Source organism: Phascolarctos cinereus, unplaced genomic scaffold (assembly GCF_003287225.1).
Source record: "Phascolarctos cinereus isolate Bilbo 61053 unplaced genomic scaffold, phaCin_HiC Scaffold_2;HRSCAF=192, whole genome shotgun sequence".
Taxonomy (NCBI): Eukaryota; Metazoa; Chordata; class Mammalia; order Diprotodontia; family Phascolarctidae; genus Phascolarctos; species Phascolarctos cinereus.
In genome coordinates, this window is record NW_027555625.1 from 106,864,887 (window position 1) to 107,153,244 (window position 288,358).

A 288,358-nucleotide genomic window follows, 5' to 3' on the forward strand; every position below is an offset into this window, starting at 1 on the left:
TTGCATCAGTTTGTTCAAATCTTTCCAGGTTTTTCTGAAGTCTGACTGTTCATCATTTCTTATTGCACAATAGTATTCCATTACATTTATACACCACAGCTTGCTCAGCCATTCCCCAATTGATAGACATTTCCTCAATTTCCAATTCTTTGCCACCATGAAAAGGGCTGCAATACTTTTTTGCACATGTAGATCCTTAACAAAGCCCAACAGCAAGAGATAGAGAAATTTCATTTAAAGTTACTATAGACATTATAAAATATTTGGGAGTCTACCTGTAGCAACAGTTTTTATGGCAGCAAAGAATCAGAAGCAAAGTAGATGCCCATCAATTAAGGAATGGCTAAAAGAAATTATGATCCATATAGTAGAATATACTGCTATCTGTAAGAAACAACAAATATGTTGAAAATACAAAAAAGCAAGAAAATACTTACAAAATTTGATACAGAGTGAAGTGAGCAGAGCCAAGAAAATAACATACACAATGCTGTAGCAACACAAATAGAATTAAAAACTACAAAACAATCAAAACTGGATGTTGCAAAATTATAAAGTACAAACATGGTTCCAAAGAAGAGACATGAGAAAACAATCCCACTTCATTCCTTTGCAAAGATGGGAGGCCCTAGGAATGGCACATTTGTATATATGTATTTTTAGACTTTTTTGATATATTGATCTGTTTAACTGATTTTTAAATCTTTGGCTATTTTTTCTATTTTTTGTCTTTACAAAATATTAATTGTTATATGGTATGGCTCTCTGAGATGGAAGAGTGGGAATACTAAGACAAATTTTGATGATGTAAAAAAAATCAATTAGAATTATTTTTAAAAGAAAGTATTAGATTAACTTGATGTAGCTGATCTTAAATTGTTAATGGACAAGTACCAATTTCTCAGATTCTCTGTCAAATAAATGGGATACAATAATACCTAAATATTTGAGCTTAAAACTACCAGGGGACCGACTTAAATCAGGTTCAGCTGAGAAAAGACACATTTACCAACTGTACCCATCCAAAGAGTGTTCAAGACTTAAGGAACTTTCTCACATTTGGTGACCATTATCAGAAATTTGTAAAGAAAAAAAACCTGCTACTATTACCCCCTGGGCTTAGCTTTTGTGCTTGCTTAGTCATTTTCATAAGAGTTGCAAAATATGTGGAATCCCCAAAACACTGTAAGAGGTCAGATTCAGCCCTTTGGGGGTTCTGTGGTAGGACCCTCCTCCCAGAAATGGTTTTGGAGATACAGAAATCTCAAATAGGGATTAAAAAGAAACTCCTAAGAATTTCTACCCTAAACTAAAGAGCGTTCTCTGTCAGAGATCCAAGCCTCTGGCAATAATAAGAAAATGTATTTTAAAAAATAGGATGGAGCCTGAGGGCAATAGCTGGCTAGGAGTAACGGCCTCTGTGTTCTCCAGAGCTTGGTGCCTAATGTAAAGAAGATCCTTCTGCAGATTTTTTTAAAAAGTATTTTTTACCCAAAGCTCCAAAGGAAGAGATAGACCATTCTTAGGGAGTGGGTGAGAAGCCCAGAAGGTTCTTCTTTCAACTCTTAGAAAGGACCTTGCCTAGACTAAGACTTAAGCAGAAAAATAAAGCCTATGGGCTTTACACTAAAATAGTACAGCAGAGCCCAGTCTTCCCATGAGGAGCAGATGCTATCAGAAAATAGAAGCAGAGAGAAGCTCTATAACCACATACCCAGCACAGCTGCCCCCATCAGTAGCCAGAAGTGAACACAGAACCATTGACAGGGAAGCAACACTATGCACCAGTCACTTGAGACCAGAAAGGAACAATGCCTAGGGGAGTTTATGCATCCATCAGAGACTATGCATCCAGGCAGATGCTACACATTCAGCAGAGACTTTGGTGTTCATCCTTCTTTTGGAAGAGGACCAATGAATCACAGAGTGATATCTTGACCTGTGCATGAATTGGATTTAAGTGAAACACAGTTTCACAAAGGTGTCAGCCTCACTTTCTCTTCCAGAGGCATCAAAGTCTAGACAAAAGTCAAGATGATTGGTGATGGCCCAGGATGCAGTGGATGACCTCGGCATCTTTAATATCTGACCAAGCTCTAAGCGTTCCACAGTACCTGCTTCAGCTGCCTTCATGGTTGTTGGAACAAATTGTTCTCATCTGCCCATTCTGCCAGAGAAAGTCTTTACGTGGTTGGGGTAGACATTCCCCTAAATCACCAACTTGTTCAATTCTTCTTGATTACCCTCAACCTATCCTGTCTGCTTAGATGGTTTTACCAGAGTGTGGTCACTGTACATGCTACAACTTCTTGGAATCACAGGTGAGAGTTGGATGAAGGTGGACACCAAAGGTGGATAAGCAGCCCTGAAAAGGGCTCAGCATTAGAGGTGCTAGTCTTCCCTGAACACCCCATACAACAGAGACTACTCACCACTTGGAACCAGGGAGGATCAGGCCTGCCAGAAGAAGCAGCACAAAATCATCACAGAAGACATCAGGAGCCATGCAGCATTAGTGACATGACTGGTTCCTCCATGGATGAACTATGGGCACACATGTTCCCTCCAAGTGTGTGCATTTCTAGTGTTCCCTTTGTGTGACCACTATAAATTCTAGGAAACGTTTTATTGCTACTATTCTTACCATACTATTTCATTAAATACCTTTGTTTTAAACTAATTGTGTCCTCTGGCTTAATGGTAAAGATAAACCAATCAGTGGGAGCTCATGAATTTTGAGCATACGCAGATGTGTAGATTACCTTAAACCTACGGTAGTATGGTTTTAAAGGTCCACATTGTACATCAGTTTCATGACGGCATTCTTGCCCAGGTTCTGAATAATGGACAATGTTCTCTTACTTTCCCAGTCACCAATGGAGTGAAACAAGGCTGTGTGCTTGCTCCCATGATGTTTTAAACCATGTTGTTAAATGCTTTCAATGAGGATAAAGATGGCATCAAGGTCAGCTACCACACTGATGATAAATTCTTCAACTTGAAAAGGCTACAAGCCAGGATCTAAGTGGAGGGAGTGTTGGTGCTGTTTGCAGCATCTGTTTGCAGATGATTGTACACTCAATGCAGCCTCTGACGTTGAGATGCAACAAAATATGGATAAATTCTCTGCTGCTTGTGCTAATTTTGGCCTAACAATTAACACCAAGAAAACACAGGTGATCCATCAGCTACCACCACACCATCCATACATGGAACCATCAGTTATAGCAAATGGGGAAGTTTTGAATGCTGTGGATAAGTTCACTTACCTTGTTAGTGTACTTTCCAGGGATGTACACATTGATAATGAGACTGATGCGAGCATTACCAGAGCTAGCTCAGTGTTTGAAGGCTCCAAAGGAAAGTATGGGAGAGAAGAGGTATTAGACTGACTACCAAACTGAAGGTCTACAGAGCCATTGCGCCGATCTCATTGTTGCATGCCTGTGAAACCTGGACAGTATACTAGCACCATGCCAGGAAACTGAATCACTTCCATTTGAATTGTCTTGGGAAGATTCTGAAGATCACCTGGCAGGATAAGGTACCAGACACTGAGACCCTTCCTCGAACTATACTGCCAAGCATTCAAACTTTGCTTCAGAGATACAACCGTGATGGGCTGGCTGTATTGTTGGAATGTAAAATGTATGCTTGCCAAAAAGACTATTTTATGGAGAATTCACACAGGGCAAGCATTCACATGGTAGTCAGAAGAAGTGATACAAGGACACTCTCAAAGTCTCTCTTAAGAACTTTAGAATTGATTGTGTGATATGGGAGATGCTGGCACAGGACCGCCCAGTATGGCGTGCCCTCATCAGAGAAAGTGCTGTGCTCTATGAGCAAAGCAGAATTGAGACAGCTCAAAGGAAACACAGGATATGCAAATTTAGAGAATCTACGCCAAATGTTCACATGGACTATTTGCGCCTAACCTGTGGTAGAGCATTCTGAGCTCATATTGGTCTGGATACACTGAGACAATTCTAGTATAGTGATGTCATTTTGATCTTCTTCCAGAATGAGGGACAACAACAACAGGATGGTATGGTTTTAAAGGCAATTAGCTGGCTCAGTGGATAGAGCACTAAGCTTGGAACCTGGAAGATTAGAGTTCAAATTCAGCCTTAGATACTTATTAACTGTGTGACCTTGCACAAATCACTTAATTTCAGTTTCCTCATCTGTAAAAATGGGACTAATAATAGAACCTACATACAGGTTCTATTATTGTGAGGATCAAATGACATCATAGTTATAAAGCACTTAGCACAGTACCTGGCACATAGTAGACACCATAACAATGTGAGCTATTATCTGGGGAAATCTATACGCTACCTGGACAAAGGATGCCCCAAAGTGCTTTAATTATTTGGTTTAAATGTCCCAAAGTCCATTTTTGACCCCCATGCTTCTGAGGCATTTTCCAGCTTGCTACTGGTGCTGGTTATTACCCATATATTCATCTGTTATGTTGTCTGTTATGTTACATGTTTATACTGGAGGAAGAAAGGGAAAAAAAAGAAGAAAGAAAGTAATGTGATTAAAAGAAATATTTCCTTAGTTTCTGTCAACCTTTCCTTAAACTATCTGCTACTTTCCTTCTTTTGTCTTAACGATCAAAGCTTTTAATGCTTTGAATTCTCTGTGAATTGCAGAATGCTAAAAATGTCCACTTGAAAACCTTAATCAGTTGGAAAGTTGGTAAATTATACCTTCATGCTATCCATATTGAGTACCCATTACTCTTGGACATAGCACATTAACTGACTCATTAGCTATTTCCAACCATATGGACTTGGGTTTGGGTGGGTCACTTTGATATTATCCTGAGGTGAGCTTCCTAATTATTGCAATTATGTGATCTCAATAATGGGGCCAGTCACACAAAATAGTGTCAATGCCTTTAAAATGGGTGTCAATGCACCCAGACAGTGACTGAGATGAGCAACATGCTCTTTGGTTGTTGTAAGTCCCTTGATATCCGAAAAGTAATTACTTGAAAAGTTCTGAGAACCTGCTAGAGAGAGTGAGAACTGAGTAAGCATGGAATGCAGAAGATGCTGGCAATCAAGAAGAAATTTCTCTGAGTTGGAAGGACACGACGTTGATGCTGTTTAGACAGAGACACTGTATCTCTCGTGTAAATTTTGCAATGATATTTTAAGTCACAAGACAGAAGGAAAAAAGAGAAAAAGAACAAGTGCTTAAGAAAAATCACATTTTTACTGTGAAATCTGTGATGGTGTCACAGGGCAACAGTGTAAGAGGTTACAAATTGTTTATATGCTACCAAAAAAAAATACACAAACCCTGAAGTATCTTAAAAAACAAAACATTCCCATTCATGACAGCAAATATGCCCTTCACAGTCTTGTACCCTACATAGATTTCTCCAGGTTGCTAAATGTTCAAAAATGCTAAGTGAAAGGCAATATGTCTAAGTTGTGCTGGTTACATTGGTCATTTTCAAAGTTTGAAATAAAAGAGAGTTTGTTTCTTGTCCATCTCCTGTCATTAAACTCCTGGCTTCTCATTTAGCTAATCAAGATAAAGCAGGAGAAAATTAGAGATTTCAGCCTCTAAGAAGGCTGAGGGATATTATCCAGGCGAATCAAGCCCAATCATTAGGAAATTCTACCAGAGGAAAGAAGCAGGTGAAAGCAACTAAGGAAGCATTTTTAAAAAGAGTTTCCTGGGATATGATGTCTTTGGTAGTGTGGGGCATACTGAGGTGCCTTACGGGTTTCTAGGGGGTCTGTTTAAAAAAAGTTTCCACGAAGACACAAATGGTTTATCATCTCAGGATTGTAGCATGATTATTGGATGGTTAAGGGTGGCCAAAACAACCTGAGAAACAGCAAAGACTGAAGTACTGGCTGTGGTAACAGACAAGTTCATCCAAGAGGTGAGAGGTGGTCTCTAGGGGCTTAAAGCCAGGGATTGTCTAAACCACAGGCTTTGCTTAGTGCCACTCAGCCTTGTCAAAGCCTTCTGGGTTTCCTCTCTACAGAAGGAAGCATATGATAAATAGGAAGCTAGTAGAAGAATTTCTTGTTATCTTTTTGTGGGAAGGATTAAATTAGTAGACTTAAAAGACCAGAATGAAAGTGAAACCTCACTTTGCCGAGGGGCTCCATACTTAATTCTTTTAGAATACTTCTACTTGTTGAGTTTTTCAGCCCTTAAGAAGGTATTCTTCAGGTCTTAACTTGTTCGATGCTTAGTATCACTAGAAAAGTGACAGAGATAGATGAGCATCTCCATGTAATAGGAAAGAACAGTAGATCTGAAAATGGAAAGAAATTGGTTCAAATTTCAACTCTACTGCTTACTAACTTGGACATATCACTTCTCTTTTCTGGGTCTCTCAATATCCTAATTTATTTCCTGAGAGGATTGGACTGGGTGGTCTGTAATGCCCTTTCCAGCTTTAGATTCTGAGATGTCTTGAACTAAAACTTTGGCCTTGCCTATACCTGACTCAGCATTCTTTGTCCATCACAGACTAGCTTTGATTAACTTTAATCCTCAACAACTGCCACCTAGCATCTAATGATGCAAACCTACCTCTCATTGAAAAGATCTCCTTGTTCTGAAGAAATAGGATTCAAAATCATGAAGCCCTTTTGAAATCCAAAGCCATTCAGTTTTAAAACCTAAGCAAACTACTAGACTAACTCACAGAGCTATAATCTACAGTAGTGTGTCCAACTGAAATAGAAACACATCTCCGCTGCTACATATTGACTCAGAAAACCACATGTTAACATTATCTGTTGTATTTTTACTTATTTTGTCAAATATTTCCCAATTGCATTTTAATCCAGTTCCAACCCCATTGGGTAGTGTTGGAGGACCCACACCACAAGCTGATAGGGTTCTTGACACTTCTGGTCTACAGCTAAGTGCTAGCCACAGGACATCCAGCATCTATTGTACTGCCAAAATCTGTGGGTACCATATAAAATTGCTAAATATTAAGCCATGTAGGGGCTTCGTGAAGAGTCCTGATTTTATATTTGGGCACTTGGTATTATCTAACACTTCTGATAAATAGCATCCCTCTTACATCAGAAAACTGAAGAAAAGTCATCAAAGGGAAGGAAGTGGGAGGAAATAGAGCACTAAATGAGAGAGAAGGCAGCACCTTGGTTTTTCATGATACATTCCTTTCAAAGGGCGTGGAGGGGCAAACCTATTGACAGTTTAAGAAGTTCTTGACCCCAGGGGAATCTTCCCAGGTGATGCTACTTTACTCACCTTCTTGAGATCAACAGGTCTTAAGAGTCAAGATTGAGGCCTAGAATTGAGGTCTTGTCGCTGCCTAAATTTCTAGTTCTGAATGACTCCCTCTTGGCCATTTGTTGGTTGGGGGAGAGTATATGCGGGGGGTGGGGGAAGTATTCTTTTCAATATGTACTCAGTGATTGCTTAAAATTCAAGCTACCATTCAGTCCAGATGAAAGACAACTGAATCACAAAGCCAATTACAATCTTAATCGTAGTACTAAGCCACAGTTGGCATGAATGATCATTGGCCTACAGGTGGAAAAATCTTGATTCTAGTTCTGCCTCTATTCCTAACTAGCTTTGACTTTAGAGTCCCAGTTCTATGGTCCCTTCTTGCTATAGAGTGTTAGGATTCTATAAACTCCCATGATTCCTACATGAATAAGATAGTCTTCATGTCTTCTCATTGGTCAAGTGCTAAGAACCAAAAAATTAATCCATGACACTTTTAGTGAAAACCTTGGATTTTATATGGGACCAGTGAGTGTTATATGGTGAAGATTCTCTCCTGTACTGTTTGAAGGGAAACAATGGCCATGAACGTAGGTTCTGAGGAGCCCAGGTGCCTCACGATGACTGACCCTGGAATTTACCAAGATGAAATCAATGAAAAATGGGTGACTTTTATGAAATATGTAAGTAACTGCTAGAAGGAGTCAATTCTAACTCAGAATGTTTCTCCTAGGCACTTACCTGTCCTGGGCCACAACAGAAGGTGAAGATGAGAGGTAGGGCAGGGAGGTAGAGATATGGATTATTGGTATGAAGTCTAAGGACACTCTTATCATGGAAATTGGATGGTAGGATGGGTATAGAAGGAAGGTTTTAACTCTTTGGCACTGTCCAATGTAGTACAGTTATGGCTTTAGAGGTAGGGAGATAGGGACCTATCTATACTGCATGGGAGGATATGGCATGCCAGACTGGGGCAGGGAGAAGTGTGAACCTCTAATGGTAAGATCAGCAGTAGATGGGCAGATTTCAGAGAAGCAGGACAGCAGCAATGATAATATCTCCAGATCTAGGAGACTATATCTATCTATCATTTTATTCCATCTTTCTGGTAGTATGTGGCTTATTACTGATGAAGCTATGTTGACTTGTAGGAATCACCTCTTCCATTTCTTAATACTCATAAACCAACTCCTCCAATAATGTGTTCTAGATAGAGGTGTCAAACTGGCAGGTTAGATGGGTTAGATAGGTTAGATGGCAAGGCCCAATTTTCTAAAGGGAATATAAGCAATGTGTATGGTAAAAGCCATATACCTTTCAAGTAAAACTGTTTGGTTGAATGCATATCCCTTTCTGCAATAACAGTACTTCTGAAATATTTTCTATAATTGAGTCTTTTAAAAAAAATTACTTGATTTAGAATAGTTGGGGTTTAAAGAACCCTGTATCATGTCCTTTCTTAAGAGAAATTGATATTATAAAACTCAAACATCTGAACTTTAATGTTATCAACATTCTTTCTCCTCTTCCCCTCCCCACTACCTTGTTTGTTCTCCTGCCCTAATGTTGTATGGGAACTGAATACCAAAATGCTTCTTAGAAGGAGAGGGTGCCTCTCCAAGAGAGTACCAGATCAGATTAGGAACCCTTGTCCAAGCATCCTGCCCTTCCTCTGGTTAACCCACTGGGGTCAGTAGACAGAAGCGATTAACTGGTCATCTAATCTATTGACACAGATGAATTACTTCCTGAAGATTCTGTTTTGGAAAACAGATGAGATTCCTATTGGCTATGATGGTCCAAGTTCCATTGGCCTGAATAGGGCACCCAAGTGTCTCACTCTAGACTCGGAGCGTATGAAATATGTGGATGAAGAAGGTGTCATGTGGAATATTGTATATTTTGGAAATGTAAGTATTGTTCTTTTTTATTGCTCACATAGAAGTTCAGGATAATCTGGCAATTTTGCTTCTCTTACAGGGATTTGGGATAACAACGCTTGTGCTACAGACTGTGCAGACTGAAGAATAAATCTAAAAGTATTGGTGATGGTTTAGGTGAAACTGTGGGCCACTTACTGTTCAAAACAAACAAAAACTGTACCCTATCATAAGATTATCCCCAATTATTTTTCTTTAAATAAAAACTAATTGGCTATTCTTTCCTTCTTGCCCAATCCCCTAAAATCCCCTGTATACAGATGTTTGAATGGCTCTGACTTATCGAGAATTCAAAATATGAATGAAATGGATGGAAGAACTGTTTTATTGATACAGAACCATATTAACACAAAGAATTAGAGCAAGTCACTGTTCTTTTAATTCCCACCCTGTCCTTATATTTTCCCTCTCAGAATCACTGGCCTCTACCAGATCACTGGCTGTGGAGTCAGAAGACCTGGGTTCAAATTCTGCTTCTGATTGCTTGATGTTTGTCCTTTGTTCCCAAAGAGGATCATGACATCATGACAGGAAGATGTTGCTATGACGTTCAAATGAATTGGATTTAAGTGAGGGAGGGCTGTGCAAAGTCTCCAGCCTCACTTCCTCCTTTGGAGCTATCTGGGTCCAAAGGCCAGATACAGATCAGCACAAGTGGAGACGACTCAGGATGCAGTGGAGAACCTTGGCCTTGTCAAACCAAGGTCTTTAACAGTTAGACTGAGGCAAGGGCCATTCAGTGTTATTAAGTTTAATAAGAAATGAGGCAGGGACAGCTAGGTGTCCCAGTGGATAGAGTACTGGCCCTGAAGTCAGGAGAACATAAGTTCAAATCCAGTCTCCGACCAAACACTTGACACTTACTAGCTGTGTAACCCTGGGCAACTCACTTAACCCTGATTGCCTAACAAAAAAGAACAAAAAAAAGCAGAGAATGGCCACTTAAAAAAAAATCCCTTCTGGAGAAGGCCAGAAAGGGGAAGACCCTCAAGGTTTTTGGCCAAAACATAAAACAGTTGCTATTTACATTCATTCAGAGCCAATCAGGGCCCAAACAATGACCATTTCATGTTAAGCCTGAATCACTGCTGATCTATATCTGTCCATTGGACCCAGATGGCTCCAGAGGAGAAAGTGAGGTTGGTGACTTTGTACAGCCCTCCTTGACTTCAATTGAATTCACTTGCAAGTCTTGGCCTCTCTGATGTCAAGGTCCTCTTTGAGAACAAAGGACAAAGAGCAACCTCTGTGAGTAAAAAGGAGCTGCCCACTGGGGACCAAACTGGAACTGGTCAGTTGGCCAATACAGCACCCTCCATCGCGGGTCCCTTGGAGTTGTCTTAGATCTCTGCATTGCTGAGAAGAGCTAAGTCTATCAAAGTGTTATTGTACAATGTTTCTATTACTATGTACAATGTTCTTCTGGTTCTGCTCACTTCATTCACAATCAGTTCATATAAGTTTCCAGGTTTTTCTGAAATCTGCCTGCTCATCACTTCTTATGGAATTTAGTATTCCATTACATTCATATGTTACAACCTGTTCAGCCATTCCTCTATTGATGGGTATTACCTTAATTTCCAATTATTGGCTAGCACAAAAAGAGCTGTAATTAATATTTTTGTACATGTGGGTCCTTTGCCCATTTTTATGATCTCTTTGGGATATAGCCCTAGAAGTGGTACTGCTGAGTCAAAGGGTATGCACAGTTTTACAACCCTCTAAGCATAGTTCCAAATTGTTCTCCAGAATGGATGGATCAGTTCACAATTCCACCAACAATGCATTAGTGTTTCAATGTTCCCACATCTTCAACATTTATCATTTTCCTGTTTTGTCATGTTAACCAATCTGATAGGTAGGATATGATACCTCAGAGTTGTTTTGATTTGCATTTCTCTAATCAATAGTAATTTAGAGCATTTTTCCATATGGCTTTAGCTTTAATTTCTACATCTAAAAACTGCCTGTTCATATCTTTTGACCATTTATCAATGAAGGAATGACTTTTATTCTTACAAATTTGATTCTGTTCTCTTTATATTTTAGAAATAAGGCCTTCATCAGAAACTCTGGATGTAAATTGTTTCCCAGCTTTCTTCTTCCTTTCTAATCTTGGTTGCATTGATTTTGTACAAAAACTTTTCAATTTAATGTAATCACAGTCATCCATTTGCATTTCATAATGTTTTCTATCTCTTGTTTGACCATAAGTTATTCCCTTCTCCATAAATCTGACAGGTAGACTATTCCTTGGTCTCCTAGTTTGCTTATAGTACCAGCCTTTATATCTAAAATGTGTACCCATTTTGATTTTATCTTGGTATAGAGTGTAAGGTATTGGTCTATGCCTAGTTTCTGCCATACTCTTTTCTAGTTTTTCCAACAGTTTTTGTTAAATAGTGAGTTCTTATCCCAGAAGCTGGAGTCCCTTGGTCCCTTGGACTCCATAGCACTCCAGGTCCTTTTATCCTCCACTACCTCTTGAAGTCTGTCCAAGTTCATGTATGTTTTTTCCATGACACTATCTAGGTATCTCATCCTCTGCTATCCCCTTTCCCTTTCCTGTCAATCTTTCCCACCATCAGGGTTTTTTCCAATGAGTTCACCTTATTAAGTAGCCAAAGTATTCAAATTTCAGCTCTAGTATTCAACTTTCTAGTGAATAGCCTGAATTTTGTTTTTGTCCAGGCAATGGGGTTAAGTGACTTGCCCAGGGTCACACAGCTAGTAAATGTTATGTGTCTGAGACCGGATTTGAACTCAGGTCCTCCTGAATCCAGGGGCAGTGCTCTATCCACTGTACCATCTAGCTGCACCCTGAATTAATTTCTTTAAGTATTGACTGATTTGACCTCCTTGCTGTTCAAGGGACAATCTTCTCCAGCACTACAATTCAAAGGTATCTGTTCTGTGGCATTCAGCTTTCCTTATAGTCCAACTGTCATAGACATACATTGTACTGGGAAAACCATAGCTTTGACTGTATGGACCTTTGTCAGCAGAGTGATATCTCTGTTTTTCAGTATGCTGTCCAAATTTGTCATAGCTTTCCTTCCAAGAAGCAAGCATCTTTTAATTTCATTGCTGCAGTTGCTGCCTACAATGATCTTTGAGCCCAAGAATATAAAATCTGATACTGCTTACATTTCTTCTCCCTCTATTTGCCAAAAAGTGATGGGACCAGTTGCCAAGATCTTAGGGTTGTTGTTTTTTTTAAGTTAAGCATCAAGCCAACTTTTAAACTCTTCTCTTTGACCAAAAGGCTTTTTAATTCTTTTTTGCTTTCTGCCATCAGAGAGGTATCATCTGCATATCTGAGATTATTGGTATTTCTCCTGGCAACCCTAATTCTGGTTTTTGGTTCATTTAGCCTGGCATTTTGCATGATGTACTCTGCATATAAGTTAACTAAGGTGACAATATATAGGTTTGTCATACTTTTTTTTTTTGCAATCTTAAATCCATCAGTTGTCCCATGTTTGATTCATGTTTGTTGATTTTTGGCCCACATACAGGTTCTTTAGGAGGCAAGTAAGATGATCTGGTACTCACATCACTTTGAGAACATTTTGTTGTGATCTGTTGTTTTCGTTGTTGTTTCCCCTATTAGGCTGTGAACTCCTTGATAGATGGGACTTTCTTTCGCCTTTATTTATATCCCCAATACTTGGCACAATGATTGGCATATATTAGGTGCTTAATGTTTATTGATTGACTGATTGCAACCACCGTAGTACAGGCATCATCAATATTGATATCTTTTTGGTCCTCTTTGGAAAACAAAGTCAAAGACTTTAGTGCATTTAGTTAATGAAACAAAAGTAAATTTTTTTTTCTGGAACTCCTTTGCTTTCTCCATAATCCAGTGATGTTGACAATTTGGTCTCTAGTTCTTCTGCCTCTGAAAACCAACCTGTTCTTCTGGTAATTCTCAATTCACATCACTGAAACTTAGCTTGCAGAATCTTAAGGATAACCTTGCTTATGTAAGAAATAAGCTTAATTGTTTATAATTTGAACATTCTTTGGCATTGCCCTTCTTTAGGATTGGGACATAAACTGACATTTTCCATCCAGTGCCACTTTTAAGTTTTTCATATTTGCTGACATATTGAATACAGCACTTTAATAACATTCCCCTTATTTCAGTCAATCAACATTTATTAAGCATATAGGCACTGTACAAAAAGAGGGGAAGCTATGTAGCACAGTGTATAGAGCACCAGCCCTGGAGTCAGGAGGAATTGAGTTCAAATTTGGCCTCAGACACATAACACTCACCGGCTGTGTGACTCTGGGCAAGCCACTTAACCCCAATTGCCTCACCACACACACACAAAAAAAAGGTAAGAGAGTCCCTGCCCTCAAGGAGCTTACAGTTTAACAGGGTAGACAATATGCAAACAAGTATACAGCAACTATCTGTATATACAAAGCAAGCTATATATAGGATAAATGGGAAATAATTAACAGAGGGAAGGCACTGGGATTAAGAGGAATTAGAGAAAGGTTCCTATAAAAGTAGGACTTTAATTAGGACTTAAGGGAAACCAAGGGAATTCAGTAGTACTAGCAAAGGAGGAATGGGGACAATCAGACAATATTCAGAGCAGAGAGATAGTGTACCTTGTTGTGGAAGAGCCAGTAGGCCATTTTCACTGGGTCTAAGAGGACCTGTCAGGAAGTAAGCTATAAGAAGACTGGAAAAGTAGAAAAGGGCTAGGTTATAAAGGCCTCGAATGCAAAACAGAGAATTTTGTATTTTATCCAGGAGTCAATAGGAAGTCATTGGAATTTACTCAGTAGGAAAGTGACACAATCCGACCAATACTTAAAAAAAAAATCAGCTTAATGGAGGATGGATTGGAGTGGGGAGAAATTTGAGGCAGGCAGGGTACTGCTACTATCCAGGTATAAGATGATAAGGGCCTACACTAGAGTGGTTGTAGTATCAGAGGAGAGAAGGGGGAGTATTTGAGAGATGTTGCAAAGGTGAAATCCAGAGGCCTTGGCAACAGATTGGATGTGGAGGGGGAGAGATAGGAGTCAAGGATGACTCCCAAGTTGCAAACCTGAGGGACTAGAAGGACAGTGATGTGCTTCCCAGTAATGGGGAAGGTGTGAAAAGGGGAGAGTTTAGTAGGAAAGAGTTTCATTTTGGAGGTGTTGAATTTAAGACGTCTCCCGGACATCTAGTTGGAGATGTCTAAAAGTTAATTGGAGATACAAGATTAGAGGTCAGCAGAGAGACTGGGACAAGTTGAGGAGATTTGAATATCACCAATATAGAGATAGTAATTCCACAAAAGTTGATGAGAATACCAATTCTTGTGCCTTCTCTGTGTGTGTGTGTGTGTGTGTGTGTGTGTGTGTGTGTGTGTGTGTGTGTTTCCAGCTATCCTGTAGCTTTTTTGGTCCATAGTTGTTTTCATTGTTGTTTCCCCTATTAGGCTGTGAACTCCTTGATAGATGGGACTTTCTTTTGCCTTTATTTATATCCCCAATACTTAGCACAATGATTGGCATATATTAGGTGCTTAATGTTTATTGATTGACTGATTGCAACCACCATAGTACAGGCATCATCAATATGGATATCTTTTTGGTCCTCTTTGGAAAACAAAGAACAACCAATCAATTTAGCCTGCGGTGTAAAATATTCAGAAATTAGTACCTCTAGTGGAAGGGCTGCTTTCCATCATTGGTGTCCATCTGCTCCACCCAACTCTCACCTGTGGCTCCAAGAAACTGTAGCATGCACAGCTGCTATACCTTGTAAACTGTTTCACAGATAGCTAAACCAGGTTGAGAGTAACCAAGAGGTCTCAAACCTGTGAGTGACTTAGGGGGGTGTCTACCCCAAGCATGTGAAGACTTCCCCTGGTAGAATGGGTGGATGAGAACAATTTGTTCCAAATGTCATGAAGGAAGCTGAAGCAGGCACTGTGGAGGGCTTAGAGCTTGGTTAGGTGTCTAAGATTCCAAGGTCATCTACTACATCCTGAGCCATCACCAGTCATCTTGACTTTTTTGTTGCCACTGGACTTTGATGACTCTGGAAGAAAGAGTTAGGCTAACAACTTTGTGCAGCTCTTGACTCACACTTAAATTGAATTTAAGTGAGGCAGACATCACCTATACCATTTTGCCATTTTTAACCTTCCTCAAAGTCCTGTGGAGACAGTCAAGTCACAAAGCAGCAGGTGTAGATACACCAGGAGCCATAGTCACAACCCTGCACACAGGTGGCCCAGGTCATAGGGTTGTCTTCTCACTGGACTGAAGCAGCAGTGAGATTCAGCAGCTTCCTGGATATCTAAGCAGTCTTTTTTTGAAGGACAACACTGCTCACACGCTGACATGAGGAAGGGGCTAGAAAAGGTGCCCTCAAAATTCTCTGCTTCACCCAACCGCTGTCCTCTTGCTGTGGCAGGCAGGGATCCCACCCTGTGGTCCAAACACAAAGTACAAACATTTTTCAAGATGATGTTACTCATCATCAGTACATGGAATGAACCCATGCTTATGGACAACGCGATCTAGCAGACCTGATAGATGAACATTGAGAGAACTCAGCAGGGGTCATTTCCAAATAGCAGCCCTGAGTGACACAAGGCTGGCAAAAGAAGGCCAGCTTACTGAAATTGGAGCTGGATACATGTTTTTTTTCTAAAGTAGGAGAAGTAAAGGAAAGTGCTGTGAAGTTGGCATAGGTTTTGTGATCAAAACTAGTGTAGTTAATAAGCTCGTATGCCTCTCCAAAGGAGTGAATGACAACTTCATGACAATATTATTGCCCCTTGCAGAAAAGTGCCTTGCCACCATCATTAGTGTGTATACTCCCACCATGACAAACCCTGATGAGCTCAAAGAAAAATTTTATGATGTCCTGGAGACCCTCATCAATGTGCCAAAAGAGGACAAGCTTATAATTTGGGGTGATTTTAATGCCAGAATAGGCACATTCTCAGACACGGTAGGGAGTTCTTGGGAGGAATGGAGTCAACAACAGCAATGGTCACTTACCACTGAAGACTTGTATGTCTCATGACCTTCACATCACTACCACTGTCTTCCTTTTACCTAAATGCAATAAAACTTCAAGGATGCATTCTTGCAGCCAACATTGGCATTTGATAGATTGTCATTGTAAGAAGTGACAGGATGTGAGAGTGATGAAGGCAATGTGCTTTCATTCCAGCAGAGTGCTGAACCAATAATAGACTTATCCTGTCTAAGCTAAACACATGTGTTCAACAAAGGGAGCATCCCCAAGGCAAGATGACTACCAGAAGACTTCTTAAAATAGTAATTTACTTTTTTCAAATTACATGTAAGGGAAGTTTTCAACATTCACTTTTATAAAGATTTTTGAGTTCCAAACTTTTTTCTTACTCCCTCCCCCTTCTCCCCAGGAAGGCAAGCAATCTGATGTAGGTTATAATGTACAATCATATTAAACATATTTCGACATTGTCATGTTGTGAAAGAAGAATTAGGACAAAAGTGAAAAAAAACACAAAAAGGTGAAAATAGTATGCTTCTTCAATCTGCATCCAGAGTCCATAGTTCTTTCTCTGAATGTGGATGCTATTTATTGACAATGTCAACAGATTAGAGTGCTCCTCTGAGCATGAACAATTCATTGCTAACTTGGAGGGAAAGCTGAGACAACACATGATTGGCAACAACAGAGCAGAAAAAGTATGAGCAGCTCTCAGATACTTGGTGAATATCACTGCATTTACTCGTATAGCTGAGAACACTCACAAACATCAAAATCGGTTTGATGAAAATGATGGGGAAATTCAGAAGCTGATAAAAGAAAAAAAATGAGAAGTCCAGCAGGATAGTTCATCCATCTCTAAGAAGGCAGTGTTTAATTCCATCAAAAGTAAAGCTTAGAGAGATGCATGATTCTTGGCTCAGCTAACTGAGCTTCTTAAAGGCAGATGAAATTCACTTTTATGTTGATAGTAACAATCCAAACTGCTTTTATGATGGCCCTGAAGGCTATTTATGGGCCAAAGACCTATGGTGCATCTCAACTAACTCAATGCTGATGGAGCCACCGTTGATTAGTGATAAGTGATAATCCTAGAGAGATAGGCGTAGCACTTCCATACTGTTCTCAATAGCCTGTCATCAATCATATACCTCAGGTTGAAGTCAATCCCTCTCTAGCTGAGCTTCCATCCAAAGAAGAGGTTTTGAATGCCATTAGGCTCCTCTTATGTGGCAAGTCACCTGGTGCAATTCTATTCCAGTCAAGATTTACAAGGCAGTGGGGTCTACTGCTCAAAACTTTCTGGGTTATATGGCAAGAGAAAGTTATCCCCCAGGAGTTCAAAGATGCTCTCTCTCTCCTCTTCTCTCTCTCTCTCTCTCTCTCTCTCTCTCTCTCTCTCTCTCTCTCTCTCTCTCTCTCTCTCTCTCTCTCTCTCTCTCTCTCTCTCTCTCTCTCTCTCTCTCTCCTGTTTGACTCTTGGTGATCCCAATTGGGGTTTTCTGGACAAAGATATTAAAGTGTTTTGCCATTTCCTTCTCCAGATAATTTTACAGATAAAGAAATTAAGGCAGAATTAAGTGACTTGCCTAAGATCACACAGCTGGTGAGTGTCTGAAGCCAGATTTGAATTCTGGAAGATGAGTCTTCCTGACTTCTGGCCCAGCACTGTATCCACTGTACTACCTAGCTGATCATGACATACATTCATTGCTATACAGATAACACATAACTATATATTCAGCTTAATCTTGCTCTTGAAATCTAAATCCACACCTCCAACTGTCTACTGGACATTTCACCTAAATGTCCTGCTGTCATAGCAAACTCAACATAAACAAACCTGAACTTATTATGTTACTCCCTAAATCTAGTTGTCTTTCCAAATTATCTACTTCTGTTGAGGCCACCATTATTTTCTCAGTCATTAGATTCAATGCTTTGGAATGGTCTTCAACTCTTTTGCCAAATCCTGTCAATTTTATGCCTTTGCCTTCCTTTACATTGGTTCCCTTCTATCTTCTCACACTACCAGTTCTCTAGTTCAGGGCATCATCTTCATCATCTGGGCTACAGCGATAATCTTGCCATCAGTTTCTATAATTTCCAAAAAATCCTTAAAGTGGCTGCCAAAGTAACAATTCCCTAAGATTTAGGACATTTTTCTGTTCAAAACCCTGCCCTCAAGAATAAAATACAACCTTCCAAGCTTGTCATTTGAGACCCTCCCTAATATGGACCCTTACAAGACTACTACCTGTTTTCCTAACTTAATATGCCACCTCACTTTTTCTCATGTTTTTGCACAGGCTGGGATTCCTCTGTGCTTGGAGTGAACTCTCCCCCTCATGTATGCCTCTCAGAATCCTTACCTTCTTTTCTAATCTGAGCTCAACCAAGTCCTTTGAATAGCCTCTTTGAATTCCCTTCTGCACTTTCCAGTGAGCTGAAAGTGTTCCCTCATTCCTCATCCATGACTCGTGTACTTTCCCTGATTCATTCCTTTAACACTATTATTTTCTACTTTATATGTACTTACCCATGCAAATGTCACCCCCACTTCCTCTCTCCTCCAAGTAAGCTCCTTGAGGTCAGGACTTTTTCACTTATATCTTTGTATTCTCAGCACTTAGTACAAAGCCTTGTAGGTACTAGCCCCTTAATATATGTTTATTGAATTAAATTGAATTGTGCTTAACTATTTAATATTCTAAGATGTGCTTCATAAACTACTAGCTTGTTCAGTTATAGAATATACCCTCAACTCAACACATGCATAGATAGAAACACAATTGTGGTCTTGTGAATTATGGCATGTTTATTAGTCTCTCTCCCTCTCTCTCTCTCCTCTCTCTCTCTCTCTCTCTCTCTCTCTCTCTCTCTCTCTCTCTCTCTCTCTCTGTCTCTCTCTCTCTCTGTCTCTCTCTGTCTCTCTCTCTCTCTCTTCTCTCTCTCTCTCTCTCTCTCTCTCTCTCTCTCTCTCTCTCTCTCTCTCTCTCTCTCTCTCTCTCTCTTTCTCTCTCATATTGCTGGCAAGATTATTGTCAGGGTTTTACTTAATAGGATGATTCTTCCTCTAGAAGATGGTCATCAACCCAAGAGCCAGAGTGGCTTCAGAAAGGGCCAAGGAATGGTCAATATGGTGTTAGCTTCTCAACAACTCCAAGACAAATGTAAGATTATAACAGAGGTCTGTACAGCATTATTGATCTGACCAAGGCCTGTCAGTTGTGAGGGCTTATAGAAAATTATGTCAAAATCTAGTTACCTAGAGGAGTTCATCAATATTTTATAAAGGCATGCTTACCTGGGTTCCAGATAATGGACAATGCTCTCATGCTTTTCTAGTCATCAATGGAGTGAAGTAAGGCTGTGTGCTTACTCCCATGCTTTTTAGGGTTATGTTTTCTGTGATGTTGTGGGATGCATTCAATAAGGACAAAAATGGCATCAAGGTCAGTTACTGCACTGATGGTAAATTATTTAACTTGAAAACGCTGCAAACCAAGACTAAAGTGGAGGGAAAGTTAGTGTCCAACTTTTTGTTCACAGATTATTGTGCACTCAATGCAGCCTCTGAGGCTGAAATGCAAAGTATGCATGGATTCACTGCTGCCTGAGCTAATGTTGGCATAATAGTTAACACCAAGAAAACAGAGGTTCTTCACCAGCCAACCTATACCATCCATATATGGAATCACTGGGTATAGCAAATGGAGAAATTTTGAATGCTGTGGATAAGTTCACTCATCTCAACGTTATGCTTTCCAGGAATGTCCACAAAGGTAATGAGGTTGATATATGCATTGCCAGAGCTGGCTCAGTGTTTGGGAGGCTCTGAAGGAAAATGTGGGAGAAGAAGAGGTATTAGACTGCCTACCAAACTGAAGGTCTACAGAGGTGTTGTGCTGACATCCTTGTTGTATGCTTGTGAAACCTAGAGAGCGTACCAGCATCATGCTAGGAAACAGAATCACTTCCTTTTGAATTGTCTTAGGAAAATTCTGAAGATCACCTGGCAAGATAAAGAACCAGACACCGAGGTCCTTTCTTGAGTGGAGTTGCCCACATTCAAACTCTACTGCAGAGAGCACAACTCTGATGGGCTGGCTGTGTTCGAAAGCCAAAAATATGTTTGCATGAGAGACTATTTTATGGAGAGCTTACACAAAGCAAGCATTTGCATGCAAGTTAGAAGAAATGATACAAGGACACTTGTATCTGAAGAACTTTGGAATTAATTGTGAGACACAGGAGAAATTGGCACAGGACCACCCAACGTGGTGTGCCTGCATCAAAGAAGGTGTCATACTCCAAAAGCAAAGCAGAATTGCAGTAGCTCAGAAGAAACATGAGAGGCACAAATTTAGACATCTCCATTCTAAATGTTCATATGGACTATTTGTGCCTCACCTGTGGTAGAGCCTTTGAAGCTTGTATCTGTCTGATCAGCCATAGTTGGAAACACTGTACCTTGACCCCAACATAGTGATGTTACTTTGGTCCTCCTAGAGAACAAAGGACAGCAACCAACCAATTTAGCACAGTGACTGACATATTCTAGGTGTTTAATAAATGTTTATTGATTGATTGCAAACACCTTAGTACAGGCATCATCATCTCATGCCTGGACCATTACAATAGCCTTCTGGTTGGCCTCTCTGCCTCAAGGTTCACCCTACTCCAATCCATCTTCTACTGGGAGGTCAAATAGATCTTTCCAAAATGCATGTCTGACCATGTTACTACCCATCCCTCATTCAATAAACTTCATTGGCTCTCCATTACCTTCAGGATGACATATAAAATCTTCTGTTTGGCTTTTATAGCCCTTCATAACCTGATTCCTTCCTATTTTTCCATTCTTCTATCTTACCTCCATATACTCTGTGATCAACAGACACAGTCCTTGCCGTTCCTCAAAAATGTTCCATTTCCCAACTCCTAATGCTTTCACTAACTGTCCCTCACGCCTGAAATACTATCTTCTCATCTCTGCCTTCTAGTTTTCCTGGTTTCCTTTAAGTCTCAGCTAAGTCTTCTGTAAGAAACCTTTCTTAGTTTTCCTTGATTTTAGTGCCTTTCCCTCTGAGACTTTCCATTTAGTGTGTATGTTTGTATGTGTAGATAGATAAGTTTGTTTAGCTGTTTGCACATGGTTTCCCCAATTAGACTGTGAGTTCCATGGAAACTGGGAATGATTTTTGCCTTTCTTTGTATCTTTCAATGTCTTTCACATAGTAGGTACATAATAAGTACTAATTGACTTACTGACTCACTGCTGGTTCTTTTCGAGACCAAGAACCAACTTCCGTGGGAACAATTTATTTTACTTTTGCTCTTATAATAAACCTACACGTTACATGCTACATAGGAGACATTATTTTTATGACTCTGCTCGTTCATAAAATGAAAACTAGTTATTCCTTTAAATTGGAATAATCAATAATAACACTAATAACTAGCATTTTTTATAGCACTTTAAAGTTTGCAAAGTGCTTTACAAATATTATATACTTTTATCCTCACAGGAACCCATTTTACAGATAAGGAAATTGACAGGGAGGTGAAGATTGCAAAGTTTTCATAATCCCTACCTTTCTTGGAATTGTCTCACAACCCACAGCACTTAAATGTACCATTTATTCTCACCCTTAATCACATGCCATCTTGTATCACAAGCAGCTAGCTCAGGACTAGTCTCTAATCAAACACTGATGAACATTTTTGGAGGGTATTTCCCTTACTTATATTTGCTACAGTGCTGAGCACATAAGCATTCAATTATCCTGTTATAAGTTTTAAAACTTACATAAAGACAACTTGGGGAAACTTCCTTCCCTCACAAGAATGAGTCAATTTATACCAACAACATTCAGTTGCAACAGCAACCAGGATTTTTTCTCTTCCAACTCCTTCCTTATGCCTGAATTTATATTTGTGTTAGCATTTGGGCAGAGAGAAGAGGCAAAATGCAAATTTAATCAATTTAGCTATTGTCTGATCCCTTTATGATAGTGTTGGGAAAATAGAACTAACAACTGCCTTAGGCTAACTATGTGATATCAGGTTATACTCTAATTATGTTTTGGGGGGACATGATTTGATTGACATGTGTGCCATATTATACAAGAGTTCTACCATACTGGTTAATGGTTCTCATATATGGTTTTGTAAAGAAAATTGAAACTGCTATCAAAGATGAAGGCAAAGAAATTTTCAAAAAATCTATTATATCCTTATTCTTCATTTGCATGAACAATAAAAAAAAATTAGAGATGCGGAAATTTTTCAATGAGTTTCTGTTGTAAGAAAGCAAGGAAAATTTATCCTGGAATCAGAAGGACCTTAGTTCAAATCCATTTTCAGACCCTACTCTATGACCCTGAACAAGTCATTTAAATTTTATTTGCCTCAGTTTCTCCTACTGGAGATAATAATAACTTTTATTAACTGTTTCTTCCTTCCTTCCTTCCCTCTTTCCTTCCTCCCTCCTTTCCTCCCTCCCTTCCTTTCTTTCTCAGTATTTCTTACAAGCTAAAGAATTCCCTTAATTTCATCTCTAAAGAAGTAATAGTGGGATAACTGTATTAGTATCTGGTTCTTTTAAAATAAAAACTAGTTCATCTTTGTTGCTATAAATAAAAACATTTTATTTGAAATTTCTTATCTTTCTCAAATTATAAGGTAAACATTGCATTTAAGTATTTAACCTGTGAAACACTAAATACTTTAAGTGATTTCAAATAATCTTAGCTTTGAATGATATATTCAAAATGATCAGGGCTTTTCCCCCTCCTTTGAATAAATATTAGTAATATATAGCTTGGAACCCTTTTAAGAGAGCTGACTTCACTAGAATCTGAGAGGCCACCAAGAAAATCTCCATTTTACTAAATGACTCCTACCAAAAATTGTATAGTTTGAATTAAATCAATAAAAATTGTTTTGTTCAACTTCTTATTTTCCCTGTGTTTTTCAGATGACTTTGGTAGCATTGCTTCTTAGATTAGATTCAGTTTCCATTTTTAAAAATAGTTAATGGTTAAAGTCTTTCCCTGAGACTTTTATTCTCTATTATATTATTAATTTTTATCTTGAACCATCTGTTGGGCAGTTAAGACTACTTTGACAATGTCTTTAATCTCAAAGTTAGCATTTTATTTTAAATGGATTTAAAAACCTATATTGTAAATATAAATTTTCCTCCATTTCTGCTCAATATTCCTTGTCCATACTTGGTCCAGACCTCACCTAAATAATTTGGTGCTGTTTACATTGGTTCTCAATGGCTATGTGTATCAGCAAACTCCTTCCCATAAACCTAATACTTCCACATGCTCATAGCTATAATGTGCCACCTAACCTTGCTGGCTTGACAACCAGAAAGTTGAAGTAGAAGCTGTATTCTCAGACACAACTGTCTCTTCTTGGCAACCTGGGGAAGGAAAGAAGAAAAGGAGTCAGGACATGGGGGAGAGAAAGAGAGATGGAGGAATCCTAGGCCCTGGTAATGAGTGTGGGAGGCAGGATCACTTTTATATTTTGCCACATTAAAAGGTTATTGTGCCACAATTCCTTATGGCAAGTCATACTATTCTGTGAGAAAAGAAAAAAGAAACAAATAAGGAAAGATCAACAAATCCATAAATAAGCATTTATTAAGTGCCTACTTTGTGCTAGGCACTGTACTGAGTGTTGGAGATACAGAAGGAGGCAAAAGACTGTTCCTGCCCTCAGAGAACTTACAGTCTAATGGGGGAGACTGTGCAAACAAATATATACAAAGCAAGCTATATGCAGGATTAAGTAGGAAATAAATAACAGAGGGAAAGCACTAGAATTAAAAGGGATTGGAAAGGAAAGAAATTTTGAGAACCAGTGACCTAGTAGAAGTAAGACTATGGACAAAGTCAATCATTCAACAAACATTTATGAAGTGCTTACTATGTACTAAGTGTTGGATATACAAGATGTGAATGGAAAAAAAAAGAACCTGCCCGCAAGGAAATTATATTCCATAGGGGAAGAAGAAAATACACATAGATAAAAAAAATTAAGTACAACATACTTTGGAGGCAGAGAGATTACTAGTAGCTGTGTGGGATCAGGAAAACCCTGGTTTCTCAGGGTTAAGGAGAAATAAATAGTAGTAACATATATAGCACTGCTATATCTATATTGAAATATTTCAGGTAGAAATCTGACATAAAAATATTAGCTGGCATTTGTATAGTACCCATACAATAGCAAAATGCTTTACATAAATGGTACATAGAGGGAGGTAGTTGGGGCAGTAGGTAGAGTTTGGGGCCTGAAGCCTAGAAGACCTGACTTTCTAGCTTCAGAGGCTCACTAACTGTGTAACCCTAGGCAAGTCACTTCATCTCTATGTGCCTCAGTTTCCTCATCTGTAAAATGGGGATAATAGTAGCAGTTACCTCCCAGGGTTGCTGTGAAGATAAAATGAAATACTGTTTAAAAGCACTTTGCAAGCCTTAAAGTGCTATGTTAATGCTAGTTATGATTATGCCTAGAGTATTAGAATAGCCCTGCACTTACTTGTTCTCTGCCTCAAGTTCCTCCCCTCTATGCCCCATTCTCCCCACAGCTGCCAAAGTGATTTCCTCAAAGTACCAGTCTTACCAAGTCACTCACTTATTCAATAATCTCCAGTGGTTTCCCTATTGATTATAGGATAAACTATAAACTCCTCTATTCAGCTTTTAAAGGCCTTTACTGTGGTCCAACTCTACCTTTTGAACTCTGTTCCTCATGATTCCCTTTTCTGCATTGGCCTTGTTTTTTCCGCACATATGACATTCCACTTGCATGCTTTTCACACTGGTTGGGCCCCCACCTACATCCTTAGAATCCACTGTTTCCCTCAAAACTGTTCAAGCAACAACTTCCACATGAAGTCTTTCCTCATTTCCCCAGCTGCTAGTGCCTACCTTATCCCCAAATTTTTTATTGTTCATTTTGTATATATTTATGTATAAATGTCAAGAATAGAAGATTCAGTTTTGCTTATTATTTGTTGATTACCAAAAAGCATTCAAATCGGTAGAACAAAATGCTTCCTTAAAGACTCTTTTATGACAAGATGCTTTCCATCTGTATATCCAGACCATTCACTTTTTGGAAGTTATAACAACATAAACAGACTCGTTCAATGACCAATGTTCAAACATTCAAATGACCTTGTTTAATGTTCAAACATCAAGAGAAAAACAAAACATGGGGATGTATATTTGTCAAAAAGTATTCCCCACTACAAAGGAGGTGATCTAGTGAGGAGTCCAGATTCAGGATCCCTGTTTATGGTGAGGTCCTCTCTAGATGTTTCCTATTAAGGATGACATTGTGCTGACTCGACATTCAGTGAGAACCACATAACAGTAAAGTGCTTTGCAAACCTTAGAACACTATACAAATGCTATTACTTAATTACCTTTTTTTTTTTTTAAAGAGATGGGAGACCACTACTAGCATAGAATGTTACATGTTGTCAGAGGAGGTTACTGTAGCTTAAGTTTTTAATTTTGTTACAAGGGAGGATCCAAGGTTGTGTTCCCCTACTCCCTTCCCTTGCTCGGGGGTAGTGATATATTTCCAGAAATGACTATTACAAGAAGAAGTTTTATATATATATATTTTAAAGTTAGACTTGGAGAAGCCAACAGTTGAGAACGGAGTTTGATTCTTACCTCTAGTTCTGTAAAAGGTATTGCCATGTAAATGTCAGCTATTACGATTACAGTCTCTCCTTTACCACAACTGACAATAACCTTTTCATTCCCCCAAATCATCAAATTCATCTTCAAAAAGGCAAAAATCTGCCACTACTGATGCTTTTTTTTTAAAGGAATCTTTCCAGACATTTGGAAAGTTACCTGACCTCCCTGGGTCTTTCCCCATCTGTAAAAAGTAGTTTGGCAATTTTTCCTTTCTAAATCTAAATCCTTTAGTCTTTTTAGGGACAAGTTGGTGAGTACAAGCAACTAATTCCTTTTTAGAGTATGAATTCCAAGAAGACAGGGACCTTGCCTTTCCTTCAGTGGCACATCTCTATTTCCTGCTGTCACTAATCGTTTCCACCAGCTATTGTATTGTCCTGTTCAGTGATTGCTTATGTTGCTAATGCTTGACTGTGCCCCACAATTCCTAAGGCAGTGCTTTGGGATCTGCCACCCAAGAAATTCTAGTTCTCCTCCTCCTCCCCGGCTTCTTTCTCTTCCTCCTATCTGTAAGGTGTAGTAGCTTGTATTGTCTTCAGTGGGCCAAAAGCCTGTAGATACATAATGCCTAGTTGATTGTTGTGCTGTTTTGTTTATCCAAATCTGTGACTTTATCAGTAGAGGATTTAGAAACTCACTAGTAACTTATAATCTTAAATTAATCTTTTAGGGAATTGCCTGGCCCAGTTTTACCCAGCTGGCATGTATCCAAATCAGGATTTGAACTCTTCTTGATGAAACCAAAGTCGGGCTCTACCCACTATCTTTCCTAGCCTATTAAGCAGAATTAAACACTTAAAAGAAAACTATTTTTGCAGGGGGAAAAAAATTTGTGATCTGAGGCCCTCAACCAATAGCTGTCTTTTACTTCTCCAATCTAGTTTCCCTTCCCCAATTATATTTCCAAAGATTTGGAGTAGCACAGCCAGTTACTAAAGGTTATTCCAGAGCGCGCGCGCGCGCGCGGAGGAAGCACGTGTTAGCGGACCAAGGCTGACGGGAAGCCAGCCCGTCACAGCTCAAATTCAAAATTGCTTCCTTTTCTTCCGCAAACCCCTCCCCTCCCCGCGACCAGGGGCGTGGCTCCGATCCCCTCCCCGCATCTCTTGGGCCCTGAGCCGCAGGCTGCCGCGGAAGAGTCTGGAAGCGCCTGGCTAGCTTAGGGTGGAATACTGAAGCGACGGGTCAGTTTCTCTTTTTCTTTTGTCGGGGTATGAGCTGATCACACTCGCTACCCCGGGGCGAAAAGCTCTGGCTTCCCCTTTCCAAACTTTTCCCAACTCCGCGTTGCCCTCCCCTGCTCTCCATCTTCTTCCCCTCCCCCCTCTCTTTCTTTTCTTCTCACTTGGGGTGTCTTGAGTAGAAGGCCCCACCCCGCGCAGCGACTGGCGGAGCGTTTTCTCAGAGCGCTTAGCGTTGGTGAGCCTCATTCCTTTACTGTTCCTCCCACTTCTCCAACCTGCTAATTAACCCCTTCCTCCCCCGTTCTCCATTTAGTGTCTACCAATTTGTTTCAAACTTAGAACCTGAATCCCTGCTGACTAGAGAGGATACTTACCTGCTTAGTTCCAATTAAAAAAAAAAGTTTTTCTTTCTATGATCATAATGTGGTATGCACCTTTACTCTCTTTACACGTCCCTCCATTCTCCCGGGAGCATTTGTTTGTTTGTTTGTTTTGTTTAAGCAGGCTGGAGTGGGTTGGAGAATGATTAGAGGCTGGCAATCCCTCCGTTTTTTGCAGGAGAATTTTGTTCGTATCCTGTATTCCTACAGAAGGCTTAATTTGAAGAGACTTGTCACGCAAGGTTTGCCTCAGATTATTTCTCTGTAAGCAGAAGACAACCACACAGTAGATAAAATGAGAGTGGGGTACAGCCTGGTACCCACCATAAGAAAATGAGCCTTTTAATGTGGATGTACCCTAATGTGGGTAGTGAAAGGGAAACCATTTTCCTCAACAGAGCCACCACCCTGAGACCTTGCTCACTGATGGGCTATCTGGCTTGACTACATATGATCCTGTGTTGCCAAGCCAATTCTGGCTTTCTGGATGAGTCACTAACTCAGAGAAGGTTGTTGTGGCCTGAAAAGTCCCTATGACGTGTTCGATTTTGTATTAAGGGCCTTTAGTTAGTAGCAGTCTCCTTAAAGTTGAATGTTGGAGGATTTAATCAGGGTCCCAAGAAAGCAAGGGCTATTGAAACACAGTTAATGAAAGTAAATAGTCAGGGGTAGGGGATGGTAAGGTGAGAGGAAAAAGAACAAGAGTATTGGTGCCAAAAGAAAGCATACAATGGAGACTGAAACACTAGCTGCAGCCAGTCTGTGAATATGCTTATAGGGTGAGCATCCAGGGTCTGCTTCCATCCATTGGAAAGGCTTTTTTGTTTTTTGTTTTGTTTTTTTAAGAGGAGCTGATCACTAAGTCCCATTATATCAGTCCAATTCTGCATCTCAGGTGGCTTTCCTTAGAGTTGTGTTCACCCTCTTGATTGCTTGGTTCCTGTGCCCTGATATACTTTTCAGGTCCCTAATTTAATCAACAAATACTGAAAGCCTGCTTATGTGTCCTGCTGGTCTGGCGTCATCTTAGGCAGAAAATAACATCATAGATTTTGATTCAGTTCCCTAACCTTTACTACTTTAATCATTTATTCCTTTATGAACACTAATCTTACCAAAATATTCTGGTGGCGAGAGAAAAAAAATATTCAATTGAAGAAGGGCCAATTATTAAGCACCAATGAAATTCAGGCACAGTGCTAGGAAGGACAGTACAGATATTCCTCCTCCCGTCTCCCCAGTGATTTCCCCCAAGAAGTTTACATCCTACTTGGGAACAACATTCATATATGTGTATGTGTGTATATACATATGTGTGTAGGTATATATGTATATGCAAACACACACATATGCTACATACATATATATAGACATACACACAAAGTACATTGGGAGGCACAAGCTGCTTGTTAGGATAAGGATAACCTTAGGATAAAGGTTAATTGACTGACTCACTTCCTGTTTAGTTAGTTCAAGGACATCTATGACATTCTTGAATCCTGCCAAATGAAAGGAGGTGATCAATATTTCTTAAGTACTTCCTATATGCTGTTCACTCTCCTATAAACTGGGGATACAAAGACAAAAACAAAACAGTTTCTGCCCTCAAAAAGTTTACATTCCAGCAGGCACATATGTAGATTTATACAGAACAGACACAAAACAGCATTAAGAGGAAGGCACTAATACCTGAGAGCTGGGGAAGACTAGGAGAGGCCTCACACAGAAGGCAGTTGTTGGAGTGGGATCTTGAAGGAAATCAGGGATTTTAAGAGGCAGAGGTGGGTAGAGAGTATATTCCAGGTATTGTGTTGTTTAGTCATTTTTCATGCCAAAACTCTCCATGGAGTCTTCTTGGCAAAGATACTGGACTGGTTTGCTATTTCCTTCTGCAGTGGATTAAAGCAAACCGAGGTTAAGTGACTTGTCCAGAGTCACACAGCTAGCAAATTTCTGAGGCCAAATTTGAACTCAGGTCTTCCTGACTCCAGGTCTGGCACTCTATTCACTGTGCCACTTAGCTGCTAAAAGAGGGAAGATGAACTTATTTTCTCATTGTTGTTTTGTTCAGTTATATATGACTCTTGGCCCCATTTGGAGTTTTCTTGGCAAAGATACTGGCGTCGTTTGCCATTTCCTTCACCGGTTCACTTTACAGATGAGGAAACTGAGGCAGGCAGACAGGGTTAAGTAACTTGCCCAGGGTCACACAGCTAGTCTGAGTTCACATTTGAACTCAGATCTTCCTGACTCCAGGCCTGTTGCTTTATCCACTGTGGCACTGGTATGGAGGATAGCAATTTTCAGACGTATAGGGGCAGGAGATAGTGTTGAATGTGAGGAACAAGAAAGCCAGTTTGGCTAGACTGCAAAATGTGTGAGGGGTTCATGTAACAAGACTCCAAAAAATGGGTTTAAGTTGTGAAGCTTCTTAAATGCTAAATAAAGCAATTTATACTTGATCTTAGGGATAATAAGGAGCCATTGGAGTTTTTTGATTAAGGGTGGTGACATGGTTGGACCTTTTCTTGAGGGAAATTACTTTGGTTTCTGGGTAAAGGATAGATTAGAGGAAGGACCAGTTGGGGGGATATTGTTATTGTTAGAAATATTTTATATAGTCTGATTTTATGTGGTTTCATGTTAAGCCCTGAACTATGAAAAATTATATGGCTGTAGTCCCGACAATCTAAAATGGTCCATTCCTTGCTGTGTTTACTGGAGAAACTGATTTTTTTTTCAGTTTACAGTTTAAATGAAAGCATATATATGAAACTGTTTATTTTAATTAGAAACTGTTTATTTGATAAAATTTTTTGTTTTGCTATAGTACTCATACCCTCTTCTAACTTTTGTAGGAATAATGGCACCCAAAAGGCAAGAGAAATCCAAACTTCCAGTTCCCCTTCCAGAAGGCATGATTCTGAAAGACACAGAAGGAAAAACATGGCAGTTGGGTCGTATGTTCGGTTCTGGAGGGTTTGGATTAATATATTTAGGTAAAGTATCAGTGGCAATTATCAGACATATTTGTATTTGACTATTGCTTTATGTGATTAGAAAATAATAGGTTTTCCAAATAGAAATTTTGAAATAAGAAGTAATTGAAGAACCTATTTCATGTAGCAGTAAAATGCCAAGAAGTATTTAGTGAAATGCCTAGGTTCAAGAGAAGATGTGCTAGGACCAAGGCTCCTGATTAGTAGGACAGACACAATGAAAGGAAAAAGAAGCAAAAGATCCAAAGCGGGGAGAGCATAGCCTTTCTGAAATGGCTAATTCTAGAATAAGAGTTGACTTCTATTCCTAGGAAAATTGTGGACAGATCAATGTGATCCTGCAGTGTGATGTGGTAGCCAAAAAAGCTAATGACAACCTTGTTTGCATTGAGGGGCATGTCTTCCAGGAATAGGGAGGTGAGAGTTGCACTGTGTTCTGACCTGTCTGTATTCATCTAAAGTTTTGTGTTCAGTTCCTGGCACCATGATTTGAGAAGGATATTGATAAACTAGAAAGTGGCCAGAGGAGGGTAGTCAGGATGGTGAAAGGCTTTGAATCCTTGTCATGTGAGGATCAGCTGAATAAACTAGGCTTGGAGAAGAAGAAACTCAGACTGTGCAGGATAACTCTGTTAAGGATTTGAAGGATTTTCAGGGGAAGGAAAGATTAGACTGTTTTTTTTCTAGTTAGTGTTAGAGGGCAAAACCAGAACCAATGGGTGGAAGGTGCAAAGAGGTCAATTTAGACTACATTTCAGGAAGAACTTACTGTAATTAGAGCTGGTGACAAAAAAACTATGAACTCAGGGGGTACTCATTAGTTGAAAGCCTAAGAACCAAGATCAAGACAATGATTATTCATGTTTCCTGAAGACTGGTGATGAAACATGTTATCCATTATAGAGAGGCAGCAGATCTAAGGTGCAGAATGAGGCATATGTATATGTGTGTGACTGTGTAGATGTATATGTATGTTATAAACGATATCAAGTAAGCAAATAGAAATAGAGATACTATCTATTGTATTTGTTTTGTTTGACCATGCATATTTATTATGGTATTTCCCCCCATAGTTCTTACAGCTTTCAAAATTATTTGTTTTGACAGTGTTGTTGCCGTTGCATTAGTTGTTCTCCACGTTCTGCTCATTTCATTTTCATCAATTTATACAAATACTCAAAATAATTTATTTTTATAAAATTGATGTTATAATGTAACTTATTTTCTTGTTCTGCTTGCTTCACTTTGCATCAGTTCGTACAGGTCTTTATTGCTTTCTAATCATCTATTTCCTCATTTCTTATAGTACCATAGTATTCCATCACATTCCTATATCAGAATTTATTTAGTCATTCCTCAGTTGATAGGCATCCCCTTAGTTTCTGTTGTTTTTTTGTTGTTGTTGTTTTGCTTTGTTTTTGCCACCATAAAAACTGCTGTTATAAACATTTTTTGTACATATAGGACTTTTTCCTCTTTCATCAAATATGAGCTTTAAAAAATATATTTTGATAACTATTTTGATATAATTGACTTTCTTTGTAATCCTGTGTATTTTACTTAATGAATTTAAAAACATTATTCTGGAAGGGGTCCATAGCCTTCACCAGATTGCTAGAGGGACTCTTGAACTAGAATTTTGTGAACAATCAAAGATAGGCTCACTTGCCTGTAGTCTGTGTACTTCCTTTTTTGAAAATCGGGACATTTGCCCACTTCCATTCTGTAGCACCTCTTGTATTCTTAACTTTCTAAGATCTAGGGCACTGGCCCACATCTCCCACTTCTTTCAGTTCCTGAGGATGTAGTCCACTGGGCCCTGTGAACTTGAACTCAATAACAGCCATGAGCCTTCTTTTTCTCTCCAGGCTCATCATGAAGAAGAACAGCCAGCCATTTTTGTTCTGTTCTTTCCAGTCCAAAGATCATTCTCCTTGACAGAGAAAACGGAACCACAATTAGGTCTTGATTAATGAGAATAATGAATCCTCTGACATGGTCATGTTTTCAAATTCACATTATTCAAAGTTGTAATTATGTAAAGTAGGGTAACTGGTTCCAGCCCAGTGCATATATTCGGAGTGAACTACAACAATTCAACCATTTTGAAAGATTCATTATTCACACTCCTTGGGACCTAACTGTAGATAACACCTAGTATACCTCTTCCTCTGGTTTGGCTATTACTGCAAAACAAACTCATGACTCCAAAGTCAAAAACATGAAAGAGGGGGTGTATATGTGGTTTCTTTAGCTGTTTTTGTTTGAATTCAGCTGTCACATTTGATTCATACATGCATCATAGTAGCAAGATATTTTAATACAGAGCAAGGCAAGCATTCATCTCAAATTAATTTTCAGTATACCTCTCGTATTCTGTTATCATTGTAAGACCAAAGTTTGATTTCTGTTGTAAGAAAGGGAATGCATTTGTTTAGCAGATATTCCATTTGGCATCATTTATTATTGTTATTTTCTTGAAAAAGCCAGAAGCAAGAAGATTCCTGCTTTTTATCACTCTGAACACAAATACTGCAGCTATTCCAGGTCCATTGCTCATTTATTCTAGATTGCTAAATAGTGTTTGTATAAAATTTCCCCTTGAAAAAATGTTTATTGATACATTTTTGTTTTTAGTTTAAAGTCATTTCTGGATATATTTGCTTGTTTCTCCCCCCACCCCCATATATACATCCAACATGCCCTCTCTTATAATAAAGAAAAAGTTAAGTAAAACCAGCCAGCCAACATAGTGACAGTGTATATACAGCATTCCATATACATATTCTCCCACTTAGGTATGTTCGTTTATCTGTTCTCTGGGACCAAAGTTTGTCATTACACTTATATAGTGTGAGAGATTTGTTTTAGTGTTCTTTGTATTTCAATTATTACAGTTGTGTATAAACTATAAGTCATTCTGCTCACTTCACTCAAGTTTTCTTTTATGAAACATTTCAGGGTTCTCTTTGGTGAGATTTGGAAAGTAGACATCAGTGATGTTAGCGAATGTGCACTTTAGAGAGGCTCTCAAAATGGGTTTAGCTGTTTTGGGAAGAGGCCAGATATTTCAATGTCTCTAATGAGACCAGTACCTTCAGAATATCTACTTTCTATCAGAAATGATGCTAATAAATTATAGAGAGAGTCAGTTGTTTGGTGAGGAGCCATCAGTAATAAATCCATCAGACTGATGTTTTGAATGGCAATTTTCAAGATGTACAAGCTAATCTGTATGGAATTACATAAAGTTTCTATATTTCATCTTTATTCTTGTCCTCTCTTATGTCAATGTACTACATGAAGAAGAAGCTGATAAATTCAAATTTTCCTTAATACTTTTGTGCCCGATAACGTTCTTTTCAGGTATGATTCTCTCCAAAATATGTTGCTTTGGCAGGTACTTCATCAGAATCTGTTGCCTAAGGCTGAGAATAAACTAGCTGCTATCTCTCTTGCATTGTGCATGTTCAACCATCCTCTAGCTTTAAAATCAATAACTAAGGCCTTTCAGTAATCAGCATCTTACAGAGAAGGCAGAGGGGCAGGGAAGTTTTGATATTTACAATCGACTTGGAGTGATAGTGTGCCTGTAGCATTTGTAGGAGAAGTTGTCGTTGAGAGGAAAAAAATAGTCTGAATATAAGAACAAAGTCTGTGTTCTTCTGATGCGGTATAAAGAAGAGAAGGAAGGAGGGAAAAGGAAAAAAAGTGAAAGAAAGGAAGAGAGAAAATAAAATGATTTAAGGGAGGAGAAAAATTATTGTGGCCTTAGAATCAGATGAAAAAAATAGATTCCCAGAACTCTAATGGAGGAGAGAGAGCTCTAAGTCAAGGAATGTTGTGGAGTTTATTGAACAGACTTCATTATTTCTTTCTCTTAGTGAGAACCATGGGTTCTTTTGATAGAATGCTGATTCGTAGTTTCTTGGCCTTATATGAGAAAAGGAGAGTGCTCAGGACCTCCATCCGCGAAGTTCTGGCTTCCTCAATCTGTTGTTACTGTTGTTTAGTCCTTTCAGTCATATCTGATACGCTGTGACCCCATTTAGGGTTTTCTTGGCAAAGACGGTAGAATGGTTTGCCATTTCCTTCTGTAGCTCATTTTACAGATGAGGAAACTGAGGCAAACAGGATTAAGTGACTTGCCCAAGCTCACACGGCTGGTAACTATCTGAATTCAGATTTGAACTCAGATCTTCCTGACTCCAGGCCCAGTGTTCTGTCCACTGGGCCACTTGCTATCGATCTATTTGTTGTCGTTTAGTTGTTTCACTCATATCTGATTCTTGGTGACCCCATTTGGAATTTTCTGGGCAAAGATACTAGAGTAGTATCTAGCTCATTTTACAGTTGAGGAAACGGAGGCAAACAGGATTTAGTGACTTGCCCAGGGTCACATAGCTAGTAAGTGTCTGAGGTTAGATTTGAATTCATGAAGATGCAACTTTTTTACTCAAGACCTGGCACTATATCCACTGAGCCACTTAGCTGCCCTCAATCTGTCAGTAAGCATTTATTAAGCACCTACTCTTTTTGAGGTATTGTCCTAGGCACTAGGTATACAAAGACAAAAATGAAGTGATCTTTGCCATCAAGTAGCCTACATTTTTTTGAGGGAGACAAACTTGTCCCTAAGTATTTACAAAATATAAATTGAATGCATCACAGCCATTCAAGATGGAAAAGTCATCACATATTACATGTAGATTTTTCTTTTTAGTCACCATAGTTGTGTGAATAATGACATACTAAAAAGTTGTGACTTAAGGGTCTTGTTGCACTCATCTCCTGCTCTAAAGGCATAGGATCTCAGAATTAGCAGCTCAGAGGAACAAATTGTGGGATAAGTTTCTGCCAAATTTATCAAAAGACTCTTTTTGTGCTTGTTTTGTGACATGACTAGAACTAGAATAGATTTATCTTCAGAATTTCTGGTTTCAATGAAGTCTGTTTTAGCTGTGATCAGTGAGCCTAGGTAATACATATTTGTCATAGAATGATAGACATTGGACCTAGGAGGGACTAAGAGATATCATTCAATACAATTTCCCAATTTTATAGGTGAGGAAATTGAGGCCCAGAGAGGTATAATAATTTCTCCAAGGTTCAAGAGTGTGTGGGGGCCAGCTTGTAATGGATCACAAGAGATTGTTAAATTTTCAGTCTGAGCATTCAGAAATCAGCAAACACTACAAATTAGGGCTTGATATTATTTTTAATATTGTTGATTGTTTAGACTTAAGAAAGGGATGGAGGAAGTGTTAATGCAGATTAAATTTAAAAGTGTGTCATGCATAAATGGTTTTTTCAGAGACATTTACCATCACACTCTTGCCAAGGTCCTATAGTAAGTGAGAGTTGAAATTAAAACTCTGATCTTTTTATTTTAAGTCCTTTTGACTTTAATTAAATTCTCAATAGCACTTTATAGCCAGTAGGGACCATGGTGAAAACCTTGGGACAGGGTTATGACATGTCATTCATTTCGTAGAGACTTGTTAATCACAAACAGCGTGGCTCAGTAGAAAGAGTGGGATTTAAAGTCAGATGACCTGCCACTTACTACTTGTGTGGCTTCTGGCAAGCCACTTGACCTCTCTCAATCTTTGTTCCTTCATCTATAAAATGAGGGGGTTGTATTGGGTGGCTCTCCAGGTGTCCCTTCTGGATCAAAATCTGTGAAACTTTTTAGATTTCATTTAACTGATTTTCATCTTTTTGGATTATAGCCGCAGATTTTTCTTCTACTTCCTCTGAACTTTAAAATATTCACTAGGAGTGTTAGTGCTCATTTTATGGAGAAATAGGGCACAAGTCTCTGCATTTTTTTGTTTTGATCTAGACATGTTGTTTCACTGGTGTAGAGAATGGCTGGTATGAAAACTCCCCCATTCCTTTCTTCTCTTCCTTCTCCTACACAGCTCACTAATTCAAGCATAATTTATAGTCTTAGAGAATTGCCTGGGGCATGAAGAGGTTAGGTAACTTTCCCAGCATCTCGGAGCTATTATGGATCAGAGGCAGGACTTAAATCCAGATCTTTTTAACTCCAGGATCAGTCTTCTAAACCTAATGCTATGCAACTTATCTTGTGGGTGTCATGGAGAGGGCATTATCTATTTTTTTAATAAGGAATTTATTGATGATTGCAATTTGATCTTTCCTGTCTGGACCCTTGTAATCAGTTATTTGGGCAAGATGCATTGGATTAGACACATTATGCAAATATAACTGAAGAATTATGTAGTAGGCTTTCTTTTGAACTAGAAGGGTTTGAAAAAGGGGCAACAATATGGGGAGCAGGTAAGAATCAGTCAATTTTCAGTCTTCCTGATGTGATATCGCTTCTACAGTCAAACAATGAGAAAATTCTTTGTGGCTGTTAGAGCTTCTGGTTTCTCGTTAAAATAAGGGTATCGTTATTTTGTTTGTGAACTAAAGAATTTTTAGGTCAGAGGTTCTAATTTTTGCATCATAGACTCCTGTGGCAGTCTGGTGAAGCCTGTGGAACCCTCCTCAGAATAATGTTTTCAGATCCATAAAATACAATACATGGAATTACAAAGGAACCCAATTTATTGAAATGTCCTTAAAATATTTAAAGCAAAGATAGAAAGAAGTTCATGGACCTCAGGTTGATAACCTCTGCTTTAGAAAGGAGGAGAAAAATGGGAGACTCTCTGGAAAGATATTTTGTGTGTGTGTGTGTGTGTGTGTGTGAGAAACTTGATTAACAAGAGAATCATTGATTTTGAATGGTAAAAATAAGGAATTTTACTACTTAACTTTATATTGCTATTGTTAATTGACTTATGAGTGTACCTTTTTATCAGTATTACACATGTGGTTGTGACTTCTGGTTGTCCAAATCCTTGGGCAGACAATGAGTATTGCTTCTAAAGCTCATTTCTTCTTCTCCATTTCACTGCCCATATCTTTCTTTGATAATATGTGATGTCCTATATGAAAGTGTTTTTCAATGAAAAAGGAAGGAATCTTAATGGAAAAAAGCAAAAAACAAAACAAAAAAAACCCCACCATTGACTGCTTCTGTCTCAAAGTGTTCCAAGACTTCCTTGGTAGATATTGGGATGACACTTGATTAACATGGCAGGCATAACTTTTCTTTAAAGGGCTCCAAACAAGGATACTGGAGGCATACAAAAAAGATTCAGTGGAAAGACATCCATTGATGGCCAGAAGCATCTACAGATGCAATGTGATCCCATGCAATGAAGCATGTGGCCCTTCATTGGCATTATATGATAACAGGAGGATCTTCTGGCAGAAGAGCTGACTTTTGCTGCGTTCTGCAGGCTGCCCCTCCAAACCCATCTTTGATTGGCACCTATGCCCTATTGAAACTGGCATCACACCTTCTGAGTGGGCACTGTGCCAGTCTAGCAGATGGGTATGGGCACAAGCATGCCAGAAACCCAGTATGTGCTTCAAGTTTAAGTATCAGGGGCCGAAACTCCCATCCAGGGATGTTAAAGCTGCAGTCTGTTTAGAGCTTTTTGTGCTTAAGGTGAAAGGATATGCCATTTCTACTCCAGCTTAGAGGTTGATTAATTTTGAAAGTCAAACAGTAGCTCCTGTGGCTGTGTCGGGCAAAACCCTAACTCTGGTGAATCAGAATTACTGCTTCCTGTAGGGAAGAGAAAGTATTGTAATGAAGTTTCCATCCAGAGATGCTCTCCTGCAAGGTCCTCCAGCGCTCAAGCAGCGGGCCCTCGGTCGAGATGAATATTCCTATTCTCTAGCAAAGCCAGGTGCAGTCGAAGCCAGATCCTCAACCTGCTGAAGTGGAGAAACCTCAATTTCGAAAGGGCAAATAGAAGTTGGGAAGAACTCAGCATCAGCTCTTCTCCCCATGAAGTCATGAGTCTTCACTGAGTAATCACACAAAGAAGATGAAGAGAGGAGAAAATCTGAATGAAAAGAACTTCAGAATACTAATTCAGAGAAACCTTTTAACCACAGCAAAATAAAAGTAGTTCAGCACTCCTTGCTCAAAGCATGGTCTGATTCTTTGCATTTTATATCACCCAAGGCTGAGTGTACTAGACTTTAACAGGAGTTGTTGCATGAAGACCAGTTCCTCCAATATCTGTCATGTATATAAACTTTGCTTCTTGAATAATGGATTTTGCATAAAATTGAGTTTTAAGCACCATATCCATATCCCTCATGATAGTCTCACACTCACTGCAGAACCAGGCAAAAAAAAAGAAAAAAAGAATCAGGGAATTATTCCTTATGACCACTTTACCCACATCCCCAAAGGCTCTTAAATTTCTAGGAATGCATACAAGACCAGCTGTGGCCAGGAGAAGCTCTCTCTAATCACCTTATAGCCATTGCTTTTTCTTTTCCACTGTGTAAACTTTGTGTATGGAACAGGTTCCATGAGACCATTGTGCATACTTTGCCGGATTCAAAACCTATAACGGCCACAAATTAAACTACTAAAACTAAAGCTGGCACGCTGTGACTGCCAAATAAAACTGGCACATCCCTCTGTCAGACTGCGGCGGGTGAGTGTGCCATACAGTCCTAGGAAAACACAATTCATCCAGAAGCACTTTTGTCACTTGTTCCGATATTAAACCAGAGAAAGTGACATTAATTAAGGTAGTGACATGAGCCAACAAAGGCAATGAAATTCCTGGCTTTGGCTTCTATGCAGACCTTAACCCAACCTGCTATGCCTAGTTATTGTGGATATTTCTGAAGGGTAGGTGATATGCCTTCTTTCCACTTCCTTTCTTCAACCCCCATTTTGAAACATCATTTGCAGGCACCTCAAACCTTGTGCCTAGTCAACTGGTGCATTGGGAGATGTCTTCACTGACTGAGAGTGATAGTGACATAGGATACCACTTGGGGCTACTTCTGTGTAGGTGATATGAAGCACATATCCTCGGTTACTCTATGAAATGTATGTAGGCAGAGAGAATTGGGTCCCTGGAAGAAAGAATCACAGCAACCAAATGAGCAGGGTGGGTATAGTGGGAGGCCAATGAATAGAGAGTTGTTGGACCTGGAGTCTGGAAGACCTGAGCTTAAATCCTGCCTCAAACACCTCCTAGCTATGTGACCCTGGGCAAGTCACTTAACTTCTTGGAACCTCAGTTTCCTCATTTGCAAAATGGGGATAATCATAGCATCTGCCTTCTAGGGTTGTTGTGAGGCTGAAATGTGTAAGATGCTTTGTAAACCATAATATACAACATAAATGCTATTAGTATTCACAATAGATGCTGTTAATAATAATATGAGTAATAATGAAAATAAGGATGCTGGCTAGATCTGGGGCAAGTTGTAGGAGGTAATGTTTGCAGCTAGGCTTTCAAAGGAAAATGTTAGCAGTTTGGGGAAGAGAACATATAACAGTAGTCATGAACTGGTCTACAATGGAAAAAAAGAATTCAAAACATGCAAGCAGTGAATGTACTAAAATAAAAATAGGGAGGGGGATTTTTGAAAGAATGTTTAAGGTGGGAGGAGAGAAGAAAGGGAGTTTGTTCTGTTTCTCATTTATTCTTGACAGTTTTTTTAATCAAGCAGTATACACTTGCCCGTGGACATTGTAAGTGGAGTAAAGTTATCCTGTCAAAACATTGCTAATAATAGTAGTTATCATTTAATATAGGATAGTAAAGTTGGCAAAGTGATTTACTTAGGATATCGAATTTGATCATTACAACAACCCTGTAAGGTAGAGGCTGTTATTATCCCCATCTTATGGCTGAGAAAGGTTAAGTGATTTGTCCAAGATCACAAACTTTGTAAGTGACTGAGACAGAACTAAAACCTAGATCTTCCTGACTCCCAAATCCAGTACGCTGGAAAAGGATGTGGTTTAAAAGGAAGGATTGAGAGAATATTAAGAAGAGATAACTTTCTTTTATAATGAACTAATTCTCTTGAATAGTATTTGACTGAGATCTCTAATGAGAATTATAGCTATTTGGAGGGATGCTTTTTTGTGAAAAGGAGTGATCTAAAGGTGTGGGAAATAAATGCAAATATCAGTCTTTCCAGGTACCAAAACACAGCTGTGCACAGAAAAACTTCTTGTACTGTCTGTATTAAAGTTTCTGTTAATTTTGGTTTTGGGGCAATCAGAAGCTTTTGCTAAGGCTCCTGGACATAACCATTGGCATTTGAGATCAGATTAGTAATTAGTCTCACCAGTAAGTTTTTCACATCAAGCAGGACAGTGCCTTCAAAGAAGTTTGAGGCCAGGGCTGCAAGGGAACAAGGAGAGAAGGCCAAATTGACACATGAGGAGTCCAAACAGTCCAAGAAAATATCAACACTGCTTACAGAATCAGTCTCAGAAAATGTGTCAATGTGTAAGAGACTGTGTTTGACTTGCAATCCAAGTAAAACAGATTATTTAAATCTGAGAGGCAGTATTACGGAACCCAGCAGGCCTACTGCCACTTGTTTGACTCTCTTAGAACAGAATACTGAGAAGCAAGGGCTCAAAGTTAAATGAACGTTAATACAATTCACAATCAAATGAAAGACCCAGAGAATATTCTTGAATCAAATTTTTTTTCTGTGTCCTAAATTTAACCAGCTGGAATTACTTTTTAAGTGCCGTCCTATTTAACTTTTTTGAAATGATGAATTTGCCTTTTAATAGGAAATCTGTATTTTATCATGAAGATGGAATACAGTGTCCTTTGTTAATTATTCCCTGGAGAAGCAGGCTATTTTTTCTGCTATGTGCTTAGTATGTAGTAAAGACATAGCTTCCCACAAATTTATTTCAGGTAGGAGAGATTGGAAACATGCATATTCAGTAGAGAGGCAGATGAAGACTAAACTTCCTCTTAAGGTTTGTTGAGTACCACTTAATGAAAATTCTCAAAGGTGACATCACTAACGTGATTAGGAAATGATGAAAACAGAAGATAGAAAAGTCAAGAAAAACACAGTTATCATTAGGGCTCAGTGATCGTTAGGCAAATGTGTCGGTAGCAAGTAAAACTATAACTGACTCCATCCCTTTATTATTTGTGTGTGTGTGTGTGTGTGTGTGTGTGTGAAAACATAACTACTCTCAGTATATCTTGACTCTTTAAATAGCTTGAGGAAATAATGGAGAATGGCATACCCATTACCACCTTCATTTCTCAGATAATAGTGTACTATATTATTGATGGTATTGACAGATTAGTTAAGAAATCTTAGTGATGGTGCTAATAATACTGTCATTTTCAGGTCTTATGAACTTAAGTGATTATTTTTTCAATAATACTTAGGTCACAAAACGTATGAGAACAGTTGTTATTTATAATAAGTGTGATGTCAGGTAACGGGGAAAATGAATAGAAAATTATGTCCTGAATCAAACAATATTTCTGTGAAAAAATATGAAAGGATGGCCTACCAACACAGCTCCTGATAGGAAGAGAAAGAAGGTTACATAGATTCATATTGTGGTTGAAAAACACCTCGATTAGGCAGGTTTGTTTGCCTTGAATCTTGTGATAGCCCATACAGTAAGGAGGGCTAGAAGAGTCTCTTTTTCAATTGCTATGATACATTTTTAAAGAGAGTAACATAAAGGACTAGATATTGGTCCTGAATGCTGAAAGTACTTTTGCCCACTCTCTTTTATTGCATGATGACTTAAAGAGGGAGCTTTAAGAAAAGTAGGTCATTTAAAGAGCCATAAAATTCATTATTTGTACAATAGTGAAACTCAGGAGAATATGTTCTCGTACGGAGGGTTTGGTTCAGGTACAAGATATGGAGCCAGGAAACTAAAGCAATCATTTGTCTGTCTTTGAAAATGTGCTTTGTACTTGATTTCTGAAAACTTTCACATCACTTTCAAGATATCTCTACTTAGCTGTTTGAACTTACCATAGGTTCCATGAATGAGTTTTAGAAATAAAAGATTATATTTAGAATTGTGAAGCTTTGGAGAGACTCTTGGGTCAAACAAACATTTCATGAGATCACAGATCTAGAAGCGGAAAGAACTCCAGGAATTAGAGAATTCAACCTGCTCATTTTACAAATGAGGAAACTGAAGAGCAGGGAGCTTAAATGACTTGCCCAACATCACATAGGTAATAAGAGTCAAATATGGAATTTTATCCCAGGCCCTTTGACTCCAGAGCCAGTGCTCTTTTCACTTTACCATGATGTCTTCTTTAATTGGGCATGTCAGTGCAAAGGGAGTTGAGATCGTGATAGAAAAATCAAGTGAACCGTGTGAAATTTTCAGTGGTGCTGTGATCTCATGAATGTGGGCAGTGCCTTTACTCTCAACCAACTTGTCCCTTTTCCTCTGTGTGACTCTTATCCCTCCCTCTCCATAAATCCTCCAAAGTAGGTGTGTGTGTGTGTGTGTGTGTGTAGAGCTTTCTTCTAGGCCTTCTAATGCTTTTTCTGACCATATATGCCCTTGATGATGTCTCTTCCACTACTTCCCACATGCAAATCATCATTGGAATGTATTTCAGCCTGATTACACTTAACACATATCACTCCATTGCCCATTGGGTCACATAAAATATTTATTCTTCCAAGATCTTGGTGTTGCATGATTCACAGGCGTAATAAAAGATACACTGATCATACTCAATTTAAAAAAAAATCCATAATGTTTATGATTTTGCTGACTGGCTGACAAATACTAGTCCTACAACTGGAGTGCCATCAAAGTAGCCCATTGCAAATTGAACCAGTTGTGTATTTAGACTTACTCCATTTAGCTCTAAACTTATCCTGACCTAGTAGGAATTAGAAGAATAAAAAGGTCAATAACGTGCTAAAGAGACACCTAATATAAAATAGGAAGCTCTTTTATAATTGAACGGTATTCCCTCCCTCATGTTAAGTAGCATTGGCTTCAAGGAGAAAACTTGTTTTTGCTGGACTAACCTGTTTTGTAGTGATAAGAGTTTCATTTATGGTTTGCCTTCAGGAGCCCCTCCCAGTTGCTGCTTGGGCCACTTCAGGGGAATTGTCCGATTCTGTTTGTGTTTATCTTGCCATTCCTCATCGTAGCCATTTAGGCCAGTGAGGCAAGGAGTCAAGTCACTCTCTCTCTTTATAGTTTGTTTTCTCCCAGGCAATTTATAGCAACAGTTGTTAGATGCCTTTTGATCAGTCATAACTTGGTCATAGAATTATTTCCAAAAACCATCCATGTGACTCTGGTTCTCCATATTATCCTATTGCCCATCTAAAACAGACAGCATAGTTGAATTACCAACTACAACTTAGACACATCTCTGCGAGGCCCAGTTTGTTTTACTGGTAGTACCAACACAAACAATGAAGGTAAAAATTAGTCAGTTCATTTGATCTTATTTTTAATTATTTAATTGATTGTGTTCCTTTTCTTGTGTGGTGGGCACAGAAATATACTAGGGATAGGCTAGATGCTGGATCTGTGATTTCATTATTATCAAGAGTTCCCAGATGAAGAGACTTCTTTTACTAATTGAGATTGACCGTGCCTCTGCAACTTAAAGTCATAGTTGTCTGGGGCACCAAGAGGTTAAGTGACTGGACTAGGATCATTCAACCAGTATGTGTCAGAGGTGGGAATTAGACCCAGGTATTTCTGGTTCCAAGTTTAGCTCTCTATCCACTATACTATGCTGTGTTTATTACGTGAAATAAAACGAGTATCCTTTATTTGCATAATGATTCATGACTACTACTACATATGCTGCTACTACTACCACTACTACTACTACTACTACTACTGCTACTACCACCACTAGCTAACATTTGTATAGCACTTTAAGATTTGCTAAGTGCTTTTGCATGTTAACCCAGTTTAAGCCTCATAATAAACTTCTGATATATAGGTGAGACATGGCATTACTACATTATGCCAGTTTTACAGATGAGAGAACTAGACTGAGAGTGTTTAAGTACTTTCCCCAGTTTTGTTTGTGTGTGTGTATTTTTTTTTTAGGCAATTGGGGTTAAGTGACTTGCCCAGAGTCACACAGCTAGTAAGTGTCAAGTGTGTGGTCTGAGGCTAGATTTGAACTCAGGTCCTCCTGACTTCAGGGCCGGTGCTGTATCCACTGTGCCACCTAGCTGCCCCCCAGTTTTGTAAGTAGCAAAACAAAAGCTAGGTTTTCTGATCCCCAGCCTGATGATCTTCCCTATACCTCTTCAGGGAACATAGCTAGTAGAGGAAAGTTACTGAGATTTTCCAGTTTGTTTATACTTCAACATCTCCTTTGCCTTGTTCAAGATGGTATCATGGGCACTGAGGCACCTTTTGTTTTTGCATACTTCACAGGGCTGCACAGAGCACTCTCAGATGTTCATCAATATGAGTAAATAAGTATTTATTAAATGCTTACTATGTGCCAGGCACTGTATTCAGTGCTAGGAATACAAAGAAAGGGAAAAGATAGTTCCTGCCCATTAGGAACTTATAGTTCTTCGGTTTTCCCTGTATGATGAAGGCATGCATCCAGATGTAAAATGTATTACTTTATTAACTATAAACTCAGTATCCCTTAGAAAGACTAAATATGAGCTCCTGTTATTCTATCATTATTACAAGATCTATATATCTAATCCATTTTTAGACATTGGGAAGTCTGTCAAAGCATAGATAGGTATTTTAAATCATCGGAATTTTTCTAGTTTGTGTCCAAAAAAAATAGATCTATTTTAAGATCATTTTAAGGCAAAGGATAGTGTGTTTCCCACATTTGGCATTTGGCATGCAGGTGTGCCTTACTTTATATAACAGGTGTGTTTATAAAAATTTGCATTTCTCAAATGTTTATCAGATGAATGCTTTTAATTCAAATGTTGGAGTTTGCTATGTAAAGGAATTACTGTGCTGTATCGTTTTGTATAGGAATCACTTCCTAATTTATCATTTTGGAAAATTCTTTTTATGCCTATCAAATTTGCTCAAAGTGAGGTAGGTCTGTATCGAAAAGCACTTCCTTTACTGCTGGACCACGTCTGACTCTCCAGGTAGAGCAAAAATACATTAATTACTCTATCCTTGCACACTTTATAGCAAAATATGGCTAATTTGAATTTTGAAAGCAAGTGTATCTCTTAAAGCAGAAGGTTTATTTTGGCCTAAATAAGTCACACTGGGCAATCTGTATATCCTCAGATCCTCATGACCTTTTTTTTTGTTTGTTTGTTTATTTGTTTGAAGTATTCAGGCAGAATCTTTTTCTATTTAGGGTAGAAGTATCACAGTCTTGCTAGTGCAGTAGTCCCACACGGCAAGATCTTAATAGACCGAGAGAAAGATGCTGGGTGTTAAAGTTCAAGAAGTGGGGTTGTGTATCCTGATGAACCCTTATGTTTGCGTACTTACCTATTCTACTATGATGCTTAGCACCAAGTTTGAGGTGCTTAAGAAGAAATCTGTTGAATACTTTTGAAAAAAGAGAAGTGAATATCTAGGTAGCAGTTGTTACCAGTAAGGGTACTTAATGTGGAAAGAAGAGAAATCATGGTTTAAACTACTAGGACTACCACCAGTGTTATTGTTGTAGTGAGGGGTATTTGAAGAAAGTAATGGAAAGATTTATTTTCTGTATCTTAAAAAAAAGATTTTACTTGATAGAGATACCCTTATTTTAAACTGTTTTAACATGTTGACACCTTTGGAAATATTGACTGTTCAGCATGGATTAAGAATTAAGAGGCCTAGTTTCAAATATTGGCTCTGCCATTTTATTAGCTGTGTTGCCTTGAGCTTGTTACTTAAAGTCTCTGAGCTACAATTTCCTTTACAGTTTCACAGCTATAATATCTGTGAAATGATGCTACTAATCATAGAATAGCTGTGATTAAATTATTAAGTCATTATTATTATCATATGTAATAAGACATTTCAAATTGCCAGGTGTGGGAGAACCAAAGAATTTTAAGATAGGGCCCCTGTTCTCCAGAAGTTCATTCCAGTTAGGAATAAGGATGAGGATTTGACCATGTGATTTCATTGGAATAAGGACTTTCTGATGAGGATTCTCTGCCAATACAGATTGGCACCTTGCCTGAAACTTTATAGTATTGAGAGCTGCCTGGAGCACTGAGAGGTTAAATATCTTGCCCAGAGTTATACAAACATTGTGTCAGGAGAGGGACTTGAACCTGGGTCTTGGCTCCATAGCCAGCTCTCTATTCATTACACTACAATGTCTCTCCCATGGTCTAGTGAAGTGGGTGAGAATATCAGCTTCCTTCATTCTTGCTCATGTGTCATTGAAGAGAACTGGGGGAAGTCATGGAGCTGTGCATCCACTACATCAGCTAATCTCCTCTGGGTCCTCACTACAGCTAGGCAATCTTTTTATTCCTCCCTAATTGCCTCTTTATCCCACTTACCACATTGTCTTCCAAACCTTCTCTTTTCTCCTAGTCTCCTACAGCATTCCCCTCCTCACCTTCTCATCTGAAGACTTTGCCTCATCCTTTACCAAAAAAACATCACGGCCATTTTTTCATGAGCTTCCTTTTATCATTCCAGATATCATTCCTGACAATAAATGCACATTTATTAAGCATCTACTCCTCGAAAGGCACTGTGCTAAGCATTGGAGATACAAATAAGAAAAAGAAAGACAGTTCCTGCACTCAAGGAGCTTACAATCTAAGGGGGGAAGACAACACACAACAGGAAAAGGGAGGGAAAGGGGGACTTCAGGAATATCTTGTTCCATGGAGTTGAAACTAGACTGAGCTGCAGATGGAGAGTGAAGTGAGCTGAAAGTCCCAATATAGCTCTATATAAAGGAAGGCTTGAGGAGGATTTGAAGACTCCACCCTCCAGCCTTCTAATCAGAGGAGAAAGGAGGCTGAGGGATGTGGTATCAAGGTTTGAGGTAGCAGCTAGGTGAGAGATTAGAAGTGATGAGCTTATCATGGAAACTATGAAGCCAGGCCCAGCTGCAGATGCAAAGTGGAGTTTTACTCCTGTCTCTGTTGAAGAGGTGACCTCTTTTTTTGACAAGGCATATGCTTCCATATGTACCCTTGATCCCATCTCCTTTTTTCAGATTTTCACCACTTTTATCCCTACTGCCTCCCTAATCTTCAGTCTCTCCTTACCCACTGGCTCTTCATTGCTACCTTCACATACCTCCGTCTTTAAATAATAGTTCAGTCTTGGCCCTCTCCCTTGAACATAGTTTGCTTATTTCCCTCATGTCCATCCCATCCAAAGCTTACGCATTACTCAAGGTCCAAATCATGCCTTCCATTAAATAAAATCCAATCTTGCTGGGTCCTGCTGTACCCATTACCATTGCCAATGGTTCAAGGCCTTTAGACTTACTGAAAAAGCAGAAGGTACTTGCTGCTTCCATTTCCTCCCCTCTCTCTCTTTTTCTAATACCATTTTCAGTCTGGCTTCTGATCTCATCATTCAGCTGAAGCTGCCTTCTCCAGGAATGATCTTCCCTCTGTTCTTGTCCTTTTGGACCTCTTTTGTCTTTTCGACACTGTTAACTGCCTTCTTCTCTGGAATAGTTTATCCTGCAGAGGTTTTTCTGTTTGTTCTCCCCTTACTTGTTGGATTACTTCTCAGTCTCTTGCTGGATCTTCATTTATACTACACCCACTAACTTTGGCTTTATCCCTGGGACTTCTCCCACTTTCCCTTTTTCTTACTCAGTGACTTCATCATCTTCCATGGGTTTAATTATTAGCTTTATGTATGTACCTATATGTATGTATACACACAAACACATGTACATGTATTTGCTGTTAAGCTGTTTCAGTCATGTCTGACTCTTGGTGACCTCATTTCGGGTTTTCTTGGCAATGGTACTGGAATGGTTTGCCATTTCTTTCTCTAATTTATTTAACAGATGAGGAAACTGAGGAAAACAGGGTTAAGTGACTTGCCCAGGGTCCCATAGGTAGTAAGCATCTGAGGTCAGATTTGAACTAAGGTCTTCCTGACTCTGGGCCTGGTAATTATCCACTGTGCCACCTAGCTGTCCATGTATACCTACACATATGCATACACAGTATGTTTTTATATATACATACATACACAATGCATATACACACACGTACACAATATATTTATATGCATACACATATATGTGCAGGTCTGACTATCTCACCCAACCTCTGCCCACTCAATAAATTCCAGTAACATTTCCTGTAGCATCAAATACAAACTGCTTTGTTTGACATTTAAATCTCTTCATAGTCTTTCTCCTTCCTACTTTTCTAGTGTTTTTGTACCATACCATTGCTCTTCTTAACATTGTAAGCTTTAGCCGTACTGATCTACTTGCCAAATTCCTCACTAACAACTCTAACTCTCCATGTCTTTGCACCAGCTATGTCTCATACCTGGAAGGCTCTTCTGCTTCACCTCCATCTCTTAGAATCCCTGGCTTCTTTGAAGATGGATAATGGATAATGCCTTCATCTCTAAGGTTACCTTATTTACTTTGTAAGTGTCTTTTATATGCTTGTAGTTTTACTTGTCTTCTTAATTGAATGTAAATGCTTTGAAAGCTGGCTGCTTAGCACAGCACCTGGCATATAGTAAGTACTTAATAAATGTTTATTGATTGATGAAATGCAGAACTCTAATGTTAAGTAATACTATATAATGGTACCTGATAAATGCTACAGACAAAATGCCATAGGAGTTGGGAGAGGGCAAAGATCTCATTTGAGGAAAGCTTCATGAAGAAAGTGGAGCATGATTTGGGTCTTGAATAATGCTTAAGCTTTGGATAGGATGGAAAAGAAAAGTTGACCTGAGAGGAATAAGCAAGCTATCTTCAAGGGAGAATGACTAGACTGAACTAGCTGAAGCACAATATTAAGAACAAAATATCAGACAAACCCCAAAACTGAAACCCAGACATTTGTTAAGTGTCTATTATTTTCTGAGTACTGTGCTAGGTATTGGGAGTTATATAGAGTTTGGAAAAGACATTCCTTTGCCATCAATTGGGGAATGGCTGAGCAAGTTGTAGTATATGAATGTAATAGAATACTATTGTGCGGTAAGAAATGATGAGCAGGTGGACTTCAGAAAAACCTGGAAAGACTTGTATGGACTGATGATGAGTGAAGTGAGCAGAACCAGGAGAACGTCATACGCAGTAACAGCCACGTTGTGAGATGACTGATAGATTAAGCTCTTCTCAGCAATGCAAGGATCCAAGACACCTCTAAAGGTCTCATGATGGAAAATGCTGTCCACATTCAAAGAAAGAACTATGGAGTTTGAATGCAGATGGAAGCATACTCTTTGCTCTTTTTTTCTTCTATTTTGTTTTGTTTTGTTTCCTCTTTCTGGTGGGTTCCTCCTATTGGTTCTAATTCTTCCTTACAACATGTTTAATAGGAATGTATATGTATAGCTTATATCAGATTGCGTGCCGTCTTGGGAAGGGAGGTGGGGAGGGAAGGGGAAAAATTTAAAACTCAAAAGCTTATGGGAATGATTGTTGATAAATCAAAATAAATTAATTAAAAAAAAGGCATTCCTTCCCTTCCTGGAGTTTATAGTCAGTTGGGGTTAGGGAAAGGGGTACAATGCCAAAATATATGGCTAGGTTTCGTGTTAGTTAATAGTGGGAAATAATGTTGGAAATGTAAGTTGGGGTCAGACTGTGGAAAGCCTTGAATGCCAGAGTGAGAAATGAAAAGGCATTTAAAGGTTTTTGAGTAAAGAGACATGGTTGAAATATGTTTTAGCAAGATTAGGATGATGGTAATGTTCAGGATGGATTGGAAATCAAAATAATTGGCAGAGGAAGACCAAAGAGGCCATGGTAATAATCCAGATGTTAGATTATAAGAGTCTTAAGTTAGATAATGGAAATATTTGGAAGGGAAGAGATACATACAAGGGTTACTCTCGTGGAAATACTGATAGGATTTGGTGATTAATTGGATATGGGAAATCAGTGAGAAAATGTCATTAATAACTGGGAGTTTGGTGGAGGACAGCAATAGACATGAAATCTGGACCTTTTAGCCTTGATCAGAAAAATATCTCTCTTTTTCACAGAACAGTGATTACTCCAAACAAAATAAGCCTCATGAAGGAGGTGGCACTGGAGGTGTGCTTTGAAGGAAGCTATTGGTTCTTTGAGACAGAGATGAGGCAGGAGGATTTGTCAGACAAGAGGGACTTCCTGGGCAAAGATGTAGAGGCAAGAGGTAGACTGATATATACAAGGAATAGTTAGCAGGCCAAGTTGATTGAAATATCAGCTTGTGTGGGAAGGGGACTGGAAGGGTGGAAGTCATATTAAGAATTTAAATCTCAGAGGACTGTACAGTGTATTTATCCTAGAGGCAATAGGAAGCTATTGAAGATTTTTGAATGGAATGATATGCTCAGATTTTTGTTTTAGAAATATAAGTTTGGGAGACATGTGAAAAATGGATTGGGGGATTGAGGTGGAACTAGGAACAGGGAAGCTCTTACAATATGTTAGGAAGCTCTTACAATAGTCCAGGTGAGAAGAACCTGAACTAGGGTTGAGACTGGGTGAGTAGAAAGGAGGAGATGGATTTAAGAGATGCAGTAGAGGCAGAAGTGAAAGAATTGGAAAAAGCAGGGAGGGGAAGGGAATATGCATTTATTTAGTACCTACTGTATGCCAGGTACTGTGCTAGGAATTTTACTGATATTATTTATTTGAACCTCACAACAGCCCTGTGAGGTAGGTACCGTTATTATTCTCATTTTACAGCTGAGGAAACTGAGAGAAGCAGATGTTAAGTGATTTGCCCAGGGTCACATAGCTCATGTCTAAGGCCAGATTTGGAATCAAGTTTTCCTCACTCCAGGCCCAGCACTCTGTCCACCATATCCCCTAGCTACCTGAAATCTGATTGGCCATGGGAGGATAAAGCAGAGTCATTTATGACTACAGTGCTGAAATGGAAAAATGGTGGTTCTGTCAGTAAAAATAGGGGAATTTGGATGACAGCTGGACACTGAGGAAATGTGACAAATTCTGTTTTACCCAGTTGGAGTTTTGAGATGCGTATGATATAACTTGGTTGGAAATGTTCAGCAAGTAATCGGTGCCGTTGGATTATGATTTATGAGGGAAATTAGGACTGGATATATAAATTTGAGATTCATCTGCAGAGAGATGATAATTGAACCCAAGAGAGCTTTTGAGGTCACTAAGGGAGAATGAATAGAGAGAGAAGAGAGAGCCAAGGATGGAACCCCACAATTAGTGAGAAGGAGCACGATGATAAGGAATGATCAGAGAGGAAGAAGCAGCAACAGCAAACAGTATTGTGGAAGTCATGAGGAGCAGAGAGTGTCTAGGAAGAAGGGATGATTATTAACATCAGAAGCTTAAAGGGCAAATAGAATGGAGATTTAGAAAAGACCAGTGGACTTTTCAGTTAAGAGACCATTGGCAACCTTGGAGAGAACAAAGGTCAAGTCGTCAGGTTGAAAGCCAGATGCCAGAGCAGAATGGGAGGTAAGGAATTGAGGTGGCAAGTAGAGAGGTGATTCTTTTTAGAGTTTGATTATGAAAGGAAAAAGTAGTTTTAAGAAATTGAAGAGCATCAAGGGAAGGGTTTTTGTTTTTAATTTTTTAAGGATGGGGAAGAGCTAGGCAGGTTTGCAGGCAGCATGGAAGGAGCCTATAGATATTAAAAGACAGAACGTGAGAGAAGGGGAATGATGAGATGCCTCTTAACCATATTTCATGGTCATCCAAAGTTTTATTTTTCCCTAAAAGTTTGTTATTTGCTTAGATTCTAATCTCTCAAACAACAGAAGTGATACAGTAAGAGTTATTTTGAAAACAAAATACCCCCTCTACTTTGGGTTAATATGGAGAAAACAACAGTTTTGAGATATATAAAGTTTGAGACATAGGATATTTTTGAAGAAACATACTTTTATTCCCTTATTTTATAATATGAATAAAACATAAGTATGGTATTAGTAAAAGTAATTTTTGAAAAAATAAAATTCCAGTACATCTATTATATTGCAAAAATACATGCCCAATAGCCAAACCTAATGGAATATATATTACCTTTTTAGTAAGTGGAGGTTGATAGACTTATTCTCCTTGGCCTCAAGATTACTACTAAGGAGCATTGAGTAGGTGTTCCAAAGGGACATTTAGATTTGATGAAAGGAAAAACTTGATGAATATTAGAGCTATTCCAAAATAGAGTGGTTAGCTTGGAAGCTAGTGGGCTTCCCTTTCCTAGAAATCTTCAAGTAAAGACTGAAGGATCACTATTTAGCTGCATTGTAGAGAGGAATGAGTTAGGCAAGGTGGTGTCTAAGGTTTCTTCTAATCCTATGATTCATTGAAGTCATAAGAATTGAATTGGTTGAATGGAATGTTGAAAGATTAATCCTTTGGTTTGAGAACACTGCTGATTTTAAGTTGGAGACCTCAAAAATGTACAGAAGAAGGAGTTCTAAAATTTTTCATCAGAAAGAATCACACATGCCATATCTGAAGTAACACAGTTTTCCATTAACAGAATCTGAATAAGGTTTTAATAGTAGATTTAATATGATTATAAATAGAGAAGGTATAGGGCTGCTAGGTGGTGCAGTGAATGAAGTGCCAGGCCTAGAGTCAGAAGATTTATCTTCCTGTGTTCAAATCTGACTTCAGACACTTACTAGCTGTGTGACTGCAGGCACGTCACTTACTCTTCTTTGCCTGTCTCAGTTTCCTTATCTGTAAAAACGAGCTGGAGAAGGAAATGGCAAACTACTTCAGTATGTTTGTCAAGAAAGCCCCAAATAGGGTCATGAAGAGTCAGACATGACTGAAAAATGACTGAAGAGCAACAACATTGAGTGGTTAATTCCATTGCTTGTTGCATGTTTATTATATTTATTTGTATTTTAATAACTTTTTCACTGTGATTTTTGTAGCTTCTTCATGTGTTAATAAACCAATACGAGATGAAGATGCCCTTCATGTTATAAAAGTGGTAAGGATTGCATGTAACTTATTGTTTGAAACATCTTTTTCCATAGTTCTGTTTCACAAAGAATAGCATTTTGGCATCTTAAGTCCTATCATTACTTTATTTTGTAGAAAATCCTGGATGTCTTTTGGATTACTTGTTCTTGACTATATTTTGTCATTCACTGCATTATACCCATCATCACCGTAATTGTTAGATAACATTTTTTTTAAATGTCTACTACAAAAAGAATATGGTTTTAGGTTTGTCTATTTGGGGAATAGCAACCACAATATATCCAATGTTGAAGCAAGATTCTTCCAATGGCCTTCTGGTTAATTTGATGCTTAAAGATTTGTAGTGAAAATGTGTCTGGGGGTCAGTGTTTTATGGAAAATGCATTACCAGTTCAAGTGCTGTAGTATATAATGGGCATTTCTGAACAGTTGAAATATTAAATCCCATTTGGGGAATTATTCTTCTCCTCATCCCATTAATCATTCTTTAATTTCGAAAATTTAGAGACTCATATTTGCCATGTTTCTTTACAGGAATATCAAGAAAATGGTCCGCTCTTTTCAGAATTGAAATTTTATCAGAGAGCTGCAAAGCAAGAATGTAGTAAGTAACGCTAGCCTAGTAAGACACTTGTACATAAGTGCTTGCTCAAGTGAGTATTTGATATCTGGTTATATCGTCTGTGCTTTGGAAAGAGTCTTGTCAAGAGGAGATTTTATCCCAGGATAACACTGTTGTATTATATCATATGTAATAGGCAAAAGTTGGAGGCCACTCAGTTCTTTCCATGGTACACCTAATGGAATATACATTTAAAAATCAGAGATGTTTCCCCTACTTCACCTAAGTACTAGGTTGTTGAGTCTGGTCCAACTATAGTATGCACATTAGTAAGTGATTAGAATGATGGGCTTATTATTTGTCTCACAAGACAGTCTCCATAAGTAGGGCATGGAGTAGGTAGGAAAGTAGGGAATGTTTCTCAGACTGTTGAGTTTGGACTCAGCATAACCTGGTTCAGATTTTGCCTCTGGCTGTTAACTATTTGTGTGGCCCTGCACTTAACCTTTATATACTTTGGGCTTTGCCCTGGTATTTATGGGTTACTTGAAATCTGGGTCATAGCAGTTTATCTGTGACATCGAATTCACTGTAATTAGGAGATTGTACCTTCTTTCCATGTGAAAGGAATTTTGTTTAGTTTTGGAGAATGAGTGCCTTCAAGCCAGGAGTAGAAGGACAAATGAGATATGCAGTGAGGATTCAGTCAACAAACATTTATTTGGTACTGGGAATATAAAAGTCAGGCAAAAACCCAGGTCCTGCCCTCAAAGAGCCCACTTTCTAATGGGAAAGATAAGACACTGACTGTGTACATTCCAGATAAGTACAATGTAAATGGAAAGTAATCTCTGAGGAAAAGTCCTGGGTGGAGGGTGGAGTGGGGTAAAGGAACACTGTGAGAGTCCTCTTGCAGAAAGAGAGGTAGGAGCTCTCGTGAAAGAAGCCAGGAAGTGGAGGTTAAGAGATTCCTACTGCAGGGGAGGAATCTGAGGATTTTCAGAGGTTTGAGAAAACAATAAGCTTTAACTTGATAGTGATTAAAAAAAAATTATCCTCATCTGGAGTCAGAAGACCTGGGTTCAAATTTGACTCCGGATACTTTCTACCTGTGTGACTGATTGGGTTATTTAATCTTTCTGGGGCTCAGTTTCTTCCATTTGTTACATGAAGGAGTTGCACCAGGGCATTTGGGGTCCCTTCCTGTTGTAAAATCTATGACACAGTGCTTGGCACATAGTAGGTGCTTTATAAATGTTTATTGATTGATTGATATTGATTTCCTGATGCTGTAGGACTTGATGACTTCTAAGGTCCCTTCCAGAGCTAAATGAAGCCAAAATTGTAGAGGTTTGAATGCCAAGTTGATATGATTGACTTTGGGAAGCCAAAATAATTTCACTAGCAGCATATGGTGATAGATCTGAGTGGGAGCAGGATAAGGAAGGGATTTAATGGATGGGTTGACATGATAAACAATCAGAGCAAAGAAAAGTTTCTTGATATATGTTAAAAAATATAAATAAATAAAAAATAAGGATCAATTCCCATTCCTCCCACAATTCACAACCCCCCCCATATTTAAAATCAATGATATTTGATTTTGTAGCAGTAGTGCCACCTCATGAGTTAAAAGTAAGGCAAGTGTGGCAGGTACATTGGACAAAAAACTTAAATTGGTTTAGAAAATGAAAAATTTAATCAAACTGGGTGGTTCCCTGGCATCATGTAACTTCAGGGAATTTGACTAGAATAAATTCACATAGGAGAAAAAAAAATGGATTAACTACTTAGAGTGTAGCCTTCATTTTCAAGTAAAGTAATTATCTAACTTGATTGTTATACTTTGGGGTTCAGAGGGGTCAATAGCTTGCCTTTTGGAGCTTGTGAAGAAGGAAAACACTCTCTACAGTAGTTTTTAAGAGAAGGAAGGCAAATGTTTTTGCTCTCCACATAGCCCATAGAGGGCTTTTTACCTCCTACTTGTCAGTCTTGCAACTGACCCCCAGATAAGCAAATGGTGGTTGTTACTTCTGTCATCTGACTAGGATGAAAGCTAATGGAAAAGAAGATGCAAGTGCCTTTTTCAAGGGCAAAAGAGAAGTACACTTACAGGATACAAATGTATTTCGGGGGCTAAGTATGTGTATGAATTGTTTTGTTTGTGTGGAATGCATCATTTGAATGCTAAATATTCTCCACACGTTTTGTATTGCTAAAATATATTTACAAAAGTTCTTGCCTCTGTGCTTCTCTTTGGTGATGAGGTGACCCTGGCTTCTTGAAGGTTCCACCAGTGAAGCACATGTGTGCATGCTCAGTAAAGCTGGAAGAACTTCCAAGAGTCCGGTAACCAACTGTGTCTCCTATCTGATGATCCTCCTATCTATGTACAGAAAGGCTCTTCACCAACAGGTTGACCACCAGGCACTGAATTTTTTGGCTGTGGCAACCACAAACAAATTTAATTTTTCTTTTTTTAAAAAATTTTCCAATTATCTTTAATTTGTTATTTTTTTCTGTAGCTTTATGGTTTCAAGGAAAATTCTGTAGGATAGCCAGATCATTGTCAGAAAATTTGTATATATGAAATAGGAAATGGTTTCATAAATGATGTTGACTGTTTTCATCTTACTTCTTTGCAGTCAAAAGATGGATGGTACTCAAACAACTTGATTTTTTAGGAATTCCGCAGTTCTGGGGGTCGGGTTTGGCTGAACACAGTGGAAAAAGGTAAAACAGAAACAAGCCAGTTGTCAACCTCTTGTCACTGAGTCATTTTCCATGGCCCCAGATTTCATCTTTAGCCCAATCAACCATCTTAACTGAAGTCAGACCTTGTTCTGAGGGTCGGGAAAAGAGAGAACAGATGCTTTTACCATAGTCTCTACTGAGAAATAGACAGTACTTGACCCACTTTCATCTGTGTGTACAAATGACCTTAGCATTATATTATTGATTAAACTCAGTATCACACAATGGTACATATTTACTGTTTTTGCATGTGTATATTGAAGTTCCAGTGACCTAATTTCACCACCATTCTTGTATATTAAGTCATAAGTATTTGTCTTTCAATTCTTTGGTTAGATGTCTTCATATAATCCTCTCTTGACTTTCTCTTTTGTGTCTTTTCTAACAGCTACAGATTCATGGTTATGGAAAGACTAGGAATGGACTTACAGAAAATCTTTGTCCAGAGAGGCAGGTTTCAAAGGCAAACTGTCCTGCAGTTGGGTGTACGAATGGTGAGTTGGAGCAGCTTTTCTCATGTGTACTCAGGATATTTACTTGTTACAAAATACAGATCTTTCGTCTTTGCAAAATTATCAGGGAAGGAAATCTTTCCTGCCCTAGAAATGTCAGTCATTGACGTAGAGGCCACTTTGGTGTAATTGATAACAGTGGGCTCTGTAAGTGACAGAATGTGCTGTGTTTGGCACTACAAACTCAATTAGGCATGGGGTCTACAGCCTGATTTTTTTCCTCACAGCTTTGTTTTTGCATGTCAGAACAAGCCTGCATGGCTGTAAGAATGCTCTCCCTTTTGTCATATGTTTATAACAATGCAAATTACTGCATAAGATAATATTTTATATATTACGCATGTGACGGTATGGGGTTCTATAAAGTTTTTATTGCCACGAGTTTGGGATGAAAGCAATAATTAGTTGTGGCAATGAGTTACACAGACTTTGCCAAACAAGAGGCAATGAAATCTTAATAGCACCCCTGCACACATTTTGTTTATGCCACATATTTGTCTTATCTTGTTTGCTGTTCGTTGGTTCAATTTTTTTTTCCATTTTAAGTGGAATGAGCCTGGTTTTGCTACTCACAGTGGGACAGGAATGGAAGCTACAGATGAATGCCTTCTGTGACTTTCTACAGGGAAGGGGAGAATGAATGCACATGGGCACAGAGCTTTGTTCCTAGCTCCCTGCAGCCTGGTTGGAGATAGAGTCTTGTCTAGGGAGCTCCTGAGGGCCCTGCTGCAGTGACTCTGTCACTGATTGTTCTGGCTCCTTTACCTTCTGCCTCCTTGCTGAGTCATTTGACTTTCTAACTCCACCCCACTCCAAACAGGAGAATGTTTGAAAAACAAAAACAAAAACTTGTTGTCCTCAGCTGCTGGGCAGTCAGGAGCATGTATGTTACTGAACCCAGAAAGGGAGTGAGAAGATTTCCTTCCTTTAAGTATACCCCTGAAAAAGAAAGCATTTAAGCAGACTTTGGCTGATGGGCAATCCCTACTGCTCTGAAAGGCTGTGAACTTTAGACGAGGTTCCCCAAGGTCTGGGTGATAGACACATGACTGTGAAATGGGGCACTTTTTTGTCATGTTTGTAGAAAAAGGAACCCCTTTGTATCAGAAGTTGATTTTCAAAAATGTTGATTTGTCAAAGTGAATCCTAAATAGGTGGCAATATAACCTTACCTTTTCTACTTTATTTCACAGTTGGATGTGTTGGAATATATACATGAAAATGAATATGTGCATGGTGATATTAAAGCAGCAAATCTACTCTTGGGCTACAGAAATCCCCATCAGGTAAATACAGTATCAAGTTTGGAATTATACTGATGGCATAGAGGGCCCTAACTTGAGCCCCTTCAAATTAAACTCTAATCCCAAAGAGTTTACAATGTTGATATAAAGGTAGGCAGATAATGACTGATATGATGCTCTTTGTCATCATGGAGTAGTGAAAAACTTGGAGAATGATGAGGAATTAAACATCAGTACAGCAAAAACTCACTGCCTTGGACAGATTTGTCATATTATTGTAATTAGGGTACCAGTGGAATGGAGGGGATTCATGCTGCTCAGATATTCAGTAGTGTCACGGTTGTACTCCATTTCACTAAATTCACATTTATTTGGGGGTCTTAAAAGTGGTTTGTGAATTGAATCCTCTTTTAGTCTTATTTCCTGGGACTAGCTCTTGAAGCAGAGTGCATCAGTAATTTTAAGTAGTTGTGATGGTGATTTACTTATAATTTACTACACTCTCAGGTGCTTATTCTAAAATCAAGAATTGGTAGTGATGCAAAACAGAAGCTCTGTTTCTTATCACAAATGTCCATGTTTAGGGGAAAGTCTGATTTAGTGAAGAGTCTGGATTATAGAATGTTTTAAAACCAATCCAGTTTATTACTTTCAAGTATGCAAGTAACTCTGTCTAGGCTAACAGAGTTTGTGTTAAGTTTTCCTTAGAGAATCTACTTTAATGAGTAGATCAGACTAGTTTGTGCTTCTCTGTCATTTAAAGATGCTTGAAAACAGTTGGTTCTCTTAGAAATTTCCTCAGGAATTTTGTATATATTTTTAATTTTTCATTTTCTACAAAAAAAAAAGGTATTGGTAAACAAAGGTGAAGTTAAGTCCACTCCTGACTGGATTATAAGAAATTTAGAATTGTGGCATTCTAATTCCAGTAGTGTTACTGTATATCTGTGGAATTAACTTGCCCAGACTTACTACCTATTATCATGAATACCTGGAAGTTAGCCGTGAGTCTTGATATGTTTATTTTCATACCTATCTTTGTTCATATTTTTCTCCTCAGTTGGAAAACTCTTTCTCTCTTGTCTTTGTCTATCCAAATCTGTCCCATCCTTTAATGACCAACTAAAATCGTCCCCCCTCCTACCCCCTTCCCTGTAGCCTTTCTTGACAACTCTAGGCCATGCTGACCTATGCTTCCTCTGAATTTGTGTGGCATTTATAATCTCCACTGCACACTTTGGGTCCAGTTCTGTTGAATTGTTGTCCTGATGTTTACATCACTTCTCTTCTCAATTAGATTGAGGGCAGAGACCAGGTCTTCTTGTGTTCTTAGAGTTTGTAGCATCAGAAGCACTCAATAAATACTTGTTGTTTTATTGATAAATTTGACTTGGGAAAAACTGCAAGAGTCTTTAAATGGTATTGAGCACATTGTTTTCTTTCTGAGGTGATGCATCCTCTCCATAGGAGACAGTGTGGCAGAGTGGGAGGGTACCAAATATTATCTCATTTGCCGCTCACAACAACACTTCAAGACAGGTGCTATTATTATCTCTATTTTATAGTTGAGAAAACTGAAGCAAATAGAGGTTAAGTGACTTGCTCAGGGTTACACAGCTAGTGTCTGAGGCCATATTTGAACTCAGCTCTTCTTGACTTCAGACTCAGAGCTATGTCCACTGCACCCCTTAGCTGCCTTATGCCTGATGCAATTTTTAAAAATGATAATCCACAGATACCTGAGATTTTAATATCTATAGCCTGCCTTCACACTGCTAGGAAAGTTTGAGCTTAAAGTTAGAAAGTTCCTAGAGATTTGGGAAAAGTAATTGTAACACCTGACCTGTATCTGGTGGCAACCCGTTAGCTTTACGATTCCCTGGGATATCAGTGAGGTAGGGTCATAAGCCTCATTAAAGCTGCTTGTTCACCATATGCAAGAGGGAATTCCATCACAATCCATTTATCAATCACCATGGCTCGTAAGGCTGAGAGTGGCTGTGTGTTTGCAAGACTTTTACATGATATATGCACTTAAGCCTCATTTTACGATTAAGCATTTTACCACTATGTTTTCTTTATTGAGGACATGTAAAACTAAGTGTCTGGGTAGCAGACAGAGCCCCACTTGCATTGGAAAACTCTGAGGCAATTTGTTATAGAGAATAGCATGTTGGTACAATATTATTTGTATGGGGGACATAGGAGAAAACCTTATTATAAAGTATTTTAGAATTGCACAAATTTGATTTTATTAGATTTATCAGCAATGCCTCAGTCATACTCTATTTTACTAAAATAATTTGGAAGATATAATTAATTAGAATTGATTTGGAGATCTAATTCATAATATAGGAAGATAGATTTTAGGAATATAAGGGTTCTTATGGTGTATTCTGTGCAACCATTTCATTGTATACTTGAGGGACCCAAAGCCTAGGCTGGTAAAATGTCTTACCCAAAGTCACACTGAGTAACACAGCTGGCTTTTGAATATGGTTCTCTTAATCTGAATACAGGGCTCTTCTATGTGACATTGCCTTCGAAAACCATTTTGTCTTGTTTTTTATGACTGGTTTCTCAGTGATTGTGTTCCACTGGTCATGATCGTGAGGTTTTGCTTCTTTTTCTGTGTTATATTTTCAGTAGATAAAGCATAGGATTTGGAGTCAGGAAAGCTTGAATTCAAATCTGGCTTCAGACATTTACTAGCTGTGTGACCCTGGACAAGTTACTTAATCTCTGTCTGTCTCATCTGTAAATCTGTAAAAAACAGTAGCACCTACCTCAGAGTGGTTGTGAGGATCAACTGAGAACATGTGAAGTGCTCTGTAAACCTTAAAGTGCTATATAAATGTTACCTATTATTATTTTCGTGTGTTTGTAAAATGATTTGAAGGTATTTGTATGTGGGGGATGCTAATTTCATTTTTAAAAAGCAGCCAATTTAAACTGACTACCGAAGCATTTTTTTAAGGGAAAACTAAGAATCACAGGACACAACAAAGTAATTATAAAAATTTAGGAGCTCTTATCTCTGTTTTAAAAATTAATCTTATGTGAATCATATTTCTTTATGGTAAGCTTCAGAATCTTGGCCTAATACAAGACTATCAGGATTGTTAAATGCATAACATTGATCCCAAGAAGATAATTTTTTTGGATTTATCTTTTCCTGCTTTTCTTCTCCCCTCCTGACCCTAATATAAAGGAGTTGAATTTTTTCTTTTCTGTCTTGCTTCCCTCTCCCCCATCCCCTCCAGGCTATCGTTCATAATAACAAAGGCATTTTTTCTGTTGTGCGAGATCAAATTTTTTTTTTCATTGAAATTTTCTCTTTTAAATATTAAAAAGTTATTTTTTTTCCATGAAACTTGATCATCTCCAGAATTCTGGGCATAGAAGCTAAAGTAAAAGAGAAACAAACCCCGCCCTTAAATGGTAGCATCAAAAGACTGGACTAATATTATACATAATACATTTTTTATGGTTAATTATGTTATTTTAGAATTTTCTGAACATAGGTTTCAGGAGAGTATGATGTGCATAGAAGACTAACCTAAGAGTAAGAAAGTTCTGGGTTCAAACCTCACCTCTGACACACACTGGCTCCGTGATCCTGGATAAGTTACTAAACCTCTCAGCGCTTTAAGATGACAAGTGGTAGAGAAGGTGCTAATCTGCCTCAATAGCCCATCTATTACAATTCCTGATATGTAAAAGGCTCTTGATAAATACTTGTATGATCCAGCCATTCACTACCCCAGTGAAATCACAGGTCCAGTCCATTTTTCCCTCTCTATTGCCAAAATCAGGTTTCAGATTTCCTAATTTGAAGGGTTCTATCTTTATCATAATAGTTATGCTTCCTGGTGCCTAGTTTGAGCCATGATAAATCTGTGTTTGCCTAATGAATTGGATTATAATTTGGTTAGCTTATAGTAAGTAAAATCTGAAAATACAGGAAACATATAGCTTCTTTGGTAGAGCATCCTCCATCCCATGGTTGAGAAGTGGTGCAGAGTAACCAAAATTCTACAGCAATATAAATTAGTGGCGTTGGGGCTCATTTCCTTCATTTAACATTCTGGGAAGGTAGTACTATATTACATTTAAGGTCCCCATTGAACTCTAAAGTCATGGGACTTTTGATTTGGAATTGGTCAGCAGTTAAAAAGCTAGTAATATCCAAAGACTACCTGGTACAGGTCTCTTAAGCAGGTTTAGAGTGATGTTGTCCAGTAATATAGAACTCAAAAGAGCATTTTTTAGGCATTGTATTTGTTAACTGAGAAGCCAACAAAGTGGGAGGTAAAACCAACCAAGTTCATTCAGTTCAGTTAAATGTTTATTCAACACATATTCTGAGCCATTTACTGTGTGAGGCAATGGGGATACATACACAGACAAAAATGAAATGATCCCTCCCCTTAAGAAGTTTAAATTCTATTGGGATAGAGTATGAACTTAGATAGTGAGCACAAGGTATTTTGAAGAGGGCAAGAGAGAGAGAAATAACAACTTTGAGGGATCAAGAAAGTGTCTGGCATAGGAGGTAGAGTCTGAGCTGAGTGCTGAAGAAATCCAGGAATTCATTCTAAGGGGCAGAAGTGAAAAAGGAAATCTGTTCTGAGTGTAAGAGGTAGTCTGTGCCATGGAAGAGGAGAGATAGAATGAGAAATTTGAGGAGCAACTATGAGATCAGTTTGAATGGTATATAGAGGATTGGCAGGGAAGCAATATGAAATGTCTGAGAGGTAGGAGCCAGGGTGAGGAGGACTTTAAATGCTAGACTGAAGAGTTTACACTTTTTCCTGGGACAATAGGAAGCCACAGGATATTTTTGAACAGGAGTGACGTAGTCAGATCTGTCTAGGTAAGCTCAGATTCTATGTCTAAAGCTATTTGCAAGTTCCAGAAAATCTTATAGGAAGAAGACACCGGCTGCTCAGCTTGTTCAGTTACTTAACCACCTATCTGAATATCTTTAAAGTGTTATGGAAACTAGTGCTGGCCTAATGATTCAGAGGTTGTTTGTGTTGCCTGATTTAAAGAAAATAAGCACTTCTATCGAAAAAGATTTCTCTCACCATTGCCTATAATTAATTTCTTTGTTCTAAGACTTTTATTCTAAAATGCAAACTCACCCTAATAAACATTTTAAGTCTTCAGCACCTAATTATCAATGAGTTTATTAGATATATATTCCCGATGACCAGAAAGACCTAGGTTGTTTAGAATTCCTGGGGGTGGAGGAGTGGGGGCAGAGAGAGAGACAGAAGCTTTGCAGAGAGGAAGAAGGGCACATCCACTAAGGAAAGGGGAGAGGTTTTTTTTGGTAGCTTTCCTTAGGGTGGGGACTAATGAGGTAGGAATTGGGAATTATTTGTTCTTCTGCACAAGCTTTCAGTGTAATTAGGTCTCTATCATTTGCAGTGTACCATCCTTCATAAAGTCAACTCAAGATTGTTTTGAAGCTAATTATCCAGTTTATGCCTTACTCAGGGCCAGGAGAAAGAAATAAAAGATAATTTCTATAAAAGTCTTTATAAAAGACTTATGGGCTAAATAAAGTTGGTACTATTTTCTAAAATAAAGTTCTGGATAATTTGTAGATTTCAGCTATGCTTTTTCAGTCATCAAATTTGGATGGTTGATTTCCTCCAATTCTGGCAATAGTGTAAGAAGAAAATGAGCTGTTGGCCATGACATCTCTAGAAATCTGTAAAACAAACTGAAGATCTGTAGCACTGAACAACTTTGAAATGGGCAAGTAAGTGTCCACCACAGAAGGTTTAAGTGGACCCTTGACCATCAGTTATTTCTAGCTTCCAGTTTATAAAAACATGCAACGAAGATCTATACTTCTTCAAATCAGTAGAATTAAAAAAAAAAAACTGACTCAGCCTCTTTTTTATGTCTTAGTTTTCCTTAGCCCTCACCTTAAACTCTTTAATCTCCTGTTCTTGGGATCTTATTTCCTGTTTCCTGTTTGACCAAAAGTCATTGCACTCAAACTACAGAGAGAATAATTCAAGGGCAGAGACTTTGAAAGCATGGAACTTCCTAAAGAGTCAGCTAAGTAATGTGGTTCGTAGAGCATTGGACTTGAAGTCTTGAAGAGTGTTCAAATCTTGCCTCAGACATTTATTAGCTGTTCAGTCCTAGATAAATCACTTACGGGGAAGGGATGGAAGGAAATAAGCATAGTACTTACTCTGTACTAGGCATTGTGCTAAGTGCTTTTTACAAATGTCTCTTTAGATCCCCTCAATGACCCTGTGAGGTTGGTGCTATTATTATCCGCCTTTTACAGTTGAGGGAACTGAGGCAAACGGGTTAAATGACCTGCCCAAGTTCCCACAGCTGAGGCTAGGTTTGAATTCTGAACTGTGTGATTCCAGGCTCAGCATTCTACCATTGTGCCATTAGCTGCCTCTTTCAACCTCAGTTTAATCATCTAAAATAATGATACCTATAGCACCTATTTCACAGCATTGTTGTGAGGATCAAATGGAATAACAAATGTAAAGTACTGTGCAAACATTAAAGTTCTTTCGAAATGCTAGCTCTTACTTTTTTAAAAAAAATATTTTCCTGTGATGCATACCACTTTCAGGTCTAGAGAATAGAAATAAGTACCTGACAGGGTGAAAACTTGACATAAAGATAATTTAAAATGTCTGGTCCTACCTATGGTATTAGAGAAAATGGTCCTTTTAGTAAATTATCTACCTCAAATAACAACAAAAACTAGCCCTCCAAATTATATTATATTATAAGTTTTACAAAATGCTTTCTTTCTAAGCCAAAGAAAAGGTATTTTAGTTACCCAACAGTGCCAGTATTTTGTAAGAAATGAGTGATTTACTCTTCATTCAATCCACAGTCATTTCTTGAGTGTTCATTACATTCCACTGGCAAATATCAGTTGTAACTTCTTTAAGGCTGAGTACTCACATCTGACTGAAAGATTTGCCCAGTCTGATCCGTCAAGAACTTGTAAGACAATATCTTGTTTGGTAGTGATTGGCATTCCTGAATCCCCAGTCACAGCCTAGGCCAGTGTGACTGAATCAAACTAACTCGAGAGAGTGGAGAGCATTGGAAAGAATTCAGAGCTTTGAACACTGAATTTGGAGTCACAGGTCCTAAGTATGAATATTGTTTCTGCAACATATTAATTGTGTGGGCCAGTCACTGAATTTTCCTGGGCTTCAGTTTTGTCATCCACACATTGAGAGTTGGATTAGATGAGCTATAAGGTCTCTCTCTTCCAGCCTTAGATTTATGATCCTAAGAATTTTGTAGGTAGTGTTAAAGAGGTTTGAATAGTCTTCTGGAAGAGGGATATTAAACTTTTTTTGTATGTACTGTGAATCCCTTTGGAAGTCTGATGAAACCTAAGACCCCTTCTCAGAATAATTTTTAATGGAAAAATAATGTTATCTAGGATTACAAATTATTGAAATACAATTATCAAAGCATTAAAAAAACAACAAAAGAAAAAAAAAGATCATAGGTAGCAGGTTAAGAAACCCCTTTAAGGAGTCTAGGTCATTTAAACTAAAGAGTGGTAGCTGGTAACAGCTGCCTGAGACAAATCCTGGTTTCATGAGCATCAGGGGGCAGTCCGTAAAGAGCTCAGGAGCAGTTCCCAGGACATAGCAATGAATATCCCCATAAACAGCTCAGATGCTAACAGTTGCATGTTGGTTAAACCCAGCCATATATTGTGTAAACCCTTTAAAAATATGTTTTTACATAGAAAGTATTCCTACAATAAAGTCAAATTGAATTAGCAAATATCATTTGGCACCTTCTCTGTTTACGTTACTGTGGTAGGTACTTGTAATGCCCATGGACACATCCTATATACAAGTGATTTTCCAGTAAAGTTCAGATTTGCTTAGACAGAAAGACCAAAGGTTGATGTGAACCAGATTGTCCTTCCTGCTATTTATTCCCATTAAATGCCCAACACCCCTTGTGCTTTTTAAAATCCAACCAGAATTTAAGGGGGAATGAGATATTGGGAAGTACTCACAGTCCCATAAAAACTGTTTAAAATGGGGAGGGGAAATGAAACAAATGTTTATTAGGCACCTACAATGGGTAGCTAGGTAGCACAGTAGGTAGAACACCAGACGTGGAGTTCAAATATGGCCTCAGATACTTAGTAGCTGTGTGAGCCTGGGCACGTCCCTTAACCTTGTTTGCTTCAGTTTCCTCATCTATAAAAGGAGCTGGAGAAGGAAATGACAACCAATCCAGTATCTTTGCCAAGAAAACCCCAAAGAGGATCACCAAGAGTTAGATATGCTTGAACAACAACTACGACAATGTGCCAGGCATTATGTTAATCCCTATACAAATATACCTTATTTGATCTTCACAGCAACACTGGGAGGTAGGTGCTATTATTATCCCTGTTTTACAGTTGAGGCATTTGGGGCAGACTGAGATTAAATGAGTTGCCCAGAGTCAAACAGCTTAATAAGTGTCTGAGACCAGATCTGAATTCAGGTCTTCTGACTGCTGGCCCGGTGCTATATCCACTGAGCCACCAGCTATCTGGGTGGATTTGCCTAATGGCAAATTAGAAATCAAGAATGATCCTTAACATTTTCTTCAGTAAATGACGGCATCCTTGTGAAAGAAGCTCCCCCAAATCCTGGGGATTAAGTGATTGAAATCACATTAGGGTTTCATCTTTGGCAAAGTATGGTAGGTTGGGGAACTGAAGGCATTTTATGGAACCAAATGGAAACAGTATCAGAGAAACTGTAAGATTTCCACTGCTCTGATTCAAGGACTTAATTCATTAGACTGAAGTATGCTATAGAGTTGAAGGAACTGTGTGTACTCTTGGTGAATGGTCTAGAAGTGGATTAATCAGTGAACTGATTAAAAAGTGCATGTCTTATTCATGAGAAAATTGTGCATTGTGGGGGATGTGTGTGTGTTCGTGTGTTTGTTTTTTAGGTCCTAATTCTCAATGAATCAAATATCAATTCAAGTCAAGTCAGTAAGGATTAAGTGCCTGCTATGTTCGTAGGGACTGTGCATTGGGGATACAAAAAATGGCAAAAACAGTCTCTGCTTTCAAGGAGCTCACTCCCTAATGAGGGAAACAACCTGTAAACAGCTATGTACACACAAGATATATGAAGGACCCATGAGTTGGAGATGAAGAGGGAGAGAATTCCAGGTATGAGGGATAGCCAGTGAAAATGACTGGAGTTGGAAGAGGAAGCATGGATAGCAGGGTGGCTAGTGTAATTGGGGTATAGAGTAAATGGGAGGGGGTGATGTGGAGCAAAGTGTAGTAAGGTATAAGATAGAAAGGTAGAAAGGGGCTGCCTTATGAAGGGCTTTAAAGCCAAAAAGAGTATTTTATATTTGATCCTGGAGGCAATATGGAACCACCGATTTATTAAATGGTGTAAGGTTGGGAAAGACATGGTAAGAACTGTACTTTAGGAAGATCAATTTGACAGCTAAGGGGAGTATGGACTAGAATGGGGAGAGAGAGGGACTTGAGGCAGGGAGATTATTGTAATAATAAGGCATGAGCAAATGAGGGTCTACAGCAGGGTGGTGGCTATGTTGGGAGAGAGAAGGAGATGTGTATGAAAGATGTTGTGAATAGAGTAGGTGGTTATGAGATCAGAAAACAAATGTAGAAAAATAACCTTCCTTGGGACTGGAACATATCACCTTTATAGAAAACAAATATTATGGACTTTCTGCAATTTGTTGAAAGATAACTAAGCTATGTAACAACAAAAACACTCTACCTTTGTGGTCATATAAAAGAAAGCTGAAGTTGAAGAGCAAGTTAACACCTTATGATGCATTTATTTTGACCAGTGATTTGGGGAAGAAAATACATTTGCATTCCATTTTTGCTACTTTGATCATTGGCCAGCCAGTTGGAGCAGTAAGTAAATTCCGAGAATGCTGTTTAGTAATGACTAGAATAGCATGAGTTAAGAAGATAAATCTGGTGTATCCATGAGAGTACACATAGCAGTTAACAGGTGTGAATGGCTTTTGGGAACATAAACTTGCTGCTTATTCATTCCATGCTTCATTCCCTTTCTGCTGTATGGTGATTTTCATTAATAAGTTAGCATTTAGTTTATTGTGATGATTTTCATATTGCAGTGTCTCAATGAAGGAATAGGAAAATATTATGACCTACTCCAATAAGATAATTATTGTAACAAGATAAACGTTAGCTTTTTAATGAAAACCACTGCAGTTGCTGAATAAGATGATCTTTCCTTTCTAAAGTTTTTTAAGTGTTTTCTAAATTGCCTGTTTTAAAAGAGATTCATGAATAGTGAATATCTCTTTCCACCAGCCCAATTCCCATCAGTCTCTGATAATCAGGATGAGAGCTTAACTGGCACACTTCTGTTTCTAGCAGGGTGTGCTAATTAAGAGGATTTGACTGTAGAAAAAAAGTGTAGATTAAGATCAAATATTAGCTGATATGATCTTGTCATATTCATGGGTGACATCTTGGTGGAGAATTTTTAAGGCTGCATTTTTCTCTACTGAGTCAAATGCTTTTTTATAAACCAGTAAACTTAGTAGACTAAGTGAAGTCTTATATTCTTTATAACTGTCATCTGGGTGACTATTGCCTTCTCATTTTCCTCAGAGACTGCTTGAGAGTTGTAACCAGAAATGATTTTGTGTAATAATCCCTCTGATGATAAGTATTAAGTGAGGTGTACAGCAGAGTAACACAGAGTCACCAAAGATGACCATTGTCATCACTGATGTCCATCTCACAGTACAAATGGAGGAAGGATTTCCTGAATCCCTATAGGTGAATTTTCTAGATGTACCTATTTTGGGATAATATTGTGGCAATTACATCAAACTTAAAAGTACTGCAGGACTCCCTCAGTGAGTTCCAAACTCCAGTGAGTTAGGACCATGAGTTAGGTCCAGCATATGAATCTATGCCAAAGGAAGGTTAGAGTTAGCTGATGAGTAAGATGGATGGATTAGACTTCCTTAAAGTCCTTACAAAAATTCTATCTCCTAAAGTAAGCATTCCACAACCCCTCTTGATTCCAGTGCTTTCCCTCCATTAATTATTTCCTATTTATCCTGTATGTATCTAGCTTTATATATATTTGTTTGCATATTGTTTATCCCATTAGATTGTAAACTCCATGAAGGCTAGGACTCTCTTTTGCCTCTTTTTGTATCCCAAACAACTGGGCACAGTACCTGGCTCATTGATTGGTTGATTTTTGTCCTTCATTCTTGAAGAAGACCAAAATGTCATTACTATATTGGAGTCAAGGCACAGTGTGTCTAACTGTGGCTAATCAGACCAATATAAGTTTGGAAGGTTCTGTCACAGGCTTAGATAGTTCATATGAACATTTGGAGTAGGATGTCTCTAAATTTGTGCATCTCACATTTCTTTTAAGCTACTGAAATTCTGATTTGCTCATAGAGTACAGTGCCTTCTTTGATGTGGGCATGCTATGCTAGATGGTCCTATGCCAGTGTCTCTCATGTCCCACAGTCAATTCCGGAGTTCTTCAGAGAGATCTTGAGAGTGTCTTTGCATTGCTTTTTCTGACTTCCATGTGAGCCTTGCATGAATTCTCCATAAAATAGTCTTTTAGGCAATTTGACATTTGAACCATATGGCCACCCCATCAGAGTTGTGCTCTCTGCAATAGAATTTGAATGCTTGGCAGTTCAGCTCGAGAAAGGACCTTGGTGTCTGGTACCTTATCTTGCCAGATGATCTTCAGAATCTTTCTAAGACAATTCAAATGGAAGTGATTCAGTTTCCTGGCATGGCACTTGTATACTGTCCAGGTTTCACAGGCAGCAACAATGGGGTCAGCACAATGGCTCTGTAGGCCTTCCGTTTGATAGGCAGCTTATACTTCTTCTCTCCCACACTTTCCTTTGGAGCCTCCCAAATGCTGATCTAGCTCTGGCAATGCATGTGTCAACCTTCTCATCTATATGTACATCTCTACAAAGTATACTTCCAAGGTAAGTGAACTAATCCACAGTATTCAGAATTCTCCATTTGCTGTAATCAATGGCTCCATGTATGGATAGTGTAGTGCTGGTTGGTAGAGAACCTGTGTTTTCTTGGTATTAATTGTTAGACCAAAATTAGCACAAGCAACAGGGAATCAAGCCATACTTTGTTGCATTCCAGCCTCTGAGGCTTCAATGAGTGAAGTCATCTGTCATTAAAAAGTCATGTACCAACTCTTCCTCAACACAGTAGGTGCTTAATAGATGTTTATTGAATGATCCAGATGATAACCCATTCAAGAGGGCTAGTAATAACAACTGTGCCTTGAGCCTGACCTTGCAACTAATTCCAACTCTAATTGTATAATATTCTCATCCATATCTTTCCATATTTTCCATACGAATATGAGATAATTTACCGAAAGCTTTGCACATGCCCCTCTGTAAATCCATGATGTGGCCCACCCACTAATAGCTGGTGCCCTTTCCTAGTTTCCTTGATATTGTTTGGATGCTGATAGAACATAAATTCCATCTATTGCTTTATCCCTTATTCTCAACGTGACCGGTTCACTTTCTTTTTTCCTCAAATCTCTCTCAGATAACATCCTTTCCACTACTTCTGTTGGGAAATGCTCATTTAGTAATACATTGCTGCCTATTTTCACTTGCTATGTGCTCTTTGAGTGACATTTTTAGGAGACTCAACTATATAGCACCACATATTGTTAAATAACAAATCAATGATAGGGCTTATTTTAAAAATTCTTTTAAATGTATCATTTACTTATTTTAAACATTCTTTAAAAAAATTTTTAGTTCCAAATTCTCTCCCTCCAGCCCCTCTCCCACCCAAATAATATGATATCAATTATACATTTGAAATCATGCAAAAAATATTTCCTAATATTAGCCATGTCACCAAAAAAAGGCCCAAAAATAGTGGAAAAAATATACTTGTTTGCACTCAAGAGTTCATCAGTTCTCTCTCTGGAGGTGGATAGCATTTTTAATAATGATGTCTTCAGAATTGTCTTGGATCATTGTACTGATCAGAGTAGCTAAGTATTTCACAGTTGAGATCTTCATTATAGTATTGCTGTTAGTATATAGAATGATCCCCTCCTTCTGCTTACTTCATTCTGTATCAGTTCACATAGGTCTTCCCAGCTTTGTTTTGTTTTGTTTTTAAGCCATCCCCTTCGTCATTTCTTTTAGCACAATAGTATCCCATCACAGTTTTTCACCATAACTTGTTCAACCATTCCCCAGTTGAGGGACATCTTAATTTCCAATTCTTTACTACCACAAAAAGAGCTACCATAAATATTTTTATAAATAAAGGTCCTTTGATACAGACCTAGTAGTGGTACTGTTGGGTCCAAAGTATATGCACAATTTATAGGCCTTTGGACATAGCTCCAAATTGTTCTCATGAATGGTTGGACCAGTTCACAGTCACCAGCAGTGCGTTAGTTGTCCCAATTTTTCCACATCTCCTCCAGCATTGGTTATTTTCCTTTTCTGTCATGCCAAACTGACAAATATGAGGTGGTACATCAGAGTTATTTTGATTTGCATTTCTCTAATCAATAGTGACTTAGAGCATTTTCCCATATGACTGTAGATAGCTTTGGATTCTTCTGAAAACCGCCATTCTGTGACTATCAATTGGGGAATGGCTCTTATTTTCATAAATTTTGACTCTGTTCCCCATATATTTGAGAAATGAAGGCTTTCTTAGAGAAACTTGATGTAATGTAAAAAAAATTATGTGGTATCTTTTATATACTCTGTGACACCTTTTGGCAAAACATGGTTTCCCTGATTTTCTCTGTTAATTAGGTGTGTTTTTGCTTTTGCTTTTTCTGAGATCATGGTTGTTACCCTTGCCATTTTTTAACTCAACTGAAGAAGTATAATAGATTCTTATCCAGCCTTTTATTTTAACTCTCTATGTGTCTTTCTGTTTCAGTTGTGTCTCTCATAAACAACATATTATTAGACTAGCCCAAGTGGAGGTTGGCCAGGCCTGTGGCTGAAGCTCCTCCTGCTCTTTCTCTTTGATAGTTTATGGGGAGATAGAGAAGGGTGGGGGGGAGAAAGATGTTTGTAGGGCCAGTTTTCTTGAGAACATGGAAGGGGATGAGATTAGAGACACGTGTAGAGAGGCTGATCTTAGCAAGGAAATGGATACCTTATTATCAGAGACTGGAGGAAAGGAATAGAGTTGAGGATAATATCAAGGGGTTTTGAGAGGATGAGAAGGGGAGAAGAGAGAACTCATAGCTAATGGCCCCAGTTTTCTTAGTTGAGAGAGGAGAAGGATGGGGAGATATGAGAACCTTGAGGAGAAAAGAGAAGTTTTGAAATAGTTTGGGAAACAGAGTGGAATAAAAGTATTGCCTTGCTGCAATGAGGGCCCAGTTCAAATTTAATAATGTATATTGTGCTGACTGTACCCAGTGAGCACAATTATCTGATGTTCATCAGTACATGGGTAAGAGCAGAGGAGGAAAATGGTGGGAATATTTTAGTGCTTGAGTTTGTGAGAAGGGCTTACAGAGTAAAGAACAGAGTGGAATTTTATTGGTTAAATATAAGGTAGAGATTGGAGAGGGAGGAAGGTAACATTGGAACAGGGAGTAATGCCTGAGGGTTAGAGGGAATTATAGGTCTCAATAAAGTTTGGTTTGGAGTATAGCAGGTTTGGAGAGGGGTGAAGTATGTGTAAAGATGGAATGATAGTTGGTAATGGTCTGATACAGAAATATAAGAAGTTTTTTTAAAGGAAGTGGAACACTTGTGGGTAATGTTACCATCCAGAGTGTGATAATAATATATGCTTTTCTATTTCTCAGTTATTTCATGAGGGTAAAAGTATATATACATAGGTACGCATTTATGGATGTGTGTACATATAAGTGTGTGGTGTGTAAATGCTTGGTGCCTAGCTGACTCACGGAATCTATGATTTTATCAGTGCAGGAACTCTCTTTTTGAAAACTTTGTCAGTACAGATCATTAACCTGGTCATTAACTCAGAGTCTTCAGGAAGTGAGTGGGGGCACTTGCAAGTAAGATGACTTACTCAAGGTTATCCAGCTATTATATGTTAGAAGCAAGAGTTGAGTTCAGGTCTTCTTGACAAAAGTGGCCGTCTATCCACTATGCCAAGCTGACTCTTAAATGTACATATGTGAGTGTGTCTAGGTATTTATACAAATACTTATAAAGGATTTTTAGGCAAACCTTCAAATGAATGATAGACTAATAAATGCAAAAATAGGAGTGAGTTGCTGCCTGTGCCTGCTTAAACAATTTTCATAGGGTGCTCGCCTATATTATTTTAACATTTGCCTTTAACTACACACAAGTTCAGATACCTGCCTTTCCTCTTGTATACCTCCTGTCCCCAAAAGGGGACCTTTTGATATAAAATCCTATTGATGAAATTTTAAAGACACAAGAAGAAAAGATTCCAACTAGGTAGGAAAAGGAGAATTTCCTGAAAAGACCAATGTGGATGCATAGAGAACTCACCAAACAACTTAGATTTTTTTGAAGATACATATAGGAGGTGGAGCAATAAAAATAAAAAGAATGAATACAAAAACCTGACAAAACCTGTAAAAATTGTGTCAGGAGTGGACACTAAAGCTCAAAATGAGCCAATGCTTAAGAGGAAGACTAAGGACTGCAAAAAAAGGGAGGATGTTGTTGTTGTTGTTGTTATATTTAGCTATAGTAGGGAATAAAAGGGGGGAAAATCATCTGATAGGATGATAGGACTGCTGTTTGGTTTGCATGGGGTGATGATGACTGACAGCAGAGAATGGAGCAGTCCTGCTCAAACCTTACATTCCTTCTGTTTTCTTTCTGTTATATTCCTTTCTGATTTCTTTGCCAATGAGAATGACGTGGAAAGGATAGAAAAATAATGGTTAGTAGAGTATTGATACATGATACAAATAGAAGAGGATTTGGTCCTCCCTTTACCTACCCCATGAATTCAAATCATCTGGTCCAAGGGAAATACCTCCTGGAATGGACTGGTGGATGTGATTGCTGGGATACTATCAGTGATGCCTGAGAAAGAAAGAGGAGATTGGGTGATGTAGAGTAGTACTGGAGAAAGTTTTTTTTTTCCCTTTCAAGGGAAGAGTTTCCAAATTATTGGCAAGTGAGCTTGGCCTCAATTCCTGGCAAAATTCTAGAACAGATTATTGAGTGAATGGTTTGTGGAAAATTTAGAAAAGTTATGTTTGGTCAGAGAGCCAGTATATTTTCATCAAGAACTGGTCATGCAATGCCTAATTAAGCTATTTTTATGGGTTACTGAATGGGTGGAACAGGGCAATCTTTTACATATAGTTTATCTATATTTTAGCAAAGTGATTTAAGTATTTCATGTTATTATTGTGAGAGACAAGAATGTGTGGCATAGGCTGTCATACAGTTAGATTCTGAACTGGTGAAAGTTGGGAAGAAGGGCTCTAGTGAGTGCCCCAGGACATCTATTTTAACAGTTTTATCAGTGCCTTAGATAAAATCATAGATGAGCTGCTTACAAAATCTGTAGATCATACAAAGCCAGGAAGGATAGCTGACACACTGATGACAGTCAGTATCCAAAATCATCTGGGCAGGATAGAATATCGAGTTGAACATAATATGACATTTATTAGGGATAAATGTAAAGTCATATACTTTGGTTTAAAACTCAATTTCACAAATATAAGAGAAGGAAGGCATTGTTGGGGCCAGTTTTTCTGAAAAAGAGCTAGAGGTGGGGTAAGTCATATAACTGATAAAAAAAAAGCAACCAAAAAAACCAAACAAACATACAGTGCCATGTTGGAACCATTATGAGGGGGCATGATTTCTAGGAATAAGAAAGCTACAGTTAATCCTACCTTGCCCAGGTCAGACCACATTGCCATTACTGTATTCAGTTCCAGGCATCCACATTTTAGGAAAAGCATCACTAATTAAAATAGAATCTACAGGAATCCACCTGTGATGATGAAGAACCTTGAGGCCATGCTATGTGAGGATCAGTTTGAAGGAACCAAGAATGTGCCTCAGAAGAAGACTTGGCAGGGGGTGGGCCGAGGGAATGGGGTGATGATCTCTTCTAGTGTCTGAAGAGCTGTCATGTGGAATTAAACTTTTACTGTTGGCTGCCAAGGGCAAAACCAGGACTGATGGGTCAAAGTTGCAAAAAGGCAAATTTAGGATTGATAAAGCAAATATCTTCCTAACAGAGCTTTCCAAAAGTGGAATGAGCTACTTCAGACAGTAGTAGCTTCCCACCTTGTTCTTCATGCAGAGACTAGATGACCGTTTACTAGCTATGTGACAAAAGGAATTGTTTTGGGATATGTATAGGTTAGACTAGATGGCTGATGAGGTCACTTCCAACTCTGAAATGTGCTTCTGTATTTTTGATGGCAGGATGTCTTTCCTGGAATTTCAAAGGCTATGGCAGTAAAATATAAGCTCTGTCAGATTCTACCATGCTTGAAAGCCACTGAAGTTCCATCCCAAGGACAGTACAGCCTTCTCCATGTAGAGAAGCTCATTAGATGATAGATTATTTTGGTCTTTGAAGCTCATGAAAAACAAATATAAAGGGATTTTGTCCATCTCTAATTGAATGTGTTAAGTCTCAGACAAACCGTGGCTCCAGGTGCAGAACTAGAATGAGTCGGTAGAAATAGCAGAGAAACAGATTTTTGTCCCATTTAAGGAGAAGCTTTCTAAAATTTGGCACCATCCCAGATGCATTGGGCTGCTTTAAAAGAGAGTGGGATCCTCCTTACTAGAGGTCTCTAAGCATAAACTGAATGACCACCTGTTGGATATGTTTTAGGGGATACTTGTTCAGGTATAAGTATGAGGCAGCTACTTGGAGTCAGACAAACCTGAATTCAAATCCTGCCACAAGTACTTATTACCAGTGTGACTTCTAGGCAGGTCACCTGATCTCTGCCTAAGGTTCTTCGTCTGTAAAATGGAGACATTAATGTTGTTGTTTAGTTGTTTTTCAGTCGTCTCCGACTGTGATTTCTTTGGGGTTTTCTTGTCAAAGATACTGGAATGATTTGCCGTTTCCTTCTCTAGCTCATTTTACAGATGAGGAAACTGAGGCAAACAAGGTTAAGGGATTTGCCCAGGGTCACACAGCTAGTGACTGTCTGAGGCTAGATTTAAACTCAAGAAGAGAAGGCTTTCTTACTGACTTCAGAACTGGCACTCTATCCACTTCACCCCAGCCACACTGTTAGAGACATTAATAACAGCTACCCTGTTGTGAGGCTCCAATGAGTGCTTTGCAAACCTTAAAACACTAGTTTAGGTAGTCAGTGAGGTTGCATCTGATATTAATATTCCATGATTCTGTCAGGTGTAAAGAGGGCTGAAATAGGAATAAAAGAGACCTGTGTTCCAATTTGGTTTCTTGTAACTAATCTGTGTCCTTGAGTAAATCACTGAACCTCTTTCTTGGCTTCATATACTTGGGGGGAGAGGTGATCAAATGATGTTTAATATCTTTAGTTGTAACATTCTCTAATTATACAGTTTTTTTCATAATTCTACTAAACAAGCTTCAGCTTTAGTTTATCCAGAAGCCTTTTTACATAATGGCAAATGAGTTGGAAGATGTTTGGGAGGAACATGACAGTAGGGAAGCAATGACATTTGTGGAAAGAAAATTTCTTCTTTTTTTGGGGGGGGGCAAGGCAGTTGGGGTTAAGTGACTTGCCCAGAGTCACACAGCTAGAGTTACATGTCTGAGGTCAGATATGAACTCAGGACCTCCTGACTTCAAGGCTGGTGCTCTATCCACTGCACCACCTAGCTGCCCCAAGAAAATTTCAAGAGAGAAGTTAAGGCTAGACATGTAGACATGGGAGATATCTTTGTAAGAGAAGTAATTTGACCTGTGGAAGCCAGTAAGATTACCAGAGGACAGTTTAGAGAGACAAAATAAGGCCTTAGGTGGATCTATAATCTTACCCTTCACTGTCTCCATTTCTGGTGCATATAAACAGGCTTCAGCCTTCCTCTATCCTAAAAACAGACTTAAAAAAAAATACAAGTTCCCATGGCCATCTACTTCTTTAGTCTATGTCTCTGCTGCCCTTCACTCCTAATGTTCTAAAATGTAATTTAAACAAGTTCCATCAACTATGTTACCACCCTACTCCTCAACCCTTTGCAGTATGGCTCCATGCCATTAGAATGTAAGCAGAGACTTTTGAAGGCAGGGACTTTCCCCCTACCTATATTCCCAGTGCTTAGCACAGCGCCTGACCTACAGGAGGTGCTTAATTAATGCTTGTCGATTGATCGCTTCATGACCTTTCTTTGTAGGCTTTGGTATAATTGACTTCTCCTTCTTTAAATACCTCCTCCCTTGGCTCCTGTAGCATGTTTTTCCCTCGTTTTCATCCATGCCTGATTGTTCCTGTGAACCATGTATGGCCTTCCTAGGCCCTTCTGTGAGGGTGTCCTCTCAGGTCTGTCTTTGTCTTCTTTTTTTATACTCTCTTTCGGCAGTTGCATCCATTCCCATAGTTTAAATTATCCCTGTTTGCTCATTGGGCATCTTCACTCAAATGTTCTGCTGGAACTCTAAATGTAACACGTCCGAAACCTAAACTTAACATCAGACCTTCGCGTCCCTGCCCTGAACAATGGCAGCAACAAACATGACAAAATCTATTCATCCTCTCACCTTTCTTGTCACTCCTCCAAGTCCCCAAAGCTTGAAACTTACATGTTTTCTAGGACTCTTCCTTTTTCTCCACCCCATCTGTTGAATTAGATGCTAAGACTTCTTGATTTTACCTTGGTAAAATCTGGCATCCATCATCTCCTTTCCCATTATATGGCCTCTACTTTAATTTAAATCCTCATTAACTTTTTCCTGGGATGTTGTAATTGTCTCCAATCTGGTGTCCCAGTGTATTTGTACAGGTCTAAATATACCACTCTACTGCTCAAAGTACTTCAGTGGGTCCCCATTGCTCATAGGTTAGATGAGAAACTCCTTGGAATGGCATTTATTAGCCTTTACAATCAGACTCCAAACTATCTTTTCAGGTTTTCTACCACTCTCCTCCCTTTCACATAAACAGGAATTTATTAAGCATCTGTTATATGCCCTGTGCTAGGGTAGGTGCAAAGAATACAAAGACAAAACCAAAAATATCTCTGTCTTCCGTGAGTTCACATTCTATTGGGGCATATACCGCCTATCAGGTAACATGCATTCTCATGCTAAGAATTCACTTGGGCCATTCCTGTCTTACCAGATCTGATGGTCTTTTCTTAGTCCTCATCCTTCTCAACCCATCTGTCACATTTCTTCATACTGATGACTATTTTCTCCCTCCTCTCTTGATGCTTTCTCCTCACTGGATTTTCATGGCACCATCCTGCCCTACCTCTCTAATTGCTTTTCAGTCTCTTTTGCAGGGTATCATTCATGTTTTGCTCCCTAACTGCAAGGGTTCCACAAGGCTCTGTTTAGCTTTTAAAGCCCTTCATAACCTGGTCCCAGCCTAGCTTTCCAGCCCCATTATTTATTATTACTTAGCCTGTCCTTATCCTGTACTCTTGAATATAGCAAAACTGGCATTCTTTCTGTTCCTCACAGGTGTCCCATGACCTGTGTCCATGCCTGTGCATTGGCCGGCCCCTAACCCTGCACTGCATGCCCACCTCTCTGTCTATCTGCTTTGAAATCTCTACTCAAGCACCATATTCTTCATGAAGCACATACTTATAACTCAACTGCAAATGTCCCAAATTCACTTAACCATCTTGTATTTATTTTTTATACCTATTCTTTACATATTTATATACATGTTTTCTTCCCCATTAGAATGGAAGCTCCTTGAGAACAGGATTTGTTTCATTCTTTATATTTGTACCAGCACTTAGCAGTGCCTGGGTCATGGGAGGCTCTTTTTTTTTTTTCATGAATTAACCCATTTATTGTTGGACTATGGGCTACAGATATTTGATAAGAAGATTTTACTGGTCTTTCAATTCCTTCAGTCTTCTGGTGGCAGATTTCACTGTGACAGCAGAGGTAGTATTGTAGGTCCATGCACCACCAGCTACTGTCTTCATACAGGATCCACAATTCCAGATACCCACAGCCTGTCTCTTCATTTTGGTCTTGCCACAGAAGGAGCAGGTATACTTGACATGCTGGCTGATTTCAATCTTCTTCACCATTTTTCTGAGGGATGCACCATAACGTGTTCCATATTTACCAACAATTCTGACCTTCTTGGTACGTTTAGCCATGTTGCCAGTTGCGGGGCTGGGGCTCAGAGAGCCATGGGAGGCTCTTAATAAATACTTGTTGAGCTAGGTGGTGCAGTAGATAGAGCGCTGGGGTTCAGATCCAGCCTTAGACATTTACTGGCTGTGTGACCTTGGACAGGTTACTTAACCTCTGTTTGCCTTAGTCTCCTCATCTACCTTAGTAAAATCATGTAGCCATCATTTCCTTTCCAATTATATTTCCTCTGTCTTAACTTAAATCCTCAATAACTCAGTTTTCTCATTAAATGAGATATTTTTTAAGTGCTTTGCATAGTGCCGGGCAAGTAGTAGTCTGTAAACGCTTGCTTCTTCCCTTCTCCCCTTCCTCTTCCATCTGTACAATGGGAATGATGATACCTATCTCTCGTTGTTGTGAGGATCAGTTGAGATGTTTGTAAAGTGACTAGCATAGTGTCTGGAACATAGTAGATGATTAATAAATGTTTGATTGATTGATTAATCCCACATGCCTGCCTATTGAAGTCCTTCTCTTCTTTTCCCAGCTAAGGTGCTTATCTCTTCCATAAAGATGTTCTTCCCCCTCTTTCCAAGCTGAAAGTGAATGCCCCCCCCATATTAGTTAGAGCATTTTGTCTAGGCCATTCCTTTGCCTTCATGTCATTCTACCTGTATCCTTGATTGTAAATATTTTATTCCCCTCATCAGATTGTAAGCTCCTTAAGGACAGGGCATCTGTTGCTTTTCATTTTTCTTGAATGATTAATATTTTAAATGCTTTTAATCAGAGGATTCTGTTAAAAGAGAAGTTCCCAGAGTGCATTTGAAATGATTCAGTTTATTTTTTTAAGTATGCATGTTTTCATATAACTGCTTTTGTGAGGGTTAACTAACTAGGATCTAATTATAAAGGTAATACTTTTCAAAGGGTATCTGTACATCGCTTGTACAAAGAAATGTACATCTGTACTGTTAAGAATGCCTAGTTCAGTGCTCTTTGGTACTTTGCTAAAATCATGATTTCATTGATGTATGTACTCCTTTCATACTCACCCTGATGAATGTAACCCTCCCACTGTTTCTTACCCTGTGTAATTTCTTTCTTTATTTTACCATTTGTTCTCCATAGAGGATCCATTGGGTGACATTTAGGCTTACCTCTCCTTATTGTATCTTAGGGGTATCATTACAATCAGACCACAGATAACTTTCCATCTGTTATATCTCATTTTTATTTCATGATTAATCCACCTCCTTTTCTGGTCATGCATGTCCCCAGTGATGCCTTTTAGGTCACTTCTCGTTGCTGGTGACATGCTGTCTTCATCATGGCTCTTTCCATTGTCCTCTGAATTATTTGTACCTTTAACTCTTCTGAGATGGTGGTGTTCCGTGTAGAGAATGTGGCTCCATAGCCCTTTTTGGCCACAAATTTTGAGGGGTTCTTCAGTCTTGGAAATAAACAAATAACCACACTCATTCAAGTGACCAGCTATTCCAATAGTTTATGTTTCCTTGGGGTAAAGAGAACAGTGATTTGTTGGACCTCAATACAGAATAGCATTGGACTGAAAAATAAAGGAAACTGAAACCTCATTTTCTGTTGTATTCTGGCTAGCTAACTAAGCATGCTAATGCACTACTTTTTTTCATTGTAGATGAAAATTTCTCCTAATATAATGTTAGTTTTTTCATAGCTCGATTAAAATTAAAGTAAGAAAACTATGTTTTCTTTCTATAGATATTAATTGTAAAATGCAGGTTCCACTGCCTTAATTCTGTCCTCAGGCAGCCGCCTCATTAAGCTTCAATTCCACCACGAAAACTTAAAGAAATAGTAATGTAGCATTTAAGGAAGGAAAAAAAAAAGTTGATTGGTTTCTTTTTTTCTTGGGCAGCCTTCACATACGTGCTGTGGAAAATACCATTTTCTGACCATGGGTCAGAATAATTGTCTAGTCAAAACAGCTCTTTGTTCAGTGATGCTGTAGCTATAAAACCAACTCCTTTTTTTCTTCCTCCAATATAATCTGAGAAAAATTCACTTGGATTGCTTTCCGACTTCTAACAATCTATATTCTGTTTGGAGGTCCTGCTTGCAATTCTGACTTACTTGCAAAGATAACAGTGATGGTATAGATTGGTCTGCAAGGCCAGAAGTCCTGCATTGATGTTCTATTCTTACCCATAGACAGCTTGATGGTGTTTTTTGAAGAGTCATTGCCTTTTACAGTGTGTCCACTGTTTTTATGTTTCTTGTTAATAGGAACTCATATAACATTATGTTTAAGTTTAAAAAAAAAAACACAAACCTTTGCAGTCCCTCCCCTCCCCCCCCTTTTTGTCACATGGATATGTGGCAGGGAGGGTGTCTGGGGAGAGACATGGGTCTTCATTCAGCATGAGGACAGATAAAAGACAACATTGCACTTTATGATGTCTGGATGCCCACCTGGAGGGAAAAGAGCTTAGGAACAAAATAAAAAAGCAAAAAAAATCTAACTCAGCCTAGAAATAAGATATGACTACGGTGAAGGAAGGATTTAAATGGGGAGGTTAGTTGTTATAGCCCCCAGTTGTATGTATTTTATCCTAAGGCACCATTTGGCTTAATAAAATGGAGATCTAAGGCCGTCTTTAACCTATCAGTTTCTTAAGACTTAATTATAAAGGTTATACTTTCAGAGGACAAAAGCATTATTCATTTGTCTGTTCATGTCTTCCAGGTTTATCTTGCAGATTATGGACTTTCCTACAGATATTGTCCCAATGGGAACCACAAACAGTATCAGGAAAATCCTAGAAAGGGCCATAATGGGACAGTAGAGTTTACCAGCTTAGATGCCCACAAGGGAGTAGGTAGGTTTCTTTTTTATTATTTTATTTCAGTAGTGTGATTACAGAATGAGTAATCAGGCTGCGTAGTCCATTTCAAGAGTGGTGAGATTTTGAGCGCCAGTGAGATTGTATCAGAAGGTATGAGCTACTGTTATTTCAGTAAATTTCACTTCTGACAGTGGAATGAACTAGAGACTGTGATAACTATTGCTTATATAAGTAAGAAGGGGCTAGAGCTGTGGATACCAAGGAAAACTTCATATGCAATTTGGCTAGGAATTCGTTGGCTTGCACTAGTAAACCTACAGGGCAGGAACTTTGTCTTTTCTATACCATCAGGAATTTTACAGGAGTGGTAAAAAGTGAAGGTGTATAGAACTGTTCCCATGTTTTTTGTAGTCTCCATGTCAGAGTATTTGAAGATATCGTCTCTCAGTGGGAAGGGGGAAAAACCCAACCTTTTTCCAAAACTATAAAGTGTTAACTTTTGAAAATCTCTTCCAGTCGCCTTTCATATATCTTACTTATTTAAACTCACTTTGATGGTATCGGAAACACATTTGCGGTAAATTACATACATAGTCCTTTTATTGGATATTGATTGTACTGCCTTGCATTCCAAGGCAGACTTAATTCAACAATTCCCTAATTAGTTAAAGTCATAACCTATGTCTTGTATTCATTTACCATTAATTAAACCTTAGCTGTTTATTACACTGCAGTCCAAATCCAATAGCAGACCCATAGAGCCATGGAAAAGAGAGTGGGAGGTCAATATTGAAAATATATGGCGCCAAGTTCCACTGATGGCTGCCTTGTTCACAATCAATGTGGTCAATGCAACACAACTTTCTTAGTTGCTATGTCAGCAAGACAAAAAGTCAATTCGAATGTTATGCTAGTGGAAAAAATGGTAATTATTGAAAAACTTTGGCTTATAAAAAATATTGTCTTCATAAAGTTTTATTTTTTTTTAAATGTTTTCAAATATACTAACCCAATTGAAGTGTATTTTGTTACCCTTTTGGAAAGGACTACAGTGTCACTAATTACAATTAGAAACTTGCACTTGTTAATAGCTGCTGAACTGTTACCTTAAACTAATACTTTCTAACGAGTTTTAGTTGGCACAAACAACTGTGTATTATTGCCTTTTCTATTAAAAGGACCATTGACCATGTAATGTAGAGGGTCTTGATAATTTGCCAGAGCTATTAAAACCCATGGTAGTTTAAGGTAGGCCAATGGAAAAATGAAATAAGATTGTCAGCTATATTTTCTTCCACCAAGGAAATGTTTTCAGGGTAATTTTTTTTTTCTTTTTGGAAAGACTGAGCTTTCCTGTCTATCCCAGGCTGGAAGTAGAGGGGCCACTCATGGGCCTTGTCCTACTCTTATTGGCACAGGAGCTTTGATCTACTTTATTTTGTAACTTGAGGTAGTTCACCTCCCCACTCCCCAATCCCAAAACCTGGTGGTCCCCCCTTCCCTGGAGCTCAGTATATTGGTGCTGGATTTATGGAGAATACTCAGTCAACTGCAGCTCAGAAATCCTGAACTAAAGCACCAGCCTTAGTCTACCTACTCTGTGGCAGGGATTACAGTTATATGTCACCTTGCCTAGCCCAGGGCAAATTTTCAAAGGTAGGAACTCATCTCTTTCCTTTGAGTATAGAGTAAAGAAAACTACTATTTTTTTACTCAGGTAGGCTTAAGTTTGAAATGTAATAGTTATTTATATATTTGCCTCCACATACCATCTCTCAGGTGGCCAATAAATGTATTTTAATTTAGATTTGTCATACCTAATGAAAACCACTTACGTAACTAAGTTTTCATCCAACTCATATTCATATTTTAAAATGTTTACTGATAATTTTTTTAGGTTAAAACTTTTTTTTCTGCGGATTGTATTGATTTTATCTTTTACCAGATTATTGGCAGAGTGAGGCTTTTGAGAGGAATTTAAGATGTTTCTCTCACATCACTGTAACTGGAAATTTTGTATCTCCTGAGTTGGCATTGTTTTGGTAGTATAACTATACTACAATATGATTGGCTCAGATATTCACCTATCTTAACTGAAACAACTACAACACTGAGCTAATTGTGACTTTTGAGCTATTTTCTCTTAATCACTCTACTCCTTCCTCCAGTAAAAACCCTTAAAACGCTAGTAGGCTGTAGAACTTTCTGGCACCCTATAACTAACTAATTTTGTACCCAAGGCAAGAATATAAAATTGTGCCACCTCACCTCAATGGCTTGGCACTTTGGAGGTAGTAAATGCACACTTTACACTTTTTTCTGCACCCTCCACCTTTTCACACTGAGGTTAAGTTTCCCATTTCTAGCTGGCGGTTTCCATCTCTGAAACTGTTACTCTGGTAGTACCGTCTATTGGATGGGCTTAGGTTTGTGCCATGCCAGCTCTAATTGTGTCATTCTTTTCCTCTAATGCATGGGATTATGACCTGAACAAGCTATCTTTTATAAGAAAAGAGATAGGTTTTTTTTTGCCATTACCTAGTAAACTTTTGGCATCATTTTTTTCCCTGGAAAATAATAAATTTTGATAAATGGATTTTTGCATTTAGGTTCTTGATTTGCCAAGAACGAAATCAGGATGGCCATATATTTAGGAAACTGTTCAGATTCCTAATTTATTTTCTTCTTTATTATGCTTAACCCATAGATGTGATTTGCTTTAAGCAAACACAACATATAGAAAATTAGTATTTATTGGAAAGATAGATTAATCAAAAGACAGTTTGCAGAAGGATTCATCATAAGATTCAAAGTAGAAAGTTTCACTAGTGCATTTAAAATAAGATTTGATTTTTACAAAACTTTTGTGAATCCATATGTTGCACATAGTGTAGGTGTAATATGCTTTCTTCCTCCTTTTTCCATTTATACTTTTTGTGCACAGTTTCCGTAAAACTATGACTTCTGCTCACACAGGCACATTGGAGACAATATGAAAGGGTTCAGAAGGTATCGTGAAGGAAATAACTGTTTCTGAATTTATGTCGTCACCCGGCTCTTTTTTTGTATTCTGGGCTTGATTCCTTAGGCAGCTTACAGCGTAGCCCAATCCATAGTACTTTCCCAGGAACAAACAACACAAAAATATAAACAAATGCACAATAAATCAGTCCCTAATGATGAGTTGTTCTTCCAGGAAGAGGTGTCTTCAGGCTCTCGTGTCCTTCTTCCTGCCAGCATACTCTACAGCCATAATATGAAGGCCACTTTGGGGATGCTAGCCTATAGATCTGAGTCCTCGCTCATTTTATATTCTACCTACAGCTAGCTCCTGAATAGAAGACAGGCTTACACACCCTCTTTAGGATTACTGAGATGAGTTTTTGCCTTTCCATTTTAATAGCTTAGTTGCCCTGCCTCCTTGATTTTACTACACACTGGATGGGATTCAGTGAAGTCAGAAATTTAGTGAAGACATTTGTCATTTTATATGATTGGTAGATACCAACTATGTAAGGAAAATCAGCAGTTGTTTTCATTTCATTTGGGACAGTTAGATGGCATGATAGATAGAGCACATTTGAACACTGCCTCATATATTTGCCAGCTGTGTGGCCCTGAAATAGTCACTTAACTTCTCAGTCTCAGGTTCATAATCTGGAAAATAGAGATGATAATAATAAAGCCTGCCTCTTAGGGTTTTTGTGAGAATCAAGTGAAATAATATATGTAAGATGCTATTTATATGTTAACTAATATTATTATTTCTTAACCAAGTATTATAGACTTAAGGAATAAATATCCTTTTACTAGTTTAGTGTCCTTTACTAGGTAGACCCAGCTATAGAAAATAGCAAAGAAAAATTACATTTTTGATCTACACTAAATCAAATTAATGAAATTTCTTAAGCCATACAGAATTTTAAAAAACAAAAAAATTTTGTCTCAGGCACTTGACATACTAGCTGTGTGACCCTGGGCGAGTCACCTAACCCCCATTACCTCAAAACAAAAACAAAAATAAAACAAACAGAAACAGAATTTTTTTTTATCTGAAATTTCATTGACTTATCTTTTATTTGTGCCTGAAGGTCAGAAAAAAGGGATCCATAAATTCTTGTGTCTGTGAATTGAATAATAGTAGTGTGGTGTCATGGTTAGAGTGCTGGGGTCAGAAAGACCCAAATCCTGCTTCATACAGGTAGCTTTTTTATGCTAGGAAGGTTACATAGAATCAGTGTGCCTCAAGCAACTCCCTGCGTCCTATCTGTTATGTCATAGATGGTCCATCATCAGCATAATCCCCATTTGGGGAAGTCCCTGAATGCATTCCTATCCCTAAAAATTCACTTAATGGCTTTTAGTACACTATATAGCTTAATCTGAGAGTAGCCTTCCCTCTGCTCTAAAAGCAAAGAAATACCATAGACACTTAGTAACATGTAAACAAAGAAAATTATCAGAATATTTGATGTGTACCCACTGTAAAAATCCAGAAATGTTGACTTTGCTATGTTTGGTCAGACCCAGTGAAATATTCCGATTTCAGTTTAGAATTAACTTATGAGATGGCCATTTATGGTGATCTGACTGGAGTGTCTAGTTTTTGCTGCTATTTGTAATGGTGATCTGAGAACTGAAGCTTTAAACCTCATTTTTGTTTGGAATAATTGGGTTTTTATAATGAAGTAGCTTGTAAGAGGTGATTTTTGCCAATCAGCTTTTCCATCTGAGTGTCTTATCATTGAGTTAAAAAAGCCTTTTTGGCTATTAGCTTGTTCTATTATTGCTGCCAAAAAAGAGAAAAAGAAAGATATTACTGAAGCAATATATGTGTGTGTGTGTGTGTGTGTGTATATGTATATGTATGTATGTGTGTGTGTATATATATATATATATATATACACATATATATATACATATATATATACATATATATATATACACACACACATATATATATATATATATACATATATATATATATATATATACATATATATATATATATATATATATATATATATATATATATATATGTATATTCATGGATTATTCCAAACTCATTTCTTTCATGTGACCCAAAGGTATTTTCTGAGAGGCTAAAGTTCTTTGTTTAGTGTAAAATTAGAAGAAAACACATTGGACTGAAATTTTTCCTTGTTCATTTTTTATAAAGTCCAAGATGTATAAACCATACACCACTTCAGGCTTGTTGCTTGATAATTAAAAAGAATTATATCTGCGTCAAATGCACCTTTTTAAAATTTGTTACATTGTTAGTAGTGTTAAAAAGTAATATTTAGATCAATACGTAGTATGGATTTTTGTAGATTTTCTACTCACTGAGGCATGCAGTCAATACCTAATTTCTCTGGAGATATACTGCACTTAACATATTGAGCTTCTCTAAATACTCCAGACCTGTGCATTGAGTATGTAAGACCCATTTTAATTTGCCATCATTGATGACATAAGAAGACTATAAGCTGTCTAAATTATATTCTTCTTAAAATATGTTGGTGTGTGCAGGGAATTTCAGGATAATTTTCCCTTTTACAGTAGAAGGAATTACATACTATATTATTATTATTGTTTTTAGCCACTTGCTACATATGCAGGAAATCTAAGTCTTAAAAGTGTTATTTCTTGTATGGCTTCCCTTCACTTATAATCAAGTCCTCAGATTTACAAAATGTGTGTGAAATAAACTGAAAATGCATTTATATGTTTCAGAATCTGGAAAAATGACATGGTTTATGCTCTCTACTAGTTTTCTTAAATGGCAAATGACAAAAAAATTAACCCCTTTCTTAATGAGGTACCATGCTCATTTCAAACATTGGCTAGTCAAATAGCATAGAAGTGGGCGGTTATGTCTACATGTAGATAAAATTGGCTGTTTTCCATAGTCTGTATATCAGCTCTAATAAAAAAAATATGGTGCCATACACCATCCAAGAAACAGCATTTGTTGTGGACACAATTTTTCACTTTCCCTCTGCCTTCCCTCTTCCCCTTCTCAGATTTGACATTTGGGGTTGACTTTTCCGTGTTGGCATATATCTTCACCACATTTCTGTATACTCCTAACAGAACTCTTTGATTTGGTGATGGATTCATTCTACCAGAGAAACCAGTATAAAGCAAACCAACTCCCCTTTGGTAGGCATGTAGTCAGTCACTGTTATTTCTGTGTAATACCTGCACTTCATTTGCAAGATAGTTTACATAAATTTTGTTTTGATCCTCACAATAAACCTGTGAGGTAAGTGCATTATTGTCTCTATTTTATAAATAATGAAACAGAAGCTTAAAGGTAGCACTGAACCTGGAGTCTGGAAGACCTGAGTTCAGATCTAACTTGAAACACTCACTTAGCAGTATGACTCTGGCAAGCCTATCTGCTTCACTTTCCTTATCTGCACAGTGAAGATAATACTAACCCATTTCTTTGGGTTTTTGTGAAAATAAAATGAAATAATATTTGCTAAGCATTTTGCAAGACTTAAAGTGCTATATAGATACTAGAGATGATGATGATGATGGAGTAAGGCAAAGGGCTGAGTTCAGTTTTTCACTCTACATCCAGTGTACTCTTTACCACTTTATGCATCTTAGAGAGGTTAAGTAACTTGACCAGCATCACACAGGCAGAATGTGTCAGCGGCATGACTGAAAGCCCTGGTCTTTCTGACTTGGAGGCCGTTATTCTCCTGCCTAGATATTACTGCAGTTTCTGAAAGGGAGGGCAATATGCTATACTTCAAATAAAGCATTAAACACTATCATCTAAGAATATAAGTTGCAACCTTACAATTCTTTATCAGTGGAGGAAGAAGTGTTCACACCAGAGAGATCCTCCCACTGATGAAATCATAGATCTGGACCCCAGAAGTCATCATAAAAATACCCAGCTCTTTACCATTCCAGACCAAACTTCATGAGCCCTGATTTCCATTTGTTGTTCAGGTAGAAAAACAAGAAATCCCTTGCTCTTTTGATTTTCTACATGTTCATCATCTTGGGGAAGGATTTCCTTGCTTTGGTTATCTTACTGTCTTTTCTTTTCAGTCATTTAGCAAGGAAGGGAATAAACATTCACATAGAACCTGTATGCCAGAAACTCTGCTAAGCACTTTACAAATATTATCTCATTTGACCTTCACAACTTTTCAAGCCAAGTGCTGTTATGATCCCCATTTTGCTGTTGAAGAAACTGAGGCAGAGAGAGGTTAAGTGATTTGCCCAGGGTCACCAGCTAGTAAGTTGGTGTGTCTGGATTTGAACTCAGGTCTTCTTGCCTCCAGGTACAGCACTCTGTCTACTCTACTACCTAGCTGCCTGAAGTAGATGTTTTTCAGTTCATACTGTTAAATGATTTTGCATGTGTCATAGTGTTATAATATACTGTAAGCAACAAAACAGGAGAAGGGCAAATAACAGCCACACTGTCTAATCAACACCCTCATTCATCCTTCCCCTCTACACTCCAGTCAAGCTCCAGGCAATATGGATGGAGATATGTTACTCTGACTCTGCCCCATTTAAATCTAACTCATGTGCAAGTCATCACCCTATGATGCCATTGGTCCTCTTCAAAAAGCAAAAGATGAGCAACAGTAATCCTAACCTGAAACAATTCATCTCCTTGAACTGGCCACATGTTTTCTGAAATTGGAACTAGCGTCTTGTAATAATTTAATTGAATATAGGAGTGCAAGACATGGCTTTACGTACAGCAAACAGTCATTTCAGATTAGAAGTTGGATGGCTCAGCCTCTGGAGTCCCATCCAATGCTGAGATTCTATGAAAGTAACTCTTCAATGAAAGAAACTTTGTGACATAGGAAAGCCTTTTATTGGTGATCCTGCTTGGAGTTTTAGACGCTGGCACTATGCCCAGGTCCATTGTCCAGAGCTCATTTATCTTTGGACAGACAGGATCTCACAGGATCATAGATCTAAGGCTAAAAAGGACTCACTGTCATCCTACTACTTAGGGGAACAAGGCATACAGAGGTTAAAGTGACCTAGCCAAGCTGAAATTTATCCTAGATAAAATTCGAGTCAAGGTCCATCTCTGAATCTAGAGCCAGTATTCTTTCCACTGGGCTTCCATCTTCATACGCTTGAATGGAAGTATCAGTGTTTAGGAGTCATAAGCCCAAATAATAGAAGTTCTGTCTTTGGTTTTGTGTATACAAATGTCATCCCCCACTCCTCCCAAAGTAAATGGCTATGCCATTTAATTGGCATAGGATGAAAAATAGTAATAAAGTACCTCCCTTTAAACCTGGGGCACAATCTTCTATAACTACACACAGTTTCAGTAAGAAGAGTAGTTGTGTATACAGTGTATAGAGTATGAAATGTACAACTGCCACAAAATTATCCTAGAATTGCATTCTGAAGTAGAATTAATACTATTTCTTCCCCCTCTGCCAACTGGTGTCCATGAATTACATAATTATATTTTCAGGAACTGTTTGTCACTTGTGCAGATATTTTAAAGAGTTGGACTGTCAGACCTTTGACAGAACCTTACAAGTTTGCAAACTGAAATTGTTTCATATTAATAGGCTAAATATAAATAATATACCCAGCTTTAAAGAGAATTTATTCTTTTAGAGGGATGTTATCACTTGTTTTGAGAGAAGCTACAAGCAAACTTGCATCAGTATTGAAAATTTACCACATTTCTCTGAGAGAATGCCACAGATTCCAAGTTTGGATCTTCAGATTTTTTTTTTTACTAAATTATTGCATAAGTACAAGTGATTCTATTAATTATAATCTCAACTTGAAAAATTGATGCATTTTATGGCAAAGCATTTGTATTAAGGTCTTATTTTCCTATTTGATCATAAGGCCACTGAATTCAGGCATTGTGTATTATTGACTCTTCTATGCCTGCCACAGACTTCTGCACACAGTAGGTGCTTAATAAGTGTCTGTGGAAGTTAAAGTTGAAAGTTGCAGTGTGAGCCAAAGGGCATTAAAGGGTAAGAGATGGCACAAACCCACAAAGTGTGAAAAATATGACTCTTCTATGCCTGCCACAGACTTCTGCACACAGTAGGTGCTTAATAAGTGTCTGTGGAAGTTAAAGTTGAAAGTTGCAGTGTGAGCCAAAGGGCATTAAAGGGTAAGAGATGGCACAAACCCACAAAGTGTGAAAAATACATGAAAGAGAAAAGTATAACTTATTTATGGTCTTTACAGTTTCTTTGAAAATAGTTCTCTAAAAAGCAATGGAACCATTTATAAATTCTTCGAAAGAACTGTGTTTTAAAAATTAAACTTTAGAACATTTCAGCTGTGATAATTCATTTTCAGGTTAACTATATGTACTTGTCACTATGGGGATGTTGAGTCATAAGTAAGAATTTTTTACTTGTAATTTATCAGGGATTAAAACGAACCTTGCTTTTGTGAATGATATTCTTGCCAGCAAAAATCTTGACTACAGAGGAATGCTTTTCTGAGGCATTTCTGAGCCTTTAACAGCTCTTAAAAAAATATAAAGTTTGAAGGGAAGAAGAAAAGAAATAATCATTGTTAGAATGTCTAGAGGCTCAACTTCATAAAAAGTTGTAACCTTTAAGTTTCTGCCCTTATCTGCATATAGCAACTGCTTTTCTAATTCATTAATTCCTTCTTCAGTGGTGATAGTGATAGACTATGAAGTATTCTTTGTGTAAATGAAGGGGTTTTTTTTTCCTTTTGAAATTCAGTGACCATGATAGTAAAAATACTCTAGCTCTGAAGGTAATGTTAGTATGTGGGTGCAGGAGATCAGAAAATGGGCAAAGACTGAAAATGTGAATGAGAATTTATTTTAATTAGGTAAGGCCAAATTATAATAGTGAGGTAAAAGTTAACTCTCCAAGGGCTATTTCACATGAAAACCAGTTATGAAAGATTGGTTTCAGAAATGTGAAAGACTTGCGATTACTTATAGCTTCATATCAATTACTCCTTCAATAGGGGGGGAATGGGGGCAAAGGTGATGCCCATTCTATTTTCATTTTGATGACTTCTGCAAGGGTCCACTTGCATATAGCCTGTATCATCCAAACAGGTGATAGAAGATCATTTTGTGAAAATTGAAGGATCTGAAATCAGAAGTACTGGTTTATATGGTGGTAATCTGGAATGGCCATAATGGAAAAAAAGGCTTTGTGAAAACATCTGTATGAATGGAACCATTCCACTATTAATGGGAGATTTATTACTGAAGAAATCACTACAGAACAGCAAGTGGTGGAGATTATGTTTTTATTTTAATATGAGAGCCAAGGCTTGCATTAGGACATTGTTGAATCTGGTGCAGAAAATAAATGACACCCGAGGGATCATGTAGCATTCTGCTAGATTGAAGGGCCTTTAATAATCCAATACTCTAATAGCAGTTAAGATAGAGTACGTGTAAGAGCTAATCTTGTCTTTTGCTTTTATGATAACTTATGTATGGTAACAAGAAACAGTTATGATGTGTTGGCACCATTGCTCTTAGTAGATGACTTTTTAAATTAAAAAATAAGTTTGCTAAGTGACTTTTCAGAATTTATTTAATGAAACCCCATAAAATATGATACCTGTTTACAGCAAGTTTAATTCATTGTATTATGTACAGCTCTCTGAGTTTATATGTTCCTGCCCAGATTAATTCTTACAGATATATAACTTTAAATACTAGTCCATTGTTCAAGCCAACTTCAGAATAACTAGAAAAATAGTTGACACTCTTGAGGATTTGTTCATCCATTAATATGAGGGCTTGTCAATCAAGTACCAAATAATTCTGTTACTGGTTTTGTCCCAATTCTCTAGATCGTGTTATCCTTCTTTGGTGTAGCAAAGTACTCTTGAAGTCACATATATCATTTTGCTGAATCCACTCTGTCTGTGTGGGGTACTTATAGTAGCCTGAAATATTCATTTCTTCTTTTAATAAGGTGTTTTTTTGTTTGTTTTTAGGAAAAGCCAACTCAATTTCAAAACTCCATATGTTGTAGCTGTAGTTTCTCACATCAAGAAATACTTGGTGGTCCTTCTTCCCTCTCCCTCCCTCCACAGTACTCCAGTAGTATGTCAGCACTCCCTTTTACCTAGAAATAAACTTTATGAGATTTCAGAGCATCGTACCCCCCGTTCATACCTCCGTTGCAGCTTAGGCCCAGGCAAGTGTTTAGAAAAAGGTTCCGAAGAGCCCAGGGTTCTCAGCTGTACACTAGATGGCAGTTTTGCCATTTCTTCTCTAGCTTCCACTGCTGCTTGTATAGCAGTAAAGGAACGGCCATCAATGTTTAGTCTGCACTCAGAGGGTCTCTGCATGACCAATGCAGACCCCATGGACTTCCTGGAACATATGTTAGTAATTTAGTTGCAGACATTTATTTCTTTGTTTTACTGCTTGGCTCTTTGAGAAAGTGTTGGTGCCGGGTTATGGGCTGTCTGGATCATGTCAGAGGCCATGGGGATCAAGTTCATGTGACAGGCCAGACTAAGGAAGGATGAAGTTGGAGGAGGTTAGGAAACTGACCCTTACTTTCAACAGCAACAAGTCACTGCCTGTCTGTGGACTGGGGCCAAGAGCCTGGGCGTTTTAGTTCTGCTCCAGCTGAACAAACAAAACACTTTTGCCCATTTGGCTTTTTCATATTTCATCCACAGTAGTTTAGTCAAAGCCCTTTCTATTTCTCAAGAAGTCCTTATCCTTCATCATTTTTTCTCTCTCAATGCTTACTCCTTTAGCCCCATCTAGAAGAGGCGACCTTGAAATCCTCGGCTATTGCATGCTGCAGTGGCTATGTGGGAAACTGCCCTGGGAACAGAACCTGAAAGATCCTGTGGCCGTCCAGACTGCCAAAACAAAGTACACACTTTTAAAGTATTCCATCATTTACAAAAGCAGGTCTGAAAGGAAACATCAAAGAAATCTGACATCCTGGAGAAGATCGCCTTTCACCCTACATGAAAGCTAAAGCAAATTTCTTTAATTAAAAAAATATTGTAAGAAGCACTGGGAAGATGTAAACTCTGAGAAGCTACCCGTAAATACACATGTAGATGAGCTCTACAGTAAGACATAAAGCAGTTTATTTGTTCCCTTTTTAGGGACTTCCAAAGCTTAGATTCTAGATGGTGTTATTTTCAAAGAATAACATCTTCATATTAGTATATACACAATGAAATGAGTATTGAGAATTGGGTATGGGTGACAATAACTGTGTCAAGCACCGGTGTTAACATGGGGACAAAGTGAACCATTTATTGTTTTTCACCTGAGAATGTCTGTCCAATTCTTATGGCTTAGAGGGTATGTGTTTTCTTTATAGAAAAACCTTTTGTTTAAAGTTGCACATAGGAGGCAGATGATCTTACAGCTACATAAGCATTATTAGAATTCCAAATCCAACTTTTTGTCAGCCAGAATCTGTGTTAGAATGAGAATTAGGTCAGAATAAGAACACAGCACATTCTCGCTCTTCCATTCTCTCACTGATTAGACTTGAGAAAGTCAATTGCACACAGCGCAAAGTAACCAGTTTTTCATTATAGACCAAGATATGCTTGGCAGTGGTTATCCATAGATGTAATATCACAATTGGAAAAGGCAGCAAAGTTTTAAATAGGGCAAGTCACAACAGAAGTGCACAATAGGGATAACTGATCCACAGAAATCAATCTGCAAATTGTGTGGCATCGGCTCTCAGCAGAGAGAAAGGTTAGCCTGCAGACTCTGGATAATACAAACTACATTTGTAAATGTTGACATATGTTATAGTTAATATTTCTTTTTTGGAAGTTTGGATTGCCATAGCCTTTTTGCTCCTCCTCCCCATCCCAAACTAATACATAGCTGCAATTCAACGTTCCATCAATCATTCATGCTCTTCAGTGATCCATGTGTCCAAATTAACCCTTGGACACCTGGCATTCTTCAGAATGTGAGCCACATAAGTACTCAGAAAGACAGATGTTTACATGCAATGCTCTTGTCCAGTTAGAATCAAGAAATGCAAGTTATTACACTCTATTTTGCTGAGTGAGAAAAATGAACTTGAGTTCATATAATATTGTTAGGATAATTTGAATTAAATAGATATGGTTTATTTTAAATAAAATGCTACCAAATACTGTGTTAACTTTTTTTTTCATTAGTCTATCTGTAATCAGGTGTTAATCTAATCAATGTGAAATAGTACAAGTTCTCACCACCCCCAACCACCACATCATAGGTCGTTGGCTAATTTTCGGTATTTTCTGTTATTCTACAAGACAATAGAAGCCTACCATATATGTAATGTGTGTGTACACACGCACATCTATACACAATCTGTCCCAGTTATGTTTACTGTGGGGAGATATAACGCTGAATATCCTCATTTTGGTGTGTTTGTAAACTCTTCCTTTATGCCGCTTATTTTCCTAGGCCACGGTGACATTACAAATTGAAATGAGCACACGATGTGTTTGTTGTCGTGGTTTTGCATATGTCTGGGTTTGTGCCGTGAAGTGCGTACCACAAGAATGTTAAGTTGCATTTTTAGTATTTGTAGTGCACACAGCTGAGTGCAATAGAAGGAATTTTTTATGTCCAGCCTAATGTACAAGATATATACACACACACACACACACACACACACACACACACACACACACACAACACACACACACACACACATATATGGAAAGCTAGGTTGGGGAAGAAAGTGTCATTTTTTTAGACCTTTGCTTGTCACATTGTTTATTATAGCTTAGTCAAAACTATTTCTTATTGAGGAGACAAATTATCAGTGGGATTTGAAATTTTCAACTGCCTGAGTAAGAAGCTTTAAAAATCAGTTTCAAGTGTCCTAAAAATTCAACCCTCTCTACCCACCTCCCTGTTTTTATGTTTTAGATCAAATGAAATAAGGTACATAGGAAGCTTTGAAAACCTTGAAGTACCATATAAACGAGCTATCATTGTTATTTTAAAAGGACAAAACACTGACATTTAATTCAATTTTCCCTTAAAATGTTTCTATGGAGAATAATTATGACAGATTTCATTCCCAAAGTTAACTTAGACATCCCATTCACACAGACTTACAATCAGAGCATTCTGTTTTTCATTGTAAGGCTGACCAGGAGGAATTCTGGCCTTTCCTTCCCAAGCCCACAACCCCAGGTATGCTGGGAATAAGGCTGCCAGTAGTTAGCCTTCTCAGAGATCCCTTCCCCACAGAAGCCGGATTTTATTGTTGGCTATTTTTTCAAATGAATCACCTGCAATAAAAACAAATTAAATGTGTGCTATGTTCTGTTTTAGTCTTCTGGATGAGCTCCCCAATTCAGTGATGAAGTGGAATCCTTCTGGAAACAGCTGCCGTAAGTCTGATTATCGCCTCTATTGTACATTTTATGGCTCACCGCCTTTGGCCACCTCCCTACTTCACTATCCTTCCCCTTTCCACCCACTCCTTGCTCTACCACCTCCACACCCTTCCCTCCCCCCCAAAAAAAAGAAAAAGAAAATTCGTCATAGACAGATTGCTGTCTAGAATGGTGAAAACAAAGGCTTTGGTAATTTAATGTATTTTTGACCAAAGAATATGAACCTACAACTTAAAATAAGTGGATTTCTAGTAGTTGTAGAATTACTCTGCCAATTGGTTATTCTTTGGGGGTTAATGTTTTGAGAATTCTGCAAGGGCTTAACAACCAAGTATACCTTATTTCAGGTGCACATGTTAACACTTATTTTTTTCTTGCTCATGTATAATTTAAAGAAATACATTGATGGGTACCAGAAGAAAAAGTTTTAGAAACTATTATTCCAGGAAAAGATGACTGCTTGCTATTAAGCATGTATAGTGGCGGTGGTGCTTAATGAAAGACTAAATACAGCAAATAAGTACTTTACTTTTACACTGAACAGGTAACAGAAACTTCTAACCTATCCAAAACACAGGAGCTTTGTGTATAGAAATGAATTAGGTTGTTTTCTCTCTGACGCTGTTTAGAGGATGCCTTCATGCTTTAATTGACAGCATTATCAGTATCACCCAAGCTCTTGTCATTTGTGTATACGTCCATGACCCGTTGTTAAGCTGTGGTTTAACTACTGAGTCAGACTGTCATTTAGAAGCCTAGACAAGGGCTCGCTTTTGCTTCTGTTGTCAGACTTTCTTTCATCACGGAGGGTGATAAGCAGAGGGGAGATTTGCTCCCTCTGTTGTTGTGTTGCTTAGTCCCCAGATGAGCAATCTGATAACTCTTTGAGGGCCCTCTGGACCTTGCGTATTGGTCTAATGTGAAGCAGACCCACCATGACTTCTGTCCAAGAGTTGAAAACTACAGTTAGCCATTGTTGACATATCTAGTCATTTGTTTACCTAAATATCTTTTTTTTTCTTTTAAAGCTTCCAAAGGAGGTCATTTAAGCATAGTGGAAAGAGTGCTGGCTTTGGGAAGAGATATCTTGGGTTCCAGTTCATTTGTTCTTTTCTTCCTCTGTGACTTAGGACAAGTCACTTAACCATTTAATCAACTTAACCCCTCAGTGCCTTATAAAGCCCAACAAAAGACTTGGACCACATGGCCACTCTAAGACCTCTTTGAGTTTAAATCTCCAATCCCATAATAGTTAGCATTTATATAATGCTTTAAGGGTAGCTAGGTGGCCCAGTGGATAGTTTTACAATCAGGAAGACTCCTCTTCTTGAGTTCACATCTGGCCTCAGACACTTGCTAGTTGTGTGACCCTGAGCAAGTTACTTAACCCAGTTTGCCTTAGATTCCTCCTTTGTAAAATGAGCTTGAGAAGGAAAAGGCAAACCACTCCAGTATTTCTGTGAGAAAATCCCAACTGGGGTCATGAAGAGTCAGACAGGACTGAAAAGACTAAATACATCTCATTTGATCCTCATGACAACCCTATGTGGCAGGTGCTATTATTATTTTCATTTTACAGATGAGGAAAATGAAATTGAGGGAAGTTAAGTTGATCAGTAAGTAAGTGTCAGGTCTTCTTGACTCCAGGGCCAGCACTCATTCATTACACCACCTAAGCTGCCTAATGAGGCCCTATGAGATAAAAGTGGCACCTAATATGTCTACCAATTTTGATCAAGTTCTCTTTACAGTAGGAACTTGCCCCAGTCATCTCCCAAACTTCAACAACTTCTTCTAGTCAGGTCATTTAGTAGTTATTTTTTAAGTGCTTTCAATGAGCCCAACATTGTGCTTAGCACCGGGAATATAAATATAAGTAGAAAGAAAGATAGTCCCTACCCTCAAGGAGTGTACATTCTAATGGGGGAAGGTGTCTCAAGTGGGAGGAGTATGCATGCATTTGTTTTACCTTTTTATATTACTACGTCCTTGGCACTTTACACCAGCAGCCTTCTTTTTTTTTCTTCTAGAATGAGAGATAGGAATGAAAGGCTGATTTAAAAAAATAAATTTAAAAATTATTCCATGGTTAGAATGACATGAAAAGAATCCAGGATGACTGCATTTTATGCATTATTTGGTAATACTGAAGGATCATTTCTGATGTGGCATTTAAGGTCCTTAAGAACAGAGACTTGGTCCTAATTTCATCTTTGTATTCCAGCACCTAGCACAAGGCCTTGCCCATAAAAGGTATTTAATAAAGTTTTGATTTAAATTAGTATACCTCTTTCTGCCTTTCTCCTCAAAAAGAATTTTAAATGCAATTTTGTTTTATTTTAATGGCCAGCCAAATTTTACCATGCAAGGATTTATTTCAGTTAAGCAAGAGGAATGCTTATATGGTGGTGAAGACTGATGCTCTTACTATTATTACTTACAGGTACTATTAGAAATCATTTTGAACCTCAGCAGGACTCCTGAAGGAAAGACTGGATAGTGTCTTTGTTGGGTCCTAACATTTCCCCTGTTGATTGATAAGAGTTTCATTGCTACTGTCAAAATTATGTAATTTTAACAAGCCACAGAGAAAAGCAGCATGGTTAGGCAGCTGGCCTTGAAGTTAGGAAGACCTGGGTTCAAATTCTACCTCCAGCAAAGAGTGACTAGGCTACCCTTGCAAAATCTCTTACTCTTTTAAGTTCCTCAGGCAACTCTCTAGGTCAGTTAATTGCTTAGCTGGTATAGATTTTCCTTGGTAGAGGGAGTTTCCTCATTCAGAGTTCTGCATACCAATAAAATCATAGGTCTGAATCAAAAAACAAAACAGAAAGACCCTTTATTCTTAAATTAGGAAGTAGTTTATGTGAAGGAGACTGGCTGCTAACAGTATGGAAATGGAAACTTTGTTAAGTTTTTGAGTTTAAAATGGATTAAAATGTACAACATTCACTTTAATAATAGTTTTCATTTTTATAGCACTTTAAAGTTTGCAAAGCACTTTATATACATTAGCTCATTTGAGCCCTAAGTCTATCAGGTAGGTTCTCTTATACTCTTTCCACTTGAAGGAAACAATATAGTTTAGAAAGGTAAGGCTTCTTAAAATAATAAGCAGTGATGATATTCAAATAATCTTCTCTAGCATCAAGGACACTATTAATATTCCCTATATCTTAGCCAGTCTTTTAACTAGCATTTATTGTGTCCACTATACACCAAGCACTATACTAAGTACTAGAGATACAAAGAAAGAAAAAAGAATATTCCCTGCATTCAAGCTGCTCATAGTCTAATTCTGTAATTCTAGAACTAAATACCTCTTCTGAGATGCAAGATTTTCTTTCGTCACCTCCAAAGTTAAAAAGCCAACATCTTAAATCTGTATTACATCATAGTGGCCTAAGCTTCAGGTGGAGAGTAAATCACTATTTAGGAGTTAGGTTGCTGTGTTTTCCCCTCGTCTGTCTTCTTCAGTGTTTCTCTTTCTCAAATCCCAGACCCTGGAAGGGTCCTTCCATCCCATAGGTCCAGTGGGGTGGTCCCAGGATTTCTTTTTTTCTTCTCATCTACCACCTTTTGGAATTTTCCTTTCTTCTTCCCTTCTTGGCACAAAAGACCTGATTGTGCTAGCAAACCAGTCAACAAACATTCATTAAGGGTTTACCATTTGCTGAGCACTGTGTCTGAAAGTGCTAAGCCAAGAAAGGCAGGTACACAGTTCTTGCCCTCAAGGAGCTCACGTTCAAGTAGGGGACAGAATATGCAAATAATTCCATACATATAAGTTCTATACTTTGTACACAGAAGACGTCTTAGAGAGAAGGCCACCAGCAGTAAGGAGGTGGAGAGGAAGGGTGCGCTGTATGGAGGGGAAGGGGGAAAGAGAAATCCTGATTAGAAAGCAACTGATTGTGATGAGGGAAAGGGAAGCCAGTAGCTAATTTTTAATGCTCGAAGGAAAAAAAAAATTAGGGATATACATTGATCCACTTAGTATACAGTTGTGTCCAAAAGGTACTGGTAGGGAGTCCAAAGTCCCGGTTTCATCCCAGTCTGATGGGGGAGAAAGGCAGAGGCTCTACTCCTCAGCAGTTTCTGGGTTGCAGCAGGAGCTGTCTAGGACTTTGGATAAGGAGAGGTGTATTATGGATATTCCAAGTTGGAACTCCCTAAATTTCTCCACAGACACACTGTTATTCATAAGTAGTGGTTAGTTTCTGGTAATACTATTAATAAGTACAAGCAATCTATGATTTATGTACACCTGACTTACATTCCTTGCAGGCATCTGGCAAGAGCAGTAACTCCCCTTCCCTCCTTGCTGTTGCTTCCTGGGAATGCCCCCAACTCAACCCAAGTCTTGCTTTCAACTTGACCTCAGGACAGGATGAGAAGAAAGGAAATGGGAGAAGAGGGAGGCAAACACTCCTTTACTACCTTCACCATTTTCTCTTGTTCTCTAATGGGTACCTGGGCATTTGTCTTCTTCGTAGCCTTCCTGGCCTGTGCCATCTCTTCGTTTCCATTCCAGAGGTTCTGTCCTTATTCAAATGAGTTTTTATTAAGCAACTAATACCTCTCCAATGGGGATCCAAAAAAAAAACCAAAAGCCCCTGTCATATACTAAGGGAATTATAACAAAATAATTTAAGTAGGGAGAGAGTACTAACAAATGGGGCTGGAGGGAAACTCCATGTAGGGTGCCAATCTGAACTGTGTTTAGAATGAACCTAGGGAGAGAGGGATAAGGAGGAAGTCCATGCCAGGCACATAGGAGCGCTTGTGTGAGGCACTGACAGGAAATGAAATGTTGTTTATAAAGAGCAGCTAGTTTGATTCGGAAAAGAAAGTGAATGGGAAGGGAGTAATAGAAATAATACTGGAAAGGTAAATGGGAACGTTATTGTGGAGTGGAGGACTTCAAATGCCTAACTGAGGTTTTATATTTCATCCTAGAAGCAATAGAAAGTCACTGATATTTGGGTTGAAGTAACAAGGTGAAGTGTGTTTTAGGAATCTCAGTTTGGCAGTTATATGGAGGATGAATTGGAGTGGGGTGTGACTAGTATTAAATTAGGAGACTGAAAAATAGTCTAGGTGAGAGGTAATGAATGTCTTCAACTAGATAAGAGGGAGAATAGAGACTTGAGTGGAGAGGAGATAGATGCAGGAGATGTTGTGGAGGTAGGATCAACAAAACTTGGCATAGGGATGATGTAGAGGGAAAAGTCAAGGGTGAGCCCAAGGCTGCAGACTTTGGCAAGTGGAAGGGATGTAATCAACAAAAAGAAGGAAGTTTGGAGGAGGAATGAATTTGAAGGAAATATAGTAATTTCTGTTTTGTATGTTGAGTTTGAGCTGTCTACAGGACACATCCAGATGTAGACATCCAGCTGGCAGTCTTTTATCCCAGAATTTTGTTTTTATAATGGCATGTCTGGGATAGACTGAGTATGACTCCCTCCCCTTCCCCTTTCTGAAATAGGGGGATGTTTTTAGTTTTTGTAGAACAAGAGACCTTCCTCTCTTATGTGTGTCTTTGTTTTTCCTTGCAGGGTCTAAGTGTGGGGGAGAGGAGAGAAGTTGAGTATAAACTGGAGCCATTTTATTCTTTTTTTTACTACCAGTAAAAACCCTCAAAAAACCTCAGAAAGGTTCTTTGCAAGAATAAATTCTTTTCCTAGTGGGTCAGGGAAAGAGAACTCCTGATTGGAAATAACAGGTGGTGGTAGTAGTAGTAGAAAAGGAAGAAGGGAGGTCATTGCTTGGGATTATGGAAGAAAAGGAATGACTCACAAGCAAGCTGCGATTGACCACAAAATTTATGCAGAATTATTTATCCTATAAATAGGCCCCGAACCACCATAACTCCTTACCTACTCAGATATACTCAGGATGTTATGTCACATTTATTCATTGTCATTTCATTAGAATGCATGATCCTTGAAGGCAAGAACACTTTTTAACTCCAAATAAATGCTACTTCATTGATTGTCTCTACACCATTAAAATAGCTCAAAATGCTGATTGATACAATTTTGGTTGACAGAAGGCAAGATAACATCATACCTTGTAAATTGGTCAAGGGAAGAAAAAAAAAAGCAACCCTTGCCTTGTTGCCACATTACTAAAAAATTGGGCCAGAAACCTAAGTAGGTGAGGAAGTTGGGGGGCGGCTGGGCAATAGCAGTGCCAAGGATAGGTCAAACAACTTGATTTTTCAAGAGCGAAGGTCAGAGGATGGTGCGTTTTTGGCACTGTTTTCCAGCAACTAGCTGCTGCCTGGGAGGCTGGGGTGGTTCAGAAAGACTACACTCTGCCATTAGCTGTAGTCGCACAGTTCTTGATGCAACCGCCCTGGAACCAAGGGCACTAATTTAAGCCACAGGCTCCCAGGGAGTAGCCCTGAGCTGTGTGCTTTCAAACAGTCACTGGCTGGGCTATAATGGGGGAATTGGCATGCAGGAGCTCCCTGCTGCCATTTCTGCCAATAGGGATCAGAAGAGAATGCCAAGGACCCTGTAGTTCCCACACCACTACCATCATCACCACTTCTGTCCGCATGGTAGGAGATGTGTAGGGTGGCAGGAAACTCATTTCTGCCAACCCCTACAGCTTCCCCAAATCCTCTTGCCACAGAATGAAAATATCTAGATAGGGAACGAAGAGGCACCTTGTACATGTGGTTGTATAAATAAGCATTAAAAGAAACAAAAACAAAACTCTGCATTTCTGGGATCCACTGAAAATGGACAACACAACTCATTTTCATACCAATTTTTAAAAGCTCCTGTGCCAGGCAGTTACTTAAAGCGTTTTATGCCCTAAATTTCAGACCCTGACCCTTTGAAACAAGAATGAAAAATAGTGTGTCCACTTGAATCACAGCTGTGGTTGCACCTCATTTCTTGGGTACCAGCTGACTTTCAGTGCACCTCACATCTGCCTGTGCATTTTTTATGTTACTTCCCAATACAGAACCAATGCATGCAAGATTGCACCAGCTGAGAAACAAAAGGGAGAACCTCCTCCCTTGCTTCAGCTCCATTAGTCAGGAAGATTGTATGGTGAACGGACAGGTCTCATCAGATATACAGAGCTTCAGAGTGTCAAGCCTGGATGAGAACCTGGAACACAAGGCCATCCCTTAATGTACTATTGTAGCCACTAAGTTGGAACCTTGGTTGACAACTACTGAGATTCTTTCCCCTAGAAATACTGTCAGTCTACTGGCCAAATGACCTTGAATAGGCAAGAGTTACTTTTTTAAAAGTTTAACTTTTTTTGCTTAACTACTAAACACAACTACTTTATTACCATTTTATGATGTTTATATTTTAAAAATATATAGTCATTAAATCCAGATTGTTAATTTTTCCTTCTTTCTGTGAGAATAATACATAAGCAACTAAAAAGCAGTTCATTTTTACTTTAAACCTATACTCTATCCCACTCCATTAATATATAGATCACTTTATTTTAGTACTTTTGAGAGCCTAGAAAACAGTTGCCTTTGGGCATTTGGGTTTTCTGATAGGTGACAAAGAATTTGAAGCTATCAACGAAACTTAACATTTTTCACAGAAAGAAATGACAGCTTAAAAAATGCTTTTCAGGTGAAATTGCCCAGTTTTTGGCATGTGCCAATGGTTTAGCGTATGAAGAAAAGCCCAACTATCAAATGCTAAAGAAAATCCTGTTGGATGGATTGGAATCAAGTGGAATACTTCACAAAGGGCTACTGGAATTTTCCGCTGCTGGATATCCCAGGAGTCCAAGTGCTTCCTCCAAAGATCAAAAAGTAAGTAATGTGATCCTTAGGAGTCGGTGATTACATTTTTATGAAATTTTTGTGCCATAGGAAGCTGATTTAGGTCCTAAAATGAGTCTGACCTTGAAATTTCTTGGTCATTAGGTTTGTTGAGTCCTGTTTCCCCTCATTTGGCCCAGATTCTAGGATGTCAGCTCTTAAGGAAGAAAACTGCCACAAGTAGTTTCGATAAACCCATAGTTTCTGAAGTCAGATAATCTGCGCCTGTGGATTATTAATGTCTCGAAGAAAAACCTGACCTCCTATGGTCAAATTAAAGGCAAAGTTGCCTTTATTGGTCGAAGCATTGAATTCGCTTTCTTTCAACTATTTCTTGCCTCCTTTTTCCTCCAACAATTTGGCCGGTTTTGAGGTGATGATATTCTTGGATTCAACTAGATTATTTGTATGCAGTGTTGCATGATGATTTTTCTAGAATGACATATTAAAAACAAAACAGACATCATTTTTATAGTTCTACCTCCTACCCTCTGTCTCCCCCTTATTTTTTTTTTCAGTCTTGAAAGCTTGGTTAAGCAGGTTTGAAAAGTAAAAAATAAAAAGCAACCAAGATTGATGCCATTAGTGAGATTACTGGACCTGCAACAAAATATCAGTCCTGCTCCTTCAATGAAGCTAGTCTTATGCAAAAGACCTGTTTCATCTCTGATGCATGTGCAATAAGGCAGGGTCAGGGTGCCATTCATTTTTAATATTTCTTGTGAACTTTGGATCATCACAAGTGTATATGAGCCAAGAATGCAGGATGCAAACTAATGTGACTGATAGGCTGCTAGATGAATGGTGAGTCAAGTATCAGTGCACAGATGGTTCTGATTTGCTGAGTTTTGTAGCTGCTGCAACTGAAGACATAAAATATCCTTCTAGTCATAAATTAGCTCTTTGGAAGCAAAACCTTGGCACCAGAGCTTTACAACCTTCAATTAGTAGGGAAAGAAGTATTTGAATGACTGTGGTATTGACATCTGTAGGCCTGCATAGTAATCATTCCTAATAGAAGAGAATATCTGTTTGAGGAGGTTTTGCATGGCTAATTAACTACCAGTGAGAATATGTAATTTTTTCATGATCTCCTGATTGTCACCTTTCTCTCATGATACAATTACGTTTTATTGTAGCAAGTGGCTCACAAACCAATTGTCAGCACTATTTACGTATTGTAGAAGGCAGAACAAAAGTTCATGTTTAATAAAAAGCCACTGGATTTTGATCTTGGTAATTACTGAGACTTATTTTAACAGTTTTATTGACTTTTGTGTTTTTATCACTTTTGCAACAAAACAGAAAAGCCATTTCATTGACATACATTTCCCTTGCAATAATGGTCACCACTTAATCTGCACTAATTTAAGCAGCTTTTTCTCATTTTTGTAGTTTTTCAGCTTAGTAAACTTAATTGAAATATAAAAGAAGCTAATATAAAAAAGTGTTATCTGTATCCTCCTTTGATATAAAAATTTAGATTATACCTCCATAATCTTTATTTTTATCAAGAAAGTCCAAAGGGTTTTTTATATTTTATGAAACCACTTTTATAGGAAAAGAATAGAGCATAAAATTCTTTATTGTTAGGTGCCTCAACCTGAAATAATATCTTGCCTCTTTGTTCTTTCAACTTAGGGCATTTAGTAATTATGAGAGACAAAAACAGAGCATTGACTCATAAGAATATCGGGAAATTAACTAATGTTTTAAATAATACACATTAAAAACAAAATTTACTGTCATGTTAGCCTGGATATAGTTTTTTAAAGTATCTGTCATAGAGATGATATAACTAGTGTATTAAGGTTTTTTTTTTATTAACGAGTGTTTCTTAAGGGTTTTTCTTAAATAAAATTTTATATCAAAGATTTATAGCATATAATATATATGCTCACATAAGTAATTTAGGTTAAATAAGTTAATATGTAATAGGTATACAACCAGTAGCATTTTCATCAAGCAGCTAAGCATTCTTTTTAATATTTTAAATGTTTTAATTTTAATTTTTCCTGAAGATTTGTTGAGTGCAAACTCTCCCCACTGATGCAACTCACAATTCTTCTCTAAATGGGCTTAGAGTGCTATCTGTGGCATTGAGAAAAATGTGCCGTGCCACATGGGAAGTCACGTGGTCTCGTGGATAAAGTGTCTGCTTGGAGTCAGGAAGACCTAGGTTCAAATCCTGCCCCTGACACTGTAACAATGGATATATCACTTTATCATTCTGAATCTGTTTCCACATCTCTAAAATGAAGAAAATAATATGTTATCATTCAGCTCTGATTAGCTGAGAAGCTTAAGTGATCCAGTGCACATGATATTTTGCAAACTATAAAGCACCATGTGTATTATATGTTAAAAGCAGAATTAGAATCAGATCTTCCTGGTTCCAAGGCAGGACTTCTGTATACTAAAGCAAAAGGACTCTATTTTCATACTATTCCAGAAAATAAATTAGAAAATTTCTTTCTAAAAATATAACAAGTATAAGAGACTGATGAAAACTGAATATAGGAGACTTTCAATGACTGGGAGTTTGTGTAACAAAAATCATCTAAAAGTCTAGGATTATCATCCCTTGTGCTTTACCTGGTACCACTTTTGTTTTCCACACTGAGTAGATTTCAGACTCTTTGGTTCATCGTTCTTAGCATATCTTTTGCTCATAGACCACCTGGGTGTACTAGAAGAGGTTATAGAAAGCAAATAAAAGGTTTCCCATGACTCAATTTTCACGAAAAAAAATAGACAAAAAGGTCTGTGGATCAGTCTGCTATAAAAAAGCTGTTTTCTTCCAAGTATATGTGGAGGAGTGAGTGACTGGTTTTTTAAAATTCTATTTCTATAATGATACATTTTAATTAGCTATTAGAAAATAGCCCATTACAAGGAGTGTCTCAGGCGAAAATGCATCCAGTTCTTGAAAGGGAAAAGTGAAGAAGTCTGTTCTCAGTTATCCAGAATTAATAACACAGATGGAAATTCCAAACAGTGCTGCCTATTTGAGTAAACCCAACTGGTCAGAAGTGGACAGACAGGCTTTGCTGATTTTCCGCAGTAGACCACATGTACTCAGTTGACCTAAGGGCGGGGAGAATGCAAGACCCCACAGTTATTATTTTTTGATTATCAAAAAGCATTAAATTTTGTAGTAAAATGCAGCTGGAGGCTGTCCTCCAGCAAGGTTTATATCCCATTCATATATTAAAATCATGCAAGATTTCTTGCTAGATTCAGAGAAAACTGTTTGGTGGTCTTCTGATTATCACTGTCAAGTAAGGCATAAACAGGGAAGCATTTGCTCGGCAAATGTTATTTGTTATTGTCATGTAGGATGTCTGGTCAAGTGCCCAAATGAAAGGAGGATTCCATATACTGTGAAGCAGTCCAGGCGATCCTGCTGGGTAATGACTTTGTGCAGATTACATCAATTCCTTGACTATTACGTGACCTCCTTAACTGAGGCAGCTAGGTAGCCCAGTGCATATTTCCACTGGACCTGGAATCAGGAAGATCAGAGTTCAAATACAGCCTCAGACACTCACTAGCTGTTTGACCCAGGACAAATCACTTAACCTCTGCCTGCTTAAGTTCTTTTACCTGTAAAAGGATAAGATATTTGTAAAGTACTTTGCAAATCTTAAAACACTATAGAAATGCTAGTTTTGTTATTAGGTCCATAGCCACTCAAGATCAGGCTTATAGTCCAAACAAGGAAAAATAAGTGAATAATAATGCACATTGCTCAGATTATGCCACTCAATTAAACAGCCCATTTCTTTAGTTTTAACATGGATCCTGGATAGGCCCTGCAGATGGACAATAAGTAGGTCTAAAAATTGAGTAAGAAGAGTGAAGATTGGATTGAATTTGAGAAATTGTTCAGTGTTTTCAAGAGAACAAACTATTTTCTGATACTAAGAACAATAAGATAAGAACCCCTGACCTAGAGGAAAGTATCCATCTTTTAGTTAGGCTCTGTGAAGAATTAATGAAAGAATGTAGATAAAGCACGCATGATAAGAATGACAAAAATCTCAGGTGTAACAACAGCTCTTAGAGGTTATCGACTCTGACTGGTACCTACAAGTTTCATCTTCCATATCCCTGATGAGTGGCCATTCAGTCTTTTCTTTAAAACATCTACAGAGGAGACTTTAATTATTTAGCTTTAATTATTTGGAACTTTTCCCTTTCATTTGTTTGAAATCTGCATCTCCATAACTTTCCCTTATTGGTCTTAGTTCTGCCCTCAGGAAGCATGCCAAGAAATTTTAGTCTCTCTGCTATTTGAAAACATATATTGTATTCCCCATCAGTCTTCTTCTCTAGGCCACATGTCCAAAGTTCCTTCAGTCTTTGTATCACATGATCTGTGGCTACTTCAGGATTCTGGTTAGTCTTCTCTGGATGCTATGCAGTTTATCAATGACTTCCTTCTTCTGTTAGTTTCTTTATAACCAGTTTATCCATATTGTTTCTTAGACTGTATTTAGGACCAGCTGGCTTATCCCCCTCTGTATTTCTCTACTGCCCACTCCTCTTCACCTGCAGAAACTAAGATTTCAACTAAATCTAAGGGAAAAGTTCCTACCAATTAGAGATGTCCTAAAGTGGGGTGGGTTGCCTTAGGAAGCTGTCTATCCCCTGATAATCTCCTCTCCCTCCCCCCCCCCCCATGAAGGTCTTAAAGAAGAGACTGGTGGCCACTTATCAGAAATAATTGTAGATGGGATTTGTAGGTACCACTTGAAGGTAGCAGCTACCATCTGAGATTGGCATAGGGCAAAGGAATCAGCAGAGGGAGAGGGAAGGAACTATACTCTCATACATTGGGATAGCATCACACCCCCTTCCCTAAAATGCCTTTAAAACATATACTTTGTGATCTAAAGGACTAAAAAATAGAGTATATAGGGGAAGCAACATAAATGACAAGTACAAGGTTAATTTGATGAACAAGGTAGCAGTAAGTCTGATTCTAAACCCCACATTATAAACTCATCTTTTTGAGCTATCGTTCTCAAGTAGTTTTAAGACTGTATGTTTTTAGTAACTGGTCTTTTAAACAAGATTTTAACTGGGAAACAGAAAATTATCCACATTTGGACTGTATATGAATATATAACTGCTGGCATTTCTATAATGTTTTACTGGTTTGCAAAGTGCTTTAGATACATTATCTCCTTTCATCATATGGAAGTTTCATGTGGGGATTTTTAACAAGGAGTTTTATTCTTTAGGCCTGTAGGTTTTGGGGAAAACTTTTACTGTTTTCAGTTTCAACTCTGTGGATCCCTCTTTCATATGTATTCCTTTTCCTTTCCTTTCCCACCTGCCTACTTTTATGAAGAAACTTTCTATTAAGGTTCCTTCCTTTACTGTTTGTGTTAAAAAGCCCATTACTGGAGCTAGGTTATGTCCTTTCACAAGAGTGTGTAAGTCCATATTTAAATGTCTTCAGTCATTTAAGGAGAGCCATACATGGGAGCAATAATGAAAACCTTGAGTTTTGGGCTAGTGATGTTACATGTATTTGTTTAGCACATTTGTTCTTTTTTTAATAGTGGAACACCTTTTTTTTTTTCTTAATTGTATGAAAGGGTAGAGTGGTATTGATAAATAGCACCTAAGTAATTAGGAAATGCATTTCCCAAGTGCAAATAGTGAAAGGCTTGGGGATGCCATCCCTGTGATAAGCTGGGTCCTGCTGGAAAAAAAAAAGATCCAAGATGTTGTTGTGACAGCTTAGACCTATACACAATATGCCAGCATATTTTAAAGGGGAGGAAGGGGCGAACACCAAGCACTTGGCAAAAGAGGCTAAATTGTGACTACAAATTGAAGCTTTGCTTGCCTAGCCATTGTAGATTATTTTCTATTTTGGCACTGGTGACTCCATTATTTCCCCTTTGTGATGTTCTCCTCTCTTCTCTCATATTTAATCCCTGCACTCTCAGCTGTTAGAGGTCTAAAGGTGGTGCTCTGCATCCCACCAATGCTTCTGCTCCTGCTTTGTGCATTGAAGGGGGGCACCACCTCCATTTTAATGCCTGCCTGAAGGATTTTGAGTATCAAGCACCCCAAAAATGTAGCCATTGGTAACATTCTCTATGGGGTGAAACAGAAACACCCTTGCATTAGTGACACAACTTGTAGAGCATAACCCCTGGTACTTAAGATCAGAAAATATAAACTATTTATATTTGCTAAAAGGTCAAATCACCTATGGAAAGGGAGTAGTCATCGTATCCTTTTAGACTTTCACATTAATTAGGCTCACTGCAAAGGTAGAAAACTAAGATGTAGTTAATTAATAAGAATTTAAATTTCAAAGACTTTAACTGGATTCACTCCCAGCAAAGGTTAATAATGAATTCATGTGCAGCTTTAAAATATGACAAACAGTTTTCTGTAAAAATGTCTTTTTTTTCAATATGCAAGTTATCTTTAGAGATGACTTTTGAAGAGCATACAGCAGCACTAATTTTAATTGGTCTTGTCTTACTGATGAGGAATAGATGGGATCTTACTTGATAGAACAGTTTTTCCTCACAATGGTTTTTCCTCACCGTCCATTTGATGTTCTCCTTTTAATTTTTCCTCCTTGAAATTTACCACGTTTGCATGCTTACTGTAACTTTGACCCAGCAGTACCATTGCTAGGTTTGTATCCCAAAAGAGAGAAAAAGAAAAGGAAAAGGACCTATATGTACAAAAATATTTATAGCAAGCTCTTTTCTGGGGGCAAAGAATTAGAAATTGAGGGGGATGCCCAGCAATTGGGGAATGGCTGAACAAGTTGTGGTATGTGATTATGACGGAATATTATTGTACTATAAGAAATGATGAATAGGATGCTCTTAGAAAAACCTGGAAAGACTTGAATGGGCTGATGCAAAGTGGAATGTACTGTGTACAAAGTAAGAGCAATATTGTAAAATGATCAGCTGTGAATGACTTAGCTATTCTCAGCAATACAACAATCCAAGACAACTCTGAAGGATTTAGGATGAAAAATGTTCTCCATCCCCAGAGAAAGAACTGATGGTGTCTAAATATAGACTGAAACATAGTTTTTTTTTACTTTCTTTTGTTTTTCTTGATTTTTTGGGGGTCTATTTTCTTACACAATGTGACTATCATGGAAATATTTTTCATAACTACACATATATAACTTATATTGAATTACTTGCCTTCTCAAGGGGAGAGGGAAGGGAGGAAGGGAGAGAATTTGGAACTCAGTTTTAAAAAACGAATGTTAAAAACTGTTTTTACATGTAACTGGGGGAAAGTAAAATGCTAATCATAAAAAATGAAGGTAGAAAAAAGTTTACCAGGTTTAGAATTTTCAGGGTTCTAGACTAGAATGCACTTTTTCTTGGATGTGTCAATTTTTTTTTTTGCCTTGCTGCATACTTTATATTAACAGGTTAATGCACCAAAGGCTACCACAAAACAAGTCAACCAAGTTCAAAGCAAGTCAAAAGAAGAGAGAAGTGTTGAGTCTCATGTAACCCGGAGACAAGCACAAAAAGAGGAGAAGCTGGTTGGATTGTTTAACAGTGAAACAGCTCAGGTAAGAGGTTTTTGTTTTGTTTTGTTTTTCCCTTAATGTTACATTAGATTATGCCCTTTGGGAATAAAGATATTTTATTTTCTCCTGAGAGCCAAGGTTATGTGGTTTTGTTAAATAAGAGACAGAAAAATATCCAGCTGATCTAATCAAAGCAGCTGACACTGGTTATCATAGAAGCAAGATCAGAGTGAGTATATATGTTTCCAAGTGCTGTTTCTTTCATTATCCCAAGAACATAATGAAGTGCACTTTATTTTTTTAGGTTATGAACTGCTAGAAATACCCTGATGTAGCCTGTACTCTGGAATCAGTATCTCACAGAGCTGACCCTTGTAATCACATGCAACTAGGTTGTAGCCTTGTCAACAGTGCTGCATTTTGCACTGATGAATGACTTACAGACTTAGCGCGCTGGTGGGCATTTGACTTATCACCCTTCAGCAGATGACTGGTTTAGACACATAACAACATTATTACCAACCCTTCTGGACAATAAGAAAACGCAAAATTAAAATGATGTCTTTTTGGATTTATTCACACAGGTGGGTGTCTGCACTGAACAAAATGGTAATTACCTTAAACCCTTAGTAGGTGGGAGTTTGTTTTGAGCTGTGACTTTGTTTTATATGTAATGAAAGATAATTTATTGAAATGCAGATGCATGGGATGATTTTTAGATATTGCTATTCTGTTCCCCCACCTCCCCCCACCCCCCATGTGATTTTTGGTTTGCCAAATAACTGCTTTTGCTGTTTTTCCCTTTAACCAGCATGGCAGAAAATGGCATTGTTGTTCACAGAAGGAGTGTGTCTTTTCCTAATCATCCCCAGATAGTGTTTGGTGTAACTGGTGCCTTTCAGACACTGCACTCTAATGTTCCTAAAGAATTAATTTTGACTCTAGAGTTTTTGGTAGGGAAGCCAGCCAAGAATCCAGGACCCTCTCTTTAGGGCCTTTCTGTGGCCGTTTACAATTGGTACAGCAATGCAGAGATCTAGTAAAAGTAGTGGATAGTACTAGGACTGGAGTAAGGAAGATGAGAGTTAAAATCCAGCCTCAGACATTTACTAGCTATATGACCCAACCCTGGGCAAGTCACTTAAAGAAAAAAAGAAAAGAAAAAACCTGCTTCAGTTTTTGTAACTGTAATATGAGTTTTTGTGAGGAACAAATGAGATGATATTTGTAAAATGCTTAGCCCAGTTACCTGACACATAGTAGGTACTATATAAATCCTACTACTATTATTATTTTTATTGAAGTGGATTTGTTTTTGGCATATCTCATTCTGTTCTCTACTATGAATAAAATTATTAAGGGTGGTATTGCACACTTGAGAAGGTATCAGTACTGACTGTTTTCATTAAATGTAAACACTGGAAGAGATTGAAGGAGTAGGTCTTGTTTGATCTTCACTTCTCAGTTGCATGATGATCCAAAGGCCAGGGCAGAAAAGTGAAGAAAACTTGGCTTTTAGGGTCATTTTCAAGCAAAGTTGATTTTAAATGCAGCCCAGTGTTTACTATTAAGTTTCACATTGTGATTATAAAGTTAATTAATGCATACTTCATATTACTCAATGCAGATACACACTTAAGTGCAAAAAGATTATTTTAATTATGCTTTTTCTTATTGACAAATGAAATAACATATGTAAAGCACTATAAAAATACTAGCTATTATCATTATTATTAGATGTATCTGTTTTGAAAAATAAAGTGTAAAAGCAAAAGATATCAATGAGATGTATTTTAAAAGAAAATTATTAAGGAAACTGCAAAATGGCAGTTTCCTTACTTTGTTTTACTTAATGCAAAATTTAGTTTAAATGCAGGTGAAGGCAACATACTGGTATGTAGATACATTATATGCCTCTTAATTAGTGCTATTTACCCCACTTTGAGGAGGAACAAGGAATTTTAGCCTTTCACATTGTCTTTTCCAACCCCACCTATTATCTTTACCAAAAAAGAATGAAAATATATTGTAAGGATCTATTAATTTATTGGTGTGATCATGAATTCTTATTCTGATATAAATCACAGCCTCTTTAAAACATATTAGTAATATCCTTAGAGTGAGAAGTAACAATTCTTGGAGAATTGCTGTATCTAACCTGATGAAGAGCCTCTTAGAACTTAAACTGGACTGGTCTTTGGCTTGAAAAATCTATTAGGAAAATTAGTACAAGTTTAGTGATCAGTATATAGTGGGTAGACTGTGACTCTAGTGGTGAGAAAATGTACAGCTAAGCCTTTTTAATAATAACGCAAAACATCCCAATAATAACGCAAAACATCCCAATCATAACCTAAACTAGAAAATGTAAGTAAAAGATAATTTCTTAAAAATAAAATTCAAAAGAAAAAACACTTAAGATCAAAACTTTAGAAGTTTTTATGTATGATTAAATGTAAATCATTCCAATATAAAAATTAAACTGTACAGAATAGTATCTAGTATTATGCACGTCCACAAAGTGCCTCCATGTGTTAATTTTAAGTTCCATATTACTAGAATTGTTAAGCATATTCTCCATGTTGAAAACCTTAACAAAAAAATTTAGGATATAAAAAAAGCCAGAAAACACATTTTTTCCCCTCTAAATTCTCTATAGCCTTTATTCAGAAAGTTTTGGGTAAAAATTTAAAAAATACATGTAGATAAGAACTTCCTATATAATCATTTGTTTAGTATTACTATAAATATGTCAACTAAATATGTATTTATTCTTCCATAGGAAAGCACAATGAGAAGACACAAATGTCAACACCATCAAGAATTTCTATCAGGAGTAAAAAAGCTTCCCAATAAAACCAGCTATGAGCATTTTTCAAGCTCTTTTCATGGACTAAATCAAGACTTTCCTAGCCCAAGTATATCCAGGCAGCATCCATCTTCTTATACACATGAGATGCCCACTCACTACAGAGCCACGGATATGGACTTAAAAAAATATGAGAGTACAGGGTTTTGGTCCACTATTTCTCAGCTCAGACTCAGTGAAGAGACCAAGTCAGATGTGTATCATTATAGCTTAACCATATTTTTTCTTCTGATTTTAGTAGTTCTTTCTTTGTATTTTCTTTGAAGACATCCGCTAAATTCCTTCTGGTTATCTTCTTAATTTCGTCTTCTTTACCAATGAAATGTTTCAAGTTCTTGTTTCAGGGTTTCCTTCCAGACATTTTCAATGTAATTGGCTTGGAAGAGAGGGAATGCTTTTTAAGTACACAGAACTTGCAAAAATAAAACCTCTGAATCACAGAAATGGTATAATGTTATATTTTGAAAAACAACTCACAAACTAAATGATTGCCATGGTTTCATAGCTATTAGGAATCTCAACTAGGACTTGGATTAGGTCCTGACTCCATGACTAAAGCTCTACAAACTACCATGGGCCTGAGTTTTATTGATGAAATCTATCAAAGTATTTTAAAATTGTTTTAATTTTTCAAAGTACCAAAATGTAAATTTAAAACTTTGATGATAGGCAATTCATTTTATAGAAAAGTCAACTTGGACGGCATTTTAAAAGTGGTTATAGTGTTCTTTAAATGAAATTATTTTAATGTTTTATTCAGTTAGCTACAGTTAAGAATATTTACACTTACCTTACTACAGTATGGGCATTCACCAAAGATGATGTTAAAACTCTGTCTGCTAGTCAGCAGACCTCTCAACCACTGTAAAGATGAGAGAGAGAGAGAGAGAGAGAGAGAGAGAGAGAGAGAGAGAGAGAGAGGGAGAGAGGGAGAGAGAGAGAGAGAGAAAGGTGTTAAACAGATTATAATCAATTCTAAAGCAACAAGGCCAATGTTTAAAATAGACAAAAATACAATTTTTCTTCCCCTTTGTAAGGAATTGAGATCTTCTATTTTGTTGTACAAACATTTTCATAAGAACATTACTTTGGAAAGCAAATACATCAAGAGCACATTTTTAATAGTCTCCTTATGAGGTCTGGAGATGAAGATTCACACTGTCATTCTACACTAGGTTTGGTAAAGGAATGACATGTTTCAGAATCACTTTTGTGCATTATGTGGTACTTAGCAAACTGGTTTAAGAACAGTGGTTGTGCTGGGATTACAGAAATGCCAACACCTAAGTGTAGGGTTCACGGTAAAGAAACAAAAAAATATTCTTTGAGTATTAGATATTCCCCAAACTCGATGTGCCGTCTTCCTATCTCCCTGCCTTTTCACGGGCTATACTGCATATATAGACACATTTCCTTTTCACCTCTGCCTTTTAGAATCCTTAGATTCCTTATAGTCTAGGCGTGGGTTTTACTTTCAATGGCAGCCATCTGATTCCCCCATGTTAAGTGTTTTTCTCTCCTTAAATTACTTGGCACTTCCTTTTCCACGTACCTGCCAGATTCCCTTAGTAGAGTTTAAGCTTCTCGAGGGCAGGAACTGCTTTGTTTTTATCTCTGAATCCAGTGCATATAGCAGAGCACCTGGCATGGAGTAAGGGCTTAAAGTCTGCTGAACTGAAATGGACCTAGTCCAAAAGTAACAGTGACTTACACATAGGGGATTGATCGATACTTCCTAATGAGTTCTTTACAATAGGAGGCTGTATTAATGAAGCAAGTCTTCAATGCGCTATTAACTGAACTCAGTAATCTTTAATTACCTAGTTTTTCAATCAATCAACAAGCATTTTAAAGTGCCTACTACGTGCCAGGCACTGTGCTAGGTGGTGGGGATACACAGACAAAATGAAAGTCTTTATTCTCAAGGACATTCTAGACAAAATGGGCATATGTCTATATATATGTGTATATACAAAACAAATAGGAGATAATGGGTGGGAGAGGAAAGTAGAGACTTCATGTGGAAAGATGTATTTGAAGGAAATGAGAGAATCTACAAAGTGTAGGTGAGAGGGAGTGCAGTATATCCATGGGGTGCAGAGATAGGGAAACAGAAGGTCACACATGAGGGAAAGAAAGTCAGGCTGGCTGGCCTTGTGGAATATAGCAAAGGGGACAATGTCTAACAGGACAGTCCAAACGGAGCCAGGTTATAACAGAGCCAGGTTATGAAGGGCCTAAAGCACATAAGAAGCTAGTACTGAGTTAGGAGAGTATCTTCAGACCTGTGCTTTAGGAAAGTCATTTTAGCAGCTCAGAGAAGGACTGAATGCAGTGGGGGAAGGATTTGAAGCAGGGAGCTCCAAAGATGCAGAGGGAGAAAGGACAAGATTTGCCAACTGATTGTTTATGTGAGATGAGGGACAACAAGCAGTCAAGGATAACGAAGAATTTGTAAGCAAGCCTGGGTAACTGGAATATAATTAGGTGATATAATGAATGGAGTGCTAGACTTTGTGAGTCAGGAAAAGCTGAATTTGACTCCTGCCTCTGACACTTAGAAACTATGTGATCCTAATGTCTTCCTCAGTTTCTTCATCTGTGAAACAGGAATAATAACAGCAACTCCTCTCAGGGTTGTGAGAATAAAACAAGATGAGATATATATATATATAGCAGTTATATAGCACTTCATGATTTTATATATGTAAATTATATATTATTATATATATCTCACTTTATAAACCATAAAGATATATATACATACATACATACATACATACATACATACATACATATATCTTTGTATATACTGTAAACCACAAAGTGCTATATAAATGCTAGCTATTATTACTACAATAATGAATGGTCCCCTGGAAGGCAAAGAGGTGAGTTTTTAGTGAAAGATAATGAGTTTCATTTTGGACATACTAAATTTGAGGTTCTCATGGGACATCTAGTTTGAAATGTTAACTAGGAAGCTGGGAAAGGGTCAGATATACAGAACTGGAAATCTTCTGGTTGGATATAATTAAACCCATGAGAGGTGATGAGGTCACGAAGTGAGAAAATGTAGAGATAAGAGGACCCAGTGTCCGGGGGTCCTTGGATGTGTGCTCTTAGTTGGGGGCCCGATTTTGATATTTAGCCATCACAAGAGCCTGAGAAGAAGTGATCAGACAGATAAAAGAAGCAAGAGGGAACCCAGAAAGGAGAGTATGCAGGGAGAGTGGCCAGTGGCATCAAAGACAGCATGCAGTCAGGTCTGGAAGGGCAAGGGTTGAGAAAAGGCCATCGGATTTAGCAATTAAGACATTATGGATAACTTAAGAGTCTAGTGGGTTAAAAACTGCAAACACTGGTGAGAGAACAAGTAGACACAATGATAGCTTGCTCTAGGAGTTGAAAAATAAAGGTTGACATCTCAGGAGGAGAACAGAATCTCATAAGGGTTTCCTAAAAGGACTTTTTACATGAATGGCTAATTGGTATCTATGTTCCCAAAGAGAACAGAGATGAAATAAAAGCAACACATTTTTTCATTCACCAAGTGGTTGAGTATCTACTATATCCAAAATGAGGGCAATATAAAGAAGCTGACTTTCCTGCCCTGTAGGCAATTACAGTCTAATACGGGAAATAAGGCTTGCAGGTAAAAAACAAATTCTAATGCAACATACAGTGAGAAAGTACAATAGATATAAGACAACATGAAGCTTTACAAGGGAGAGAGATGATCACACATCTTGTGTTCATCAGTGGGTTTGGAAAAAGGGCTGATGAAAGAGGAAGATGTCATGACTTGAGATTTTGGATGACCTACAGAATCAGTTCCTCATATTATCCATGTACCTTAAACTTGAGCTCTGAGCACCTCTTTACCTCATATAAGCAGGTCTGATGGAAGGGCTGTCCACACTGGGAATTATCACACACTTGATCTGGGATGGCACCTTCCAGGCGATAAGCATAACAAATTCCACAATCCATTGTGAAATCCTTCAAATGAAAACTGTAATTTAATTTCCATACTTCATTGTTTAAAATAGAAAAATGATGTGGGGCAGTTTAAGATAATGCTTAGTAATTTTTTTAAGGTAAACAAGCATCATTTACAGATGATACTATCATTACTATGTATCTTCCAACAATATTTATAAGGGAGTATTTCCTTATTGAATTAATAACGCTGGTACAATAAACATGCTCTAAAGGATTATTTTCTTGGTTAGCATGAAGCTTGGACCCTTTAATTATTTTCCCATACTGTATTGAAATAGAACACCCAATATGTCACTGTAATATGTAAAGGCTGGGGCTCTAGAATTTTACAATTATATAACTAACTTTTCAAAAAATGATAACAACTTTGTCCAAAAATGAACTTTAAGGTTATTTGAACAATACAGTGATAGCTAAGATTGAAAAAGCTGTACCACTACCTTCATAAGCAATTCTGCTAAGCTAATTAGAACTTTATTTCAGTCATCCATATGAAAATGGTGTGGGAACACCAAACATCTCATTAGCTACTCTGAACCTTTCTCTCCCACTTTTAATAATAATGATGTCTGTCATTAATCACCTTACTGCTATGAGGACCATGGAAAAAAGAGTACACTTAGAACCACCAATCAAAGGTTAACAAGTTTTTTTATGTAACTGTTGCTTGCAGTTCAGAAATCTTTGTTATAATATCCTGCCAATTACTTCCCTTTTCAGCTTCTTTTCTCTTTCTGTTAGATATAAGGAGATTGTTTGACTTTCATCAGGTTACCCTATTTAGGACAGTGTAATATTTCTGAATAACTTACAGATTTTTCCAGGACAGCACGCATTGGAAATTCAATTTCTAAAACATTTTTCAAATTTTCCAATAGGCTATTTTCTGGCTCCCTAAAAGTAAAAATATTTTATAGAATAACTTCCAATTCAATAATCTTTTTTAAAAAATACATTTAGGACATCAGGCCATGAACACAGAAAAAGAATTAAAATTGTTTTCTCCCAAACTTACCACATATGTATATTCTTGCTCAGCTTAATTCCCAGGGGTTTTATCACTTAAGGGGGAAAAAAAATCCAACACATCACTTTTTCTTCCTTTTATTTCTTTTGGTAGTTCACATATTTGAATAGTACTTGCTTTTAAACTATGCGGTTAGAAACTCCAAAATAAGAATTTTAATTGATAATCATCACTACTCAATATAATTCAAATTGCTGACATGTACACAGAAAAAACAAGGGAGAAATATATTGCTATTTATTACTTTAAAATTAATACAATTAACCACATAATGTTATTTGAAGCAAAAACAAAAACATTTTAATAGTAGCAGACAAAGGCTAGATGACATAGTCTATCTTAAACAGTTAGTTAAAATTAAAAAATAAAACTGTCATACCATGATCAGCACCAAGGAAGAAACATTCAGGAAGCATTGTGGGATGTCTGGGGTCTACATCTATATTTATTGAAACATTATTTCCTACAATGTAAAGGGAAGATATCAATTAAAGATCATGGAAATAATATAAAATAATTACAGCTTTGGTAGGAGAAAAGAGAAAAGGGAGGGAGGGGGAGAGAATGAGACAGAAAAAATTTGTTTCACAGTTTCTTAAATAGGGTTGAGATAAAAATTATTATTCAAAGTGGAATGCCAGTTTATTGAACAGTACTCAGAAAACTCTAATAAAAGTAACAGGCATATTACTCTTTTAAAGATGATGCTTGCACAAATTAGAATTTATTTGAATTACGACAAAATCTTCAAGATCTATAGTGCTACCACAAATCAGCTTACAATGAGAAAGTTAAGAAACGACAACACTGAGCTTTTAGTGTTCCTTTAAGTAAGTTTCTCTTTAATAAAACAACATGGGTCAGATACCAAAGGAACTGATATCAAGTAGATGGTGACCATTGCCATCTGCACATTTTAAAGTCCTTATGATGTTTAGTATATGGCCAAGCTTTATGCCTGGTTTGTGAAAATAATGACTGTACTCTCCTGGGTAGGAGGCAGTCCCTTTTAAGTGAAGAGAGATTCACTCAAGAGAGAAGATGATATTTATAAAAATGAAGGCCATTTAAACCAAAATTATCTACATTGGAAAAACTTAACAAAAAACTGCTGTAGTATTCAAGTTTACCTAAGACAACTTTAGTAATGTATTAACTACTGATTTCTTCTAGTCATTATTAACACTGTAGTTCAAAAATGCCATTAATGTAACAGTTGTTTGGAATGAATTGTCAGTTGCTTACTCTGTTCAAGGACAGTTTTGGTTTCAGCTTATATAAACATGGAAATATAATAGTTTTACATCTTATAAAAAAGTCTCTTGTTGAGGTTACTCTGAAAAATAAAGAATATTTAAAATATAATAAAAGGAAGCAATCAGCACTGATACAGAAAAATGACAAGTCCTTTGATTTAAAGGGGAAAAAAACCCACTATGATCCAAATAGAGATTTAAAAAAATCCAGATCTTTAAAAAATTAATTTATTTCAAATTCTGAATAAAAGAATCCTTTGTGAACTGATTAATCCAAATAATACTAAGTCTTTACTTTTATTTATTTTATTTTTTTTGTCTAGGCAATGGGGTTAAGTGACTTGCCCAGGGTCACACAGCTAGTGAGTGTTTTGTGTCTAAGGCCAGATTTGAACTCAGGTTCTCCTGACTCCAAGGCCAGTGCTCCATCCACTGCGCCACCCAGCGGCCCCCAAGTCTTTACTTTTAGAGGGAGCTCCAATCCCTAAACTTGCCGAGGCAGGAGCTAAGGTAACTTAGTTTTCGGCCAGCTGTCTGAATCCTTGGCCCTTGGGAGAAGGGTAGCAGTGGATCATAGTTGGTTGTGTCACAAAGAAAGACCAATCAATGCCTAAAGCATGAAAGGAGTAGGAGGGGAAATGTAGAAAGGATGTATTTGTGTAATTCATACATCATTTGCCTTCTCAAGAGTGGGGGAGAGACTGGAAGGAGGGAGAGAAATTGGAACTCACAAATTTTAAAAAGGAATGTTAAAGTATAATTCTAAAAAAAAGGATGTTTTAATCTACTAAATTATGAAGAAGATAAGTGAAAAACCAATCCATATCTGCTCTTACAATCACTGGAAGAAGTAGAAATAAAACAAGATAGGGGAATGAGAGAAAAATAAAATAAAAGGACAGCTACTTATTGAATACCTCTGAAGAAGATCCTTTCATTATTAATATCTGACAATTGTCCCAATATATCTTAATTTAGTTTATTATTTCATTTTTAGACACCTTCAGGCTTTTTGAAGCTATAAAGCAAGAAATATTATGTACAGAATAGCCCTGGGAAATAGCGCTTTCTACCCAAGCATAGTGGAATATTTAGCTGTTTTGTATATAATCCACAGTGCCTTGGTAGAAACTACTGTAATCCTTGGGCACTTTGGAAATGATTCACAGTTCAAAATCATCCCCATTGTGTTGTGAATCATCACTAGAAAGAAAAAGATACAATTGCCCTTTGTGAACTGTAATCCAAAATACAGATTTTCAAGTCAACAAGCATTTATTAAGTGTTTACTAAGTTACTCATCAAAACCAAAATTACCCTCTCCTCTAAAATAAAATGGTGGAGCAAGTATATATTCAGTATTTCATAAAAGAACATCTAAGTTTAAAGTGAGCTATTTATTGGTCTCAATCATTAGCTATAAATAACACATTACATGACATATTTTGTACAACTTGCCCCAGAAGGGATAGGAGATGGGGAACAGAACAGAGCTAAAGCTCTGGTACACATGGTATCATGGTACACATCTGAAGCTGTGATCAGAGATTTGCTTAGCTACCAGTGGCTTTATTTCATTCTCTCTCTCTCTCTCTCTCTCTCTCTCTCTCTCTCTCTCTCTCTCTCTCTCTCTCTCTCTCACACACACACACACACACACACACACGTCTCTCCCCATCCAACTCCAGAGTAAGTCCATTATTTATAAATACTCTCCATTTCACAACCCCTGATGTAGCAAGGACTGAATACTAGGCAGCAAAGCTAGAATGGGTAGAGCAAATAAATAATGTGGAAACTTGGCAGGAAGCAAAGACGAGCATATCTAGGTGTGATTTGCTTTATACTATAGACGCATATCCCTACTTTATAATTTTCATTATAAATCGAATCATTTTAGGTGTACTAGGGAATCTTCATAAAATAATTATATGGTGAAGCCCTTCTAAAGTGAATGTTTATCTACTAATTGAACTATATTATAAATCTAGTAAATCTAGATTTTCATGTTTCAATCAACTAGCAAGAATTTATTACGCACTTAAGGATTTCAACATTAATGATACAATTTTGCTTTTAAGTGACAGTGTAAATACAAAAGGTCCTTCAAGCTCTGAGGCTTCACATAATTTTGTACAATCTCTAGTATTCTGTATACTATTTTGAGGGACCAGACCCTTTATTTCATTTTTGTGGGGAATTCCCAGTGAGGGAATTCCCTTTACCAAAGCTGAATGGCAACTGTTTTACAAGTTAGCCTTCAGAATTACCTTTGTGGCACCTGCCTCGGGGTCAAGAGGGCTTCAGTTTTGCTTCTAACACATAATGGCTTTGTAACCTGGGTCAAATCACTTCAGTTAAGTTCTTAATATCTCCAAAGGATTCTCTATTTCCTTACAGTACCGGAGATAGAAGTAAAGTCCTATGTCTACACAGAATTTTCTTGCATAACGTTTGTATTTTTTACACACAACAAGTCAAAATTATTCTGGGATATAAAATTGTTTAAAATAATTTGTACTTTTTGTTGTTCAGTCATTTTTCAGTCATATGTGACTCTTCACAACCCCATTGGGGGTTTTCTTGGCAAAGATACTGGAGTGGTTTGCCATTTCCTTCTCCAATTCAATTTACATGAGGAAACTGAGGCAGGAAAATAGGGCTAAATGACTTGCCCAGGGTCACACAGCTAGTAAGCGTCTGAGGCCAGATTTGAACATGGGAGTCTTCTTGACTCCAGGCCCCAGCACTCTATCAACTGCACTACTTAGCTATCTTTGTTCGGTTGTATTCACCAATTAATTTCCAGAGTAAGGATAAAGCCCACACATATCCTGAGATTGGAATTTTATAAGAGAAACATTAGAAGATCTTTATTACAGGAGTATTTTGTCAAATCCACTGCTCCACCCAATTTGCATTTTACCTGCCTTTTAATATTCAACCACAGCACATTAGCAGTGTACAAAGAAGTCAGCTAACAATTGAATAGATCCCTTTTGTTCTTTTTTTCTTAAGCATAACAAAATCAACTCCTTTTTTTAAAAAAAGCTTAATTTTTAATTGTTTTCTGCTTACCTATTGCAATTCTTCTCATAGTTGCACTCCTTGTGGGTTTTTCTGGCTCTAGAATCCAAGTCTTCTGATCAATCTCATCCATGACATCCCAGAATGCCTTTAGTGATTCTAATGCTGACAAAAACTGACTATGAATATTTGTCAGTGAACTCTGTGGGAAGATGAAGGTTGAATGAGTCACATGATATTCTACTAAAGGAAGATGACTTCTTTCCCTTAAAATGGAGCATAATCACAAATTTTTAAGATTTCACTTTCAGCTCAAATTGTTTTGTGGTTGGCAAATGTCAGTTCATCATCTCCCCACCCTTAGTACCTGCTGATTCTAGATTCTTTTTTTTTAAGTTGAACATATATCTACAAATTTTAGGAAAAGAACGATTCTTCTAAAAGCATGTATCTTTGGCCATTACTACTACATACAGAATGGTAATGACTAAACTACATATAGGACATATATGTACACTCCGCTTTATGTTCCTATTAGACTATATCTTAAGGATGCTTTTCATACAATCCCAGCATGAAATAATTTTTTGTAATTTCCTTCTAGCTGTAGTTATCAAATCAAATGAAGTGCTAGTTGTAATTTGATTAAACTAGATCTGCTTTAAATGCCATTAGTATATAACTTTGTTATGCACTTCACTGAAGCAAAAGTATAGAAAGGATTTTACATTTCTTTCATGAATTCAAATGGTAATTACAAACAATATTTTTCTCTACATTTAACTTTTAACCACTCTTTGAACTCAGTGTTTCGGACATTAAACATTTTATCAATTTGCTTAAACACATTTTCCATAAGTGAGAATTAAAGTACAGTATCACTTTATTTCAATGATTGAAAATACTATTTTAAAGAGAAAAAGAAATGTAGAAAGTTAGTCGTTCTTCCTAAATTTAGTTCCCATTAAAAAAAAATCATAAAGTAGTTAATTACTATATGAATTCAATGGAGTTAATTACTATATGAAAGGTTTTGTTTTTGCCAGAATAACAAACAGCAGGATACAGTTTCTTTTGGGGGAGGATGCAAATGGGAAAGTCATCTTTCCATCAAATCTATTTACAAGGAAAACTCAAAGCTTTTACTTATACATTCTAAAATATTAGGAATGTTTGGATAACCATCTGCATGTAAAATTTGTTTCCTGTTTCAAAGGCATACAAATAATATGATCTGATAAAACATGATATAGTATAGTAGATATAGCAACATAACATAGCATAATACTGAGATGGCATGTTTCTGAACCCTGAAAGAAGTGCACTTCTAATGAATGGAACAAGCAGCAAAGACAAGACCTTTCGGCTCATCAGCATTCTCCTTACCAAGCTTTTCAAATACACTGAAGAGGAAAACGTCCTCTACAACCTTCTTCAGCCCCTTTGACGTTAGTATGATCCTGGGCAAGTCACTTAACCTCTGTTTGCCTCAGTTTCCTCATTTGTAAAACAGGAATAATAACAGCAACTGCCTCCCATGATTGTTGTAAGGATAAAATGAATTATTTTTAAGATGTTTTGCAAAGTTTAAAGCACAGCATTTTATAATGCTGGTAATTATTACATTCAGAAGGAAATACCGTTCACTTTCCCAATACCAGCTTCCCAAACTTCTCTAACATGGCAAACGAAGATGTCAGAGCAGGGATCAAAGTTATATTCTTTTTTTTTTTGTGAGGTGATCGGGGTTAAGTGACTTGCCCAGGATCACACAGCTAGTGAGTATCTGTGTCTGAGGCTGCATTTGAACTCAGGTCCTCCTGACTCCAGGGCCAGTGCTCTATCCTCTGTGCCACCTAGCTTCCTCTTCAAAATTCTATTCTATAGGAATATCCCTTGATTCCCAAAGTCATTCCAGCTAGGTCCCTGAAACAATCTGATTGTTACATAAGCCACGTGCAACCCATTAGTATTTTTGTAGGGTAATTAGGAAACTTAGATGGCAAAACTTTTTTCTTATAATTTTCTTCTCCCTAGAGATTTACATGTCACTTCAATTCACAGATTCTAAAACTGGATTTTCCTGACAGTTTTCTTCATAGAATAAACATAATTATGCTATGTATATAAATCATAGGTATTATTTGGTTTCATTTGTTATATTAATTAAATTTAACAAACAGTTTAAAATAATTTTGAACTATAATTCTGGTCATTTCCTGGTACTGTTACCCAACATGTCCACCTAGATACTCTTTCCTCTCATGGTTTTCATGTCACTACTCTTTCTTACTTCTCCTACTACCTCACTTAATCACTCCTTGGTCTCCTTGGCTGGCTTATTATCCATACTACACCTCATAACTGTGGGGATTTCCTAAAGCTCTGTCCTGGGTCCTCTTCTCTCTCAATGACTCCATCAGTTCCCATGGGTTTAATTATGATTTCTATGCAAATGAGTCATAGATATATACAGCCAGCTGTAGTCGCTCCCTTGACCTTCAATATCATATCACCAATTTCCCTATTAGACATTTCAAACCTGATGTCCTGAAGATATCTCAAACTCACCATGTCCAAAACAGAGTTCATCTTTCCCACTAAACCCACCCCTCTTCTAAACTTTCTTATTTTTGTTAAAAGTATCCCTAATTCTTCCACTCTCCCAGGTTCTTAACTTTGATGTTCTCCTTAACTCCTCATTCTACTTTACCTCCCATAACCAATTCACTGCCCAAACCTGCCATTTCTATATCCAAAACATTTCTCGTACCCAACCTTCTTTCACTTCATATTCAACTTCTGTCCACTCACATTGCCACTGTCTAGGCCCTCTCACCTAGATTACTGCATCAGTCTGCTAAGTGGTCTCTCATTTTCACATCTCTTCCCTATTCCAGTCCATCTTCCATAAAAGAGACAATGATTTTCCTTTGGTGTCAACCTGACCATGCAATTCCCCTACTTGAACTCCAGGGGATCGTTATTGCCTCAGAATCAATTAACCAATTAACATTTTATTAAGTTCTCTCTCTAGCTTTGAAAGTCCTTTATAACCTGGCACTAATCTATGCAGCTTCACTGTATGTGGCACCTTCCTGAACTCTAAGATCCAGCCAACTTGGCCTTCTCTCTGTTCCTTACCCAAGCTATTCCACTTTGAATCTCCATGTCTCTGCACTTGGCAATTCCAATGCCTGGAATGCACTCTCTCCTCAACCCTCTTACCAGAACTGCTCTCTTCTTTCAAGAACTTGGCTCAAGCACCATATTCTACACAAACTACTTCCTGATGCCTCCCAAACAACTTCAGATTTATTCTCTTTACATTTAATCTATACATATTTATAGCTGTCCTTTTCTCCCCTGTTAGAATGTAAGCTCTCTGAGAGCAAAGCTTGTTTCAGTCTTGTATTTCTATCCCCAGCACCTAGCACGATGTCTGGCACACAATAGTTACTTGATGCTTATCAATTTCTACACAGAGGTAACATTAAAGATAGTAACCCTCAAAACAGTCATTTCTACATTTGCTTCTGCTCTGCTACTGCAAAATTCTACAACATATTTCCATATCTTTGTATGTGTGATGAGAAAAATTAATTAAAAGTGAAAGAAGCCAAAGAAAAATGGAGACTAGGGACATCCAAACAGTGTGGACCTACAGACCATTACCCTCTGAAAGGAGTGTGTGAGCCCTTCATAGAAACTTAATTTCCAAAATAATTATTTATTCTTCTGTGTTTGTTTGTTCTTGCAGCCACAAGGCTTGCATCCTCCTTTTCCCACTACATCTTTGGCTTCTCTCTCTCCATTCTTATCATCCACCTCTTTTCACTGTAAGGATATGTTAAGTTACTTTATCTTAAAGCTTCTGTTAAAATGAATCATTCTATACAAATTGTAAATAAGAACCTTTTTTTTTTAAGAAAAAAACAACAAAGCACAAAATAAATAACCACATAAATTTTTCTGTAAGGGGATTCTGGTCCTTTAAAATCACTAAAAAAAATATCACATTTAAATAATTGCAACTATTTTCTTGTCTTCCTTCCACCCCCAGGAGGGGGAGGGGTTAGAAGCCAGTGATTTTGTGATATGCTGTATAACTGGCATGGTTAATCTTCTCTGATGCAAATGAATCAATTAAATGAGAAAGATGTTTTTAAATCCCCTACCACTCAAAACAGTGGACTCTTATTCTTCTGACATACAAATAATTGAAAGATCAGTAGTTCTGAGTCATTTTGGTAAAACAATTTTTGTACAGTATAACTTTAAGATAAATCATACATTAGGCCAGGGGTCCTTAATAGATTTCAGGGGGTCTATGAACTTGGAATTTTTAATATTTTGATAAGTGATTTCTGTATAATTGGTTTCCTTTTTAAATTCTATGTATTTTATTCTATACATTTAAAAACATTTGTCTGAGAAAGTATCTTAAGACTTTACCAGATTTATCAAAGGGGTATGCTGGGGCCAGCTCCTATGTGAGTCAATTATTAAATTTTCAGTGTTAACATTTATGTCTCAAAAATCAGCAAATACTACAAATCACGGCTTGATTTATTGCTTTGGTGATTGTGTAGACTTAAGAAAGTGATGGAAAAAATGTGAATGATTCATATTGAACTTAAAAGTGTGTCATGCATATTCCCCCCCCCCCACCCAGGGAGCTGGTTGTTAAAACATTTACCCACATAACCTTGGGTCCATGGCACTATAAAGTTTAAGAACACCTCCATTAGACATTAACTTTCAACATCAGGTCATTTTTGCATTTATTTAAATTTTATTTTAACTTGGCATTATAATGAATAAACCATCTCACAAATAATACTCAAAGATCTATTGAAAGGTTATTTAAACATTAAAAAAAAATCCACCCAAAGCATAAATGTGTCTTCTAAAGAAAAAGGCCATTATTATATGTAAACTTTATCTTCCACTAAGTCACCTTCTACAGTGAAAGGAGAGACTTCTACCCTCTCATGGCTCTAGGTTATCATTTAGTTATTATCATAATAGTACTATAATAAACAGGGTAGATGCCACACCAGGGCAAAAAAAAAGTGAACATTGCTTCTTAAGCAATCTCATTAGTTATTAAGGGATGACTCAGGCACTGGAAAAAAAAATTAAACTCGGGAGAATTTTAATGATTTGAATTTAATTTTTCCCAGGGCAACAAGTAGTTGGTAAAACTTAAAAGGTAAAAATAGAATCTATGAAACATTAAAATAACATGAGTAAAACTAGAGTTAAAGCCTGGAATAAGCAACAGGATAAGACAAGAAACCACACATATTTCATTCTGTTACCTGATTATATACAAACTTAACATAAGGAAAATCTATTTTAAAAAATTATAAATGTCTATGCTCAAATACATTTGCAATTCTTCCTTTAAAAAATAACTTAATAGAGGGGAAGACAGGGGAAGTGGCAGGGAACCCTTGAACCTTACTCTCATCAGAACTGGCTCAAAGAACAAATAACATACACACTCAATTAGGTATATCTATCTTACCCTACAGGAAAGTAGGAGGGGAAAGAGAAGTGGGGTGGAGGTGGATAGAAGGGAGGGCAGATTGTGGGAGGCAATCAAAACACTTTTGAGGAGAGAAAAGGTGAAAGGAGAGAGAGAATAGAATAAATGGGGTGGGAGGGAATAGGATAGAGAGAAATGCAGTTAGCAATCACAACTGGAAAAAATTTTTGAAGCAAGTTTCTCTGATAAAGGCCTCATTTCTAAAATATATGGAGAACTGCTTCAAATTTATAAAAATAAGAGCCATTTCCCAATTGACAAATGATCAAAAGATATGAATGGTCAGTTTTCAGATGAAGTAATCAGAACTAACTATAGCCATATGAATAAATGCTCTAAATCACTACTAACTGGATAAATGCAAATTAAAATGATTCTGAGGTAATACCTCACGAATATTCCATTGGTAATGGGGCAGAAAAGAAGAATGACAAATGTTGGAGGGGATGTGGAAAAACTGAGACATTAATGAACTGTTTGCGAGTTGTGAACTGATTCAACCATTCTGTAGAGCAATTTGGAACTATGCCCAAAGGGCTATAAAACCATACACACTTTTTGACCTAGCAATACCACTACTACTAGATCTGCATTCTAAAAGAGATTAAAAAAAAGAAAAAAAGGAAAAGGACCTATACATACAAAAAGATTTATATCAGCACTTTTCTGGTGGCAAAGAATTGGAAATTGAGGGGATGCCCATCAACTGGAGAATGGCTGAACAAGTTGTGGTATATGATTGTGATGGAATACCACTGTGCTGTAAGAAATGATGAGCTACTCAGAAAAACCTGGAAAGACTTGCATGGGCTGATGCAAAGTGAAAGGTACTGTGTACAAAGTAACAGCAATATTGTAAGATGATCAGCTGTGAATGACTTAGCTATTTTCAGCAATACAATAATCCAAGACAACTCTGAAGAGCTTCTGATGAAAAATGACATCCATCCCCAAAGAAAGAACTGATGGTGTCATAACACAGACTGAAGCATGCTTTTTTTTTTTACTTTTTCTTGAGTTTTTTTCTCTATGTTTTCTTTTACAACACGACTATTATGGGTATGTTTTACATGACTACACATGCATAACCTATATTGAATTGCTTGCCTTCTCACTGGTGAAGGGGGGCAGGGAGGGAGGAAGGGAGAGAATTTGAAACTCAAAAGTTTTAAAAATGAATGTTAAAAATTGTTTTTACATGCAACTGGGGAAAATGAAATACTAAATAATTTTTAAAAAATTACTGATGTCTTTTGCTACCCAACAACTACTGACCCCCCCAAAGGACACTTCTACCCAATCAAGTGATTGTGACTACTAACACATGGTACTTTATACTTTTGTGATGTTGTTTACGATGCTTTAATTATAATCATTTGGTACCAATATTTTCTGTTGTCTTTTACCTGAGTTATGTTGTCTCTGTATGTTTATATCTACGTGTATGTGTGTGTGTGTGTATCATTATCATCATGTGTATTGTTTTTTTGGGGTTTTCTTCATTCTGTATCACTTCATACAATTGTTCCCATGTATGTTCTTTGAATTCTTCATATCTATCATTCCTTACTATACAGTAACATTCATACACCACGATTTGTTCAGCTACTCCCCAATTAGTGGGTGATTTTTCCTCCAAGTTTTTTGCTATTACCAATAATAGTTTATAAGTAGTTATGTACACATAGGTCTTCTCTCATTGTCATTTACCTATAAACCTAGTGGTGGTTTAACTGGAGATTAAAATTAATCCAATTTTGGAGGGAATGTGGATCCCCTCCAATTAAAAGAACAGAACAATTTAGCACTTTCCCTTGAGCAATTACCTAAGACTTAACACTGTACTTGACACAAAGGAATCATTTAATAAATGCTTTCCCTTGATTCATTCATTCTTTTACAAACTGTTTGGACCAATTCATATGTCAACTAGCAGCGGATTAGTGTGCCTGTCTTTCCACTTGCCTTTCAACATTGTATATTCTCCTCTTTTACCATCTTTACTAATCAGATGGATGTGAAGGGATACATCAGAATTGTTACAAATTGTATTTCTCTGATTATTTGATTCCTGGCAAATTTTAGAATATATTATTAAAAGGAGAGCCACTGAACATTTAGAAAAGAAAGCAGTGATCACAGCTTTTTTTTGGAAACAAGTTACACAGAACTAGCCTCATTTTCTTTTTTGACAGGTTTACTAACAAGTGAATCTGGGAATGCTATTGATGTAGGTTACACAGATTTTACCAAAACATTTGACAAAAATCTCCTTTACACTTCTTGTGGAAAATAAAGAGAGGTGGGCTATCCAGCTAGGTGGATTCTAAACTGGATTTATGTCCAGCCCTCAAAAAGTAGTCATTTAATGGCTTAATGTCACCTTAGAAGGAGGATTCTAGTGGAATCCGCCGGGAATCTAGGCTTGGAATTGTATTGTTTTCCATTTTTACAAGTGACTTAGATAAAGGCAGAGATGGCATGCTTACCAAATTTGCAAATGACAGAAAACTGGGAGGTAGAGCTAATACACTGGATGACAGAGTCAGGATCCAAAAAGATCTTGACAGGTTAGACAGGTTTCCTGGAATTTATTAAGATTAAATTTAAAAGGAATGAATGTAAAGTTTTATATGTGGGCTCTAAAGATCAGCTTCATAAGTACAAGATGGAGAGATGGGGAGATGGGGTTAGACAGCAGTCTGAAAAAGATTTGGGGGTTTTAGTGGAATTCTGGTTCAATACAATTCAAGAGTATAACATACAGCAAAAAACAAAGCAAACAAACAAAAGATTCTGACCTTCAATTTCTCTACAGAGTCCTACACCAATGACCCACAGTGCCATGTATAGAGGTGGTCTGGGAACCTCCAGTGGCTATCATAAACTCTGACAGGTTCTGTCCCCCTGAAAAAGCTTTAAGTACAGTCCTACCACCAGACCATGTCTGCTTTCTAAAGACCTGCTTAGTGAACTCCAGAGAGGCTCATTGCCAGTAGCCTGGTTATGTGATAATAAATCCTTTAGCCATAACAAGCCAGAAAACAAATAAAAGTGCAAAATGGCATTCAGTGCTAGAACTTGGAAAATGCCCTAGATTTGGAGTAGGGGACTTGAATCTGAATCCCAGCTCTGCTATTTTAACAGCTGTGTGACCTTAGGTAAGTCACTTAATCCCTGTAGGCCTCAGTTTCCTCATCTGCAAGATGAAGGGGTTAAGCAAGATGGCCTTCAACATCGATTCAAACTATGAATCTATATCCTCTTCTTTTCTGTGACAATGACAGTATGGATGAAAAGAGGGTCAGGGGGATCAAGAGTTACATAGTTTTTAAAACTGTGGGTATTATAATATGAAGTCCTCCATTGACCAATAAGTGGACAAACTACTCAAAAAACTTACTCATGTTAATCTCAAAATTCTTCTATTCTACATTTATAATCAATGTTAGAACCAGGTCTCACACTGATGTCTTTGGGGCAGTGAAGTGGCACAGTGGGTAGAGTGCTGGGCCTGGAGTCAGGAAGATTTGAGTTCTAATGTGACCTCAAACATCTACTAGCTGTGTGACCCTGGGCAAGTCCATTAACTCCTGTCTGCTTTAGCTTCCTCAAATATAACTGGGGATAACAACAGCACCTACATCCTAGCGTTCTTGTGTGGATCAAATAAGATAATAATTTTAAGCCCTTAACACCATGCCTGACACATAGTAAGCTCTATATAAATAACAGCTGTTGTTGTTGTCATTATTATTTATCCCAGTCATGGTTCCACGCCCGATATAATGGAACATTCAAAGCCTGAAGATTATGACAAACAATTTCTTTATTTAAAAAAAAATCAATTATCGCTCCTCTCCCCCAGGTAAAAGCGGTCCACAAGGCAGTAAATTCAGCCCACAAAGCAGTTTCCCAGGGTATCCAGAACTCTTGGTCGGAGTCTTACAACTACCTTTATATGCTCCTTGCCCAAAGGGTCTACTACTGGGTTCCAGGTCAGTCTCCCTGAGAAACTCAAACTGCCCCAAGTCTTCTCTACAGCTTTTTGGCCCACAATCCTTGTTGGTGGTAGGACAGTATAGGGGTAATCCTAACTACCAGGCCTACCCAGTTGAAAAGTGTATAGGGGTCAGGGTATAGGCTGTTGTGGGACAGGGTGCTCAGAGTTTTTCCTTGGAGAGGTAAATAAAGGAGCTGGAAGAGAGGACTTTCATTACGTATCCTTATTTTTTGGAGTATCTGATCCTCTTGTCTTGCATTGTCATCCCACCCTAATTGGACTTTGCCCCTGGGAACATGGGCCCTGATGGATAAGCTTATGCCTTATCTTGACCAGAAAACAGGTCACTCTGTACTTCCCAGCCATTTCCAAAGCAGTCAGTGAAGACTTGTAATAATAATAAATAATAGTAGCTAACTTTCATATAGTGCCTACTATGTGCTAGGCACTGTGCTAAGTACTTTACGATTATTAGCTCATTTGATCCTCACAATTACCCTGGAGGGCAGATGCTATTATGGTCTTCTTTTTACAGATGAGGAAGTTAAGGCAAACAGAGATTAAGTGACTTGCCCAAGGTCATACAACTAATAAGTATCTGAGACAACATTTGAACTGAGGTTTTCCTGTCTCCAGGTCTAGAGCTCTATACCACCAGCTGTCCCATACATCATGTCTATGTCCTCTGAGTAAAGGACGAGGAATTGCTGAACCCAGTGGGGACTAAACAACATAGGAAAAAAAATGATTATTTTAACAGGAAGTAACTGATTACAGATGTCAGTCACCCTGAATCAGCTGTCTGTGTAAAAGTCAGACCATCAATTTGTTAGAACAAAGATCAAAATTAATAAATTTTTTAAATACAAATTTTTTAAAAGACATGATGTGCAATTAAAAGAACTCCAATCTGATCTACTTAAATGAATTACTGATGCTGAAAAAGGAAATGGTGGGAGGAAAGGACATCAACACAGACTGTAATAATTTCTTACATTAGTTTAACAGATATACATCAACTGTCATAATGAGACCAAGAGAGCTTCTACCTGAGTCAGCAAACACCTGACTTTCACAGGATCAGAGATTTAGAATATAAAGGGGCCTCTGATGTCAACAAGTCCAACCCCCTCATTTTACAAAAGGGAAAGTGAATTGTCCAAAGCCACACAGACAGTCAGGACTAGGTTTCAAGCCCATGTCCTCTAAATATAATGCTCATACTTTTTTTTAATGGAACTATCCTGTCTTACTTATCAAACAGAGAGATAGCGTCGAGGGCAATACTCATTGACTACACAAACCCATTTGTAAAATCTCATAGCAGCACTTTTTGTAGTAGGAGAAAAATGAAACAGCATGTGCTCATTCACTGGAGAAACAAAATGTGGCATACGAATGGAATGCTACTGTGCCATAAAGAATGATGACTAGAAGGAATTCAGAGAATGCTGAAACGATTTGCATTAACTGATGCAGGATGAAAGAAGCAAAAAGAGAAGAACAATATACAAAATGACAAATCATGTAAATGAAAAGAACACAAAAATTAAGATAAATGCTGTGTAACTATAATGATCAAAGACATGAGAAAATGTACCTCCCTCCTTTCCTTAAAGTGGTGAGTAGCTACATACAGAATGCTGCATATGTATCAGGAGAAGTTTCTGTGGCAACTGATCTTGCTTAACTCCTTTTATGTGCTATGAGGAAAGGTTCACTGGGTTCTGGAGGGTCCAGGGTGGGGGATGGGGGGGAAAGAAGGGATAGGGTGGAAAGTGGGTATGGGAAGGGTGGTGAACATCCAGAAATGATTATAGTATAAAAATAAAAGGCAACTGTCTATATGGTAAAAGATCATGAGCAATAGTGCCTCAGAAGAATGGGAGGTATAGTAAAGAAAAAAAAAACACCTCAGTTAAGAGAAAGCATGGCAAGAGAGACAAGTAGGCAAAATCATCCTGAAGACATCGAAAGAGCAAAGTGGAAGGAGGACAACAGATAGCCAAATGAAGGCAAGGATCTGAAAAGATTTTCATAACATTCTTTTCACTCTCAGTAATTAGCAGAGCTACCACATTTGGCTCCTAATACCACAGTCCCAGATATGATGCTAGAAGAAGAAAGTCCAAACTGGAAATGCAGTTTACCTAGACCAAGTGAAGACCACAGACGGGTTCGGGAGGAGGAGTCAGTTGGGGGGGCAGGGAAAAGGGGGACATTAAGAAATTATTTTCCAAGGTAGCTGAAGAAGAAAACAAAGGCATGTTAAAAAACAAACAAACAAACAAAAAAAAACCTTGGGCCTCAAAGACATACTCAAGGCAACTTTCCTATTTCCATAACAGTTTTACAAGAATAATCCTTACAACCACCAAAGGCATTCTTACCGATGGGGTTAGAAGGGAAATGATAGGACTTTGCAAGTCCCATTTCCCAGTAGATCACTTCCCTCTCTCTCATTCAACCGACAAAAGGATGCAATGGATCCAATATCCCACTGTGCTTGTTATTTGCTGACAATTTAAAGTAACATTTAACTTAGAAAAAGAGAACGAAGGCTTTTCTACAACATGATATCTCCCATTCAAATGTCAAAATAATAGAAGATTTCTTAAAAGATATAACAATGATAACCTTGTTCAATGACTTCTCATCATGTCAAATGAGGAATAAAAGGCATTCACCACTCTTGAGGGAAATCTAATGCAACGTCGGAAGGATTATCTAGATATGGGTTCTTCCAGATGCTCGTCTTTACAGGTAACATTATGCCAATTGGAGACTCCTAAATGAGATCCAAACTACTCTAAAGAGTTTAGCATAACTGTCAACATAAGAAAAGTCAAGTGGATGACAAAATGCCTATGGTACAGGCTATGATATGCAATTAATGGATGAGCCCATAAAGCTCATCCAGTAGTATATGTATCACGGAATGGCATTATAAAGTGACAATGAATTGGACCAAGAATTAAACAAAAAGAGGAGAACTGATTGTTTTTCCCATTGGAAACTACAGTTATTTTAATAATTTCAAACTTTCCTCTGAAATAAAGACCCATTTTATAAACACTATCTTGCCAGTGATGTTACATGGCCAGTCACAAAACACTACAGAAACCAAAGAACTGAAACTGTGAAACACATTACAAAAACGGCTTTACAGAAAAGAACAGAAGCAAAGGATATCATTAGTTAAATGCATAACAACAACAAAAAAAGACAAGGGGCTCATTACATGGTAAAAATGAGGAATAATCAGTGGACACTCTTGATGAAAAGACGGAGGGCAAAAAAGAGCTACAGTATATTGGGTAGTGGCAAATTTATGGGAGGATATCAGTAAAATTCCAAATGATGGGCGAGCTGCATTGTTGGAGGGAATATATACCCATGTGCATGTAATAAATCGTAGATCCATTTGAGTATTTACTATATGCAAAGTATTGTACTAGGTAACTCAGACACAAAAACAAAAATGTCAATCACTCCCTGTCCTCAAAAAGCTTCCAAGAATCTAATGTGGGAACAAATTATGTACACAGATGAATAAATACAAAATAATTTCGGGAGGGAAAGAACATTAACAATGAGGGCATTAATAGGAGTGGCACCTGTGCAGTGATATCACACATATACATGTGTGAAAACTCTTTAGGCTTTGAAATAAACTCTGCTCCCAAGATACCCTAACAAAAATTCTTAAAATGGTCACTGAACAACCCGTTGTGGGGGGAGGCACTGGGGTGGGGAGTGTGGACTTCCGATTTTATCAGTGTGAGAATTCATTTGTAACACAGTATTAGAGAGTTGCCCTGAGAAGCTAAGTGATTCATGGTCATACAGCTAATATGGGTGAGGAGTAGCACCTGAACACACATCCTCCTTGCTTCAACACTGGCCCTATAGCCAATGTGTTATGCTGTTTCTGCTCATGACTAAAACTGGTCTAAGTGGAAGGAGAGCGTGGATGCCAGCTGATAAGGAGGTGTTTGTGGTTCACTGTGCTAGCCAATGTAGAGATGATGGATAATGCTTTGAATGGTGTTGATAAGTCAAAGGAAACTGACAGCAATATGGTGATGATTTGGTGAAGGGCGAGGTGGCTTTGATCTAAGATTAATTTTGCAGAAACAATAATCAGGATACACAGCCCAGGAAGTCATACATCTGTACCTCCTCTACTATTACTTAAGAGAAAAACACAAATGACCAAAAAGTAAGGTAAGATCGGGAATTTAATGAAAGCAAATTAGAGGGCTACTCCTTAAATCAATACCTGTTCAGTCCTGTGTTCTCACATTACCTGCAGCTGCATCTATAGTAGACAGAACATAGTAAGTGACATTCATAATGAGAATGAAATCATCAAGAACAGATTAATTATGCTATTATAATTTAAGAATGTTAGAACCTTTTGGAAAATTGTCCATAAAATATTCAAAATCAACAAGTTCTATTACTTAAAAGGTTAACCCTCAGCCATCTAGAAAATTTGTCTATTCATGATAGTTTATTCTGGGCTATCAATATTCTAGGTTTTACAATATAAAGGAAATTTATCTTCCTGTTATATTTTTTCCAAATACTTTAGAGCTAAAATAAAGCACAAAATACCTATCATGATACATCAACATGCATAAGGAATATTTCCTTAGATGAAGGACAAAAGAGGTAGAATAGTAACAGTTCATGAACCCATTTATTAGAGCATGAAATTTTATGATTCTTATATGTGAAAAATACTACAGAGGGGGAGGAAAAAAGGTATATGCTAGAAGTAAAATGTTAGATTTCCCCCCATAACTGTTATTAAATTATGTTAAACTAGGAAAGCACTTAAGCAGAAAAGTGTGAACACTGCCAATCTCCAAATGTAACGCTTATTATCTTTAAAAGCATTTTGTTACTTTTATAATACCTGAAGTGATATAATAATGTCAGTCACTTAACCAGATCTTAGAGTATAATATCTTCATCTTAAGTACTATTATTTCCAGTATTTTAATAATTTTCACACAGTCCTGGAATGTGATCTTTTGTGCTCTGATGACACTTAAATTAATAGCATAATTTTCTGGTACTTGCAACAGTTGCTTTCCATTTTGATTTTTTACATTTTTCTATATCTCATACAGATAAATCCTCTAATAATCTTTTTATCTTTATCTTTGGGGAATTCAAAAGGCTACAACAGAAAAAGGAAATATCAAGGGATTATAAAGCAGATACTTTTAAAAATTCAATTAATTTAATACTAATTGTAATTTTTCCAATAATGTTCCTTTAAAAGGGAACTAAATCTTTTAAATACTCAGTTCATTTGATCTTATTTGCATGCTTCATTGATGCTGTCAACTCTCTCTCTTACTGTATATCTATATCTGAATCTATTTAATCAAATCATATTTCTTTGTCATGCAAGCCATAAGAATTTATCATCTCTTTTATACTTCATTAACTAGTTTATTTTGACCACTGCTGACCACTATTTATTTAAGAGATTGATATTGATACTATTTTTATTCATGCTAACCCAGTATTTGCCCACAAGGTCAAAATGATACAAACAGAAAAGTATCTGCTTCTGAATACTAACCTTTTCTAGAATTATGCTGGCATGCTGGTAAAAATCTGTCAAGTGCATTTTGAAAATAAGTAGGCACTTAATCTTGCCCAGCTAAGCTACCCTATCTGCTTGACTAGAAATATCAAACTTACAAGCAAAAATAAACTGACATCTTTTTATTTTAATCATGCCAAACTCAGAAGTATGGCACAGAATAGGTTGGCAATATCTAGTGTTTCAGAAAAGCTCATGCTAAAAACAAAATTGAGATAATGACCATATTGTATATTTTTGCATAGTACAAAATTTTCAATGTTACTTGTCACTGAAGGTCACTGCTTCAACAAAATCAGCAGATTGCACCAATGTTAATTATCAAAATCATCTTTTAGGTTCAAAGATTTTTCAGGAAGTAGTTATTAAAATGTGTGGTTCAAAAAAAGAAAAAAAGCCACGATTTAAATATTTAATATGGATACACACCTTCTGGCTGATGCTAACACCCTCAACACCAGGACCACGACACAGACAGGGGCAGGAAAGACTATGCTACCGAGCATGCTGTTCAGCTGTTTTTCAGTTGTGTCTGACTCTATGTGACCCCATTTGGGGTTTTCTTGGCAAAGAAACTGGAGTGGTTTGTATTTCCTTCTCCAGCTCATTTTAAAGATGAGGAAACTGAGGAAAGCAGGGAAAGAAAGGGAGAGGGAAAGCTAAGATTGGGAAGACAGTGTCATGGGCAAGGAACAGCAAGAGGGTCAATGCCACTCAAACTGAAGAGTACAAGGGGAGAGTAAACTGTCAGTACACTGTAAAGGTAAGAAGAGGCCAGCTGTGAAGGGCTTCAAAAGCCAAACAGAGGATTTTACACTGAATCCTGGAGGTGATAAGTAGCTACTAGAGTTTGTTAAAAAGGGGAGTGATATGGACAGACCTGTGAGGTGGCAAGCAGACCATGACAGGCTTTCACAATAGTCCAGTTGTGAGGAGATGAGAGGCCTCCACCAGGATGGCAGTAGTGTCAGAGGACAGAAAGGAGAGTATATGAGAGATGTTATGAAGGCAGAAACAACAGGACTTTGATTAGCAAGCTGAGGACAACACTTGCCTACCCTGAGCAAAACTCATCATCCTTACCCCAGCATTTAAAATATGTCTCCTGTTTACAACTGTCCATCAGAAGTACAGAGCTTCACTGTGGGCACATGCAACTTCAAACACACACAACACACCATCAAAGGTAGGATATTCTGGCATTAAAAAGATGTATATACTGGTCAAAAATTTAACAGTTTTACGTTCTCAGTAAAACCACAATAACAACTGAGACTTGCCTGGGGTTGTCAGATGTTATTTACAAAGTAATTCTTCAGCAGTCATCTACCATAATCATACGACATCGTACTTATTAGAAACAAATAACATCAGCTCCACTTTTATGTTTTTTGAACACTGGAAAATAGGAGAATATCTCTGTCCTTCAATGTATGAGTCACAATAATGTTCGAGTACATAAATACCACAGGTAACATTTTTTCTTTTCCTCTATAAATCTGGCTAGTTTAAGAGGAACCAATGAAAAGAATGATAGAATATTTTAACTCTAACACCTATAGTTGTACACCAAGAAAACAGAAAGCTAGGCATCTTAAGAGCTTCATGAATAATAAGACACTGATAAATTTCTTCAGTTTTTAAACTAAATTAAGCTGGTATCTCAAACATTTAATTAATATGCTCCATGGAGTTATGCTGAGCCTACCAATACTATCTTGGACTTTAACTCAATGAGATTCCCATTTATTGAACATATATTCTATAAAACTGAGCACTTACTTTATAACAAGGAGCTATCGTAGGTATGGAGGGGGATGAAAAGGAGAGTAAGACGTGATTGTGGCCCTCACAGTCTAGAAAGGGAGCTAAGACATACCAATATTTAAAATATTGAGTAAAAGGACTGTAGGAGTACAGCTAAGATATAATGAAAGCTTGAACTAGTGGCTGTGGGAATGAAGAGAAGAGGAAGGATGTAAGAGGTGTTGCAGAGACAGAAATAACAATTAAAGGATGTAGTCAAAGATGACTTGATCCAACTCGACAAACATTAAATGGTCAACAAGCATTTATTAAGCATATATCATGCATCAGACATGGCAAAGGGATGGTGCAGGGGAGGATCATGATGAAGATGATTATAATGGTGATAGTTAACATTTATAATGCACTTTAAGGACTGTCTTTAGAGTCCTTTACATACATTATTTCATTTGATCCTCATAACTCTGTGAGGTAAGTACTATTATTAGCCCCACTTTACAAGTGAAGAAACTGAGACTAAGGGAGGTTAAAAGACTTTCCCAGGATTACATACCTAGTTAAGTGTCTGAGGTGGAATTGAAATTTAGGTCTTTCTTATTACAAGTCCAAAACTCAATCCATGATATTAAGCTGCTCCTAAAGAAAGCAGTCCTTGCCTTAGAAGACCTTACATTGTGAGTTAACTTAGAAGTTAGTTATACTATCAACAGAAATAAAGGACTTACAAAGATGAATAGGTTTTGAGGCAAAGATGTTGAGTTCCATTTTGGAAATAGTGAGTTGTTGAGTGCAGGTGGTACATATGGTAGAGATGCCCAGGAAACAGTTAGAAATGTGAGTCAGCAGTTCAGAAGAACACATGGGACTGGACACATAGATTTGGAAGTAATCTTCATAGACGTCATAGCTGAGGCCTTAGGTATGAAGAGATCATAAAAGAAAAAAAACAAATAGAAGTGGCCCCCCCAAAAAAAATCCTAGAAAATGCCAATATTTACAGGAAAAAGAAAGAAAGGCTAATAAAGAGAGTTAAGAAAGTATATTTTTAAAAGTTGGAAGAAACTACTTCAATGTTATGAAGATCAACAAAGAAGAATATTAAGGAGGGATTGTTTGGGGGTATCAGAGGCAGCAAGGTAGTCAAGAAGGTTGAAAACTGAGAAAAAAATAAAAGATTTGTAGATTAGGAGGTCAAAGTGACCTTTCAGTGATTAATGTCAATAGAGCATTGGGAATAGGCACTAGATTTCAAGCAACTGAGAAGTAAATGTATAGAGAAGATGGGAAGGCAGTAAAATTTGGCAGTGAATGGAAGGGAAGAAATGGTAGCACAAAAGAATATTATTTCCATCAGGAAAATCTAAGCAGATACGTAGGCAGACAAGAGGGAAATACTAGATACAGAAGAAAAATAAGAAATTATTGCTGATATAGACCTGGGAATAGACTGAACTAAGGATATAAGTGAAGAGGATATAAGTGGAAGAGGGACACTTCTAACAGGAGAAAGGTAGATTACGACAGAGAAATGTTTAAATGAAAAGGTTAGAAATGAGAGAGTATGGTTCTATGGCCTCAAACTCAGCCGAGTAAGAGGTTGGGTGACAATTATTCAGAATTTATGATTTTCTATGTGCACAATCCACCTATTAGGGATACCTGGATTGGAAAGAGTTCAATGATATCCAAATCTTTGATCAACTCAAAAGCCAATTAAATCCTGGAATAACAGAACAACATAATTCCACATTTCTTTATCTGGTCAGTAACTACCTAACAGAAAAATGTTGTTTCTTTCTTGTTTATGAATTTTTATTAATGTAGATTAATTTTCAGAAATATATTTTAAATGTCTAGTTAAGACTAATAAAGAATATTATAAAGTAATTTCAACTCAACACCTTATAAGTATTACTGATAAACTTGTCACATTTATGCCACTGAATAAGATTCTTCACTATTTTACATCTTAGTTCAAGTAATAGCACCAGTAAAGTGATATACTTCTCTGTACATAAAGCCACCAAAAATAGTGAAGTTATGAGTATTTGCTCATCATTTGCCCTTTGTTCATTTGAGGTATGTAGTATTGTAAAACTTAGCCATGTTTTATTACAGACATCCCACGGGTAACATAAATTTTTAATGTTGAAAGGCATGAACTACAGAAATGAAAGTTAAAAACAAAAAAAACAAAAAAAACCAAAAACCATGGTTGCATCTAGCATATACATCAGAACTTAAACCAACCAATGGAAACTGCACCCTAATTGCCATATTAAACTGTGGCCACCAAATATCAAATTAGTGAGATTCTAGTATTCTATTTTTGTAATAAAAATTAATAAATACTTTAGCCTAAGTATGATCAACCAGCAATCACCTAAGCTAATAAAAGAGACCATTAGTGCATATGATAGTAATAGTATATCACAAAACATCAGGATAAACTGTATCAAGTTTTACTCCCCTCATGGCAAGAAAGGAAAAATACACCACTGAAATCCTACTTCACTGCCTCCTCATGGTGTAGCAAGGCCCTGGAAATGTCTCCAAAAAGAGTTCATGACAGAGGTATTCAATTCAACTTCTTCTGACCCCCATAATGTGTATGGCTTTTTTTTGCCAAACCACTTTGGCAATGACAGGATTTCTGGGACTCTAAAACTAAATGTCTTAATTACTTAAATGTATTTCAAGGACTCATGATTATATTGATGTGGGTACTCCCTTCATCAATGTGGATCACCACTTTACTATACCTTATTAAATGGTTTCATGAGTTGCTGTGGCTGAGAAAAGCCAAATTCTGGTGGTAGTAACAAATCTCTCTAAATTTGGCTTGGCAGTCCTCAAACAACAATTTCAGCTTGGTAGGACTTGTAAGAGTTTGCATCGCACCGGCACAACTTTTTGAAATCAGAGGGTCACATCCATATGACAGTGAGCACCTGAGCTGGATTGTAATGGGAGAAATTTCTTAATTACTTAAGAAAAACAACAGAGGCAAAAGAGATCTGGAGTTCTTAAATGATTTTTATGTCATGGAACCCTTTAGCAGTCTGGTGACCCTTGCTCAGAACGTTTTTAAATGCATTAAACAAAATGCATAGGATTATAAAGAAAATAGAATATGTTGAAATATATTTGTGTGTGTATGCACATATATATATATGTGTGTATATACACACACACACATACACACACACGCTTTAATTCACAGCCCTAAGGCTAAGAACTCCCACAAAAGAAGGAACAAATGGTTCTCTCGCAATAAAATTAAAGAAGAAAGCAGAAGAAAATGCACTAGTAATCACAGGTAGATCACTGAGAAGGGTAAGTGTGTGGTAAGGAGCCTGACTATAGAGATAATTCCCAGTATAGATAAGTGGAAGCAAAGTTAATTTCAGAGGCAGCATAGCATAGTGAATAAGGAGCTGGTTTTTGGAATAAGGCTGTACAATGCTTGGCAAGTCACCTAACTTTTGAGTTCCCCTAATAATTCTCTAAGACTCCAAGTTGAAAAGCTAAGTACTGATTTCTACTGGTAGAGGGGATTTCCTCAACAAGAGTTCCCTAGAGGCAAGCTGATGGTACAGTGGCAAGTGCTGGGCCTGGAATCAGGAAGACCATTGTTTAAATCAGAAACTTAAACTTTTAGGTGTTCGGCCCTGGGTAAGACACTTAACCCCTCTTTGCCTCAGTTTCTTCACCCGAAAAATGGAGATGGTAACAGCACCTACATCCCACGGCTGTTGTGAGGATCAAATGAGATTTTTGTAAAAAGCAGTTGGCACATAATAGACAGTATGTAAATGCTCATTCCTTCCCTGCTTATTCCAATTGAGTCACTGATTTAGTTCAAAAATTTATACATAGAAATTTTATTTTTTAGTAACAATGGCTTTCCTTAGTATTCCTAGTAAAAAAAAAAACCAGATCATTATTTACAGATATTTTTATGTAAACTGAGGTAAAGGGTAATTACAGACTTATTCACGCTGTTGCAATTAAGTCAGTGGATGAGTTGTAAACAAAATCCAGGATACCTAACTGCTACTCAGCTGTTCTAACTAATGGGTCTCCACTATATAACAGAAATGTTTCCTTTAATTACAAATGTTTTATTCACCATCACATAACAAGCCAGGGGCCTTTTCATTAAGTTCTTTGTGGTGTTTTTCTAAGAACACCATATTTTCACAACCTATTGTAACACATGAGGTCTGAAAATACCAAGGACCTGTGGCAAGTCTACTTGTACTAGGCTGAACTATTTTAACAGAACATGTGCAAGCAATACTCTGATTTCTGGTGTCCATTTTAATGTGGTCAAAGTCCTCATCGGTATACACTGATTTTGATATAACCATTATGTCCTTGATATTGCTATATCTTACAAAAAGGCTTTATCATTTGATCTATGGCTTCACCAGTTATCAATTTCCCCAGAAGAACCTAAGTAAAGAATGGCCAGCACCAGAGTTTGAGGTTGGTGTGTTCTGGCTTGGTTTTTTAAATACAGAGCCATGTAATGAGAAATGAACATGATAGGCTGCTTATATGTTAAAATGTATAAAAGAAAATCCATTGGGTTAATGAAAAAAGTAAATAACCGAAATAAGTAGATGCTCAAGCCCTTGTCATTGAGAAGCACTTTGTGTTTATTTGGCACATATAACAGCAGCAGAGGCAGCGGCAGCAGCAGCGCTGCCCTTGGTGCTGATTTCTTACTACTCTAAATGTCTCCTCCGAGCCAGAATACACTGGCTGCTGCTGATCACGCTGTGAGACACCTGCACTGGCTACTAGGCTTGTCATGACGCACAAAACCCTACCATCTTCAGCTTGACATTGTGCAAGTTATAATTATTCATCCAAATGAATATGTCAGAGCAGCAGCAGCAGACCTCTCATCAGAGCAAAAGAAAAATACATCAAAACATTATCAACCCAGCAGGAAGACAGGGACCATAAGGAAAATTACCCATTTTTAATATGGATGCCACAAAGCCATGTCTATTATTTTACAAAAAAGAAAAGAAAATAAGGATCTTCCAAATTTAAAGTCCAGGAGCAGTAAAACAGAACTTGAAATAGGTAAGAGCAGACAGTTAAAAAAAAATCAGTTACCTAAAATCTATTTACATTATCATTAATGAGATTTTGTATCTATATTGCAGCAATGGCATTTCTGCTGCTTCAAGAAAGAGTCTTACCAACGTTTCCATTAAAGATGACCTGCAAATGTTAAAATTTTTAAAATAGAAAATAAAGCCTTTCAAGATAGAATGTGTGCCAAATGTCCCAATTAGCCAAGAAAATGGAACTTTCAGAAAAATTAACCTGACAATATTCCTACTTTCAAGGCCAAAACCATTATTTCCAAAACTTTCATCAGCTCCCAAAGAGTCTCAGGATTCATTCTAACTTCACTACAACATTTAATCTTTTTTTTTCCTACAAAATCATATGAATTTTCAGAACATTGATTTTTGTCCCTTATACAAACCAGCAAGATGATGAATCCAAGTATAAATACATCTTTCAAAATGAACGAAACTGTAGCTAATAGAGAATGCAAGAATTTACCTGTGGTGTCCAGGAAACAGAAAATGGAAGCGGTAAATCCACATAGCAATCTGGTGATTCTGTTGGATACTGTGGGGAAAAAAAAGTGACAACTTCAACTACCCCTGCTCCTCTTTGTCTTTTAGGTTGTATGGCTTCCATTAAAACAGAACTATTCAAAATCCAAGGGGTTTATATATAGTTTTCAATTTGGCAATCTCAGAAAGCTTCTGACACTGTATGAACAGTACAGTAAGACTGTAAGTTCCATGAAGACAAAGGTTGTGTTATCTAAACTTTCCATCACCCTTACGCACCTTAACACAATGGTGTACACATGGGAAATTCTTAATAAATGCTTGTTGTTGTAATCTCTTAAAACTGTCAAGAAATATACACGGATACAGAAGTACAATGAAAATTATACAGATAATTTTTTCATCAAAATATGATTTTCCACATGGACACATTTGCATTTCAAGATGAGCAAAGGTCGAAATTTGCTTTAAAAAAAAACTTCAAATATACTGAAGAAGATGAAACTAATGAAAGGAAAAGAAAGGATGCAAAGACTAGTCCATTTAGGGTTGATAAAGTCCAAAATCTGAAAATGATCTGACATTAGTAGAATCTTAGGTCTAAAATTAATCTTACAAAGTGAAGTTTTTCTGGAGAGGAAAGGCTGTCTAACTCAGTCATGATAACGAACAGGGATTAAAACTTCCAAAGGAGGCCACAGAATCTCTCTAGGGTTTTAAATCAGGAAGAGATAACCACATTTTACAGAGTTTAGGTGGAGCCCATTTAAAGGAAGATGCAGAATATTTGCTTACCTCTTCAGAGTCCAATTCTAGGATTCCTTAGTTTCGTGGGTAATTAATTATAATTTTTTCATTATTTTCCTTGAAGGAGATTGAATTTCAGAAAAAGAAAACTTTCTGATGAAAAAAGATAAACACTTTTTTGTGTCTTGTTTTAAATCCCTTTCCTACCTGCCAATTTTAAGGATTTTCTTGGATAAGCATCAAAGTGGCAGGTCACCAACAAGAATTTGAGTGGAAATTTATTAGCACCCCAAAAGATCTAAGTGCTAAAATGAAGGTTTTACTCTGCTGAGTGCTATACAAAGAAAGGTACTGATTTAAGCCTGTTGATAACTTAAAATCTAAAACTGATTCAATTCAAAAAATATTTATTGATACACTGAGGTAGGCTGATACATAGAATGATTTAAAGGAAAAACTACAGAACAGCTTTGATACGATGTAGCAATAAGAGCCAACTGACAGTCAAATCTTGACTGATTAGGTTAATGGAGGGGAACAGTAATGCAGATAACCTGATTCTCAGATGGTGCAAAAATCATTTATATTTAGCACTGGAGTGTATTTTTGTATTTACCTTCCAGTAAATATATCTGACTTTCTAATAATTTACATCACTTCAAACAAAATAGTAAGAGCATGTTGTGAGGTCCTCAACTACTTAAAAAGTGGCAAGTATTTAGTTTCCCTATTTTGTGCACTATTGCCAGCTGGGAATAGTCAGTTAGTCCATCAATAAACATTAACTTTCATACTGAAGCAAAGCACCAACCAAATACAGCAAGTGGGCCACGAAGTTTCCATTAAATATATAGCATTCATGACTTTCGACATAAATGGAAATAAATGTACATAGGCCATTATGTTAAGCAGAAAAGCGTCTCACCGTACCAGCAAATGATATTTTAAAAACTATAAGACCCTTTATGGTTTTGGAAAAGCACCTGGGTAAGGCTATAAAAGACTTAGGAAGAAAACCTCCACAAAAGAGAAGCAAACATTACAGAGTTCTCAGATAAATTTCTTGAGGCTTCAACTAAATCTAAACAACTTCACTATTTTCTTTCACTTCTGATCCTATAAAATCTTTTGTAATACTAAAAAGATAGACATTAAAAAATAAACAAATAAATAATAACAAACAAAATGAAGAAATCTCTTTATCCTCTTAAACTTTCAGGTCTCCCAAAGATCAAAATGGATGCCAATTAATTTTCTATATTTGTTTACTCATTGAAATCTAAAGCCAAGCTGTTTTTTAATATCAGTCTAATAAAGATTAGGGTTGCTGCCCATCCCCTTGCATCCAGCCATTTTGATGGGTTCTAGAAATATAGTTCAAGAACTTTAAATCTTACTTTATAATTTAAATTTTAACTTTAGTTTTGAAAGATCTTGATTCTTTTTTTTTCTTTTAGATGAGAGAGAACTTATCAGACTTATTTAGCATGAAACCTCTCATTCACCTGTCCTTGAAACTGAATGCTGAGTTCAAGGTGAGTTCTTTTGTCACAAGACATTATGGTCTCTGTGCTTTGAAAAAGTGTCAGTTTCTTAAGTGTTGAATATATGAATTGAGCATAGTAAATCACATGCAGTGAATCTATTTTCCTTTCAGTACTTCTGATGCTAGACTAAACAATATAATGCAAGTAAGGTAAAGAAGAAAGGTATAGCATGTAAGAGTGACACACATCATTCTTTTCACAAAAGTCCCTGTATAAAAAAGCATCCATAACTTCATACGCTTTCAATTCAAAATGAAGCAAATAAAAAGTGAATTAAATGATGAATCTTTAGCCTTGATGGTGTCCCATCAAACAACTATGTCTAAATATAATCTAGGTCAAAGTGGACACAAAAGGTCTGACGAAAGAAACAAAGCTCATGTCTACTGATTTAGCAGGTCAAGTGTTCTTGCTCTACTTTTGAAGGCAAAAATATTTGCAAATGAATAAGCAGAAAACCTTTTCAGACAAAACTATCACCCACTTACAAAAAATCCTTACTCAAATAGATTTGCTTAGTGACACGTGAATTAAGTAGTTTATCAAACTTTATCCCCTACACTGGGAAAAAAAAAATCAAAGTTCCGTGAGACGCGTACCTAGTTTGTGAATCAGTAAATTTAATACAAAGAGTAGAACCCTACCATGCTCATTTTCATGATATTTATCTGTAGCTGTAAATGTCCTGCAAGCAGTCATGTACCTCAACAGCACGTTACCAAATTTCAAGACATCTTTCCATAGCCAGTGTGTATACTTTCACACAATACTACCACAAAGTCATCACCCAATTCTCAACTTGAGTTTTACTTAGAAGTTTAAATGACTGAAAGGCTTTAAGTGAAATAAAGTATTTCTTCAGATATCACTGAAACATTCAATTTGCAGTGACCAAATACCTTCCTGGGAAATGAAATGCATGATGACTATTATAATGTAACATCCTATTAAGTATAAATGGCAGTAGTTGCTATAGAATCACTGGTGTTTTTCAGACTCTAAGACAGCCTTTTACTTCACAGAAGACACAGCATAAGATTTCTGTCTTGGGCTTTTAGCCCTTTAGCTCCTGATACATAGCTTCAGTTGGTAGGGCTGTGTCTTGTGGTAAGGAAACAAAGCAGGGTGCTGCTGGGGGATATTCCCAACCCAAGTAGTCACCTGAGATCAATCTGTTTGGCAAGGAATCCTGATTTTACTTGAATTTGAAAGGAGAAATCGAGGCTGTCCTTTGAAATTAAAAAGGTCATTTTACTTCTATATCTTAAATGACTCACAGCAAAAATTAAATTAAAAAAATCAAGATAATTTTAAAACAATAAAGCATAAAGTTTGCTGGTGCTTTATGTGTGTGTTTCAGGAGTGTCAATATGTATTATCAAAATGTGGGAATGGAAATTTATTTCTTTTACTTTGTTCTTAGGGATCAGCTTAGCCTGTTTCATTTGGTTGAAAATAGCTCCAAGGTATTGAGGTTTGATAAGGGCCTTTGAACAAAATTTTTGTGAGAATGATGACTCAACCATTTCAACTCTAGTACCTGTAGTAGTATTTAATTTCTATATTCTTTGAGGCTACTCAGTGACATCCTATCTGACTCGGGTTCTTATTTTCGTTACCTAATAAAGAGATGGTCTATTTATATAAAATGACAGGCCACTTATTTTCAGGTTTACAAAAATAACTTTTGCCCTTCTCCCATATCCTATAACTCAGTTTGAACTGATGAGTTGCATCATGTACTTTAAATGGACAGTTGCATCTATCATTGCATAACTGACATTCTGGGAACACAATATCCTTAAAAGAGAAACTTCCTTGCAACTACTTTCATTCAGTTCCTATTTAAACTGAGATCCTAATAAATAATCCCATTTACCATTAGAAACATCCTGATTTCTCCTTTCCTTTCAAAAGGAAAGAAAATATGATCTCTTAATTCATTCCCATCTCTTAGAACCTTATTTTTTACTTATGAACTCTACTAGCACAGCTGTGGCTGGTGCATAAGGTAACATCTGAAAAAGTCCTTCTGAAATTCTGTGATTCTCCTTATTAGTTTCTTAAGAAGGAGAGCATGTAAAGAATGATAATCAGCAAGTCAGAAAAAATGTTAATCAGTAAGCATAAAATAAAATTTTATTCATTCCAGTCTTTGCAACAACAAATACCCTTTTTGTTTGTTTTATAAACAAACAAGGTTTTATCAAAAATCTTGGTGGGTTGTCATTATGAGACTTTTTCTGAGGATAAAAAGATTTTCACCTATCTTAGGAGAACGATATTCCTATTAACTAAAATGGAAAGTGAAATCATATTATGCCAATTAAAACACAATTGCTATACTTCTCTTGAAAATAAGATTACTTACTATTTATTCTGCCTCACAACTTTAATACCAGTTGGTCTTAAAATTCAACTATACTATTCAAAACTAAAGAGAAAGAAGGAAGGGGAAGGAAGTCAGCAAGAAAGAAAGCAAGGGGGTAGGGACTGATAAATGGAGTGATTTCTCAACATGTCTTATATGGGCACCATCAGATATCAAATTTCTGTGTCACCCAGCAAACGCTTTTATATATTAATTTTGTCTTGTGGCAAGCTTAAATGCCAGACACATTTTTAAAAAGGACAAACACAATTGATCTTTTCATCACTACAGTCTTCTGAAAAAGAGTTGATTGATGACTACTAGGTACAATGAAAAAGTTACATGTCCTGATTTTTTTCATATTCTAATATTTCCCTAGTTACTTCTATGTAAGCCTCTAATCTACAGAAACTATCCATTCCAACTATTATTCAAAAACTATACTCCAGGACCATCAAAATAAAATAAAACAGCACTGTTTTGGGTCAGTAAACTCAACATGTTGTTATTGAGTAGTATTGATTGTCAATATGCTAAGAATTCTATGGCAGGCATAACATGCCTAAAGTCTTTACAATATACCAAAGGGGGGAAAAAATTCAGGAATACAAAACACAAAGGAAAAAGAGAGGAAAGGAAATTCACAGAAAGGAATGAAAACAAAAAGGAATAAGGATCTTGTACTAATTTCAAAGTATGAAAGATGCCAGGGCTTGCTGTTTCCAGATACGGAAACATTCAATTTTCATACTTCTAACTGACTAGTACCTTCATGCACATACGTATACAGATAGATCTATACTGACAATACAGTTAATACTACCATTTCAATATGCATAGAAAAACTGTGTTCCAACATATAGAGGGTACATATTTATTATATATGCATTCTAAAACAATAAACTCTTTTCACCAAAAAGGCATGTTAGCTGATTCAATTGAGTTCTAAAGGACTTGACAAAGAACTCTGTCATAACTTTGCTCCAAAGCTTTTTAGTCTAATCTGAATATTCAGGTAACTTTTAAAATCCATATCTTCATTTGAAAACCAACAGAAGTTTCTAACATTATTGCCTATGAAAATGTCTATTTTTTTAAAAAAAAAGTTACAATGATTATTGATCACCAATTAGCATTTGCTGAATGCTCACTGTGTGATGAATAACATTGTATTTAGTCTTTAGAAAGGAAGGTATCCTCTACATAATAATTCAAAGAACTTTCAAACTTCAACATTTTAAATAAAAAAGTTTCTTAAAAAGTATTTTCTATACTTTGTTATGGGGTGTGTCCAGCCTCATTCTTAAATTGTGACTAAAAAAAATCAAAATAACAAAAAGAACTCCTTCAAACCATTAATTACTCTTTTTCAGTTACCTCATCTTTTAGGACAACAGTAGGAAGTCAATTCATTGATATGAGAAAGAGATAAAGAAATCCAAAAATTAGTTTTCTTAGATTAACTGACACAGCTAAGATTCTCTGTGGTAGTCTACTGGACAGGAACCTGGATATGGACTTAGAAGAAGTCTTATCTCCATCCAATTGCATGATCACTGATGAAATACTCAACCACACTCAGTTTCAGCTTATTCATATGGAAAGCAGGGATAATTTTGCTCTACCTGCCTCCAGGGTTGTTATGAAGAAAATATTTTTCTTCTTAATCACAAAATACTGTTAAGTATAAACTATTACTACCATGTCAATGACAATCATTTAAATGAAAACAAAACTTCACCTTTGCCTTTAGCTTGAGAGTGATTAGATGTTCTCTTCCAGAAGTGTCTTTGGCTTTTAACTTGATGGTACTAAAGGAGGTATCCACATACACAAGTCTGTTGGAAGAAAGAAAATGAAATAATGATAACATTTAGGGGAATTACAATTTGATTTTTTTTCCTGTGCTCCTATTAATCTATTACAAATATTAATCAGAGGCAGTCCTGCGTGGCAGCCATTTCTGCGGCTGTAGATTTACTGCTGTTAATACACCGGCCTGGTGCTTAATGCAGTCATATATCTCCGGGTTATTTACAATGTGTGTCAAGGCTCACGCCGTGGTCAGTGAGCACCATGTTTCAATTTTCCATCACTGGAACCTTTGGCACACACAGCATGTTCCTGTCAACCTCTACTTAGGTACACATTAAACTTCCTGTCAAACTCTTTGATCCATTTCTGCAGTTTCATACAGTATGAGCCTTTTATGCTTTTTTTATTTGTTTTTCTCCTCAATGAACTTCTCCTTTATTATCAATACCGTTCTTGTAGAATATCCAGCTGATATTAGTTCACATACACAAATTGATCCTCCAAGGAAAATGCTATAAAAGTACAGGTACAACCTGACTTATTTCCAATAAATTTTCCTTCATAAAAAAAAGTTTTATTCAATATCCATTCAATATACAGAAGTATATTCAATATACTTCTGACACTTAACCTTGGTCCATATAACTAATATTTTAAACATATAGCATAAGCACAGTTGTTTTGGTTTTAAGTTGCTACAAAAACATGAATTTCCTACAATGGAGACCAATACACTTTGAAATACATCATTCTGTGGAAATATGGTCCCCTGAGTAGTATAAGCTACTGCCAAAAAGGTTCAAATTTAGCAGTATATTTACTAGTGAACTGGGCATGCGGATATTTTTTGACATTTTTACAATACCATTCTCTTGTAAAGATAAAAAGCAGTCTAAGAGTATTGCACAACTTATCACCTAGACTGATGGCAAGACCCATTAGAGTTCAAAACTAGCATTAGCCTCCTGACCTATGTAACAATTTTTTTTATACCATTATATGTGAGTCCAGTCACTTGAGCTGGCATGCTGGGAAAATGGCTTTTTTGCAAGAGATGCTGGGCAAGGAATCGTGGAGTTCTCTTTTCTACAGTGAAAAATAGATCTGAACCAAAGAAAGCACAAAGTCTTAGCCAGAAGAAGCAAAAGCAGAAAAACAATTTGCAACCCATGGTTCTAAACATTAACATACAATATTAAACATTTTTTTAAAAAGCATTCTTAGAAAAAACCTTTGATCTACTTATATAACTATCAGTGCTGCCCCCAACGTCACCCCTGGCAGTCAAATGTCAAAAATCCATTTATTTATCAGGAAAGTATATCAACATGATATCACCTATCTTTCTAGATACTGAGTACATGGCAATTGGGTGGCATCCAAATAAGTGAATAATATTTTTCACATTTCATGAGTTTGCACATCAAGGTACAAAATTCGCCTTACCCACAGATATAAAGACAGGTATTCATATAAGCTGGCTTCAAAATGTTTATACGATGGGGAAAAAATCATTTATTAAGTTTTTACTATATACCAACAGAAACTGAAACAGACCTGCTCTCAAAGACCTCACATTTTAAGCAGAGGAAACAATACACATGAGAGAACTCAGATACAATGCAAATGGAAACTTCTGTTTGTCCTTAGAGTATAACTGGAGGGTAGATGATCCGGACCCCAAGATCCAAGGGCTCTTATGGTAAATACTGGGAAAGCAAGATCCAGAAGGGATCCAGGTTAGCAAGATTCAGAATGGGGCAGCTGGGGAAGGTCCCATGCCTATCTGGTGTATTCTGCTGTCCAGTATACCCTGTGATGATCTCTGGGCTGGATGGTTAGTGATCCCTAGGTAGGTTGGATCTTAAAATAGTTTTGTTAAATGGAAATGAAAAATAAACTTTAGATCTAGTCTTCATTATTATTATCATCATCATTCATATTATTGCGACCACTACCACCACCAACACCACTACTACTAGCTATCATTTAGACAGCACTTTAAGATTTTCATAGGCAACAGGAAAGAAACATAAGATGGGTTTCACATGGCTTAAAAAATATGAACAATACAAGAGATGCCTGGTCAATTCCAATGGAGGCACCAATATCAACCCTGACCTCTGCTGAATAATTCTAAAAACCCTAACTGGAACGAGGTAGCTTTATTTTACTATCCCTGTGGAATTTTACCTTTCTTTCACAATTACCACAAAATGAGGGGGGAACCCATTTTTCTCTGATTTAACAAGAAGAACTCGACAACTGGGACCTCTCTCCAAGGAGATGCTTATAAATTTAAAAAATAACACACCTCTGACAGATCAAGCTAAAATGCAAAAGTAGAGAAGGAATTCTTTTTTTTCCTTAACAGGTCACATAATCCATCTACAGGAGAGAGAAACCCGAAATGCTGAGCAGCTGAGTTGAAAGGGAGATCACACTTCATTTACTAAACAAAATATCTGTTAAAAGAGTCTTCTGGGGCCACTAAGTGGCGCAGTGGACAGAGTTCCTGCCTTGCAGTCAGGAGGACCTGAATTCAAATCTAGCCTCAGACACTTGACACTTACTAGCTGTGTGACCCTGGGCAAGTCACTTAACCCCAACTGCCTCACCAACAAAGCAAAAAAAAAGTCTCCTCATCAGCACTGGGTCACTTCATAACGTGACAGCATGTGGTGGTTGTAATGAATAGGTTCCTACCTAGCTCCAAAGCTTGTTTTACCAAAATGAATTACTTGATTCCTTCAATTCTGGGATGCTCCCACTATCATAATGGAAACCTTGTTTATTGGCAACACTGATGTTTTCAGCTATATTTCCTTACAAGGCTATTTTGCAAAATTACACAGTAAGAAGTGGAGAAGATGCTATCAAGACCTCTATTTGCATCATTCATCTTTAAAATTCAATATAAGACCCTATATGTCCTAACCATACCTACCTATCCTGTGGAGAACAAAAGGGGGTTTTAGTTTAGTTTGTTTCCATACTCAAGTACTAACAAAAATAAGTTCAGATTTTGATTCTTTTTTTCCACTGTCATAAAAATTTACATTGGATAAAAAAAAAGAAAAGATATGAGTGTAAGTCAGTATAGATAACCACTCCACCACACTTCAAATAAAGTGCCACACTCTGATTAATATGTTTACCAGATAAGAACACATTTGCATTATTCACTAGGTTCAAAACAAGGCCTAAGCAAATTGGCTGAGGGGCCTGGTCGGGCCTTTAGCGGCCTCTAAAAGACCACTGAACAAGTTGGAATTGGAGGGTTGAGTGTCTGGCATAAGACAGAAATTCTAGAAAAACTGAGAACTGCTTAAGGGGAGAAGGCGAAGAACATTTCAGAGCTTCAGAGGATTTGGGATTTCCCACCCTCCCAATATCCTTAGGAAACCAGCAGCTGGTGACAGCATCAGGAACCAAGAACTGAGTGAACACAAATTCAAAGCTTACTAACTATGTGACCCTGGGCAAAGTCACTAAACCTCTATCTGCCTCAACGTCCTCATCTATAAAATGGGGATCCTAATATAGGATCTACCTCCCAGGGTTGTCATGAGGATCCAGTGGGATAATAATTGTAAAGCACTTAGCACCGTGCCTGTGTTAGTGCTACAGAAATGTGACCTAGTGATGATTATTACAAAGAGCTCAGGTGAAAAATTATACCATACCTAAAAGGAGAATATTGAAGATTCCAGGAAAAGGACTTTGAGTAACTATGAGTTATCCCTTTGCAGAAGTTATCCCTAAATTCTAACCTACATTCCCTTAGATCCTAAATGTACTGTTAGAAGAATGTTTCACAAACTTGGGGAAGCGGAAGAAAGGAACATTTTTAACCAATTTTATTTTCCTTTTAGAAAATACCCCTCTCTAAAAGCTCAATGGAGTTAATCAGTCATAATTTATATGAATGTCTAATCCAAGCAGGAAGCACAATGGTGGAGGCTCATGAACTACTGAGCATTGGAAAAGTACTCCTAACCTCTAGGGACACAGTAGACAAGTTCTGTTAACTTAATCTTCAGTGCAGAATGGGGAGGGTGGGGGAGAGGGGGAAGGGAATAGAGAAGTTGGGGGGGAAGGCAGAAGAGTAATTCCACAGTTCACATGTGCTACAAAGAAATGTTCTGACCATACCCTTTGACAAAAAGGATTCTAAAGTAAAACTACCAAATTGTTAATTTAAAAATAGAGCAAGGTCTATACGCTATCTTGTAAAAAAAAAGTATAACTTTCTTATACTATCATACTAAAGTTTCAAAATTTCCTATTACAAGAGAGGAGTCTACCCCAAATTATACATTTAAAAACAAATATAATACATACATTTATATTTGATTCAAGTCACGAAATATTTATCAAATTATTGCTAAGATTGTGCTAAGTTTTGGGGTTACATTGTACTGAAGGAAATACAGCATTTATATATACATACACGTATGTGTGTATACACACACACACACACACACACACACACACACATATATGGAAAGAGACAGAGAGAGAAAGAGAGAAAGCAAAAACAAGATAATTTGAGGAAGGAAAGAAAACCAACAACGAGATTCAGTAAAGGTTTCAGGTAAAAGGTGGCACCTGAGTGAGAGGTGAAAGAAACTGAGGTTCTAGGAGACAGAAGTGAGGAGTGAGTGAATTCTAGGCGTGGGGGATTACAGTCTGTAAAAAGGCAGGAAGAAAAGAGACAGAATATTCACTAATTAGGACAGGTTAAACTTGAACATGAGTGCAGGAAAAACAATATGAAATAATCCTTAACTTACGAGGCAAGTGGTACCATGGGAGGCTTTAAATGCCAGACTGAGGGGTCTGTTTTGCATCTGAGAGATAATATAACACCAGTTAAGATTTCTGAATTGGGGATTTCATCATCAAGCCTGGATCTTACTAATATTAATTTGGTAGCTTTGGAGAGGGAAGAGAGTGGAGGAATGTAAACCAATTAGGAGACTACTGCAATATTTCAGGCCTAAATGAAAGGAGTGGTCATGCAAGTGTAGAGGAGACATATTTGAGGGATGCTGCAGAACTAAAGTCAACAAGAATTGGAATTGAGGAAGAAGGAAGAATCGAGGATGACTGAGACCATGGAATGTGGATGACTGGAAAGAAAGTGAGGGCCTAAAGAGAAGAAGGGGCAAGTTTGGAGGGGAAGATAGGTTTCAATACAATAAATACTTATTAAGTATCTACACTATGATGGGGACACAAGATAAAACAAAAGACAATTCTCATCCTCAAACAGCTATGTGCTTCTCAGTTCTATAGGATGAAAATCTTGTACAAATTTTCCCAAATATTAATAGATTCTAGCTAACGTTATAATTCTGAAAAGCCCTCAAGTTTACAATCATTTGAGTTAGTCATTCAAATTATGATGTGCCAAGGACTTAAAATAAATTGTGCCAGATATAGAAAAATCAAGCAGTAGACCAAAAAGAAAAACTCCCCACTTCCTTCCCATTCATTGCTTAGAAATTGGCTTCCACTAATGAACTAAACTGGCTCTCCTGCTAACGACATCATTATAACCAGACTTACTAATCTGTATAAATCCTCACCCTCTTTGACCTTTCAATTGCATCTGACAGTGTTGATCAACCTCTCCTTGAAACTGTCTCACTTGGCTTTCGTGGCACTGAACTCGCCTGGTTCTCTTCCAACCTTCCTACAAAGCATAATCCTTAACATTCTCTTCTCTACTTACATTTATATACTTGTAATCCATTCTAAATTTAAATTAGAGCTCCTATGCTCATGGCTAACGAGTCTACATCTCTAGTTCCACACTCTCTACCTAATTTCCAATTCCATGTCTCTAACTTCTTCCGAGATGCCTCTACTGAGATGTCCTGTCATGACTTCAAATGCAACCTGATAAAGAATAAAATCAACAGCTTCTGTCCTACCCTTTAAACTCCTCATTTCTGTCAACAGCAATACCGTCCTCCATGATTCCATAATTAAAATCTTGGAAACAAAATAAAGCACTGAATTTGGCACTCTTCCTCTGCCACTTACTACCTGAGTGCTCTTGGCAATTCATTTACAGGGCCTTGGTTTCCTCATCTATAAAATAATGGGTTTGAACTCCCTATGACAGTCACTCGGAGTATGAAGCTACCTTCTTAGCCAAGGCTTCCATCACTAGTTTTTAAAGTCTTCCCTGTGTCTATTTAACCACCAGTCCTATCCATTCTGGAAACCAAAGCCAGATTTATCTTATTGCACATATAAAGTAGAACAAAAAGAGGATTATATGTGAACCTGTGAATTGTAAGGAAGAGAAAATAGGTTGGTCCTATAGTAAGAAGAAGACAGGATAAGTGAACAAAATCAGGAGAAATAGAGGAAAGGATCCAGAATATGGGAAAGACAACCTAGACTGACTTTTGAGAGAACCTGACAAGCAGAAATAGGTGATAATCTGTAAGACTGGAGGAACCCCCCAACTTGATGAGATCCCAGCTCTATTTCTGATAATGCTTTAGTTCATAATTTTACAATGGTCAATGAGGAGGATAAGAATTCACAATGTAATTGAACATTTTCAACCTACAGTTATAAAGTTAAATGAACAATGCTTCTCTGAAGGCAACATTTTGTTGAGCAAAAAAATGCAAAGGCATTTCTAAAATACATTAAATCCTGGTATTATTTAACAAAAACATGCTCCAGTCAAGACCTATTCTGATGCCCCAGAGTCACAAGGAGATGGCTCTGAGTTCTGAAAAACTGACAATGGAGCAACATTGGGAGGTGCTTTCAAGCTAATAGGCTTTGAATATGGTATGGGCCCAAGAATGGGCTGGATGTCTGGTGTTCAAGGACCAGCCTTGCTAGCTAAGTCTCATCACCAGGTTAGCCGTTACCAGTCTTAATTACAAAGAGGTACATTTGTCAATCATAACAACTCTCAAAGACCACCCACTAAAGTCAACATGCACTGTGATGTGTCAGTAAAGGGATTACTCACTACAATGAAATAATAGATGTCTGAAGTGCTGAAGAAATATTAAATAATAAACATACTTATCCCAACCCAGAGTTTCTATTTCTTCAATAAGACATGAGTAGTAATGAGGAGGAGGTGGTGGTGCATACAGCTCTTGTTTATTCTTCAGTGCAACTTCCTAGTTAAAGAGAAAGACAAATACATATATACACATCAGCTCCAGTGTGATGGGATCAGTATCAAATTACTATAAAAATTTTCACTAATTTTTCTGGGCTAATCCTGACTCATACCTCTTCTCAGTTCTGATGAAGCATGGGAAAGTTAAAGAGTTTATCAGGTGATAAAGAAAGCCAGTGACGATGCCAGGGGGGGGATTTAAGATTTCTGAGCCTTCAACATCCATTAAATGTCACTCAGACAATAAAAAAAAAATCATCTAAAAATAACTATCCTCAAACTCTTCTACTTCTTCATCCCTCTGAATCTATCAAGGGGAAAAAAGTAACTCACCAAATGCTCCAAATGGCTTCACTTGCACAAAGGTAGGAACTCACTACTTCAGCGAGTTTGACTATCTTTTCCTATTAGTATATACTTATCCAAATAAAGAAATAAAATGATCAATAACTGTTCTAATTATCCATGTCTTAATTCAGGGGTGGGGAACCTGCGACCTTGAGGCCACATGTGGCCTTTTAGGTCCTTGGGTGCAGCCTTTTGACTGAGTCCAAGTTTTACAGAACAAATCCTTTCATCAAGGGTATTTGTTCTGTGAAGTCTGGATTCAGTCAAAGGGCCACACTTGAGGACCTAGAGGGCTACATGTGGCCTCGAGGTCACAGGTTCCTCACCCCTGTCCTAATTCTTTCCATTCATTGGTTCTAGTATTTTAAATACTATTCTCTCCCTCTTCATCATGGCTTTTCACCATTCATCAATAACTCAAAAGTCATCAGGAAAAACCATACCCATACGTCAATAGGTAGCATTTATACAACATATTCAGCACTGCAAAGCACTTCACAAATATCTAATTTCTTCCTCACAGCACTCCTGGGAGGTAGATGTTATTATCATCCTCAATTGTCATATGAGGAAACTGAGGCAGGCAGAGATTAAGTGACTTGGCCAGAGTCATACAAATAATAAGTGTCTGAAGCCACATTGGAACTCAGGTCCTCCTAAGTCCATGTCCAGTACACTATCCATTATACCACCTAGTGATCAAGAGAATGAGAGGAAGGCCCTCCCCACTCTAAACATAGGATGGAATCCATATGGAAGATCCAAAAGATGACACAGACAAGAATCATATGATCTAAACTAGCAATGATGGGTCATGATAAGCACTCAATGGATGAAGGACCCATATCATTGATCCACTGGAGTCACGCCCACATTGCTCTCTATTGATCTCTCTAAGATGATACAGTAAAAAACCACAACTAAAATTTATAAAGAAAATAAGATCAAAATCAGCAACGATACAGCAGTTGGCATTAATAATGAATACTGCTCCATTTTGAAGTTGCTAACGTTTACAAATTTGGCATTTGAAAAAATATTTTAAGATACTCTCAATTTTATTGACTGTAAGAAATATTTACAAATTACTTTGGTGTTCACATTGTCAGAAAAGCCAGAAGGCATTACGAAAGTGTAGGAGTGCAACAGAAGGAGGAAAGGAATTGACAAGAAAAACATTGGGGATGAGACAGAAAATTTAAGTTTTCAGAAAAAAAAACAAGTTGGGAGGGGAAGAGAAAAGCAGGAAAAGAGAGCTATCAATTTTTTTCCTTAATAGTATTTTATTTTTTCTCCCAATCACATGTAAAGATAGTTTTCAACATTCATTTTTGTAAAATTTTGAGTTCCAAATTTTTCTCCCTCCTTTCCCTCCCCTCCCCAAGACAGCAAGCAATTTGATATAGGTTATACATGTACAATCATGTTAAACCTATTTCCACATTAGTCATGTTGTGAAAGAAGAATCAGTACAAAAGGGAAAAACCATGAGGAAGAAAAAAATGAAGTGAAAATAGCATGCTTAGATCTGCATTCAGACTCCATAATCCTTTCTACAGATGTGGTTAGCACTTTCTATCACGGGTCCCTCAGAATTGTCTTGGATCATTGTTTTGCTGAGAAGGGCTAAGTCTATCAAAGCTAATCACTGTACAATGTTGCTGTTATTGTGTACAATGTTCTCCTGGTTCTGCTCACTTCACTCGACATCAGTTCACGTAAGTCTTTCCAGGTTTCCACCTGCTCATCATTTCTTACAGCACAATAGTATTGCATTACATTTAAATATGACTTGTTCGGCCATTCCCCAGTTGATGAGCATTCCCTCAATTTCTAATCCCTTGCCACCACAAAAAGAGCTGCTGTAAATATTTTTGTAATGTAGGTCCTTTTTGCTTTCTTATGATACAGACCTAGTAGCAGTATTGCTGAATCAAAGGGTATGCACAGTTTGGTTTCCCTTTGGGCATAGTTCCAAACCAGAGAACTATCAAATTTTAACCCACAGTATGACCGTAGGCAAGTTACAACCTCTTAGTGCTACCCAGGCAATTCTTTATGCTAAATTACAGCAACTGTTGATCTGTATTGGCAGAAGAAATTTCTTCCTTAGAAAGAAGATCCCACCTGTACTTCATCCCTAATGAAATCACAGGTTTGGTGAATAGACAGCAACAACAGAAAATGTATTTTCATTTTATTCTTGGGGCCCTTCCATTTTGCAAAGGAAAATTATTGCATGGAAAATTATTACGAAAATGAGTGAAAAGATTATTAATAATCAATGATTTGGGGAGATCCAGAGTTCTCCCTTTTTCTATAGTCCTCATTTCAAAGTTCAGTGTCTGGAAGGAGATTACCAATAATGAGATTGAATTAACTCTCCTCAGTGTTGGTCAGACCCCATGCAATTTTACAAGGAATTTAATGTAAGGTGGGGCAGCCCATCCTATTCTATTCATGTTTGGGTGGGGATAAATTCTTTGATTAGATTGACCAAAGCTGGGGGTGGTCTGGGTGTAGAGATAGTGTCTTTGTTCAAGAATGACATGATGTCACTTTTTCAGCCCAATTCTCATTGTAATATTTATTCTCTCATTAATTGTTAATCCATCAGAACTGACTGCCACCCTCAGGAATACCCACTTGTCCAAGGGCATATAAACTGTGAACCCACAACCATGAGGGGTCTTTGGCACTCAAGAGTGCCACTGGCTTCTTTTATTAATAAAATGCTATTATTAATAAAATGATTAATTACATAGAAATTATGTTTCTCAAACTTTTAAAATATCACAAAATTATGGTAATAACAGAGATTTCAGATTTAAAACAACCATTTACATAAAAAAAATAACACTTGCACTTATTATTTTAGCAAACAAAGTCTTAAGGCTAATAACCAAAATGACTGTTACAGTTCTAAAACTACACTTAGGTAGTGTGAAGTTAATAGAGGCAGCATGATATAGCAGATGCAGTACTGGACTTGGTTAGGAAGATGCTGGTTCAAATCCAAAGACACTTACTAACTGCATAACCTTGTAAATCACTAAACTTTATATACCCTAATCGGGGGGCTGGACTCAGGGGGCCTCCAAGGTCACTACAAGTTCTAAATCTATGATCCTATAAGAGACAGGATAGTACAGTGGGGAAAATTAGAAGCACTGGAAGGTATGACCTCTCCTGGCCTCTATTTTTCTCATTTGTAAAATGGAAATGTTGCAGGTCTCTTCTAGCTCTAAATCTATGAGATTATAAATGCCTACACATAAATTCCAGCAGTACAGTGAAGACCTAATAAGAATATACACATCTGGAAAACAATAAGTCTATGTCATTTTCAAAAACTTTATAAAATATGATTTTTTTTAACTGGACACATGCTTTGCTGAGTGTAGGGAGCTCCATGTGAGGAACTTGCCTTACCAAGGTAGATCTGCCATCATTTAGAGGGTTAGAGTTGGACTGCTCTGGGTTACACAGGCAATATGGGTCAGGGATAAAATGTGACCATTGGTCTTCCTAACTCAGAGAACTATCTCTCTAATATACCACACTGATTTTTATTAAAAATGCTTAATAGTGTGCTAAAAATAACCAGAAACCTAAAAGTATAACTTTCAAATATTAAGCATTAAACATTAAGTATTTTTTGTTATGAAGAAAATGTGTAATGTGTTTGCTTTATTTATAAATGTCATAACAATTTTTTTCTGAAATTTCAGATTTTATTCAGAAAGACTAAAAACTACTGAAATAAGAAAATCCTTTACACTTACTACTAATAATACTAATTCATTTATATATAACATTTTCAAAATTGTGAAGTGGTTTGCAAATAAGCTTGTGAGGTAGGTAGTACAATTTTGCAAATAAAAAAAAAGTCTCTCAAAGGTGAAATAATTTGCCTCTTGTCACACAGCTAGTGTCTGAGGTGAGATTTGAACTGAAATCTCCAGAATTTCCTATTTCCACTACATTATAATGTCTCCCAATAAAGAAAATAACAAACCAGCACCACCCATTCTTCCGGCCCTTACTGAAACAGTATTATCAAACTAGATTTTCTTTGTAGTTTTTGATTTTTTAAAAAAGAAATCGATAGGTCTATAATCACAAAATTACTATTATGATTAAGAATCCATAAGATGGGGAGGGAATGCCAAATAACCCAATGCTGAAGTTGTCAAAGTCCTCTCTAGGTTTTAAAAAGTAGGGCTCAGAATAATCAAGCTTCATTAGTCCTTGTATTTTTAAGCAATTAGCTGCAAAAAAGTCAGGTCTATTTTCTGTGGCTTAAAAAACAGGCTACTAAGCCAATCTTTTTTAGAATTTATTCTCTATAATCAGAGAGACCAATCATCAAACCAGTTATATCATGTACCTGTTCAGAACTTCATGTCCAGTCCAGGATGCATGCATAAAAGAAAAATAAATGAATACTACAAATTATGTTGATGTGTTGGTTAAGAGAACCGTCTTTTAGAAGAAAAATGATATTGTAAGAGGGACAGCAATGAAGCACTCTAATCATTATAACCAAACAGCAATATAAAAAAAAATTCACAGCATATTATTCAAGGCTCATTCAGCGATTCTGGATGATCTCCCTTGCTTTTCATAAAACTAGTAACTACCTGTAGTTAGATAAAACTAGTAACTACCTGTAAAAGAGATGCAATCCATTTTTCTGTGGGAGAGGAGGGGTAACAACTTAAAAACAGTATAAAATGTATACAGTTATGCTGATGTTAATCAATATAAATTCGATAACTGCTTAAGTCATTAAAATCAATCACACATCATAATTTCTTCATCACTGATGAATCTCATTACCTTATTACTAGCAACCCCAAAAATCTCGCTTATAAATCTTACATTTTTAAGAGCTCTAGGTCTTGAATGAGCAATAAAAATCAGAAATCTATACTTGCTTTCTTTTTTTTTTTAACAAGTAAGCGAAGTTCAAAAGGATCATATTTTCTTATAAAGATGTATATGAAACATATAACCGTAAATGCTTCATGCAACCTAGAAACATGCCTCAGTAGTTCTAAAGGTTAGAGTTCCAACTGAGTCATTTCTGTGTTTACATGAGAAATGGCAAATTTGAAATATTTTTTACATTAAATTAAAACATAAACAGTCTATATTATCATTTTCTATCTTTTTTAATATAATCTTTATTTCTTCAAATTAGGTGACAAGTACAGTGATGACTGATGGCTTAGGGAATAAATAGAATTATTTTCCATACTGACTATTTAATAGGACAAAACTGTATGATTTTACTCTAGGTCCCACATACATTTAACTTATTTGTATCATGCTATATCTTGATTTGTAAAGTGTTTTTTTTTAATTCTCCTAATTTTACTAAGAGTAAAAAAAAAACGAAACCTCCCTAGACAAGTCAATTTTTAGTTTTACTTCTTAATATTTTACTATGGCACATGTTGAACATAAGACTAAAGAAATGAATCATTAAGGTGTTTAGTTTATGAACATTTCTCTTTTTAAAAGCATTTGTACTTAATTAATGTGAATACAAATAAAAATCTCTTGAAACTCTTCTCTATTCTTAGAAAACATACACAACACACACACACACACACACACACACACACACACACACACACACACATTTGTTCATTCATTTCAGTTACATCCAACTGTTTGTGACGCCATTTGGGGTTTTCTTGGCCAGGATACTGGAGCAATTCTCCATTTCCTTCTCCAGCTCATTTTATAAATAAGGAACTGAGGGAAACAGGGTTAAATGTCTTGCTCATGGTCACACAGCTAGTATGTGCATGGATTTGAATTCAGGTCTTCCTCAATGTAGGCCTAGTGCTCTATCCACTGGGCCACCTAACTGCTTATAATATTACACACACATACTCCCCCCCCTACACACACATATACACTTCTATATAGGCAAACATATACACACATACGTGCATGTGTGTATGTGCATGTGCATGGGATGTTAAGAACCACACAATGCAAAAACTCATTTTACACAGGCTAAACAAAGACCCTGAAGATAACTTAGTTTACCCAAATCATTTACAGATAAGGAAACTGAAGTCCAGAAAATGTAAGTATACTGCCCAAGGTCTCACTTATCAATTAATTCTAGAATGATTTCTCAAATATTTCTTAGCTTATTAAGTTTACATACACAACTATTTTAGGGAATCTGATACTTCTTTTACATTTTTAAGCATAATTACCTAACCTCTCCTTGGATTTCCAAAAGTTGTTTGAGAAACTTTATTTGTACATTCATGACCTTCACCAACTGGCCAGAGCAGATATTAAGTACTATATATATATATATATTAGTTTATTATTTAATCAAACAAATTCCACCAGGAATTAACATAGGTTAAGGGGAACAAACGTTCAGGCCAGTTGCTACCTACACTAACCCAGTTGGTAATTTCATAGGGCACTAGGGGAGAGTCTGAAATTCTAATTATGTCAGTTTTAAATGAAGTTAGAGAAACAGTAAAATCCTATAGAACAGTAATACAATGTTGGAATAAATTTCTTACCAAAATCATCTTCAACTCCATCATAAAGCTCACCAGGTCAGGAGAGTACTGCAATCTCTAAATTAAACAACAGTTCCAATTAATTTTACTTGTTCATTGGAATTAAAATGTAGGTCAACTTGAATGTGAAAAATTAAATAACAAATTAAACACATCTGCATCTCTTAAATATAGTAACTATATATAAAATACTAACCTTTTGACAATTATCTTTATTGGGTATACAGCAGTGTTCTTATAAAAACAATTTTTTAATTCCAACAAACAACCCTCAAATAAAATTTCAATGGAGAATATTAAGCAGAATGATACTTAGTACCTACTCTATCTGTTTAACAGATTGTGAGCTCCCAGAGGGTAACACCTACTTTTTATCTAATTTTGTTATCTCTCCCAATCTTAGCATAATGTTCTACAGATAGTGGGTGTTTAATAAATGTTTGTTGAATTGAAGTTAATTGAATTGTTCCTACAATCCTTAGGACTAGATTGGCAACCTTATTCTGCATTTTCATCCAGATAAAAAAGAGGGGGAAAAATAGATTAATTATAATCTAAAAACAACATTGTTTTAATGAAGGAGAAGAAAAGAAACTCATTTAGTTAAAAAATAAAGTTAGAATGAAAGGATTCAAAATTAGTAAAGAGCAAAACTTTATATACTATTTTGATTCCCTCTCGTGACCTTGAAGAGTAACAACCATTATTATTTCTGTGACAGAAATCATCCTATTACTATAACTTAGTCAATCCTCCAAGAGAAAGCAGCAACTGTTAGAAAGAGGTGAAAAGACAAATTTCTAAAAGCAGAACAAATGTTTAAAAATAATGTCTAAAGCTCTTTGAAATCCCTCATAATTTATTTTTTAAACCCTATAAGAATCACAGAATAAAAGAAAGCAAAGACAGATCTTGCATTGTCTTCTGTCTTTAGCTGAAACCCTGAATTATTCTTCTGCTTACCGTCATATTGTATTGCCAGTTACCTTTCGTTAGCTATTGAACCAATACTGCAAGTAATTCTGAACAAGGTCAACAAATGAATTTTTTCTCCTCTTCTTTTTGGAATTTTTTTTTGTAATCAAGAGGGGAAGAATACATTTAAGTAGTAGATCCTGAGTTACAAAAGGGACCTCGTAGGTCATTCAGTCTAGCCAAGTCCCTTCATTTCATAGGAAAAATGAGGCCCAGAGAATATAAGTGATTTACCTATTAAACCCATACTGTAAATAATTCTGAATAAGGTTAACAAGTGTATTTTTCCTTTCTTTTTTGAAAAAAAAATTTGAGGGTAAGAAACTTAAATGGATACAGTTTAATAATAAATAGAATCACAGATTTAGACAGGATCTTCAACGACACCCAGTCTAATTTCACTTTTTGAGCAAAATGGTCAAGTCACTTGCCCAAAGGTACTCAGTTATTAAGTGGTAGCACCAGGTTTGGAACCCGGTTGTTCTGACTCCAAATCCAGGACTCTTTCTAATATACCATCTGCTATATAGCTGTATTTGGAGGTGGTCTGTTCTCTACTGACCACTTATAATTTCTCTTCTTTTTTTCCTACAGCTGAAAAATACTCCATAATTATTACCATTGGCTGAGGCAGATTCTGAACTCTTCTGGCTTATTCACCATAATGAGTGTTTTGTACAAATTAAACTTCTCGAAGAAATAGTAATGGTTCCAGTCAATATCTTTACTTTTGTTAATTTCTGAATTTTTCAACTGACAGCTTGTTTCAACAAGTAAGATGAGAATTCCTATGCTACCACATTTCTTTTCTAAATTTTACCTTTTCTAATCTCCAATTCATTTTGACCTTTGCTCTAACTATTCAGTGACCTGTTAGCACACAGACGATTTGAAAACAATTCCCACTTTGGAAATCATTTCACATCAAGATTTTTTCAGTTTTATTTTTCTAGTGATGTTTTTAACATCTGCCATGTTCAATAGTTTCTGACTGTTCTTGAAGTATCTATACGTGAGGCTTCTAAGTAGTCTGAAAACCTTTGGCCATTTTAAATACTTAATCTCAAATCACATTTAACAAAACAGTTTTGTCCATCATTCCCATGACCAAATTTACATTGAAATTACCAAGTATCCAGGTATGTGGAGATTTAGTTCAGAGAACCTGGCCAATTTCTCCATAGTACTTCATACATATAGTTATCAAAGTGTCTCCCATGAATACATTACATTAACAATGTATAATATTCTATGGCAAATGCAACTACAGATATAACTTTAACGATCTGAGTATCAACATGAAAAGAAACAGCAAATACCAATAATGTTCACTGATGTCAGGTATGTCCTACATGAAGGAAATCTGGGGTAAAGTCAAATCGAAGAGAATCCTCCATTAACAGAGAGACTCTGCAACGATTTTGTTTATAAATACCAATATGCTGATTATATTAAGACCCAGAACATTAGAGCAACTTCTCTACAGTTACTAGAAAGAGATCAGCCTCGTGAAGAATATAAGAAAAACAAAAAGCAGAAGAAAAAACAAATATTGAGCAGACTATTAATAATAGCTTTGGAATTGATCTCCCTGGCTCAAATCTCTCCCCATTCCAACCCAACCTCCAAATAGCTGTCAAAGTGATTTTTTCAAAAGTATAGGTCTGATCATGTTACTCTGCAATAAACTCTAATGATGATTCTTGTTCATGATAAGCTTATTCTTTCAAAGCTTTCCAATCTTCTTACACATTATTCACTTCCACACAGTCTCCTATCAGGCCATACTAGCCCACTTACTGTTCTTCCCATATGCTGCTATCCATTTCTCATTTCCTTGCCTCTGCACTGCTCTCTTCATACCTGGACTGCTCTCCCCCTCCTCATATCTCTCTGCCTTTTGAGAATCTCTGACTTCCCTCAAGATAGGCAACTCGGCGCCATGGTGAATAGAGTAATGGACCTGGACTCAGGAAGGTATGATTTCAAACTCTGAGTAGGTCATGTTGACTTCTGCCTCAGTTTCCTCAACTCTTAGCATATGGTGACAATAGTCTGCCTGGGCAAAAAAACAGCAAGATAGTCAAAATGAAAAACTAATTAAACATCAAATTAAAATATATCATAATTGGAGTACCGAGAGAGAACACTGGATCATATAAGGCAGAAAGAGCTTTTTATATTTTTAATATACGTTTGGGGTTCAATTTTACTAATTAATCACGTGAAAGCAAAAATTTAAGATTGGGACAAGACAAGAAATAATAATTAGGGGAAAATATTTTCATACAAAATATGTATCCATACATGAATATGGAAAGTTAAATGTAGAGAAAATTACAAAATAGGTAGGTATCAGCCTTATATAGAGAATATAAATTTTTAACTTTTTTCTTAAAGGGGGGTTACTCATTAACATTTTAACATGGCTTTAAAATATCTTGTTGATTTAGAGCTCACCAATATATGCAAACAACTTTCCAAAGTGAGAATTTAAACTTAAAAATAATCATGTGTAGCCTATTCATTTATTACCTATGTGTCTACACAATCAACTCTCAATTATACAGATACAAAACTCCTATCACAATGATCTGAAGCTTTGATTTACATATATACACATACACATATACATATATGTATATATATATATACATATAGTCAATTTTACACTTTTTACCAAATAATAATTCACTTTTTACTCATAAAATTAAGATACTTTTTAAAAGAACATACTTGGTTTAATATCTGATGATATCCATCCAGTATTATCTTCAGCTGCCAACTACAGAATATTCTAAAAATTAAAAATAGGACACAAGACTTTTTATTGTTTTCATGGGTGATGCAAGGCTTCATCCACACTCAAAACGTTATTTTAAAATTTCTTTATATGATACAAACACAGACACTTAGATGTATACACCAAAGAGAGAAAGGAACAGAATTCTGACAAGTTAATTTTATTACTGATATTTAAAATATTGTTTTCAAAATGTCAGCATTTCTAAAAAATGTGCACACCCTTTGACCCAGCAACAGCACTTCTAGGGCTGTATCCCAAAGAGATCATAAAAACAGGAAAAGGACCCACATGTACAAAAATATTTATAGCAGCTCTTTTTGTGGTGGCAAAGAACTGGAAATTGAGGAGATGCCCATCAATTGAGGAATGGTTGAACAAGTTGTGGTATATGAATGTAATGGACTATTGTGCTATAAAAGAAATGATGAGCAAGTGGACTTCAGAAAAACCTGGAAAGACTTGTATGGACTGATGCTAAGTGAAGTGAGCAGAACCAAGAGAACATTGTACACAGTAACAGCCATGTCGTGCGATGACTAACTTTGATAGACTTAGCCCTTCTCAGCAATACAAGGATCTAAGACATCTTCAAAGGCCTCATGATGGAAAATACTATTCACATCCAAAGAAAGAACTATGGAGTTTGAATGCAAATCGAAGCATACTCTTTGCTCTTTTTTTCCCCTTCTGTTTTGTTTTGTTTCTTCTTTCTTGTGGTTCCTCCTATTGGTTCTAATTCTTCTTTACAACATGACTAATGTGAAAATGTGTTTAATAGGAATGTATATGTAGAGCCTATATCAGATTGCATACGATCTTGGGGAGGGACATGCGGAAGGAGGGGGAGAAAATTTAAAACTCAAAAGCTTATGGAAGTGAGTGCTGAAAACTAAAAATAAATTAAGCAAAATGTTAGCATTAATTTTAGCTAACTTTAAAGCACTATATAAATATGAATTTTATTACCATGACTGTTTTTAGTTTAGGCAGGAATATAAAGGATTTCAATGAACATATGAGATCCAAAAAAAGCTGATATTTATATGTTTTAAGGTTTGAAAAACTCTTCAATAACAATAATAATGATAATGATAACATTTATGCAGTGTTTACTATATGCCAGGCACTATACTAAGCACTTTATAATTATCATCTCAGTTGATGCTCACAACAGCTCTGGGAGGTAGGTGCTATTATTATCACTATTTTAAAGATGAGGAAACTGAGGTAAACAGGTTAAGTGACTTGCCCAGGATCCCACAATTAGTGTCTAAGGCCAAATTTGAACTCAAGTCTTCCTCACTTCAGGCCTGGTGCTCTATCCAGAGTGCCAACTAGCTGCCCTGTGAGGGGATATACCACCAAATACTATTATTCCTTTTTCACAGATAAGAGGCAAAGTAATACATTCACTCTTATAATTAGTAAATATCAGAATCTCTCCTGATTCCCAGCCTAATATTCATTCTACTATATTACATTATATCAAAACATGATTAATTTAAGGACAATACATAGCAATTATGACTTAGCAAGATAATATCATTCTTAACAACAGAACTCAAATATTTTCCTACTGAATGAGCTTCTCTCCTCCCAAAAGAAGTTAAACAAAAATTATGAAAGTTAAGTAAAACCAACAAAATTGTATGTTACACTCTATCAGATTTTTATTTAGCATCCAGGATCAGAGAGGAGAGAGAGTGCCCTGTATTCCATCTTGGTCAGAGCAGATTTGAGGTACTGAGTTCAGCTCTGGATGCCATAGCTTATTAACATAATAAGTTAAAGACCTTCCACAGAAGGACAAGCAGGACAATGATAGGCTCTCAGTGAGGCACTGGGAGTCAGGCACATGAAATGGGAAGACTACAGACACTATAGCTGTCTTCAAATATCTGAAGGGCAGTCACTGGGAAAGAGGATGCAGACTCTGGCTTGGCCCCAAGGGCAGGACTAGGAGCAAAGGGTGAAGCAACAAAGAGGACAACAGAGGCAAAGGTAAAAAAGAAAGACTTCCTACCAAGCAGCACTACCAGAAAAGTAGAATGGGCTCCTCTGAAGGTAGTGGGTGCGGCTAGGGACTAGATTTCCACCAAATCTTTCCAAATCTGATATTCTATAGTGCATTTAAAAAGGCAGGCCAAAAAGATGGAATATCTTTAATCTTCAAAAGTGGCAAAAATCAACTACCAACAGGGAGTTTTTTAAGCAGTAATGGAGAGGTAGCACGACAGAATAAAAAAAAAATGGCTTTGCAGTTATGAAGAGCTGGGTCAATGCCACCTCGACCTAGATTAGATTTATGACTCTAGACAAGTCTCTTAACCTCTTGACGTCAACTCTCTATGACTATAAGCTGAAGAGAAGGTGCCCATTAGCATGGGTAGGGGAAGTTTCTGGGCAAGTAAATGGCTCCGTAGGTAGAGTGTTGGACTTGGAGTCAGGTAGCCCTGAGTTCAAATTTGAACTCAGATATTTAGTAGCTGTGTGACTCTGGGCAAGTCACTTAACCGTTTGCTTTAATCCACTGAAGAAGAAAATGGCAAACTACTCTAATAACTTTGCTCAAGAAAATTCCACGGACAGTATTAGTGTGCTGTTGTTCACAAGGTCATGAAGAGTTGGAGACGACTGAAAAACAAGGGGAACCTTCTCCCCTGGAGCTTCCTACACAGATGAAATAGTGTATCTGGAAAAGTACCAAATTTATGCTTATCTAGCCATATTCTCTCACACAATTCCTCTGCAAACAACAGAAGGCATTCTTGAGCTAGTTGCCAAGGGTGTGATATACATTATATGCCTTATGAACGACCCCTAAACTCAAATGATTTACACAGATACAATATCATTTTTGGTTTTGTGCAACTTAGTAGTTAGTATCAAATCATGCACACACTAATAAATGTTCTTGAAAAATGACTGAAAGGAATGCATTGCTACTGGTATTAAAAAATCATGTATAAGCGTTTACCTGATGGAAAGGAACTGTGTGAGACAGGCTATGTGCTAGTCAGCGGATGGAAAACCCTACCTCTTGGGGTGGGCTGGACCAACCCTACAGAGGCTGCAATTGAATCAAGGTGAACGGCAAAAGTGGATATCAACCTACATGTAAGAGAACCACATGTAACATAATTTTCTACCCAGGAAAGTTGGGTTCAATTTACATATAAGGTGGATTTTTCCTAGGAGATACATGGTGTCATCGCTTTTTAAATGAATGAAGAACACTACCTTACCTTGCATTTTTTAGTTGAAGATCTTCAGGTAACAGTATTTTAACATGGAAGTCCCTCCCCTGTAGAAAACATTGAAATATTATAATCGTTTGTAAGCTCCATTTTTACTTAGTAATTTTGAGAAAATAAGTTAAATTACTATATATCTTTAAAGTTCCTATATTCTCAGAAAAAAATATACAAAAGAAACTTTCTTCTGCTACTTCCCCCCAGAAAAACTGGGGGAAAAAAACAACCACGAACTATGAGTCAAAGACTGATTTCACGACCAACTACTCAAAAGTACAAATCGTCCATATCATGGTGAATCTATATCAATACCTTTATATAATGTCCCACTTTTGAGATTTTAGACAAACTAGACCAGGAAGATACAGACAAGACAAGGAAGAATTAGAAACAAAGGTATTCAATAACTCAGTGTTCAATAAGGAAAACATAAATTACTTAGGTAAGAACTCTCTATATGATAAAAATTTCTGGGAAAACCGGAAAGCAGTCAGGGAGGATTAGGCTTAGACCAAAACCTAACACCATATTCCACAATGTATTTTAAATGGATATGTGACTTTAATATTAAATATAATACAAAAATAGAAGAGAAGTAGATCTGCTTCTTTCACAGCTATGAGTAAGAAATGTATTCTCAACCAAACAAGATAGAGGCAATTATAAAAGATAAAATAGATAACTTTGATTATGTGAAACAGAAAAGCTTTTATGTAGGTAAAATTAATGCACCAAGGATAAAAAGAGAAGTAGATGAATGGGAAAAATGCTTTGTATCAAAATTCTCTGATAAGGGTTTGGTATCAAAGGCATATAAATTAACAAATATACATGAATACACATGATACCAAGCAAAATATTTACCACCATATGTAATATATATGAAATCAAGTGAAGTTATTAACTATACATATATATATGGACAGAGATAGATCTATATATATATATATATATATATATATATATGTATATACACACACACACACACACACACATAAAATGAAGGATTAACAACCATATGAAAGAATGCTTCAAATCACTCCTAACAAGAGAAATGGGAATCAATAACACCCTGAGGTTTCGCTTCAAAACTGATTCGATCATAAGCTCCTCGAGTGCAGGGCATATCTTTTGCCTTTTTTTGTATCCACAGAGTTTAGTGCAGTGCCTGGCACACAGAAGACACTAAATAAAGTTTTACTGATTAACTGACGTTTGCTAAGATGGAAAAAAAATGAAACCAGTCAACATCGGCAAGGTTGTAGAAACACGGGCATTGAAGACAGAGCTGTGAACTGGTATAATCATTCTGGAAAGCAGTTTGGAATTATGCCAAGAAAGTGACTAAAATGTCCAGAGATTCCAGTACTGGACTTACAGAGTCAGAGCCAATAAACATTTATTAAGTGGCCACTACTTGTCTGAAACTGTGTAAAGGACTGGGGATACAAAGAAAGGCATAAGACACTCCCTGTCTTTAAGGAGCTCATAATCTAATAGCGGTAGGGTGGGAAACAACACACAAAAAGAAGCAGAAAGAGTGAGTAGGGAGAGGACACAGGGGTAGGAAATGATGATGAAGTAAATGCCCTAAGTGCCTTCCTTAAATGGTGGATACAGGAGGAGCACTCATTTGTCCACCCTATTACCTCTTTAATTAGGGAGGTGGAGGGGAAGAGGGAGAGGGTGTCCTGTCCTCTTCCACCCCCCATGTGCAGGAAATACTAAAAAGGTTTAAGTTTCAGAGTTGATGACATCTCAAAGAACTGATGAGCTTCTGGAGATAATAAAGTCCAGGAGAGCATGGCGGGAACTATACCCCAAGGTAGCCATTGATAAGAATAAAGTACCCATCTATACCAATATATTTACAGCAGCACTTTGTATAATAGTCACTTAATCCCTATTTGCCTCAGTTCTTCATATGTAAAATGGGGGCACACTGGAGGAGGAAATGGCAAACCACTTCAGTATCTTTGACAAAAAAAATTCCATGGAGAAAAGTCCATGAGATTATGTAGAGTCAGACATGACTGAATAACAAAGACTGATTAGTGAAAGGCTAAACAAATTGTGGTACATGAATGTAATATTGTAAGAAAGGACGTGTGTGATACATACAAAAGAGCATGGAAAGATCTACTAAGAACTGATGCAGTGAAGTGAACACAACCAAAAAAAAAATATACAAAGACTACAACAATGTAAATGGAAACACACACACACACACACACACACACACACACACACACACGCCAAAAGCAAATGTTGCCAAATTTTAAAGAACAAGCATGCCTCAAAAGAAGAGCTATGAGAAGACATTGCCAATCCATCCCTTTGAGCATGTTTTTGATCTTTTCAATGTACTGAGCAGCTGTGCTGACTTTTTTCCTCTTCTTTTTGTTTTCTATTTTTTTTTAATCTTTAAAAAAATACTATTTGCTCTATGAGATGGTTCTCTGGGAAGGGAGAAAGAAGAGCAGGAGGATTGCTAGGGAAAGCTATGATAATGCACCAAAGACACTAATACAAACTTTTAAAAAAGGTTTTAGAAAACTGAATTCAATTTTAAAGGCATTTTAAAAAACTGTATGAAAAGGAAAATATTCCAACTGACCTTTATGACACTTTAAAAATTATTTATTTAGGTATATTATTGGAAAAACCATCCTTTGGAGTTTTCGAAGTTTTTAAATGAACAGGAAAATATGTCTGTGTTCAAACATAATTTACATCAAATAAAACACTCAAAAGCCAGAAGTAACAAAATAAAATCATAAATCACTCCTCCTTCCTTTCTCTGGAACATAAAAGTTCATATTATCTCAAAATACAATATTGTACTTCTTGCTATTTGGCTGCTTATGATCTTTGAGACTTTTTTTAAAGGCAATGTTTGTCAGAATCTTCCCATTCTCATTAGGAAATAGTATCACAGACGCTCTAAGATACACTGGTGTTTATTTTTAAGAAGAAACATACCCACAGTCACAGGAAATACAAGGAAATGGCTAACATCAATCTAAGGAAGAAATTAAAGGAGGGTTATTTCTCATGGGAAACTAATTCATCAAAAAAGTAAATTCCCTTTAGAAAAAGCAGTTGCTTTTAATACACTATGCCAAAAGATGACACCATAAAATAGAAATACATAGGCAAGCTTCATACTTTCAACTTGCTAGCTAGTTTTAAGGGAGAAATATAAAATATTCTTAGTTATGTAAACCAAACATGCACCTGACAGCAGATTTATAAGAAATATTCACTGATGCTTCCAGGCCACTATTATACCAACATCATTCAACAATCTCTCTCCTCTTTTGAAGTTCAAAGCGTGATTCTATTAAATTCTCTCCATCACCACTACACTACAGTCTACAAACCTCAAGTATGTTTGACAAACATCATTACTTCACCACCTGACTCACATTCATTCTCTCCATCTCATCTCCTGCCATCATCCCAAGTTACAACAGCATCTGTGCTGATGACTCTTCTACCAGTTTCTTATTTTCACCTCCAATGACTCCACAGAATCTGAGAATCTCATAGCTAGGGGGGAGAGTGGGGAGGGAACCTTAGAAGTTATCTAGTTCAACACATAAAAGAACGAGAAGATGCTCTAAAACATGTACAATAAGTAGTTACTCTAGCTTTCTTTGAAGCTTGTGTATGCAGCAGACAAGGCAGTCGAGCACTTTTTAAACACTTACAATTTAGCAGTCACTCTGCTAAGTGCAGAGGACACAAAGAAAAGAAAAACACACAATCTGTGCCTTCCAGGAGCTCACACTGTGATAAGGGAGACAACATGCAAATGACTATACTATGCATACATGACATATGCAATGCAAATGGAAGGCAAGCTCAGAGAAGTCACTAGCAATTGGGGAGAGGGTGGGCAAAGTGGGGCACTGGAAGGGACCTCGTGCAGAAGTTGGGATTTGAGCCTATTCTTAAAGGAAGCTAGGGATACCAGGAGACAGAAGTGAAAAGGGAAAACATTCCAGGTATCGGATAGAAACAGTGTAAAGACAGGACATGAGGTGTCTTGTTCTAGTGAAGAAACGTGTAAGAAGACTTGAAAGGTAGAAAGGGGCAAGGTTATGATGGGTTTAAATGTCAAGCCAAGGATTTTATATTTTGTCCTGGGAGTAATAGGGAGTTTACTGAGTAAGGAGGTGACATGTCTATCAGGAAAATCACATTGGCAGCCAAGTGGAAAATGGTGGGGAAAGATCTGAGTCTGGGAGACAAATCAGAAGGCTACTGCAACAACACAGGTATGAGTAAGGGAATGACAGTATGTACCAGAGTTGTGGCTATGTGTGTAGAAAAAAGGGGATATATGCGAGAGATGTTGAGAAAGTGACTAAGAAAGACTCAGCAACACATTATATGACGAGTGAGGTTGTAAGAGAAGTTGAGGATGATATCTAAGTTGTGAGTCTGTGATAGGGAAGAGGTGGCATTAATAAGGAAGTTAAGGAGAGGGCTTAAAAGGCAGGAGGAAGAAGATAATGTAATATTTTAGATATGTTGATTTTTATATGCCTATAGGATATCTAGTTTGAGATATCTAAAAGGTAAATATCTAAAAGATATGAGACTGGAGCTCAAGAGAGATTTTAGGGCTAGATACAGAGATCTGAAAATCATCTATACAGGGATAGTAATTGAACCAGAGAGAGCTGATAAAATCACCAACTGAAATAATACAAGGAGATAAGAAGATCCAATGAGTCTTTAGGGAAACACCCACAATTGGTAAGCACAAATTGGACTGAGATACAGTAAAGAAGCCTAAGAAAAGAAGTGACCAATGGAGAATGAGGAGAGAAGAGTTTCGTCAAAACCTAGAGAGAACAGACTATCAGGGAAAAGAAGGTGATCAACAATAGTAAGAGACCTCAGTTTATTCCTGTAAGCTCTTTATAATTCTAACAAAAAATAAAAACAAGAAAGAAGTTAGGAACTAAATAGAAATTTAGAAAAAATAAATATAATAGAGACCTGATGATTATTGAATGGAAATAGAAAGAAGTAATAATGTCAGCTATACATGGCATCTTTAAAAAATTACTCTCCTCTCAGGACACAGAAACCTTAAAAATAAATGAAGAAAAGCAGAAACACTATGCACATCATTTGCTAATCATGATGCAAAAATAATTATATTAAATAAAGGGCCACTGGGAAAAGTATGTTTTTTAATCAGTTGGGAGACTGAACTGGTGGATCAAAGAATAAATCATTGACATAACAGATAATCTCATTAAATGTAATGACACAGTGAAATAACATTCCAAAATTTTGAGGATGCAACTAAAACAGAACTTAAGGAAAACATTACATCACAAAACACTTTTATTAACAAAAAAGGGAAAGAAAAAAATCAATGAGTTAGAAATGCAACTAGAAAAGCTAAGAACCAACAAATCACAATTAAACACTAAAATAGAAATCTTGATAATTAAAGAATAATTTAACCAAAAAAAAATTTTAAGCCTATACTGAATTAAATAAATTTAGGCTGAAAAAAAAAACCCAATAAAATGGAGAAATCATTAATTAATTAGATTAAAAAGAAGAAAGCCAAATTACCAGTCTCAAAAATGGAAAGAGAAAGAATTCATAAAAAAATGAAGATGAAATAAAGGATATTGTTATGAAATAGTTTGCCCAACCACACAGCAAAAAATGACCATTTAAATAAATAAAAATTTATAAAAACATAAAATACTCAAATTAACAAAACAAGAAATAATATTTAGGAACTCAATAACCGAGAAAAAAATTGAGTAAACCAAAAATGAACTTCCAAAGAAAAAACTCTAGGACCAGATATATTCACAAGTGAATTCTTTCAAATATGTAAATAACAATTCCATTACATAAATTGTTTATAAAAAACAAAACAAAAACAAAAGATACTATGAAATTGCTTCCGTGAAGGTATTCTTTTGCTACATGTGTGGGACAAGTAAAAGTTTCTCACGTAAGATGTAAGCTATGCTCCATAAATGTAGTAAGGCTTCCTCATGAGCTGGGCCTAAGTTTCACTTTTGTTTCTGGGTAAGGGGGTTGTGCACCAGCTGCCCACCCCCCTCCCTTGTTTTGTAACCACCCCCTCTGTTGTTTTGTGCCTTAACTTTACCAAATAAGGCAATCCTCTAGCTTCCAAGCTAGTTTTGAGTAAAATGTATCTCTTGGGTTCTAAATATAGACTGTGAGGTCTGTTGCCTCAGCCAAAGAGGATAAAGAGATTGAGACAAACAGGTGGGATGGGGGGCTTTTTGGACTGGTTTGTCTAAGACTATATATACTGTTTGCTGTTGCTTGTGCTTCGCCTCTCTACACCAGTCTGTCCTGGGTAGGAGACGCCCAACTCTCACGCTGGAGATTTGCTAGAATAAAACTTTCTGTTTTCTACCTCGGAGTTTTTATTTGGGTAAGTGGTCTCTATTCCACTCAATGCATAAGCCTGTAGTGCCATATCTCAAACTATACTACAAAGTAGTAATAATTAAAACAGTTCGGTACTGGTTAAAAAAAGAGAGGTCAACAGTGAAACAAATTAGGTACACAATGTACTTTAGTTATAATGCTAATACCCTAATATTTGATAAATATAAAGACTCCAAACTTCAGTTTATTGGTGTTAAGGACAGAAAGAATAAGGAATAAACATTTATGTAGTATCTACTATGTGCTAAAGCACCACATGCTAAACACTTTAAAAATATTCTCTCATTTAATATTCAAAACAACCATTCAGGGCAGTTTCCCTTACCACAATATTATAGTTGAGGAAACTGAAGCAAAGATTAAGTGACTTGCTCAGGGTCACATGGCCAGTAAGTGTCCGAGGACAAGTTTGAACTCTTCCCGACTCCAGGCCCAGGGCTCTATCCTCTGCACTATCTAGCTGCCTCAGGATTCACTATTTGACAAAAACTGAGACACTTGAGCATATGTATAAAAGAAATTAAATTTATACCAACACCCCATACCTTATACAAAATGAGTATGTATAAAAGGTCAAATCATAATCAAATCAGAGAAACATAGAAAAATTTCTTACCAGATCTACCAAAAAGTTCATGACTATTAGTAGGAATAGAGAGTATCATGGAAAACAAAATAAAATAAAAAAGATTCTTTTTATTACATAACTTTAAAAAGGTTTTACACAAACAAATATAAAAAAGTTATGATGAAAGAGAAATCAAATTTCTCTGATAAAGGTCTCATTTCTAAGATACATAAAGAACTGATTCAAATTTATAAGAAAAAGAACAATTCCCCAATTGATGAATGGCCCAAGATGATGGATATGATGGGGTGCTTGGGTGCTTGTGTTTGGGTGCTTGTACTTGTACCCCAATTTCTCCCTAGTCTCAGAAACACTGTCTCTGACAAGCATTCCCCAGTGCAAGGACACTGTGCCTAGCAGTTACTCATGCGTGGGCCCCAGCATGACCCTTATCTCTCCCTGGTGCAGCTACACAAAGCTGGGTTAGAAAGTGCTGGGCCGCTCAGGCCCCAGCCCTCAGATCATGTCTCTGGAAGTCTCCCAATTCCTTAGTAAGCTCCTGTCTTGTAAGAAAGCTTTCCCTTGTTGCAGAATATTCTCTCATCAAGACAGAGGGAGAAGGATGCCTTGCCCAGCCCAAGGAGTTTTGTCCTTGGCCAGCCCAAGGACTTTTCCTCCTGCCAGACTCCAAAGATCCATACCTCTGTCATCTCTCTCCCTGTCTGGTATACTCCCTGTACTTTCCTATCCATAGCCCCCAAAGACACCTGCACCTTTGGATTACCTCATCAATATCCCTGGAATTCCTTTCCCATGCTCATTTCCATATAAACCCTAGCTCCATCCTCAGTCTCTTGCAGGATCCTTAAGAATCCTTGCCCGCTGAAAAGTGTAACAATAAATCTTTGCTGCCTTGACTTAAAGAATGCTTGAGTCTGTGAATTCATACCAGACAACCCGTCCTGTACTCTGGTCTTTGAGGGGTCACAACCTCTCAACCTCTTAGCGCAACAGATACACCGTTCTCAAAGGAAGAAACTAAGGCTATCTGTAGTGATATGAAAGAATGCCCCAAATCACTAATTAGAGAAATGCAAATTAAAGTAGTTCTGAGTTCTAATTCATAACCATCAGAATGGCAAAGATGACAAAAATGGAAAATGATACATGTTGGAGGGGCTGAGGGAAATCAGGCACATTGTTGCACATCGTTGGAAGGCAATCATACACTCAAAGTTACCAAATAGCGTACTGCTCTTGGATATAGGGCCTAGCAATGTGTGCTCTGTTCCTTTTAGGTGTATACCCAAAATGTGAGCAGAGAAGGAGGAAAAGGTCCTATATCTACAAGAATATTTATAGCACCTCTTTTTATGATGGCAGAAAATTGGAAACTAAGGGGATGCCTATGAAATGAAAAATGGTTGAATAAGTTGTGGCATATGAGGGTGACTGTGCTGTAAGAAATGAGTAAGAGAGATGATCTCTCAGAATGAAGCCTCCTCAAAGGGTCAACAATTCTTGTTAATACTCCTTGTATTGTTTTCAAAACCCTCCCCTGCTCAGACCCTGTTTTTTTTTAAGCAAGGAAAACCTGAACTACCCCCCCTGAACTGCTTGCTCTTGCAAAACTTCCAGCCTTTCCTTGTCTCCAGGCAAGTTTGTGAAACTGTTTTTGTTTTTTATTGCTGGGTAGATTTCCGGTAATAGATTGTGCCCTCAAGGCTTGCACCAATGAGCTGAGAGGAAGGCGGTTAGGGAGGGGGAGTTTTAGGCTGATGGAGGGTGCCCTTTCTCAAGAAAGCTAACAAAGAAATCTTTCTCTTTGCTACATCTGAGTCTCCAGAATTTACTGGTAAGGGTCTTCACGTCCCACACATGAGGAAGTAGATAATTTCAATTGATGCAGAGTAAAGTAGGCAGAACCAGAAGAATGACTTTACTATGACATCACTTATACAATGAACAATTTGATAAGTGTGCCATCAATGCTCTAAATGCTGATTAATCAACAACCAATCAACAAGCATCTATTAATCTGTGCCAAGCACTGTGTTAAATGAGAGGGATACAGAGAAAGGCAAAAAGGTGGTCCCTGAGCACAAGAAGAACATATTCTAATGCATAGACAAGATGCAAACAACTGTCTACACATAAACTGTATAGAGTGTAAATGGGAATTAATCCCAGAGGGAAGGCTCATTAAAAATACCAAACAGCACAGAGCCAAGAAGAGATTCCTAAAACACTCAAGTTAACAAATTATTAATAACTGGTTTTTGAGTCTGGTCACTCAACATGTTCTGTATACACAAAACTCTTCATCTCCTAGGGAAGCACAGAAGGAGAGACTTCATCAAATATTTGCTAAAAGCAAGGTAACTACGTATCTACAGCATTCTGCTTACCAGTCAAATAAACCTGTCAAAAAAAAAAATCAGGGGCAGATAGATGGTGCAGTGGATAGAGCACCGGCCCTGGATTCAGGAGGACCTGAGTTCAAATCCAGCCTCAGACACATAACACATACTAGCTGTGTGACCCTGGGCAAGTCACTTAACCCCACTGCATAGCCAAAAAAAAAAAATCAATTTAATCTGCGATGTCCTGCTTTTGATGAAGCCATGGTGGCACTAGATATCACTGCTTCTCCTTCTAGATGATCACAATCCCTTTAATGCCAGGTAATTGAAATTGACTTCACTAGCCTTTATTTTGCAGATCTCTTTATCTTTCTTTTTCTTTTGCAGGTCTCATTATCTTCCTTTTATTTTTTTTTAACTGCGACATTTGCCCTTCCCCAGACCTCCTAGTCTTCATGATCTGCCTTTTTTTGTTAAAGACCAAACCTGTTATTTCATTAACACAGACACTCTATGATTTTTCAGTTATCTCCCATCATTCATGATCTTCAAAAAATCATTGAAAGCAGTTCATATACCAATTCTTTCAGCATCCTGGAACATAGCTCATTTGGGTTTGTTAATTTGAAGTCATCAGGACAGCTAACTGCTCTAATAAACAGCTATTAGCCATTTCTTCTGTCCTTTCCAGTCCAATGGTATGGAAGTAAAAATATAAGCAAAATAAAAATTGAGTAGTTCTGCCTTCTCTCAGTTATCACTGACCTGTTTGTTTTGAGTAATGTTCTATTTTTCTCCCTGATATAATAACAATACAAAAAAAAATCACTATTAGCACACCTTGCCAACAGGCTCAAGCCATTCTTATCTGTAGGGCCAACTGCATTACTCTTAAATGACTATGACACACAGCTATATTCATTCTTGCTTGTTTCTTCTGAACATATCCTCAAAAAATCTAATTTAGTTCATCACTTCCCTACATGTAAACATTCCCTCTTTTCTTTCTTATCAAAACTGCTTCTCTTACAGCCCTCAGAATTTGATTTTTGAGAGTTCCCATCCCCCTTAGCTAACTTCACATAAGGAATTTTAGCTCAAGGCATCCTCTCACCTGTAAAAATCTGGGATGCATGTCAACTTTCCTCACCTTTCCTACCTGGAATAATCATTTCTCCTCAAGGTTACCACTGTTTCTACTTTATCAGATTGTTGTCTTCATTTTTAGTAAGAATCAAGTCAAGAACAGCAAATTCCTCTTCTTCCTCTATCTTTTTAAGGATGAAATTATTATCATGACAAGCCAAGAAGCTATCAAAACAAGTTTGTGTAAGACTAAAAAAGTTGACTGTCATCTTTTGAGAATATCCAGAAAAACATTTTGGGAGAACAGAGTTTTTGTGGACAACAGTATGGTACAGTAGAAAGAACACTGGTCCTGGAACCTGATGACCTGAGTTTAAATCTAGCCTATGATACTTATTGCTACCTGTGTGACCTTGGGCAAATCACCCCAAACTGAGAGGTCGGATTCTGTTGTGTCTATTCGCAAGAGTGTGATTCTGATCCTACAATGCTACTATACATAAATGAGTGAATGAATGAAAGAAAGAAAGAAAGAAAGAAAGAAAGAAAGAAAGAAAGAAAGAAAGAAAGAAAGAAAGAAATGCCTGTTAAACAAGCACTCCCCGAGATTCTCTCTTTGTATAATACTCTCTCAACTGGGTAATTCACATGCCCATGGCTTCAACTACCTCTTCTACGTACATGATTTACAAATTTATATATACTGTGCTAACTTCTGTCTTCAGCTCTAGCCCCATCTTTCCTCCTTAAAAAATTTGGGAGGAAAAAATAAATACATGCATTATCTTTTCCTCCTCTTGTCTCCCTAATAGAACAATTAAAAAAAAAACTCTTAAAAATAAATACACATAATTCAGCAAAACAAACTGCCACACTGGCCATATAAAAATATGCACGACTCATTCTGTATTTTAAGTCCATCACCTCTCTGGCAACAAGTGAGTGGCATGATTCATCTTCAGTCCTCTAGATTCAGGGTTTATCATTTTATTAATTAGAGTTCTAAAGGCTCTCAAGGGGCAGCTAAGTGGCACAGTAGATAGAGTGCCAGACCTGAAGTCAAGAAGACTCTGAGTTCAAATGTGGCCTTAGACACTACCAATTTTCTACTCAGCTCTGTTTTTTTCATCAAGAATGCTTGAAAGTCCTCTATTTCACTGAATGTCCATTTCCAATGTCCAATCCCCTGAAGGATTATACTCAGTTTTGCTGGGTAGATAATCCTATCTCCTCTGACCTCTGTAATATTATATTCCAAGCCCTCCAGTCCCTTAAAGTAGAAGATGCTAAATCTTGTGTTACCCTGAATTGCATTTCCACAATACTTGAATTGTTTCTTTCTGGCTGCTTGTAATATTTTCTCTTTGACCTGGGAATTCTGGAATTTAGCTATAATATTACTAGGAGTTTTCCTTTGGGGATCTCTTTCAGGAGGCGATTGGTGGATTTTTTCCATTTCTATTTCACTCTCTGGTCTTGGAGTATCAGTAGTTTTCCTTGATAATTTCTTGAAATATGATGTTTAGGCTCTTTTTTTGATCATCGCTTTCAGGTAGTCCAATAATTTTTAAATTATCTCTCTTGGATTTATTTTCTAAGTCAGTTGTTTTCCCAATAAGATATTTCACATTGTCCTCTAGTTTTTCACTTTTTTTTTTTTAACAATTTCTTGATTTCTCATGAAGTCATTAGCTTCCATTTGATCCATTCTGATTTTTAAGGAAGTATTTTCTTCACTGAGCTTTTGGACTTCCTTTCCCACTTGGCCAAATCTACTTTTGAAGGCATTCTTCTCCTCATTGGCTTTTTGGACCTCTTTTGCCATTTGGGTTAGGCTATTTTTAAAGGTATTATTTTCTTCAGTATTTTTTTGTGTCTCCTTTAGCAAGCTATTAACTTGTTTTTCATGATTTTCTTGCATCACTTGCATTTCTCTTCCCAGTTTTTCCTCTACTTCTCTTGCCTGCTTCTCAAAATCCTTTTTGAGCTCTTCCATGGCCTGGGACTGATTCATATTTTTTCTTGAAGGGTTTGGATGTAGTTTTGACTTTGCTGTCTTCTTCTGGTTGTATGTTTTGATCTTCTTTATCATCGAAGTAAGATTCTATGGTGTGACTTTTTTTGTGCTGTTTGCGCATGATCTCAGCCAATTACTTGAATTTTAAACTCTTTGTTAAGGTAGGGGTCTGCTTCCAGTGTGGAGAAGGTACTGTCCCAAGCTTCAGGAGCTTTGTGCAGGTGTTTTCAGAGATAAAATATGAGATGTCTTAGACTCAACATGTCTAAAACCAAACTTTCAGTTTCCCTCAAAACTCAGCCCTCTTCTGAACTTCTCTGTTACTGTGGAAGGCACTGCCATCCTCTCGTTTGCTCAGCGTCACCCTCAACTCCTCATTCTTACTCACAAGATACATCCAATCAATTGTCAAGTTCTGTAGCTTCTCTCTTAAATAACTCTCAGATCCATCCCTACTTCTCCACTCACACGGCTACCACCCTAGTTCAGACCCTTGTCACCTCTCTCCTAGACTATTCCATATAGCCTAATTATATTCTATCCAGTGCTTCTAAAAATGTGGGTCACAACAGTAAAAGGTTTCTGAGCCCGCAGTGACCAAAAATTAATTAAAAATCAAAAACATAATGGATCTAAAACATTTCTGGCAGTGCTTGCTGTGTTGCATCCACAACTTTACCACAGCCTTGGTTCTAAAGCATGTGCACTTTGCATGAGCATGCCTTCGGGCCACAAAGGCAAAAGGGGGTGGAGAATGGAAAAAGTTTAAGAAGCCCTGTAGCTATAGCTTCCCATGCAGCAGAGAGACATCCCTGCCTCAAGTCTCTACCTTCTCCAACCTATCCTCCACAAAGCAGCCAAATTGATTTTCCTAAAGCATGGGTCTGACTATGTCATTCCTCTACTTAACAAAATTCAGTGGCTCTCTGGATCACGGCATCAACCACAAAGCCCTCTGTTTGGCATCTAAATCTCTTTATGAGCTGACCCACTTTCCTACTTTCCTTGTCCTCTTAAAAATTATTCTCCCCTTACTCTGCAATCCAGCCACATTCCCTCCTCCCTTCCCTCTGGTGGATTCCCTGGTTTCCTTCAGCCTCAGCTCAAGTGCCAAGTTTTACATGTAGCCTTTCCTGCTTCCATTCCTCACCCACAACTCTGTTGTTAGTACTTCCCTCCCATAGTCACTTTTTATTCATATTATATATTCTGTATATATGTTTTATGCATATGTGTTGTCTCCTCCATTTAAAAGTAAGGGGGCAAGGACTATTTCACTTTTGTCTCTGTTTTCCCTGACACAGTGTTTGGCCCATAGAAAGTACTTAATAAATGCTGACGGACTAATTTCCTTCAAAACAAGCTTCTGGCTTTCTGACAGTATAACCATCCTCCAATCATACGGTATTAAGAGTTTATAGTCATCTTTCACACCTTCCTCTTCTCTGACCCCACATATTTAACAACTTGTCAAACTGTGTTGATTCTACATCCAAAATATTTCTAGTGTTCATCTAATATTCCCTCTGACATCATTCTAATTTAGGCCCACAATACCTTTTGCTTAGTCTTATTAGTTTAGTCTATTAGTCTTCACCTTATTAGTCTAGTCTATTAGCTCAGACTTATAAGTCTAATACCTAATTTATTTTCCTCTAAACTTGCCCCTACTTCAATCTATCCTAAAAACTGCTGACACACTGATCTTCCTAGACCACAGATCCAATTAAGTCTCTACCCTACTCTAAAACCTTCAATTGCTCCTGAATAAAGTTAGAACTCTTTAACTTGTCATTTAAGGCCTTTAACACTCTTGCCTCAATCTTTACCTTTCCAATTTTATTTCCCACTATTCTCCTTCATGGATATGACCCACCATCCAAATTAAATTAGTCACCATTCCTGAATTCCTTCTTGTGCTTTTCCCTTCATGCCTGTTCCCTGAACCTAAAATATCCTTTTCTACCATCTGAGACATCCTTGAAAGCCCCAGGTACAAGCCCCTTCCTTGGTACCTCAGCCAGAAGTAATCACTTTTTCCAATTTTCATACCCATCTTTAGGCACTTGACACATTGCCATGATTACTGAGAACTATAAATATAGTAGCCTACAGGGAGAGATATTTATAGATATTGGGATAGGTTAGATGGTGGAGATGGAGATATATATATGATAGGGATTAGACGTGTGGCATGGAGAACTCCCAGGAGAAGAAACTCCTCCTACCACCGTAGGTGGGTACCTTTTCTAGGTCTTCTGACTCCAAAGCTATTGCTTCTTTTCTTCTCACCAAACTGTCTCTCATAGACTATCTTGTATTAGAATTCTTCGTACAGATTTTATATTCCTTAATGGGCTCTTTGAAAGTAGGACTTCGTGTGTTCTTCATCATTACACTCTCCACCAGAGCCTTGTATACAGTGAGCACTCAAATAGTTGCTGAATTAAACGAATCATCATGAATTCAATTGTTCTGCCTTTTCAGTAGATTAGCAGAAATGTTATCACTAGCTTCTTTTTTTATTTTTCTAATTTGCATATTCATCATTTTGTATAAGAAGATGTAAATAAAAGAAAAAATGAAATAAAGTAAAAATTACTCTGCTTCAGTCTGTATTCAAGTAATATCAGTTCTTTCTCTAGAGGCAGATAGCAAACTTCTTCATTAGTCCTTTGTGATTGTCTTGGATCATTATATTGCTGAGAATAGCTAAGTCATTCACAAAATTCTTCATAGAACAATACTATTGTTACTGTGCACAACATTCTCCTGGTTCTGTTCTTTCACTATGCATCAATTCATGTAAATCTTCCAAGTTCTTCTGAAATCATCCTGTTTGTCATTTCTTTTAGCACAATAATATTTCATTACAATCATACACCACAGCTTGTTTAGCCATTCCCCAATTGATGGGCATCCCTTTGATTTCCAATTCTTAGCTACCACAAAAAAGAGCTGCTATAAATATTTTTGTACAAATAGATCCTTTTTCCTTTTTTGGATGTCTTTAGGATTCAGACCTAGCAATGGTATTGCTAGATCAAAGGGCATATATAATTTTATAGCCCTTTGGGTATAATTTCCAAACTGCTCTCCAGAACGGCTGGATCAGTTCACAACTCCACCAACAATGCATTCATATCCCAGTTTTCTCACATCCCCTGACACATCCAACATTTTCCTATTTTGCCATATTAGCCACTCAGATAGTCATCATTAACTTCATAAAGCATTTAATTGAATATTTATCATCAACACATGAGAATAACACTCCTCTCTCCTCCCCCCCCCCCGCAAGAAAAAGTCAGTGTAGTTTTAAGTTTTCACAGCCTAAAATTACACTAAAATTTTTAGGACACTATAGATTGCTCTGTCAATAGACTACATAGTTATTTGTTGATATTAATATAGATATAGATAGGCATATATAGGCTTTATTTAGATATTTCTAGTAGAAATGGAAAGCAGTGGAAGGGAAGGAGAACCATTTTCTAAAAAATGAAATCAGAATTATACTTTCTTGAGGAAATGAATCAGTAAGCAGTTTAAGCAGGATAAAAAAAGATGAAATTTGAGCAAAGAAAAAGACAAACAGTAATATAATCTTTTACTTCAATAGGATTAAATGAAAAATAAGAGTAAAAAAATTCTCCAAAAACAATTAATATAAGCACACTTTACCAGATGGAAATTTTGAACAATCCTCCTTAAAGCAGTTTTTAAAATAGAAGAACACAATTAAATATACTCTATAACCTTTACTTTCATGGTAATATTATAGCACTTTTATTACATTTAAATGGCCTTTAAAAAAATGAAACAAAATGTACTTCTGACCTTTTTAAAAGGTCAAATAACAAGGATTCACTATTTCATTAACACACTAAAAGGTATTATGTAGTAACTTTAGCCTAACTTTATAGACATATACTACATGTACAGAAAAGAACAATCAGGAATTAGAGAGTTTGTTGAAAAGTGGTAAAACTATGATACTACAACAGTTTGTTCTATTACTTGAAAGAAAAAAGATCCCAAGTATTTTAAAGTGGTCAGCCAACTCTGCAACTAACTTCCAACCCAAGGAAATTCTCAAAAGCTGGCTCTTCTATGTTTCAAGGAGACATAAATTTGTTTCTATAATTCTACATTCGTAAGAAATCACTGTTTTTGGTCAGTGAGCAGGCTTGTGCTCTTCCCCATCCAATTCACTTAATAACAACATCAGTATTTAAAATAATGACCCCTCTAACACTCTGGCCCCTCCCCTCCTTAACTTCCTCACCTCCATTCCTGATACCCACCTACTTGGTGTAGTTATTCGCTAGACTTCACTATCACTCAAAAACATTCAAGTTCTGTTCTGGGCACCACAGTTTAGGAAAGACATTAATAAATTGAAGAATGGCCAAAGGAAGCCAACTCGAATGGTAAAAGGTTTTGAGTCCAAGCTATATGAGGCTCAATTCGAAGAGAAAGCTCAGAGAGAAATGGAAGCTATGTGCAAGGATTTCAGTGATTATCATATGGAAGATCAATTAGATTTGTTCTTTTTGGCCCCAAGAAGGTAGATATAGATTCAAACAGAATTTTAATATAAACCTTCTAACAATCAGAAGAAGCCCAAAGTGGAATGGGATGCCTACGGAGGAAGTAAGTAGGTCTTCCCCTCTTCCCCCAAAAGTGGATGGATGTATTATAGTAGGAAATCATTTTTAGAAATTAGATTAGAGAAGCACCAAGGTTTTTTTCTAATTGAAAAATCTGTGATTCTGTGATATTAAACTCCAAAATTCCCCTCCTGGACTATAACTTCCCATCATTCCACTTCTCCCATACTAATCCTAGCCCAGAATTTGTTCTTTGCTACACAAGAGTAATTGCTGATCTGCAGGTACAGACCAGAATGATGGCAGTGGCCAAAATCCCAAGAAAATGCCATCAGAATGCATACAGTTAGGTTTTATGGAGGTGAGGGGTTTTATTCACAGAGAACATCCTATGTGGAAGAGAGTTCAAGAGTTCATCCAATTAAAACCATGCCTGAGTGGGAATTCCATCTCCACATCATCTGCAACAAATTGTTTATAATCAGACATAATGGGAAGTATTAACTTAAATCTGCTAGTCTTTACTGTCCAAAGTCTTTCTATAAAACTGAAATAAAATGGTGGGCATTACCACTTTTCCATAAATTCTACATATTTTGATAAAAATGAGTCAAAATATATCTAAAAAGTTAATTTATTTCTTAAATTTCCAGGTTAGTATATAGAAAAATTCATGATAGGTGGTATATGAACATAATGGGATTTTTTTTGCCAAAGAAACAACAAATATGAAGAATTCAGAGGCACAGGACACATTAATTGATGCAGCATGAAATTTAACCAGGAAAACAATATACACAATGACATCAACAGAATCAGAAAGAACAATAAAATGAAATTCAATGCCATAATCATTTAGGATGAGCAAGCTTGGTCTTTTCTAGAGCATGGATGAGAAAATGCCTCTCTCTCTCCCTTCTCTGCAGCGGAGGGGAGAGGCTATGCCTGTGGAATATCAAATATTCTATCAGACATAGGTGATGTGTTTGCTGGTTTTACTATACTGCTCCCCTCCCCCTTTCTTTTTTTATCTTTGTCAAGTCAACAAGAATTTATTAAGCACCAATTATTGTGCCTGGCACTGTGCTAAGAACTAAGGAAAACTGTTCAGAAAAGAACATGATGTAAAACGGAAGACATCAATAATAATGAGGATTTTTTTTTAAAGGAAAACAGGTGATAGAATTCAAGATGCTAGATTTGGAAAAGACCTGAGAGATCATCTCATTTAACCCTTTTATTTTATGGAGGAGGACACGGAGGAGAAGAGGGGTTAAGTCAATTCTAGAAAAGTACCTTCACTCCATGTATATTAAGAACTTTGGGGATACTAACAGACCTATTTTTTTAACCTTCGCTATCGATGACAGTAAAATGGAAATAACATTGTACAGTATGTGATGACATGTTTATCGATCCCTGAGTGGTCCTTCTACCACTGATGTAATGTACAATACATTACATAATATATATTTTAGTCACAACAAAGATTATAGAATATAGAACCTTAAGTGACCTTAGAGATTGATGAATTTAACACCTTCAACACTAATATGAGGAAACTGAGAACTAGAGAGATTAAGTGGCCTTGTCCAAGGTCACACTGGACTCTGAATTTGAACACAAATCTTCCAAGTCCAAATACAATTCTCTTTGTTTGTCTGACTTCATCCCTATAAAAATAAGCAGAATATTTTGACAGGTCCTCCTAAGTAAATAAGTATCATTTATTATCCACAATCTCTTAACTGCTAATTCCAATAACTATTTCTCCATTCTTATCCTTCTTGACCGTTTTCAACCAGTCTTGCCCTCCTGGACACTCTTATCTCTTCAATTCTTTAACACTGCTTTCTCTTGGTCCTCCTACCTGCCTATTGGTTCCTTCTCGGTCTCCTTTGTTGACTGTCATCCTGCTACTGCCCACTGGGTGTAAGTGAGCATCCCCCAAGGCTCTGTCTTGAGTTTTCTTGATTTCTTTCTCCATACTCCCTGGGTGATCATATTAGTTCCCACGGGTTCCATCATCATTCCTATAAGGATGACCTCCAAATCTATCTAGCCTTTATCTCACTCCTGAACTCCAGGCTGTCACCTGAACACCTTCATCTGCATGTCCCACATGCATCTCAAACTCAACATATTCCACCACAAACCTGCCCTTTGCCAATTTTTTCTCCCAACTTCCCCATTTCTATTGAGGGCATCACTATCCTTTCAGTCACCCAATTCACAACTTGAAGTGTTCTGGACTCTCTCCTTCATCCTCCCATCTCTATGCAATCAGCTGCTGAGCCTTGTTGATCCTGCCTCTACATCTCTCACATCCACCCCCTTCTGTCCAATCTCACAGCTTCTGTCCAAGTTCATGCCCTTCTCACCCTGCCTCCTGCAGTACCTCCCTAACTCCGGTCCCTTTCTCATTCACCCGTCCTCCACAAAGCAATCAAACTGATGTTCCTAACACAGACACCTGACAATGACAACCCTATTCGAAGATCTTTAATGGCTTCCTATCACTTCTCAGATAAACCATAAAATATTTGGTCTGGCATTTAAAGTCTTTCTCAACGGGGCTCCTGCCCACTTCTCTAGTCTTATTTCATGTTCTCCCACCTCAGGTGTTCTCCATTCCAGTCAAATGAGCCATCTCGTCTTTCCTTGGCACAGTATTCCATATCCTGTCTTGGTGCTTTTACAAGTGGTCTTCCAGGTCTGGGGCGCATCCTCTTCTCAGCTACATCTGTACAATGCCTCACTTCTTCCACGATCTGGGGTCATTTCCTACACAAGGCCTTGCCAATACAACTCAGTTAATCATACTCTCTATCCTGAAATTATTTTGCAAATCCTATTTTCTTACTCATGGATATGTTGTAACCTGCTCAGTAGCTGTGGGCAGGGACTGCTTTGTTTGTGTTTGTTTTTTATACAGAACATGTACATGATAAGGACTTAAGTTTTTTTAACTTAAATATTTATTTAGTGAAATAGTTACTTAGGGACCATGCGGATGGACAAGGAGTTTGCAACTTAGTAGGGCAAAGATCATACACACAAATGACCATAATGCAAAGCAATACGCAGCAAGCACCAGGAGAAAGTAACAAAGAGCTATCTAGGTTCAGAGGAAGAAGAGATCACTTTTGCTGCAAGGGGATTGGATCCTGGAGGATGTGATATTACAGCTGGAAAGCAAACTAGAATGTGATGTCACTTTCAATTCCTAAAATCAGCATAAAGGTGTAACCTTTAAGTAATCCTTCCTAGATAATAGAACTAGGTAAAATAGCTATCACTACTAAAATAATAATGATTATTTTTATTATTTTAAATTATTATTATTATAAAACTTTGAGGCTGACAATGCACTTTGCATACATTATCATTTGATCTTTACAACATGTGACATGTGTGCTATTATACTCTTAATTTACAGATGGAGAAACTGAGGATGAAGTGTGGATAGAGCATTCAAATTCTGCTTCTCCTAACTTTAAGTCCAGAGTCTATCTACCACGTGAGCCCCACATGAAACTGCTATCAATACTTGTATGCAAGCACAAAACTGCAAAATCTCAGAAATAGAGTTTTCAAAAGTAATCAAGCAGGAATCCCCTTTACAAGATGTTTATGACAAAATGCCATAAACATACACAATAGCTAGCACATACTTTAAACTTACTAAATGTTTAAGGGGGAAATGGGGGCAACTGTCTAAGTCCACAAGCCAATAAAGCTATTCTATTAGCAAGGATAGGCAAAAAGGGCAGTTAATGCACCTTGGATTCAATTATATTATTTCATATGTTGAATTGGGGCAACTAGGTGGTGCAGTGAAAGAGTACGCTGGGACTGGAGTCAGGAAGGCCTGAGTTCAAATTCAACCTTGGACATTTACTAGCTGTGTGACCTTGGGCAAGTCACTTAACCCTGTCTACTTCAGTTTCTCATCTGTAAAATGAGCTGGAAAGGGAAATGGTAAACCACTCCAGTATCTTTGCCAAGAAAACCTCAAATGGTGTCATGAAGAGTCGGACACAAATGAACAACAAATACAACAGCTCACATCTGTATAACACTAAACACTGTAAAGCCATATTCTTATTTGATGATGATCATGATAGCATTTATAGTGATTTACATAAAAAGCATTCAAAAGCCATTTACATGCTATCTCATTTGATCTGCCTAAGATGTGTGCACTATTATTATCATCCTCATTTTACAGATAAGGAAATTGAGGCACACAAAAGTAAGTACTTGCCCCAGACTCCCTAAGGAACTGAGGCCACATTAGAACTCAGGGCTTCCTAACTCCAAGTCCAGTACTGTGTCTCACAGCACCTAGTTCACATAGTTGTTGTAAGGATCAAATAAGATAATACTTGTCAAGCGCTTAGCTTAATGCCTGGTACATTGCAGGTGCTTAATAAATGCTTGTTCCCGTCCCTAGTTGCTTAGTAAACTCCTAGAGAGCAGGGGATCATTCATTTATTTAGCTGTGTTTGTTTTTCCCCAGCACTTAGCTCAGTGCCTGGCACACAGTAAGCGCTTAATAAATGCTTGTTCCCTTTCCTAAGGTAGAGAGCACAGCATAGTTTATTTCTTCGTGTTTGTAACCCCAGTGCCTAGCACAGTGCCTGGCACTTTTAATTAATGACGATGATTATTCCCATTTAATGGGTGAAAAGCCTGAGGCACAGAGAGGTTAGGTGACTCGTCTGGGGCCAGAGGCTATCCAGACTGTAAGTCCAGGGTTCTCCATCTGCTGCTCCAAGCAGCTTCTTGTCCTGCTTGAAAAGCAGCAGAAGCTCAGCTAGAAGTAGTGTCCAAGGGAGAGGGGGAGGGGATGGGGCGTGGAGGGGAGGCGGACCCGACCCTTTGGAACGTCCCGCTGGCTCTGATGTCACCGCACCTCCCCGGCGTCCCGCGCGCGCCTGGCGTGGCTCAACCCTAGCGCGGCGCTCACGTAGCTGCCTCTCGGTCCCGGGCCCCCAACCACCCGCCGCGGGCCGCCACAAAAGTGAATTCTCCCAATTCTTTAATACTCCCCAAACAAACTCAGGAGACCCTTTCTCCCCTGCACACTCCCCTTCACCACCGTTTATCCCCTCCACGTGACCCGGGGACCGATTCCCAAGGAGGTGGGTACCTGAGCTGAGATGAATCCCTCATAAATGGTTTTCTCTAGGTTCTGGGGAAGGAGAAGCGGGCACTGCCGCAGCAAAGCCGACTTGGCCGCGGCCATCCCGACCTGGCCGCGTTCGAGCTTTCTAGGAGGCGGCGGGACGTTTGAATCCGCTTTTGGCGGCCTCACTCCCCGCGCATGCGCAGTAACGTCAGGCGGAGCTGCTGCCGCCTCCACGGCTGTTATTGCGGAACATCCTGGAGCAGGTGACCAAGGGGCTTGGGGATTAGAGCTCGCCCGCCTCCTGGCCCAGCTCTACTGTCAGTCGTAACCACGTGGGCAGCTTGCAGATGATGATGAAGAGCCGATTCACTGAGCAGCCTCAGGAGTTTGGTGGGGGAAGGCTGGTGATTTCATTTACTGGCATAGGTTCAGTAATCATACAGCTAGCCAACTCCCAAATCTATGTGTCTAGCCCAATTTTCCCTTCAAACCATTCTCTAGAGCTGTGGTGAGAAACTCAAATAGAAAAGAGGGGCCACTAAACCAGATATGAGGATCTCTGTGCCTGCATAGTGACTTAGAAAACCATATATTCACATTATCTATGTTCTCTTGTATTTTTACTTATTTTGCCAAATATTTTCCGAATACAATTTAGTCTGATTCTACTTACTCCAACTGTGCTGTAGAGTAATCATGGATGGGATAGTATCTAGGACCCTGGCCTAGGCAGGAATACTTGGCTTCACATCCCAAGGCAAGCACTTAACTAGTTTTGTGACTCTGGGCAAATGCTTAACCTCTCCCCTCAGTTTTCTCATCTGTAAAATGAGGAAATTGGACTCAATGGGCTTTAATACTTCTTCCAGTGCTAAATCTATGATCTCTGACCAACTGCCTATTAGGTATGGCCAGTGAAAAAGAAGTTTGGCTCTAAAGTTGGAGAAACTGGGTTCAAATCCCACCTCTGTCAGTTAGTACCTACATGATGTTAGAGAAGCCAGTTAACCTCTTTTTCTTCAATTTTTTTTAGTCATTTGATTTTTTATTTTTGTTATTAATTTTTAGTTCTACTATGTTTATAGTTTTCCAAATATTAGCACTTAAATTCCTAATATAAATCCAACCTGGTTCTAGCATATAATATTTTTAGTAAGTTGTTATATGATCTTTGCTAATAATGTATTTAATATTTTTCTAACAAAATGAGACAATGCATGTAAAGTGCTATATAATCCTTAATGTGCTATATAAATGCTATTATTATCATTATTATTACATAATTTTCTTTACTTCATCTCTATCATTTTTTTTCTTACTTCATCTCTGTATTGTAGAAGAAAGTTGGGAGGATCCCTTCTTTTTTCTGTTTTAGAGCAGTTTATGTAATACTGAAATAAATTCTTCCTTGAATGTTTGATAATATTCACTTGTAAATCCATCTGGTCCTTTACTTTGGGAATTAATTTGTGGCTTATTCAATTTCTTTTTCTGATATTTAAATTTTCTATTTCTTGTTCTGTTATTCTGGGTATTTCATATATACACACACACACACACACACACACACACATATATTTTTTGTAGGATACTCCCCTTTAACAATAAATTAGTTGCCTCAAGGTACAGAACAAGAACACTAGTAAAACAAACATTGATAAAAATCAGCCTGTAAAAAAAAAAGTCTCTTGGATAAAATGTTGAAGAGAGACACAGACTATTCCAAAGGCTAGAAACAGAACTGCTCCTCATATGAATATAATGAGAGGACTGGTTTGAAGACAAGTTTTAAGACAGATGCCAATGACTGAGATAACACTGAACGCAGGGTATTGTGATCCATCAGTTCTTTTGCTTTTGACTGTTTAAAGGTTATTATAGCCAAGAAAAAAATAACAACAATGTAAATTACTAATGTTTATATAGCACTTACTGTGTGCCAGACAGCGTGCTAAGTACTTTACAATTATTATCTCATTTGGTCCTCACAACAACCCTGGGAGATAGGTACTATTATTATCCCTATTTTACAGATGAAGAAACTGAGGTAAATAGAGGTTAGGTAATTTGTCCAGGCTCACACAGCTAGTAAGTATCTGAGGCCAAATTTGAACTCAGATCATCCTGACTTCAGGCTGATGTTATACTCACTGCCTTCCAGATGGCTTGTAAATCAATTAACTTTTGGTTACTATAGAAAGACTATACAAAGACTTCTGGGGACATACATGACAAAAATTGAATCATTGAGTTTCATATCACAAATTAGAGATACTTATGAGGAAGCACTGATTCAAAGCACTAGAGAGAAGCTAGGGAAGGAGGTAGGCAGAAGAAAAAGAAGAGTAAGGAGTCTTAAGAAACCAGGGACAGGAGATGTAGAAGGTGAAAAGTGAAAATTTTGCTAGCTGACTCTTCAGCTGTTTTGCTGGGCACCTGCTGATTAGAAGAGAAGCATTGCTCAACCCAACTTGGAGAATAGCTGGGTCAGCTGAGTGTACTCTTCAGATACAATGTTAATTGAAGGAGATCTGACTCTTACGCCTGTGTACAGATGTAAGCACTATTGCTCTCCAGTGCCATCTACAGCCAGAGAGAGGAAACCCCTTCAAAGTGCCTAATTGCCATCTATTATCTTCTGTGAGTTAAGGAGGAAAAAAAAGGGAAAAGAAACCCATTTTTTCCATCTGTTTTGTTGTGAATTTTGATTACTGGAGAAAAGGCTTTGCTGATTGAAAAATGCAGAATCCTATTGAGTAAGGAGTTAGTTGGGTTTGTCTTCATTGCCCAGAATGTCAAACTGAGGAGTTTATAGCCCTCTGGCTTAAGGAGATTGCTTGTCACTGAACAGATATATTGTTGATATATTTTATGTTAATAAGAGCTTAGCAGTTTTTCAGCACTAAGGATAGCTATGAGCTAAAAGAGCTTGTCACTGATTCATTGGCTCAAGGGCAGAAGAGGAGCAGCTAATAGAGAAGTAGCTTTGTTGCCCCAAGTATGTAGATTTCTTTACTCATGTGCCTTTTTGCATTGGTGGGATAGTATAATCCAGGTTTATGGGTAGATTGTGAAGTTTTGATTATTCCTGCTTTTGCCTTATATTAAATAAATGTTATATTTTCTTACTGCTTTTGCCTCACTGTTTAGTAATAGTTATATGTTTGAGTCAGTAAGGATACTGTGAGTAATTAATTTTATGTAAGTAGGAATCATACAAATAGAGGCTTAGGAGCCACAGTGGTAGTAGTAATAGTATACCTAGCCTCTTTCATCCCTGTCTCACCCCCTTACATCATAGTTAATCCTAGAAAAGCTCAAGATATAGCTGTATGGGCCCATTATATTATGGTTAACCCTAGGAGAATTTAAGATATAGCATCATGGCCTACCCCATTGTGCAAACTCCAGAGCTGCCATATGAGTACAAGTCATCCTTGGGGGACAAGAGGGGAAGGGTTGGTCACCTTAACAAGGCCAGCCTACATGTTTAGTCATCAAGTTCATTTATTAACCATTGCATTGGAATTTAATCAGGCAAATATTTTTAAATAATTTATTTTTAATTACTTTTCTAAATTTTGATTTTTCATTTTTGATATTGATAGGTTGTTTCTTCTGGCTTTTAAAAATTGGACTAGCCGTGCAGAGCTAGCGGCGGCTGCGGCGGGCGGGGCCTTGGGGAGCCGGGCAGCCAGGAAGGAGCGCGGGGCGCAGCATATAGAGCAGAGTGCAGACCACGGGGACTCTCCTCATTTCTCCAGCCCTGATACGCTGCTGTACCAGGGGTCTGGTCAGGGCTGTATCTGCATCTGTCCTGAATAGGTCAGAGATCCGTTTGGAACAGCCCACTTCTAGTACCCCGCTCCAGCTGGCCCGTCGGGAGTTCCAAACCAGTGCTATTTCCCGGGACATCGACACAGCTGCCAAGTTCATTGGGGCGGGGGCCGCCATGGTTGGGGTGGCTGGCTCAGGGGCAGGTATCAGGACAGTGTTTGGCAGTTTAATCATCGGCTATGCCAGCAACCTGTCCCTCAAGCAGCAGCTCTTCTATGCCATCCTGGGCTTTGCCCTGTCTAAAGCTACGGGACTCTTCTGTTTGATGGTAGCCTTCCTCTTCCTCTTCGCCATGTGAGGCCTCTGTGGAGGGTCTCCTGCCTCCATCCCACTGCTTTGACTCCAGCCCCAAGACCCTTGCTGGAGTGTGCCGAGCTTTAACATTAAACACCATGTTTCTCTAACAAAAAAAAAATGGATTAGTTAGTTCATCTATTTTTTTCAAGTAACAATTACAGTTTTTTTAATCAACTAATTTTTATTTTCTTTCGATTTCGTTCATTTGTTGTTTGATTTTAAGGATTTATATATTCATGTTTAGTTGGGGTCATTTGACTAGTTTTATAGTTGTTGGGTTTTTCCCCCTCAGTTGCTTGCTCATTTGATTGATCTGTTCTTTCCCTCATTTATCCTGTCGGGAGTGCTGGAAAGACCTCTATTCCATTAAAAATCTATTTTTTTCCTGATAGGATTATATTCAGTAATGCAGGATAAGTTTTATTGTATTCTCTAATTTTTTCTTCTTTAAAGTGCTTTCTGCCAAGTCTTATTTGATCCTAATTTTGGTTCCTTAGTATTGGTTTCTTTTTTCCTTCTTCTTTCCTTACTGTTTTCCTTCCCTCTTTTCTTCCTTCTTCCTTCCTTCCTTCCTCTTTGTTTTTTTTTTCTTTGATCTAGACACCCTGGATTTTGGCTGTGACATTCCTCAGAGTTTAGAGATACACATTTTACCCTGTTATCATCATGGTACAGGTCCTTATCACTTCATTCTTAGACCATTGCAGTAGTCTGCTGGTTTTGCTGCTTGTCTTCCTGATTCAAGTCCCTCTAACTCTGGGCATTTTCACTGGCTGTCTCTCATGTCTGGACATTTCCTCCTCCTCATCTCAACCTTTTGGCTTCCCAGGCTTCCTGAAAGTCTCATCTAAAGTCCTACTTTCTATAGGAAGCTTTTTCTAGTTCTCAATCTTAATGCCTTCTCTCTCAAATTATCTCCAGTTTAATCTTGTTTGTACATGGTTGTGTGCATATTGTCTCCTCCATTCTTCCTTGAGAGCAAGTACTGTTTTGCTTTTCTTTGTATCCTCAAAATTTAGCACAGTGCTTAGCATATAATAGGTTTAATAAGTGCTTATTAATTTGATTTGCCTAAGGACTATCTTGGCTGTATCTCAATTTTTTATATGTTTCATTTTTGTCATTTTCTTTGAAATTATCTATTGTTTTTATGATTTGTTCTTTGACCCATCAATTCTTCAGGATTTTGTTAGTCTCTAAATTAGTATGAAGCCTTTCCTTAAAAGTCTTCTATTGATTATCATTTTATTATGTTGGGGTAAGTAAAGAATGTGTTTAATATTTCTACTTTTCTACCTGTGTTTATAAAAATTTTGAGCCCTAAATATGGTTAATTAGAGATAGCTACCTGGCACAGTAGATTGAGTGCTGGTCAGGAAACAGAAATATATATATTTACCTTCCTATTTCCATTTAGTAAGTTCTAGAAAAATATTGTATCTGAAATTTTATATATATCCTTAATTTCCTTCTTGTTTATCTTTTTGTTTGATTTGTCTTAGTCTGAGAAGGCACATTGAAAGCCAGCTCTTATAGTTTGTCTGTCTCTGTAATTTGATGAACTTTTAAGTACTTAGATAGTATTCCATTCCATACGTGTATAGTAAGTGATATTATTTGATCATCTTTGCTGCTTTTAAATATAATATTTCCCTGTTTATCTCTTTTAACCATGTTTGGTTTTACTATTGCATTTATTGAGCTCATGTGTTACCTCTGCTTTTTTCTCAGGTCACCAAAAACATAATAAATTCTTTACTAGTATCTCATTTTAAGTCTGTGTGAATCATTATGTTTCAATACTTTTTTTTTGTATGTTCAAGTTTTTTCTTGTAAACAATATATTGTTGGATTCTGCTTTCTTATCTATTGTGCTTTTCCTTTTTTATGTGCAAGTTACCCGTTCACATTCACAGTTATGGTTGTGTTAATTGTGTATCTCTCTCCATCATATACTGTGATATTTTTTTTCTTACCCTCTGCCCCTATACTTAAAAAAAGTGATTGTTTAACAGCTGGCATGTGATCATTACTAGTAATCTTATAATTAGTCTGCTTCTACTTCCTCCTTTCTTTCTGTAGAGTGGATCCAACAACTGGTTTTTAACACTTTGTTTCCTTTTAATCTCCCCTTCATGCACCTCCCTTTGAAGTTGGAGTTTGTTAACGCTCTATTCCAGACTGGATCTTCACACTTAAACTCCTCTCTTCCCTTTCTTTGTACCAACCTTTTTCCTTCTTGAGTTTAATGTATTATTATACTAACTTATGTGTTTATATAGTTGTATTCATCCCTCCTTTGGTTCATAAAAAAGGTTCCTGTGATGCCCTTACCCTCTACCTCTTCCTCTATGTTTGAATACTCTTCTTTCCATGCACCCCAATTATGATACATAGTTAAGTTCTACCTCCTTTTTAATTTCTTTCCTAGTATATACCTTTCATCCTCCTTTTTTTTTCTCTTTTAAGACCTTCAGAACCAAACAAAACCACCAAAGAGACTAGTTTTGCCTTTCTTTCCATACCCAGTGTTTAGCATAGTGCCTGGCACTTAGTAGGTACTTAGTAAATGCTTAATTACTGATGTTAAGGAATGTTAAGGTATCCTTTGAACTTGTCTCTTTAGTTGCCATAATTTCTAGAAACACTGGACCCAAAGCGTACAGGAGGCCCTGAATATGTCAAGGATGAAGCCCCCTAGCTGACATAATTTGTTGTTTGCACCCAAGCAGGATTCCCTGTGTGTCCTCAGGAGGCAAGACAGGTGCCAGCCAGTCTGTGCTAGGCTGGGAAAAAAGCCTGTGCAGCTGGGGTCCTTTGCAGATAAGCAAAAGCCTCCTATCTTCATAGTTGTAGTGGTTCCCAAGGAAAAAGAATGCTGCTTTTGCCATCACCTTGCTCCTTTCCTTAAGGAGGAATTACTGCACCTTTCCCCTCCCATGCCATACCCTTTCCTGTTTTCTTCTCCTCCTTCTTTTGTTTTACTCTCGTAAATATGCAAACTTCTGAAAGACTGTGAACTCTTTAGGTTCCACATGCATGTTCATTTTTCTTGTAATAAACCTGGTTTTCACATAAATCTCATGATGTTGTGATTGCCTTTTGACCCTTAACTTCACTTCCTATCATCCTTGAAGACATTGGTATTTTGAAGAATTACTTGTCTCTTCCTTTCCTTATTAGAATATAAATATTTCTAATTATTTAGAACTAAAAATTGCCAAATATATTTATCTTTATGGTTTTCTCCTGACTCCTGTGTTTGAAGTTCAAAGTGTCTACTCAGCTCTAGTCTTTTAATCCAGAGTAAAAATCTTCTTCAAAGTCCTCTGTTCCATTAAAGAGTCAATTTTCCTGTGTAAGATTATACTCTATTTTTCAGGGTAAGTTTTATCATATTCCATGATTTTTTTTCCTATTTTTATAGTGGTTTCTGCCAAGTCCCACTTGATCCTGACTTTGTTTTCTTGGTACTTACATTGTTTCTTTCTACCAGTATGCAATATTTTTTTTTCTTTCATCTGGAAGCTCTAGATTTTGACTGTGACATTCCAGAGAGTTGTCATTTGGGAGTTTCTGTCAGAAGGTGACCAGTGGATTCTTTATATATTTCACTTTTTCTTCTAGTTCTAGTAAATGTATTCAGTTTTCATTTATAATTTCATGATTTTTTTTTCCCCTGGCTAGGCAATGGGGTTAAGTGACTAGCCCAGGGTCACACAGCTAGTAAGTGTTATGTGTCTGAGTCAGGATTTGAACTCAGGTCCTCTGACTCCAGGGCTGGTGCTCTATCCACTGCGCCACTTAGCTGCCCCTAAGAAAAGGGCTTCAGAGTGAAGACACTCTGGTGTGGCACTGCATTGGAGATGTAGTGCAGGGTTAACCTGTCCTATTATTGAAGAGTATTTCCCTTGTTAAGTACTCTCCTCTTTATTATTTTATTTTATTTTTTAATTTTTTAGGCAATTGGGGTCAAGTGACTTGCCCAGGGTCACACAGCTTATAAGTGTCAAGTGTTTGCTCTGAGGCTGGATTTAAACTCAGGTCCTCCTGATTTCAGGGCTGGTGCTCTCTCCCACTGTGCCACCTAGCTGCCCCATAAATTCTAATATTCAGACCTTTTTTGTTCATGATTTTTAGGAATTCAGATGATTCTTCACTGTTGTCTCCCTGACCTGTTTTCCAGGTAGGTTTCTTTTTTTTAAATGATGGATGCTTTATATTTTCACATATTATTTCAGTCTGCTGATTTTGTCCTAATATTTCTTATTGTCATAGTCACTGGTCTTTTTTTAGTCCATTCTAATTTTCAGGGAATCTTTTACTTGAATTACTTTTCCACTTTTGTTCTAAGCTACTTATTCTCCTTCAATTCTTTCCTACAGAGCTCTTATTTTATTTATAATTATATTTTTTAAAATCTCTTGTTTCATTTCTTCTGGGTACTTTTGTAGTCCTTATGGCAAAGCCACTTCTATCTGAGGTTCTGCTTGTTGTTTTTATGGAGTTACTGTCCTCTTCTGGGAATGCTTCTTGGGAGTTTCTTGACCAATCATATTTTTTCATAGGTTTCAGAGACTTTGGTTTACTTATATGTCAAGCTCAGTTCCTGATTTATAGTTTTGTGCTAAGGACAGACTCTTCCCTGACTTACACTTATGGATGGGGAGGCCTTGTTTGGTCCTATCCTCAATTTCCTAGCCTCCTGCTGCTAGCTTCTGTCTCCCATTATGTATCCTGATTCAAATTGCTGACAGGTGTCAGTAACCTTTTTTAGATCATCACTGGAGTGTATGTGGGAGAACTAGCCTCTTCTGTGACTTTTATTGGCCCCATCATAAATAGAAATTCTACCCACTTCTTTTCTAATAGTGAATAAATATAATGCATTGTAAGCCCTTTGGAAAATGGGCTTAAAAATTAAAAAAGAGGATCTCTAAAATCTGCCCATCTCATCATCCTGAGACAGCTAGGTGACTCCATGAATAGCATGGTGGTGTTATGGTCTGAGAGACTGAGACCCCTCAAAGACTGGAGTACAGGATGGGGTCATCTGGAATGAATTCACAGACTCAAGCATTCTTTAAGTCAATGTGGCAAAGATTTATTGTTATGCTTTTCAGCGGGTAACAATTCTTAAGGAACCTGCGACTGAGGATGGAGCTAGGGTTTATATGGAAAAGGGCATGGGAAAGGAATGCCAGGAACACTGATGAGGTAATCCAAAGGTCCAGGTGTCTTTGGGAGCTATGGATGGGAAAGTACAGACAGTATACCAGTCAGGGAGGGAGATGACATAGGTATGGATCTTGGGAGTCTGGCAGGAGAAAGAGTCCTTGGGCTAGCCAAGGACAAAACTCCTTGGATTGGGCAAGGCACCCCTCTCCCTGTGTCTTGATGAGAGAATGCTCTGCAACAAAGGAAAGCTTTCTCACAAGACAGGAACTTACTAAGGAAACTTACTCAGCCTCGGGCCTGAGCAGCCCAGCACCCTCTCCCCCAGCTTTGTGTAGCTGGACCAGGAAGAGAGATGAGCGTCATGCTGAGGCCCAAGCATGAATAACTGCTAGGCACAGTGTCCTTGGGCTGGGGAGTGGTTGTCAGAGACAGTGTTTCTGAGACTAGGGAGAAATTGGGGTCCAAGTACAAGCACAATCACCCAAACGCAAGCACCCAACATCCTATCAGTGGGCCTGGAGTCAGGAAGACCTAAGTTCAAATCCAGCCTCAGATGCTGTGAGACTTTGGACAAGTCATTTAATCTTTGTTTGCCTCAGTTTCCTCAACTGTATAATGTGGATAATAATAGCACCTACCTCCCACAGTTATTGTAAGGATTAAATGAAATACTATTTGTAAATTACTTAGCAGGGTGCCTGGCACATAGTAGGCAATATATAAATGCTATTATTATTACTATTGTTATTGTTATCATCATCATTATTCAGCCCTGGAATGCAAAGAATAATGGCATAGTAGGAAGCAAGGAAGGAAGATGGCAGGGACTATTTTATCTAGCTTCTAGATATAAGTATTCTAGCTGATAAAAGTGTGAGGTAAAGCAAAGCCCAGAGTGTGTTATATCTGGTTAAAAATTTTTTTCATCTTTTCTGGCCTGTATTACATGGCTTGGAAGAAATTCTTGCTTTTTCACTTGTATTTGATGTATATATTTTTTAAAATTACAAATAAAAATAAATTTATACTACCCAAGAGAAAAAAAACCCAAATTTATATAGTGTATTAAGTTGTACAAAGCAGCTTCCTCGCAAAACTCTGTTAAATTGAGAAAGGTATTACTCTCCCAGTTTTTCAAATGAGAAGACCAAGGCTTAGTTGAGAGAATTCTACAAGTCATGTATAGTAAATGAATTTTTACCATTACTCAATACTGCCATTGCAAAGAATTTGTGCCACTCATTTGGTACCTGTTCATGTACTGACTTTTATATTATTATTTTTTCCATTTGTATATCTTTTTTTTCTGTCCAGTAGATTAGTTCCTTGAAAGAAGGGACTCTCTTATATTTCTTTTGTCCCCCATATTGTTTAGTACAGGGGCCTACATAGTCAATAAATAATTGTTGAATGAATGAATGTAATTTATCAATGTCATATTGTTGTTAAAAGGCATATTTTACACTGCCTTTATTATAAGTAAAAATAGGACAGCCTAAAGGAAATATGAAATTATTTTCCCAATAATCTAGAAATTTTGTCCAAATTTTAGTTCATTGCATAGAACAGTTGTAAAGAATTTGAAGAAGATTCAGAAGACAGCCGACACAAAATGATAAAGAGTTGAAAAAAAGGTAGGTTCTGTGACATGATGATGGAGTTATTTGACTTTTAAAAAAAGGTTGAGTACTAAAAGGGCTTTTTAGAGCAAAATGATGAAAACTGCCTTCTTTTTCACTAAAGAAATTACCAAAGGAAATTTTTTAAACTAAATATAGTTGTTGAATATGGAAGGTTATGGAATTTCATTTCCTGGAGCTCCTAATTGTTTTTCCAAGAAAAGATTCAAGCAATAAAATAGGAATATAAATGCATAACTATAAGTCAATTTGTTACATTCTTGATTTGGCTAATTTCCAGTCAGACTGAAGGTTCATTAAGAATAGTTGCTCTCTTGGAGATAATGTGCTATGTTTTCTTGTTCTGGTTTTAAAGATGATTTTCTTTTCCCTTGGAATACTAAAGCTAATTTTTCTTTTGTGGCTTAACTCATATTAACAACTTGTGTAAAGAACTAGGGAATTAGTACCCCACAGTATGAATTTGCTATGTATGTACATGGTAATAGTATAAGAAACAGAAATTTCAGGTTCTTCTAAGTGTCTTTATGTGAGATGTCCACTTACCTTAGTGTATCACAAATAGAAAAAGGGATACCATAAAGCCAAAAGTACACTTATCCACCAATGCCTTTCACTTGTACAGGAGCAAGGATAGATCTATTGATGAGATGAGTACAGGCTTTTTTGAAATAGCAGTTTGTGTTGCTAATGAGGGTAGCCAAATGTTATATAGAATAATCATAGAGTGGATAAAACACCAATCATATATGATCTCTGTTGTAAAATTAACTTGTGAAAAACCTTTATGATATGTAAGACAACAGAAGGCAAATATCATTTGGCATGGAACCTATAGAGTCAGTCTAGTATTCTAAAAATCAGACTGTATTAGGAATCAGGACATTTGGGTTCTGGTTCTAGCTCTCTACCAACTAGCTATATGACCCTGGACAAATCGTTCAGTGTCTCGGGATCTTAGTGCCCTGAACGGTAAAATGGAGAATGAGGCTATATTATTTCTAAGGTTCCTTCCTAGTGCTAGATTTTTTTGTTTGCTATAGGACACATGAGAACAGAAAAACCTATGATCAGTTAATTTTGGATTACCTAAATTACAAATGTAGAGAAATTATACCTTCAAAATCTTGTTGATTTTAAATAAGCATTCTGCTTATTTTCTTATTTACACTAGCTGAGCAGAAGTTAAAGGAGAACAATTCAGCCAAAATACTTACTTGATGCAGGTAAGAAAGTAAACCAGTTTAAATTGTTTGGGTGCTGTCGGAGAGTATGCAACTAGGCTATCCTCATATTAAATGGAGCAACAAAGGCAAAATCTTTGAGGAAAATTCACCTTTAATTTGTTACTTTTCCTCACAGAAATTTCCTGAACATTTTAGCCACAAGTGGGGATTTCTCAGTGAGGGAACATTCCCACTACACAATATTGGGAAATCCTTTGAGAATTTAGTCAATAGGAAAGCAGTAAGAGGGCTATAGACCTATGGATCTGCTTTGGGCCAGTCCCTTCTGTCCTTAATGGCCTACAACTCTCCAAGGAATTTCCCTCTTGAGGCTTCACTTGAAGAAAACAATAGTTAATTTTCTTGGCTGAACTCTCTGGAGTACTACCATATTCTTCAAAGAATGTTTGAATCCTCTAAGCTATTGCTGTAATAAATACATGACTTAAGACCTAAAATATCAACTCACTTCCAGTTTCGCTTATTTGAAGTTGTGATGATTCAGATACTAGCTTGGCTGAAGTTTACCTTTCCACTAGTTTTGGAAATGCTTGCATGACACCAAGACCCCAGGTATGCTTCAGATGATTTTTTTCACTCTAACTTTTAATACAGGAAATCTGGGAAAATGCACACACAATATACCCCATTTGTAAGGACATAATTCACAATATTGCAGAAGCAAGTTTTATTGAAAGAGGGAAGTAAAACAAAACCTTGAATGAGCAACCATTAGTTCCAAAGACATATACAAATCTCTAGTCACTAATAGTCTGAAATATAAGAGCTCCTCTTATAGAGTTACTCTCACCAGTAAGTCCTCTCTGGGCACCCAGCTTCTGCCTGTCTATGTTAGGGGTGGCAAAATTAAAGGGAGAGAGAAGGGTAGTATATTCTTACTCCAATTTCTAGTCATTATTTAAGGAACTCTCAGATCCCCAATATTGGCAGTTTCTTGGAGAAGGAAAGGACACTATATCTTTCTTTGCTGATCCCATGTAGAAAATGAAGGTCCCTATAGAGTCCTCTTCTCCATTTGTTGTCACTACTATTAATCATTCCTACAAAATTTCCATTTTGCCACTTTTATTAGTCCATTTTCATAACTACTTGAAAGTAACAACCCAAAACTCTTTATGAATATTGAGCAATGAAGAAAAGACGTAAGGAGGACAGTTTTGCAAAAGGTATAGGTGGCTGTCAAAAGACAAGGATGTTACAAATGATGAAGAAAAAAGTATCAAATATTTATATTGGAAATTCTTTGTTCTGGGAGAATGGAAGATTCCAAGATAAATAAGATAAAAAGAAAAGAGCCAAGGATCAAAAATGGAGGTGTTACTTTGTATTTACATGGATAAACAAATGTGAAAGTGGAGATTATGGTTATTTGGGAAGTTTCTTACATAAAACTTGCCCAGTGATTAAAATAACATGGACCTTCTCCTTGACTAAATTAATTTGTTTCTCTTTTAGGTTAAAAAAAAAAAGCACAAATGATATCTCTATTACAATTAGGTTTTTTTTCCTTCATCATTATTGAATGATATATTGATTCAAATATTAAAATTCAGCATATGTGTTGAGTACCATTTTATGCAACAAAAGAGCCTAGTATTACAGATTTAGAACTGGAAGGGATCTTCATGGTCATTTAGTGCAAGCTCCTTGTGTTACAATTGAGGAAACTGACAACAAAAGAAGTGGCTTGCCCAAGACCACACAGATTATTAATGGCAGGACCAGGATATCAACCCAGTCCTCAGACTCCATTTAAATTCATCAGTCTTTCCATAAAATCCTACTGCCTCCCCACAACTTCTGATCTGTAAGTAGTTCAGAATAGATTTAGCCAAATTTTGTCAGAATTTGTTAAAATTTACCAAGATTTACCTATTTAAGAGATAACTTAATGATTCTGATAGTTCAAAATTCATTGAGGGGAGAAATCATTATGGAGAAAGGGGCCCACTTTCCTTCTCACCACCACCAGCCATCAATTGCTGACCAACTTGCCACCAGTAGGCAAATAGACATAGGAATCCTGGGAGTGACAACATTCCCCCATCTCAAACTACAGTCTTGTTTCTAGACCTCACAGTCATCATCCAGGCAAGCAACTTCCATGGAAAAGGGGCCAGGCATCTTCCCCAAATTGCCAATCAACTGCTATCCACAGGGTAAGCAAGCCAGCCTGGGTGAAGCAGAAAGGCACCCTAAGAAACAAGAAGCAGCATGTTCCAGACAAGTCAAATCACCACCTCATTAGATTATGAGTTCTTTGAGGGTAGAAATTGGTTTTTTGCCTCTTTTTTGTATCTCCAATTCTTAGCGTAGTATATGGCACAGAGTAGGTGCCTAATAAATGTTTATTGTCTGACTGAACCTAATTACCATCTCCCCTCAGACAATGATGGGGATAACATAGCACCCTGAAGCCAAAAGCCTTGGGAATAGTAATGCTTTTAGCCCAGTGCCCTCAGACATCACCCTGGGAAGATGCAGCCTGGCAATTATTTCCATAGATGCTACAGCCAATAGCTGCTAAAGATCCAGAAAAAAAAGTTCTTGCCACCAAAGTCCTTGGCACTGTCAAATGATTCAACACCAGAAATTGATATAATTTCAAGTGGAGAAATGAGATCAAAGAAGAAGCATTATCAACTACTTTGTTGCTGCATCCTAAGAACCATGGGACCTTTCCATCTGTCTTGCAGCTGAAACCTTCCATATGTGTTGTCTCCTTCTTTGAGAAACAAGGACTATTTTCCTTTCTATTTGTATCTCTAGTGCTTAGCACAGAGCTTTGCACATAGTAAGTGCTTAATAAATGTTTGGTTCATTCTATATCTTTTGGGAATAAAAAGTCATTTGAAAGTAAAGTATGGTCAGTTAACAAAATTCAAAATAAAGTAAGCCTTTTCTTTAAGCACCTAATTTAATCTTATTGAGTGCAATGGGTATGTCTTCTATGGAAGTTTAACTGAACTAGAAAGACAAAAATTGCAGAGAATGCTTGTATGTAGATGGATTATAATCTATACCAATATAAGGAGGACCCACACTGATGACATCATAGGACCACAGAACTTATAGCTGGAAGAGACCTTAGAAGTCATCTAGTCCAATATCCTCATTTTATGGAAGAGGAAACTGAGACCTAAAGAGGTTAAAATCATGTAGCCATATAGATTTAAAGCCTTCAAGCAGCTTTTACAGTTGAATAATTCATAAAGGCCAAACTATTAGAGCTAAATTTCACCACTTAAGATATTAAGGAAGGAGGTTGTCATTTTTTAAAAGGATGAATTAATTTCTTATGTAATTGTCTTCTTTTTTCATGGTCCTCATGTCCCTTACAATAAGTAAATGATTCATTATCAAAATCTTCAGAAACTTATGCTATTTCTTTGCTCTGACAACATTAAATGATATTCTTTTGGAGATGTGTACAAGGCCTTAACATGATAATAACTTAATGGCAACAAAATATAATAATATTTTAAATGTAATTGACAAGCCCTTCTGTCATAAAAACTTCATTATGAACTCACTCCATAAAAAGAAATCCTTTTTTTAGTATCCAGAAAGATCTAATGCTTGCATTCAAGATGTTTTGACAACTTACTGTCACAAGGATCTTGATTACCAAAATTCTTTTTATTTCAGAAAATTGTCCATTATGGACAGTTCTACACAGCCATAATTATCTAAGTCATTGAGGCAAAAACAAAACAGCAAAAAAAAAAAAGGCTTTGTTTTAAATAGTGAGATAACAGAAAAATCATGATATCTGATCTGAATTATCAATTTGAATAGAAATCTTGATTTGGTGGAATTTCCCAGCTGGTTACCAATTCAATTTGACTGCTATCATTTGAGCAATCATTATGATAGCCACTATTCAATCAATCAACAAACATTTATTGGGTGATTACTATGTGATAATAACCGGGCCCACACAATGCATACATAGATAAAAATGAAACATTCTACTCTCAGTAAGCTTCCATTTCCTTAGAGAAGACAATATGTACTATGTAAATACAAACAAAATATATTTAATAATAAATACAAGGTAATTTTTTATTTGGAGGAATGTGTGGATTCAGGAACTCTTTGGTGAGAGCAATCATGTTAAGAAACTGAATCACTTCCATTTGAATTGTTTTAGGAAGATACTGAAGATCACCTGGCAAGATAAAGCACTGGACACTAAGGTCCTTTTTTGAACTGATCGTCCAAGCATTCAAACTACTTCGAAGAACACAACTTGGATGGCTGACCACATTGTTTGAATGCCAACATTTGTATGTTTGCCTAAAAGACTATTTTACAGAGAACTCACACAAGCCAGTTGCTCATGTGGAGGTCAGAATAAGGACACTGTCAAGGTCTGTCAGAAGAATTTTGGAATTAACTGTGAGACATGGAAAACACTGGCAAAGAACTGCTGAGCATGATGTGCCTGCATCAAAGAAGGCACAGTGCTCTGTGAGCAAAGCAGAATTTCCAGTAGCTCAAAAGAAACATGAGATGCACAAATTTAGAGACATCTCCACTCCAAATATTCATGTGGACTACTTGTTCCCAACTTGTGGTAGACCTTTCCAAGCTTGTATTGGTCAGATCAGCCACAGTCAGACACACTGTGCTTTGACTCCAACATAGTCATTTTGGTCCTTTTTGAGAACAAAGTACAACAACCAACCATGTAGAAGGATAAGAATGGATTGAATTTTAAAGGCAACTAGAGATTCTCAGTAGTGAATTGGGTGGAGGCAATGCATTCTAGTCATGATATACATATATATGTATATATCCATATATAGTTATATATAGGCATATATATATATATATATATAATATATAATATATATATATGTATATATATATATATATATATATATATATATATATATATATACAGTTGCATTTGATCAGGGATTTTGCAGAAGGAATTCCTGCATGGACTGGGAAGTTGCACTAGATGATTTTTAAAATCCTCTAATCTTAGATCCAGTGAAGTAACATGATGTGTATATGGTTCTAAGGAGCCACTGGAGTTTAATGGTCAGGAGAGGAGCATGTTCCAACATGTGCTTTAGAAATATCATTCTGGGGGCAGCTAGGTGGTGCAGTGGATAGAGCACCAGCCCTGGAGTCAGGAGGACCCGAGTTCAAATCCGGCCTCAGACACATAACACTCACTTAGCTGTGTGACTCTGGGCAAGTCACTTAACTCCAATTGCCTCACCAAAAAAAGAAAGAAAGAAAGAAAGAAATATTACTCATGAGGATCACCACGTTGAGGAGATTTGGAGAGGAGATTAGACAATGAAACTAAAAAGTCTATCACAATAGTCCAAGTGATAATTGCCTGAAATTGGATAGGTTATATGATTAAAAAGAAGGAAATAGATGTGAAAGAAATTTGGAAGGTAAAACTGGAATGACTTGGAAACTGATTAGATATGGGGGGGGAGGTGAAGAAGAGAGAAGATTTGAGGATGATTTTGAGGAACTCTAGTAAGTCTATTGTGCTCTAATAATGTCTCAATTTGCAAATATAACTGTAGCTTTCAGAACACTTTCACATACATTATCTCATTTGGTCCTTAGAACGAATCTGAGAGATAAATAACGTAGTTAATAATTTCTGGATTAAAACAAAACAAAATCAAGGAACAAAATTAATGTAGGTTTCTCAAGATCTTAGTAAGGAATAGTGTGGGAACGAGAACCTAGATCTCTTAGTCAAGAATTCTTCTCTACAATACTACCTTTTTGGTTTCTTATCTAGTTTCTTTCCTGTAGAATGTCTTCTCTATAATTAAATTCAAATCTATCTATATCTATCTATCTATCTATCTATCTATCTATCTATCTATCTATCTATCTATCTGATTCTGTGCAATGTGTTGTGCTAGGTACTACAGAAGATTCAATTTAAATAGCTCACAGTCCCAGTCATCATGTATCTTACAATCTGGTAGGGAGGCTCGCTACATCTTATTATGAAAAGGGTACTGGCTTTGGAGTTAGAAAACTTGAGCTCATATCTCTAATCTGCCACTAAATACCTGTGTGACATTGGTCAAGTCACTTAATCTCTTTGAGTCCCAGTTTCCTTATATATAAAAATGAGTGGGTTGGACTAGAAGGCCCCTGAAGGAGGTCTTCAGTTCTATGATCTCAAGTCCAGAGAGGTATGAAATGCCATGTGAGATCCACATTCTACCTTATATACAGATGATAGAATAATCTAGCTCAGAAATTCTTTTCATCCTGTCATTTTGTAATATAACCTGCTGCTCAAAGCTCATTGGTGGAAATTGATCATTCAGTGTTCTACACCAGCATGAGAAGCAGAGTTGATGATAGCTTAAGAGAGGAGACGTTCTCCTCTTCTGGCTTCTAGCTCTGACAAATATATAGTCATGGAGCATTGAGTCATCAATCTCCATCAATAAGGAAAAGCTTTGAGCCCAGGGATACAATAGAATATTAACTTAGCAAAGGATTTTAAAGTTCACCTCAACCAATTTCCTAGTTCATTCAGAGATTTCTTCCGCAAAATCCCTGTCTGGTGGCAATCTAGGTTGTGCTTAAATGATTATAATTATAAGGATCTCACTATTAGGCAGCTCATTCCATTTTGGGAAAGCCTTTAGCCCTTTAATTAAGTCAATTTATAACTGTGTTCCATTAACTCAGCTGCTGTAGGCATTTAAATGGTACAGTGGGCAGAATGCTGGAGGCTAAGTGTTAGAAAGACCTGAGTTCAAACCCAGCCTCAGACACTAATTGTTTGACCCTAGACAAGTCACTGAAGCTCTGGCTTCCATTTCTTCAACTGTAAAATGAAGATAATAATAGCACTGACTTCTCAGGGTTATTGTGAGATTCAAATGAGATAATATTTGTAAAGTGTTTAACACAATGCTTGGCACATAGTAGGCACTTAATAGTACATGTTTCCTTCCTTCCTACTCCTAATTCTACCTCTGAAGCTATATATAATGTCTAATCCCTCTTTGAGATGTAAGCCCTTCAAATATTATGTCCCTGCCAAGTCTTTTTTTATCGAGTCTAAAATTCCGCAGATATTTCAGTCAGTCATTCTTCATGTGACATGATTTAAGTTCCCTCACCATCCTACTCACTCTCTCCTGGGCTGACATCTATTTCTCTGGCTTTCTGGAAATGTAGCTTCTAGAACTCAACCCAGCGGTCCAGACTTGACCACCCTTGGACAACTGCTTTCCTCTTCCAGACTTGTATTAATGGTTTCATGGTGCAGTGAGTGGAAAGAATATTCAATTTGATTTAGAAGACCTGGCTTCAATCATGGTTTTATTACCTACTAGTAGTAGTATCTGTGTGACCTTAGGCGAGTCACTTAACTTTTCATCTTTCTTAACTGTAAAATAAGGGGGTTAGACTAAATGACCTCAAAGGGCCTTTCCATCTATAAATCTATGATTATGTGATCCTAATATAGCTTAAGTTTGTATTCACCTTTTTGGCAGCTCCACTTGCTGAGATAAGGCTTGTGAAAACACTATGTTGCTGGAAAGCACTGTAATTAATGTTTCATCATTATCATTTGCTACTATTAAAATTGTAAAAATAATCCTAGGTCTTTTTCTGATGAATTACAATCCAATCATATCTTTCCTATTCTGTCATTTTAAAGTTGATTTTTAAAACCTCAGTGAAGAGCTTGAATTTCATCTTTTTAGAGTCAGTCCATTAGTAAAACTTTTTTTGATTATTTTGGATTCTAATTGTCATTTGAAGTTTTAGCTAGTCCCCTCAGCTTTATCTTATCCAGAAATTTGTTAAACACATCTTCTGTGTCTTCATAAAAATGATTGATAAAATGATAGATAAGGCTAGGACTGAGAACTAATGACCACTATCTAATTTAATCTCTTGTAATTAATCAATACTTTTTTGAGTACAATTGTTCAACCAGCTATGAATCTCCCTTAACCATACTATTATGCTGCCCATTATTCTCCATTTTTGTTGTTATTCAGTCATTTCAATTGTGTTTGACTTTTCGTGACCCCATTTGGGGTTTTCTTGACAAAATATGCTGAAGTGGTTTGCTATTTCCTTCTCCAGCTCATTTTACAGATGAGAAAACTAAAGCAAGCAGGGTTAAATGTCTCAGGCTGGATTTGAACTGAAGTCTTTCTGACTCTAGACGCAGCACTCTATCCACTGTGCCACCTAGCTGCCCTTTCTTCATTTTATCCATAACAGTAGTATATCAGTCATCTTTCTGAAATCCAGATACACTATTCTGTAGACTTTCCTGACCAACTGAATAATCCTAACAAAAATGGAAATGATGTTAGTTTAGACTGCCTTGTTTTTAATGACTCTGTTAATGATCACTGCTTCTCTTAGTACTCATAAACTTTTCATCTGATAATTTAATATAGAATTTTTCAAAGTCTAGATGTCACTCACTAATGAAGCATCCAGATACACACACACACACACACACACACACACACACACAGATATCCTCTTTCAGCTTAGAACTCTTTGTTGACTTCTTATAGGGAACTTACCATTACTCAGGGTTGAAAAAGGGTGTGCTGTAAGACCTCACTATGGGTCCTACGGAAGCCTGACCCTCAGAGCTCTTTGTGCATTCTCTGCCTCATTATTCTACTACCCTGCAATTTTGGGGAGAATTTCTTAAGGCTCATGTTTAGCTGTAGTCTAGGTCTCAAACAAAGGGATGCATAATGTTTCTTCTTAGAAAGGTACTAGTTGTACAAAGTATATCAGGCATAGGCTGGTTATTTGATTTTCCCACTACAAAAGAAAACATGAAATACTCATGAGTATACATTGTCACATTCTTAAAAGGTAATACAGTAACCTGTCATTACTATTTTACTCCCTAGTCTTAGAAGGTTGATATTTAAGCCGTTAAAACATGATGGCAATAGTATAATGTGAAGCACTGGATTTTGAGTCAGAATCTGGGTTAACATCCTGGCTCTGCTGCTTACTACTGGTATGATCTTAACAAGACTTTAAACCTCATTCAGTTTTAGTTTCCTTCTCTGTAAATGATGGAGTGGGACTAGATGTCATCGAAGGTCCCTACCACCTCTAGTACAATGCCTGGCATGTAGTAAGCACCTGATAAAATATCTATCAATCTGTCTAAATTGATGATTCTCTGACGGTCTGCAATGCTTTGTGGGATGCTGAACAGGCATTTTACCTTCACTTCAGCTCTGCATTGTCCAAACAGTTCATACAAGGTCCATACCTTTTGGCAAATCATAGCTTAGATTGGGTTGTTTCATCATCTTAGAATCATCTTCTCTGTGAAGATGTTTTGGGGATCATCACTTCCTGCTAAGCAACCCAGCACCCATACTCACAACTTTTGAAATTCATGAAATTACTGATAAAGCTAGAAAAACCCATCTCATAATCATTGGTGCTCAGGAAACAAACAAACAAAAAAAAAAGGAAGCAAAGAATTGAAGTACAGTATTAGGCTTATTTAAACCAGAATCTGAGGTCACTACCTTAGGTATGAGGGGGTCATCTTTGTTGTCATATGTTGAGAAGAGGAATTATATCCCCTTTCTTGCTTCTCCTTTTAAGTTTGAAATTCAAAGATTCTTGATGAGAGAGAGAGAGAGAGAGAGAGAGAGAGAGAGAGAGAGAGAGAGAGAGAGAGAGAGAGATGGCCTAATAAAGAGATCATTCCATTATCTTAAGGTACAAATTCATAGGGATTAATTAGGAGTTGCTATATCATCCTAAATCACAAGTCCTTTAGCATTGATCTAGAATATATATTTCTCTGAGAGTAGCCCAGGGTCAAGCAGATTGGAGTGAGGAAGGCTTTCCTGATTATTCACATTATATACATATTTGGGGAGTCAAATCTTGACTCTTTTACCCTTCACTTTCTCATCAGTTCCCCACTCCCTAAAAACATACACATAGTCACACACCCCGCACACCTATTGCCTTAGCTCTCATGGGTTTTACATAACGCATTTTATACTCCTTAATAAACTCTTTAAGAAAAAAACAAAAACAAACAAGTCATTTGCTTTAGACATAAATCTTATGGGATATGTCAAAATATTCGCCATTATATTTAAAATTTTTTTCAACCTTACCACATATGGAGTTGAAACTGATGTCATTTATGAAGACGCACCATTAAAATAAGTTGCTGAAACTATTTAATCCAAGTCTACACTAGTAAAATAAATTGAGGAGCTAGACAGTGGCTAAATAAGCATCTGACAGAAATGTAGATGGGATCCTTGCATTAGGAGAGAAGTTGGTCTAGGTTCATTCCATCTCTAAAATTCAATGCTTCAGTAATCCACCATAGCACTAACTAGTCAGAAAAGAAAGGGAAAAAAAAGAGACTTTACGTTCCAGGCCCTGTGCTAAGTGTTTGAGATGTGCAGAAAGATAAAAAAACAGTCCCTGACCTAAATGAGCAAAACTGGGATTTGGGCAGTATAGGTTGTAATGTTATTTTGCTTCTCAAGTATAAGACTTTTTTAATAAACAAAATGTGACTAATATATGACAAAGATTAGTGGAGGAAAGTATACAAGGTACTGAATTATTTATAATTGCACATTTTATTTTAATGAGAGAAGCAAAAACTATTAATATGTTTTGAAAAGATTATTATAATGAACTATTTGCTGGGTATTGGATTTCTATTAAATTCACTTTTGTATTGATTATTTGGATAATCTTGATTAATTGTTTCAGTATTCCACTTAATAATAAGTGCTCACATTTATACAACAGTTTATGGTTTGCAAAGTGCTTTCCTCACCATGACCCTGTGAGGTAGCTAGTATAAGTATTATAACCCCTATCTTACAGATGGAGAAACTGAGGTTGAGAAATCAATTGTATTCCACATGATCACGCAGCTATTGTCTGTTAGGATTCAAGTCCAAGTTTCCTAACTCCAAATCCAATGCTATTTCTGCGTATCTCGGCTCCTTCTGTACACCTGGCAACTATCTTCTTGGATCCATTATGAACTCTGTGACTCCCCCAGACTCTATTCCTCTCAACTCACTGCTTTTACTGTGCATTTTTTTACATTTGCATTACTGTCATCAAATTCCCCTTCACCCTTCATCCCTTCCACTAACATTCCCCTTACCTGCTCATATAAACTAATACTTGAATTTACCTCAAGGGCACCATGCCCCTTATTTCTTTCTCCAGTGCTGGCTATACCTCTTCTCATAGGGCCAGGAGAAGGTATTTGCATTCTATTAGCTCTGTCACCATCACTAAAAAATCTTAACTTCTTTGAAGTTTATACTTTCCAATTATACCACCCTCCCCCAACCCTTGCCTCTGTCGTCTCTGTCCTCTAGGTTAATAACCTTCCTTAGTGACTAGGTACTTGCCCTACAATCTTACTCTCCTCCTCAGCCATTGCAGTCATCCTGGTGACTTCAAGACTTATGATGTTGACTCTTATACTGTGATGTATTGGCTTCTCAACTCTTTAACTTCATTAGTTTTAGCGTTCTTCAGGTCAGGTCTACCATATTTGACTACTGAAATCTCACATAGAAGTGTATGGTGTGTTCACAGAAGACTAGTACCTCTGGTGTGATGGCTGCTGAACCTTGTCAGAGCTGCTTTCCACCTTTGGTGTCCACTTGTTCCACCTGACTCTCACCTGTGGCTCTAAGAAGCTGTAGCATGCACAGCAGCCACACCCTGGTAAACTGTTTTGACAGATGGGCTAAACCAGGTTGAGGGTAAACGAGGGGTCTCAGACCCATTGGTGCGTTAGGGGATGTCTACCCCAAGCATGTGAAAACTTCCCCTGGTGGAATGGGTGGTTGAAAACAATTTGTTCTAACAGCCATGCAGGCAGCTAAAGCAGGTGCTGTGGAGTGCTTAGAGCTTGGTTAGACATCAAATATACCAAAGTCATCCACCGCATCTTGAGACATCACCAATCACCTTGATCCTGTCACTGGACTGTGATGACTCTGGAGGAGAGTGAGGCCAACAACTTTGTGCAACTCTGCCTTACTTAAATCCAATTTATGCATGAATCAAGACATCACCCATACCATTTTACCATTTTACCTATCTCAAAGTCCTGTGGTGACAGACAAGTGACAAAGCAGCAGGTGTAAATAAACTGGGAGCTGCAGTCATAATCTTGCATACAGGCAGCCCAGGTCATAAGGTCATTTTTTCACTGGAAGCAGAAGTGGGATTCAGCAGCTATCTGGCTGTCTGAGCAGCCTTTAAAGATCACATAGCTTACCTGTTGGTGTGAGGAAGGGGCTAGAAAAGGAGCCCTAAAAATTGTCTGCTTACCCAGCTTTAGCCTGATTACCACAGCAGGAATTTGTGGTCAAAACACACACACAAAAAAGTGCAAAAACATCTGCAAAGATGATTCCACTCACCATTGGTACATGGAATATGTGCACACTTATAGACAACACAAAATTCAGTAGATCTGTTGTTGCAAGAGAACTCAGGAGGTATCACATCTAAATAGCAGCCCTGAGTGAAACAAGGCTGGCAAATGAAGGCCAACTAACAAGCTGGAGCTGGATGCACATTTTTTTTTTTTCTGGAGAGGCCACAATAAAGGGGAGTGCCATGAAGCTGGTATAGGTTTTGCAATCAAAACTAACCTAGTCAACAAGCTTGTATGCCTACCAAAAGGAGTGAAGGACAGGGTCATGACAATGTGATTGCCACTTGCAGGAAAATGTCATGCCATGATCATCAGTGTCTATATTCCCATCATGATAAACCCTGATGAGGTCAAAGAAAAATTTTATGAAGACCTGGAGACCCTTATCATCAATGTGCCAAAAGAGGACAAGCTTATAATTCTGGGTGACTTTAATGCTACAGTAGGCTCAGACTACTAGGCATGGCAGGGAGTCCTTGGGAGGAATGGAATTGGAAATGGCAACAGAAATGGTCAATTACTACTGAGAATTGTGCATCTCATGACCTTCTCATCACCAACACTGTCTTCCATTTGCCTAAATGCAATAAAACTTTGTGGATGCACCCTCACAGCAAACATTGGCATTTAATAGACTTTGTGACTGTAAGGAGAAGTGACAGACAAGATGTGAGAGTGACAAAGGCAACATGTAGTGCGAATTGCAGGCCTGATCATAGACTTATGCTCTCCAAGCTAAGTATTTGCATTCAACAAAAGCAGCATCCCCAACATCAACAGATTAGAGCTCTTCTCTGAGAGGGAATAGTTTGTTGCTGACTTGTAGGGAAAGTTGAACCAACACATAGTTGGCAACAGTGGAGCAGAAAAGGAGTGGGCAGCTTTCAGAGATTTGGTGGATAGCGCTGTGTTTGCTCATCTGGGTCAGAACACTCACAAACACCAAGACCGGTTTGAGGAAAATGATGGGGAAATTCAGAAGCTGCTAAATGAAAAATGAGAACTCCACAGGGTTTACCAGCAGGATAGTTGATCCATCTCTAAGAAGGCAGTATTTAATTCCATCTTAGAGAGATGAAGGATTCTTGGTTCAGTAAGAAGGCAGATGAAATTCAGTTTTATGCTGATAGTAACAATCCAAAGCATTTTATGATGCTCTGAAGGCTTCTTATGGACCAAAACCTATGGTACATCTCAACTCCTCAGTGCTGATGAAGCCACATTAATTAGTGATAAGGATATGATCCTAGAGAAATGGGCTGAATGCTTCCATAATGTTCTCAACAGACAATCATCGATCATGACAATGCTGAGGTGGTTGACTGTTTACCTCCAGTTGAAGTAAATCCCTCCCTCGCTGAAGTTCCAACTGAAGAAGAGGTTTTGAATGCCATTAGGCTACTTTCCTGTGGCAAAGCACCTGATGCTGATTCTATTCCAGCTGAGATTTACAAGGTAGGGGGTCCATTACTCATACAAAAGCTGACTGAAATTTTCCAGGTTATATGGCAAGAGAAGGTTATCTCTCAGGAGTTCAAAGATATTTCCATTGTCCATCTCTATAAAGGTAAAGGAAATAGATTGTCCTGTGACAATCACAGGGGGTCTCTCTTTTAGTCATTGATAGCAAGATTCTTGCCAGAGTCCTCCTTGATAGGCTGATTCTTCACCTGAAAGATGGTCATCTACCTGAGAGCCAGTGTGTCTTCAGAAAGGGCTGAGGAACAGTCAATATGGTGTTTGCTGCCCGACAACTCCAGGAGAAATGCCAGGAACAGAAAAGAGGTCTGTACACAATGTTTGTAGATCTGACCAAGGCTTTTGATACTGTCAGTCATGAGGGCTTATGTCAAAATGTGTTTGCCTGCAGAAGTTCATCATCATGGCATGTTAATTTCATGATGCCATGCTTGCCCGGATTCTGAATAATGGACAATGCTCTCATGTTTTTCCAATCACCAATGGAATGAAACAAGGCTGTGTGCTTGTTCCCATGTTTTTTAGCATGATGTTTTCAGCCATGTTGTAAAATGCTTTCAGTGAGGATGAACATGGCATCAAGGTCAGCTACCACACTGATGGTAAATTCTTTGATTTGAAAAGGCTACCAGCCAAGACCTAAGTGGAAGAAATGTTGGTGCATAATTTTCTGTTTGCAGATAATTATGCACTCAGTGCAGCCTCTGAAGCTGAGATGCAACAAAGTATGGATCAATTCTCTGTTGCTTGTGTTAATTTTGGCCTAACAATTAATACCAAGAAAACACATGTGCTCCATCAGCCACCACCACACCATCCATATGTGGCAAATGGAAAAGTTTTAAATGCTGTGGATAAGTTCATTTACCTTGGTAGTGCGCTCTCCAGGGATGTACATATTGATGATGAGGTTGACGCATGCATTGCCAGAGCTAGCTCAGTGTTTGGGAGGCTCCAAAGGAAATATGGGAGAGAAGAGGCATTAGACTGACTACCAGACTGAAGGTCTACAGAGCCATTGTACTGACCTCATTGTTGTATGCCTGTGAAACCTAGACAGTATACCAGCACCATGCCAGGAAACTGAGTCTCTTCCATTTGAATTGTCTTAGGAAGATTCGGAAGATCACCTGGCAGGATAAGATACCAGACACTGAGGTCTTTTCTCGAATTAAACTGCTAAGCATTCAAACTCTGCTTCAGAGAGTGCAACTCTGATGGGCTGGCCATGTTGTTTCAATGCAAAATGTACGCTTGTCAAAAAGACTATTTTATGGAGAGCTCACACAGGGCAAGTGCTCACGTAGTGGTCAGAAGAACTGATACAAGGACACTCTCAAGGTCTCTCTTAAGAAGTTTGGAATTGATTGTTTGACATGGGAGACCCTGGCACAGGACTGTTCAGCATGGCATGCCCACATCACGGAAGGTGCTGTGCTCTGTAAGCCAAGCAGAATCGAGACAGCTCCATAGAAATGCAGCATGCGCAAATTTAGAGAATCCACCCCAAATGTTCACATGGACTATTTATGTCCAATCTGAGGTAGAGCACTCTGAGCTCGTATTGGTCTGATCAGCCATAGTCAGTGACACTGTGCCTTGACTCCAACATAGTGATGCCATTTTTGTCCTCTTCAAGAATGAAGGACAACAACCAACCAACCATTTGAAACTGCACAACCTCTAAGTTCTAAACCTCTAAACTTTCTCTCTGACTACAATCTCCTATTCTCCACTTATCCTACATTACACTTTGAGCTACTTGAGAGCAGGGACTGTCTTTTGCTTTTGTATCCCCAGAGCAAAACACAGTGCCAGGCACATAGTAGGTTCTTAATAAATGTATTTTTTTTTTTTTACTGACTGACTTCTGACTTCTCTCTTCACTCTAATTGTGACCTCTGATTCCCCTTTCTTCCCCTATTCTCTCAGGCCATTGAATGGCTTCTGCTTTATTTTTCCTTTCACTAGTCATCCTGTATGACAGTATACTTTATTATACCCTTAAATCCCTTACCTTATTAATTTTTCCATACTACTTATTTCTAACTCTAGATATCACTCCTCTCCCTAAATTATTTGCTTTCTGTGAAAGGGCCAACTAAACTGACTTCTGCCCTGATTTCTGTAATGTCTGGTCTCTCTAGGTTTGTAGCTTTTTTTTATTACATAATTATTTGCTTTTTCGGGGCAGCTAGGTGGCGCAGTGGATAGAGCACCGGCCCTAGATTCAGGAGGACCTGAGTTCAAATCCAGCCTCAGACACATAACACTTACTAGCTGTATGACCCTGGGAAGTCACTTAACCCCATTGCCTAGCCAAAAAAAAAAAGAAAGAATTTGTTTTTTCTTCTTAGAATGTGGCAAATTTGCATGCTATACATCACTCTGAAGAATATTAGTTCCTCATTGTTACAATAGCATGCCTCTGGTCCAAGCTTGTATTCTGTTCTCTGAACTCTTTCTTCATCAATTTTTGCTTTCTCTCTTGGTGGGCTGTTGTGTATTCTGAAGACAATATCTCATTGTTTTTTCCTTTATCTACCTTCACCCATGTTGTCTCCACATAGTAGGCACTTAATAAATGCTTGTTGAATTGAATTGAAATGTTCTGGTCAGAGTTAATTTCCTTTATTGCTGAAAAAAGTGGTAAAGAATTAGACATGAGCTACATAGTCTAACAATTTGAACAAACTAATGGTAGACCTAAGGAACTGGGGCTTTGCTCTTTTCCTCTCCAATAAGGAGTCCATTTGTTCTGAACACTTATGTTCTTGATTGTGTTCAATATTGAGGGAGAATGACTACTTAGCCTAGAAGAAAGCTCAGATTCCTTTTCTTGCATTCTTTGCCTCACATCCCTACCTTGTTGCAGTAGGAAAGAATTACTTAAAGATCTCAGGTTTGGTACATATCTAGGGCCCCCTGCCCAAATGGTGGTGTTGGTGTGAAGTAGAAAGGAACTCAACCAATGAGGCAAATCTTATATGGTACGAGTATTTATTTCCTCCACATAAATGAAATCCTTAAAATGAAAGATTCTCACAGTGTGTGAATTGAGAGAATAATCTAAACAAGCAGCAAGTAATAGGTGAGGTTGAGACTTAAACATGGTAACATGAAGCAGTTTGTGAGAATGCTGAATAAGTCTTGTTGCCTTTCATCTCCATACTGTAATAGTCCATGCCTTCTGGCAAACCAGTACAGAGCTTGGTTCTTCTCTGATTGGTTGTAATCTTCCCCAAGAGGTGCTACAGTAATTGTTGCACATCTCCCAAAATACAGCTGGTATCTACTGAGGACACCACATTTCTAGACCTTGGGAATTCCCAAGATAACCTTTGAATCTGTATACATTCATCTCAAAGTTGATGTTTAGTCACTTGAGGTAAGGCAAAGAAAAACAAAGCAGAAGCACCAACAGAAGCTCAGGACCAAGCTTGACCATCTTGTCTGAGCTCTTGTGGCCTAGGAACCACACGGTACAAGTTGATTTAAAACCAGGACATAAAAGGGACACTACTATCCTACCCCAAGACCAAGAGTTACATGGTGCTACCTGGAGAGTCAAAGGATGAGAGAGACAGGGGTGGAGTCATGCCCATTTTAAAGGCTCACTGAGTCATTAGGTGTTCCTGCTTAGTGGCAAATAAGGAGATTGTTTCATCATCCCTAAAGTACCCAAATCTTCTATCGCTGAGTTATAAATGGTCATCCCGTAGCAGCCAGAGGCTTCATCATCCCCAACGCACCCAAGTGCTAAGCTAGCTTACCTCATTGGACAGAAGCAGTAGGCAATAGGACAGCTCTGCAAGAGACCTATTGTAATGTGTTAATGTATAAGTGGTATTAAATGTAATATATAAATAAGATGTATTAAACATAATTTTTTATAGATAGTAGTGAGATGGTACAGGTAGAGATAATCTTTGATGGAAAGGCTATTAGACAAAGCAGGTTTAAAAAACCCAGATTTTACTTCAAGAAATGAATATCCTGTCAATCCTGAGATGTTTAGGGTAAGATGGTCACTAATTCTCACACTGAGAGCTCTCCTAATGGTTTTTCTACTAATTAGCTTTAGTAAGCAATGAGACTTCGAATGTGGCTTTATGGTTACTGATGGGAAATTTCAGTAAATAAATAGATGGATGACAGACTACTATAGTTTTTGTGGTAGAAACTGCTGATTCAGAGAATGCTTAGAACAATGGCATAATATTCAAGTATTAGTTTTCTTGTCATGAAAAATAACTAAGGCCAGTGAGAGTTATTATAGTAATATTTGAGGAAAGGAATGTTACATGAGGTAAGAGGGGCTTTTAAAATATTCAGTAATTCATACAAATCAAAGCACATTGCATTTTGAATTTCAAGTACAGAAAAATAAATTACTAAATAGTGATCTGATATCTGAATGTGAAATAATAGTGTCATTTTCCTAATATTATGCTAAAAGTAAATTACCTTGCTTAGCTAATTTGCAGCCATGAATTTAAAGCATACCATGTTAAATCACTATAAAGTAGCTTCTTTCAGCAGTAAACAAATGACCACCAATTATCATTTCATGTCTTTTGCTTCATAATTATAGAGAAAGAGGTATGCTTAGGATTTCTAATGTAAGATTTATAGTAAAGAAAACTAAATTACAATTTCCAGGTCTACTCTTTTTTTCTCTAGTTTTGTAGCTTTTAACAATTCACTTAATCACTTTCGTCACTTATCCACATAAACCTCTCATGCTTAAAAAAAACACAGAATGGGAATAATATTCATGTCACATGAAGTTATGTCAATTCTCTAAGTAATTTAAGGCAACAATTAAGCTATACGTCTTCTTGTTTTCAAACAGAATTCAGTACTCTCCCCTTCTATGATTTCATTAGCTCCTGTTGGTTCAATTATCATCTCCCAAACCTATGTGTTCCACCCTGATTTCTCTCTTGAACTCCAGTCCCACATCTCCAACTGCCTGCTTTCCATCTCAACCTCTAGGTCCTATCAGCACATGATCAAAATGGAACTCACCACCTTCCCTCCTAAACCTGTTTGTCCTCCATCCATAATGGCTATTTCTGTTGTAGCCATTTTGATATTCCCAGGACCCACAGTTCATTACCTGGGAGTCATCTTTGACTCTTCCCTCTCCCTTTTACCTACCTCCTCAAGGTCAATCCACTCAGTCACAAAACCCTTTTGATTCTGCATTCACAATGTCTATTCCCTTCTGTCCATTCTAATGGCCACCCCCAATGCAGGCCCTCATCACCTCTCACCTGACTGTTGTAATATCTTCCTAATTGGCTTCCCTGATTCCAGTCTCTCCTTTCCAATCCAGCCTCCACACATAAAATAATCTTCTTAAGGCATTGTTCTGGACATGCCGCTTCCTTGCTCAAAAACTTTGATCCCTTTTTGTCTCTAATATAAAATATATATTTAGCCTGGCCTTTAAGCTTTCTGTAATCTGGTTATAACATACTTTTCCAATCATAATTCATATTACAAGTGTTTACACACTCTACATTTTTGCTAAAAGCCTCCCTGCTTGGCCATCCTTGGCAATATCTTTCTTAATTATCAGCTGATACCAAGTTACTTTCTAACCTTTCAGAATGGGGCTGGTATAGTAGTGATTCACCCCTGTCCCATTCAGCTCCACCTAGAAAAATAGGCAGCTAGGTGGAATAATAGATAGAGCTCCTGGCCTGGAGTCAGGAAGACTGTTCAAGACAAGTTCAAATCTGGCCTTGGAAACATACTAGCTGTGTGACCCTCGGCAAATCATTTAACCCAGTTTGCCTCAGTTTTCTCATCTGTAAAATGACTGGAAAAGGAAATGGAAAAGCACTCTAGCATCTTTGCCAAGAAAACCTCAAATGAAGTCATGAAGAGTCAGACATGAACGAACAACAACAGATCATGTGGCTGCATTGAGACAGCAGCCTCAAGTAAACAGGGCAGAATTAATGAAACTCACTCATTTAATAGGCATTTATTAAATGCCAACTGTGTGTTAAGACCTGTGCTAGGTTCTGGAATACAAAGACAAAAATAATCATTTCAATTCCTTTAGAAATAGCAGGGTCAGGGAGACTCACTGGCTCTCAGAGATTAGAAGCCATATATTTCAGTCAGTCCTCTGGCTCTCAAGAGTCTGTGAAAGAACCAGCAAAAACCTTAACTGCTGCAATGTTTTCCATAATGATGGATCTCTGTAGTTCTACACCCCTGTCAATTATGTGTGTAAGAATATAGTTTTGCTTCTTAGAATTTTATAACTTCAAGTGCTATCCTTTCTCACCCTGAGGAATGTAAATGAATCAGTATTGCTTGCTATATAATATATACATACATGAACACATATACCTAGCTATCTTAATAAGTAAATTCTTTCTCCCTCATTAGGATCTTTGTATATTGGAAGTTTATTCCCCCCTCCTCCCATATGGAATCTGAGATAGTGTTCATGGTTAGAATCCCAAGGGAATTAAAAAAATATGAGCACCTCTATAAGGGTTTTGATTCCTCACTTGAGAAAATAACCCAAGGCCATTGTCCTGGTACTTGCCAGATAATTGGCATATATCCCACAAGAGTTAATTGTCCCTAGCCTTTTTTGCTTTCACTCCTAACACCAGCCATGAAGGGCTATTTTCCCAATAACATAGATAAAGTGTCCAAGGGCCCAGAAAGGCCCATAGTTCCTAACATCACAGATAGAACCTTCCATATTCCCTTTGTTATTTATCTAGTCTTGAATAAATTAGGCAACATTCCCCTCTTCTACTCATCACCATCAACCAGTTAATAATATTAAAGATCTTGAAACATAGATCTAGAAGTAGAGGTAATAGAGAATATCTTGAACCTCCCAGTCACCATCCTGGAACCCTTGAAAAGGAGGGAGCATCTCTAACATATGTAAGATGGGATTTTTGTATCCAAAAATGGACAACTGAGAAGACATCTTTGGAGCTACCATCCCAATCTGGGGAGCCACCTCACTATGCCACTTCCATCTCCAGCAGACTGCAGAAAATGTCCTTTAATAAATCTATTTTGGGTATGGAAATATCTTTGAGTGTCTTGTATCTTTAAGGTTAATGTTAAAGTTATATTCATGATTAATAGATGCCAAAAATTCCCTTTCTTGATCATGGGTATGGGTTTCCTTTTCTTCTTTCTGGTCAGAATGTTTGGGTGGTTATTATATATGTAATTTGTCATTCTGAAAGGCATCTGCCACCAAGTGAAGGAATTGAAATCAGTTGGAAAAATTGTTTCCTCATTTTAAAAAATCCTTAAAAGGAAAACCCCATTCTAAGTGCTTTAGTAAGTGGCTTAACTTAAAGGTGGAGCAGCAGTCTTGAGAGTATGACCCATGACCTGCCTAGTATGAAAATAGTAGGTGAGACTTACAGACCCAGGTCTTCTGAGAGATCTGGAGTCTTTTCCCCCTACCTTTTCTCTTCCTGGTGGTCATGGGAGCAGTAAGGAGTGATATTCTGTCCTTCTCGTGATTCTTCATCTCTTTTTCTTTGGGATGAAGTGAGGGAAGTATGACAGACTTTAGCCAGGCCCCATTACTCCACTGGTGTCTGTTTGGGACATATCAATTACTAATCCATCTCCACCCTCATTTCAGTAATGCTTGTGTGCTTTGCACCCTTAAAGTTACTGTTAATGATTATATTCATAATCAATAGAAGTTATTTTAATGGATTTGTATGCTTATACTGAGATAGAAATTTCCTTGAGAGTTCATGCGCAAAATAGTCTTTATTCAGTATTCTTTATTCAGCCTGCTAATTGGTCCATTGTCCATTGATGAAAAAATCCCTAAGTGGAGAGTCCATTAACCTTTAGTGAATACCAGGCAATCCCCTGTAAAAGATAAAAAGGCAGAGTATGCAGGCAAATCAAATAAAGTCAACAAGCATTTATTAAGCTCCTAACCTAAAATTTCTTTTCAAATCTCTCCCCTACATTCCATTGATGATTCTATATTTCTGAGTCCCAATCCTGGAATTATATGTATAACTAACACCTTTTACACAGGATGAAGGAATCTCAAAGCTGTATTGATAGGATGGGAGAAAACCTGTAAATTCAGATTGTGTCTAGATATATGGCAATGCAATGTGTGTACAAAGATGAAAATCCCTTGCAACTATTCCCAAAAAGGAATGTTGCCAAGATGGACTTTCCTGCAAGAAGAATATGTGTGTGTGTGTGTGTGTGTGTGTGTGTGTGTGTGTGTGTGTATACACCACATTCTATCACATCTATATCCATGGTTTCCAGAAATTGCAGAGATATAGGGATTTTTTTTTAATATGCCTTAGGTAAGAAGGATGTTCAAATGAAACTTCAACAAAAGCTAAAGTTCTAAGTGGGCTAAAAGACAGAGATATTGACACATAAAGATAAAAACCAACAATGAAAAAAATAGACATTTTCTACCCTAGTAAGGGTGGCAGGCTTGAATATCTCAATTGCCTACGAAGAGGCCAACAAGAAAATGAACTTGCTTTCAGGTCATATTTGTACCTAGCCACGCACCTATATACAATTCCCAAACGAATATGGGAGATGAAAATGACTGAACTGAAACTAATAACCCTTGGGCAGTATGGAGTGGCTAACTGAGGGAAGGGGCTTTAGAGTTGGGAAAAATTTGTCTGTAGAAGAGGCAAGACTGCTCTTTCCCCTGCCTGGATATGACAGACAGTCTCAGGACTAAGGCTTTGATGGAGTCAAACAAAAGAAAGTTCGATGGATTGTAAACTAAGGTTTATTGCCCTGGATTAGAATTTTGTAGCATTCCAGCTTTAAAAGAGCAAGGTAATAATCTAGCTTACCACTTCAGCCTGTGGCTGAAGGTGGAAAAAGACCACAACTGCACATCAAAGACTAAGTCCTGAGAAGAGAAGGTAGCGTGGATAGAGGGCTGGACTTCACCAGGCAGAAGATGCTCAATGGCTCAATGGCTTGCCTACCTGCCCCTTCTAACAGCCATGTCTAGTTACATGCAGCCCATCCTCTGAGTGACCTGCTCAACACAGCATATTTTCTCTCCATCTGAGACACTGCACCCTATAAGCCCACTGGCCCATCTGTTCTACAGAGGCACTGTGTCATCCAAGGAGTTGGCTGAGCTGAAAAATGGAGCAACTCACAGGGGACTTTGTGAGGAACCTTTGGAGAGAGAAAGTACATCGAGGGCCTACAGTTCTGTCAGTTATCTTAGCCACATATATTCCCTGCATGTGTAAACACTACTATTGTAAGTTCATGCTTACTTCTCACCCCTCTTGAACCCTGGGTATATTTGTGGAAGATTGTTTTTCTGGTATTAGGGGAAAAACCTTTTAACAATTTTTTCTTATTATGCCAATCTGAGTAAATGTGCTTGCTAAAAAAAAAAAATCTACTGGCCAATTAAGGTAAAGAAACACTGGTGGGGCCTTATTAACTAGCATTTAGGACTATGGTCCTAGTTATTCTAGGCAGAGTATACAGTCAATGGGACTATAATTCCATTATTCCTAGAAACCCTGGAGTAGAAATGGTCAACATTCTAGTGATCCAAATGACTAATGGTATTGTGATTTGGGTAAGTGAGCCACAAGGGAAGCACTACATCTTTTAAAATTGTAGGGCGCCTATTTAGGGGAAGGGCAAGCCAGACATCAATGAGAAGGCTGCAGTTAGTGGACTCTGCCTCACCTAGTGGGTTGCAGGTATATTTGAATGCTAGGAAGAATGCCTTCAACCTCTGCTGCTGCTTTCCTATGGTCTTTGGGATGTCCAGGCCATGATTTCCTCAACAATTCTGATGGAAGGTAACTAACAGTAGGGATTGAGGGGGGGGCATGATTTCTGGTTCTGGTATGAGACTGTTTTCTTATTGGTGGAGATTAATGCCCTGTGCCTGTAGGAGAGGCCAGGCAGAGTTGGCAAGAGTAGGAGAGGGGGGACTCTTTTTTTTAATTTCTTTTTCTCCCACTTAATAGTATTGTATTTTTTCCCAATTCCATGTAAAGATAATTTTTAACATTCATTTTTATAAGATTTTGAGTTCCAAATTTTTCTCTCTCACTCTCTCCCCTCTCCCCTCCCCAAGACAACAAACAGTCTGATATAGTCTGTACATGTACAATCATGTTAAACATATTTCCATGTTAGTTATGTTGTGAGAAAAGAATCAGAACAAAAGGGAAGAACCTTGGGAAAGAAAAAAACAAAACAAAAAAAGTGAAAATAGTATTCCTCGTTTGCGTTTAGACTCCATAGTTCTTTCTCTGGATGTGGATAACATTTTCCATCCTGAGTCTCTTGGAATTGTCTTGGATCATTGCTGAGAAGAGCCAAGTATATTATAGTTGATCGTAACACAATGTTGCTGTTATTGTGTAAAACGTTCCCCTGTTTCTGCTCCCTTCATTCAAAATCAGTTCATGTAAGTCTTTCCAGGTTTTTCTGAGATCCACCTGCTCATCATTTCTTATGACACAATAGTATTCCATTACATTCATATACCACAACTTATTCAGCCATGGGGAGAGCTTTTCAGTCCTTTTTAAGCTTAGGACAGTCACTTGAGTCACTTTTGATTTTGAAGTCAGTGAGCTCTTCTGGCTTCCAGCTTTGAGAGAGAAGATGGAAGATGCCAACCACACTTCAGGTTAATGAAGGAAAAGACTCTAGTAATAAGAAGGCAACATGAGAGGAACTAGCAGTGTCTACCTCTAGCCTTCTACATTAGAGACTTTGGGGAACTTCCCCTTGGGAGAAATCTAGGACTCTGTCTGTCTGTCTGTCTGTCTGTCTGTCTGTCTCTCTCTCTCTCAGTTACCTCACTCCCAATGGGAGAGCTCCTTTGCTCTGTATGGACATATTCTTCTATGTATACTTTCTCTAATTTCTGTTCTGCTATGAAATGGGTTCCTTTGCTAAGCTTTATGTGTGTTCATTATGGAACTGGTATCTGATGGGAAGTTAAGCCTTGGATATAAAGCTTGGGGTCCTGCTCCCACCCAGTTAATAAAATAGCAACCAGAAGTTATCTTGAACCTAAAAAACCACATCTTGTAGACTAAAAATATATGAGGGAGTAGATAGATATAATTCTAGCCTAGTACCTCCTCTCTGAGGAGATCAGAGTGGTAGCTTCTGGCCCCAAAATGGGGGAGGGGGCAACAGATATAGATGTTTATTCTACTCCCCTTTCAGACACACAATGACACTCCGATGCTACATCCTGGAGACAGACCTTGCAACACTTGAATAGGAATAAAGCCACATCTTCAGGAAATACTATTATAATGTTGCAGAACAAATCCTTTTATTATGGGGATTTGTTCTGTGAAGTTTGGATTCCGTCAAAGGGCCTCACTTGAGGACCTACAGGGCCACATGTGGCTTCAAGGCCGCAGGTTTCCCACCCCTGGCCTAGAGCCTAGACTGCAACAACTGCTCTGGTGTCCATGATTGTTTCTCCCCACTCCATTCTACCCTTGACTTGGATGTCTAATTAATTTTCCTAAAGCACAGATCTGACCTTCTCTCCCCTCCCTCCTTTAATCCACTCCAATGGCTCCCTATTACCTCCAAGATCAAATATAAAACCCTCTCTTCAACATTCAAAGCCCTTCAAAACCTGCTCTCCCCCACAACTTTTCCAATCATCTTATACCTTATAACCTCCCCCAACCACCACTTCCTTCAGGTACTCTGTGATCCTGTGACATTGGCCTTCTTGCTACTCCGCACAAAAGACAATCAGTCTCTAAGCACTGGGAATTTTTTTATTGTTCCCCATGCTGGAATGCTTTCCCTCCTCTTCTTCTCCTTTCCCTGACTTCCTTCAAGGCCCAGCTAAAATTCCACTTTCCATAAGAAGTATTTCATAATCCCCTTATCCTAGTGCCTTCCTTTTATTGATTATCTCCAATTTCTCTTGTGTATATCTTATTTGTAACTAGTTATTTTCATGTTGTCTCTACCATTAGATTGTGAGTTCCTTGAGAACAGATACTATCTTTTACCTTTCTTTGTATTCCCAATGTTTAGCATGGTATCTGCCACATAGGAGGTACTTAATAAATGTTTATTGACTGACTGACCATAATAAGTCTTCCTCATTTGTGTGTGTTTGAAATGAGAGAAAACTTATTAAGTATACCATCAAAGGTTAAAAAAGGTGTTTTACAAAAATTGTGATATTTGAAAAAAAGAGATAACCAGTAAATCAATAAACATCTTAGTTGTCTACTATGTGCCAGGCACTGTGCCTATTCTATTATCAAATGAGATAATTTTAAAATGCTTTACACAGTGCCTAGAAGATAATATACCTATGTAAATATTAGTATTGTTATTATTAAAGTTATTATTGCTAGTTGATTTTTTTGAGGAGTTGTGTGGAAAAAAAACAAAACAAAACCTTCCTGTCCCTTTGTTATCGGTGATTGGGACAAGAAACACAGTAGTGAATGGGGACATATTATTAGTTTTATTTGAAAATAGATATGAACTTTATTTAGCTATTATATTTCTTGGCATTTTCAATTTGGGATCTCTTTCAGGTGGTGAACGGTGGATTCTTTCTATGGTTATTTTACCTTCTTGTTCCAGGACTTCAAGGCAGTTTTCCTTTATGATTTCCTAAAAGATACTGTCCAGACTCTTTTTTTCATCATGATTTTCAGGTAGTCCAATAATTTTTAAATTGTCTCTCTTCGATCGATTTTCCAGGTCAGTTGTTTTACCAATGAAGTATTTTATGTTTTCATCTATTTTTTCATTTTTTTGTTTCTGTTTGACTGATTCTTGCTCTCTCATAGAGACATTAGTTTCCATTTGTGCAATTCTAATTTTTAACAGATTGTTTTCTTCTGTTAGTTTTTTTACTTCCTTCTCCAATTGGCCAATTATATTTTTGAGGGATTTGTTTTCTGCAGTGTACTTTTTTTCCAGTTGGCCAATTGTGTTTTTTAGGGACTTGTTTTCTTCAGTGTACTTTTTTTTTCCAGTTGACCAATTGTATTTTTTAAGGACTCTTCTACCTCTCTCATTTGACTTTTAAAATCCTTCTTGAGCTCTTCTAAGAAGGCTTTTTGGGCTTCAGACCAGTTCATATTCCCTTTTGATGTTGCAGATGTGGGTTTGTTGACAATGTCGTCCTCTTCAGAATTTCTGTCTTAATCTTCACTCTTCTTATAATAAGAATCTATGGTGCATTTGTTTTTACTCATAGTGCTTCTTTATTCCTTGACCTTTAAAGAGATTGAGCTGTCCTGCTGGGGAGCAGATGGCACTAACCCAAGCTTCTTGTGTGGAAGCCTAGGGTCTTGGTCACTGGCTTTGTGTGCTGGGGCCTCTTATGTTAGCAATTGTAGGCTGTAGGGTTCTGGCAGCTTACCTAGTGTCGGGCTAGAATCAGCAAGGCTGGAACTTTCAGGCAATTTTAGGTTGCCTCCTTTTCCTTTCCTTTAGCTTTCTTCAGCTCCTTTTAGATGGGTGCTGCAGGGTGTTTATCTGCCTGGGGCCCCTGCAGTGCTGCCTCTCTTAGATCTGCCAAGGCACTGGGAGGCTCCTTTGCTGTAGAATGCCGAGGCACTTGGTGGTTTTCTGAGCTGATTTCCACTGATTACTGCCCCCCCCTTCACTGAGGCACTCAGAGGTCCAGGTGTTGGTGTTTGCCTGCTCTACCATCTGGGCTTCAGGATCCCCTATTGGTTGGCAGTTGAAGGCTGTAGGGTTCTGACAGCTTACCTGGTATTGGGCTGGAATCAGCAAGGCTGGAACTTTAGTACAACTCTAGGTTGCTTTCTTCAGCTCCTTTCAGATGAATGCTGCAGGGTGCTTATCTGCCTGGGGCCCTTTGTAGTGCTGCTTCCCTTATTTTTGCTGAGGCACTGGGAGACTGGTTTGCTGTAGAATGCCAAGTCACCAGGATCTCCACCTGGTGTGCTGAAGTGAGGCAGGGGTACTGCTTTGCTGCTCCCCATCTTTCTTTTGGTTAAGCTGTTCCAGGGTTTTTTCTGGGGTGATATTTTCTGGGTTTTCAGAGGTTGATAGGGGAGGGTGAGAGCAAGTACCTTTTTACTCCACCATCTTGACTCCCAGAAGCGGAAGTGATATGAACTTTATTTATAGACTTTAATAGACTTTATTTAAGTCTAGGCTGCCAAGCCAAAAATATTAACATTCTCTACCAGTCTGTGGTCTCCATGAAGTCCTTACTTAGCTCTTAGAAGACCCCTTCTTGTCACTGGTTGCTAAGCTCTGTGCAGGTTATTTGGATGATGGCTGCACCTATTTTGTATATTTGTCAAGTAAAATTCTCCTGGGTTAGAAGGAACCTAAGTTGGGGTTTAGATAGAAACACAAATTAAATATCTAGGCAATATAGGTTGTGAAGAGAAATTTATAGAAAAGAATATTGTGTATCAACTTACTATTTTTGAAATATGTAATTACATAAACTTATATGTTATATAAGGAGTAATTATTTTTTGGGGAGATGGGGCTTGGAAGGGTCTATATTTGTGTCTCTGCTGTAACATTTTTAAAGAAACAATAGACATAGGCCTTTTGATATGAAATTAGGATGCTGAGAATACCTAACTTTCGGTTCTTTAAAGTATGTTCAAAGGAGTAGGGAAATCTGAAAGAATATGATATAAAAAACAGGAAGAGCAAAAAGAAATACTGAATGTATGATGCAAAGAGGAGCAGATAAGGGAAAATTAAAAGGAGGATTTTACTGAGGGGAAAAAACAATTTCTTTTTATTGTAAAGCCCTAAATGAATAAAAGAAGACTTTGAATGTGAAGATGATTAAAAAGACAAAATCATTAGCTAAAGATATTTACAAGTTTAGACGCTTTCATTTTGATTGTAATTTTAATTAGCTGGACACTGGGGGGGATGGAAAAGAAAGCCTAGATCATCTCCTTATTCTTTAAATTGCATTCCACCTTAATTTTCTGCTCTTCAGTTCTTAATTTTCTCTATTTTTGTTCTAAATAATCTGGTTATCAGATGAACGTGGTTTTTCCCTCTGCCAGGCTTGATATTCAGCATTTGAGTGTGTGAACCAAAAGTTCACCCAACACTTTAGTTTTTATTATTTTCAAAGCAAAAACTCTACAGGTAACTTTTTTAGCCTTTTGTCTATACAGCAGGGTGCTTTCTGTGCCCATGACAGTTACACAACTAATAACAAAGACTTCTATTTTCAAAATAATTATGCTCTATTTACACAGTTTTCCATAAAATTTACTCCTAAAATGCAAGATGGTCCAAAGCTCTTAAATGCTATAGTTTTCCTATTCATAAAAGCCATTTTTTCTATACACAAGCAAGTTGCCTGCCCTTGTGTCTTTGATAAAAGCAGAAGCCAAAAAATTCATGATAGTCAATCAAGGCCTTTTTTTTTTTAAATAAAATTTTTCAATATCACTGACACACAACAACAAAGTCCCTTTTTAAAATAACCTGCTTTAGGAAGGATTTATCTTTAAGATATTATCTGGCTTTTTAGTAGGCTATTTATTTTGCATTTGTTAAAGAAAACAAAATTAGCATAGCTAACCTCATATTACATGTCTCTCAGTTTGCCTTGTCTTCCAAAAGAAATTCACTCAAATAATGTGAACAGTATTGAAGTGCCTTGAGATCTGTTGATGAAAGGCACTGTTTAAGTGGTGACAATTATTATTATTATTCTGCCACACTTAAAGAGTAACAATTGGCTTTTAAAAGCATTGTGGACAGTCTTTCATTTTGCTCCACTGTACCACTGAATTGATCAGATTGGAGCACAGGACAGAAATCTGAGGTCCTACTGGCAAACCATGACTATGAACACAGTAAAATAAAACATTTTGGGGGCTAGTTTTGGTAATAATAATAACTGACATTTGTATATGGTTCATTAAGGTGTACAAAGTGCTTTACATATATTGTCTTATTTGACCTTCATCTGAAACAGGTACTCTAGATATCTCTAATGGTGAGCTGATTAAGTCTCAGAGAGATTAAGTGACTTACCCAACATCATACAATCAGTAGCAGAAACAAGATTTAAACCCAGGTCTTCCTAACTCCAAGTCAAACACAAAATCCATTACACTGAGTAATACACAAAACAGCCTCTAGTCATAAAGCCTAAAACCAGGTAGTTCTCCATGGTGTGGCTTCAAGGTACCAGGAAGACTCTGCTACTCTCCTCCATCTTCTGATATCTACATTAATTTTTCTTAAAGTTTGTGTGCTGGCTCCCAGATGTTCATATGGACTATTTGTGCCCAACGTATGGTAGAGCCTTCCAAGCTCATATTGGTTTGATCAGCCACAGTCAGACATATTGTACACTGACCCTGCTATTGTGATGTCATTTTCTTCCTCTTCAATTACACAGGACAACAGCAGGCTGGTTAAAGACAATAGCCAGTCTAGATTATTGAGGACAAAAGAGCCCTGGAGGCAAAGTGGAGAGTCTGCTAAAAGAAAATTTGGTTGATGCAGATGACTAATTCTAAGGCAGCGTGGTAATAGAAAGGATGCTAGATTGAACTGAAATTCTAGCTTAGCTTAATACCCGTATGACCTTGGATAAGTCATTTAACTTCTCAGTGCCTCGCTAAACAACAAGGGAGATGGGTTTGATGACCTTTCTAGTTCCGACTCTGATTAGATCATTCTAAGGAATCAACCATTATGTATGGCATGCATCTCTTTGTATTGTTGCTATGGGAGTTACAAAGCCTCTGCCTCAGGAAACTTATAATCCAATTGGACAGGTAAAGTGTGGGGAAAATAAAGAACTAACGCCAGAAGTATATTTGGGTAATTCTCTTCCTACCCTTTCCCACCCTTCTTCACTCTCAACAGAACTTCTGCTTGGAAATTTAAACAATGAAGGGAGAGATTTCTGGACTAAATGATCCAATTAAGTACCTTCCATTGTAAGATCATTCTATGATCTTATATTTTTTTCTTCATTAGTGGGTACTTTATTAGAAGAATTTAAGAAATATTCCAAATGATTATCTGATACACACTATACATTGGATTAAGGAAGATGAGTTCAAATCCTGACTCAGATGCTTATTACACTGACCAAGTAATTATTGAATCACAGCATCAGTTTCCCAATCTATAAAATGGAGAAAATAATAGAACCTACCTCCCCCCACCCAGGGTTTTTGTGAAGATAAAATGAGATAATATTTGTAAGGCACTTTGCAAGCCGTAAAGCATATGTAAATATTAGCTATTAACTTCATCTTGTCTATATGGATAGAGTGTTTCTGCTTTGCTTAGAATTTTCACTCCAATATCCTTCTGGGGATTTTATATGCCTGTGAATCATGGAATAAACCAGTTATTAAAAAATGAAAGTAGAAGATCATCCAAAGGACAATAGAGAAGAGCATAGTAGGAGTGAGTAGCCTATAGCACATTGTTAACCAAAAATTCTGCAAAACAAGATGCATAAAAGGTATCATCAGAGAGATATATGACCAGAAAAGGAGCATGGCCAATGATGGGGCGAGAGGGAAGGATACTTAGTGGACACCCCACTTCCCCATTCATAGTAAGAACAGATATGAATATGAACCATGTAACTACATAAAGAGAAGGATAAAGGCCTATAGAGGCTTTATAGCAGGATGAAAGCTATATAGGAAGGACAGGCAAGAATGGGCTGTGGTCTGAAATGTTGGAGGACATATTCCCATCAATTAAATCACAGATCCATTGAAGCATCAAAGCTAGGTTAGGATATTGCATTTTCTGTCAAAGAAAAAAAAGCATTTTTTCCAACATCCTTTTAGAATTCAAATAATAATTTCCCACTATTCTTTGAGTTAAAAAATTTTGAGTATCATTTTTTAATGGGCAAAGTGGTATTATAAGAAATTGGCCAGGTTCTACTGTCATGAATAACTAACATCTTATAATAACAAGATTTTTCATTCTTTTGAGATCTTCTGTATCCAGAGTACTTCGTGAATAACCTTGAAGAAGAGTGACTATTTCATGAATAGGATAGAGAATTCTGGGAAGATGGTGGAGTAGGTCAGAAAATTCCAAGCTCTCCAGATTTCACCCATAAACAAGACAAAATAGGATGTTAGGAATAATGTGGTAAAAATAAACAAGAGTTGGGGCAGAACAGTGGGCTCCTGGGACAATCAGAGAAGATATGAAGAAAAATCCCAGGACTGAGATTTGGTCCTTATGAAGAGTAAACACCTACAGGCTAGTTCTGCCGAAATAAGCTAGAAACACTGGGGCTATCTGGGTTGGGAGGTAGTCTCAGCCCCAGCCACAGGAATTTTCATCTTTTGGACAGTGTAAGACAGAGTTGGGCTTCTGAGCAGGGGGGAAGTTGAGGGAACCTCTCCTGATAAGGGATGTCAGGCCCAGCTGTACTATTGATACCTGGTCCTAGGCAAGAAGGAACCAGCAAATGTCCACCCATTCAGTGCAGAAGCAATGGGGCCAGGACACTGCTGGCTATGGGCACTTACAGGAGGGTGGAGTTCTTGGTTTCCATTCCAGGCCAGAGGGGAGAACTGAAGGAGGATCTGAGGCCAGAGGTACTATCCCCTATACACCAGGACTAGAAGTGATTACAAGAAATAAGCTGCTACCAAAAAAAAAAAAAGGAACAGACAAAGGAGAAAGAATCCAAACATAGTTACTATGGGAATAGAGAAGACTGGGGTTCATCTTCAGAGGAGGATACTGAAGCAAAAAAAGCCTCTCCCACCCCAAAGAATAACATCAAATAGTTACCTGCTCAAAAATAATTCAGACTTTAAAAAATAATTAAGACTTTAAAAATCAAATGAGAGAGATTGAGGAAAAATTTAAAAAAAAATCCAAGAAACACAAGAAAATTATGAAAAGAAAGTCAACCAATTACAAAAGGAGATCCAGAATCTTAAGGAAGAAAACAACTCCTTGAAAATTAGAATTGGGCAAGGGGAAGCCAGTGAAGTTATAAGACACCAAGAAATAATAAAACAAAATATTAAAAAAATGAAAAAATAGAAGAGAAGCATGTGAAACATCTCATAAAAAAGCAACTGATCTAGAGAAATAGATCAAGAAGAGAAAACATAAGAATAATAGAACTACCTGAAAACTATGATCAAAAAAAAAAAGAATCTTGATACAGTAGTACAAGAGATAATTAAAGAAAATTGTCCTAGAGTATTAGAACAAGGGGAGAAAGTAGAAACAGAAAAAAATCCACTGATCACTACCTACTTTTCTTATAAGAAAAACCTTATTATAGTCAAATACCAAAACACCCAGCTCAAGGAGAAAATATCACAAACCAGAAAAAAAAATTAAATGTAGCGGTGCCACAATTAGTCACACAAGACCTAGCAGCAGTGAAACCACAAGTCTTGGAACACTATATATTGAAGAGCAAAGAACTGAGGTTGCAGCTGAAAAATATGCCCAGCAAAGTTAAGCATAAACCTGAATTTTAAAAAATGGATATTCAAAGAATTGCCGGACTTTCAGGATTTTGTTAAAAAAAAAATAAAACCTGAACTTAATAAAAGATTTGACATATAAAATCCAAGAGAAATATGAAGTATATATCAAAGACTAATTACAAAGGGACTCAACATGGACAGACTATTTACTTTTTATATGAAGAAACATAAAAAGCATGTCTAAGATTGTTATTAGTCATTAGGTAGTTGATTGGGGTAGACCTGAGTATGATATGATTCTAAACAGTAAGACTGTTTAGAAAAAGGTAAAAAGAGTAATTATCTTATGCAAATGAGATGTGAGAGGAAGAACTGACACAGAGGAATTAGATGGAGGAAGAGGGCTAGTAGTTCCAGGACCTGACTTTCATAGGGAATGGGTTTAAAAGGAAACAATACATATATATCTAGAAAGGTATAAAAGTCTTCTAAATTCAGAAAGAAATAAAGGGCTAAGGGGATAGGGGTGGGGGGAAAAGGATAAGAGAGGGATTTTTAGAGGGGAGAATGAGGGAATAGAATAATGGAAGGGTATAGAAGGGTATTTAGATTGATGAGAATGGGAAGATAAGGGAGGGATACTTGAAGAGGGGATTGGTTAAGTAATAGAAGGTCAAGGTAGCAGGTAGAAGTAAAGTAGAAGAGTCAGGGGGGATAGGAAATAAGAGATACATACAAACAGGAAATAAAGATCAGGAATAGAATTTATTAGGGGGAAAAAAGCAGGGGTGGTAATCATGATCTCAGTCAAGGTTAATGCTAAAATAACTCAAAAGAGAAAAATAGGGAAACTTTATGTCAGCCATATTAATCAACATTGTTTTAGACTACTTAAAATAACTAGACAGTATAAGGTTGGAATATTGCTGTGGTGTAGGAAATGACAAGTTGGTGGACTTAGAAAAATATGGAAAGACTTAGACTTATAAGGAAGAGTTTATCCACCCTCAGAGAAACAGAGGATAAATGAGTATAGTATAGTCTTACATAGATGCACATGAATGTATATGTCTTTATATGAGTATGATTATAGATATCTAATTATATATAAGTGTATGTAAGTATATGTATGTATTTATATATCTTTCTGTGTATATGTATGTATGTATATATATATATATATATATATATATGGGTGTATGTATATAAATCTATGTGCACTTAATTGTAGCCTTCTTGAGGGAGGGTGAGAGAAAGGGTGAAAAAAATAACAAAGTATAAAGTGCACAGCAGAGAATAGAAGAAAATTTACAAGAAAGAAAAGAAAAGATGTACAGCTGTGAACACAATGCATAGTATTTATTATATATATATATTATATAGGCTTTCTTGAAATGTATATTTTGCTGTATATTTTGAATGCTGTCTTACATTCTGCTGTGCACATGGCAATCCTTTTTTCCCCCTTTTTTATTTTGTATTTAAGTTTTAATATTTAAGCTTATATGTTTCTTTTTCTTTTCTTATTGTATATTTAAGTTTTACTATTTTAAAAAATTCATGAATATTCATGTTGAAGAGCAACACTTTAGACTACCAGTTTCTGTGTAATAGCTGATCACCCTGATGCAATTCACCATATATATTGTAAATAATCAAGCACTGTGGAATATTGCAGTAATAGTAGTAATGGTAGTAGTGGTGGTAGTAGTAGTAGTAGTAGTAGTAGTAATAGCTAGCAGTTATAGAGCATTTTACAATTTGCAAAGTGATTTACAAATATTATCTTATCCTTACAACAACCTTGTGTTAGATGATATTATTATATCCATTTTATATTATTATATCCATTTATAGTATACTATTATATCCATATATCCATATATCCATTTCACAAATAAGGAAACTGAGTTAGATGAAAATTAAGTAGTGACTTGCCCAGAGTCACACAGCTAGGAAGTATTTGAGGCCAGATCTTCCTGATTGTAGGTCTAGCACTCTATCCACTACAGCCCCTTTTAAAAGGATGATCAGGGAAGTTAGAATATTTCTTATTTATCAAGGAGGAAAGAAATTAATCCAGTTGGAAAATGCAGACATATCTTACAGCTTGAATTAGAGAGAACAGTTCAGGTGCAAGCAGAAAAAGCATTAAAAGAACAAAAAGTATCACAACTTTGAGAAAAAATAACAAAATGAAACCAGGTTTAGAAAATTAACTATCAAATTACATTTTTAAGAGAGGCAGTTAAAATGTTGATGAACAAATATAAGATGATGAGTCAGGGGCACTAAAAAAGACCAAATGCATGGGTTCTACTCGATATTACAACGAGTACTGAGACGTTCACTTTATAACCCATTGTGATTAAACAGCATACTGCTGAAAATGCAGATGTGATGCTACCATAGTAAAACCAGCCTTTTTAAAGATGTTTCTAATTAAATCATGAAAGATCAAAAAGAAAATGTTGAGAGAAGCCATTTAAAAGACTTTATTAATAGAGCACCCATGGAGAGGGCTTTATTTGAATTGAACTAACAAATGTTCAGACTTGGGGCCCAAATGATCTGTAAGCATTTCGCTGGAAAGTTCGAAGGCCCCATGATGGCAATTGGTTGGTGACACAAGCAGCCTTCCTGACTCCCATGAGTACCGGGTGGTATGCCCTTTTGGGATCGGAGTTGGCATTTCAAGTGCCTCAGCCAAGCCATTCTGTAATATAACGGTTTAGAAATCTTATTGATTTCTGTCACAGTACTTCCCATGGCCTTGGGGAATTATTATCAGCAAGGTAGCATCTTTCTTCAAAGAAGGTCTCATCTTCATATGCTGATTTTCTTATAACAAGTTGAGAGGAGATACACATAATTGCCGATTGTCAGCAAGACATCAAGTACAAAATTTCCCAGTACAAAATTTCTTATTAAAAAAAATTAGGGAATTTAGGGAAGCTCTAATTTAAAGCTATTTCAGAAAATATATTCCTAGAAAGAGCATGAGATTTGAAATTAGAGGACCTAGATGCAAATCCAGGCTCTGCATCTTACTATCTGTGTGATGTGATCATGTGGACCTCAGTTCCCCTATTTGTAAAATTCTAGGGTTAGACTAGATGATCTCTAATGTACCCTTCAGTCTATGATCCTGTAATTTTATATTTGGAAACTGACATTTATATAGCACTTTACAGTTTGCAAAACATTTTACATACATTATCTCATTCATACCTCACAATAACCTTGTGAAATATTTTTGTTCTTGGGTCATTGCAATCATGTCTGATCTTTATGACCCCATTTGGGGTTTTCTTGGCAAAGATACTAGCTTGGTTTGCCATTTCCTTCTCCAGCTCATTTTACAGATGAGGAAACAGAGGGAAACAGGATTAAGTGACTTGCCTAGGATAACACAGTGGGTAAGTGCCCGAGGCCAGATTTGAACTCAAGAAGTTGAATCTTCCTGATTCTAAGCCCAGTGCTTCATCCACTGTGGCACCTAGTTGCCTGTGAAATTTTTAGCTGCAAATATTATCTCCATTTTTACAGCTGAGAAAACTGAGGCTCAGATAGGTTAGGTGTCTTGCCCATGACTGTACAGCTATTAATTGTATGAATGTTTGACTTCAGTTCTAGCGTTCTATCCCCTAGGCCATGAAACTTCTGAGAAAGACATTATTAGCATTATTAACAGACATTGTTCTTCATTCTCTCCTGAAGCATCCACTTTTTTTTTTTTTGCAGGCAATCAGAATATATAAACTCATAGGTTGTCTTTACAAGTCTGAGATGTTTAAGCTAAGGACAATTTAATACTTTTATTTCATATTGTTCAATAACAGCAACTTATGTCACCTCATGTAGCCTAAATCTTTACATTTAATTACTAGTGTCATTTTCTGACCAAACCATCTGGTAGATAGGAAGCGAATACCATTACGGTATGGCTGATGAAGTTTTCCACCCCTGATGTCAGAAGCAGATAGTCACGATGAGCTAGGAAGTTGATGGTTTCCAGCAAGAAAGATGTCAGATATTAAAGATTTCCTGAGAAGGGGTAGGACAAGGGTACTAGGCAGAAGGAGGGGTTGTCAAAAAAAAAAAAGGCAAGTCTCAGAGAAACAGAGGCAGCTAGGTTACTGAGTGGATCAAATGCTGGACCTGAGGTTAAGAAGACCTGGGTTCAGAGCTAGCCTCAGACATTTACTAGCTGTATCATCCTGGGCAAGTCACTTCTGCCTGTCTCAGTTTCTTCATCTGTAAAGTGAAGATAATAGCACCTACCTCCCAGGGTTGTTATGAGGATTGAATAAGATAACATTTGTAAAGTGTTTTGCAAACCTTAAAATGCTATATAACTGTTAGTTGTTTTATTATTATTATTGTTGTTGTTATTATTATTATTATTATTATTATTATTATTATTATTATTATTATTATTATTTCCTGAAACACCAAAGGACACTCAAGATTCTCAGAGCTGAAGTTGAGGAGTGAGGGCACTTTAGGCAGGGGGTGTTGACAGCCTGTATAAAACATGGGGATGAAAAATGGAGTATTGTGTTTGGGAAACACTGGGTTATTTCATTTGGAATGAAGAATAACAAGAAGCAGAGTGATATGAAATAAATGTAAAAAGACAGTGGAAGACTTCAAATGCCAGGTAGAGAATTTTGGATTGTATGCTAGATCTGGTAACAGGGAAACACTGAAGATTTTTGAACAGAGCAAATGATAAGATCTGGCCTGTGCTTTATATTGATTTGGCAATGTGTTAGCATCATAATTATATGGACCATAGATTGGAGAGGAGGACAGAATGGAAGCAAGAAGACATATTAAGAGGGTGTTTCAATAGACCAAGGGAGAGCTAGTAAGTCCTGGAACTAGGATAACTACCATGTGAGTAGACAGAAGAGATATAATTCAAGGAATGGTATGAAATTAGAATCAGCAAGATTAGATAACTGATTGGCTATGCAAAATAAGGGAGAGGGAATAGTCAGAGATGACTTCAAAGTTGTGAACTTGGGGGAATGGAAAGGTGGTTGTGCCATCATCAGAGTAGAAGTAATCCTACAAGCGGGGCTCAGGTTCCTCCTTATTTCTGACTCCTAACATCTCTGGCCTCATTAAAGATAGCTCATATTCCACCTTCTGCAGAAGGACTTTCCTCATTTCTCACTTGCATGCCCCCTGCCCCACCCCCCATCTCAGCTTTCAGATTATCTTCCATTTATATACTTTATATCTTATATATACATAGGTACTTATCTGTTGTCTCCACTAATAGAATGTGAGATCCTTGAGGGCAGGGACCATGTTTTGGTCTCACCAGTGCTTAGCATAATGCCTACATATGAAATAAGTGATAGATAGATAGATAGAGAGAGAGAGAGAGAGAGAGATAGATAGATAGATAGATAGATAGATAGATAGATAGATACATAGATACATAGATAGATTGATAGATAGATAGATAGATAGGCAGCTAGTTGGTGAAGTGGATAGAACACCAGGCCTGGTGTTAGGAAGACATCTTCCTGAGTTCAAATCTGGTCTCAGATACTAGCTATGTGACCCTAGGTGAGTCATTTAACCCAGTTTGCCTCAGTTTCCTCATTTGTAAAATGAACTGGAGAAGGAAATGGCAAACCACTCCAGTATCTCTGCCAAGAAAACCCCAAATGGGGTAATAAAGAGTTGCATACAACTGAAACAACTGAACAATGATAGATAGACAGATAAAACACTTATCAAGGGCTTACTATAATATGGCAGGTACTATGTTAAATTCTGGAAATACAACTAGAGACCAAAAAGAAAAAAAAAGACAGTTCTTTTCCCTAGGGATCTTGCATTCTAATGTGGGAAGAAAACAAATAAAAGGGAGCTAAAAAGCATGGGAGTGTGGCTTTCTTGACCTTGCTCAGTATCCCCTAGCTCTTAGCTTAACATGGTGTGGCACATAGTAGGTACTTAATAAAGACAATATTTACTGACTGACTAGTGCCTTGATGAACCAGTAGGAGAGAAATTGTATGCCATAATTATCACTAACTTTGTGTGCTCTGAAATAGGTTGGCATGGAGACTGGATCATTTGTCATTTATAAGGAGACTCTGGAGAGCACAGTTGTTGTCACTGCCTTAACTTAGACACACCCCAGACATAGGTATTCATAAAAGCAATTCACCTCAATGGGAAGAGGAGGGGTGTGGAGGTGGGGGGGAAGGTGTTCAACATATGGTATCTTGGAGGATTTTATATATTAAATCTATCGTAAATGTCAGGATCATTTTTACTGCCCTCCCTACATTATAGTATTTGGATCATTTGTCTTTCAAAGGACTAGTAAACCTTAATTTGCTTTTGCAGCTTTGAATGGATTTTTATTGTTTCTTACCACTGCCTTTCAACTCAAGTAATTTGAAAACTAAATACAAACTGCAGAACTCAATCAATCTGGTAGTATTCTTTTAATATCAATTTTTATGTAATTAGCCCCCAAACTGTGTTCAATGACTGACAATTAATCTTATGCACTTTGAGGGACAATACTAATTTCACACTTAGTAGCACTTAAAAGGAAGGTGGTAGGAATTTTATCTGGTAAAAGTCTCTTGTTTAGGAGTTTGCTTTATTGCTGTAACCTTGGGAATACAAATGTTGTCCCACTGTAATCCTTTATTGAGATACCCACCCCCCTTTTTAACTATAGACATGAACAGTTGTGTAACAAGTACATGAGTACATGCATGCACACACATACACACTTAATTACAGTTTCCAATAAGACAGCTTTTTTTTTTAAGATCATAGACTTCCCATGTTCATTTGACCATTTTCTTGTGTTCAAATTCTGTCCATGCTATGTGGCTAATTACTCCATTGGTGCTGGCTGTGAGATGCAAAACAAAGGAAGGATAATAGGACAAAGGAAGAGAATAACAACAGCTGAAGGTAGAAAATGCCTCTAAAACTTCTGTTTGCAGAAGGATTACCCTTAGCACTCAAGGAATTCCCAAGTGAAGCTTCATTCCACATCAATATCTATTATTAGATTGGTATGTGATCATTTTTTTAGACCAGCTCTGGTTTCCACTATGCCATATACCACTGAGCAATGATGCCTTTTGTTGATTTTTATTTTTCTAATCACTTTTTTTGCTAGTATAAATGCTCAGTAAAAGGAATATTTATCAAAAGATGAAATGTCATTAAATTATTTGGGGGATTAACCCCCTCTCAATTCCCCTTCAGTGATCAATGCCAAATACCATGACTGGCTGGCATGCCAGGCTGTTGATCTATTTTCTATGACATAAAAATCACAAATAAATGCAGAGTCTTTTACTAGTATTTAGCAAAAGGTACACATGCATCTGTTTACTTTGGTCCTTCATGCTTCTGACCCTTTAGGTGCTTCTTGTGTTAGTAATTGGGTGATGAGGAGTTGTAGCTCATTTTAATGTTTGTAGTTTATACTTAAATATGCAAATGAATGAGCATATTATAAATTTTTAAAATAATAAGAACCATTTATGGTGCAGAACAGCATTGCTCCAGGGGCTGAGCAGTGGACTGGAAACTCAAGGATTTGAATTTTAATTCCAATTAATGCTCTGTGTGACCATGGGCAAGTAACTTAATCTCTCTGTGTTGCAGATTATTCACCTACCAAAGCAAGATATTAATACCAACTTTTATTCCAGACTTGTTTTAAGGAATAGCTAAAAGAAGAAATGTTTTCACAACTATATAATGCTATATGAAACATAAAATAATAATGCAGTTTTAATTGGTTAAAGGAAACAGGAGACAATATGGCATAGTGGGTAGAGAGGTGACCTTGAAGCCAGGTAGACGTGGGTTCAGGTACCATTTCTGACATGTACTTACTATGTGACCCTGGCAAAGTCCAGAAGCTGTACAAAAGATGTGTTTATAGGGAAAGTTTCCTCACCTGTGAGTTCCCTACACCAATGAAATAAAAGGTCCAGTCCCTAGCCAGTAAACATTTCCAATATAGCTAAAGACTGTATGGCCGCTCCTCTGTCTAAGCAAAATACAGAAAATAGTGCTGTCTATTTAATAAATGATATATTTAGGAATTGTTTTAAAATATGTATAACATAAGGGATAAAATTATGGAACAGCTGTTAGAGGGTATTTAGTAATTCATTATTAAGTTAGCTCTATTTATTCTTTATACAGTATCTTCTTGAACAACCATATGACTGACTCCTCTAAGTGAATAATAATGTATTTTTTAAAGTCCTTAAATAGAAACACTCATGAAAGTGTGTTTGTTGTAACAATGCATAGATTTCCATTAGACACTTAAGAAATTTCACCAAATAACCACTTCTACAATATTCAAAATAGGACATTTAAAACAATTTAAAATTCACAGAAAAGGCCAGAACTGAATTTTAAACTCACCTAGTTGTGCTTGCTTTATTAAATCATAGGCTATCCTGAGAACCACAGAACACATAGGCACAACTGGCAAGCAGGTGATGGAATTTGAGCTTTCGCTGTGAGCTTCTTTACCTTTCCCCATATTGAAATATACTTCTTGGGAGTTTAATAAATAGCCCTGGCACATTGAATGTCAGCAGGAAGACCATTTCCCAGTTATGGAGCAATACAATTTTAAGTCCTTCTATCTTCCCAAGCCTCCCTTGTTGTCTGAAGCCAACATTTTGAGAGCTCTAGCAAACTAACACCTGCTAAACATAAATCACAGGCAGAATCCTATGACTAGACAAGTTCTGAAAGATATCGATCTATCAAATCCATCCATAGTCTTACAATTAATTAAGAAAACCTTAAAGTTAATTTGTAATCAGACAAGTAGTCAGTGAGCTGACTTACAGATATCTATGGTGCAAGAGTGAAACTGGCTTCTGGGTAATCTCTTACCGATAACATTTTTTTTTCGAATGAGCTACAATCTATGATAAGCATATGTAGGGAGTCCAGGGAGGAAAATGCAATTACTACATTGAGACATAACACAAGAAAGAACTATTATTTTATACTCAGTTCCTTTTCTTTTGTTTCTCCCTGCCAGCATGACAGAAAGTAGTGGTGTCTGACTAGTCACAACCCTAACACCGGATGCCAGTTAGAACAGGTGCAGAGACAAAGAGCCGAACATCTTCCATTTGGAATGTCAGCCTTTCTTTTTATATAACCCCTATTATGTTATGCAGGAACAAGCCTATTAGGTTTCTGATTGTTGTTTCCCCTTCTTCCCAGCAGCATTTTAATGGGATCTACATGCCACAAATGCTTGTACATTCATTTCTCTGTTCACTCAGAAAACTGAAGGGTCAAAAGAAGTCCAATTCGGTTGAGGCTAATTTCCTGAATCCACAGTTGTGAAAGGCCACAAGTCCTGGAATTCTGAGTTCATTGCAAGTAAAGAATCACCCTTTGGGTATTAGGGTTGTCCCACAATTACAGTGTATTGCAAACTAGCATGTCCCTGGCCCAGGGAACAATAGCAGAAAGTGGCACTGGCCCTTACCAATGTTAAATGAAGAGCCAACCAGAAACAGAGAATCAAACCAGCAGTGGCAGCTTGGGCCATGCCATCAGTTAGGAAATTGGATGCAGTTTGTCTGATGGACACAATATTCCTCCTCTGTAGGTGGTCTCTGTTTCATTAGGTTTCAGATTGGTGGCGCTGAACAGTAATCCAAAAATGTGTGCTGGGTACATCACTCTCATTTTTCATTAACGCTGTTTCCCAAATGTATTGGAGGCAGGTACAAAACATAGATTTGGTCTGGCTTACCTTTATCCTTCCAGAGGCTACTGCCTGTCCAACATCACTGCTGGGTGCTTAGGATTTCAGCTTATGATGGTTGCTACAGAGACTGAAACCATTGTTTTCATATTATCTGCTCTCTTAAGTACATTGCCAAGATAGTACAGAGCTGCTAAAACTTTGCTTTCAAGCTTTAGCAGGCAGACATAAAATATCAGTTTATATAGTAGGATAACCTGTGAAATTATTCTTAAAATTAGGTGATACTTAGGACATGTCAGTTAAAGCTGTCGTCCCAGATAATCAACCAGGAATTCATAAAATCATGCAATGTTCCAACTCAAAAGGACTTTAAGATGATCTTGTCTGATATTCCCACCCCCTAAATTTTGTGGATAAAATGGATAAGGACATTAAGATCTAAAGAGGCTAAGTAATTTGCCCCAAGATCACACAATTAGGCCAGAAATAGGACTAGAACCCAGCTCTTACTGCACTTAGTCTAGTGTACTTCTCACAATGTCATGATGCATTTCTTAAAATTAAGTTTTCGTTTTAAAATCTCTCACCATACATAAATGTTACCAGACACAAAATGAGCAACAATCTAAGAAACTCTTTTGTAAGGGCTGCTTTAGATCCTTTGGGTGAGTACCTCTTTGCTTTACATCAGTACCAATTGCATTTTAAAAATAGATTTGCCTATACAGACATGCTATAGCTGATGGAATTATTTATCCTTGGATGTTCTGTCATCTTGTCACTCTATTTAGTCTCATATTGTATATATTGAATTTCATCTTGATGTAAATATGGAAGCATTGTTGTTTTAGTTTGGTACCTTAGGGGAAGGATCTAGAGGCCCCATTTCAAAGTAGAGACCTCCTTCCATCTACCAAACCCAAAGCTGGGGTAGGTAAGAGGCTCAGAAATATTTGATCGAATATGCATATGGTGGAAAGGAACGTCAAGCTATTTGTGTAAAAATGCATACAGTTTTACAGGTGCAATTTTCTGCCTACAACTGACTGCCCTGCCATGTTGTCTCTCTTCTAGGTCCAACCTCTTGAGTCTCTTCCTTTATCCACCCCCAACCTCTTACCCTTCTTCACAGACATTCTCCCTAGGCATTGTAAGGCTGCTTGAAAAACAATTGTGACTGTAGAAGGTATTTTCAAATTTGTTCCTTGTGATACTTAGCACAGGAGAAGGTACTATTACTTGATGAAAATAATGAGAGCCATTAACTATGTTTGGATACATTTAGAAAATGATTTTGGAATTCTAGGCCTCTGAGAGTTGTTCTTGTCCCATGGCTATGTCTTCACACAAGAAACATACAATTTGCCCCAAACTATCTCTCCTCAGTTTAATATCCGTTTCCCATAATGGCAATAAGGAAACAGACAAAGGAAAAGAGAGAAAACAGAAAAGCAGCATTTTCTGATTAGGACTATTGGATGGAATGCCCTATCATTTTGCCCAGTGAGATTTAGGTCAATAACTTTAAAACCATAGATTTTCAGCAAATCAAAGGCATTTCAGTTGGCAAGAGGAGTAGTAAGAAAAAAGAGAGCATACAAATTGAACCTAAAAAGAATAGGGGACTTAGAGAACTGTCAATTCATGCTGTTGACTCCAGTGTACCCTATTTCCCATTTCTTGCTAGAATCGCCCTTCCTCTTTTGTGAGGCAATAAACATCTCACTTCTTCCTTCTTTTCTTTCCTTAGCTTATAAAAAAAATTGAAACTCTCTCTAGGACTGGTAATCTAAGATTCCTTGTAGTGAAGGGAAGTTTTAATTGCAAGAAAACATTGCAACAAATGTGTTATCTCTATTATAGCTTTAAAATCCATCCTCAGTCAGTTATATCTTCAAAGTTCTTTTAACCAAGCATTTAGTTGGATTAATCTAAGTATGTAATTTTTTTGAAAAAAAAAGTTTTGTTGTTATCTTTGTTGTTGGTGGTTTTTTTTTTTTTGCACTAGTCATTTCCCAATATATCATCCACCTCATTGAATCTCTAAATACAATATTAGGGTTTTTTTAAAAAATAAATAACACCAACTGACAACACAACCATCTTCGACAATGTATACAATATTCAGCTCCTGTATCCCACTACTTCCCTGATAAGAGGAAGTTAATAAGATTTATCCTCTGTTCTCCAGGACCAGATTTGTTTATTTGAGCATGACAGTAAAGTTATTACTATCTGTGGCAGTATTCATTGCTCTTTTGGTTAAGGAATTGTCCTAATATAATGCAGATGTGTCTATAACAACCAAGGAATACATCATGAGAGTAGATTTCATCACTATCTGTGATGATACCTAATTTTGTCATGTGAGCATAAAGATCTAAATTATAGAAATATAGAACCTAAATAATTAATTGTACTGGTATCATCTCCCCAAAATACTCATCCAGACTCTGCTAAAACCCTTTCAATGATGGGAAACCACCTACCTTGTCGACAGCCCTAATGGTATGTTTTTCTGTAATTTCCACAATTACGCCTAGTCAAAATCTGCCTCTATTTGTATGTAACTTCTACCCACTGGTGTTGGTGCTGCTTTAGGGAGGAGCATCAGAATAACCATCCCTCTTCAATAAGACAGCTGTCCAAGTATTTGAAGATTTGTGTCCTGTCTCCTTTATATAGTCTCTTCTCTAGTTAAAACAACCATAATTCTCTCAACTGATCCTCCTGTGGTGTAGTTTCATGTTTCCTTGATTTAGGTGAAAGCCCTTTTTTCCTTTAAAGCAGAATTTGCAAATTCTGGGTACTTCCCTCAACTCGCAGTCTTCAACTACTTGTTAAGGGACTAATAAGTATGTAGCTTTGGGCTAAACGTTATAGGGGATCAGAGAAATACAAGACATGGTCGCTTACCAGGAATGTGTTCCACTACATTTTAATTTTGTAAAAAATTATGGAGTAGATATTTTACTATTTCAAAATTTCTGATCCATTTTTCTTTGGAAACCTCCCTCCAAATAATTCTCTATTTCATATCTAATTTTTTTACTTTTACTCTTTTCCCCTTAACACTAAAACTAATTACGCAGTTGGGCAGATTACCATTTTAACTTCATTTAGTGACCCTTCTTCTCTCACCTCTGGGTAAAGGGTCAGGCTTATGTGAATCCATGGAAGGCAGGCCTCTTTGGGTTTCTTTAATAGACTCTAAGTCTTCCATCTCCCTTGAGGAATACAGAGTTCTTTATTTTTGAGTGGTGGGGTGAGTGGTAGTGGTGCTATTGCAGTTGGCCCGAAAGGCATTGAACATTATCCTGAGCAGGAAGCAGGTACCCCTGGCCCGAGCTGACCTTTCTAATGTTGCATTTGTCATGTTGTTACAGTCTGTGCTCCAGTAAAAGCAAATGTCTCTTACAGTCAAGAATAAGCTCAATGATAGGAGCTCTTTCCTTCTCTTTATTCAGAGACACACATGTTCCATAAATCCCTGGGCAGAGGTAAAAATGCCTTCATTTATATATCTCTATTTTTTTTCCTTTTGTGTGTAATCTTAGAAATAATAAATACCATTTTATCATTTTTTAAGCATAATCTGGTCTATAATTCTTAGGTTTGAATTTTCTGACTAAAGATTTATTTACAAGTACAAGTAATCATTAAAATGGCATGCTAAAAGTGTGTGCATTTTTGCATGTATGTGTTTGTGAAAAAATGTGACATGGATGGAACCTTTCCCATACCTTCACTTGTCTTTTGTAAATCTGTCCACAAAAAAACCTATTGTACTATGTGCAAATTCTTTCATTTATTAATCCAACTGAACAACTTCTTTCTAAAGTCCTCATCTGTGACCATTGCTCTAACATAGCAGCTTTTATAGTCTCCCTTTCATCTTGATGATCCATTGATATTCTAGTTTAATTAGTAATATGGGTGGTAGAAACTGAGTTGTCAAATCATTTCAGAAGTCATTGGAGAATCTCCTTAAAGCAGATTTGATGGACTTGACTTTTTCCCCCCTTTCCACCATCCTATTATAGGAGGTTTTTGTAAACTAGTGTTATAAACGATTATTTTTAGTTAAGAGAGGCACCGGGAAAGATTAAAAAATGGATATAAAGACATTCCAGTTCTTGATCTTATCTTTTTCTCATCTCAACCTTTAGAGAGTCTTGCTGGAAGAACACAAGGAAAAGCGGGAAGGTTTCTTACAGATCTTTGAGACCTCCTTCCACTCAAATCCCAGGGGAGCTAGAACGCGCTACCTCTGTGGTTCAAAAAGTCTTTGGACCAGAAAAGGGGCCTTTATCTGCCAACATTTCAAACATATTCAATCAAATATTGATCTAGAAAATCAGCTACTTTTTCCTCTAGCAAAGAAATTAAATTAGTACTGCCTACTGAAGGCCCACAAATGGTTCTCCTGAAGATAATGATGGTACCCTAGGCTATTCCCAGGATCAAAAGTTGATATGGACACCAAACTGATTTAACATTTTCTGTAATGCATGGAGACAAAAGGGTGAAAGATCTGCTTGCCAATAGTAATGTGCTGGAGATTATCTCATGTGGCGAGTCCTTGCATCAAGAAGCCAGGTTATGGTTTTCAAATCCATCTCATCTCTGAAATAAAAGGGCCGGGATGTGGCCTGTTTCACCTCACTGAAAGGTTTTCATCACCAGAAATATCAGTTATCTCTTATTCAAGTTGACAGTAGCACATGCTCCTCTGACTCATAAACAATTTCCTCTGTCTATTGTGTTCTGTTTCCAAGAAGTCCCTGATGTTGTGTTATTAAAGAACAGGAGGGCTTGTCTTCCTATTCTTCCATAAATATTGTGAGTTTCAAAGGCAAGAAATAGGTCCAATCCTAATATCATATTGAGGATTGCTTCACAAATCATTTATTAAACAGCAGTTCAAAGGATGGGCTTATGATATAAAAGCAGTCTTTAACCCTGTTCCAATATTGCAAGGTTATGATAACCCACTTTTAATTGAAAATACTAGGTTGACGATGCAGATTGTCACTGCTAATAGCCCCTAATAAATCAATTCTGCCCTAACAAAATAAAGTGTTTTACTGAGATTTCTTTGATTTGTAATGACATGAGGAAACCAGTATCTGGCACAGTGTCTTGCACACAGTAGGCAACCAATAAGGGTTTGTTGAATTAATGAATAAGGGGAAACTGAACTTGACCTGTATGAATTAAGAACCAGAGTCCTTTGTTTTATCTCCATTTAATCTCGTGCATAGTCAATGCTAACCTACTATGTACAAGGTACTGAGTTAGATTCTGAGTATGTACATAATTACCTTATTTATATTCTCTTCCAGGTTGCTAAGAAAGAGTTGCTAGCATAAGAATATAAAGGGGACACTTGTCAATATGCTGTGGAATACAAGCTAGTTAGCACAAAGATAGGGGAATAATTTGGAAAGGATTTATGTCTTTCTCTGAACTACTGTTGAGCCTTTGGGAATGATTATTAAACTGGCAAGAATAAAATGGTGTTTACTAGAGAACCCTGGATTGACCATTTAACTAAATTGACTAGATATATAACATCATGTAGACATAGCCATTGAATGACTGAGAGAAGAATGTTTATATATAATAAAGTCTAATTATTGTATATATGTGTGTGTATGTATGTATATATGTGTGTGACACACTCACACACACACACATACACACACACACACAAACATTTTCCTAAAGTAGAATGCAAGGATCATGGGATCATAGACGTACAGCTAGAAGAAACCTCAGAAGCCATCTAGACCAAGGTTCTTCTATGGTTTACATATAATATTCTAAACCCAAAGAGGAGATTGATCAAGGACTGAAATGAGATTTGGGAAGGTGGGAGTGTTTTGTAATAAGATTGCATATAGCAGTGAAAAAGAGCCTTGACCTTAAATTAGCCAGATAATTTTCTGAGGAAAAGGCATATTGTGGCCCTAAATGTGCCTTCCAACATGATCCCCAGCCCACAAGTCTCTGGACCTAATAAAAAGGTTTTAACTAATAGATTTGAAAGGCAGACAACTTTCTTCTTTATAGTTCTTCTGTTGTAAAAAACCTCCATGTATCCTTCCATTGCCTTTCAAACTGTTTTGAACTGTGATTCTTCCAAGATTACATGGTTTCATGATTTTCAGCCATCTAGAAATGCTGAAGTTAATGATATGGACTTTTATATCAACACTATGTATCTATCCATATGCATGTCATGATTTGAGCAACATACATTGTTGGTCCATTTGGTTTATCCATGGTAGTTAAACTGTTCTATTTCTGAATTGAAGTATCATTCTAGTAAAAGTAGAGAAGCTGATTAAGAAAAAAAAAACTTGTTTGAGAGTTTCATCTCCATCATGGTTGAAGGAATTAAGGATGAAAATTTATGCTCTGTACTTATTTTTAACTGAAGAGGGAGAGCTAGGGCAGGAGAAGTGGTAGAAACCTTGGGAAAAAGTGACAATGTTCTTTTTTGAGTTTGTAGTAGCTAAAGAAGAGACTACTGGGTACAGTCACACAGGTAGCTTAGATTAAGGAAAATAAATTACAAAGAGTTTAAAAAAGGGAATTATTATTCAGGGACTATACATGTTCATATTTATATGTTAACATGCATATTTCTTCCTGTCTGTCTCCTTTTTAGGATGTTAGGTAACATGGACCAATGGAGATATCCCAGAGTAAGGAACACATTGTGGATTTCAGTGGACGTCTTAAAGCAGACATGAAGACCACTTGTCAGGTTTGTTATAGAAGGGATTATTTTTGCCTTGAACCAGATGGCCATTGACATCTCTTCCAACTCTGAGATCCTATGATTTGCTCCCTTTTTGAACATAGACTTGATTCATAGAATCATAGTGTAATTGGATTTAGAATTTAAAAGGACCTTAGAGATCAAGTTCATCTCATTAATTTGAAGTTGAGGAAACTGAGACAAAGAGTGGTTGAGACTTGAACAAGAAGTAAGTGACAGAGCCAGATTTTGAATCAAATCTTCTGGTTTCAAGTTAATTGCTTTTAAAAGTTGACCACAGGTGTTTACAATGAGGCTGTAAATCTGGCCTGTCCCTGGTCTGTCCTGGAAACCAACTGATATAAATTACAAAACATATTAAGAGTTTTGTATTATAGGTACCATATATCAAACTCCCCTAAATTCTGAGTCATCAAATTTTGTTTTAGAGTTCTAAGTGTTATTCCAAGATAGCCCATCTTGCAGAAATAAAATCTGCCGATACCTCCCCAGCCCCCTACCATGTTGCATTCTCCCCCCAAATGTTTAAAAAAGATTCAAATTTAACTGGTGCTGTATTATATGCTCATATCAAGAATCATGTGTCTTAGAGGATATGTGTTAATAGGATGAGAAATTAGTATAAAAATAGATGAAGCCACTGATGAGAGATAGTTGATGTAATTTTTACAAATCTTGTAAAACTCTAGGATATTTTATTGTTTCAGAAATGGTCACAACTTAATTATTCCTTGGATGAAAGTAAAACTAGCAATATTCTGTGATCTTCATACAAGATTTCCATAGAAAAATTCTTCTATTTCCCTTTGTTAAATGTTTATTTCTGGAAACATTAAAATTCTTTTTTAAAAAAAATACTGTCTTTTGTCAAAAACTAGAAGAAAAAACCCTATAAGAAGTAAAGGATGAAATGATGAAATGTGAAAATTTTATTTTTCCTTTGCCAGGAAAGGGGACAACAATATCCAAGTCATATACAGAAGTCTGGCATATAATGATAATAATAATAATAATATGTCTATAATGGTATATATTAAAATAAAATGCCAATTTGTTTGGAGACCTCTAAGAAAAAATGAGATTTTTCTGTAGGAAAAATTTATTAGTTTTATTTTATTTATTTCATTAGTTTTTACTAATTGGCATTTTCCCCTTTCCCTCCTTTATTCCAAGGCCTATAAGATTGTACCAAGAAGAAACTACTGGTTGATACTTTAATTGCTAGCTTCTATGGATGGTTTTTCTGCCAACATTTCCTCATTGTAGAGTATTCCTTGTATAGAAACTCCCTCCAACAATGCAGTTGGGCAACTCATTTGTTGCTCAAAGTCTTAGGGCATTGTTAAGGAGTGAGGGATGAGTAAACAACTCTTCCATGATTCTATAACTCATATGTCAGAGGCAGAGCTTCATTTCAGGTCTTCTTGACTTCCAGGTAGCCTTCTCTTCACTTCACCACATTGCCTCTCATGGATAGCCTATCACAGTAAAAAATGTACCTTCAGAGAAGAAAAGACTTTGCTGCTGGTAATACCAACTTTGTAGATTGCCTTCAGTGCTTCATGCAGAAATGCTCTGTGGACTGCTTAATTATAATTTTTCCCATTAGTTTTGTTTTCTTCATTATCTTGCCCTCACTGTAAGGTTCTATAATACAACTCACAAAAGAGAAGTCAAGAGATGCTGGGGAGAAAATGAGAAAAACAAAGAGGAGGTAAAGGGATAGGTAAACCAAATTATTGTTGTGAATAGAAAGGATGTCACAGGATTTCTTTACTGTACCTTTAACATGAAGAAATAGAGCTGTTTAGGAAAGCTTCATTTTAATTGTGGCTAGCATGCATTTTAATTGACTACAGGAAAATGTTGTCCCTGTAGTGCTACAGAGTTGCCCCTGGTGAAAATTAATTTGCCTCTGCCTTTCAGGACAAAAACCAGTAGGTTGAGAAAGGAGAGTGTCTCTTAACTTGGCTGCAGTTCCCCTAATCTAGTAGTTAGAGGGTGGCTGGTGAAGAAAGTCCAGAGGAATAGGGTCGGGGTGGGGATGGAGAGGGAGAGGGGTAATAGATAGGAATTCCAAAGGATTTCGCAGGTTTAGGAGAGTGGTGACACATGTTATCTCCCAAGCTGCCACAGCATGGAATATGATTTTGCACTGCCATGTCACGTTGGCCCATGATAAACAGAAGCCATTTATTTCCTAAGAAACAATAGCAACCAGATATGACAAGTTGAGCTGGCCCACTACGATGCAATTGTGTTATTTTCTGATAACGGGGAGTATAGCTTGTGTCATCTCTGTATATCACTTTTTCTGTGTAAATTTGGTAGGTTTTTTTTTAGTCTAAAAGACAAATCCAGTTTTTACTGCTTTTATTATCTTTGATTGCTTATGTAGCAAGAGCAGCTACCCCCTCCATTAAAGTTACATTAAGAAATGATATAGAGAGACTTGAATTAAGAATTAATATGACTGCCATCCACAATAAATAATTAGGTTGCTTTGACATGATAAAATTGTCTGCCACTTGGCTCCTTTTTCTGGCATAGGTCTATATCCAAAGAAACAGTCATCTCTAGCTCTGTTCTGCTCATGTGTTCTTTTCAAGGGTGCATCCGTTGTGTTCCTTCTGTTTGAAAGAATCTGGAATGGCACTTCAGTTACATGGAGAATACGTAGTGCCCTTTGTTTTCTGAAAATCATAAATAATCATGCTTACATATCTCAGTAAAAAAGGATGAATTTAAATTTCAGACTGTACTATTTTTCCTTTATTGTTTTTTTTTTCTTTTTGTGGTTCAGTCGTCTTGACAGGAGGCTAAAATTTATCAGATAAGGGCTTCCTACATTTTAATCTTTTCCTTTGTAGAAAAATGCATTCGTGGCTGTCTACTACACAATTCAGAAAGCATTTCTCTGGCTTTGCTTCATTTCCAAATTCTGCTGTAAATTCTCCGAGCTAGTATACTTTCCCACAGAAGTCTAGGTGACCATAAAAGGCTAGAGAGATCTGTGTGTGTTATAATGCTGTTATAAAACTGTCCTTGATATTAACAGACGCTGTATATTAAATACACAAAACTGTTACAATAACTTGAAGGTTGAAACAAACCCCTGAAAGCAAATAAATTTCTGCTGACACTGAGCAATAGGGGGCTCTTCACAAAAAAGATTAGAACACAAGTGGTGAACCCAGTGGAGCAGAGTAAATAGAGCTTGTTTCTCAAGGCAGGAAAGATACTGGCATGCCGAGATATTGGTGGGTTGAATTAAGAAGACTGTAATGAACTTCACTTCTAAGTCTTCTTTTGAACTTGATCTTGCTTTTTAAACTTTGATTTCTTTGTCACTAATAAATGTTATACTTTAGAACTTCTGGGCCATATATTTTAAGAGCAGGAATCCAGAAGGAGATTCCAGGGTTTACATTTTCCTTCAGATCAGCTCTATTCAATTCAATTCTATTTAATTCAATTCAATTCAGATCAATGCAATGTAATTCACTAATAATGCTACTACTAATAGCTAGCATGTATGTAGTAATTTTTTTACATTTGCAAAACATTTTACATATATTGTTTCATGTGATTCTCACAACAATTTTGGGAGCTACATACTATTATTATCCCCATTTTACAGATGAGGAAACAGATTGAGAGAGGTCAAATAACTTACCCAAGGTCATATAGTTAGCAAGTGTCCTGGATAGGATTCAAACTTAGATCTTGCAGATTCCAGGTCTAGCATTCTATCTACCAGCTGCATCTTTACAATGCAATTCAAATCAAGTAAAAAGCATTAATTAAACCTAAGAATGTTAAAATTGGGAGGGACCTCTAGTCCAACCTGTTCCTGAATAAAAATAAATATAAATAAAAATAGATTCTAAAACATTCCCAATGAATGGGTAACCAGTTTTTGCAAGACCACCCATAACAAGGAACTCAATATTTCCTGAGACAGTCTATGAATATTTGAATATTTCAAATGCTTACTATGTACAATGCATGTGCTAAGTACATAGGATACATTGTTCATCCCTTCCTTAAGGAGCTTATATCATATATACAAATTATCATGATATAAGGTTGAATATAAGAGCAAAAAGAGAGATAGAAAGTTCTTTAAGCAAATTTGAGAAGAGAGGCTCCCTTTTGTTAGGAAGTATCAAGGAACTCTAGCTTTATAGAAGAAGGGGTATCTGAGCTAGAACTTAGAGAAAGAGAAGGATTTCAGCAGTTAAAGAGACATGGAGGTAGAGTCATAGAAAACAATTTGTAGAAATGCATAAAGATGACAGAAGGAAAAGATTATGGAACAATAGCTCATAGGCCAGTAGGAAAGGTAGACTGCAGCCAGATTATGAAGGACCTTAAATGCTAGTTAAGGAATATGCATTTATCCTATATATAATTGGGAGCCATTAGGATAAGCCATACATTAGCAATATATGCATTAGAAAGATTAATTTGTCAGCTAAATGAAAGCTAGATTGGATGGGGAAGAGAATAACAGATAATGATAATTTTTTTCGGTTAATGATTAATTATTGAATTTTTTTTCATTCTGCTACCTGATTTACTTCATAGAGTTGTTGTTATTGTTCAGTCATTTCTCAGTTATATCCATTTCTCCATGAGGCCATTTGGGGTTTTCTTGACAGAGATGCTGGAGTGGTTTGCTGTTTCCTTCTCCAGTTCATTTTATAGATGAGAAAACTGAGGCAAAGAGAATTAAGCAACAGTCACACAGCTAATAAGTATCTGAAGCCAGATTTGAACTTAGGAGTACTTAGGATCTGGCACTCTATCCACTGTGCCACCCACTAGCTGCCCTAGTGGGAACAGGTGAATGGAGATGGAAGGGTATGAATTTATAAACTTATAAACATATATCTTTTTAGATGTTATTTCTTTTCTTAAGCCCTCACACTAGGGAGAGGAATAATAAGAGAGTTGTCAGGATGAACACTGCACTATAGTAAACATGTAGCAGCACTTCAGAAGCCTTCAGGAAATAAAGCAGGTGGCCTATTTGTTCATGTGATAGTTTGGAAAGAGCACTGAACTAGGAGATTGGAGACTTGAATTCTGGTCCTAGCCCAGACACTACCTTCCTGTGTGATCTTGGGTTCTATTAACCTCTCTGGGCCGTAGAGTATTTTTCTATAAATTGAGGGAACTGGATTAGATGAACTTTAAGGTCGTTTCCAGCCCTAAAGCAGCACAGCAGAAAACCTAGATAATAGATGAGGTTTTTTTTTTTCAGTCACATCTAACAGGATCTGGATTTGAATTGAAGCAAGAGTCCTGGCCTCATACTATGCATATTTTGGTCTCAGTAGGACTTCTCTTAACATTACTTTTAATGGAAACTTTCCTTCAAAAGCTTGGGCTGAAACATATGCTGAGTGAGCCTAAGAAGTTTGGGAGATTTAATGGAGTTTTAATAAACATAATTCAAATACTTATCCAAACCTTATCAGAACTGTCCAAACTTTTTTGTCTGAAATAGTAGGTAAGAAATCCCATGAGACTTTCTCTATTTCTGGTTACCAATTAAGCTGAAAGAAGAGCAGCTTTTTACATAGTATTTGGGCACTTTCACTCAAATCAGGTAGTGCAGAGATTAGTGAAAATGGAAACTAACAAGGGAATGAAATCGCCTTATTTTCTGAAATGTACAAAATTTGTGGGGATTTTTTTTCAACACTGGGTAAATATTTGTATGATTCTTGTTTTTCTAAATGGTTAATATGATTTTTCTTTTATAATATATTGAAGTAGCTCCTGTCTTTGAGAGCTTCCCTATGTATTGCAAATGTATGCACATGATTTGACTCTGACATTTTCCTGTCATCTCCCTCTGAAATCTTAAATCATTGCTTTTTTAAATGGAACTATACAATAGCTTCAAAGCATTTCTCTTCAATCCCAGGAAATCAAGAACTCTAAGACATGCTTCACATTTTTAAACAATGAACTTCACATTTGCTAGGTTTATTTCTATACTTCTATCTATAGTTACATAGATATAGATATTTATGTACATATATGTACTGGCCAAATGTGTCCACAAATTTTGATGCTTGAAAAACATCTTTGATAAAAATATTTCAAATTTGTTTTGACATATATAGCCAATCAAATTTAACTTAAAAAAAAAACTAAGGCTGAACCATTGTAGAGTACATGGCTCTTAACAATAACTTTAGTATATGTATTACCCTTGACATCAGCATTGAGTCCTGACCTATTCCACTTCTGAACATTTCTTTAATTGCCTTGAGTAAAATAATGTGCAGGTAGATTTCATTTGTATTGTTAACTGGTTCAAAATATCATACCTTTCAGTTTTGCAGTCTTTAAGAATATGTGTTAGGCATGTTTCTTTTTAATTATATCTTCGTATTACATGGCAGAGTTACTTGCATTACACATTTGTAGCGCAATCCTAGATTTTAAAGCCTACTGTGCTTAGCATAGTTTTTGGCACACATTTGGTACTTAATTGTTTCTTAAATTGAATGATTATTACTGTATTATGTGAATATAGTCTATGAATATATGAGAATTTGTTTAATTTTATACAAATATGTGCATTTCATCATATTAAAATGTGTATACATATATGTATATGTACAATCCAGTAGATGAAATCAAGTTTGTAATATTTTCTGAGTTGAAAGAAATGATTATAAATCATTGACAAATATGGAAAATTTCAATTTCAAACATGGTATGATATGAGTGCAAATATAATTTCTCTCAAGCTCTTTGCTTCCTCTGTTCATCCTTATCCACACCAAGTAATCACCTGATTCCAACTAGTTAGTCCCCAATGGATGAAGGCTGAGTTGCAAAAGTTTCTTTGCATATTGGCTATTTGGATACAGAATGAATTTTGCCATAAAAACCATATTATAAATGGTTGCCATGTTCCCAGGCTAGTCCACAAAAGCCCATGTAACCCAAAATGCAATTTAATTATAGCACTAAAAATGCCAACTTGAGTTCTGGGAGCAGGAGGCCATGCCACACAGGAGGGAGAAGGATTAGAATCAGACTTCATTCCCCTCTTCCTGAAGCTGTAGGCACTAGGCAAAATTTTGAAATAAACTTGACACAACTTAAAACCTTTTATCATCCTGGTTGTCTGTCTCTGGATTCTATCCAACTTATCAACAACCTTCTTAAAGTATAGTACCCAGAACTAAACAAGAAATAAACTGTCCAATGAGTCTCCAAATTGAAGTAGGTTGCTTAGTACCTGAAAGTTTGCCACTTGGTGATTTCTATCTTTTTTGGGAAACAGAAGCTCATTAAGATTATCTACTAAGGTGTGAAGGGGCTATGAGCTATGTTTAGAAGTAATATTTGCACAAATTAAATCATGATCTTTTAAAATATTAGGGAAAATGATGATGCTGATAAAAGATGTAACTTCAGCATATTTAGAACCCATTTCTAGGGTCTACTGATAACATGCTGTCCCCTGGCTAATGGGAAAGGATTCCAGGTCTAGTTAATTGTGACATGACAAATTAATTCTGTTATAGGTTGTGGAAATTCATTAGGAGAATCACTCCTTGATATCCCCCAATGGCCAAGGTGTTTGTGGAGATATTATTTTCCCCCCTCCCCAGTAATTCTCTCCCCTTTCTATGGGAACCAGTTTTTTGTTTTTGTTTTTTAAAAGGCTGTTTCTGTTCTCTCTTTCCATTTACTCTCATTGCTTTGGGGATGAAAATAATAAATTGAACTAAAGCATTACTCAGTTCTTTTGAAAAATTCAACTCCTTTTTTTTGTCTAAACAGGTTTGGGTTTGAAAATTCATTCATAGATTTTAATTGCTTGCAATAAAACTTTCAAAACAATTTCCTCAAATGAAAGTAAACTTTAAAACTGTAATGGACATGCTGTTGAGATATAATAGCTTAAGACATTTTATTTCCATGAAAAGGCAAACTATTATATTATCCCCAATTTGGATCACAGTATTATAATATTATGGAGAATGGAAGAATATGGATATATTAATCTAGTATGGCAAATGATTTTATAAAATCATCAGGCCTGGAAAAATCTATGTGGCTTAACACATTTGGATTGGCTCCACACTGATTCATCTGTGTTGTTTTAAGTTTACTCCCTGGTTCTTCATTAGACTCACCAAAAGCTTTTCAGATTTCTTTAAACTTTAGCTGGCCCATGGGCTAAACCTTATTTTTTGATTATTCTAAGTTGTATTAAACAGGGGCTTTTGAATCTTAAAACCACAGCTAGGAGGGAGCTTAGAGATCACCTAGTTCAACCTTTTTATTTTGTGGATGATTTAGGGCTAGAAAGAACCTTAGAGTTATTTTAATCCAACCCCCTCCCCTCAAATTACTAGGGAAGGAAACTGAGGTCCAGGAAGTTAAGTGATGTAACTGAAAATTACAAGATATTATGGAGAAGAGATATGATTTAAACCCTGGTCTCTGACACCAAATCTAGCATTTTTTTCTTCTATACTATATTAATTCTTCAGATTCATGGCCATATGTGCACAAAAGATAAAATAAAAGATTTTTTGAAGTTTGTAATATCAATAGAAGGTTATATGCTTAGTGCTATATGAGCTATATCAGCATTTTTGGAGTCGGTAAATTTGAGGGTCAAGGTGTGCTGCAGGGGTGGGACAGGTGGGGAGTGTATACAATTGTCTCCCCAGTTGGAATAAAAAACTCCTTCAGGGCACTTTTGTCTTTGTGTTTTATGTCCAACACATTGTGAATAAGGATTTGTTGTTCAGTCATTTCAGCCATGTCTGACTCTTTAAGACCCCATTTGGGGTTTTCTTGGCAGAGATACCTGAGTAGTTTGCCATTTCCTTCTCTAGCTCATTGTACAGATGAGGAACTGAGAAAAACAGAGTTAGGCGACCTGCCCAGGGTCACATAACTAGTAAGCATCTGAGGTCAGATTTGAGCTCAGGAAGATGAATCTTCCTGACTCCAGGCCTGGCACTCTATCCACTGTGCCACCTAGCTGCCCCCGGGGTAGGGATGGGGATAGAGACTGGGATAAAGACTACACATGGGATTTTATTGATATAGAGAATGCCCAAATGAGGAAACTCCTGGAAATGTGGATTGGAAAGTTTATATCAACTTAAAGTCTTAGAGATGCTTAAAGCGGTGGTATCAAACTGTACATAAGGATCCCCGTGGTTGTGTGTTGACTTTAAAAACCACATGTTATCATTATGTTTTATTATATTTTCATTTATTTTATTAAATATTTCCCAGTTATATTTTAGACCATTTGGGAGTATTTTCAGCTCCATGCAGGGCCATGTGTTTGACATTTCTGGCCAAGAGTGCTGGGCACTTTGAGGTGACTTGCCCAAAATCACAAAGCCCCATGGCTTTGTGATGAGGCTTTACCCATCCGGTCATGGGGGTGCTAGTGTGCCTGGAATGTGATAACTTTGTTTATAGCCTTGGCAGAAATTATTGGAAAAGGGTATGAAAACAGTTTGCTAATTTATTTTTCTTTAGTAACAAGAAATTATGAGTTTGATAAATTATTCAAAGATTGAATATATATATATGTGTGTGTGTGTGTGTATGTATGTATATATGTATGTATATATGTATGTATGTGTATATGTATATTATACACATACATAAATACATATATACACATACATATACACACACATGCACACACATGTATACACACAAATATATTAATGTTCTTTAACTTAAGTAAGTTGCTATCATAGCTTAATCATGTGCCAGGCATGCCATCTTTCTTTTTTCCACAAAGTTTGGGATTCAAGGAGGACATGAATGGAAAAATCACTTCTGTGGATTGCAGTGTCTTATTGGCCAACCTCTCTTTAGTGCTAGAGTCTGGGTTAACTTCTTCTAGGGGAAGAGCTTTATCAAAAATGCCTGTCCTAAGGACTATTTGTATCTACACAGATGATGTCACTGACCTACTACTAGTAGGTAATGAGATCTATGTGGCCACTTTCAATGACTTGCATAGACTAATCACTTACTCACTAGGTAGCCGCTACTAACTAAACAATTCTGCCTCTCAGGTCACAAAGAGGGGCAGCTACGGCTATTGTTTTGTTGAAGGTTCATGACTAGCTCCTCTGAAATCCTGGCTGTGGGTCCCAGTGCCAGACCTTCATATCACTTTCTGGCTACCATTTCTAAGCTATACTGCCCGGATAATCTTGTGTGTGTGTGTGTGTGGGTGTGGGTGTGTGTGTGTGTCTGGTGTTGTTTCCTCTATTAGAATGTAAGCTCCCTGATGGCAGGTTTTGTTTTGCCTTTTGGTCTGTATTTGTATATCCAGTGTTTAGCACAGTGCCTGGCATATAATAAGCTTAATTTATGCTTTCTCAATCATAAGGGAGTCGTTCCCCAACTAGTGCGGAATCAGCAGCACATGATTTACTTGTTTAGGGATACCTTGTTACTTTTTTAGAATATCTGGTCACCAACAGCGGGACATTTATTTTGGGAGGCCTAGTTACCATTACAGCCCTATAAGGGACAATAGAAACAGCTTAAGTTGTGCTTGTTTATAGGATCATACATCTAAAGGGTCTTTAGATATCATCCAATCCAACCTCCTCCTGTATAGGCCACAAGGCCTAGAAGAATTAAGTAACTTGCCCAAACCATACAGGTAGTTAGGAGTAGAGGCTGAATTTGAATTCCTGTTCTCTGATTCCACATGCTACCTTCTTTCCACAGTACCACATTCCCTCCCTTCCATCCCATAAATTTTAGGCCCAAAGAGCCTGCCAATTTTGTTTAAGAGGCTTTTGGAGGGCAGCAATGATATTTTCTCAGCATGCTGCTTTGAAAGTACCTTTGTTTGTTTGCTTTTTTGTTTTTATAATGTTAGGTCTAGTTAATTTATTTTCATTTAAAAAAAAAGGAACATCATGGCTGACAGTAGGATTATTTTTTTCTTTTCTAGACAGCACTTTCTAAATTTTAGATAAATAATTAAAATACAGCTATTGAAGATAGGTAAATTAAGTCTCTATTAATGAGCAAGATGTATAATAAGTTATGTTATTTATGCTGGTATATTTGCATGTGGTAGCAAAAACTTAATTAAAAACTAAACTAACAAGAGGAGAACAAAAAAGACCTAAGAAACATTCCTTCTGAAAAGGCCCCTTAGAGTCAACGACCGATGTCTTTTTTCCTGTTTGGGTTTAATTTGCCTTTCTTTTTTTAAAATCCAGCATGGACCAGAGACAGGCCTAAGTTTGATCTTCAGGATGAGCCTTCATCCTAGTACAATGTGGCCCCATATTATCTTGGCTTGTAGTTTTCATTCTCCATTTAACAGGTATAAATCTCTTCCATCATCAAATGAGAGCAGCGGTGTAATCCAGATAAAAGAAAATTCTTCAACCTGAACAGCTGGATTCAGATTTATGGGCCAGTTTCAAATTTTTGTTCCTCATTCTAGGAGTTGCAACATTTCACAAGTCCCATGAATGTGGTAGTTGATTGTCCTTTCTGGGGATACAATGTGCCCAAATGCATTGTCAGGGAAGTTTATAAGTATCCACCTTTGGAATTCATTGAAGAAATCATTACCTCCAAGCCTTTCTTTTCTCTTGCCCTGGAAGCCTGACATTTCTTAATCTGAGTTTGTCTTTCAGGATGTCAAGGTGATTTTTGCCATGTTTTACAGTATTTTCAGTTAAAACAGTGTCATGTAAATCAATCATGCCTTCCATTTTTCTGTCAGATGCCTGTAACCTTAAACCAAAGGTTTCAGACTTAATCAGAGGAGTAACTCAATTTCATTTTGCATGCTTTATATTAGAACAACAGTCTCAGGTTTGCCTCAACCTGTCTTCAAAGAAAATATGTATTAGTGGTCATTGGTTAATTAATTTTCTTTTATGAAGGGAATGTGTGGGCTGAGTGATTGCTACCCACCCCCACATATACATTTTTAGCCCTAATTCATATTTCTGTAGCTGAACGCAGTGAGCTGGATACCATGCTTCCATTTTTCTTTTTTTCAGAAATCTCTTGTCAAAAAACACACAAAAAATACAGACTTTAAAAAATGGATATTGCCATCTCTAACTAAGCTGTAGCTAGGGCAAGGTGACTGAGACTTTTTTCCAGGACATTGAAATTTAGAGGGTGCAAAAATTTAATACTTGTTTTCCTTCAGCAGAGTAGACACAGTTGTATTTGCTCATTTCCCCCACCCACTCAAGTTACTTTGTTTTAATTGCTTCATGTATTAGTTTCATGAATTGCAGATTTTGTTTTTGGACCGATTTGTCCTAGACCTGCCAACATTACTAGTCATGGTTTTTTCACTTTGTAGCAAAAAGTAGAAAGGTAGAACCTTACTGAATTTGGAAAGGCAGAGAAGAAGAGAAAGGGGAAGGTATTACTTACTTATGCAGTGCTGGGGAAAGCATGAACAAAAAAGACAAGAGTAAAATTGCCCTGCCCAAGGGATGCTCAGGGGACTTTAAATAAACTAGCTGAACTAGAGCTGATGATAATATAGGGAACTAGTTGGAAAGATAGGTTGTTTTCAGACTTTGCTCTGAAGAGGAGAGACAGACAGACAGACACAAAGACAGAGATAGCGGCAGAGATAGAGACAGAGTGGGGAGAGAGATAGAGAGACAGAGAGACAGACAGAGAGAGATCAATTGCTTTGGAAGGTTTTTTGAAAGGGGAAATAATAAGGTGATGACATGTTCTTCACAGTACTTTGGTATGAGAAAGTTTCACTGTTATTAATAGCTGCATGCATTGGATAAAGAAAAGATTCTTAACCTGGGGGGTCTATGAATGTATATATTTCTATTTCTATCTCTTTTTTTTATTTCTATCTCTATTATCGTTGGTAGTTATATTATTTGTATCTATATCATTCTCTATATAGCTAGCTAGCTAATTGTATTTCAATACAGTTGTTTTCTTTTGTGATCTTATATATTTTATGCATTTAAAAGCGCTATTCTGAGGGCTTTAAAGACTCCACCGGAGTGCCAAAGGGATCCATCATACACACGTTAAGAATCCCTAGTGTAGAGGGAACACTAAATTTGTAGTCAGAAGAGCTAGGTGGGAGTCCTAGCTAAACTATTTACTTGCTCTGAGCAAGTCCTTTAACTGAGCCTCAGTTTCCTCATCTTTAAAATGGCAATAATAATGATAACACCCTGCAGGGTTTTGCTAGGATATAATAAAAGTTGTTTGCTACTATATCCTGTTCTTACCGAGACATTTGGCGTGTTGTCCTAATTTAAGAAAGTGCATGTTCCTTGAAAAAAGCAATACAGTATGACTGGTTTACCATTAATATTTTTTTTTTTTGTTTTGTTTCAATGCTTGAAGATTCTCTGGGAAATAAAAAGGCTATGTTTAATACTCCTTTCTTCCTTTCCAGATTCATATTTTTCCTTTGTCCTAGGATGCATCATGGTCATTCTCACAATTATATTTATGTGCTGCGGACTTACTCATTCAACACTCACATTATGAGTAGTTATTATATTCTAAGATGGCAGATACTCTTTAATTGTAATGGTGTCTACTTTTATCGAAACTCTTCTTACTTTATTACTGTAAACAACTTTGATCATAATGATGCCATTTGAAAGAGCTGATCAAGCTGAGAAAAATGATACCACAATCATAAAGTCACACTATATATAGCTATTAACATTTTATTGTGCATATAAGAAAAAGTGTTCCAAGTTGCAACTACAGACAAAAGAGAAAATTAATTTTAAACCTAGGATAATATATTTGAAGATTAGAAATATACTACTTAAAATAATATCTGCCAGAAGATATTTCAGACTCCAGCATTATGACCTTCTGTAGAAAGGATGGATGTATAAGATTGCACATTGGAAAGCACCAAAGAAGACCATTTTGCCCTCGATGAGGACAAAGGTCACTTTCTAATAGCAAATAAGAATAATAATATCAGAGATTTAGGTGTGAAGCATAGGATAAAAGCTCTTGAACTAGGAGTGAGCTCAGAAGTCATCTAGCCCAACCCTCTTATCTTAAAATTCATTAACTATGGCCCACAGAGGTTAAGTGACTAACTGTAGGTCACACAGGTGATAAGTGTGAGAGCTGGGATTCTAATTCCAGATACAGAGTTCTTTTTTTTTTTCCAGGCAATTGGGGTTAAGTGACTTGCCCAGGGTCACACAGCTAGTGTTATGTGTCTGAGGCTGGATCTGAACTCAGGTCCTCCTGAATTCAGGGCCAGTGCTCTATCCACTGCGCCACCTAGCTGCCCCTCTTCCCTCATTTTCATGTTAACCATGGGGCCACCATTCTACTGCCTGCTGCTGCCTCCTCTCAGCTGCTAAGAGAGCATAATCACAACCCTAGCGACAAAAAAGGGAGGGTTGTTCTAACCAGAATTAGAGACTGTATCTTCCCCTTCCACCCTACGTGAAAACCAGGCAGCTTCCAAGCTGGCTCTAGGACTGCATCTGTATGCCACGCCAATGCTGTGTTTTCACAAGCAACTAACTAGTTGATAAACTCATAGGGGTTGTTGTCCTGGTGCCAAAACCAGATGAGCCCACACAGATGCTCCAGTCAAGTATGCTATGGATGCCAGGCTGGTGTGAAGTGGGGTGGGAAGAGAAGACAGTGGTTTTAAGGGGATATGTGAATTCCAGAGCTAGCTGCAGCTTGTCTTTATAAGTAGAGCCTAATTTAGCAATTAGATAGACCCAGGTTTAAGCACTACTCTCATTCCTCTTCAGGGAAGAAGAGAAGAGAGGAAACAGCCATGGAGTTGGGGACAGGGCCAGACCACCTGTGGCATGAATAACAGAAAGGTCCTTGAGGCAAACGTATGTGATGTTTTTTCTACCAAAGCCAAACATAGTTAACTTGTCTTTTTCCCCTTTCTCTTCATTTCTGTTTCTCTCCCTCCTCCATTCCTTTTCTCCTGCCCCCACTTAAAATTTCTTTTCCCTTGACTTAGCCTTCCATTCTTCTTTGACCCCTGGGCTTACTCTTAGCTCCTCATCCGACCTCTCATCTCACCCAAGTTGATACTTGGTATTCCTTCAGTGAGATTCAAAGACAAAGATGTTTCTGAACCTTGAAAAGAAACTAAACCTTACAAAAGTTGAATAGAATGACCAGCTTGATGCAAACTGTATCTAAATCCCTGTTTTGTTTGGTTTTTAAGGTTTATTTCCAATTCCACCTGTTTTTTTTTTACTTCATCCTCTTGTTTTCTGTTCTGCATAATTAGTAACAATTATAATAGCATTTGTATAATGCTTTAAAATTTGCAAAGCTCTTTACATAAATTATCTTATTGAACCATACAACAACATTGTGAGGTAGACACTCCTATTATCCCCATTTTACATATGAGGAAATTGAGGCTAAACAATTCATCCATGGCCACAAAGCTAGGAAGTGTCCGAGGTTGGATATGAACCAAGGTCTCCTTAACTGCAAATCTAGCACTCTAGTCCCGGCACTATTCTTACTATTCCTGGAAATTCCAGTATCTAAAATCTGTGCACTAAAACCTTCCTGTGGGATATTCATGGTGTCACCAAACAACCTGTGTGACTTCAAACAAGCCATTTAATTTCTTAGTGGGTTAGTTTCCTCTCCTGTAAAATGAAAAAATTGGGTTAAATGACCGCTAAAATCTCTCCCAGCTCTAAAGCTTTATGATTCTAAATTTGAATGTTTAAGAGGCGTGAGAGGCAGAAAGCCAGCCCAAGAGCCAGAAACACCTGGGTTCCAGTCCCACCTCTAAAACATACTGATTTTATTACTGTAGGTGAGTCATTTAATTTTTCTGTGTCTCAAGCAACTTCCCAAAGCTGGAAGTTGCTGAATAGTTGCTGCTCTGAATTGGTAAAGAGAGTTTCCTCATTGAGAATTCCCTGCACCAAGGAATTCCCAGAAAATGTGCATTAACCAATCAAGGAAGCTAGGTGGCACAGTGGATAGAGTAGTGGGCTGGGAATCAAGAAGACTCATTTTCTTAAATTCAAATCTGGCCTCAGATACTTACTAGCTGTGGGACCCTGGGCAAGTCACTAAACCCTGTCTGCCTCAGTTCCTGTTTATAAAATGAGCTAGAGAAGGAAATGGCAAACCACTCTGGTATCTTTGCCAAGAAAACCCCAAATGGGATCACAAAGAGTTGGACACAATTAAAAAAATGACTGAATAACAAATATAATCAGTCAATATATCTCTCAGTGACTATTGTGCATTAGGTGCCGAGGACAACATAACTAAAATAGTAAAACATAGTCCCTATTCTCAAGGAGCTTATCCTATAATTAAAGAAATGGAAGATTATGATATAGTTTTACAGTAGAAGAAATTGTATAGCCTTAATTGGGATGGGCAATAAGGAATTCAGGTAGCTAGCTGGCAAGCACAGTGCAATAGAGCACTGGACCTGAAGTCAAGAAGAACTAAGTTCAAATCTGGCCTAAGACACTTACTAGCTATGTGACCCTAGGCAAGTCACCTAGGCTCAGTCTGCTTCAGTTTCCTCAACTGTAAAATAGGGATAATAATAACACCTACCCTTCCAGGATTATTGCAAGGATAAAATAAGATAATGTTTGTAAATCACTTAGCACTGTGTCTGGTACTCAGTAGACACTTTATACTTACTCCCCTTTCTTTTACAGAGGGAGGATGATGAGATGAGGTGGTCAGGATAATTTTTGAAAGGTGACACTTTTATTGTCTTTGGACAGTGGAGATAACAAGTTAAGCTAAGCATTTATTAAGCAACAAGCATTTATTAAATGCCTACTCTATGTCAGGTACTGAGCTAAGAGTTGGACAAAAAAGGTAAAAAAAAGATTTGGAGAAAACCCATGAGGATATAAGCTTGGTTATCTGAGCTAATGGGAATCAGGGACAGAAAATAGAAAAAAAAAAAAGGAATAAGGTTTAGTAGATGGTCAGTCTTTACACCATAAAAACTGACTATGCTTCTTCAGGGACTCAGACAAAGGGAAAAGTTTACCATTGTGAGCATACACCCTCCTGTGGCCTAAATTAAGAACCAGAGGACAACTGTGAATTATCCTTTAAAAAATCCCTCACAGAATAACGTTCTGTTCCTGCAATATGGTAAATCTGAGTAATTTTAGTATAGCATATGTTGCAGTCCTAAAATAAGCTAACAGATAACAACCGTGAGCAAAAGCTCTAAATAAATAAAAAGAATAGATAGATAGATAACTTGAAATTCTAGAGTAGAGAATAGAACATTGGACTGAGAGTCAAGAGATCTTGGATAAATCAAGATGTGTGGCATGAGGCAAGTCACTGTTCCTCTATGGGCCTCAATTTCCTCATCTGCAAAATGGGGAAATTGGGTTAATATCCCTTCTAGCTCTGATTTCATATTCCCTCTTCATAGTCTAGCATAGTCTTTTCAAAGCCCCACATTCTCTACCCTAACTCCCCAGCTCTCTCTACTAACATGTCCCTTCTGAACCAATTTTCATCAATGACACGGGTCATCATTCCCTTCTAGGATTGCCCTGGCCAATTTAAAAATGGATGCATGTGCTACAGTTGCCTCCTTGGGCTGTATCCCAACTCTAGTCTTCTCTCCACTGTTCCCATCCTCCCCACACTCAAATTAAAATGTAGTCATTATATATCTCATTCAGAAAATGACTTAATAAATGAATACATTTTAAAATATTAATGATGATTAGGCTTAATGTATTATACCTCTCAGGGGTTATTATCACTTTAACAGGGAACAATTCCTCAACAACTCAAAGCAATTCATTTCCGATGATGGAATTTCAGGCATCTTTAACTAGCTGTTTGGGGACAGGGAAGGGTTTTCCATATTTCCAACAGAATTATGTTACATATGTGGTTGTCTGAGTGGCACCATGGTATAGGAATAGAGAAAGCCAGCCTCTAGTCAAGAAGAAAGGCTCAGGTTGTACCTCTGCCGGATACAGATCCTGTGACCCTGTGCAAGTCACTTAACTTCTCAGTGCTCCAGAAAGTTCACTATATGCACAAATTAAAGAGCAGGTGCTGAGCTGGATGGGTGGAGATAGTTTCCTTATCATAAATCCCTTGTACCAATGAAAATGTCAGGTCTAGTCCAGAAACAAAAAGGTTTGGGTTGGGTAGACCATCAAGTCCCTTTTGATTCTCCTTCTTGTCATTTCTTTGGCCCATATTTGGGGTGGCATATTGTCACCAAATGTAGCAGTGAAATGAAAAGAACCTGAAATCAGTTTAGAATGGTCCGTGTTAGCTCTGGGAAAGGACTTGTTGATACAAGGTAAAAACTGTTGACTAAAACTGCTGGGATTCCACATGGAGCCACTTCCACCTTTACCCCTTTCCGTGCACTAAACCCTTCCTTTTCCCCATTGAGCTAGATATCCAAGAGCTGAACCTAGGAAAAAAATCCTCATTCCATCCCCATAGATTAATGTGGCAGAGTCAATTAAGTTTGTGATCACAACGCCACATTCCATAATGTCTGGTTCCTAACCATGATCATATATACTTATGGAATAAAACACGTACATGTGTCATTTCATAAAGTATGTATGGACATGTTCATATTTCATTAACAGGTATATGTTTCATAAAATGTATATGGACATATTGGTTATTCAAAATTTTTGTAAAAGGAGGTAAATCCTATCCTTGTAAATGAATTAATATTACTTGCTATTAAATATATCAAGAGAAAGATGTATATTTTTTAAACAAAGGTCCTATTGTCTTTTCACCAAAGAATATGGCTAAAGGCCATTTCCCTAGGCAGTGGTCAAGTTATTTAGCTAAAGAGAGATCCCTTAAGATACTGATTATTTGTGCTTCTGAGTCCCCTAACTTGAGATTCAGAACTGAGGAACCATAGAATCACTTGTCTTCAGCCCTCCCAAGACCTCTACTGTCTGTAAAGAATATCCTTCAAAAAAATCTGATTAGGAAAAGTAAATTCTGTGAGAGCTGTTCTTTTCCCTTTGTGGTGTGGTGCTGAGCTTATCGCAAAATCACTCGTTTAGAGCGTAATTTCTGCTAAATGTAGAAAATGATATGGATAGGATTTTTCCTAACTCCTTGTACAGCACTGTCTCCCTGATGACATGTTAAGTCTTCATTATGTTCTTCCAAAACCTTCTCTTGTGTAGGTTAAATATCTTTACATTGGAAAGGACCCCAGAAATCTTTTAGTCAAATCCTCTATTTCATAACTGTTAGATGTCACTGATTTGATTAGAATGCTCCTTTCTAACTCATACTTGATTCTATCTTGAATCTATGCCAAGAGAAGAAACTTCAAGTAGGGGATAGGATATTGGATTTGGGGTCAGGAAGACATGAGTTTAAAGCCCAACTTAGATACTTACCACCTGTGTGACCCTGGACAAATCATTTAACCTTTCTCAAACTAATCTATAAACAGGGATAACAATGTTATCCACTCCCCAAAGTTATTTTGAAGATTGAATGAGGTAATATATGTAAAGTGCTTAGAAAACCTTAAAGGGCTACATAAATATTTCTCATCATCATCATCATCATCATTATCATCATCATCATCATCCTTATCCTCATCATCATCTCACCATTGACATTCCCTGTATTGATGGAAATTGACAACTCAATATGCCTCGGTACCTTAATAGGTAGTTCAGTCAGGTGTATTGGAAAGAACATTGAATTTGGAGTCATATGACTTCAGAGTGCATCCTGACTGCTACTTACTACTTGTGTAGACCGTAGGCAAGTCATCCATCTATGTGAGCCTCAGATTCCTTATGTACAAAATGAGGGAAATGAAATAGATGATCTCTGGGTTCTTTTCCAGCTTTAAATCTATGATCTTATGATCTTCATGAGTTTCTGTAGACAAAATAACTTATTAGCTAGGGGCCAACTCTCATGTGATAAGCCCATCCAAACTTAGCTAGGCTGGACCTTTGACTACAGACAAGGAGTCCGAGTTGTTGTTGTTGAGTCATTTAAGTTGTGTATGACTCTTTGTGACCCCATTTGGGGTTTTCTTGGCAAAGATACTGGAATGGTTTATCATTTCCTTCTCCAGCTCATTTTACAGATGAGAAAACCACAACAGTGTTAAGTGACTTGCCCAGGGTCACACAGCTAGTAAGTGTCAGAGACTGGATTTGAACCTACAAAGATGAGTCTTCCTGATTCCAGGCCCAGTGCTCTATCCACTGCACCACCTAGCTGCCCAAGGAGTCCATGGTTGAGTTTTATTTGAAAGCTTTCAGTTTGGTATGACCTGATAGTGCTATGGAAGTTCTGTTGGTATAGCTATCAATTACTCAATTATCTCCATGCTATCAGCAAAAGACCTTGAAGAGTACCATAGGGTCAAATGGAAAAAGTAACAAGATAGAGACTTGAATGGAGGCATGGGGATATGCTAAGGAAATAACGAATTACATTTGTATAGTGCTTTGCTTAAGTGTTTTGGTGGCTCTCTGTTCACAGTGATGTGGCACTCCCCTTGGCAGCATAGACTTCTCATTCTTTGTGATTCTTGTCTATATAGTTCATTAGGTACTTAAAACTTTATGCTTTCTAAAGCTATTCCATTTGTGTTAGTCGATTAGGTCTTTAAAGTCATATAGTGCTATAAAAATGCACTTCATTATTACAAGGATAGAATTGGGGCAATAATGAATTACATTTATAAAGCATTTCATAATTTTCAAAGAGCTTTATATTTATAATCTCCCATCATCTTAATAACAACCCTACAAAGTAAATAGTAAGCTTAAAGATGTTGCAATATTTTTAGCAGTTTTTTGTGACACCGTATTAATACCATTTTATAGGTGAGGCAGGAGGGGGCATAACATTGTGGATGAAGAACTGGTTGTGGTGTTAGGAAAACCTAGGTTCAAGTCCCACCTCAGACACATACTGCCTGTGTGACCCTGGACAAATCTCTTGACATCTCAGCTCTTGAGGCCAGTAGTATCAAAATCAAATAGGAAAAAAAAATATTTGCAACTCCATATTGACTCAGAAAACCACAAATTAACATAATTTATGTTGTATTGTGTTCTTACTTATTTTGTTAAACATTTCCCAATTATATTTTAGTCTGGTTCTGGAAGCATGGGGAGATTTGGGGGCCGTGAGTTTGACACCTCTGCTCCAGGAAACTTTTTAAGAATATATCTTATAAAGAAGATGCTGACATCCATTGGTAAAGAGAATTCCCCTACCTAGAAGTTCCCTATACCAGAGAAATCACAGGTCCAGTTCCTATCCCTATCCTCTATCGGTATAGGAAATAGATTCCAAAAGGTTAACAGCTTGGCCAGTGTCAAGTAAAGGGAAAGTGAGTAAAGGGAAGACCTTGAACTTGAACTCAGGTATTCTGACTCTTTCTCTAGTATTCTTTTTAGTCTATCACACCAAACTCAAGGTGCTATGTACAATTTTCAATATAATAGTTACACTATTGATATATTGAATGCTTGGTCTAGATTCAAGAAGATTTGAGTTCAAATATGACCTCAGTCACCTACTAGCTATGTAACCCTGGGCAAGTCATTTAATCTTTGCCTCAGTTGACTCATCTGTAAAATGGGTATTATCATAATAGCATTTACCACTCATGGTTGTTGTGAGGTAATATGTGTAAAGTGCTTTGTAAACCTTAATGTACTCTATAAATGCTATTATTTATATGACAAGGTGATAGTTTAATTTTTAGGAACTAAAAAGACATATATTATGTCTTTTGCTATAATTTCCATTTGTAGAATGAGTGCTAATTTTTTCCAGTGTACATCTGATATTTTCAAGGCATCTGGTCAGTTCTGCTAATTACAATTTGCTTGGTCCATATAACACAAGATCTCTCTCATTGACCCGTAAAGATTTTCTGGAAATTGGGCCACAATTGGACACTTGAATAAGTAACTTTTTTTGGTGGGGAGGCAGCAGCGGTGGGGGTTACTTGAAGCTGTCGTTTATTCTTCAATTAGGTGGAATATGATGAAGTTGAAGATGAGCCTAGTGAAGTTCATGACCCCCATGAATAGCTGGAACTAACTTCTGAGGTTTTCTACAAAAGCAAGTAGCAGGGCGAAGAGATCAGCAGGGTTTAGACACATTCAAGGTGAATATACAGGACTTGTGCAAAATAAAATAAAATAAAATAAAGCATTTAAGCAGCAAGATACAGTGGCTGACTGAGAAAGCAGAGAGTCCAACAAACGATTAAAGATTCTCACTGACAAGATTGTCGAATGGCTGAAGAAGCTCCTCCAGTGACAATGGGAACAGATGGAAGAAAAGGTAGAAAAGCTGAAAACATCAAACCTTATATCAGAAGAAGCCTGCTTCCCAGTGGCCACTCTCTGATCTTTTCAAAACGTCCCTTGGTATATGCATCATCTTCTATTAAACTATGGGGTGAAGTGCTCTGAAGGCATTAGATGAGGCAGGGGGCTAATAGTCTGGTCTCTCCGTTTTGAAGACTCAAGGTTCTATTTTATTAAGTCCCAGGTGAAAGTAGTTTGGTGTACTCAGACCTCAGAACTATATATGTCCTTTCTTTACTCCAGATTGTCATGAAATCTGATAAAAAATAACCCATAAATAGTAATGCCTGTATTGGGTATATCTTTTTGGTAAATGGAGATAAGAATTATGCAATATCCACCCATGTTATTTTCATATTTTCATCATTTTGTGTGGGACATCAGACATACACCTGAAAAACAGCAACAAAACAGCAGCGTGTTGTCTTTCAGAATTGGGGATTGTTAATAGCAGCTAAAAAGATTTTAAAGGAATCTTTATGGCAAACAGTGGTTTTAATATGACCTTTTAGAGATCAAGATAAAACATACCTCTCACTTTTTACAGAACGCTGAAATCTAAAAGGTGATCACCTAGGTGAGATAGGAGTTATAGGATTTGTTATTATTTCATAACTTTAAGCCTGTGGTTTCAGATTCTTAGATGCTTTACCAGCAATTAGGGGATGTTGCCACTAGGTGGAAGTAGGATACCTTTGCCATGTGGTCCAATCTAAAAATTGCGTACTTTGAGCTTCAGATGGAGATGTTCCAAGACCCAAAATATGTTTTCTAATCACATCCACGTTTTATTAAAAAGAAAAAAAAACCTCTTAATGAAAATACTTGAATTCTAATAACAGAATTCTTATAAAGTTTTTTTTTTAAAGAATCACCCATAATTAGTTGCCTTATCACAAGAGCATCAGATTTACAAGGGGGCATCTAAGTCTAAACTCCACCTGAAAAAGATTCCCTTCTGCAACGTCCCCAACAAGTTGTCATCTAGGCTTTCTTTGACAATCTCTAGGGAACTGCCATACTCTTATTACCTCTTGAGGCAGCCCATTTCACTTTTGGATACCTCTAATGACTAGGGAATTTCTCCTTACATGAGTCTTAAGTCTTGTTCCCTGAAGCATCCACCTACTATTCCCAGTTCAGCTTTCTGGGGCCAAACAGAAAAAAGATCTGATTTTCTTCCTACATGAAAAAATGTCAAGTACCTACAAATAAATATAAGAACAACAAAAACTGAAATTTATGGAACATTCTAATGATAGTTGGCATGTTATGTCATTTGTGCTTCATTGTCACCTGAGACAGGTTCTACAGTTATTATTATATCCAATTTACAAATGAAGGAATTGAGACTTAGAGGGGTTAAGACTTGCTCATATTCACATGTTAATAAATGTCAAAAGGGAATTTTCCCAGTCTAGGTCCAATTCTTTCCTCACCATAGCACACTCAATCATTATGTCCTTCCAAAGCTTTCTCTTGTTTAGGCTAAACAACATTAGGGCTAACAGACCTAAGAAATCCTCTCGGCAAATCCCTTGGCTAATTTTCTACTATTAGCAGTCACAGATGTGAAAGCCCTTGCTTTACCCAGATTTCATTGGAATGCTGTTATCTTACCCTAGCTTAATTCTATTTTGAATCTATGTCCAGGCAAGAAGCTCTGAGTGGTGGATAATGTTGGACCTTGACTCAGGAAGACCTGGTTGTAAATCATACCTTAAAAATTACTATCTGAAAAGAAATTACTATCTGTATGACCTTGGGCAAATTATTTAACCTTTCTCAACCTAAATGTTCTCATCTGTAAAAATGGGGATAATAATGGCACCTATCACATAGGGTTGTTATGAGAGGCAAATGAAATAATATAGGTAAAGTGCTTTGCAAAACTTGAAGTGTTATTATTATTATTATTATTATTACCCCCTTGAAATAAAATACTTTCTGGCATATGACTTCACAAATGTAAGCCAGTTTGTTATTAAAAGCTCCAATGGCTTCTTTCAGCTGATAGCTATACAAACTTCAACTCAGGCAATCATTCTTAAAATTGCTTTCTATTACAGTGTTAAGGAAAAATTTTCTCCATCAATTAATTATCTGACTACCTGCATTCCTTAACCAGTTATGAGCTAACAATGCTGTAGCACCATAAACCTGTTAAAGGCTAGGTCTACTTTTTACTTAAGGATCTTTGCCAACAGCATTCACTAGAACACCTGGTACACGGAACTCCGTTAAATAAATACACAATTTTGCTAGAAAAAGAGGTATTTAATGAAGACTATCATGGACATGGATTAGAGAGGGAAATTCCCACTTTAGTGCAAATATACAAATATGTAAAAAATAACTTCTACATAAAGAAAAGAAACCAGATATGAGGATGGAGACAGAGATGAGGAGGGAGACTGGAACTAACAGTACTATCTATTAGGAGCAACAACCTTTCACCTGTAACAAGTTATCTAATATCCAAAATGAGGTCATCATTACATAGGTCATAAGGCATGGGGAACCTGCAGCCTCCGTGACACATGTGGCCTTCTAAGTCCTTGACTAGTCCTTTTGACTGAGTCAAATTTCACAGAACAAATCCTTTCCTTAAGAAGATTTGTTCTGTGAAGTTTGGATTCAGTCAAAAGGCTATGCTTGAGGACCTGGAGGACCGCATATGGCCTTGCGGCCCCAGGTTCCCCACCCCTAGGGCATGGCCTACTGGACCAGAGATCAGCAAACTGGCTCAAGGGCTGGGCCAAATCTAGCCTATCCAAAGCTGGCCTTGCCCTGTTTTTGTATTGCCTGAAAGCTAAATGTAAAAAATGTTTCTAGCTGACAGGCTCTACAAAAACTGGTGGCAGGTTAGATTTGGCCCTCAGGCTGTAGTTTGCCAATGCCTGGTCTAGAGAGAGAAATATTGCCTGGTATTTGCAACAAATCATTTTCACCTGCTTCTACAAAGAATTAAGTAGTCCACAAATATTTACTAAGCGTTTACTATGGATTGGGTATTGTGGTTACCATTGTGATTGATACCTACCTTTGGAAATCTCACTGATATGAATATTCCTTCCAGCAATGCATATTGTAACCTATCTCTGACTTCTTATACTATATGACTCTTTTTCTCTGTCCTCTCATAAATCTTCTGCAGGAGGTCCTTCACCATGGAAGCCATTATTTAGATTTCTTAGCATTGTGCAACTAAGGACTGTTTGTGCCATTAACCCCCAAATCTTCTTAAAACAATTAATTTCCTCACTTTAGACATCAACACCTAGAAACATTCCATTCAAGGAGAATGGCAACCTTAATTTAACTGCCATCTGGGTAGATTACACTAATGGTGTAGTACTGAGGGGTCCAACATAAGGTCCACAACACTCCTTACTTTGGCCAGAACCAGATTAAAATTTAATTGGGAAATGTTTAACAAAATAAACAAAAATACAATAGAATATAGATAATAATGCTTAAATGTGGTTTTCTAAGTCAAGAAGTCAGAATCCTCACTTAAGGTTGAGTGAACCTTGTTTCTTTTTGAAACACTGATCTGCTATATCTAGGATATCTAACAATACTCTAAGTGCCCAAGTATTAGTCTAACATGAAAGAAAGTGCACTATTGGAAGCACTCAGCTATGATTCAGAAGAGATAGGTTCTAGTGATGCCTCTGATAGTAAGCAGCTATGCAACCTTGATTAAATCACCTAACCCATCAGATGATGATCCTGTGTTACATGACTTCTAAGGTCTTTTTGGATTTCATGTCCTCTAAAATTCTTATGACCATGATGTCTTAGAGCACCTTGCCTCTTTAGATAAGATTATCAATAAAGATGGGCAAGTAGGTGGTGTAGTGGATAGGGTGCAATGGATAGAGCACCAAACTTGGAGTCAGGAAGACTCATCTTCCTACATTCAAATCTGGACAGACACTTACTAGCTTTGTGACCCTGGGCTAGTCACTTAACTCTGTTTACCTCAGTAAACATGAGCTGGAGAGGGAAATGACAAACCTCTCCAGTATCTTTGCCAAGAAAACTCCAAATGGGGTTGTGAAGAGTCAGACGTGGCTGAAAATGACTGAACAACAACAATAACAAAATCCATAAAGTTGGTCTTGGTATTGTTCTACTTATATTTATATGGTAGCATTTATAGTGTTTATGTAAGAGTACACATATACCTATTTATTATGGGTATCATCTTAAGAAACAGTGTGGTGTAGTAGATAGAGAACTGGACTTAGAGTTAGGAAGTCAAGTTGAAGTTAACAAGCAATTATTAAATGCTTACTATGTGCCAGACACTGCGAAGCACTAGGAGTACTAGGAAGGCAATAACAATCCCTTGTCTCAAGGAGCTCACAATCCAATGGGAGAGACAATATGCAAACAATGGCATGCAAGGAGATTATCTCAGAGGAAAGGCACTAGCATTAAGAAGTATTTGTTAAAGACATCTTACAAAGGTGGGACTTTAGCAGGTACTTCCCTTTAAGATTATCTCCCAATTTATACTGTTTATGGAACTCATTTATACTGATTTTATGTTATTTCTCCTATTAGACTGAGCTCCTTGAGAGCAGGGACAGTCTTTAGTCTTTCTTTGAGACTGGCACAGAGTAGGCATCTAATAGATGTTTGTTGACTGACTTACAAGAAGGAAACTGGGTTAAAGTCTTGCCTCTGACACATATTTGCTGTGTGACCCTGGGCAAGTTATTTAACCTTGCAGTGCTCTAGACAAGTCTCTAAGACTATATGTTGCAGAGAAGCACTGACCTGTCTTGGTAGACATTATTATTCTCACCAGGAAGTTCCTTATGCCAGTGAAATCATAGGTCCAGTCCCTATCCCTATCCCTATGTAGAATATTAACATGCTAAATATTTTTTTTGTGCATCACTCATATGCCAGTCAATACAGAAACATGTAATAATTACTTGATCATAGATCATTGAACAATTGAAAGCAAAAGACTAATAAAGCTAAAAATTATTAGATGAGCCATAAACCAATATCAAAGGAAATAAAACCCTCAGTAAATAATAATTCTGCTTCGACACCAAGAATATTTTGTTATTTTACATTCCTTTTAAAGGAGCTATTTTTCATTCATATCACTAGTATAAATTATGCACAGCAGACTTATTCATTTAATAGGTTCAGGTCAGAGAGTGATTGTATTTCAGCAGTTGGTGCTCAGGGATTTCGTAATTTATGAGGTTTATTAATTTAGAAGATATTTGTTTAAGATGCCACTATCCCTTCAACAAATACTTGCAATAAAAAACTCCTAGCTAAAATAGCATAATTCCAAGGAAACTTTAGTACTAAGAAGATGTTCAAATTCTACAAAATCATCCAACTCCCATAAAATTTTGCCTGGAGGAAAATGGCAACAAAGAGAAGTTTAAAAAAAAAAGCCATTTGTTCCCTTTGTGAGTGCAAAAGAGGGTAGGTGGGAGATTGAAAGTTAAGTGCTAAGGGACTATGCCTTATTGTTCCCCTCCAGATTCAATAGGGAGTGAAAATTAAAGAAACAGACAAATGCCGGTAGAAGAAGCACTTACTGAAACGGGTCCTCTAAAGGGGGTCATCCGCTCAAACCTTTACTGAAGGGCTTTTGAATTGGCCTATCACCTCTTTGATCATATTACAAGCTAAAAAAGAGGAGAAAGAACAAGCAAGTACCCTTGCTAATGCAAAATGGGAGAATGAGTGCTGAACACCAGTTCACTCAGAGAAAGAATGGAGCATCAGGAAATTTGGCTTAGTACCAAGAGCTTTGGGCTGTGGCTACTACAAACTACAGATTTAAAACACCCATCAGTGTAGGGGGAAGTTAAGTCCAATGAATCTGTGTGCTGGGGAAAGAAGGGGTAGCAAGGGAAAGAAAGGGACAGACACAATTACTATTATGTCAAAACTAAAGGCATAACATAGATGTGAAAACATTTAGATCCATTGATTTAAGACTTTAATGGCAGAAATAAGGAAAATGGGGACATTTAACAAGAAAAAAAGACTTGGGGGTATCTTATAGCTGCCTTGTGGTATTTGAAGGGTGATCACATGGAATAAGGCTTAGGTTTGAACATATGAACCCTAAAACCAAGAGCTAGGCACAAGAGGTGGACATTGAAGAGATATAGACTTAAGATGAATGTAAAGGAAAACTTCCTAACATTTAGAACTATCAAAAAAATAAAATGGGAACTCAGAATTAGTAGGTTGCCTCTTGCTAGAAGTCTTCAGAGAAGGACTAGATGATCACTGTGAAATGTATTGTAAATGAGACTTTTATTCAGGCGTGAGTTGATCTAGTATAATATCTAGCACATAGTAAGTGCTTAATAAATGCTTGTGGATTGATTAGGTGACTTCTGAAGTCTGGGATGTGGTAAAGGTTCTGTGATAGGCCTCTGTGGGAGAATTCAAATATGAATAAGATGCAGTCTTATTCATATTCAGTCACCCTAGAACATTCTTCTGTCCTTGAGGCCACCTTTTCCTATTGTTGACTTAACTCCTGTGGCCTCCATTTTGGGGAGTGGCCCAGGCAGATCATCATTCATTCCCTTCTAGGTTCTTTGTGACTTTCTGGACTGTGTTACCATGTCCCAATGCAAGTACTTTCTCCCTTCTTTTCTGCTCCCTTTTCTGCATCGTTTTTCCTGCACCAGAATTTTCCTTGAGAGCAGGGACAGTTTTTTTCTTTTTGTTTGTGT

General features: G+C 37.3%; 2 protein-coding genes and 2 pseudogenes across 4 annotated transcripts; 2 read left to right on the top strand and 2 right to left on the bottom strand.

The window, feature by feature from the left end:
* The first annotated feature begins 26,973 nt into the window (after positions 1–26,973).
* VRK2 (VRK serine/threonine kinase 2) lies at positions 26,974–115,755 on the top strand. 3 transcript variants are annotated; one of them, XM_020996215.2, is made up of 14 exons: positions 26,974–27,124; positions 30,363–30,503; positions 53,410–53,468; positions 53,996–54,065; positions 56,669–56,756; positions 57,166–57,271; positions 58,483–58,575; positions 82,599–82,731; positions 94,459–94,579; positions 97,022–97,080; positions 104,706–104,890; positions 112,338–112,484; positions 113,027–113,051; positions 115,225–115,313. In XM_020996215.2, the coding sequence occupies exons 2-14, from the start codon at positions 30,368–30,370 to the stop codon at positions 115,296–115,298; spliced, it is 1,296 nt and encodes a 431-aa protein (XP_020851874.1). In that variant the 5' UTR covers positions 26,974–27,124; positions 30,363–30,367; the 3' UTR covers positions 115,299–115,313. The 3 variants fall into 3 exon arrangements, with proteins under 3 accessions (XP_020851874.1, XP_020851873.1, XP_078005654.1); XM_020996214.2 differs by lacking the exon at positions 113,027–113,051 and having other exon boundaries at positions 26,988–27,124; positions 115,225–115,755; XM_078149528.1 differs by lacking the exons at positions 26,974–27,124; positions 30,363–30,503; positions 113,027–113,051 and adding an exon at positions 48,910–48,954 and having other exon boundaries at positions 115,225–115,755.
* Positions 79,568–79,918, bottom strand: LOC110215050 (large ribosomal subunit protein eL43 pseudogene; annotated as a pseudogene).
* Positions 114,858–197,237, bottom strand: FANCL (FA complementation group L). The gene is made up of 14 exons (XM_020996216.2): positions 197,050–197,237; positions 174,771–174,829; positions 171,456–171,516; positions 167,745–167,801; positions 160,728–160,828; positions 153,589–153,685; positions 147,166–147,234; positions 124,675–124,825; positions 120,720–120,803; positions 120,329–120,374; positions 120,126–120,207; positions 119,194–119,310; positions 116,102–116,173; positions 114,858–115,687 (listed from the first exon to the last, which is right to left on the bottom strand). The coding sequence occupies exons 1-14, from the start codon at positions 197,143–197,145 to the stop codon at positions 115,652–115,654; spliced, it is 1,128 nt and encodes a 375-aa protein (XP_020851875.1). The 5' UTR covers positions 197,146–197,237; the 3' UTR covers positions 114,858–115,651.
* LOC110215082 (ATP synthase F(0) complex subunit C1, mitochondrial pseudogene) lies at positions 197,224–201,272 on the top strand (annotated as a pseudogene).
* The last annotated feature ends 87,086 nt before the right edge of the window (positions 201,273–288,358 follow it).

Bases quoted from the DNA above. Each gene is read 5' to 3' on its own strand.
- VRK2 (XM_020996214.2), top strand. From the start codon at position 30,368: ATGGCACCCAAAAGGCAAGAGAAATCCAAACTTCCAGTTCCCCTTCCA. The intron at 104,891-112,337 runs GTAAGTAATGTG...TTATATTAACAG, and splicing joins CTTCCTCCAAAGATCAAAAA to GTTAATGCACCAAAGGCTAC. The intron at 112,485-115,224 runs GTAAGAGGTTTT...ATTCTTCCATAG, and splicing joins TTAACAGTGAAACAGCTCAG to GAAAGCACAATGAGAAGACA.
- FANCL (XM_020996216.2), bottom strand. From the start codon at position 197,145: ATGGCCGCGGCCAAGTCGGCTTTGCTGCGGCAGTGCCCGCTTCTCCTT. The intron at 171,517-174,770 runs GTAAGGTAGTGT...TTTAATTTTTAG, and splicing joins CTTCAACTAAAAAATGCAAG to AATATTCTGTAGTTGGCAGC. The intron at 160,829-167,744 runs GTAAGAAATTTA...CTCTTTAACTAG, and splicing joins TGGAGTTGAAGATGATTTTG to GAAGTTGCACTGAAGAATAA.